Below are 242,223 nucleotides of genomic sequence, written 5' to 3'. Positions count from 1 at the left end.
TTATTTTTTTCTGAAGTATACCTAGAAAACCTTTCAAGATATTCAGACAAAAAGGATGTTCTTCATTTTATTCAAAGCTGAAATGCATTTTTTATTGTTACAGTTAAGCATTTTGACTTTCCACAAAAATGGAAATACTGGAGTATTTTGGAATATTTCTTTTCCCATAAAAATTCTGCAAAACTGAGACAGATTTGGGAAATATTTTGGTGGCTTTGATTCTCTGAGATTATCAGGAAAGAAACTATTTGAAAATACCAGTCCTTGGCTTCCTAAATTGAAGTGTCTGAGGAATATCGAGGAATATTGATGAATCGGTAGAGCAAACGAAGCATGCCACCTTTGTTGTTGTTTTAAAATGGGAAATCAATATCGTAAAATGGCTCTAGAATGTTTCTAGAGGGATAGTTCCTCCTAGTTCTTTTAGGTTGAAAAAAACTCTGTGTGTGTGTGTGTGTGTGTGTGGCAGGGGGAGGTGTGCAACTATGTTTGGAAGAAAAAACAAGGTTTCGTAAAGCACTACTAAGTAGTCAATTAGATATACTAACATAAGAAAAGAGGGTATTTTTTTTCTTTTGTAGTTCTTCATTAGTTACAGGTAATTTATCAAAGAGGAGAAGAGTTCTCAGATATGATCTGTTATATCATAAATCCTATTCAATCACGGACATATCCGGAAGTCTGTATATGAAACATTAATCTGTTAGCGTTTTACTCTGAGTTTACTGTTCTAAATGCCTACAAGAAGTGCAGGCGTATGTGAATCCTTATGCTCCCATGTCTTGCAACAGTAGACAGTATTGAGTACACATTCTGCAAGGGCCTGTTTTTTTGCCTCAGCCTTTTCCCTGGAAGGAGATGTCTGTTGGGTCAATGCCTTTCTCTGGAAGGAGAACCTTTTGGTACCTTTCTTGGGAAAATACGTAAGTGGGTCTAGAGCATTGTAAAAACCATGAACAGCTGTAGATGAAAAGTACTGGTTGGAAAAGTGCCATAATGGAGCCTGGATTATCCTTCATCCACTGGAAATCCTCAGCTGTATTTGGACATAGTATGAGCACAAGCATGTACCATATTCTTAAAATGTAAGTCATCATCGCTAGTAGTTTCTTCACTGCAAAGTCTTCTCTCCAAGTTCCCACCTGATAAAACAGAATTGTCAATTATTGCCCCTTGCTACCTAAGTGGAGGTGGGGAAATTTGTTGCGTAGGCTGATGCAAGGGACAAATCTAGTTTTGCTGCTGAAAAGGTGTGACTTGTATTGAAGGCTAAAAGTAGTGCTTGGGATAAGTGGAAGATGCAGTTATGCCTCTGATGATGATGATGATGAGAATGAGAAAAGAATGAAGGTCAAAATCATCACTATTAGAAGCATTCCATGCATATTTCTGTACTGCCATGTAGCTTGACTATATTATAAAAGTCTCTTTTTTTGACAGCTGTTTTGATCTGCATTTCAGATTCCTCCACCAGTGTCAATAATCAAAACGTTGCAAATGGTGATTGTGAGGGGGAGCAAAAAATAAGTGATAATGCTGCTGGCCTCTTACCAGCTAAATATAACATGTAATGGAAACAAATCTCATGGAAGCTGGAAAGGAAAATTAACACTCGTAATTGTTGCAGTTTTAATAACTGCAGTGTTTATTGTGATGAGGTCCCTTTTAACCAGTTCCAACATTGATTAAAAATACTAGAATGTATACATTATGATTTTAAGTCCTAAATCAGGTTAAACTATAGTGTTGCCCAGTTATAACTGTTTCAATTAAAATTGCAGTACAGCTTTGGAGAATAGTGCTATTTTCACAAAATTCCTACATTACTCAAAGGGTCTGTTCTACGTTCCAGAGCCTCTGTTGGTGAATTTGAAGACTTGGGGAAAGAAGCCTGAGGAAAAGTAGAACAAACATCTCATTAAAAATAATTATATGTTGCATTATAAAGCATTGTATTAAAGGTAAATATATCTGGAGCTTTGAAAAGAAAACTCATATTACAGGATTAGACGTGTATGCTGAGCCAATCAATGGGACTGTCTGGTGAGACAGAGTATTGATTAACCTTATGGCTCCTAAGAGCAGATAAATGAAGGTCTGAGAATACCATGACCCCAGGGCAAGTCGTGCAGGGCTTCAGCCCCAGAGTCAGGGTGGAAAAGCCACCTTCATCGTCAGATGATCCATGGTGAGCCCACTGTGCAATCTTTCACCTTTCGTCTTTGTTAAGAGATTTCAGTATTAGGAGTGACTGGCTATGCAGGATTACCCAGCTAAGCAAGAGTTCACTTCTATTTTTACCCTGATTTTGTAGTACCTTTCTCCCGCATGAAAAATCTAGAGCCTGAGCCCAGCCCCTGGGCAGTAGGTCAAACTTCTAGTGATATGTTATACCAGATCTAAACAATCTTGTTAATGTCTGTGTTGTTTACAGATAGATTCCCGATAAAAATTTTTAAAAAAACAAGTTTGACTAAAACCAAATGGCAAAGAAACCACTTTTCAGAATATGTAATAAAGGTATGACCTCAGAGACCTCCTGCTCCTCTATGTTCATTAGAAAACCACAGCTGGTTTGGGAAAGTGTGTCCACTTTACATCAAAGGCCTTAAGTTGAAAATCAAAAGAATTTTCACTTTTGCATTCCTGATGTGAAAATGAAAATTGCAAGCAAAAATATTAGAGATTGTATATTTGTATATAAAAGGTGGTAAATGCATGTGATTTAAATTTAGACATGGATAGTAAAAACTAGCTGTTCTGCCATGTCGATAAATTGGTTGCATTACCCTTTGTATCCTTGTTAGCAATGACTGACAGTCATTGCACAAAAAGAAGCATGAAGAACATAAAAAATGGACTGTTAGGTAGATCGCTGGTTGCTGTAGCTGAAGCATTAATCCTATGGGACTAGGCGCATGTGTTTTGGTATGGTGCTGGTGTTTCTGCTCTGGAGCTAGATTTTGTAAATACTTCAGGTGTTTATTATGGCTTTATATGTTTGTAAGTAGTTCATTCTTATTTGGGTAACTCACTTAGAACTAGGAACAAATGCTGAATTAAAATCAGTACTTCTTTTCTTCTTTGGCGTTCTAAGTACATTGAAAATAATTTCCGTACTTCAAGAATTTCTCAGGTGCACTACATATATAATGCATGTTGTACAGGAATTAAACAAACTTAAGATTTTATAGCACCCTGTACTGAAGAAAACAGCCTTCTTTCATGCTCAGTTCATGGAGGAATGATTCATCAATTAATTTTCTTTTCAAATGAATACCTGCTTTTTAGAACTCCTCTTTGCTCTGTTTTTCTGACACATGCCTTTAGAAATACAGTAGAGGAAACAGCTATTTAAAAGGTGAAAAAGGTTCATTCAGTTTAGACTATAAGGCTGTTACTGTAATCCTAAAACACCCTATCAACCCTCTTATTCTCCTGCCATATCTACAATTATAGTTTGAGTTGCATTATTTTGTCCATATCTGTGGTTTACCTAGTGTTCTCAGTGCATGTGTCCTGACTGGGAGATCCCTCAGAACTGCCAGAAATGTACCTGTGCACTCAGCATAAATTTACTTTCACTGAATAATTGCTCAGAATTAATCCAACTGTCACAAAAACTCAGGAGAAACATGTAGTTGAAAAGAGCATTTGGTTGATGTAGAGCCATGACAAAACAATCCTCTTGTATTTGCAGTCAATGGTGCAGGAAGAAATTTAGCTTAACTGTACAAATCTTTCAGCAATGAGATTTTTTCCTTTGTAAACAAAGTTAACTTTGTGAGCCACCTGTATGTTCATGCGTAATCCTGCCTGCTCTTGAGCAGGGCACCTGAAGGCATCTGTCTCTTGGTACAAGTGTCTGTATCCTAGACCAAATTTAGCAGATCACTGGGAAATGTTTGGAGGCCAGAAGTTTGGTTGTTACATGGGATAATTTTGAATCAGAAATGCAGAAGCCAGTCTTAAAAAATAATATGCTTTTTCTTGTTACTAGAAGAATTTCTTATGGTGAGGTCTGGCCTTTCATAAAACACAGCGCACACTCAGTCATGGAGGTCAGCTGTTTAGCTTGAGCTGTAAGTGTTCATTCTTTTAGCTCTGTGAATTACCATTCAATCCTCATCATAAATAGCCTCTAGATTGCTGTGCATCACTGAGGAAATCTCTTAGGCCTTGTGTTCATCACCAGTGGAAGGATAACCAATCCTCCTGTCTCGGAAAAGCTTTGACTGCTAGAAAGCAAGCCCCATATAAGAACAAGCAGTATTTTTTATGCCTCTAAATGCCTTTCCATCATATTCAATGATGTCCTTGTAAAAACATGCCATCTGCTGTGATGAATCTTCTGAAGAGGACTGGAACCCGATCGATGTATGTTTTAGTTTCTGTTCTCCAGGACCAAGTTCTGGCTGCCCAATGTAGGTACATAGCAAAAAGGAGGACCTGGTGCACAAATGATGAGTTCTGAAGTTATTGCTACCAAGCTCTCAAAATGTATGTAGTGAATCACCAGCTAGGGAAGAACATTTTATTCTTCAGTGTAGTGTTGATAATTACTAGGCAGTACAGAAAAGAGTACTTGACCTGTCAAAGCAAATCAGTGACTTCAAAGCGAGAGGTAATTTAATGGAAGGAGGAGATCAGACAATTCCAGGGGAGGAACTGGGCAATCAACACTACGAATTCTATCATCTAATCAAACCCAAAACATAATACAATGTATGTTCCCAGACAGGTTTCAACCATGACTTTGAGCATTTAAGGTCAGTAGACAAACTGCATAATTTCTGATGCTCTCACATGCTTTAACATGTTTGCGTAGATTGCTGCATGCACGTTATTTTGCTGTTCATAGCAGGTTTTACTTTTGTTCTTAGGTAGTACACAGATAATGATAATCACTACATGATTCACTGTGATAATCACTGTAGCGACTGACCTGTCGCTGCAAATGTAACATCTCTTTAGACACGTAATCTGACCATAAATAACAGTAATTAATCAAAACTATGCAGACAGCACAGAACTGGAAGCCGTGAACTGGTAGCTTTCTAGGATGCATAAACAGTGTCCTTCCTAATGAAGCTTTATATACCTGTCTGAGAGCTGATCCTTGCCCTGTTTTTCCAGACTTCTGCAGTGTGGATCGTAAACACAGAATAGGGCTGTCTGCTGTTGGTGGGTTCGTACTGCAGCTGCAGAGGATGCATGGTGAGGTTTCATGGTAATTCTGTTAGCTTCTCAGGCAGTTATATACCAAATTCTCTCAAAACTAATATTTGAAAGTTGAAATTCAGCTGATGAAAATAATACATGTTCATGGATTATCTTTTAAATACATTTTTAAAATTTATAATCAGACTTTCTGAGAAGATACAAAGCCTGAAATGGAGGTATCTGTTCTGTGCTGTAAGTTTGTACATATTCAATAGCTTTCAAGAGTAGGACTTTAAAAAAACATGCCATTTAAAGTGTAAGCATACACTGAATAGACTATGTAATGAGCAGACTCATTGCTTGCTAAGGCTGAAGACTTGTGCGTTCAGACAAATGTTGCTGTTCACCTGACATTCAGGAACCAGTTCTCTCTCTTGGAAACTAGCAGATCTGATTTCTAAACAGTCAGGCAAAAGGTGCACCCCTCAGAGAGAAGGGGATGAACTTCCCAAGACCAGCAGCGAAGATACTGCTGCTTCTGTAAGGGAGGCCTGAGGTAGGACAAAGGTGCTACAGAGGGAGGCTCTGGACAGTGTTGATACAAAAAACTGTGTCACTTGAATATTCACTATTCACTCTAAGGAAAGGGGTTCTGGGCCCAAAGAGAGAGTCTATAGGAGAAGCAGGAAAAACGCCAGTTCTGTTGGCTCTAGAGAGCTAGGTGTTTTTTTTTTCCCTCTGCAGTCTACTCACGTAGCTGCCTAACGCTTGGGCTTTGTGTGTGAGGGTGAGTCATAACCGTGGAACCTGCTATCGAACGCCTTTGAAGATATACAGTCTGTAAGCAAATTCCCTTTTTCTTTTCTTTTTCTTTTCTTTTGACTTTCTGAAGCAGTACTGGTGCCCTCTTGTGGCTAATTGCATGAAAGAGAACTAACTATTAGTTGACTGATTTATCAGTCAAAAATATATTGACTGATAAACAATAATAATGTAGTTTATATACTGCTGCTAATCTAAGAGGCAAAAACGTGTATTGAAACTATGAGGAAATAGTAGAGGACTGCTAAAATGCAGTCAGCCTGGGAAGGATAGCAATTACCACCTTGGAGTGGGCTGCTAGATACAGAAAGCCAGTCCAGCTGTGCTTGTTACTGCTACAGTTATGTGTTGTGGTATGCCTATTAATAATAATAGCCTATACCATGTTATAAATCACAGAATCACAGAATGATTGAGGTTGGAATGGGCCTCTGGAAATTGTCTAGACCAACTCTCCTGCTCAGGGCAGGCTCAGCTGGAGCTCAGGACTGTGTCCATTCGAGTTTTGAATATGTCAAGGATGGAAACTCCATAACCTGCCTTGGGAACCTGTTCTAATGTTTGACCACCCTTGCAGTAAAAACGTTTTTCTTATGTTTAAATGTAATTTTCTGTGTTTCAGTTTGGGCTCATTTCCTCTTGTCCTTTCACTGGGCATGACAGAAAACAGTCTGACTCTGTCTTCTTTACATCCTCCCATCAGGTATTTATACCAGACTGAACAATCCCAGCTCTCTCAGCCTCTTCCTTCATGTCTGATGCTACAGTCTGTACTGTTTACCTTCCTAGCCACAAGGGTGCATTGCTGGCTCATATCTAATTTGTCCATCACGACACCCTGGTCCTTCTTCAAAAAGCTGGCCCTGCTCTGTCAGTCCCAGCTTGTACTGGTGCATAGGAGAGGTCTTTGCTTTTCCTGTTGTTGATCTTCAAGAGACATTTGTTTGCTCAGTTCTCCAGCCTATTGAGGTCCCTCTGAAGAGTAGCACAGTCCATCTGATGTATCAATCACTCGTCCAAGTTTTATATCATTTGCAATTTTTTCAATGTCGGTCAAGCATGATTTCCCCTTCTTAGATCCATGCTGACTACTCCCAATCACTGTCTTGTCCTTGATATGTTTGGAAGTGACCTCCAAGAGTATTTACTCCGTCACCTTCCCAGGGATCAAGGTGAGGCTAACTGGCCTGCAGATCTAGATCCACCTTCTTTCTCTTTTTGAAGATAGAAATGACATTTGCTTTCTTCCAGTCCTCAGGAACCAGTCCTGATCACCATGACCTTTCAAAGATAATTTATAGTGGCCTTGCAATGACATTGGCCAGCTCCCAGAGCACTTGTGGGTGCATCCCATCAGCTCCTCTGGGTTTGTGTATGTCCAATTTGTTTAAATGTTCCCTAAACCAATTCTTCTCTACCTAGGCTAAGTTTTCCTTGCTCCAGAGTTTTCCACTGGTCAGAGGGACCTGGGATTGCTGAAGGCAAGTCTTACGAGTGAAAATCAAGGTGAATAAGGCATAGAGTGCCTCAACCTTCTCCTTATCATAAGGATCCCTGCCCCACTCAGTCGGAAGTTAATGTTTTCCCCACTCCTCCTTTTACTGCTGATACTTCTGTAGAAGCCTTTCTTGTTGTCCTTCATGCCCCTTGCTAGATTCAACTCCAGATGGGCTTTGGCTTTCCTAACTGCCCCTACACAGTTGGATAGCGTCTTTGTATTGCTCCTGTCCCTGCTCCTGTCTCTTGTATGCTTCCTTTTTGTGTTTAAGCTTTGTTAGGAGCTGCTTGTTCATGCAGGCTTCTTGCTGCTTACTTTGTGCTTATCAGGATGGACCATTCTTCAGCTTGGAGGAGGTGATCCTTGAAAATCAACCAGCTGATGTACTTTGTGACTTATGATACACATAAAGGCCAGTGTTGTATACATAGGACAGCCTACAGCACATGAGTTTGGTGCTTAAGGCACGCTTTACCTGCCATGCATTTGGCATGCTTTATATTCTGCAGAAGGTGGGTGGGGCAGCATACAAGAGTCATTGCAGCTAGTTTGATGTTTGATTCTAGAGCTGTTTGGATGATTAAGGCTGTGTATTAGTCATTCATTGTTATATTACAATGACACCTAAAGACCACACCAAGATGAGACTTTGCCATGCCAGAAAATGAGACACTATGACTATCCTGAGAACTGTCAGTAGAAGCAGACAAAGACAGATCACCACTCATTATGGATGAGTAACTGAGGCCCAGGGAGATTTGACAGAAATTGCATAGGGAGTTTTTATCAAAGCTAGAAACTTAACTCAGATCTCTTGGCTCTCTGCCCAGGGCATATGCACAAGGTAGTTTGTGTCTTCTGGGACTAGCTCATGCATCACTAAAGTTGTTTGGAGAATTGTCATAGACTTCAGTGGTCAGAAGGAGCAAGCCCTTGCTGTGCACGAAAACATGATTTTTTCAAACTGTGTTTAATATAGACTGCTAGAAACGTGATGCTGTTCTACTTTGAGTTGTGCGATACATGGGTTTTCTTCCCTTGACACAATCTTATCTTGTGATGTTGTTTCCCGGTTTTATGTATAAGAGTCCTACTTCACAAAATAAAGATATGAGATATTTACATTACCATTACAGCTTGCTCATTTTTTCCTCTTGTTTCATCTTGGAAAAGTTTTATTAGCAGCAGTTCTTAAAATGTGCCAGAAACACATCAAGGCTATAAAATGTTTTATTTTGTTTTATTAGTGACTAAAAAGAAGGTTAAAAAATGTACGCCATGGACTCCATCCAGAATTGCCCTATGACTGCAGTAAAATAACCTGGAAAGTATGTTATGCAATTGGCTTACTACAGGGTATTGTGAAGTTAGGGGAAAGTCATGACTGAGTTTAGGCTTATCTGCAAGTTATTTGTTTACAGCCTGGAGAGGATATTTGATCCATAAATCATGTAGATATTCAGGTATTATCTAGCTGCAAATGTACCATATGACAATATCATGCAAAGACTTTTGCACACAAACCACCATCTTAAGCCTAATGGTACTTACTCTTTCACTGTTATTTTCCATCTGTGTTACATTTCTTCATATGCAAAACCTCTAATCTCCAAATGGACACCCAGAGATGAAGGCACTCATAACAAGTAGGTACTATAAAACACATATTTATTTGATTTTAGTGTTAGCCCTGATGTCTTGCCTAGGCTAATGATAAAGTAGAAGCTGTCATTCCTAATTCCCTGATGGCTGTTCAGATAACCAGACAAAATCATCCTCATACAGCCATGACCTGCCTCCCCAGCCTTCCTGAGTTTTCATTCTTGTAACTGAGTTGCTCTCCCTCCCCAGACTTCAATAGGCCTTTTCTGTCTCTGAGAGAGAAATCCTTTTTTATAATACAGTGACCAGAAAAACATGTAATTTTTCCAATGTGTGGTCTATTGCAACAACCCTGAGATATTGGAGATTTGTCGAAATCAAAACAAAACCCCCTTACAATTGTTCTTGGAACAGGAACACTTGAATAACTGTACTTGTATTTTTCTGTGTTACAAAATGACTTTCATTGCATTATGTTAGCTGTTTTTGGAAACTTTTTACCTAACACTCAACTGTATTAATGGCTTGGACTTGCTTTTCAGAGAAAAATAGAAAACTGAGAGTAATTTAAATGAGGATATAAGCAATTATTTTGCTTTGACTTCAAGCACTTGGACGAATGTAGGTGTTTAATAGAGAAGATTTTCTGAACTCTTTCTTATGACTGAATGCATTCTATAGGCAGAAATGACTGTTTTGGTGTTTTGTAAATGTGAGAGATGCATTTTATCGCCTATAGAAAAGGGATTAAGAGCACTGAATGCTCATTCTGCTCTAAAAAGCCTGTTGTTGAACCTATACATGTCAAGTTTGCCCAGTAACTTGAGAGTAGAGATTGGCAACTTTTCCAGGCTTAGTGTCATTTTTATTGCATGCAAGTGCTTTTGGCCAGACTGACATGGTCCCATTGGCACAGCTCTGCCCTTCACCCAGTAAACTCTAGTGACCTGACCTTATTCTGTGCCTTTCTCCCAACTCTTCGTGCCACTAGCTGGTCTAGTGCAGGGTCAAACCCACACTCCTGTGGGCTGTCAGGAGGCTCAGCACCACTCCAAGGGTCCTGGGAAGGTATACAATGCACTGATAGTATTGGCTGGCTCTGGCAGCAGGATTGCGCTGTGCAACTGTCCAGTACTCGGTTTAACAGAGGTACTTTTGCTGGCCTCCCACTATGGTGGATGCCAGTCTGGGAGATCTGTGGGCTGCTGCTGAAGATGGTCCCCATCCTAAGAATAGGTCCAGAAGATTTTGTTTGAACTGTGATCGCTGAGATGAGATCAAGATAAGTAACTTTGAAACTTGCACCATATTTACTTTGCAGGTCCTACACTATCATGAGAGCTAATACTATCACAATGATTTATGTCAGTCGATTGCACTGGATAGCTGTTGTGTCTAATTTATCACTGGTTTTACTGGGGTAATTTCTGGAGAAACTAAAACTTGAGAGTCTACTATCTCTGTTTTGCAGATCAAGATTGTAAGGATTGCAATCTTGGAAAGGATAGGGTAAATCCATAGAATCTGCAGAATCTATTCCAGGTGTACTTAAAACTCAAGTTTTAAAGGCCTTGTATTCAAATAGGCTCCTAAATTGTGTCGTCTTAATAATGTTCCTTGGTGCATGTAGAGATATGCCCCAACTTCCCTCTGTTGTGGAGTACTGGGCTCCCTAATGGTCAAAACTCACAAGACTTTTTGCACTGATACATTCAGAGGTGCACACAGGATTTTGAATGCCCAAGCCCACTGGATGGTTTGAAATTCCAAGTATAATGTATAATAAATGACTGATGTTACAGATATTCCTAGGCACAGTGAAGAATGTCACTGAAGTTTGCTTCTAAAAGTCAGTTTTATTTTATCCTTTCTGTGACAGCTTCATGCTAAGAGTTGGTCTCCATTTGATGCGAATATTGAAAAGCTGCTGCAGGCCACCAGTGATTGGAGTTTACTAGCGTTAGTCTAATTGCATGCTCTACCATCATCTGTTTGCAATCACAGAGGGGAAGCTTCTGAAGCTTAGGAATGAGAGAAAATGAAGTGTCTTGACAACTACAAAACATTGCGAATGCTTTTGGAGGCTTTCCCATTGCCATTTCTGAGTATGAAAAAGGACACAGCTATAAATTTTTTCCATATTCATCTTTACACTGAATCCATAATAAATATATTTAATAACTAGGAATAGAGATAAATAATAAAGGCCCCCAAGCACTATGTAACTGATAATGAGAAATAGTTCATGAATTGTTTTGGAAGTGGTTGAATTACTTCGTTATTGGATTAGTTGGATTAGCTCACTGTTCAAATCCTACAATTGTTCTCTCCGTGGATATTCAACATACCTTATGAAACATTCAGATTGAGTACTTCTAGCTGTCCAATTTAAAGGCACCCCCTTGGTGCCTTCACCAGTGAAACAGCTGCAGGGTTCACTGCCACCCACGCTGCAGAGCACTGCAAAAACTGCTGGTGAAGCGTGCACAGCAGATCAGTGAGCGAGGAGCTTGTTACTCGCTGATGATCTACTCATGCTACTTCAGCAACAGGGGGTTGCCTCCTTCTGCCTGGCCAGTTCGGTGTAGGGAAGAGCAGCAAAGCGGTACGAAACGAACAGCGCAGCCTCAGGCTAGCTGTCGGTGGGACTGCAGCATCTTCGGGCCTGGGAGGGAAAAGAAGACTTTACGTACATGCACACGGCCTGCATGGAATACTTCCTAAGTGACCAGGCTCCTTGTGTCTTAAGGAAACTCTTAAACTTCATAGGGAAAGTGTGAAGCTGAACTAGGATAATCTCTGTTCTTGTATAGCTGGAGGAAGCTCTGTAGTGACAGTTATTTGGTGGCTTGGCCTGATGCTTTCTGTAGCTTATTAAAAAAAAAAAAAAAAAAAAAAAAAAAAAAAGGGGGGTGGGGGGCACTAGTTTTTGCTTTTGCCTTTTTGCTGATAAACTTCAGAAATGCAGCCTGACTTGTCCTCAGTAGCAGCTTGGAGGGAAAGAACGTTCTGCAAAGTATGTAAGAACAAGCTTAATTCTTGTAGCTTAAGCAGAGCACTAACTGAAGCCAGTGGAGCTTTAATGTATTCTTAAATGAAATACCTGCCCCAATGCTTTGCTGCATCAGAGCCTCCCTTGTTATTTTGGGGACTGATCCAAAGCTGACTAAGTCAGTGGAAAGTCTCTAGCTAATTACAGTGTAGCTTGGAGGAGATTGTGAGAGCCTTTGTCACTTTTTCTTGGAAAGAGTTAAAACTTCAGGAGCCTTCTTTCTTTCTTTCTTTCTTTCTTTCTTTCTTTTCAATTTTAGGTGGTAAAAAAGGAAATAATGGAAATAATTCACTGAAACATTGCTATGAATAAGAGAATGCACTTATTAAAGTAGAAAAAACTGAGCTAAGATTAATAAAGCTCAGAAAAGAACGAGTAGAGGTAATTAGGAGCTTTATAAGATTCCTGTCTTAAACTTGACCAGATGTTGGCAGCAAGATGATCATACTCTCTAATTTGTACCTTGTATAATATCCATGAGCTTCTAATTCACGTTTCCCTTTTATTCATGGCTATCTTTGTGAAATTTCTTTACAGCATTATATCTGCTTCCCTGTGTATTAATTAAGGTGTATGAATTGCTTTGACTGAAGCTTTTTTTATACTGAGTGCAATTTGCTGAGCTCAGCTGAGGGCGTCGGATGGCTAGTGCGTAGAAACTGATTCTGTTTTTCTCAGGCTGGGGAACTGGGTACTCTTAAACTGAATTAAATACTGGCACTCAGCCTTTGATTTCTCCATGGATTCTGAGGTTTAATGTTAATTTCCATGAAAGAAATGGAAACTGAGTGAGGTTTCAGTCCAGAAGAGTATCATCCACTTTCAGAGAGGAGGAGTGATTTTACTGAGTATGTTCCTCCTTAAGTTTCCCATTTGTAAAATCGAACTGAAAATACAGTCTTCTATCTTGAAACTTAAGTGCAAAATGCCCTGTGATGCTTATGCTAGAACAACCAAATAATTGCATCAGTGTCTTTGAGGATGGGATCTTCCCCCCGCTGTGTCTATACAGCACTTAACAGAGTGGGTTCTGTGTCAGCAATGGAAGCTCCCCAAGGCTATTACCACTTGTTTGCAATGTATTTGTAGTAATGCCACTGCAGGGGAATAATGGTGGGTGGGAGGAAGGACTTACCATCTAGATAGTAGCACAGGCTTCTGTCTGCATGAATTGGGGGCCTTGCCTTACACTAGAGAGTGTCACAGTGGCAAAATTTAGGTTACGAATTAAGCATTTCTCAGTAAAACCAGGGCAAAAAATAGAATGGCAGTAGTTTTGGTTAGGAATGACACATTTGGTTTTCTTAAACTTTTTTTTTTTTTTTTCCCCCAAATAGCCATCAATTAAATATCAATTAAATACAAAAAATATTCTAACTAACAAAACTATCTTGGCTCAGAAATAAACCCAAGTTGTAGCAGGGGCACTTTTTCAGGTAAGGATATCCTAGGGTATTAATGGTGGTGTTTTCAAAGATGCTGCTAAGTGATACTTGAGATCATGCTTGTTAACTTTCTTTTCACAACATTAAACCAAAAAAGCATATGAGTTGCAGTCATTGCTAAAATACCTGGATTCGAAATAATCAAAACTAACAACACTTTTTTTTAAAAAAAAAGATAAATTCTTTACAACTAATCTTCAAGTTATGCCAAAAATACAAATTCCAGAATATATTTGTAATAATACTAATGCTACAGCCTCTAGATGTGCCAAATTTCCAGTCTTGTGGATATAAACTCTAAGCAGTGTGCATTTTTCTTTCAGCCATCAGATCCTCTCTGCTGAAAAGAATATCATTGAAGGACAGCTTGAGACAAGCAGTATGGACCAGAAGAAAAACCATAGATCCTGATGTGTCATAACAGTAAGTTATATCAAGTTTTTCTTAAATATTTCTTAGCTATATTACGGTCTTAAAGGAAGATGTATAAAACAAGCACTGTGACATATGGACTTATAAACTGAATTCTCTGAGGGAGAAATAGTGCAAGTGGGACTCCAAGCTTGCATAAACTTATTAATTGTATTTCTCAAGTGAGTGTCGTACTGGTGTAAATTGAGGTAACTTTTTTTTTTTTTTTTTAATGAAGATGATGTCTCAAGAAGAAGAGTTATATGATTTGTAGGCCAGTTCCAAATCAGAAGTATGGATACAGATTGCCTTATTTGTGAAAGAATGGTTATATAGAATTTGAACTTTTAAGTTTATTTAAACTTTGCTGATGAATAATTAACTGCTGAAAAAGAACGTTATGTCCACAGGATTTTTCTTTGAACATAAGCTGTTCAGTATCTTTGTAATCAGATAGGACCACTCATGGTGTATGCAAATAATTACATGCATGTACACCTTTTAATAAGGGGCATGGAAACAGAGGTAGGTGACTTTTCTTTTCAATTCATGTGGGAAATCTCCAAAATCATATGAACTAGGAATGACTTTATTCTAACCTTACTATTCCACATTGCTTGGCTGCAGAGTAGGCCTTGCATGCTATTTGCCCAGAGATCTTACAAGGAAGTGCTTTAAACCATGGAAAACAAGATTTGCAAATGCTATGGATGATCCTGAGAGGAAACAGTTTCCCAGGCACAGAACTCACAACAGTGGAAATTCTGGAGCTCTCTGAGTAAATAAACTTTTTTCTTGTTTCTGTTGAATTCAGAGAAACAGAATTTTGTTACCATTGATTTGCTAAAATACAAGAGTATATTATACACATTGTTGCATTCAGATGACCTCATACTAATCAAAACAATCTTGTGGACCTCTCATACTGATTAAGCGCTTGGGCTGAAGGAACCAGGCTACTATCCTACCTCATTGGCAGGGGTGTTGTCATGAGACATTTGTTATGTTTTTGAAGCAAATATTTCTGTGATAAGTGTTATATTAAAACCCACAAGGATATGAATAATCCTGTATTCAGTGCAGAGTTTAAACTGCGTGCTATAAATAAAACCAAGGCCACACATTGACTCAAAAAGGTAAAAAAAAAAAAAAAAGGAAGAAGAAAAGAAAAGAAATAAAGAAATACTGAATAGCTCACTAGATGGGGTGAGGCCATGGGGGAAAATATCTTTTAACTGTACCACATGGGTATTGAATTAGGAGTGCACAAGGCAACCATAATTCTAGAATTTCCAGCTCTTGAATACTTGACTTTTCAACCTTAATGTAGGTGGTTTGGAGAAGTTAATATTTTGGTTTTGTTTGTCATCATGAAACTCAATTAAATTTTAAAGTACTTAGCATTTAAAAATTTATTCTGCTAGTACATGTCATATACTAAATCTCCACTGCTGGTCTTTAAACAGATCTAGGAATGACAATTTCTCCCTGAAAAAGATTATTTTATTCATAGTGAAGAGAAGCTCTTAGCTGCCGTCTTCATTTCTTTCTGTTCATAAAACTCCAGCCATCAAAGATCAGCAAGTCTCCTGATATGAATAGGCACCCCAAGGAAAAAGCAATTGTATTGAAGTTACATCAGCGTTCAGATATTTTCATTTTGGCTATTCCAACAATACTCAGTCCATAACAAGCAGCAGAGCCAGTACACACTGATTCTTTTTATTGCTTCCCCACTGGGAACATGTCTCTTTGTAAGAGACCCACTGAAAGCAGTAGGTCTAAAAACTAACCAGTTTTGTTTGTCCCGTATCGAAGGACTTACCTTCAAAGCCTATCCAGTGCAGTTATGTCCTTCAGCCAGTCCTTGCTCAGTGAGCAGTGCAATGCTGAAATGCAGCTTTGTGATCCAGTAAATTCTCTCTTCTCATTAAGATCGCTGTCTGCTGGGCGATGGCCATCAGCTTGTATAGATCTGGAACCTTAGATACCTTTTAAGTGTTGGGAGATGGTTTATTAGGGCAGTATGGCAAATTACCCCCTGAAAGTCATTCCTAACTTTGCTGCTGACCCATTATAAGAAACTACATTTCATCTACTGCATTCAGTTTCCCGGTGTGAGATATAATGATGATACTGCTGATCTCCATTTCAAAGTGCTTGAAGGTCTAGAGATGAAAAATGACCTTTATCACTTAAGTGTTTGTGTTTCTGGTTCTACAGAGTCTAATACCATACTTATCACTGTAATTTATGAATGATTATTACTGGTAATTCCCTAAGCTCATTTATTCTTTTGACACCACCTAGAGGAATTCTTGCACTATAATCTCCACTTTGCAAATAGAAAGCACAGGTCAGGGTAACAGTTTGTTTAGTGCTTTCTTAGTGTAGCAGAGGTAGGATAGATACTCCTGAATACATTGATACTGTTGAGCTAGGACATTTTAGCTATGTCTCTCCTCTCTTGGATTATGCCCTTTGAGGAGAAAGTTATTTCCCCTACCCTCCCCCATCTCCTTACTAATTTCTTCCCATGTAGAAATAATATTTAGAATCTGACATCGTGCTTTCTGAAGTGGTTTGAATCTTGCTGTCCTCCTAAGAGAACTTTAACCTTTTTTGAATGATCATGTTCAGCTACATATATTTCAAATCCATAAAAAAACAAGTCCTCTTGTATTTATATACATTGCAGCAAAACGTATCTTTAAGGAGAAAACATTGCCTCACTGTGACTATCTGGATTTATTGGCTATTAGAAGTCTTATAGTGTGTGGCTTGCATTTTAGAACTCTGATTTCAAGCTTAATGTGGTCAGGAAATATAAAAATACATTTATTTATGTCATCTACTAAAAATCTCAACCCATGTTACTGCTAGTCTAACCCAATCTGTGTTTATGTTGGAGATGAATGATCAGTTTGTAGCTGCCTGTGTTTCTAGCCAGGCTGAATGGAGTGATTCTGCAGCAGAACTGTTTTTTTTTTTTTTTTTTCCTCTTTTTTTTCCTCTTTATTTACTGCATGTGGCAGCTATTTCCTTCCTCCCAGAACCCACTGCCCACATCTCAAGGGCAGTGCAGCTGTTCACTGCTATCAAGCTGTGTATGTGGAGGGATGTGATTTATTGAATTGTTCAAGGTCATCAAAATTCAAGTAAATATTTCATTCCTACTGATACCTGTTTGTTGTTGCAAATGTGGATTTGATTCACTTTTCAAACTCTTTCAAGTCTGCACATCAGCAGCTGCTTTGGCTGATATTTGCACATGCTTTGCTTATTATTTTTCTTTAGGAAAATAGCTTTGTAAATAATTTCTATTCCTGCCATAATAACTGGTAAAGATCTTACTGATTTCCAGAAAGACAAAGGATTAGGCCTGAGACACTTTTCTAACAGATACAGGCTTTTTACTGTTTGATGTTCAGTGGTCCTGAACAGCCACAACATGTCAGTGAAATGATCCACTGTAAGGTACTTTTCACCTTGAAAAATAATTTCTCGAGTTTTTTTCCCCAAAGTATTAGATGAATCTGTATTATATCTATATTCAGGACTGAAGGAGCTAGAAGGAGTGAGTTCACCTCTATTAAACAAGACAGAACCCAGGAAAGAACTACTTTAAATCTGAGTAGGTGATGAGCCTACGTATGCAAACATGCCTCACAGCTTTTTGTTTTCAAGCACCTTAGACTTGTGTCTGCTGTTTTCAGTTCAATGGCTATTAAGTCCTATCCCAATGGCAGGCTACTTCCCAGTGCTAACAACGGTTTGGTAACTACCCGACACGCACTGGGTCATACCTAACCAAGCTGGCTCAAGCTGCTTCTGCCAAGAAGCAAGAAAGGTGCCGTCTCCACAGCTGCTGTATTCCTCTAGTTTTCCAAAGCGTTCTTGCAATTCTGAGGGCTCTCAGGCTAAATCCACCCAAAGTACATCCACCTCCCCTATCCCTAGTTTCATGCCTCAGGTTAATTTTTTTATCGCATTTTCAGAGGTCACAGGCAGCACACATTGGAGAGTACACCACCTTTAGCAAACTTGCCAGGACAGGAGGGCAGTGACTGGGCAATCTCCAGAGGTTCTTTCCAACCTTAGCTATTCTGTAAGCTCCTGGTTTCGCTGGTCATGCTTGACAGATTTACATGCCAGGATAACAAGATACTGTTCATCACCAGAAATCTGTCCCCTAAGAGGGGCTTGGAAACGGAGAAGCTTTGCACTTTCAGAGCCTGCTCTAAGCAGGACCATGAGGAGCAAAATGATTCAGTGGATATAAATGAAGCTAGAGAAAAGCAGTATGAAAAGATGCAGTGATGCTCTGGGAAACCTTCTGAAAAGAAAATTGGGGGCTTGGGTCTCTTAGGACCAGAGGTAATAGCTGATATTAGATCAAGTATTATAGCAAGAAAAAAAGGAAAGAGGTATGTTTTTGGGGGGTTGGGGAGGGCTAATATCTTTTACAAGACACCTAAACAAGTGACCTGCAATTGTTTTTGATTTGCAAATCCCTAACATTTTCCAGTGCCATTTCTGTAGCAACTGTAGTCTTCTGACAAGACTTTTTTGTCTCAATCATATTTCACAGACCCTTTAGAAGTAACCTCAGATTCTATGAACCACAGGCTGGGCAGAACTGTCTGTCGTGGTAAAGACCACATATGTCTTTTTGCAACAGGTACAAAGAACTCCTGTATCATTTTTCCAGTCAAGGGTCCCTTGATAAACACTTTGCAAGAGGGCATTTCTCTGTTGATCTAAAGTGACATATTTGAGTAAACCATATTGAATGGGCTGCAGCAGCCTCTCTTCTGTTACCTCCTTTCTTTCAAGCTTTATTTTTGTTTTTGGTACACTTGGACTGTTCCTGAGATGAAATAATACACACAGTGATCTCAGCTGACCTTTTATGTACTGTAGGAAACAGGTCTGACTCCCCTGAGCCATGGATTGCAGAGGTTTTCTCGTGTAATTTCCTGGAACAGGTACAGTTGAGATGCTTTCATTGCTGAGAGCAGCTCTGCAATGGGCAAGTCCTCTTGGCACCAATACACTTAACCTTTTTATTCAGCCAATTTCCCATCCTGTGTAGGTGGACAAAGAATACTAATATGATGCAAATTATTTCCTTTTAAATGTGAAGGCTCCCTGATTAAAAACATACTGTCCAGGAACTCTGGGTTTGTTCTAGTTCCGTTAAACAGAATGCCCTTGTTGCCTTTGACTTCAGTGACTGCGGGATCAAACCCTTAGTTTCAAATGGGTTGCAAGTGTGTTTTATTTTTTTCAGAAACTGAGGGCAAATTAGCAATTCAGCAAAGGAAGTGTAAAGAATACAAAGCAGAAAAGTCAGGAGATTTCGGGGGGCAGATTTGCAAAGAAGCAAAAAAGTAGTACAATCTTATAGAAGGTTATTGTCTGAGAGATCATAAGTATGTCAGAAAATCTGACACTGAAGTTGGTAGAAGGTATTTATGGGACTTCTTGATATAAACAGGAGGAGAGTTGATGAAAAGTTAAAATATTGATGCTTGGGAGAAAGCTGGAACTTGCCTGACCTCTTGGGTTTGATATACTCTGAAAAGTAGTCTGGGCCATGCCAGCTACCTTCCTAGTCTCTGGGGAAGTTGTACCTTGAGATTATTCACCCAATGAGAAAAAATGTTACAGGTGTCTGTCTTTGGGTTTCCATGTCTGTTCTGCACTGCTGTTCCCTTCACATATGTGAGAATGTTCAGACTGAGAAGTAAAAGAGATCTTTGACTTGCCAACAGCCAGGGGACAGCACAGGAGCTGCAGGCATCCCAGATGCTTCCATGTCCCTGCTTCTCTGCCCTGCCCTGGAGGAACCACTTCTGTGTGAGGTTCATCTAGGGGATTTTACTCAGCTGGATGAAGATTGCTTGCAAGGCAGCCCTGTTCTAAGCAGAACCAGAGGCACATGTAGGAGTGGCAGATACTGTGCTTTAGATTAGTCCCTGCTCCTCCCTCCTCCAAATAGAGAAACTGGAGGCAGATGCTGACGTCTCTTAATCTGCCACTCCACACTGTCTAAACCTGCCTCTCAACTCAGGGTCACTCCCATCATGCGCCACATCCCTATCTGGAGTGTTACGTGGAAGGGGAGTTAATGACAACGGAGTATGTCTGTGCACATTCAGGTGTGGTTAGAGAAGATGGCTTAGCTGGCTTACACCTCGCTGGCACTGAGGGAAGCAGGTCTCTGCTCTCCTGGGGTGAGGTGGAGGTAGATCCCTTTTGGGGATTTCAAAGGAATCTGAGGACATGTGTGTCATACAGCGGAGGAGCACATGGTTTAGTGTTAGATCTTGTCCACCTTACATGCAACTACACTTTGGGGAAGGGCCAGGTTAGGTCTGCAGGTAAAGAGCCTCATTAGCCCGGCGCTGTGAAAGCAGCACTGCTGTCAGCGCTAGCGCAGGATGCTGGACCGTGGGGCATCTCCACTGCAGTCTAGAACCCCCTCAGTGACAGTGCCCCAGTCTAATGAGATTTAGCTGTCTAACCCGTCTGGAGGCCTTGGAAGTCTCCTTAGGAAGCTGTCTGCCTGTCTCTCAAGCATGTTGACATCTTTGAAAACTTGGTCCTGTGAACTTAGTCCGAAGTCCACCAAAGTGAAAAGGTAAATCTGTGGGTTAGGACTGTCTGTATGCCTGGATAAGGATTCCCTTAGAGACTCTTAAAAAAGGCCAACATTAATATGAGTTATAGAGCTGAAAATAATATGGATGTACAGAGTTAGGTAATTATTTCATGAAGTTGTTCTTAATTCTGATTAGTACTATTTTAGTTAAATATCAGACAGGCTATGTATCCAGTATTAGAGCTCTGTAAATACTGTAGTTTTGGCCTATTATTCTCCTGCTTTGTTTCTTAAAAAAAAATCTACAATAATGGGAGAACATTATTAAATAAATATTTTCCAATCAAGACATTCTAATGTGTGCCATCACTCAGCAAACAATCCTATCACTCTAGTGGGACCATAAACATGTGTAGAGCTACTAGCCCATGCAATCCTGTAGGCAGATCTGGGGCCTAGATGGTTTAAAGCTTTTTCTGTTCCCATAGGAATTTGGCCATCTCTGGGGTGGAGCTTTCAGCTGTGTAGCAGTATGTATCAGGATTAGTGGCCAAGTCATGTATTCTCAGCCTCTCATGCCTTCCCCGAAATGCGTATTGTGAAAATATCAATGTGAGTAGGACTAAGCCTTGTTTGTGGGTGTGCTTGAAAGAAAATGAACCAGCAATAACGCCCTCCCAACAGTTCCACTTAGGAAGGTGTGACAGTGCTGTAATGTAAGGCTTTACCGCTACCAAATGTGGAGGGTGTGTTGTTCTGAATAGGTTGTTTCTGGAGTATCCACTTTACGAAAGTTCTTTGGCTTCTAAAACTATTTCTGTATAGATTAGCTGTAAAGTAACCTAAGTCTCCTGGGCTCCTTTGCCTTCTCCTGCCACAGAAATCTCATCTGAATTACACTGGTTTGGGAAAGAAGCCATAGAGGAAAAAAGAACAGACTCCTTTTGTAGCTAATAACTTCCTTTAATTGGTAATTAAGCTGCTTGCTACTTATAAATGTCAATAAAGGTCAAAATATTTAGAAGCAGAATCATTTTAGCGGCTTCCCATTTCTTATTGCATAAGCTGCTTGCTGAGACCACACACAGGCACATTTGAAGATGGTTAAGATTTCAGAGACCTAGTCTTCCCACCAAATTCTTATATAAACTGGCCCAGAAGGGGACAGAGCAGCTTTAGTCAATAGGAGGGAGGATGTGAACCAAGTCTTCTGGGTAAGCATTCCACGCATTTTGGAATACCACCGCAGGCACTGGGGCTGAATCAGACAAGGAGCTGGCCAGATGGTGCACTCATTTACTCTTTAATTCTGGGAAATGAAGTTGCATCTGATCCATGTGCAAAATGACTCGAGAAAAAAACTGCCTGGTAACAGATTAAATACAAATTGTAACTTCAAAATGAGAATTGGTATAAATCCTTGGTAGTTCTACTGAACAGGGAAAAATATGGAGGAATCTCTCAGTTTTGCTTTCAGTCTCTGAGTTAACGTGCATGAATACTTATTTCCATTGCACAGATTTGCCCATTTTGTGAGCAGGTTCTTCCTGATGAAATTAATAGTTTGCAGCGTGGGCAAGTGAGGGGGGCACTTGTTTTTGAAGGGTGCAGAGAGTGTTTCCAGATGGATCTTTGATCTTTTTATGGTATTTTGTTTTTTCTTTATAGTGTGTATATATATGGCTTGGTATTTTGCAAATTGGAAGTAAAAGAGACTAGACTTTCATATTGCACTTTTAGAATATGACCTTCTCTTAATGCTTTCCCAACATATCTTCAAGCAACTCAGAGTCTAATTTTCCGTTCTGTAAATGTGCCATATAGGATATGGGTGAGTGTGTGTGTATGTATGTATGGTCTTATGCATGCATATATGTACCTTTGTATATTTGAAAATAAGCTTTGCACTGATGCAAGGCACACCTAATTCCTGCCTCATATAACACTGCATCTAGCACCGTACATCCATGATTCTGGCTCTCCATGACCTCAGATTCTGGTAGCCTTAAGATCTGTGCTCAAACAAGCCCCGTTAGAAAACATGTTCCTCAGCAGGAGTCAAGTTTAGTTGTCCCTTTTCTGCTGCATCTCCCAGTTTGGCCCCTTCTCTCCTGTGAGCCAAATGTGTTCCACATTGCATGGTCTTCACCCACAAGGAAAGCAGTGATACGGGTGTCTTTGGAAAAGTGTAGATTGTTCTGTTCCCTAAGATGGTGTCAGGCAATTATAGCTCTCTCGCCCATAGAAGAAAGCAAGAGAGATCTTTTCCATGTTTCAGTCATTCGTGGCCAAGGAGGCCATAATGATTTTACCATCGTCTCCCTCTGGCTAGTGGAGGATGATGCAGTGGAACACGTCCATGTGGAGATGGAGCGGTTAGTCAGCTTGTTGGGTAGCTCTGGGTGTAGGAAGCCAATGAGCCTCTTCTCTTTCCTACCTAGCAGGCTGAACTGGGGATATGGATAAAGGTGCAGAATACATGCTCCCAATGCCAATTTATCTGTGCTAGCATCAGGCTAGATAGCTGGGGGACTGATCCGAAAAGTGCCTGAAATGGGCAACTTCCTCCTGGCATATTCATTCTGCACAGGAGCTTTACATTTGATCCATCTGTCCCAGCCAGGCACGGCTGCAATTAGAAGCAAAGATTCCATGCAATCTGGTGAGTAAATAATAATGCCAGCCAACTTAAATCTCTCTTCTACTATACATTTTTTTGGGGTAGATATATTTGCTGGCTACACCACATAATGCATTAACTAATAAAGCATTGCTGGCTTTATATATAAATGTGCTTATGCCATAAAAACATCAGAACTGGAAAGCACGAGACAGTCATGCTGTATGTGACTTCTGCTGGCTTGTTTGCTCTCTGTTTCAGTCGTGGATGTTTTTTACAAAGATTTTAAGGAAATGGCTGCGAAGAGCAACATGACAAATCCAAGTGCTAGCTTTCAAAAGTCAAACGTTGTCTAAGGTTGTATGATTGTGTTAAAGACCATAGGCTTAAAACATATACTTTCCAAATTTGTTTGTTTTGTATTTTTGGCCCATTAGACTGTTTTTACTTAATTTCTTCCAAACTTTTCCTCTATAAGTGTGACAGTGTGAAGCTTTTAAATAGAAAAACACATTAAACCCCCTCTAAGAACAGAGCACTCTCTGGTAATGTTCATAACTTCAGAAGCTACTACTTTACTAACAGCAAGAAAACTGTTTGTCCATAATACCAGAAAACTAATATATATTTTGATATTAAAGACACAAACATGAATTAAATAGTAATTCGGGACTTATATTCAAATGATGCTTCATATATAATATGATTTAATCAATGCTTAAATGAACAATACAATCTTGGTAATGTCCTCTTGGAGGTTAAAATAATCAGCATTGAAATAATACAAGATAGGACACCCTTATGCACCACAGAAGAACTATACTGTACAGACAGCTGGTCTAGATCCCAAAATCTCAAGGTGTGGTGGACCAAAAATATTTTGTCTTCATGCACACACTGCCATCCCCTTACAGAGGTCTGGTTTACTGTTTGGTCCCACAGCTGGTTGCGTCAGCGCAGATGAAGGGGTGGCCAGCTTTGGCAGCGGTGCTTCTGTTGCCCCCCAAAATACCTCCTGTACCTGTGCTGTCTGGACCTGGAGGACCCAGTTGGCTGTTCTTCACTGTTGCTTCATCTTTCATAAATTTGCTCATAACTCAGCTAGGGGTGGTACTGTGCAAGTGTACATCTTCTTAACAATCAAATATATACACAAAGATTATAAGCATTCACTTTCATTTTTATCTTGCAATTCCTGCAGTACAATTAAGATTTGTACTGATACTTCTGACTTCACAGTAATGGTGCGTCTCTCCGCTGTGTAGCCAGTGAGTGCCAGGCTATCTGATGCCACCAGGCAGTCTGTCTGTCTGTGCTTCCCTGTCTGCCTCAGTCCATCCTAGTGTCCCACCTCCTTTCAACTACTAGAATTTGCAGATTATCTGAGGAGGAATAAAGAAATGGGAAGGGTGACATTTCTTATATCATGATCCTGTGCATATTCTGGAAGATGCAAGAAGAGGGAAAGGGCATGCAGGGAAGATTTGAAAAAAGAAAAAAAAAAAGGGAAATAATTCCAAAATGTAATTCTAATTCTGATTATTAACATTATTGCTTTAATGTCTATATATGTTGCTGGAGTATATGTAAGGAGCAGTGAGTAGAGAGGAAGGTATGTAGAGAACTCCTATATTTACCATATTTATTTTTCCTTTGTCTGGACCTTCCCAAATGGAGCTTGACCTGGTGTGTAGTGTGGGCACAGAGTATCTAGCACCTCCCCCTCTGTGTGTGCTATAAAACTGATCGTTGCATCAGAGACGCTGCACGTTACTGCGGAGGTGACCTGTGAATGTCAGTGGCTGTTTGTGCAGAGTGGTTGCTCGCCCAGACTGTTGGGTATTTGGAAATCCCAGGCAACTGGCTAGAGTCTTCAAATTCTGCCTGGACAAAATCTGTGGCCACAAAGGAGGACAAGTCCACATTTTTCAAGACCTGTGGGAGCTGTACACCTGCCAAAATTGCATTAGGATTGCTGTCTAGTGGCATGTAGAGATCTCAGTGGCTGTTCCAGTGTTCATAACTCTGTGCTCAATGAAGTTCTTGTTTCTACTGAGTGTCTGTGCATCTTCTACCTGGACCAGAGCAGTGGAAGATAAAGAAAAAGGAGTTAGAAGAGATAGGGAGGGGGGGAATCTTTTTCAGATCCCATCAGTGCTACTTAGCATCACACCCTGTTGTCTGTCCTTCTTTGTTAAGTAGTTCAGCTGGACAGCCCCAGAAGAGCTGGCTGGGAACTGCACAGTAGCGACAGCACGAGCTCGCCACTTCATTGCCTGAACTCATCTCTGTATCTCACTGTAAGTTATTGTTTAGCCTAGGCTGTGGCAGATTAGGTGGAAATACTTGTGATCACTCACTAGGAATTCTTTCCACAGTTTCTTTCTCTTCTAATTCACATAAATATTAAATCACTGTTGTCAATTATATAACGCTCTGCATTGGCAACACAGCGTAGCTCTTACCTAACACTGAGCAGTGACAGCTACAGTCAACCAACAAATGGTGCTGCACATTTTCCTATACAGTTTCCCAGCACTGAGCATATGATTTAGATTCCTAGACTCTAAAGTGCTCCACTGGGTGTCCTTTAATATTGCATTATATTACTCATGATGCATAGTCGATTCCATTGCTTCCATTTACTTAGGAATGATAAATGTCTGAAACTATATGAGAAGTTTATAAATTTTAAGTGCTTTGCAGGCAACTGTTACCCAGAGAAATTTTCAATTTGTTTGTTACTGGCAAAGTGTAAGGGTCATGGAATAATAGCTTCCAGAAACTTGCTTAATAAGTTTCAAAATAGAATAAAATGCATGAATTCTTCATGACTAGAAATGATACTAGTGTCAGGATTTTCTTTTCTATACTAAACAACTCTGCATAGTTAGTATTTAAAAAAGGTTGCAAGAATTTAGCAAAAAACCCTGAACCCAAGAAACTTGCAACTCAGCTTTTCTCACTGTAATGTTTTCATAGTGAAGAGTCAAGTTCCCCAAAGCTCCTTCCGCTCAGACGCGTGGGCTAGCAGTGCTGTACTGGTGGGGTTTGAGCATCCTGGCCCAGATGATGTGTGTACCTACAGTAACAGTTGACAAGAGTGAACCTGTGCTTTGGGCAGGCTGGTGTTAATACTAGTCTGCGTCATCCTCGTTCCTTGTATTCATAGTATCACAGTGTGGAGTGCGTTGGAGGCTGTGTGTTGTGGTCTGGCAGCGCTTTCTTCACCAGGAATGATTTGGCCAGCCTGTGTGTTATGGGTCCCTCTGGCTATTTGCTGGCCTCAGATTAGCTGCGCTGCAGGATGTAAACAGGTCTCTTTGCCTGCTGTCTCAGCTGCTGGAAGTGGTAAACAACAGCTAGTAAAGTGGGAGGACAAAGAAAATCAAGATGGGGTTAAGGAAGCTTTGCAGAAAGGTATGCTCTCTATGTCTGATATGAATCCTGAGGTAAAGCACGCGGGGAGAGGAATAGGAGATGCTGACTTTACTATGCAGAAGTGATAAATCTTTGGGGACGGAATATACTCTACTCAGAGTTGTCTCTTCTAATTTAGGTATCACAGGAGGGGTCAGTCGTGTCCTGCCTGCCTCAGAGAGCTTACAGTTGGTGAAATTAGTCTTGCAGAAGTCAGCTTTGCCCAAGTGCAGTCATGGCTTGTTCAAAGGGGTCAGCAGTACGTTCAAGCATATAGTCTGGGCAGTTGTGTTTGCCTTTCTCACTGACTTTATTGCCTTTCAACCAAATTACTGTTGTAGGGTTAATTGCTTTATCAGTTGCTCTGAAGCGCCAGACAAATAATTCCAGCTTCTCTGGAAACTGTGGTGACCTTTTGTGTATCACTTTCTGAAGCTTTGATAGCTGCATCTTCTTTGCAGAAATAGTTTAAGCTGTCTACACCCCTGTTGAGGTAGCCTTGCTTGAGTGATAGCAGTCAAACAGCAAAACATTGCTGCAGCAGCACAGACTGATTGAATTAGTGACTAATGAGCTCTGTGAGCTAATTCTCCTGATTTGACCCTTCCTGCTCTGACGGACTGGTCACTTGGAGGTAATAGAACCACTCTAAAGGGCCACCGAGGTGTAGAAATAGCCAGTATCACTTATCACTCAGGTCCTGCTAGAATGGAGATGAATTCTCTGAGGTCCAAAAGTTTATCTCCATAAAAGCAAAAGATTTTTATAGGGTTGTGGGCCGCCTAGGAGAGTGAGGCAAGCAGTCTCTCCATTCAGCGAGTGCTGCTTGCTTTGGAGAATAGCTCTTGAGACAGATGATGCTGAGGTTTGACACGTGTTTCTCTGAAGCTTTCGTTGCAGTTGTGGTGTTGCACAGGATGTATCGCCCTGCCCCATGCAGAGCAGCAGCAGCAGCAGCAGAAGGTGGCCCAGGCTGCAGCTTTCGGGGCAAGGAGCGTGGCCTTGCCGCACGATGGCAGCCTGGGACTGGCTCTGTGGCCGGGGCGAGCAGCGCTGCCTTCCTGGCTACCAGCGAAAGAGGCTTCCCTACAGCAAAACACAAAACACCACTGTGCAGAATAATCTTTAGCCTTGTGTTCTTTTACTGCAGGCAGTCACTGCAGCAGGTCAGGGTTATTTTAAATTAGAATTGACGTTTTACTTCCCTGTGTTTTTGTGGTTTCTTGTTTCCCTTCCCCCACAACCCAACTTTGTGCAGGCAGTGGGAAGAGGTGGTAAAATATGACCTAACAGAGGCTCATTTACTGCAAGACATATTCAGACTGATTGCAAGCTGGGAGGAATTCATGCAAAGATTGCCTGAGTCTCAGTAGTAAATATGCAATCATGACAGGCTGCATTTGTCCCAGCCTTAAAAAAGCTGTGGCTGTGAAAGCATGTGCAATATAGGGAATATGGAATATCTTTGAAAATCTATTGCAAAAACAGTACTAATGTCAGATCCATGTGGCATCTGGTACAGCTGCACCAAAATACTCATCTGAACTGCCTATTGCATGCAGATCTTGCTTAAATTATATACATTGTCCCTGTTGTGCATTGTAGGGGATGGTCTCTTTCATATGCTAGCATCTTGGGGCTTTCGTTTGTTCACAGACCTCCCACCAAGTGACTGTTGATTGAAAACCTTTTAACTCTTTTGCCAGGTTTAGCAAAAAGGGGTTGGTGTACTTAGTGCCTTTGATCTATCTAGGATGAACATTTTCATTGAAAGAGGTGGATGAGTCATTCTATATTTGACAAGAAGCTGTCTTGGAATACTTCTGGGTTTGCCTTTTCAGGCTCTTTTATATATTTCTGCTTGTGGCTATAAATATTTTGCCCTGTGAGAAGCATGAAGCTCTTTTTTGGAAATGAAAGAGCCCTGTTCCAAATAGGAAAAACACACTTAGCTAAGGTTTGTGCAGTGCATATTTAGTGGTAGAAGGTGCTGTGTTGGCCCTGCCTTGCTTTTCAATACAATATCCTGCAGTGTGAAATGAATGGCTGTATTTAGAGGTATCTGGAAGTGATGACTGATGTTTGGAGAAGTTACAAGGCTTTTCCTTTTCCACATGAACTCTCCAACCTGGCATTTCCACAGCAGTGAAATACTTCTGGGGCTGAGATCATCTGATTATTATTTCCTGTGTCATGTGCTGAATTTATTATTTTGTTGAATATTACAAATATATTCTTGAGTTGCCTGAGTTTTGGACTCTTCAGCAAAGTTCACTGGCATAACAAGGATATTGGACTTGCAGAAATAGCTTTTTCTCCCTGGGGATTATTTGGTTGTGATTAGTGGAAGTCCCGAAAGAAGGAAAAAAAAAAAAAAAGCAGGAGAGGGGAATAGATTCAGTAAAAATGTTGTTTCTTTGATGTTCTGCCAACATATTATATAGTCAGTTCAGGAAAAATTGAAATGAGTATTTTTGTACTGAAAACTGTTAAAAGCCAGAAATCCAGACATTTGACTTGCTTCAATGTCCAAATTTTTCTCTCCTCTCTTCTCTGGAAAAAATGAATGCATTTCTGTTAATCTAGGATTATTTCTGGTCACAGCAGGATCACAGTATTGTTAGTGGGAATCACATGGGCCAATAATAGGTTCATTACTGTAGAAATATTTTCATGTAAATTTCTTACAGTTTTTATATGACTAAAACCCAAACAGAACAGTCACCAAAATCTAGTAAAGTCTATCCATACGGAAGCATATATGTCTCTGTAGACATTCAAATGAGTATGTACTTCTTGCTATAAAGATAGCAGAAATAATGGAAGACTTCTCATAATTTTTTCAAATATATTTATTTTTCATATCATTGTTTATAACTGGATATAAATCTGACTCAAATGCTATGTAGGGCTCTTGCAACTGACTTGTATGGTGCTCAGAGCAAAGCCTGTTTTGCTTAGGGCTCATTTTTAGCTTATAATGAGCAGTGGGAAAAGAAACAAAAACAATGTTCAAGAGAAAAAAAAAGAAATTCTTGACAGCTTGGTTCTTGTGATTTGTCTGTTTGTAACACTGACCATATTTCTTCCTCACTTGTTTTGGTATATTGCATGGTATGCAGTTCTACATTAAAGATATTTTGTCCTTTGGCTTTTTCTGCACATGATTACACAGTAGCCATCCGTTCCCAACATCTGTGTTTATTAAAACCTTTCCAATAAATCTGTGCAGAAAGGAACTGTCCACATTTCCTCAGAGTTCTGTTAAAGATACTGTTTTCTCTTGTTGTGAATTGTTTTAAAATGGTTAAAGATTATCCAGCTGAGCAATTTGCATCTTACCTGGATCCTCAGCATTGCTAGACTACTCACTGCCCCCAAACGTCCCCCAGACTGGCGATGGGGCTCACACTAGTGCCTCAGGCCTTTCCAGAACATTGAGTGCATCTTCCTGACCAAAACCCCTGGGAACAGGGAAGAGTTAATACAGACATCACTTCTGCTTTACAACCTTAACTCTGCTGCCTGGAGATGGCAAAAGCTGTTGATGGCTATGGTAAAAGGTGTTTCAACACTAAGAGCTGCTTTACAATGAGAAAATCTAAGGAACGACTTAGTGAATAAGCTGTTTTGCATGCTGAGTCACATCCCACAGCATAGCGTTCTCTCCTCATGCTAGGTGAGTGGTATTGACCGGGACATGTTTCCACCCCTCACCCTGACTAAGAAAAAAGCTATTGGCACCTTAAGGTGGATTCTCTGTGGAGTGTTGTATACTGCTTAAGAAGGGGCCATTGACAAGCAGATTTTTGGTCATCTGGTTCTAGTCATTGAGGTTGAATGCATCTGCTTATGGTCTTGAAACCAAAGCCACACTAACCATTTCAGTGTTTGCGGGGACTTCACGTGGAGATCATCAGCAGTGTACACGTGAGAGAGAGACATGTCAGAAAAGGCCTGGAGGAGGCAGCAGACAGTATTTTCTCAGCTGAGGGGTGCCTGGGCAGAAGCTATTATTGGGTGGCTTCTGGGTGGCTCATGCTGAGCAGGTGAAGCTGTCACAGTAAGACACCTCATGTGTGTTGGGTGCAATACAATTCACCTTTACAAAGTTGATTGTCTATTAGCTCCCCAACCTGTAGTTCTGTGCTGCATCCCAAAAGAATTTCATTTTGATCTTGGTAAGTAATGCAGTGCAAGTCATTCAAAAAGGGCAAAACCGATAGAGTAGGAAAAGGCTGGTGTCAGCCCTAGCTTTCTGTCTGCCACCTCCCAGTTCTGGGAGAGTGTAGGCTCTTCTGTCAACTTAGTCTCTGCACAGTTGGCTTTTTTAGGAAGTGCATTAATGGAGGGGGACATGTCAGTCTTTGGAAGGAAGTAAGTCTTCTTCGGGGTACTCCGTTGCCATTCAGCTCCAGCCCCTCTATGCCCCCTATGAGGTGGTAAGAGGATGCAGAAAGTCCTAAGGTCTGTTGGGCTGTCAGCTCAATGATGTATCATCAGGAGCTGCTTCTTCCACTGCAGCACTGCTTGCAGACGGTGTCTTGTGACAGATATCCAGATAACCTATGCAGCTGTCTGTTCTTAGCTGGGCAATTTTACCTAGCTCTTATGCTGAACGTGTTTTTGCCAGAGAACCTGTGTGTTGGCAAATCAATCCCAGCAGGTGATGCCAATCTGGGCAAAGTTGCAACAGTTGCTTTGTCTCATGTAGGTGCTTTGTCTCATCCTGAGACTGTTAAAAAAGCTGATCAGCTTTAACTGGGGGCTTCTGTAGGATAAATGTATCTTTGAAAATATTTGTGCAGAGGACTTAAAATTTGGATAGCTCACCCTATCTGGATGCCCGCAAGATCCGGCAGTTATGAGGGCAATCCGAGCAAGCAGGTGAATAATTTACAAAATCACCTTTTGATCAGCAGGATAACACCATCGTTAACTCTTATGGTACATCTGCAATATGTTTCTGTGAGGCTTTGGTTACAGACTAAGTTCTTGATTTGAGTTGTACCTATTGTCAGGAGAACTATGTATCTTCCACGGAAGATTTGCTGAAACAGAGGGGTGGTGCCCTCCAGAGACCCAGATTCAGGACTTATCTGTTGTTTTTTCCTAGTTACTTTATTTATTTTTTTTTTTCCAAACAAGAGACTTTTAGTTTCATGCTAAAATTTTCTGCCTTTGAGAGATGAGTTGTATTTTGTCTGGGCTCCATGGTGCTTGTTGTTTCATATCCTCTTTGCCTTCAGCAGAGGGCTGCAGTAGTAGATTTTTGTCAGTGGCTCCTGCTACAGGATCAAGTAGAAATGACCAAAGAAAATGGGTGTGTTTGGAGCAGCCTGTCATACTTACTGCAGGTATCTGCTGTTTTGAACAGTTTCTGATTACACTGGTGACTGCCCAACACTAATTTATGTAGGTGTTAGGTGAGTGTGGAATGAGTGTCAAGACTAGGGATTTCAGAGGTGGCTTTTCTATTGCTTTCTGGGTCTGTGCTGAGAATATCTTGGCCAGATGCAAGGATGTGACTCTCAGTACTGAGGAACTGAGACTGATTTTGGAGGTAGAGTTACTGTATCTGAAAAATTGCACAAAGACTTATGATTCAGGAACTGGTCACCATACATCTGGCTTAACCAGATGGTGTTAGATCATAAGACGTGATTCGTTAGGGCTGAAGGTACTGCACCTCCTTTTTTCCAGTTTACACTCACCCAGGAAGGAAGGAGAGACAAAACGTAAGCTACAAACCTAAACATGTCCATACATATTGTCCATACATGCAGTATGTGGTATTGTGATACCAGAGGTCTGCCCCTATGTAGCCTTAAAAGATGTTATCTTTTATATTCAGAAAAATAGTAGTGGTCATGGAAATGTGGGATTAGGCCATGATAGTTTACTTCAAGTCACAGTGCAGACAATGTTATCATTTGTGAGGACAGTATGCTGTTCTTATGGATGAGCCAAACACTGCAACAACAGCTGAGCTAGTAATTTCTTGTCATTTGACTAGTATAACCAAGACTCTAGAAAAGCTTGGAAAGATTGTCTTCTATTCAGATATCCAAGTAGGGGACAGCTGAGAGGGTTTTCAGTGCAGTCCATGGAGAATAGAGCTTGATACCATGAGTATCAGTGAGTACCATGAATGGAAGAATGGTCTTGAGGGTTAAGGCGCTGGAATGTACCTTGAGACTTCGAGATTCTCTTATTGGTTTCCGACCAAAGGATTTGTTCTCTCATTTCTCCATCAATAAATGTAAAAAATTATATTTATTTTGTTTCTTATCCCAGAGAGACCCAGTTTCCATGAAGAAAGGGAAATCTTTTGCCCTTCTCAGTGATGTGAAAGTCAGACAGTTGAGGGCAGAATATTATAAGCTCCTATTTTTCTGAAATAGGTATTCCTTTAGCTGAAAGTTGTCTGGGTGTTGATAAACAAACTCTTTGCTTGATTTCTCTTCCAAAGTTTAAGGAAGTCAGTGGAAAAAAGGATCAGGCGCTGTTCTGAGTGGGTAGGTTAGCAATGTTGCTGTCTATCAGCTGTCTTTAAGTGCCATTGCTGGGATTTTTATAACATTGTTTTTCCATTCTTCTTATTTGTGTTTTACATACAAGTCCTGGTATTTTGGTTTAGCCCACAAACAACATGAAGCTGCTATGAATGCCTTAATTTTTCCTTTCTATTGTAAGCCAGAGTTTTCCCCAACATCAATTATCCTGAAGGGATTGCGTATGTAAAACCACACCAAAAAGTCTGAAGCCCGTATAAACGTATTTTCTTTTCTTCTCAAGTAGTGCATTCTTCTGTGTGTTATCTTTGGGTCACCTTGTTTTTCACAATTGCTGATGGCTAAGTTGGGGCAGAGGTACAGTCCATTATCTCAGTTTCTTCCCTATGTTAGTCACTCTGGCAAGCAGTAGGAGGTTTAGGGCTTTCCACTGAGGAGAAAGGACTGCACAGAGCTGGAATACTTCCTCATTTTTATTCATACTGTGGAAAAATAACCTAGAACTGAGGTTGTGACAAATTATTTGCATGCAGCCCTCCCTTGTGCTGTTCAACGCACAAATACTGTTTTGTAGGGGAAAAAAAGATCCCCAAGAACAAGCTTTGGTTAGAGTGATAAGGAGTTTGTCTTATGTTTTTGGGATGGCTGAAGTGGGCACCAGCTTCTTCTTCCAGCAGCAAGAACAGCCATGGAGAGCACAGCTACTCCTCAATTGCTGCAGTTTACAACTGAACATTTTAACCTGAACTGCCACTGATTTCAGCTTATGTTGTTTCACAGGGTTGTAAAATGGGATGGCTGCAAGCGAGTATCAATTTTTATCTCTTATTCTCTGTTTCTCACAAAGCTGCTGATGGCAGGAAGCAAGGAAAATATAGTCAGGAAGAAGTTCAGTTCCTGTGTGCTCTGATTTTATTTTTCCCCCTCTAAGCATTAGCTATTGGGAAATTTGCTGTTTGTCACTGGAGACAAGATGATATTTTGTATGGACTTCTGCTCTGACTCAGGGTGACCATTCTGCTGGTTTTCAATGTTACAGTACTGGATTTTGGCCAGATCTCCTATGGCCTATGTGAAGATGATGAAGTATCTTCTCCAAGAAGCAGAAAATTTAAGCATAAGACGAGCAAGACAGGGGAACAGAGACAGTCTGGGGAATATTAAGAACAAGTTTGAAATTTCCAACTATTAATGAGAAAAGTTTTTCATTTTTCATCCAACTCTAGGGCGGACATCTGAAGATTTTGGATTTCAGTTTCATAGTCTGGGAAGCCATGTTGGCAGGATTGTTGTTTATCTCTCCCGAGAAACAGCATGTTTCAAGTTGATTCTCCATCGAATAGAGGTTTTAAAAAAATATTTTGTTTGCTGCTTTCTCAGCTGCACATAGCATTTGTCTTCATCCTTTGCCGGTATAATATTATAGTTTCTTGTAAGTGCTGAGCCTTTACTGCTGACAGCTGCTGAGAAATGATGCTGTCATGAATCATGCTTACAAACACAGTTCTCTGATGTGACCAATTTTCAACCCCCATAATTAACAGCCAATTACTTCCTCTCAGAGAAGCCAAAACTCAAACAGATGAAAGAAATACTGTTGTGGAAGCAGATGTGTTGTATCAGTTCCTATGTCCTTTTCAAGCATACATAATACTGTGGACCAGACTGAACCCTCTCTTAAATAATAAAATAAATAAAATAAATACACGGGTCTAAAGAGTGGAAGCTCCTAATACCTGGCCTAGGTTTGCCCATCTGTGCTCTCAGTGCATGAGGAATGCAAAATGGATGGGGGAAAGAAAGATCCATTGCAACTTCAAGCTGATATGGTTGCAATAATAGTAGGTCACTGATTTAGAGTTTCGGGATGTTCCTTCAAGTTAACAGTCCACACTTATTAGGGGGTATGTATACCCATGCAAACATACATGTATGAGAGTGCTGTGTGCTACTGATGCCAAAAACCCCAACCAGAATGTTTATAGTCCCTAGGCTGCAGCCCTGTCTGCTCTTTTGTTTAGCCAGGAGAACCAAAGCTGAGCCTTTTCCCTCTGGAATTTGTATAGCAGAACCCAATATAGTTTAGAAGGCAAGGCAGAAGAATGGGAGCCAGGAACTCCTGAGCAGAGCCTGCAGTTAGTAATTTATTGAATTTTTCTCTTCCTCATGCATTACTTGTTAACAGACTTTCTCTTTTATTGGTTCACACATATCTACAAGCATATCTACTAAATGAAAATTCACTTTGCCCATGTAATGTGCCTGTAAGAAGCAGAGTTGGCATGACTTCCTTTTTCTGTAGGGCTCTAGAGAAACCTGTCGTCAGGCATATGCTTCTGGGGCATTTCCAAGTGTCATCCAAACCCACTTCCTTCCATTTAATGTTTTCCTACTGTTTTTCCTTCCCATTTATCCTCCTCTTTTCTACCACTGGTAATCCAAAAAAACTTCATGCCATTAAACTGCATGTGCAAGTTACCAATTTTCTGTAACCGCTTGGTGGTAGTGCTTCCTTCCTTACTCTTACGCTGGGTTGTATGGAGCCACAGGGTGGGGAGGAGGGCAGGGGCCTGCCCAGGTACCTCTTTGGAGCACAAGCTGGGGGCAAATGTCCTTGAGCTCCACCAGATCTTGCTGCAGCCAGGAATAAGAGATACTAGTTTATAGTGCTGATGGTGGGTGGCAGGTGGCACTGGGTGGCCAGGCCTCTCTCACTGTCTCTCTGATGGTGTAGTGGGGGATGTGATCAAGGCTTTGGACATTTCTTGCTATCCCCAGCATGTCTGCTCTAGTGGAAGTAAGGAGGTCTTCTGCCTTTGATGTTACTGTGAATATCCCACCATATCAGGCTGCTCAGCTATCTAGAAATCTCACAGGAGGACAGACCAAGAATTGTGCTTCTGATTTTGGAGGTGGTTTTGGCTTTGTATTTCGATCGAGTCTTGGTTTGCATGAACCTCTGTCAGTCTCCAGTGAGAGCTGGCTCTCTAAAGCTTATTTCTGAGAAAGTTGTACTTGCAGAAGTCCCAGGAACTACCCTGAGGCTGCTACTCATGGCAGTGGTAGCAAAAGAGGATCATAAAGCAGAATTGCTGCTTTAAGCCTCCTAGATCCCTGGTGTCTTTAAAATTATGGTAATCGACCTATTTTAGGACAAGCTGCCCAATGACATCGTGGTCATTTAAAAAAAAATGCAACAGGAACTTCTGTATGTGAGTCATACCTTTGTCTTAGTGTTTTTCAAAGATTTTTGGAATTGTTTAAAAAAAGAAAAAAAGAAATCCTTGACATGGACAGAAATACCGTGTAAAGTCCATGTATTTAGAAATTACTCAACAGTGAAAGAAAGCAAGTCTGTAAGCTCCAAATATTTCCTCAGTATAAAGGCTTTCTTATTAACTGAGAAGAAAAAAATCTCCAAGAGAGAGAGGCAGAGTGAGAGTCTGAGAGACCTAGAGGCCCTGCAAATTTTTTTCTACCTGAGAAAGCTGAGTTTTATCATTTGGTGGTGGAAAAACTCTGCATTGTAGGTGGGACACTGAAAATCCCAGATGTTTGCAAGTATTGGATGCTTCAGGAACCATATGCAGGGATTAATCATATGCTCCCATCTGGAGTTTACAGAGGCTCCTGACAAATGCATTAACAGTAGCTGCCAGTTAGCTGTATTCCAAGGGCAGAAAGTAAACAGATACAGCACAGTATAGAAAACCGGAAGCACATCAAGAGGAACTGGGACTATAGCCTGCAAAGGCTATAGCTTTCAAGAAAATGCCCCGTATGTAAGCAAGCAGTGTTTTCACCTTTGAACTGAACATCGTCTTTATGTGAAACCTTCTGTATGGTCTCTGGCCAACAACTGTTAATCTGTGGTCACAGGTCTGTTATCTTAATGACTTAAGGCAGGGAATTATTCTGAATCACACAAAAATATCCATGACCTTTAACAAAAAACTCGTGCCAAAATCACATTTAAAACTTCTCGTAGTAAACGTTATCATTTTTCTTATCCTTTCCATGCACTGGCTTCCATCCTGAAGCAACAGAAATTACACACTGGAGTGGAGATGCCATTATGCAACCTTTGAGCAACATATTCTGGGCAAGTCCCTCTTTCTGGAAGGGGTATAGTCCACTTTCTGTTTCTGTTTGCCACATTTCTAAGTTTTTTCTCTTAACTCTGAGAACAAGACCTCCCCCCCACCCCAAGGTTAATGCTGAAGTTCTCATGAAACTGAAAATGATATCAAATGGAACAAGACTTGTGACCTAACTGAGTGCAGGGAACAGTACAGCAGTGTGCTGCCCTTTAAAACTCCTAATTGCCCTCACCATAGGCAGGGTAATTGCTCTCCAGTAGTGAAGCAGCATCCTTGAAGCAGGACGTAAAAGTGCTGTCTGGCCGGAGCTGCGCAAAGGGTTAACTCCTGCATTCCCCCTTCCCTCTCCTGCCCTTTGCATGGGTGCATAGAGGAGACTGAGAAGAAGAAAGGAAATAGATTGTGTCTGCAAAGGCAAAACTGTGCAGTGTTACAGGCACTTGTGTTACTGGGCGGATGTGGAGAACAGTGCCAGCACAAACCGCGGGCTCCTTGGGGCTGCGAGGAGCGCTCCTGCTGGCAGAAGGGGAGGAGAGGCTTTGCAAGCTGGCTGCAGGGCCAAGGCATGCTTGTGCTGTCAGAGAAGGGTAAAGTGCTATAGCCAGTGCTATTCTGCCATCTCCACTTCCTCTGACAGCGCAGGGCAGAGCCGTTCCTGCAGTGGGCATCCTGGAGAGCTTCCCCTGGCGCTCTGGGAAAACGTGTGCTGGGAGCAGAGGGGAGCCCCACAGTGAAGGGGCAGAAGGATGGGCGAAATGGGGCTGCCTTTTCTGCATGTGGCTGCTCTGTGCTGTGCTTTGGAGAGGGCCAAGGGAAGGGAGGTTCAAGGACCAGGTAGCAGGAGTAGGTTCAGTGCACTCCTTGAATGCATCTTTTGATTCAGTTTCACCTCTAAGTTCATATGCTCCAGAACTGTTCCACATTGTAAACTCAATCACAGTAAATGGAGATGACTGTGAGATTCACTTCACAAAGGCACAGTTCCAGTCTGAACTGAAATGTTGGTACTGATACACCCGGAGTAATATATGGAAGTTACTCCTGAGGGAAGGATCTGCCTTTGTCAGCTTACCATTCTCAACTATAAAATGCTGCCTGATAACTGTTAAGACATATGGAGGGAATCAGCTCAGCAGTTGTTGGAGAAGAGGAAATCCCCTACTCTTCCCTCTGGAAGAGAAATCACAGGCCTGGGGTGCTGGAAGCACTGGCAGAGATGGCTGCACGTGTGTCAGTGGTCAAGGCACCGGTAGATGGTGCTCAAGAACATGAAATGTTCTCCCAGGTTTTGAGGACTGTCGAGCTTTTGAGGCTCTGCCCTCCAAATGGCTTCTAGTTGAGGCACTGTTAGGCAACAGCCTCGTCCTGCTCCCCATGGGAGGAGTGGAGTCGCAGAACTTCTCCATTCGAGTGCAGTAGCATTTTGTGTTATTTTGCATTCAGGATGCAAGAAGAGCCATATGGGTGAGGCAAACATCCAAGTCAGAGTATTGAGACAGGTGGACAGCAGTCCACTACAGGTGCTTAAACAGAAGGACATGAGAACCTGGGCATTCAGAGAGCCTTCATCCCCTGGTTGCTGCAGTAAATGGTCATAGAGTGTAAGTGCAGAGCGGCGGGGAATGCAGCAGAGCCCTGGTGCTCTGCTGCTGACACATTTCTTCCAAAACAAGCAGATTAAATTTACTTGTGTGTTGTTCCTACTGCTTTGTTTATGGTACCAGTTACTCTGAGGTGGAGTGAGGGTGTCTGTTCAACGTAACAGTGGGAAAAATATTTGATCCGGTCTTGTTGCAATTCCTTTGCAAATGGGCAATGTTTTTTCCTTAAACTTCTATCACACATTTGAAAAAGGAATTTATGGCCCAAGTCAAGTGAATTAATTTTTTGTAGAGGAAAGTTATTAGCATTGTGTTGGAAAAAGTTCTCTGTCTTTGGACATTTGGCCAAGTGCCAGATTCAGGCAGCATCTGATTTTTGCTTTAGTCTCTGAAGTAAACTCATCAATGAAACGATGGTGGAGTTTCAACAAGGGACATGGATCCAGGCAGCAGCTTTGGCAGGAAGAACAGTTCTGAGTAGTGCTGAGCCCAGCAGAGGTGCCGAAACTCTTTAAAGACATTTGGGGTACTTGTTGGATAAGGGGGAGGAGAGCTCAGTTCACAACACAGATGCAGGATCTGGTCAGGTTTTACTTAATTGAAGATGATTTGCTTATCTCTAGGATGAGATCTTATTAAAAGAAGGGTCAGTTACTCTCATCTGTTGTTATTTTCTATGGAGTATTGAATTTACCACATTCTAAACAGCAAAACATCTCTGGCTTATTTTCAGCTTTCATTCTGTATTCTGTTTCCTATGGACATATTTTCTATGGCTGACTTAAGCTTTATTTGAAAAACACCGCTAGCTTCAAGGATAAACCCTTTCCAGTATGAACACAGTTAATTTAGTATGACTGTCACTTGGAGCTTTTCCCCAACATAATCTCTTTAAAGGTTAATCATAAAATGAAAGAATGTGCTCTGGGTTCTGACACAATGCCTGACAAATATTGTCAGTAGGCCACCACTAAAGAAACACAGGTGTGGTCTCACTCGTAATGTCTCTAGAATAGTGTTGTATCTTTGGAGAAACAAAGATAAATTGAGAGCTTAACCCATTGGCTTCTTGGCATTAAAAAAAAAATTAACTTCTTCTTGTTCTGTTTTTGCTCATCCATAATTCCCTGGGGGAGATCATGTTTCAGAGAGATGAAATACTTTTGATGTCTTTATGAAAAATGCAAACAATGTGTTATTTTTAATGATGGTTTAGACTTTCTGTTCTGCAGAGTTCAGCAGGATGCTCAGAAGCCCAGTATTTACCTAGTAGGCTTTAAGCCGTTTAGGACATTGAAAATAAAAAGTTTAAGGAGTTTAAATAATCTTAGTGAAATGTGTTAATAATTTCTGGGTTTCATCCTGCATTTTGTATTTATTTGGACAAAACTCTAATTCAATATTCTTGTTTAAATGTAAGCTTAAGAAAAAGGAGTGGTTCTAAAATTGTTTCGGTTTTGCTTCAGAGCCAAAGGAGATGTATGTATCTGCTTCTTGTAACTGGTGACATCCTGATTTTTTTTTCCTTTTAAAGTGTTGTCCCCCCCACCAGTTTTTCTTAATATAACTTGGCATTTCCTTCTTCAGTCTTAAAACCTAGAATTAGTAGATTCTAGTTTTGTTTTGTTTTGTTTATTTCCTGAGATAGGATTGTATAGAGGGAAATGGGATGTTTTATGGAAACATAGGAAATCTTTCCAACCTCCGTCCTGGTCATGCGCACAGCTTCTACTACTAAATTAAGGAATGATACTGTCTGCTTTACAAGTCTCCATTTCCTTCTCAGAGTGAGACATCAGGAGTTGATGCTGTAGTGTGGAGAACCTACTGCATAGGTCTGAAAATGCTTCTTGAACAGTTCATTAGAGAGAGGAAAGAAGCAGGCACCACCTGAGCTAAAATGCTCCTCTTTATCAGTGCCAGGTGTAAATAGGTCTCTTAAACAGCAGCTGTTTTTTTGTGAAAACAGTAACTGGTTTATCCTTTCAGTTATCACCTTGGGGTGTTCTCAACCCACCTGGCTGCCTAACCTTTCTCTGGTGGGAGAGGAAAGGAGGGCCAGAAGGGAGCAAGAAGGGCCCCTGAAGTGGACAGGAACTTCTTGACAGCAGAGCGGTGTCTGGAGTTTCTTCTCTCCTCTCCCAGGTCTCCATCCCCACTCACCTGAGTCTCACTCCCGCTGGCGTGCCAAAACCTGAATCAAATGAATGTGCACCTGTGCACTGTGAGGGGCAAAATATGCTCTGCCTGAGGAGGCTTAGCAGGCAGAAATGATAACCCGTTCTTTTCTTCTCTTGTTTTTTCCTTCAAAGAAATTACCAACTGTATTTATGAAGCAAAATTAACTACTCTAGTTAAAAGCACTCACTGTTGTGAAGCTTGGTCCCTCTACTGTGTTTCATAAAGCAAGTGTGATAGACAAGAAGGGCTACCTGCTGAAGGTTAGGGCTGCTAATCTTTTGTCAACCACTCTTCTATTAGAGGCCTAATTTTCATAAATCTTTCAGTTCTTATCCTTCCACTTCTCCAAGAGGTGATCCAGTTACAGAGATCCCCTACAGTGAGGTGTTCGTTTTACAGAGATGAAGCTGAGCCATAAAGAGATGGAGACTTTCCTGTATCTCATTGGGAGTCAGTGGCAGAGCAAGAAATGAAACCCAAGTTCCAAAATCCTAAATTACAACATTGACCTGTAGCTCTTCTTTTCCCTAACTGTGTTGTGACAGCTCTTGGCTACTTGAACACACAAAATCCACATGGGGATGCGACATTTAATGCCACTGTTCAGTCCACTGACTTTTACCTAGAAATTCCTTTACTGAGATGTGCAGTCTGGCGCTGATGTGCAAAACTGATTGAAGTATTTGAAAAAATGTGACAGTACTTTCCAGTCTCCTTTGATATCATTTCCATCTTCCAGTGTTTGAAATCTGGACGGAGAGGAGGTCAAAGCAGAATTTAGCTGTTTGGAAGTCGGAGAGGAAAACCCCTCCTACTGATAGGTATTCATTCGAGTCATGCTGTAAACTGGCCAATGTGATATTTCATTTGTCAGCATGTTCTACAATCACTTGTTCTGGGTCCCTTGGGCAGACTGCCTTTCAAATCAATATTACTTATGCACCGCTAGACAGTAGCTAATCTGAATGAAAGAAGAGGTTCATTTACCATATGACTGATGGTTACTAGCTTCCCTACAAGAGTATTATTATAGTTTTGTTCTATTTTATTCTGTTGAGAAATCTCCAGTCACTCTATTGGAGGGCTAATGTCTTTTGCTTTGTCTGATACACAATTTGTTATATCAGCTTATTTTGCATAAATATAACATTGAATTCAGAATGATTGGTATCCTCATAACTGAGGTACTGTAAGATCCATCAGCACAGAAGTTCAGTATCAGCATCTAATGCCTTTAGAGAGCTCATTCCTGGGTAACACTTTTATTACTTCTGGCAACTGGCCAGTGAATAACAGAGGAACCTGATGCAAATAGCTTTGAAATGTGTGTTTATTGCATTGTCTTCTGAAATTTGTTTTTTAAAAAACAAAACTCATAAGAGTCTGAATTTCTGGAAAGTGCTATGTAATAACTGAGCAAGATGCTCTGCTGGCACAGTTGAGGCTAGCAGGTAAATTCTCTTAAGTGTATGTGTGTCCTTTCTCTCTTTTCACTCGCATATGTAAGCAGAAAGATAGCAGTTTTATAGATGATAAATACCCGAGATTGCAGGTAATCGGTGACATTAAGGATATCTGTGAGATACTGGATATGCATTTGTTATTGTAAAATTACTGTGGTAGGTAGGAGTAGAATCAAATTAATGTAGCTGTTAATGTGAAAGTGCTCGCTGAATTGGAAAACAAGGTTGGAAAGTTTCTTAGGAGATCACCTGGCCTTGATTGCCTATGCCTACATCATTCTTAACAGCTGTTCGTCCAACTTGTTCTAAAACCTCCAGTGGCAGCAGCTCACAGCTTCCCAGCTGAACCACTACCAGCAGAGCTGGGATTTGATGGCTGTAGACCAGAAGTTCCCCTTTTCTCTAGCAATTGAGGTATGAAGACTTGCAGTGTGCCACATCTCACAAACAGGTAGGTTTTTTTTGTTTTGTTCTGTTTTTTTTTTTTTTTTTTTTTTTTTTTTTTTTTTTTTTTTTTTTTTTTGTATTTTAGCCTTGAAACTGCGTAAGCAAAAAATTAGAAGCCAAATTAGTGCCTGTGCTAACAGGTGCAAGCTGATTTTAAAAAAAAATTAGAACAGTAATGTTTCCATCAATGCTTCTGGTCAGTAGTAAAGAGAAGATTTTGTCAGTACCCCAAATCCATCTATGTTTGGGTGCAATGTCCTCATGCCCTTGTCCTCATGCCTTGCCTTGTGCTGATATTCAGAATTTTCCTAAAATGAGCGTCTCCAATATTTGCAAAGAACAAAGTGTTTGATCTGAGGAGAACATCACTGATACTGCAGATTGCCGCATCTGCGGCTGCTGCTTTAGACCTGCCCTATTGCTTTCGCTGACAGCTGGAACGGACATGAATTCTGCTCCGTTTTTTTGTAGATTACGGTATCTATTAATCAACATTCTTGGGTCTTCCTTCATCACTGCAACTCACTTGAGCCCCTTAGCTAGAAGAAAACTCTGTCAACTCTCTATGTAAACTGAGACATCACTGCTGTGAATAGTGCTGGAATTTTATTTATTAAGTAAAGACTCTTGGATTTCGGGCTTTTCCTTTGGAACGGCAGCCGAGAAACACTAGCCTCGCCCCCGTGTCCCTAGAGAGGGGAAGGCTGTAGTACAGCAGGCAGTGCGGGGTCAGGGGGCAACCTCATGCTATAGGTGGCCCAACCACAGCTGCGTGTTGAAGGCACGCTTCTGAAAGCAGGGAGTCTCTCCATGGGGCTTAGCACAAAATCCTCTGTGCCAGTGAGGAAACATATGCTGAAGGAGTTATAAGGAATACACAATCCCAGTTGCTCTCCTCCTGTCATCACTATATGCTGTCCCTTCATCCTTATTCTGTAGTTGTACCTTCACATCTGGTCCTGTTTCCCCAAAAGGACAATTTTTTGAGATGATGAAAAACGTGTATTTTTGCTGGAAACTAAGAATAAAGGGATGCACTGCCAACCTGACTTACCTGAGACTGCTCAGACTGCCTGCTGCACTCGCAGGGGACCTGCTACATTTGAATCCCCTTGAGAATATTTAGAAAAATTAATTTCAGCATTATGTGAAAATATGGCAGAAACTCACTTAAATCTTAATGTCTGTTTTAGGTTGTGAATATAAATACTTTGGGAATCATGATGCCCATGACTGCAACTTGTACAGAGTTACAGAGAACTGTTTGTTTTCCTGCTTGTTTTGCCACTTATGTCTATGGAAACAGGTCTTGTCTGGGTGAAAGTGACAGTTTCTTTACCGTATATATTTATATTTCTCTGAAAATTTGAGGAAAAGAAAACAATACAGCAAACATTTTGAACGCTATCATGAAACGCTTATCTCCTAATTCTCATCGCATTAGGAAATATCCCTGGGAAAGCTGTGGGAGGGAGACTATGAACTCTCCAGACTTTTGGGGAATTTAGGAATTAGGGAAGCCGGGGGAGAAGTAGCGGGGGGAATGGGCATCATCTGTTTCACTATCTGTAAGTAGGCATATCTAAACATGGTTACAAGCTACTCATTAGCATGTATAAACCTTTTCTTTTAAAGTAATCTTTGTTATTATTTTGTGGTCTACTTTCTCATATCTTACGGACTTTGGTTTAAAAACACAACAGGAGTACAATTAACTTCTCCCCCCCCTTTTTTTAAAGGGCTGCTGTAAAAATAAAGCTATGCATCCCCATTTGTGCAAGCACAGAACTAAATACAACTGAAAAATAAAAGCAATAAACAAACACTCATAGCTTGAGCTTCTATATTTTTTGGTTAAAACAAACTAGGCAACACTCCAGAAAATGATTCCTGGTGATTTAAATTTAGGTGATCCTTCAGTTTATTAAGGCGGTAGGGGGGGGATGAGGAAACATTGTCGTAGGTTACCTGTTTATAAACTCTGCCTACGGTTATTCCAGAAATAACTGAATGCACAATTCACATTAGCGCTATCAGAAAACAGATCATCTAAATCAAAGCCTAAGTCTGGAATTCTGTTTACTCTTTTAACTTAACAAACTTTTTCTGTGTTTCTATTCAGATAACGATGCAATTAAGATAACCAAAAAAAAAAAAGATTTTTTTTTTTTTTAATAGACAGGATGTGAAATGAGATGCAACATAGATCTTTTCCAACACAATACTTTGTGTCCTGGTTTTGACCTTTGCTTGTGCAAATGACTTCCTGCATTTGCAGGCACAGTTACTTAAAACTCTCCTTTGCCGTGTTGTGTATGGCTTATGTTTGGCTCTTCACAGTGCCTGAACATCTCCACAATCTCTTGAGGTCAACCACCTATATAGTTGATGCCCTTTATAAGGTAATGATAGAACCAAAGGCTCTGAGGTATCTGGCTGAAGCTTCTGCTGGATTATGGGGTTTGGATGGGTTGGGTTAGTGCAGCTGAGTTGCCAGTACTGCCTCTCCTCCTGAGCCGGATGCATTTCCTTGTGTTCTGCCACCCTTTTATATCCAACTCTTGTCCCGTTCCAACTGTAGGCTTTGCAGCCAGAACCATCATTTTGTAAAGGGCATTTGTAGCACCTGATTTATGACCACAGAGGTACTGAGTATCATAATAATGAGACTTAAGTCTTGCACCTTTGAATGTTTGAGAACCCAAATAATGAGATGTTACAGCCATTGCAGATGTCAGCAACATGAAAGTACAAATGGGACACTGGTTTCTACATAGCCTTCATTTAATTTGTACACTTGCTCATAGTCCGTGATGTGTGGACTTTGCAAGATATTTGCATGTGTTGCATGTTAAAGCTCTGACTTTTCTAATGGAAGAATTCAAGAAAAAAATATTCTATGTTCCTCTGACACTCTAATTTATATTATATATAAATCTAGATTTATTGGAAATGTCTTTAGTTATTTTTTGACTTCTTTCAAAGCATTTATTAGAGAAGATGCGTTTGGCGAGGTAGACTGATATTGTACATCTGTGTTTAACCAGCACTGTTTTTAAGAGAATAGATTTCTCTAGAGAAGCACAGTTCTTTCTGGTAAAGATTTACTGTCTGTTTGGCACAGCATGACACAGGCCTGCAAACCCTCCAAGGGGGAGGCACTCTGAGACCATAATACACTGGGACACAGCTTTCTCCTGGTCTCTAGGACAATTCGTAATCTGGGCCAACACTTTGTTTCATGTTTTGGCTTAGTTGTGGAAATGGAACTGCTCTCTAATTTATGATTGCTAGCTGGTGACTTGATTATTGGACATTTGCTGTAGGGACATGTTGCTTTAGTTTAACAGGAGGCTGTCAGTAAAAACAAGTAGCAAGGAAATAATGTCTCAGGGTGAACCACCCAAATGCATGGTGGTGTTATGGGACAACGGTGGCTTTGAGGTGTCTGGCTCGGCCTCAGACTGGATTTGTGGAGCCAGTGTGGGTGAGCAGGAATTCAAAGAACAAAGGAGCTCTGGCTGGATTGTAAGGGCCCAGAAGACTGGAACTGTTTGAGAGCGCTAGGTTAGCGTAGGGGTCAGTTTGAGTGTGTTGAAGAAACTAATACCGCCTAGTCTACCATAAAGGAGTGGTAGGACAAACAAGTAGGCTGCTGAGAACTGCTGCTTGGTTTGTTTGGGATTTTTGCTCTTTAAACAAAGCCTTTCTTGTAATCTTCTTCCTAAGACACAAGTTTTGTTTTTTAATCAGTTGGAAGAAGGATTTGTCTGCTTGCCACAGTGCACAAAATGGGAAGAATTGTAGGTAGCAAATTGTGACGTACCTTTGGGGGAAACGGGGTTTACATGCAGAGCATAGTAGTCCAGAATGAGGTCTGATGGTAGGAAAAAGCACATAATTTCCAAAGAAAAGATTCCAGGAAAGACTCCCCGGAGGGAATATGAATGGAATAATTCGACAGCTAGTACAAAAGTGAACTGAAACAACTGTGTAGTGACTGAGGCCTAGGAGGAAGAGGAATTAATTTTTCCTAAACTGATATTTCATGCTGTTTCAAGCAGAGCCCCAGAGACTTTTTAGCTCTCCCGTTACTGACTGTCTAACATATTAGACTGGGAATCTACTTTTAAACATTTAAGCAGTCCTATTGACTTCATTGGAATAAAGGTTTTTCTTAATTATAAGCTAGAATTTTCATACTGTGGCCCATGGTACTCAGCCTTTGAAGAATGATTAGTTTAAGGTTATAACCTCTAAATGTTTTTTAGCTGTGCTTGTTGTAACGAAAGATTTTGGCAGAATGGATAAAGTGGACAAAACGTTACTTCTAGCCTGGACAATAACCTTTTCGAAGTCCCCATAAGAATTTAATTTTAGATGAAAAATGAAAAAGATCTCTGTTAACAATGATCTGATGGGACAAATGGGAAGCTATTTATAGAGTACCATCTCTTGAGAGACCTCTTGAGAGAGGCCTGTTCTTCACCCTACACCTTTATTATCCAGTAGTAGCATGATGTTTTGGCAATGTGACAGATCTTAAAAGTGATTGTAGGTCTCTGTTGTACAAACCAACATCCTACCAGTAAGTCTTGTGAACCAGCTTGACTCTTGATTTAACATAGCAAAGCATGCAGATATGTCTAATATCAAATGAGATCTTAGTCAACTTACTCTTCTCAGACAGTAGTAGTTGTTTTTTTCATAGGCATGGGGTGCTAGAACCTTTTAACTTGTTTTGGAGAATGAAAATTCTTCATAAGCCACCAAATGCTTCTGGATTTTTGATTTTTACAAATGAATTCTCATCAATCCCAAACTGCTTGCTAATACTGAGCCTGCATGATTGTGTTAGGCTCAATCCTGAGAGAGCTTGAGATGAGGAATCACCTCATTTGTACCCAGATTAGGTTTAGGTACTGTATCCTTCATGGAACACTATCACTTAAAGGTGTGAGTTCAAAATAGGTGCTGCAGGGCCTGTTCCAGCCAGGGAAGCCTTCTACTCTGAGTATGTAGTGTCCGAGTGGCATGGAGAGAGAACCTGAGCGACTTTGATGTATGACTTTCCTGAAAGCTGCCCAATAGCACTGCAAGGCTTGGTACAGGGCCCATTGGCAACTGTTTAGATGGGAGCATAATTTACCCCCTTGCGGTGATACTAAAGCTGTAACCTATATCTACAAATTAAAGCTGAGGATTTATGAACCTTGGAATATTTTACCAATGCCTCTGAACTGCCGAGTGTAACTATTCTGGGCTGTAACCCAAAGTACAGTTTACTGAAATTCCACTGTTTTAATGATGGTTTTTTTTCCCCCTATAGAAAACAATGTGTAACATTCTGCCATCCAAACAAAATTACATTCTGCATCTGGAATTTGTTGATATTTCCTCTTGCTGCTTGTATACATTCTACTCAATGAAATGGTTAGTAAATGCCATCATATCCTGATCTTGGTTATTGTGGGTTGTCACAGCTCTTGCATTACCAAAGACAACTGTTGGATGATGAACTCCAGTGGGCCACTGTGTGGAACACTGTCCAGTCCTTTCTCTTAAGAAGACTGGAGAAAGTAGATCACTCAGGTTAAAGTCTGTTCTAGGGAGGAGGAAGTAAATATTTGTATGTACACAGTTCAGGACCATCCACATCTTGTGTGCATAGGTGAGCTTCTTGCTACACTGAGTGTAGTGCTGTCATTCCTAGGCACTCCTAATGCAGCCTGTAGACATCTCTACAGCTGGGAATGCCAACAGAAAATACACAAATTTTTATATATATATTTATATATGTATTTATATATATGGTTGTGCTGGAGTCAGAATGGAAAAGCACTTAGATCTGCATTTGATAGAGGTAGGACAAAATGATTGGTGGTGCTGTGGCTGCTAAAACAGCAGAGGTAGGAGGAAGGTGCTACAACCCCTTGCCTGTCTGTGCCTTGGTGAGACAACCAGGCTTTCCCTGCTCCCCCCTCTCCCCAGCATGTGCCTGCCCTTCTGTACCCAGCTGGAGTAAGTGGGCTTTGTTCCTAGGAAAAGAGCTTGTTCTGCGTGAGAACTGGTGTTCTGTCTGCAGCAGTGAGCTGCTGCTCTGTCTTTGTTTCCAGATTTAGACATATGGTATTGTATATCATGTATTCTTTCATCCCAGAATGATCTACAGCAACCAGGTAGGGTTAAGAGAAGATGTCTGTTGGGGATAGAGGCACCAACGCCTTCAACGCATCAGGAGATATGTTGTAAAGAGTTCTCATGGGCAACGGCAAGCTCTCAGGAACCGCAAAATGAGCTCTGAAGCTAGTCTATAGAGGAGGGCAGAGGTGATCCACAAATGTGGCCCTGGCTGAGTGCACAGACAGTCTAATTTTCTCTGGTTCCTGCTATGGTGGGCAGAGCAAGTGGATGTTTTCGAGATGTTTGAAGAGATGTACTTCTGAAATAGTGTCATAGGAAAATGAATTACCACATTTTCAGGACACTAATTTCAGGAAAGTGGAGGAGAATGGCATGCATTAGCAGTGTTTAATCATTCCCTCTTTCCGTTCTTTTATTCTGAGAAGCAGAAACTTGCACAAAACAAGGAAGTTCCTCAGTACTAAACCCAAGTTTTCACACGTCATCTTTTAGTGATTTTTTTTTCCCCAGTTGGATTTAAATAGATTGTGCATATATATATATATATATTTTATATATATATAAAATATATATTTATATAAATATATATTCACACTATATATATTCTGTATATATAATACACAGAAATATAGTTGAATCAAGGTACATGTGTGTAGGTTTTTTTATTTTTTTTATTTTTTTATTTTTTTTATTGGCATCATCCCCAAAGCATCTCCAGCAGAAGACTCCCATGACGGGGATGGTACTGAAGCAGTGGAAGATCATTAGACAGCCACAATTAGAACAGTCTGACTGAATCTCTGAGCAGCAGTTATGAATTTAAACAGGTGAAAAAAACAGGGAGCAAAAGTGATTTGATGCAGTTCCATGGAAGTAGCCATTTTATTTGCTTGCGTACGTTGTTGCAGACCTACGCTTCCTCAAACTCAGAAGTCCACCTAGCTCCGGTGGAGATTAGGTTGGCCTGAGGTGGGATTATCTGTGGGTCCTACGCTAAGGGCATTTGCCCTGTGACACATCAAAGCCATGTGATTGTCTGCTGAAAATGAGCTGTTCGTGGAGAGAGTGGAGCCTGAAGTGAGCCCTTTGCAGGTCACTGTATTGTGAGAAGCAGGAATGGGAAGAAGAAAACATAGCTGTTTCCTGCCTTTTAGCTGTGCAATTCTGTGGATTTTGGGGGGTTGTGTCTTTCAGCATTTCACAATGAAGATCCTTTTCAGTCAGGGCTTTTCTGAATGTAATTTGGCAAATTTTAGCTACGTGCTTCTTGCTGAGAGCTCAGGTTCGGAGCAAGTGTGCTTAGCTCCATCTGTCATCAAGAACCACTTTAACCTGAGGTGGAGATGCAGGCTCAGAAATCCCCCCAGGCTACACTTGTTAAAGCAAGATGGTGAAAGGCAAGGCAGGCGGATTACAATGCATCAAATTAAAGCCAAAGGAATAAATGCACCTTAAACTTCTACAGCACTGTGTTTTTATGAAGCTAGGAGAGCACAACTTCCTACCTGCCTGCCCAGGCACATATGTAGATATGCTGGCTTTTCCTTCCACTCGGGGAAGTTTAACTAGAGCTGCCTGTCCAGGAGCAAAGCCTTTAAGGAAACATGCCAGGATTCATAGAAGCAATTCAAGAAAATAAAACCTACTTTAACAGGGCAGTGTAGCTATGATAGTCATCACTGGTCTGTTCTCCCAGTAAGCCCCCCTATTCTAGTTGCCCTTGCTCTGGCACTTTGCTGGATGGCACCATCCCTCTGATCCACCAGCATCTTTAACCTCACCCCAGCTCAGCTCAGGGGAAACTGCTGATCTTGGAGCTCTTTTTCTTAACTTCTGTCACTGTGACCTGTGGTTAGGGCTTTGCTTGTGAGCCTGGGGTGGGGGGGAGTGATAATTTCTGGAAGGATGAGTGAAGGACTTGAGGAGCTGGTTGGACACAGTAACCCATTCCCTACATCAGCAACATCTAGAACAGAGCAAATGGTCAGCCTCGTGTGGACGTATTTACCTACTCTCTGTGCAATCATATCTTGCTGTTGATGAATGCTCCTACATTGTTTTTTTTTTTCAGTAATACTCTTATAGCAAATATACATTAAACATGTACCAGACCACTGCCATGGTGGGAAGGGAAGGGTGATTGGGGGATCCAGAAGCACAGTTCCAGGGTAAGAACTGAGAAAGTCCAGTCCCTGCTCTCACAGGTCACTATGTCCTCTCATTTCTGTTGTGAATTTATAAACATCCATTATAAAACACAGTAACATTTTTGTTTGGTTTGTGTTCCTCCCATCTTCCTGGAAGGCTGTGCCAGAACCTTTCTGCTCCTTTTGCAGCTTTCTAGGTGGCATTTATTAACAGCTTGGTTATGTCTACTGCTTGTTGCACAAATGTTCAGATTAGATGACTTTTTCTGCTGCTTGCACTTCTGATTTATTTACAGAGCACTTTGTGTTTCCCCTCTTAAGCCCACCCTTTTTTGTATCTAAAATGGGCATCTCTGCAGTGCCCAAGGAAGTGGTGCAGGGACCTCTGAGCCATCAGCTCTGTGGGAAGTGGTCGGGTGGTCTTTGCAGTCAGGTCCAAAAGCTGTCCGCATTGTGGTGTTCTTAGCTTGAGTGCAATACCATGCGTCCGGAAGGATGACAAGTGTCTACCAGTCTGTCTCGACATAGCCAGCTTGGGTGAACTGATGAAGATGTTGAAGATATATGCTGAACCTCCTTCTGCAGTATTCCTTCTCTGCTTTGGCCAGGGTGTCCCAAACTGTGAAGCGACAGATCACCCCTTCGGTCCTGCTATTCTCAGACCGTAGGCTGTTATGGACTTGCAGCAATCATATATGATTATACTGAAATTGCTCGTTCAGCCCTTAAACTTCATAAAACTAGCAACTATTTGGTGCAAAGTAAAACATGAAAGTTATTAAAATTTAATAACATATCTTTCCATTTTAAAAATTACTGACCGCATGCGAAGATTTTCGATAACCCAGACGTATCAATTTAGCCCTTGCCAGGTGTTGTCGGCTTCAGCATTGCAGGGGACAGTGCGGCAGTTCCCCTGTCCTGTCCCGCGTGGAGAGTTTTGACTCATGTCCTGTACGAGCATTTGCCGCTGAGAACAGTGCACACAGCAACGATTACATGTTAATGCAGGGTAATAGAAGTTCATGTGCCTGAGTCCTGAAACACTTAGCTCTGCTTTGCTGCGGTGCTTGACAGCTTTATTACTGCAAGTACTAGGAGAAGCCTGTTCAATGTGCTGTGTGCTATCAAAAGATTTTTCTTTACTGTCTTTAGAAGGCTTATCTGTGATTCCTGGCTGCCCAATCTTTGCAAACTATAATGCTATAGATAGTGATTTTTTTTTTACACGTGGTTTATTTTTAAATAAAGGCAGTCTGAGATAGAATGGGATCATTTTTTTTTAAACATTTTCTTTTTTTCTCCCCCCTTTAACCTCTTAGGGTGAAACTACAGATTTGACACTTACTTTTTTTTTTTTTTTTTTTTTTTTTTTTTTTTTTGTGAATGTATGGAAACTTCATTTAATTATTCAATTCAAAAAAATTACCGCAACAGTATGAAGAGATGAAATATTTTGTTATAAAATTTCCAAAATGAAACTCCAATTTGAAATGGCAATTTGTTTTGAATATTTTTTTAATATAATTTCCAAAACAAAATTAAACGCTTCAGAAGGACCCAAAACAAAGTGTATTGCAGCTGGAGCGACCTTGCTGGGATGCGTGTTCCTGCTGAGCTGCAGGTTCGCTGATGGCAGCGTCACCGTGTTGAGCACTAAATACAGAGGATGGATCCTCCGCTGGTGTAAATCGCCATGAGTCTGTTCACGTCAACAGCAGTCATCTGCGTTCACCGTTGGCTGGGGAAGGGGTGGACGTCACTCAGGTTTCAGCGCTCCTTTGGGGTGGGTTGTGGGAGAATTGAGGAGGTTCCAATGGCCTTTCCTCCATTCTGCCCAGGAAGTTCCTAGCTGCCACAGCTGTATTATTTTGAAGAATGCTCAATCTGCTTTTATTGTAACTTTGCAGTTTGCTAATTAAGAGTGTTTAAGGACTGGAATAATAGTTTGCATTATGAACCAGTTCACTTTACCAGTTCATTTTAATTTCTCTTCCTTTTTGAATCTTGACTGTTTCAACCTTCTTCCAGCTTGTTGCCCTCTGGAAGAGGGAATAAATGGGACACACTGTTCGTCCTGTGAGAGGAAGGAGATCCCTTGCCGGGGGCTGCACTCATCCGTGCAGTGCCGTCTGCCTGGCAGCAAGGCATGGTCCCTACCCAAAGCCTCCCTCTCCTTCAACAAACCTCTTACCCCACACAAACACGCAGTGGGCTGGAGCCAGTGGGGCGCGAGCATTTGCCCAGGGTTTGCTCTCCTCTGAAAAGCCACCAGCTTAAGTGTATGCTCAGCTGCTGCATTGCAGCTCGCTGAACGGGGCAAAGTGATCGGGCATCTAAATGCTCCACCGGAGCACACGTTTGAGTTACAATTTTGGGAGCAAATTGGCTGCAGCCTTTTCAGCTATCTGAGAGGCCTGCTGCAAATAGCGAGTGGGGCTGCGTGCGAGCCCTGCGGCACCCTGCCCCGGTGCAGCGAGGTGTGAAGGAGACCCCGCTGCAGAGCAAAGCTGCAGGGAAATCTGGCAAGCCAACCCCCCAGTCTGGGATCTGGGCTGATCTACAGCAAGGGCTAGACCTGCTTGTATTTTTGCTGAATACTCTTTGCCTTAATTTCCAAACTTGAAACTTAAACTTGTTTTTGAAAATGATACTGTCACTGTTTTGTGTTTTGCAAAGTTTTTTTTTTTTTTTCTTTTAACTGAGTATTTTCTGGAAGACTCCCTCCCCCCCCTTTTTTTCCCTTGATAAATTAAAGATCTTCACTTTTCACTGGGATCTGTCCTTTTTCCCAGCCCTCCTTGTCCCCTTCCTTTTGTCCTCTGTCCCCTTCCTTTTGGTCTCTAGCACTGTGAGCAGTGCATGGTGAGGCCCAAGCGGCTGATCTGGGGGCCCGTGCCGGGCGGCCTGCCAGCGGTGCCCACTGCTCCAGCCGCCTCCGTGGGCACAGGGGCTCCCAAACGAGCTGCTTCACAGGTCACGCTGATGCATTTCTCCATCCCACTGACTTTTTCACTTGCAAGATAGGGCAAACTGCTGGAGGGGTCAACGCCATGGCTGATGTGACTACACATTGATGTGACAGCGCTAGCTTTTTAAAATACGAGATACACTTGCTGTTGCTGAAACATTAGGACTGTTCAGCCCTGTTTTATGCCCACAGCCACATCCACATAGAAGGAAAAATAGTACATGTATGTTATTAATTATCTGCAGCACTATTTTGCTCTTGAACTGTATCGTGAATCTAGGTGTAATTTTTTTATGCTTGTACTGCTCTACTTGGATTTCATCCCTAGAAGAAGAACAAAGAATATATGGTATGTATAATGGAAGAATATCTGACTGGAATACAAAAATCATTAACGGAACACCAAAACGATTGGGATATATAAAGAAGTGGCAACTGTAAATGTATTTCTGGGTAACCAAGTTTCTATTAGCAGACAATAGAAAATTTTGGAGATCCCAGTGGATGCCTCAGTTTTGGGTTGTCTTGAACAAGATAACTTAGAAGGTCTATGTTGTCACATTCTGAAAATTTTAAAATCCTTTAAGGCATCTAAGTTGAGCACCTGGAAACAAGCATTTGAAAAAAGCAGTTTCTGGAAGAACAAAGGGTTTGGCTTTACAAGAAGGCTGTGCTGATCTAACTGAGAACTGCTGCTCAAAGGCATGGCATGAGCAGGCAGAAATGAAGGGCTTCAAAATCAACCGCAAATATTTATGCCTGATCTAGTTTCAAGGAACACTTGAGATTATTTTAATGTCAGTAGGGAAAAATACATTGCTGCTTTGCACAAAGTACATGGGGAGTCCAGCTCTGAGGCAGAGGAGGAGGAGGAGGAATTGTTTGGGCCAGGGGTGATATGGAAACTTTTCTGGATTTCTGTTCACACGGAGTTAAGGACCTCTGAAAGGCAGTGGCTCCTGCTGGGAGCTTCCGGCTGTGCTTCCGCTGAGGGCGGAAGGCGAGGGGAGAACATGCTGTTCTCCTACTGCTTTGTTTCTGCAGATCAAAAAAGTGCAACATGATCTTAACTATACGAACTGGGCAATTTCTACATCTTTTGCAAAGATATTGGAAGCATCAAATCCTTTGAATGCATCTCTCTCCAGATTTAATGAACTGAAGAGCTCTTTAGAGAGGTGCTGAGTGCATCTTCTCCTTCCAAGCCCAAGGTCTACATGGGTCTCAGCCATAGTCCAAACTCATCATAGCCTTGGAAAAAAATTAGCAAATCTTTTTAAAAATAACTATCTGAGCTTCTCATTTTCTTCCTCTTCTGAAAGTACAGGCATCAGTTCTTATTGAGATCAGGGTTCTAGCCAGATAAATATGATCTTTCTATACCATGAGCAAAACATATTTTTGACATGTGATGTTTCCAAAGATGGTGGCAGGTTTTTCAAAATTGAAAACTTCTGGTTATTTTCTATTTTTACTTGTACGTTGATAAATGCCTTGTTTGATTACTTTCCAGTGTTGTGTTTCTGGAATGAAAATAAAACACTGGCTTTTAACTCTGGCTTTTAATTCAGTATGTCGTTTTGAGCTTATGAGATGGCTGAGAGGATTTTTTACACAGGGTTTTAAAGCCATTGTAAAGCCGAAAGTTTGAAAGTTGACCATTTTAACTTTAATGTTCTGCAGTAACTGGTGGAAAGCCTGGATCTCTTTCTTAAGGATTTCTTTTTCTTAAGGTGGTCTTAAAAGACGTCCTTACTTGATGAAAAAGTTTTATGTCAGAGTCTTGGCTAGCTATCAGAGATACCCTGCGCTGCGGGATTTCCACCAGGGTCCTGTCCAGGTTCTATCTGACTTGTGATGTTGTTTTTTAGCCAGGCTGACATTTCTGGTGCTGAAAGGGAAAAGAAACTGTAGATGATGTACTAGCCACAAACCTATGCAGAAGTGATATTTAGGATTTGGATCTATTTTGATTAGCAGCAGTTTTGTCTGGCCAAACTGCAGGGCATGGGGAAGCGGAACAGATGTCAAAGTGAAATGCTCTGCATTTTGTATGAAATGCGCTGAAAACTGCTTGGATCTGAATATCTCTCTGAATTTTGGGAAGGTGTAAATCTGCATCTGAAATGCATGACTGGCATTTTTTTAAAATACTGTAGGTTCTGTCTGTTTGTCCCATTTGAGCGATAGTAACGTTATTGATTAACCTGGATCCTAATCTGGTACCCAAATTCATCTCTTTTCTTGACCAAAAAGTTGCTCTAAGCTCTTCTATAGATCTGGAATTGTTTATAAGCAACTATCATCTATCACAAGGGCTGGGTCTACAGTTTCTTCAGCTTAACTTTTTCTGAACTGTACTTAGTAGATTTGTTTTTTTTTTCATAGAGTAGTGCTTACTTATTAGTATATGCAACATTTTGCTTTTACATGCTTGCAAGTAATGCTTAAGCCGTTGTGCAAAAATGCAAATTTCTGCATTCCCGTTCTGCTTCCATATCTTCAATTTGTCCTGAAAATAATGGATTTTATTTTTTAACAAGTATTTTTATAATTACTTGAAAAATTTGAAACATGGAATGAATTACCAATATCTATCAGGTGGGATATGAGTCATCATTTTTCCTATATGCTGAAAGGTTTAGAAACCTTTTGAAGAACTTTATCCAAAGTTTTGAATTTTCCAATTTAAAATGGTTAGCACTAGTTTACCGATAACTATTGTCTGAATCTGTAATTTTATATTGTGTATGTGCAGCCTCTTAGATCAGAAATGCATTCTGTTTTGTATCCAGTTGGTTTCCTGTAGAGTGCTGAATTATTCTAGCTTTTATGGGTTATTGTTAAAAATTTCAGGAAGGGTCATTGTTAAAAATGTTTTCAGAGCTTTGATAACCTGTTTATCAACTGATTCACATGTTTAATCAGTTAATAGGTTTTTCCTTTTCAGTGCATGGGAATTTCTTTGTTTATCTTAACTGAGTAACCATTTCTCCAGTGGAAAGAATTGTAGTTGACTGATAATCTTTTAAAATATGTGCAGTTTGCTGTTATGATGCAAGTTATGTAGCCAGATCCTGCCCAGTCTTACCTGTAAGAGTGGGGTGAATATGGAGAACAGTCCACTGCTACAGAGTACAAGGGCTTGAGAATGAAACCCCAACATGGTCTTGTAACATCCTCCTGGGGCACAGTGAGTGGAGCCATAGTGATTAGGTAGCTTATCATCTGGCTTTTAAAGGCATTTGGGTATCTAAAAAAGATAAAGTATGGTGGCTAGGTGCTAGTACCTGGTCAAGAATTTCTTAACAGGATGCTTTCTCACTAAAAATACCAATGTGTCAAAACCCATGTGTTCAGCTTGAAAATGTGTTTCTAATGAGCCCTCATTTAGAAAAAAAAAAAAAAATCTGTATTCATGTAAAAAAGTGACACAGCAGATGTATATGTTTAAAAGTTTGACTGGAAGAAACACTTGCAACAAAGCTTTCCGGTTCTCTAGAATTATATGCTTTGTGAAGCATTTCAAAATTGAAAACTGAAAAAACTGAAAACTGAAGAAAAACGTGGATGTGTTAAAATGAGAACATATGCGTGAGAAACTGAAAAGGCTGGTTCCCCTTCAGCTGTAGCTGGTCTGTGACCGCAGCCGGTCACACAGCAGCTTCATTCGTTCATCTTGCACACTTCTCGTTTCTTTGACTTTTTGCAAGCTACCTTCAAAGTAGACTGTATTGTGTGTTGAAACCTTAAAACAAACATTTGTAGACTAAACCATCTCACATTCAGGTCATACTTAGACAGGAAGCTGGAAATTCCTGTATTTCAACTTGTAATTTTTTCTTCTTGAAATGAGAGACAAGATAGGAATTATCTAGCTCTTACTCTTGCTGACTGTTCTTTTGCACATTAAAGGGTCTGTCTAGGTGATCAGAGATGTGAGTTTACTTAGCCCCTATTCCAAAATCAGCACAAAACCCAAGCTAGTATATATGGCCTCTTGGAAGCTCACATTTGCTTAGAAAGACTGTGCAATTGCTCATTCCAAAATTTGGAGGCGATAAATGGAACTTAGGCACTGAATGGCTTCTTACCTCCTCACTACACTATGGCAGCATAGCTTCAGAAAATAAAAATACATCTCATTATTGTATCAAAAATTTTATTATATTCCATGTTGTCATTTTATCCTATGAGTGACATAAGTTGAGCTCTTTGACTCAGCTTTCACTCGAATTACTTGTACATGGATAAAAATGTAGAGTCTAAAAGCTGAAAATTGCAGAGGCAATAAAAATATCTCATAAATAATATAATAACCTTCTTATTTTTTTCTGGTATTTGCATGATTTTTTGAATGCTTACTACTGACAAACTTCAGTAAATCTGATAACCTTAATAGGAATTTCTTTGCACTGTTATCCAGACGCTGTTAACTGTAAGTGCATTTCCTTTTAAGTGGTCTCCACAGACCTGTTGAGGAGGAAGGGAAGGCTTTCTGGAGATTACCTGACACTGCTCTGTTTAAGACTAGTTGCCAGAGAGGATGGTGAAGAGCTTTTTCCTGCTTTTTGTGCCTGCTGAAGGATTCCTGCATGTCTCCTATTGTTGTGGCTTCAGCCCTCTCTATTCTAGTATAACTTCACAGAGGCAGTAGAGCGTGGGGAGGACCTTCTGGAGCTCTCCTGTATGACCTCCTGCTCAAAGCTCGGCTGTTGCCAATACTAGATCAGGTCAGCCATGGCTTTGGCTACCAGCATCTTGAAAGACTGCAAGGATGAAGATTCCCTGCCTCTCTGGTGACCTATTCTAGGACTGCGTCACCCTTCTGAAAAAGTTTTTCCTAATGCCCAGTTTGAACTGCCCAAGATACAGTTTGTGGTAGTGCTGCCATTCTATCATCTGTCTTTAACAAGAAGTTTGCCTCTGCTGTCAATATACCTGCCCTTCAGCTAGTTGTAGGCTGCTATTAGATAGCCCGTTATTATTGGTCTCTACCAGACCATCCAGGCCGAGCTGCTTGTTGGTCACATGCTGTAGGCTTCTGACCATCCTGGTAGCTCTCTGCTGGACTCTGCAGTTTCTCAACATCCCTCATGAACTGGGAGACCCAAAACTGGATGCAGTGTCCCAGGAACAGCCTTACCGGGGTCAAGTAGAGAAGGGTAATCGCACGTTCCTTCATCTGAAAGCCAGTGCTTCTTCGGAGGTAGCCCACTATGCCCTTTGTCTTATTTGCAGTCAGAGCACACTATTGGCTCATATTCAACTTGCAGATAGATTTTTCTGTCATTTCCAGTGCAATAAGGCCAGTCTGCTCCTGTGTTTATAAACAAACTTTAGGTCAGGCAGAATTGTAAACTTTATTTTGCCTTTTTAAAATAAATTCAATGATGTTTGCTTTCTACGTGCAGAGCAACTTGGAATGAAACAGTGCACAATAATAAAGCTGCAAAACTTAAGCTTACATAACATTTATCTGTCTTGAAATTTCAGATATTTACAGAGTTTTGCCACGCTCAGTTCAGTTTGTAACAGACAGATACTTACTCAATAGCAGTAACTTCTGGGAACTGGCATCATATCTGCACATATGAGAAAGAGTTAGCAGCTTGTTTTATGCAATCTGCTTTCTTTCTAGATATGTGAGTTCTAGTTGTTGCATGAAGGTAATGTGCTTAGATGAACACAAGCCAGAAGTAAAAGCCCAGTTTGCATTAGAACCACAGACACTGGAGTGGTTCACTGGAGCACCTCTTACTGAGGAGTATGCAAACACATTAGCAGAAGGTCAGCTTCTCTTGAAAGACGTGGATTCATATGCTGGGGTTTGCGTCTAAACTATAAAGACCTTTCTAACCTCCTCCTGTGAGTTGCACAGATGTGAAAAGGAGTGTGGTCTGCCCCATCGAGAGACCCCGGGGGGCCTGTTGATGGAGAGGCGTAGCTGGGAAACGCAGCTGGGCATGGTTATTTACTGTGAAAAATGCATATCTAGAACCTGCAGTTTCAAGTTGCTGTGAAGCCAGTCTGGGACTACACTGCCACCAAGAAGGACCCAGTGCTTTGCTGGCTGCTGTGACTGAGAAGGAATGGGGAGGAGGCTGAAGGGGTTGTGATGTGAGGGCAGCAGTAGCAATGTGTGGATGTGAGCATGAGGAAAGCAAAAGACTGAGTTAAGCCGTTTGTAAAACTGCGTAGGGTCAACTACTGTTTAATGTAGCAGTGAAGATGAAACAACAGAATTTGGGTCAGGGCTTGATATACAAGCGCTAGCTGGACCAAGAGTTGAAATGGAGCAGCTTGATGAGTTAGTCCTGCTATTCCTAACTAAGTTACTGCTGCCTGTGCACTGTCTTTTCCTCCCTCCCTCCCTGTAGCTGGCAGGGCTTTCTGTCCAGTCTTGGGATAGATGAGATATGACTGCAGCTCATACACACACATCTAGTTAAGCTTTAAACTAATTGTTTGGACGTTGTGAGCATTATAGCAAGGAGCTCAGCAAGGACCGTGCCGGCGTCTCTCCTCGGGGCGCTACACAGCTTCGTTGGGCCGTGTCGAGGCTGTAGCTTGGGCTTTAGTCTCTCCAGCAACACCTCAACCTAAGCGATACTATTTTGACTTGCTTTTTGGGCAGCTAATGGCTAGATTTCCCCGTTCTCTTCCCAGCTGCATGGCTTCAGTGGCTGCTCTTTGCAGAGCTGCGCTTGCCTTGCGGATGGGAGCGCGGCTCGGTAACCCGTGCTTCTGCGCGGAGTGCTTTGGCCTTGCGGCCAGGCTGGCCGCCCGGGCTGCCCGGAAGGCCCTGCAGGCAAGAGGAAGACGAGGTAATGCAAGGCCGGAAAGTCAGTGCGCTGAAGTGAAAAGGACTCTTCTTTGGAGATAACTTCTGATCTAAAAATAGCTGATTTGGTTCCATTATTCTTTTTAAATGTGTTTTACTTGATCAGGTGAAATTTCCTGAGACCTGAGCAGGTGCCAGCCTCTAAGAAGCATTGCTCTGCATTTATCTTTATGTGATAGAGAGCACATAAAAAACAAATTTTCTTCATTTTCTCCTCCTGAGATAACATGTGGCCATTAAACTGTGAAGTATTTTTCTTACTGCGTGCAGATTCCCCCTGCCCTCTCCAGCCTGGCACTGCACAACAGCAAAGGTGTAAAATAATTGTTGTAATTATGTGTCCTGGAAAACAATGATACTAGAACTGCTTACAGAGGTTTATAAATATATTTTATTAAAAAATGAAGATTACTTATTTTACGAATGCTGCTGTGAAATACAATGAGGATACATGTAGTGTGTTGTTTACCTTTGAAACAGGCTTTTTCTTGTCAATTTTCTGTTACCTTCTAAAATAAAATCCTATCTGTTGGGGAGTCAGAAGCAGATAAGATCTTCCAATTTGTTACTGAAGATATTTGAAATTTTAAAACCAGTTCATTAGATACAATGTAAGCGTTAAGAATATGCATTTATTAGGATTTCCACAGCAAATGCAGCCCACGAAACATTAGACTTACTTCCTTCTTGTTCAAGCCATTGTAATGCATTTCTCCTCGGCTAAACGTGCTCTTGAGCTTTTATGCCAAAGTGAATCGTGATCTAATGCTCACCAGATCAAACCTAAATGTTGCAGTGTTTCCCTTCTGATCCTGGTTCTTCCTAATGTGATGATATTTGTCTAGTCAGTTATGTGCAAGTGTGAATGAGAACATGCAATTATATATATATATATATATATATATATATGTATGTATGTATGTATGTATATGCATATATATGCAAACCCACCTGGAAATATTGCCCAAGGAAACTATGCTTCTGTTGTGCTCAATAAAGCTTGCAGTTAATTGCTGCCTTAGCTTTTTCTTTATGTATCTGAAAAAGGAAAGTTGCTAATTAGGTAAAAAGCTTAATAAGATCCATGTCCATAAGGCCACTGTGACACAGAAGACTCTTATTTGTGTGAATTGCAGATCCCGGCTCCTTGCGCGGGGGAACGCGTGGGTCGATGGTGGCCAAGCCCGAGGCCGCGGGCGCTGGGGCCGCGGGGCCGCCCGCGCGGTTCGAACATGTCACGTCAAAGCGCTGGTGGCGCTGGGGCCCACGGGCCCAATTAGCGGGCCCGAAAGCCCGTCTCCGGCCAGCCGTCACTAACGCTCCGGATAAAATCTGACATCTTTCCCCCTGCCTCCCTCCTTCCGCCGGATCCTAATTAATTTAAATGGTTTTACTGAGGGACTGTGGCACTGCTGAAAGGGCAGAGGACCTTGCTGGGGCAATCAGCTTAAACACTGGTCCCTTTCCTGCCCTTATTGCTCCAGACTTCCCATTTGGGAGATACAAATACTATTTTAATTTTTAAATCTTTTTTTTTTTTTTTTAAATGTTCAATTTCCTTCAGTTTTTCTGATGTGGTTTGTACAAGATGCCTTTTCAAAGAGCAGAGTGGTGGGATACAGACAGGAACTTTTAAGTTCATTGTTAATTGCCTTTATTGGAAAGAAGGAGTAATGAGGGGTTTCGCATGGAAAAGGTGCATCTTCTCTGACGCTGATAATTAGGAAGAAGTCTGCAGTTAAATCTATTTTTGATTTTCTTAAACGTTGTTGCCTAAATAAGCTTTTTTGCTTTCCTTGCTGAAGCAGCAGATTGGTGCTTTCTGATTTAAAAAAGTAACAGCTTGTGGAATACATTTTTGTAAGTATATGCAGCTGAAGTCATGCCAAGCCCATGTCAGTTGTCAGATAAGCTCGGGAATGAATGCCCATCTTACCCGACCATGTAAGGACCGAAGTTATTGCAGAAGGAGCTCTGAGTTTGCTATGTATATAGCTCAGCTCCTGCCAGGATCAAATTCCTCACTGTCATTACTCAGGAGAGTCACCACCGACTTGAATAGGACTTTAGAGGGTCAGGGGCCCTAGGCCATTGCTCAGGTGAAGGACTCGAGTGTGTTTAATTTTAGTAGTGCAAGTAATCCTTGGAAACATTCATATACTTCAAATTAAGCATGCGTACCTTTTTTTTTTTTTTTTTTTTTTTTTTTTTTTTTTTTTTTTTTTTTTTTTTTTTAGGATTAATGGCCCATCAAGAAATTTTTGTCCATCGTATCCACCTTCTAAACTGATGGAGAAATCTTGTTTTCAGTCGAGAGAGCTTGGAATGCAAAAACATATCCCACAGTAGGCCTAGAAGATGAGCTGCCTTCCAGCCAGGATCACTTAGCCTTGCTGATGCAGCCCGCTTTAGAAGCAGCAATCTGGTGACCTCTGTAGATAGCAGGCTACGGCAAAAACATGGGTGGACCTGCAGTGATAAAGCACCATGAAGGTGAGTCTAACATCCTGCTCCCTCCTGGCATGCTGTCCTCAGCAATTCCCTCCCAAGCATTTTAGGAATCTGTCAAAAATTGTTGTGTGTTTTTATATTAGGGACTGTAAACGACTCCGTGCAGCCTTCAGGAAAGACTTCCACGGACTTCTAGATGCAGGTACGTGCCATGTTCGAGGAGTTAAAGCCCAAATCAGAAGCTGTTAAAGCCCAAGTCAGGAACCACGTGGCTGTTTTGGGATTTGGAGGCTGATGGTTGGAGCTTGCAGGGTATGTGTGCACCTGTACACAGTGTGTGTTTGGCAGTCTGTATTCTACACCTCTCCTTTTCTTGCAAGGAATGTTTGGAAACTTCTCTGATGTCAGTTAAGAAATAGTCTGTAGGAGGACCCAGGTTTTTATCTCACTATTATAGAAGTCAATCTTTGTTTTAAAAGGAAGGGGCTGCACGCTAATTAATACTGGTTGATTGGAAACTGCATTGGGGTCCAAATCCAGGGTTTTTCTACGTGTTTAGTACTCATGACTTCCAGACTCAGCTCTGCTCCCACAAAGGTACTAAAATACATTGGCAGATATTTGGAAGAACAGGGCATAGAGCACTTCCAAAACCATGCTTAGATAGCTAAATAGGAGCCAAGCTTCCTTAACAAACACGTTAAGGAGTAATGGTTAAAAAGTTATGTTCTCCATGTGGGTGGGGGAGTTGGAACATTCTCCACCTCATGCAGCAGTCAAAGCCTGTATTCACTTCGACCTAGCCCAATCAGAAATGGATAATACCCCCTTTTCTGACTGTGTTTAACCAGGAGAGGCATATGCAAGGGTGTCTGGTAATTGAACAACAAGTTTTTAAAATCTATTGTTGTCAGTTTACAAATTTGCTAGCATTTCTTTTCAAAATGTCACACTACTGTGCTGCTATTTCTCCCATGCTGTTTTTTCTTGCAATGTTTAATTGTGAATCATGAACTTTACAGTGTTTTTTATATATAGAATATACACATCTATATTTATATAAAAAGCTGGGTGGTGGCAGGGAGAAACTTACTCTCTCTGCCCCATCTTTTGTTTTGATCTAGTTGCTATGGCAATATTAAGATCAATTTTGACAGAATAAAATGCTACAAATTACATTGTCACATTACCTCATTACAGGAGGCTGGCACTTTGGATTGCAGCATTACTGAAATGAAAAGCGTGAACGCTACAGGAATTTCTGCCGCATGGAAAAATGTTATTTTTGGATTCTTCAGGAAGGTGTGCCCATAAAACCACTGGTTCCCTGGTGAGTGACTAGTCACTGAGACTAGCAGAACTTTCGTCTTAATTTTTGGTTGTGGTAGGTGATGTCATCGTTGGACGTACATTTACATTAAGCTGCAATTGGCATCACAGCTACAAAGGGCTTCATGTTTTCCTGTTAAACATTTAGGTAATTGGCTTCTTACAGCAAGACTGGTGGAATGAGTGTTTTCTTTCTTCCCTTTTGTTGTGGATCCTTTACTGTTTCTTTGCAGTAGTATTACTAGCGTTGCCCTTGTAATTTGTCCTCCTTGATGGGATAGGAACTATTGTACTGTGCCTTACAGTCTCTAACCTGGTGTACGCTGGCAAACAGCTGCCCTCTCGTTCACTGACACTAGCTGCTGTGGGTTTCTTTCTCATTCAGGTGTAACTTGTATAAGTGTACTTGCAGATGTGTGGCTTGTTTGTAGCTCTGTAGTTTGAATCGGGAAGTTTCTTCTGCTCTAATGTCTGTGGAGCATTATTGCTGTGTTACTGAAAGATACCTTTAGTACCAGCTTTGGTTTAGGAAATCTGTTAGACTTGGATGTGATTTGCATACAGGGAGACAATTTGTGTGATCTAGCCAATAGTTTAATTATTTTGTTTTTCTTCTAGTATTCTTCTTTTCTTCTAATATTACTCTTGCTATATCTAGTCTAGAGTTGTAAACTGCAGTAGATATACAAATCCAGAACAAACATTTTGAAGAATTTGTGTGGAGTAGAGCCCCAATTTCCATTTCAGTGTTCCCTCTCTCATCTGATTTGTTAAATTCAAGTGGTCCCATGTGTGAGTAGCATGACTGCCAGAAGTGCTTTCTAGCCATCTGCTTTTTTTTTGGAAGCCTTTGATTATTTCTTTGTCCAGTTTTCTGTCCAAAATTAGAACTGGCAACTTAATTGGCTGGTTAATGCTGCATATTTTATAATTTAACATTTCCAGCTTATGGCTAGGTAATGGCAGCAAAGTAAAAAGCACAAGAAATAAACTTTCTTACTGAAACCCAACTGCAACATGGTGGAGCTTTTGCACCATGTTATTCTAGTCTTTCAAGAGTAGCAAGCAAATTGAATAGGAAAGGTTTTACTGTTCGTGGATAATGTTGTACTAAGGGAAGAGACATAGCAGCCTACATTAACTTGATGAGCTGTCTGTGAAGCCTGAGGAAGAACTGCCACGTGCTGCTAATAGAGACACCCACAACAGAACTGAACTTAGAAGCTAGTGCTGCAGTTAAACCTGAACCAAGCCACAAGCTGAGAAACAAAAGTTAATGAGTAGGCGAGGCTTCAATAACTTCTGAGGATGGAGATGTCTCAAATGACACCTAGAAAAAAATAGATTATCCATGTAGGGCTGCTGAAGGAGGCTGCACTCTTTGTGACTGTACAGAAAACGGGCCCAAAACCCTGTGGGAGAGGCTCTGATCTATATGATACAACTGGATGGTGCATGCAGCCAAATTAACTCAACTGAAGCTTAACTAGAGTTCCTGAGAGTCCTTGCTATGTATTTAAGGGCCAAAGCCTCATCCTGCACTGGTGCTGGGGGAAGAAGAGAGGGGTCAGGGTTAGAGCAAACATTGAGAGATGCTGCATTGCATCCAGGTGAAATCGCAGCTATCCTAGTTTTACGTCTTGATGCAGAAATAGAAACGCTAGCTTTACTGCAGCTGTGTCTGGCAAATGTTACTCCACATTTGCTCGCTGTTCTGGGCCCTGATACTCAGCAAGACTCAGGCTGGCTGCTCCACCTGGTTCAGGTTATTGGTAGGAACCACTAAATCTCATAGGGACTGTGGTTCATTTGGGCTGACTTGTAGAGTTTAACAGCTTGGAGGTGAAAGAAAAGTGAGCTGTAAAGAGCATGCCCTGGAGGACTCCTGAGTTTCAGTGCCTGTCATGGGCAGAGTCCTGCCTTGTTTGTACAGCTCCAGGCTTTCAGCTGCAGTTACCTAGCGTGATACAACAACCAACAGTGATTTTTTTCCTGCCTGTGTGGTGATAAGGAGCGAGTGGAGATATAATGAAAAACTTGAATATTGAGGGTGGAGGAGCAAAGCTTGGGATGGTTTGTGTGTACAAGTCATAGAGCTTTAGCCTAGGTTGTGACTTAGTTTTCATTTCTCTGAGTAGTCTCTCACGAGAGTACGCTGATTAATTCCCATGGGATTTCTTATGAGCGTAGCCACTTACCAGTAGATCTTAATTGCTCCTAATCTGTCCCTTACTGTGCAGGCCTTGTTTTTGGTGGAGTATTTGCACGTGAGAGTGTTCTGGTAACTTGCAAATACTGACTTTTCTGCTAAGAAAGAAACAGAATTTATTATTGCAAACACATGTTCTACAGAAATTCTGGTTTCTAATATTTTTTGTACTTATATAAGAATTCAACCATTGTGCAACTCAAGAGCTGCTGAACGTCGTTTGTGTTATGTTGTTAATAATAGAATGATTTCTAAATTCTGGTTTGGCGAGCTGGGAGCGCGGGTGACTGTTCCCGTTCTTACACTTGTGCTCTCTTTGCGTTATAACGCAGACAGCCGCCAAATCCCTGCCCTAGAAAAGCTGCAGTTATTGCTTGTATATTAGCTGGTAAAGACCACTTGGGCCTTCAGTGGGACTACAGCTGTAGTAAGAAAGAAGTAAGAAATCTTTGATAAGTTCTGCAAACTTTATCATTTACTCTGCATAATAAATACATGGGGTTAAATGTGTAAATAATAATAATTAATATCTGACTGACAGCAAGAGAAGACAGTGGTATTTGCAGCCTTAAGGTTTTAATTACGTGCATTTGCTGTGGGCCTGTAAGCAATGAATAATTTTTTTTAAAAAAGTCCCTGACTATCTTCATTTTTGCATAATTCTGGTATCTCCTTGGACAGAAAGGAGGAAGGTTCCTGAATAATTGCAGTGTATGACTGCCTTATTACAACACGGCCATGTCTAATGGGGTCACCAAAATATTATCCAGAAAATCATGAAGATGTTCAGAAGCACAGCAATGAACATGCTTTAATGCTTTATTCCTCTAAATGTAAAATTTAAGCACCCACTTTTCTGCTCAGTTTAAGTTCTGATGGGTGATAACCTTTTGATGAACTGTCCTGGGCCTTATGCTTTCACCTGTCAAAATAAATGACATTTACCCCAAACCAATAACAGTAACACCAAAACCACATTGTTTTAGGGCATAAATCTAGCCCTTCAATGGCATGAGCCTGTCACTGAACTCCTGACACCAAGTTCTATTATTTAATGAGTGCTATTAGGTAGTTCTGTCACTTAATAGGATTGAGGGTTGGAAATGCCATGTAATATCACTTCACTGGAGAAAAAAATCAACAAACAGCCTTCACTAAAAACCTCATGTTCGCTTTGATGTCGGTAGGGCCTGCTGTCACTTCAGAACGGAGACTGCAGTGCTGTTTCCACAGGGCTACAGCTGCCATTTTAGGACAAGAGACAAGTTGTTCTTGGCAATTTTACATTGGAGGCACCCCCCAAAAATAAAATTCTCCCACTGTCTGACCAAGAGTGAAGAAACATTTTTGCAGGCTCATGTTCATAAAACAACATGTAGTTTAAGGAGACAGAAATGTGTGTGTACAAGAAAAAATGCTGATGGCTATTACTGTGATGAGTTGTCATTTATACTGGGATATCACCTAAAATTCCAGGTTAAGTTTAGGGCTACCTTACGTGCCATACAATTATTGAGGTTCAGTTTTTGTCCTGAGTTTTTGATGGTCATGCAGTTATGCAGTTGGGTCTCCAGCTGCCCGTTGGGCTGCCCTCTTCGCTGGCCGGTGCTGCATCTCTACAGGGAAGAGTGGTGATGAGTTGATGAGGAGACCGGTCATGGCGTGGAGAAAGCGAGGTGGAGCCTGGTAGCAGCAGTTCTATCTCAGACGTTAGCTTGCAGCCTCAGGCACCGGGGCAGTTAAACCTCCCAGAGCTAGTCCTGTTAGTGTGTTATTCTGATCCTGCAAGGAGAGGTCTCTTCTGCTGAGCAAATTCTCCACCCTGCTCCAAGTGCAGACACGAGCTGCAAGAAAGACTGAAAGGTGCCGAAAGAGGAAATAGGCTCTGCCTGCTGGAGGTGAAAAGCACCTCAGTGCACTGGGACTGAGTGTGGTTGGTGAAACTGTTAACTGGTTTGATCAAAGGAGCGAAATTCTCCCTTTTCTTTGAAGCAGATGTCCAAAGCATAGCAAAGGAGCTGATTTCCCTCTGCAGCAGCTGAGCAACTTGAGTGTGGTTAAAAACAGAAAGGTTAGATGCCCTTGGAAAATGCTGTGGGAAAAGGTTTTGTTGACCCCATTAGATTTCAGTTTTAAGTCTTGTGTAGGTTCTGGGGGTAAACATGCTTGCTGTTTGTAGCATCGTGAGCATTTCCACATGTCTGTAGGTCCTTCCCTAGAGCCAGCCAGGTTTGCTGCTTAACTGTGCAGATGCCTCTTCTTCAAATTACAGCTGCATTTGTGATCAAGGTTGCAGAGTATTTTTGGCTGCAGAGATTCCTTTCGAGGTATGAGATTGCTCTGGGATTCTGTACTGTGTCCTTTGAGAGGAAAAACTAGCTGACTGATCTCAGAAAAGTAAGTGTAGAACCCACATAAGCTTCTTCAACTCCTGAATCTCACAGATGGTATCTTCATAGCTGCAGGCCACCCCATGCTGCCTCAGAGATAATGCAAGGGGATCGAAGTAGGCTGGTGTCCCATCATCTTCTGGCTACAGGGTCCTTGGGACTCTGGAAGTCGCTGGCAGAAGTCTCATTAACTTCAGAATAATCAAGATTTCATCAGAGATCCTGGTGAGCCTGTCACAGGCTTGATAGGGTAGGAACAAAAGTCACATGCCACGTTTTTAGTTTTATAAAGGGAGTTGAAAGCATGCTGGTAGACATTCTTCAATCCTAAGAGATATTTAATGGGGGTAAGATACATATATTTTATTCACATAACAAATCAGTTTTGTCATTCCTTGAAGCAGTGCTGGTAGAGACCCAGCAAAAAGTTAAATTGTGTCCATAACTTTATGCAATAATCAATGACAAGAGAATGCTTGAAATGTAAGTTAGACTGCAATATCCATATTTTTTTCACTTATGACAACTGTTTTCCAAGGCCTGAGGTAGATTTTGGTGATAACACTGGATCTTAGGATTGAGAATCTTGCTGAGAGTAGACTTCTTGCATTTCATTTTAGATGCTTTAGTTTTGCAGATCTTCAGATGTGTCTTTTATTCAATTCTTTGTTTGTCTGTTAATTAATGTGTGTCAAATTCACAGCGTTTCAAAGTGAGATTTGTGACTTGAAAGGAGAGTGGGTGGGTTGTGCATAAAACAGCTTTGGCTTTGTCAAAGGTATTGAAAAGTGTATGCTCTACTGCAGCTGATGACACTCAAGCTGCCTAAAAACTGTCCTGCAGGTCAAAATAGCATATTTACAATGAGAAAGAAAATAAAGTTACAGGGTTTGAATCCATAGTATAAAAGAGGCCTATTAAGAGCAGATCCCTTTTTGGGCCTTGACAGTTGGATCTAAATACAAAGTGCCTAGCTAAGCTTAGTGAAGTGCCTAGCTAAGCTTAGTGAAGCCCTCCTGGAATAGGTCAATTTTGAATAATCCAAACGTGACTTGGGCCAGCTATTTATGTTCATAAAGTAGTGTAGGTCCCTGGCTTAAAACAGCCCACTTCTTAAAGAATTTTCTGTAGGAAAAAGTGGGCCGATGTCTAATCTCTTTGTACAATTGTTTAAATGTTATGCACTAATAGCTCTGCTAAGGGGATGTACAAATTAAACATACACCTGTTCCCTTTTATTTATTTCATTTATTTTCATGGATTTCTGAAATCTTAGGGGCAAACTATTCCCTGTTGTTTGGATGCTTAGAAACAGAGTAGGATGCAGCAATAGGCAGGTCAATGATGTCCTGCATTTGTCTTTCTACAGAGCTGTATTGCAAGAGTTGGTACTTCGCAGCACTGGCAAGCAGTGCTGGCCCACGAACTGTCGATGCAGAAGCTGCTGCGTGCTTAGGCACTGTTTTCATTCTTTTGTTTGAGAAAGCGTTTAGTGTGTCGAGTAAAACAAACTGCCACCCAGGACCTCACCCTGACCAGATCACTTGGATAAAGCAATGCCTAATATGTTTTCAGTTATGAAATATGTTTGAATACGGAGCTGTGAATTAGGTGTCCAGTGTTAAATGTCATCCTTGTACACTCCAGGCTTTGAACCCTCTATCTGCGCGTGTGTAGCACGTGCGTACGGCTGTGTGTAAATCGGGTCTCGCCTGGTGGCCGGGGTTGCCGGTCTGGGAAAGGCACGAGGGGGAGCCGTCCGTCAGCGAGTGGCAGCGTCGCTGAGCCGTGCCTGCACTTGCGCCTGAGCTCTGCCGGGTTTTATTCCTAACTGCATTCTGAAAAACAATTTATGAGATAAAATTATGATGTTAGAATGTGCGGCATAAACTGATGCAGCAGAAGGCACAAACAGAAATTTGGGAAATCGGAAATTAGTAGTATTCTATTTTTTAAGTGAATAAATGAAAGCTTTAGAACCAAGCACACCTGAACATCAGCATTTATTTTCTTTTGAATCCTGAATTTCCTATCTTAACTCATCTATCTTTTGGAGTCTGCTCTTTCTTAAAAATCCGCATTGCTTCGAAAAAGGAATAAAATACCCAGAGTATAGGAATACTTCTGTTTCCTCTCTCCTGCTGATACATCAGTGAAAACTGAATGTTCCCCCTGTTCCACCAAGAACATTAATCCATGCTGGTGTCTTCAGATAGCAGACTAACTGATAGCCAATGTGTGTGCTGAACACTGGGGGAATGTGTTGCATTCAAAATGATGCATTCAAAAGCTGTTGTATAGGCAGTATTTCTCGGATACAGAGAAACTAGAATAATTTCAGCAAGCAATGGAATAGATGTAGTTTGCAGCAAAGTGTTGACCAGGAATTCATGAAAGCATGTGAAGAAGTTGCTACATGGTCATTTCATTCCAAAATGTGTGTGCTGTTGGCAAAAGGGAAATCTCATCCCACTTTCTTCTAGCCTGCTGTTGTTTGTTCCTGCTTCCTCCCTTGTTTTAGCATCGGTCTTCGTGACAATGGAGGTCTGATCCAGGTAAAAACTAGCCAGGCTGGGGCGGGGGGGGGAGTCAGCACCAACTTGAACGTAGGCCAGTCTGAAGTGCTTCTGCAGCTTGTAGGAGTAAAAGTCAGGACAGGGATGTTAAAATTAGCCCATAAAGATCTAGGAGGCCATGCTAAGAAATGAATCACGGGAAGTTCAAAAGCCAAGTTCTTTCCCTGAAAGAATTTACTCCCTGAATTGGTAGTTTTGCCAAGGCCAATGTCTGAAGTATATGTGTACAACCGTTCACAGATGCAGTTTCTTCTATGTGGGAGCTTCTCTCTGCTTCAGTGCATTAGCATTTTTCTCCATGGGCATGGGCTAGGAGAGACAGGTTTCTTCACATTCTCCCAGATCTGCATGAGAACAGCCTTCAGGAAGAGCACGGAGACACCGCAGACTTCATATGCAACAGCTTTGCTGTGGGAACTGTGATCAACTGCTCTTTAAGGTTTTGGATGGCTTCCCAGTTTTCTGGTGTTTAAGTTCTTGGGATGTCCTTGCACAGGAGTTGGAGGCTTTTTATAGTTTGTGTGTAGGGAAACAGTGTTCATATAAATTGCTTTTCCTAGATAAGTGGGAAGTCTGGAGTATTCTGGGCCTCTTGGGTGGAACGACTTTAGATTCTTCTTTCTTTCTTTTTTCTTTTTTTAGCTTCTTTTGAAGCTACAGGGCAATGCTCCCACTACTTGTATTCTAAATAGGAAGCATTTATGTTTCAGAAGACTTTTGTTTCAGGCATTCTATGTAAGAGAAACTAGAGATATTAGTTTGAACCTCCATCTTCTCCTGAATATCCCTGACTGAGTGTATTAATGGGCTGGTTTTGATTTAAAAAGATAAATGACTGATCTTTTCAACTGTGCTGTAAGGCCGATGTTCTGGTTACTAAAAATGCAGTGGTGCTTCCAGATGTTTACGTGCGTATTGATGACTGGTAGTGAAAGACCCTGAACAGAGGAGAACTTTTCATAAGACCAGAGTCATCAGCATGAGATTCCTGGGTGAATTCCAGTCGGCCTGCATGATATTTCCTCTGGAGTTTCAATCGGATTAGATATTCATCTTCTCTTCCTGTTCCAAACTGTTGTTTAGTGTTGATGTGTCCTCTCAAATGGTTGCCAAGTTCCAACACAGTGGTAGTAAAGCCAGTCCTGCATTTATGCTGAGGTTTTAAAACTTATGGGGAAACTTAACCCCTTATCTCCATTCAAATGAGGCTACTGAGAAACTATAATGCCTTGGTATTTGCAGGTAAAGTGAGCAAAAGAACATGAGAATGGATGTCCTGGGTCCAGCCGGACGTCTGGCTAGCCCAGCTGCCTGGGTCTGGAAGGGACTGAAGAGAAGCCTAGCCCTGCTGCTTTCGCGGGGTAGATACAGTCTCAGTTCTCAGAGACTTCCAATCCTATGGCAAACCTTCTGAATACTGAATTCAGAATATGGCAAATAAACATCTTTTGACATAACATCTGAATGTCTGTTTCCCCAAATTGTTCAAAGATTCTTGAGGAGGTTGATTATATCTGCTAGGTTGGATGTCCATAAACCAAATATCCTGTATCCTAAATGTTAGGAAAAGGTTAGGAATGTGATGCAGCTCTAGTTATTCAAATGCTTTTGTTACTTGTAGCCTTTGTGAACTCTTGTGACTGCCGCAATTTATTTTGCCAGCGCTTTGTGCCCATCTGAACAGGTTATGGAGAAATTTAGAACGTGCAAAGAAAGGCAAAATCATAGTCTGTAAACTATAATTAGTATTAAATATTATAATGGAAGACTACTTAGGTTATATTGTTTGACAGGTCACCGTATAGATGATTGGGCATATACTGACTGAATAAAAACCTAGGGGGTATACGAGGGACTTGTAATCTTACCCTGGAAGTGCAAATGGCAAAATCATTTCATAAATGGCTATTGTTTTCTTAAAGCACCAGGTTTCTTTTGCTACTTTTTTTCTTAAAACCCTTGGAGATGCTATATATCCACACACCATGCTTGGTTGTCTGCATAGATTTCATTATTTGTGTTTGCCTGCTTAGTGCAAACTCATTACTTGCCAGTAAAGTCCTCTGTTGACACCAAAAGACACTGGGGAAATACAATGTTTTTTTCTTTTTTTTTTTTTTTTAATAATGAAGTCTTTGTATTCATATGAAGTTTTCCTCATTGGTAAAACAAAATAAAGACCCCAGGAGCACTAGCACGCAGAAGTTCACAGCTTCTTGTTTAGTACCTGTGCCACAGCACCAGAGACTGTATAACCCCATAAGGAGGAACTTAATACATTTTAAAAATCTAGTGACAAGACTAATGAAAATGACATGACTGTGGAAAAACTTTTTAAACTCGTTGTCTGAGAGTCTGAGGATGCGTGTCTCTAATAAGCTGGGAAATGTGCTTCCCGTTTGAACAGTATGCTCTGTCCCATTAAGCTCAAGTCTTTCCTTTGCCACTACCCACGGCTCAGAACCAGAGCAAGGAGTCAAAACCTGGTGAAGGACTTGTATCTCCAAAAACGTGTTACAGGCTAAGGCTCTCTTGAGCCTGTAACGTGAATAATTCTTCCTGTCCGTAAAGACCCTTTCTAAACTCTTCTGAAAGCCCTTATCAGACTAACTGCTGTGCTTTAAGCATCATTTGGGAAATGTACCCTTAACGCAGTTTTTAGATTCTGGCACCAAATAAATGTTTTTGTGAATGCATGAGCTGGAGACGTTGTTTAAGGGTGGTAAGATCTGTAGTTCAGATCTTTTTTTGACTGTGAACTAGGTATTCCAGCGCTGGTGGGAGTACCTGGGAGACGAGGAGGAGCTGAGGAGGACGCGACAACCCGATACCGCCGTGAGCAGCCTCTTCCCGACTGGGGCTCTGCCGCTAATCCCCAGGAAGCTGATTTGGGAGAAACGGCGTATAACATAGTGCGCACACTGTTCGGGAACCCGCCTGCTGCTCGCCGCTAAATTTACAGCGAAGAAAGGCGCTGCGTGCCAAAATTACATCAATTCTGCTGGTTTCCTCTAGCCTAACCCTCCAAGCCACTAGGTGTGATTAGCTCACGGTCACCTCTGCGCCTGGGGAGTACGCGAGGCCGGCACACAGACGGACCGAGCCTGAGAAAAGCTTCCCGGTTCCTGAAATTGCTTTGCTTTTCCAGCGGAATACTGTTTGCGAGGTGCCCAGGTTGAGGGCAGGGGCGCGCGCGGCCGGCCGGAGGGCTGGGGCTGTCGGTTAGGCGTTTCGCCTCCTCGGGGCTGAGCGCTCGCGCACTCGCCAAAGCGAGGGCTGTTTGCTGGAAGGACCAAGGTGTGCCGCACAACGTGCTTCCGAGCAGAGGGGCGAGAGCCGCGGCACCGTCCCAGCTTTTCCAGGACAAACATACGCGGCGGAAACCTCTCGTTTTGCTACCGTGACTGCGTTATATGCTGCTCTGGCAGCGTGCGCGCACTGCTTCCTGCTCGCATCTCCGTCTGCGCGTGGGGAGTTACGCTCACGGCGGGAGAGGAGACATCAGATTTTCTTCAGTGAAGGGCAGTAGGTACTGGCAGAAAAAAATATCTAAGTTAAAAAAAAAAAAAAAAAAAAAAAACCTTCAGTTACAAGAAGTCTCTTTTCAGGCTAGTTTTTCAGTTTTTTCAAAGACTTTTTTGTTTCTATTAAAGTGTTTGTTTTTGCAGATGAAATGCTGATAGATGAAATCCTTTTTTCTCTTTTCTTTTCTCTTTTCTTTCTGCTTACCTTTCCCACTCTTCACCCCACCTCATGGGGCTGCTCAAAAAGCTGAGAAAGATTCATCATTTAAGTGATTTATGAAGTTTTTCCTTTTAAAGCAAAATAATTTTTCAAGAAAAATAAGAATCCATTAACTTTCCATTAAATAAAACTTCCTGTCTGTCTGAGCTGTCTCAAGTGCTCAAAGGCAAAAGAATGACTATTCTTTGTGTGGAACAGAATGAAGAGCTGTAGTTAGAACAACTGTGTTTTTATCACACTCCTTTTTTTGCAAGATATTTTGAGTTGAGTGGTGTCCAAGCCAGCAAGAAATTAAGTCTGGCTACAAGACTTGCTTTGCTTAGCAATGGAGAAGCTGTGGTATTTCTGCAAACGACAAAACCAGTGTTCTGATTCCCATGGAGCCTTCACTCAGGGTGGTATGTGCCTCCAGAGCCTTGCACCTTGCCCAGCCACTCTGGTGGTGGCTGGAGTATGCCTGATCCCCTCCATGCTCATGACACGGGTTCTTGAATGCTCTGCATGTTCTGAAGCTGTTTCCCAAGGAAAAATTGTCTTTCATAATCTCATTTCCTTGCATGTCTGTCTCTCTCTCCCTCATAAATGCTGAACCTGTGCACCACAATTTCAAAACAATTTAATTCTCCACAAGTTTTTTAATAAAAGAAGCTGTGCTGAGGAGAGAGATGCCGTAAGTGCGTTGGCTATGACATAGCCTCACACCTTGCCAGACACCAGAGGATCCCAATGCAGGGGAGCCGTTGCAAATGCCTCGACCACAGGCTGCACTCGCAGTCGTCCCAGAAACAAAATCCGTTCAGGTTTCCTTAATTCCAGCACTCATGAAATACTGGTTTTACTTTCACCTATCTACCTTCTTGGTTGCTCCTGAACATCTTTGCCGCACCCTCTTTCTTTCTACTCTTTGCAATCTTTCCTGAAAGTATATCTAAGTCATTAATTAAATCACTTAATGAAAGTATCAAGATAGGTACAGGATCTACAAGTGAGCCTATTACCGTGACCGTTGTCCTGCCTTCTCTGGTCCCCACCCATCTCTTTCTTTTTTGTTCCTCTGACCTGTTGTATCATGTCTCTGTGGAGGATTACCATTTCAAGGCAAAGACTGTGCCGTTGTTTTATGTGAACCACCCAGGACAGGTAGGGGAGGTCAAGTAATAATAACTGTTAGTAATAGCGTGGTAATGAGTGGAATTTGGCTGTTGTATCCTTTTTGTGTGGAGGGCCTTCTATGCTGAGGTATGTTGCTATGCTTTAGTGCATACTTGCCATTGGAAAATACATAGCATACAGGATTTCCTCAGTTTTAAGGCTCCTAAAAAATAGTTTTTGGTCAATGTCGCTTGAATATCTCATTCCATACCTGTAACAGATATTTCTGTCTTGAGCTGGATCTGCCATCAGGTTTACTCAAGCCAATGCTTGGAAGAGCAAAAACATTGCAAGTTCTAGGCCAAGATATGCTAAATGATGACTGATTCTGAACAAGTGCGTTTCTTTTTCTGGCTAACTGCTTTAAAATTAGAGTGATAGAGAATGAGTGGCTTAAGAAGTATAGCTGCAAAGGTAGCCATGTGTGTATGTGCTACTGTTCCTAAATCTCAGCTCTTGCCTGCCCTGCTTAGCAAGCAAGAGCTTCTTTACATAATTGATTCAATTAGGCCAATCAAATGAGGGATTGTACAGTGAAGATACAAGCTTTCTTCTAGAACTGTGTATGTTACCATAGTTAACAGCATTTCTTTAGTCACCTGCCAAGCACTTGACCTAGTTTATATCATGGTGTGATAAAGAAATGACATCAGACCCATTCGTCCCATAGTCACAGATCGCTGCTACGTAAATCAATGGACCTTCTAACTGGATCATTTCAATGATTGCTCTCCAGTTCGCTTTCTCTTTCAAACAGCAGTCATCTAGTAGAAACTATTTGTTCATTTACTTCAGTTGTTTTTTCTTTTTTTTCTTTTTTTTTTTTTTTGGGGGGGGGTGATGGGGGAAGTACTTGTTAAAGGAAACAAACAGGGCAGAGCCCTTCAGAAGTGTGCACATCCAAGCAAATCAATTGCTTTATTGTCTTTTGTCATGCTATTGCAGCTTTGTTTAATGTTTAACATTTTAATGCTCATCTCCTGTGTTTCTGAGGTTTTGAGGTTGAAATCTTTATGCTGCCAGCGATGGCAATATTAACCCTTTGAACAAGACATCGGAGGCCCGTGGATGGAGAGCTCTCCGTCCTTCCTCTCCAAAAGCCCGCTCCCCTGGTGATCCTATCTGAGCTCGCAGCAGGTCTCAGACCAGCTCCTGGAAGACTGATGTTTGGAATAGCGTTGGATACAAAGTGTGCTTTTGTTGTTGTTTTTATCATTTTGTAACGTTCAAACTGTTTTTATGCTTTCCGTAGAAAAGAAACATCCTTCATAGTTCAAGCCAACTGTTGGTTAAAATGTGAGGTTTACAGTATCATCTGAAGTCGGGTGTTGTCCCATTTCACAAAATTTGGATTGAGCTAACACGTCCATTGGAGGGAGTTTCCTATGAACTGGGACTAAAACCAAGTCTTTTGACTTCTTTTCCTGACTATGCCTTTAAGTCACTATCTGACTGTTGTAATTAACCTTTTAGCACTTACCTGCAAAACAAGGATGATTATCCTCACACAAGAGTGTTAAGAAGCTTAATTAAACTGTGCCTTTAAAGTACTTCCCTTAATACGCTACAGAAGCTTAGTGTATATAGTGCATATCGCATGCATTACACATAAGTAACTTGATACCAAGAACATTATATGAATGTATACTTTGGAAAAATCCTTTGTGTGCATCTTCATGCATGATAATTTTTTATGTCAACTCATTTCTTTGAGTCAGAAATTTAACTGTAGTAAGTAGTATCTTTTTGAGCCTGAAAGCCAAAGCTCCACAATTAGTAGTAATGTAGTGGTGATAATTAAGAAAAGTTTGTTTTATATCCAATTTCTAGAAGCTAATAGTATAGACAATCTGAGCTGATCTTGGTAGATATTTTAAGGAAGGGCATCTTAAGTAGCGAGGAAGCTAAGATTTAAAAAAAAGATGATGTAGTGCTGCAGGAATGCAGTCATCTGAAAAGTACCAATGATAGATGAGGAAAAAATGCTTCATTCTTCCATAGCTAGGTCTCTCTAATGGTTCCCTATGATCAACATAACACATGTCAAAAACTGAGTTTACGTGGACCAAGACTTGGCAGCTTTTACTGCCAAAGCATCAGCCATCTAGTGATGTGAAGAGCTGGCAAGGTGCTTGGGCCAGCAAGGCAGCCCACACTTAGGTGATAATTTATTGCTACCTGTAATCTCCTCTAAATAGAAACCATTCACATGCTCGCTGGGGAAGCTAGAAGTGACCAGACAATGCGAGTTCAGCCAAACCGAGACTCCATATAACTTTACAAAAGGCAAGTGCTCCCTGGTACTGACATTAACAATGGTGTGGACTCTTAGAAAGTGTTCACTCCTCAGATTTTATTTATTTTCATATGATTTGCTTGTATAACTTCAAAATCTGGCAGTTATTAGGAGCTGAATTTAAGTATTAACTGTTGGACTTTGATTGTGTTTATTTAAAGCCTAGAAAAGACTCAGCCCAGTGGAAGTCAGCACGATGTCACTCCATTTGGGAGCTCAAAATGGGTGACTTGCCGTAATCCCCGAGTACGTGATACTGGGATTATTAGTCACGGATCCTATCATGGCACTACATGATGCTTCTCATCTTGCAGCCTCTCTGTGCCCCTTGCTGTAGCTTGGCACTGTCTGCCCTTCCCCGGTGTGCTTCCACCTCCGCGCTGGGCGGTGGAGGGGGTGCTGCTCGGGCCGCGCTCTCTGCCGTGTCCACCAGCGTGGCGGTGCTTTGCCCCTTCCTCGGCACAGGGCCGTTGCAAATGAGAGCTGGTGTGTGCAGGAGGCGATGAATCTTGGGAAGATACCTGGTAATCCTAAGCGAGAGGAGGAGATGATCCCAAGACTTCTGCTGTGCCTCCTTCCAGGAGCAGGTGTGAGACCTGCTGCGAGCTCAGATGGGATCGCTGGGGGAGCGGGCATTTGGAAAGGAAGGGTGGAGAGCTCTCCATCCGCAGGCCCTCTGCCGTCTCGTTCGAAGAGTTAAAATGATCATAGTTGGCAGTGTAAAGGATTCAAATGTTATTGCCTACCTCTAAGCACATGCTGAAGTTAGCATGAGAATGCTGGTTTAGAGCTACCTTTTCCTTGAACCTGAGTTACTCATTTGTTGAGATTAAGGATTTCCATGGGGAAATTCCCTTAATTTGGAGTGCCAGTGGCCAACTTTGGCCTGAACTGTTCTCTGTGCTGCCTCTCTGGTATAATATATCTTTGCACATGTGCACAGTCATACAGTAATATTTATAATTGTTCTATATGACCGTTCCTACAATACTGCAGGTGGACAGGGATTGTTCCTTATGTGCAATAACGCAGTAGAGCCTTTAGGTATCACTGAAATTCAGATCAATAATTCCACTAAGTTTAACCAATACAGAAAATTCTTTGGTTTGTATTAATTTCTCTTTCATGGACCAACAGGTTCAATTCTTCTCCTCTCCCTTCCCCACCTCCGTTTTTCATTTGTTTGTTTTCTTTTCATAAAAACAGATGATCAGTTCCACCTGGATATGTGAAGGCTTCACAGGCTGTAGATCGAACATCCTTCAAATCCCTCCTTTCCATATTTAAATCATTTTGAGGAAGGGAGATGCTGCTGAAATATTTTGAGTTATATTTAGGAATGGACACAAGGAATGGATTTGTTCAACAGAGATGACTGTAGATTTAGGAATGGCACAATGAATGAATGAATCTGAATGCAGTGAAAGTGCAGAAATTACCTTCTTTAGATGGTGGGATGAAAGAACGTGTTTAGAACCATTAATAGAATTAAAGCTACAAGATAAGGATCTTGAAAGGGATGGGGCAGTGGCAACTGCCATTGCAGGTTGTTATTCATAGAAATCCTTCTCTCCCACCAATGACCCTTAAAAAGATGCTTTTCCTCCAAAGGGGAAACATTTGTTTCTAATGTAAGTTAGTACTTAAAATTGAGATACACCATAGAAATACTTTATCAAACATAGGATAGAGGCAAAGACTTGAAAGGACTGGTTATGCATCCATAATGGAAATGAGGTGATACTTTAAAATCATGTTGTAGAAGAGCTTTGATCTTGAGCTGAAAAATACTGAATAAGAGGCATGTGATTGTGTGTGTATGTATGTATATATATATGTGTATGTATTTAATTAGTAATCATTTCCAAAAGGTTATGTTTATGGAAACTGCTAGCTTTTGCATTATTAATCTCATCCTTATGTTTATTTAAGACTCTGGAGAGGGTAGCACTGAGTTTAGTGCTTGTGCCTTGCTAACTTGTGGAAAAATGCCATCATACCGTTCATATGGCACAGTGCTCCTGGCTGTGTTTTTTAAGGTAAAGAATGAATGCTAAAGCAACTAAGTATCTGAAGCAAATCTCCAGAATACCCTAGATCGTATAGCAGGCTTATATCTTGGCTTGATGAGCAGTGAAAACTGAAGTCTGATGTCAAGAGTGAAAATGAGCATGTGAGTGCAAGGTAATAGTCATGTTATTGAAATATCACCTTGTCTTTGCTTAAATTTAGGCAGTAGCATGCAGAGTTTTGTGGTTCTTTTTGCTTTAAAGGAAAACCTTAAAGCTTGTTTTCCTTCATGTTGCCATAGCACTTTGTATCTTAGCAATACATACTTAGTGTTAATTTAGTGTTATCACAAGCAGCTTGTGCTCCAGAGATTTACTGATCCACTCGCACAGTACTTTTAAACCCCACATCGATAGTAGGACAGTGGTTCCTGGCCTGTGTTAGGACCAATTTACCTCATTTCCTCTGCTACAGCAAAGTGAGATTGAAGAGGCTAAAAAAGTTGAGGGGGGAAAAAACCCCCAAACCCTATTGCTTAGCCCTGCAGGGAGAGCTCCGGGAGTCACACTTCGGAAGAAGTTCTGCTCGGAGGAGGTGAGGGGAGAGGATTCTCTTTTGTAGGGCTAAGGCGAACGCTGTTTAAACCCACGTGCTTGTCACTGCTGTCATATCTCATCTGAGTGTCTTTAACATGAAAGCAAATATTGATGTGGTGAGGACCAAAAAAATTGAAAAATGCACTCATTTGTGTCCCTGATTTGTGCCAAGGAATTTTTTTGGTCCCACCTCACCTCTAATTTGAAATGTGTTAAATAAAAATCTCCAGGAGAGTATCCAGAATAGATAGGCAAGTTTAGGTCAGCATATTATTTGGCATTGCAGTGGACCTCATCTCTAATTACTAAAGAAATAGTGAGTTAGTGAGTTAAAATACACAATGACTGTGACCTATATCATTTCCATTCTGGATATAGGCCTGAAATAAAGAAGGCTTTTCACTAGCACGGCACAGATTTAGTGTCGTGGGACACAGCTTGTGCTTTGGAGGAAGTGCAGTCAATGGGCCATTAAGTTTTGAAACAGGAGGCAGGCATCTTCTAATCTTGGTGCAGTTGACAATAAATATTGCTTATTGTAGATTCCTGATAGCTGTGCCAAAGTCGTTCAAGTAAACTCGGACTGGTGATACTATGAATGTGCATGCGGCGCATTCACATAATGGAGGGATCGCTTGCAGGTCCCGAAGGAGATCTTCCCTTTCAGCTCTGGAAGACGAGAAACCTACTGGGAAATCTAACCCAGGGTATAGATTGAGTGGCAGTTGCGTGTATTGTAGGGATTTGCTTTTCCCCAGTTGAAAATAAAATGTTAAATTTAGAAAACAGTTCCTGAATTTTGGCAGTTTCCCATTTAAAAACAAGTAAACAAACAAACCTCCAGACCAAGATTTAAGCTTTCTAAACTCCTTCAGGATACACATGCAAGGAGGAGCCTTAAGAGCGGTGAGTCTGCAGTGCGCCGAGGTGGTGGAGCACGCGCCGGGGTGGCAGGGGCCGAGACGCACCGTGCCGCTTAACCTAGCAGGGGCTAAGAATCACGCTGGAGAAGGTTGCAGGCTGCCACTTTTGGGACTGTCATTTATAGGTGGTTCTAACTCCGCAGAGCCATACCGAAGCAGTCTGCAGCTTGGCCGACTGTGCTGGGGCAGCGTTGTGCCTGCCGGCGCCTGGTATCAGCAGCGATGCAGCCTCCGGCAGCCTGCTCCAGCGTGCGCCCTGGGCACCATGAGCCTCGTGCTGGAACGCAGGAGAACGGCTCTTTTTTTTTTTAACAGACACATGTATTCATTTAAATAGACATGCATATTCTTTTTCTGTAGGGTTAGGGCACTCTAAACTGTAGAGTGTGTGTGGGTGTGCAGGGCCAAGTGAGAAGCTTTGCAAATCTTCACAACTGAAAAACCCTTGGATTTCTTTTGATATTTGTAAACCCTCCATGGAAAAAAAAAATGCTCAGGTGTGTCCACCCAAGATTTGCTTGCGCTCTCCTCGCTGCTGCATCCGCGAGGCCTGCAGAGGTTCTGCAGTAGCCACCGGGTCGTCCTGTGCCGCTCGGACGCCTGCGGCTGGGCAAGGCGCAGGTGCTCGCTGCAGCCAAGCTCTGCGTCCCCAGAGTTACTGACCAGCAATTACTAATTACTATTTAGCAGCTATTCAGCATGTTGTTTCTTCCTCTTTATTGTCCATGTGGCCACGGTTGTGCTTTCTGCCTGCTATAAAAATGCGAATCTAAAGATGGAATGATTAATTTGCTATGTACTTTTGTGATTTTCAGCAGTTTAGTATCTGAGTGGCTCACAATGATTTTTTTTCCCCCAGACCTCCAATCAAAAGGTTCTTATCCTCATTTAAATGTGGAAATTAGAAGCTCAGAATACTTTTGCTGGATCAATATATAATTTTTTGAAGTTGTGATTTTTTTTAGCACTTTAATACAATTTTTAACTCTATGATAGACTCTAGATGGGGCATCTGTTTGAGGCTAAGACCAGCCTTTCCCTTCCTGAAATTCCTTGCTTTGTTCACTGTGCATTTTACCACCTCTGCAATGAAAAGGCTTCTTTGGACAACAGCCTGCTTCACTAGGCTCCTGGAGCCAGACCATCCCATGAGCAGGTCCGGTGGAAGCGTAGCATGTAATCCTGTAATTAGACTCTGTCATAACGTACACACTCGACGAGGTCGAGCAGAGGTTGAACAGGCGACTGTGTTTCTGCTGTTTCCTAGCTTCTGACTTTGCAACCTTAAAAAATATTCAGATAAATTACCAAACAAATTATCAAATGATAAGCTGTTTGAAACAGTATCTTACAAGTGGAAGGAGTCAAGCAGCGCTAGTAGCGAGCCATAGTAACAACTTTATCTGTGGATATTCTGATCTTATTAAAAAATTCACTGCAACAGTCGCGTGTGTTTAGTGGGTGTTTGGATGTGCTTTGGAAACATTTAGCCCAGCCGTTGTATGAAGATGTTGAACAGCTTTGAAATGGACTCTTGACCTCCGTTAGCTAAGAATTTCATTACAGTGTAGTATTTGCCAAAAGAATAGATAAGGACAGTAAAGCAGCAGCTAGGGTTGGTAGTGCTTGGAAGTGAATGATAAAATTTCATAGACTTTAAGGAGCTAAAAGAGCTCTTCTGGGAGCTTTCCATCCAACCTCTGCTTTGGAGCAGCAGCAGCAGCACGCGAGAAGGGCAGAGAGCTGTTACCACTGGCCCCTCGCAGCCTCTCCGCAGCTCGTGGTCTGGCTGGTGGGACCAGGTAAGCTCCTGGGCTCCCACGTTCTCCTCGAGCTGGGGCTGGTTACCCCACAAGCAACCGTGGAACAGAAGCATACAGCTTTTTTAATGCACGTTACTAAAAAAGAAAGCTCCAGCTTGATCAATTTATGATTATTTCTACTGCTTGTTTAACTCTCAAAGAATGCAAAACTGCTACTCTGTTAAATTGCATAAAGTCTGGTTTTCTTCAGGAGGGTTTTGCCTGGCAGCCTTCCCTTGTGTAGGTAAGACCCACGGGAGGAATGTGGTCATTCTGCCTAGATCTAGGAGATCTAGGAGAAGTGGCAATTTGCATCGTTGGAATATCGATTTATTATTATTATTATTTTAAATGCTCTTAAATTGATGAGATTTTCTTAATATCAATACTTAATCCAAATGAGGAAATAGTGCACTGTATACGGGGAGAGCTTACCTGCGACCTGGCAGGCTCGGAGTCTGCTTGCAGCTCGGGTAGGAGCTGTAAAGGCTATGCAGTAAAGGGCTGACAGCTGGCAGGAGGTGGTACACGTCTCGCGGTCAGCGTGCAAGATTTCACAGCTGCCAGGACCCTTCTGGCAATCCGCAGCCCCAGCTGCCTGTCCCCAGCTGCTGTTGGGGTGCTCCAGCACTTCCATACGCGCCTATGTACGGTCTCGGGGCTGGCAGGGCCTGTGCTGCCCCGTCCTGCTACACTGTTCAGCCGGTGGTGCGGCGTTAGGATGTGATACTGCAGGTTAAAACTTCAGCTATGGGATGAGGAGCATCTCTATGAGCAGCCCTTCATCCTAGTGCCCAAATGCCCTGAGTTTGTCCAGCCGTCCAAGAAGCTTCTGGCTTAGTGTGCAGAGTAACAGATGAAGGCAGTAAATAGCTTTTATCTGGACCTGATTTATGCAGTGTGCTCACAAACGTAATGGTTCAGGAGAACTTGGCATGTCTGTTTTGGAGGTATTTACTGCTTTGGTCCATGCCTTGGGCATTTATGACTGTGCTACTCTAGGCCTTGCCTGCAGGAGCTGCTCAGTGCTCCCAGCGCAGCACAGGGGATCAAGGCTAGTTTTTCCTAGTTGTTAGGTGAACAAAAGTTAGGTGGAAATGGAGTTTTGCAGGGTTGGAGGAATAATTTTATGAGCCTGGAGAAATCCCATGGCTCCCTCAGCATCCCAGTAGCAGGATTTTGTGTTCCTGGCCAATAAGCAGACCTGAAGGCAAAAGGGAAGATGTAAATGGGGTACTATCTGTGTTTGCAGCGGGGCTCTTGTTTTCCAGCATGGGGATCCTGGAGGAATACTGAAACCGTAGCATCTCCTCGGTCTCCAAACCATGAAAGCATGTGCCCAGATGAAGTGGCTGGAAAGCAGCTGTGGGTGAACAGATCTGCACAACCCCGTCGTCGCTGCCACGGTTGCGACCTGCCTGGCCTCTGCAGCAATGGCACTTTCTCGTACCTTTGCTATTATACTTTCTAGCTAATTCCCTCATGCTGTACAGTATGCCCAGGTTATTTTTTGCACATGTGAGCATCTCAGGTTTTGCCACAACTGTTAACGAATGTTGAAAATAGAGCTGTAAGGCATGAGCCATGCAGCTGTGTGTGTGTTTTAACAGAGTCTCCTGGACTTTGCCCATTTTGAACATTTTTACTCAGGCAAACACTGATACTAATGGGAATTGAAAAACTGAAGTCAGGAGAGTTTGTCTAAGTAAGGGCTAAGTTGGAGTGAAGAGCCAAAATTTGCAAGCAAGAATTTTGCTTGGCCACAGCAGCATGTAACTGCATCATGTGGGGATGTGGCACCTGGAAGCCTCTCTGGAGAGAAAAATACACGACGTTGGCTCTCCCCGTCATGCCTCTAGAACTGCTTTCATAGTGGGAGGCATCGCACAGCACACAGGGCATGTGATAGCCGCCGCGGGTTCCAGCTTTGAGTTTTGGAAGTGGATTCACCTTAGAAATGTTTCCATGCTCAGGGGTTGATCATAAGATTTTGGTTTGGTACCGGATGAAAAGATGAGGTAAATGTTTTTGAGACAGCTCTGAAACTAGAAAACAAGGCAAGGACACAACCTTCCCTTCAAAAATGAAGTTTAAGGGCTGTTTAAAGCTTCTCATGTGAGCCTGTGCTGAGGGATGGGGAAGAGATGCCAGGAGAAGGGGCTGCAGCCACTTTTGCATCTCCTGCCTCGAAGCAGGTCTGCAGCTGGCACCTGGCCTGGGAAGGGAGACTCAAGGAACCTCCTTGGCTGAGCTGGCCAGAGAGAAACCCGCGTCCCAGGCTGGCGTTGCCTGGGGCTGCTGATCTTTCATGTTCTGGAATGACAGATTCACCCCCAGAATCTGGACCTGAGAGAGTGTGTTTCAGCTAGGGTGTTTTCATGTTCTTATGGAAAATGGTCTATGCTCGCAGTATTGATATGTTTGGAGCTCAGCGCAAAGAGTTAAGTTATTGTATATTTTAGTTTTCTAATTGACTCCATATCTGCTGGCAGCAGAACAGACATTGATCTGTTTTTTTCCTCTGCTTTATTTAGGAAAATACAGCACATAGTGTTTACTCTGCCTCCATACAACATTGCTTTGTAGGGTGAAAGCGAGGGCGAGACCACAGTGAAGAATTCCCTCATTGTCAATTTTAAGGGCTTCATAATAAATGCTACGTTTTTTTGGATGGGAATCTGAAATGTTTTCACGACAGTGTTTTGCTTAACTTTTTGTATTCAGATGGGATTTTATAAACTCTTAAGAATTTTTTTGATCATTTAAACATCATCTGGGCACTGGAGTGCCACTGAACCTGACATCTATTAAAAAAATTTTTGAAAGATCACATTGCTGGGAGATGGAGGACTAAAATTTATTTTTAGTAGAAATAGGCATCATTTTGCTTGGCAATGCAGCCCTGAAAACTCCATTTAAGTGGGAGCAGAGGAGGAACTGGACCTATAATTCTGCATGATTGGAGCCAGAACTGCCTCTAAACTGGAGTTTTAACTGAGAAAGAGCTGCAACATTGTGCCCAACCTCAGACAGAAGGGAAAAGAGCTGGATCTCCAGCACTGACCTGTCCCGCGTGCATCAGCTGAAGTGCCTACTAATGTGGGTTTGCGTTGGGCCAGTCAGAAAGAGGACCATTAACGTGTGGCTCAGATTGACTTTCCCCTTTGAATTCAGTTGCTGGGATTGCAAAGAGAGGTTGCTCCATGATCATAGCAAAAATTTACTGATATCAGTAATGGGATAATGTTTTGTGTTATTGACTGCTAGCACCAAAGTGCTATAAATTATTTTATACTTGAGAAAATGCTAGTTTATCCATCTCTTTGCAACTGCAGATTTGCCAGCAGTCATGAAATCCTTTTCAGAGTTGCTCTCGGTTTCCTCTGAAAACGGTCCAGGCTCTTTGTTTGTTTTTCTTCTTGCTTTTTGTAGTGTTTTGTTCTTGGAGGTCTCCAGGCATATTGCAGCCTTCCCTGGGAACAGGCTTCCCTGTGCCTTTGCCTCATAGTCGAACAGCTTCTACCGGATTGCTCTTAAAATGTGCTTTTTGGTGCAGATCTGTCATGCTGCACATGGTGTCTGTGTTCAATCCTTGCGTGCCGAAGAATGTCCTAAGGGGTGAAGAGCTGCGGGTCGAGTGAACCCTTTGGAAGGCATTTTGTGTTTCCCTCCCTCCACACTGAGACTGTAACAGCCCAAGCAAGAAGGTTTGATCTTTGTGATTGATTAGCAGTGAGGTATTGATGCCTTTTTACGTGAAGTCAGTCCTGAGTTCGTGTGTCTCCTAGAACGACCACTTCTTCTAATACATATTTCGTTCGCTTCTTTTTAAATGGTAATGCTGCCTTTGAAAGAGAAACCTTGTTACCCTTAATGCTATGCAAACCACCCACAGAGCCTCATGGTACAATCTGAGGATCGCTGGGGTCAGTTTGTTTATTTTCACCAGGATCACTAACAGTTGCAGTACTATTTTGCTTGCTCTGCTGAAAGATGTCCTGGAGATCTGTTTTATCATCTTAGCACCATAAACTGCTTTCATTCTTTCAGTCCTCTTGCAGGATATCACATGAATATCAGTATGTGTCCTGCTTAGGGGAATTTTTATTAGGTTGAACTTTACTCGGGAGGTTTAATGTACCTCCCAAGTGTTAATGTTTTACTGAACAAGTAACACTGTCCTGCTCCCAGTTCTGAGGTGGTTTGAACTCATTGCCCATTTAGTGCGTTCCCTCCGTAGCTTGGACTATAGTTTTGTGAAGACCGCTTTTGCACTTTCTCAAAGTGCCTGCTGGTTTGGAGCTTTTGACTCACTGTTACATTTTCAGCTTAAACTGTGTTGACTGGTACAGGCAATGCACTGATTTTCCAAAAGCTCGCTACATCCGCTTTGGGGAACTTCCCGAGCGCACGTGTATTTGTGTCAAGCAGCTGATTATCATCTGCCAAATTCCTATGGTTTCATGGCGGAAGAATCATGGGGTCATCCAGCTCCTTCTGAACTCCAGATACAGGGTTAATAATGCAAGGGCTTAGAAACCTTCCCCCGCTCCTGCCCTCCCCTAGGGTTGTGGGTTGGGGTTCGCTCTCCTTGTTGAGACACTTTGGGGAAGAGGGTGACCACTAGTGAGGCACGTCCCCCAGCTTTTTATTGTTTAGGCTTCCTTGCTGATTAGATAGGATTTTTCTTTCTTTCTTTCTTTCTTTTTTTTTTTTTTTTTTTTTTTTTGCTTTGTATCTTTCTACCCCCTGAGATGAGATACGTTTTTTTTCTTCCCAGGGAAAGACTGTTTTCCCTTCCCTGGCATAGAAATAATATACTCAAGTATACTTCAGAACAGGAAATCCTATATCCAGCGCAGGGAGGAAAGGCCTTAATCAGTAGAAATTCCATTGTGTTTATATCAATCCTGACCCTCCGAGGAGCTGGACAAAGGTTTTTTCAGCCGGGGCCCCCGGCACTGGTTGGTGCTGCTGCCTCATAGCTCTGCAGGTCGAAGTCCGCGAGACCCACGTACGTCGGATTTCTTCTCCGTTGATTATCCTTTACGGAGACGGACTGGCCTTTCTGCGGGAGGGACCGGGATGCGTGCAGAGACCGCTTCATAACAGCACGCCTTTGCCTCCTTGGCAGAGCAGGTTAATCCCTCTGTATTGCCTGAGTGTGGAAGGCTTTCCGGAGAGAAAAGATGAGAATTCAGGATAACGTGGGCTCGATCTCACAATCCCTGACCCTCTTCTCCAGGCTGCGCTAGGATCCGGCTCCGTTGAGGTCCCAGAGCTTCTCCGTGCCGGGAAGGCAGCCCGGCGAGAGCCTGCGCTCCTCGGAGACCTCGGAGGGGCAGCGAGGCCCTGCTCTGCCATGGGGCCTGGAGCGTTTAAACAGAGCAGAAAATTCCCCACGTGCCCGACCCATCCGTGAGAGCTTCAGATAGAGAATTGCTCCTCCGAAGAAGGAGTGCCGTACAAACAAGCACTCCGAGCAGCACCTTCCCTCCTGCTCTGCACGTGGTTTTTATCAGGCTTTGAACGAAGCCCCATGCAGTTACTTGAAGGCACGGCTTGCATCCGAAATGCAATCGGGGCGACTCGGCTGGCGCTCCGGGGGCGGGCGGGGGTGTCCTGCGGCCGCGGCGGACGGAGAGGGGCCGAGGGGCGCCCGCCTCTCCCTCGCGTTTACTGCGCCGTGACGGGAAAGGAGAAGCCAATATTTGACCTCTGAAGTGTTTAAATGGTTGATACATAGCTTTTTCTTATCTCATCTCGTGTTCCTGTGCAAGATACTGTGTCAGTACGCTCCCAACACGATGCGATGCTTTGTTATATGGTAGACATTTAAAATAACAAACTATATATATTTTTTAATAGTCAGGGGTATCTGCTGTAATTCTTGGACTGGGAAATGGGCTGGCCAGAATCTTTTAGATGCAGATGGCAGTAGTTCAGGTACTAGTATTATTGTTATTTTTTGTCAAATAACCAAATTAACATTGAGTAGTTTGGCCTGATGCTGAAAAATTCGCTTTTGGAAGCAAGTGAGGTTTTTCTTTTTTTTTCGAGTCCTGGCACTAGTTGCAAGGGCCTCAACATTGGAAGAAATAGATTTGGATGATCTTCAAAGAACACTTTGCTGTGGTTCTGCCGTTTTTAACTTTTTACCTTGCTGTTCTTTCTCCCCACCTCGTCCCTGGGGAATTGAAGGTAAATGATTGATACTCTGTCTCTGCTGCTCTCTTTCTTTTTTTTAAATGTCTCTTGGCTAGACTTCTCCAATGTAGAAATATTTACCAAAAGGAAAATCACAAGGGCGGGGGAATGGAGAGAAAAAAGGGATTTGAGAAATAAAACATAAACATTCAGCAGTCCAGGATGGTGACTTTGTTGGGGAAAGAGGCCGAATTGTTTGTAGAACCTAATGAGATTTAGGATTAGATTTCCTGTATCAGTGGGCAGCCGCTGGGGAAAAGTAAATTCACTGCACTTAATGTACTCTGCAAGAGAGGCATTTATCTTGCGTTGTTTGCGCATGGCTATACCGAAGGGCTCCCAGCCTCGGTAGGTGCCTGCCCCCAGAGAAATTCCAGTCTGAAAGAGGCAAACGAGGGAAAAACGGTAGAAGAAATGGAAGCGCAGAGAAACGTGGGGGCCCACTGGTGAGACAGCGGGGAGGAGGGCTGGGGAGGACGTGCAGCGCGCACGCCGCTAGGCACACTGTGTTAGTGAGGAAGGTAAAGAAAATGATGAGCAGGCCATTAAAGCGGTGTGATGCACGGCAAGCGTAACTAAATGTCGTTGCTGGAAAGCACTTATAGATGGGCAAAAATTTTGGCTGTGCTGGGCTATCAACGCATCAGTCCAGGAGTCAAATATTTGGTCTGGTTTACAGTTATATGGGTCCAATTTTGTGGGCCTCAGAGACTGAATTTAATGGGATTTTTTTCAGTGCCAGGCAGGTGACATTGCAGGTTCACCATTAAATTTGTTTTGCATTTATTTGTAGTTGCTGGGTGTCCGTTGTTCAGCTCAGAGGAAGTATCCAGATTTCTAGCTGCTCCCCTAGAGCTTTCTTGAAAGAACCAAAGCATTTGGGTCTCACAACCAGCAGGAAATCTCACTGAGGCTGGTTCTCACTGGACATCCTCTTGTACCACCACCTCCTTCTGGGGAGGTCCGGTGCCCAAGAAAAATTGTTTTCCCAGCCAAAAATCTTCAATATTTACATTTGGCATGAGCACTGGGTCAGCATTTTTTGGCATTTTTTCCTCCTTTTGAGGATTGTATCAATTGTTGGCTTCAGATAATCTTTTGCAGGTTAATTCATGGGGTAGTAGTTGGGCCTCTAGGAGAAGGCTGTGGCTCCCCGTGCGGTGGGAATGGCACTGTTAATACCCTGGAGACTGCAAGTCTGTGGAGGCACTGAAGGCCGCGTGACCTGCAGTCTGGCCCTCTCCCGCTCCGAAATGCAGCCAAGATGCCTCTGCATGCTGCTGCTGGGACCCTGCCGAGGAGCAGAGCTCTGTGTGGGGGCTGCAGACACAGAAAATTGTGTCTACCCTCAGGCCGCCTTGGGTTTCTCAGGAGATTCCCTGCAAGGCTGAGCAAGGACAATACCCGATAGGATGAAGCTATAAGTTTTAATTCTTTAAAACTAGGCTGCATTCTTTTCCAGCTGGGCAGGCGGGTTTAGAGGCTTCCCTGAGGCAGCCTGGCCTCGCGGGCTGCGCGCAGCAGAAGCGCGGGTGGCTCCGAGTGCCAATTCGGGGCGCCCCCCACCTTCTCCTTGGACAGCTGTGGGCAAATCCTGTGAGTTGCTCTGACTTATCCTTTTTATGTGTATACACACACACACACACACACAAACATATATGCATTTTTTTTCTTTTCCCTTCTAGGCCACAGATCACACTCTTGCTTCACTGTGTTCTTGGCTTCGGGGGAGATTCTGTTTTTCGCATCAGTGTATGAAAAAAAGTCCTGCCAGATCAACTCTGGTAGCTGTCAGCAGCCTAAGGTGTAGGAAATTCCTCCTTTCAAGAGACCTGGCTCAATGAAATGCCATCTCTGACTTTGACAGATATGCCAAAAACCCGGTGGAAGGGAGGTAGCACTTGCAGGACTGTACTACTTCTGCATTGCCAGCCGAAGGTACCACCTCTTGCTAACTGCGTAGCTGAAGTGTTTAGACTCCTGGCTGGGGAGTGGCAGGCAGGGAGACGGATGCTTGATTTCTAGGGTGAAAGATTTTTCATCCCTGCTTCTACTGGGGTCTTGGGGCCAGCCTGTATTAGAGGAAGAGTAAGTGGAGCCCTGTCTCTTTTTTTCACCATGTTTGCCGTATGAATCAGCCGGTTTGGAAGAGGAACTGTCTTGCGTTGAGCAGTGGGCTCGGCAAGCACGTGTTCCCCCAGCCAGGAGGAGGAAGAGCCCTGAGCGCTGCGGTGTGTGTCTGAGGCACAGCTTCTCCTAGGCTACGGGAACACTATCCAAGCTTGACATCGGCCTTACAAAGAGTATGAGTGTATTTTAAATCATCAACAAAGTTCTTTCAGGCCATTATGTATAATTCCATTGTACTAAAAAAGTCCTCAATGTCTTGTTTGTTTTTTTAAGCTAACCTCTATTTCCCTTCATGATACAGAACCTCTTTCAAACTATGTTCATCCCCCCTGCAAGTAAAATTTTCCCTGAGAGTTAATAACATTTTAAATATATACACATAAAACAGATTTCCTTCCCCAACCATTTGTGTGGTTTTTCAAATCATTAAGGGAGTTTCCTCATTCTGTGATGTCAAGAGTCACCCAGATCAAAGCTTTTACTGATATTACAATTAAGCACTCTGCTCCATTAAATTCACTTTCCACACTGTAATTTTTATAATAGGTCGAGAAGCAGCTTCATGGTTTGATTTCATTCCAACCATGGCGCCAGATTCTGATTTCTCATTAGCTCTTACACCATGGTTTGTGAAATACTAAAGTTAGCAAAGAGGCTTGAGTTAATATTCGATTGGCATCTGTTCAGTGGACTGTCATGCATATGAGATGACACTGCGATGCTATGTTATGATCAAGAGAAAGTATCAGCTTCAAGGTAAGAACTAGGTAATTCCTCTTGCTTCCCCCAAAATACATTCCCGGACAAACCAAGGTTGTACATACCAGATTTAAGCAATTGCCTAAGTTTTTTGTCTTTGCATTAAGTGTGTAATGTAGAGAAACTCTACTCGTGGGAGGAGAAATGCAAACTGAAAATTAATCGTGCAGCAAATAAAGAGAGAAAAAGGAAAGGCAGGCGTCTTTCTATGCTGAGTACTATAATTCAGTATTGACTATAGTTGGATATTTTTCCATCACCTTCCTTGCAGGTGTCTGAGGGAGTGCTAAGCGCTCACAAAATTGAAGAGTCGCTGGCCTGCCTTAAATAAACCAAAACTGTAGGTGTCTGCTTGCTTCTCTGCGTGAGGAGGAATGAAAGGGGAAAAGCATAGGTGTGTGTGTGCCTGTGTGCGTTGCTCCCCTTGACGTTGATGGAATTGCGTGAAGGCCGGCACCCGGATTCTGCGATCACTGAGGCTGCTGCGAGGACGTGGGGTTTTGCTGAGAGCTGGTACCAGCCTAGCTAAGAGCCGGCGTCTGGCCTCGGGCAGGAGAGCGGGTTGCTGGAGAGTTCGTAACCCGGAGTGCTAGTCTGCATGGCTTGCTCTGCACAGCACAGTAACTAACGCTGGGTGGGTGTTTCTTGAAAACCATTCAAGCAAATGTCAGAAAAACTGATCCAAAGAGAGTCTTTTCAGGCAAGTATTTGGAGATACATAAGCTGCACTTCTGCCTTGAGCCATCGAGACGGAGCAGCGCAGTCCGGCCAGCTCCAAGGCGCTCGGGTGGGAGTCGTGCTGTGTAATTTGTAACAGATGACGTTTGTTACCTGGGTTTCTGTGGGGAGTCAGATTTTGGGGGGGGGGGGGGAATTCGACTAAGTTGGGAGCCAGTGATAAATTTGTACAAGCTTGCCCTAAACTTGCAGGATGTGCCATCACCTGATCTAATACATTCTCCTGACCTGGGACAAGGACTTGGTTCTGTACCAGCAAGATTTACTGTCTGTGCATTTTGGGCCATAGCTGCAAACTTTACACTGAACTATTAATCCTGCATACATTTAAAAAAGTGTTGTCTAATATGTTTTCCTGGAAGATTCCTCTAACAGCATCTCCGTTCCAGATACAATTTCTAACTGCTGCCAAACAGCTTTAAGTTTAGCTACTGAGTTGGGGTCATTACAGAGCCTAGCTGATAGCTGTGACAGCGTCGCTCTGGTCACATTGCGCCTTCCCCGGCCCTGCGCCCGACGCGTCTCCCTGCAGCATTGCAGGGACAGAGCTGCCGTGCATCCAGTTTTCATATTTTTTGGATAGAGCGAGATGGCAGGAGGCTTTATAACGGAGCGCAGGGCACCTCCCGAAGGTTCAGACCGAGGGGAAAATCCGTCTCACTTCATGGGACAGAGCTGGGCAGGGCCTGGCCTCTGCATCACTGGTGCAGGAGACAGGCAGCTGGGACTCGGCCTGAGCTGGTGTGAGCTTCCACAGCGGGCACAAACGGACCCCTGATCTAAACCCTTCCACTTCAGCACTGGAAATCTGGTCCCTGCATTGAAGTCTGGAATCTGAAGCTATCCCTGCTGTTAGGAATTTCAGGGACTGCGGGATATTGCAAAGAAAATCACATTTCTTTTAAACTTCCTGAGTTCGTAAAGCAGCGAAGGAGACACAGCCATGCTATAGATTCGTTACCTTTGGAAGACGTGATATGGATAATGGTCTCAATTCAGTTTCGCTGATACTCTTACCGACTTCACCACCCAAGTCTAATTTAGCATGAGCAGCTATGGAGCACAAGATGCAGCTTGTCAGAGGGTCCCAGTCGTGCTGACGGTAGGAGCTGGCAGAGGGTAGCGGCTGGAGCTCTGCCCCAGGAGCTTCCCGTGCCAGTGCCGCGGTGGGGAGTGTGAGGCGGGGGCACGGGGATGTGTCTCCAGCAGGATGCAGAGGCCCGAGCGTGTGCCTGAGTTTACTGCTTTCCTTTCCAACCCCTTCTCCTTGACAGTAAGGCTCCTTAGAGAGGAGTTTTGTAGCTCTATTGGATTGTGAACTCCAGAGTAAACCCGCAACGCTGCTGGGATGCTGAACTTCTTGCAGAGCTTTATAGGGTGTTGCTTGGACACGGCTTCCTGCCTCCTCCCTTGTTTAGCTTGTCGCTAGAGGTGCCTCCACGCACGGGCCAGAGCTGTCCACTGTTTCTGAGCAAAGAGGAAGGAATCATGCAAGTCTTCAAAGCAGGAACCTGATGCTAAATCTTCCCTCTAGTGTCCAAAATTGTGTTTGGCTAGAGGCCAAATACCAAGGTGTGGTTTTGATATTTTTGCTCTTCAACAACAGCAAATCTTTCTCAAATGCTACTGTAAATCTCAGCAAGTTCATCCCAAGGTAATCTGCCCAGCACAGAAAACAGAGGTGGTAATTCTTGAATTGGATCTCTAGGAAGAAGGGAATTTTGCTAGGAGACCTCTGTGCCAGACTTTCTGCTGATTTTTGCTCTTTCAAGGAGATTACTTGGCGTGTGGTTTAAATTAGAAGAGACCTTGGGGCATGGCAAACACAGCAAACGGGGACCAGAGGTGCGGTAGGCACAGGACAGAGCCTGTCATTAAGCCACCCCTGTGCACCCGTTGCCTCTCGTCTTTGGGGGCGCAGCCGCAGCCCAGGATCCGGTCTTCAGTACGCGCTGTAGGAGACCAAGGTGATGTTAGAGGGAACGTGTCTCTCTCCCCCCTTCTAAGTTTCAAGCTTGGGCTTGAGATTTTCGGAGTGGGATTTGTGCTTCAGGAATTTGTACAAGAAGCTGAAGGAAGGCTGCTTCAGACCATTACATTTATGGTGTCTGTCAGTAATTGTAATACAACGGCAGGCCTCATAGCCGCACACTGGCACTTTCAAACAAATAGGTCTTTTTTTTTCATATTCTTTAACAGAAATCCCCAGGAAACTGCAGAATAGCCTTCTATCTTTTTTTTTTTTTTTTTCCTGCACATTCCTGCAAAAACTAGGATGAAACTCCCTCTGTTTTAGGCAAAATATTTTGCAATTTTCCAATGACCTTGCCAATAACAAAATTATTACCCATATATCATGGGAAATGCCTGCTTTCTCACAAGGCTGTAATGTTAAACTATCACCAGTAAAAGACTGTGCTGGATGCAAGTTTGGCAGGAACACGAAGATCTTCTGGTATGGTACATTATATGAACTATTGACTTGAGGATGCCAAAAACTTCACCCCATTTTAAACGAGCTCCATTTTTTAAAATAAGTCAGCATGTGAATTGGATGTGTTTATTCCAGCAAATAAGGGTATCAGCCTCTGTACCAAGTTTACATCATCGCCATTTTTACAAGAGGGTTCAGTCTGGAGTTAACGGTTGAAACACTTAATCATCTCATGAAGCCGCTTTGCTGAATTCTGCAGTCCGAGGGACGGTACCGCGACCGTTTTGCAGCGAAGTGTTAATATTGTCTTGACTGAAAGTGTCCCTGTCCCTGGCTAGTTAATGGTGTGTGCGTGCCAGGAGCTATTTGTTATGGATGAAGAATGGCCTCGTGGTTAAAGTACTGGCCTGTGTTGTGGGAGATCTGAGTTCAGTCCCAGATTCTTCTTCGATTTCCCTGTGCGACTGTGAGCAAGTCGTTTAGTCTTTCACTGCCTCAATTCTCTTTTGGTAAAATGGGAATAATCCTATTTGCTTTCTTCCACCCTTTGCTGTTACAGTGTTTATTTTCGCTGTTTCCTGCTCTGTAATTCCAGAGGACGTAGCAAGCAGGCCAGTAACCAAAGTGTTAAAATGCTGTAAAGACATGAATAATAATGCAGTATTTCACTTAATTTTTCAGTTTCCTATTTTAAATTGAGGAAGATACCAAAGCTTGATGGCAGGGCTCTCTGTTGACGTACAATGACCTAGCTGTCCCGGAAAGCGGTATGGCCAAGAAATTGAAACAAGATCTTGTGAAGTGCCATTGCAAATAAATCTGCTTCACTTCCCTTCTGTCAAGGCATCTCACACTAGCGGAGGCCGCTGGGAGTCATTAAGTGTATAATAGATGTACTCGATTCTTTAGAAAGGCCGGTTTCCTAAAGATTAAAGCAGTTAGCAGCAAAGTGGTTTGAAAGGGGGGAAAAAGAAATACGAAGCCAAACTGTGAATGGTAATAGGGGACTGATAATAGGGCCAGAAATTGTTGGTATTAATGAAATAAAGATTGCTGATGGAGGAAAATACAGAAATTAGTTAAAAATGGCTGATGGGAACAGTAGAACTGTCCATAGCAACACAGAAAAGACAGAAGAGTTCCCCAGCTGGCTGGTTCCTCCTTTGAAAAAAGTTGTATGATGATTTTAGAGGTTGCAGGAGCACTGAAATGATTTATATTCTCTACCCAAGATGCTGAACAGCAATTGCTACAGCAACTGTACTTTTAGAAGAAATAACTTGCATCCTAAGCTTGGAAATTTCCCTGGTGAGTTGTCTGAGCTAATGGCCACACTTAACTGATCTTGAAGTGTCAGCGGGGCTCCGGACGTGCAGGAGGCAAAGCAAATGTTGGGGCAGCGTTTCCAAAGGGGAGGAAGGATAAGGTCAGTAGCAGGAACCTATTTAGCTGAATAGTAACTCAATATAAAATCGTGAGTGACCTGATAAGTGACAGATTCAGTATATATTGCAGGGCAGGAGCAGAATTAGCACTGAGCAACACAACTTTTTAGAAAGTAGGAACAGTCAGAGAGATCCTGGTTCTGACAAGTCTGTTGGAGTTTTTTCAAGATGTGATTTCTGCAAGGCATGAGATTTCATATAATGCTGTATTTTGATTATGAAATCTGAACTATACAAAATAAAGATAATACTTACTAAAGATGATAAAATCTGGTCAAATGATGTATCTCAAAAAGTCCCTGAAAATGGAGAATCACTGTCCAGTATTAAGGGTTTCTGGGAGGATCTCTCAAAAAGCATTTTTTAATGACTGCTGTTCTTCAATATCTTGATTTTGTCATACAGAAAAAAAAAATAAAATCACTGCTGATAAAGTTTAGTAGTGTCACAAAAGTTAGTGGTTGGTAAAATAATAGTGAAAACTGTTTGGTTCCACAAAATGATCACTTTTAATCTCAGATGAGGTAAACAATGCGTTGGTGTTGTTTCTTAATACTAAGTAATACGTAAGGTACGTGGAAAGTAGGTCACAGGTAGTGGGCCTATGTTTTGAGAAGCAGAGAGTTGGAAGAGATCTTAAAGGTCCAAGTGAATAACCTGCTCTATGAATAATTACCATTTACACTGTTATTTTGGAGAGCTAACAAAATTTTTGTGTGAACATCAGCAGATAGATGGAGATTAGTTTTTCCACCATCTACGTCATGGAGATCAAGGCTGGTGGAAGGAAATGAAACCAATGGCTTCATTTTTGGTTAGTGTTTTCAAAAAGAGTTGGCAAACTGATGCTGGTTCAGAAATGAGTTACAGGAATGTTTTGTGTTCTGGAAAACCTAACTCAGAGTGAGGAACAACAAGGTTGAGGCTGTTTAATTTCTCACAGAGATTGTGCAAAAGGGACCTGGCTTGAGGGCTGTTAGGCACATTATTTATTTGGAAGAAGCGGAGGAGAGCTGGAGACTAGAAAACAGACAATTTTAGTTAGATGCTTTTTATTTTATTTTACGTTTTTCGATTGGTGAGGAAAAGTAACATCAGTCAGCGTGGCAGCCCACGTGCTGTGCCAAGAGCCGCGGGGGCTCTGCCCGGGCTGCTGCTTCCCTCCGTGCCCGCCGCCTCGACCTAAGGCTTAGGTAGAGTCGTCACGGCGGTAGCGGGGGAGGACAGGCTCGTGATTCCCACGCCGCCCGTGCCGTCCGCTCGGGACCGCAGTGCCCGTGCGGCTCCGGGCGTTACTTCTTGCTCTTTCCCCCTACCTCTGCGCTTGGAGGCTGGCTCTTAGCTTGTAACGCTCCATGAAACACGTTTTCTCGAAAGCAAGAGCCAGTCCTCCGATAGCGTAGGGGTGTAAAACGGCTCTTTCCCTCAGTGATCTCTCCACAGGATCTTGTTAGCTCTTTGTTGCAAGCGGAGAAGTTAGAATCAGTTTTTGCGAAATGTTTTAAACGAGCGAAGTCTCTCCTCCTCTCTGAGTGCCTGTAGAGGCACGGCAGTGAAGCTAAGGGACTCGTGATGGATCTGCAGGGCAAATCTCAGAGTACATTTTATAAGAGGAACTCACCGAGTGATCTAACAACTCTCCAATTGTATTTATATGGTTACTTCAGTCCGGTGTATGTCTGTCCTATTGCTGACAAGGGTGGTTCCATCCTCGCCACCGCTGCTGCTGCTGCCGCTGTTCGTTCCTGTTCTTCTCTCTTGTGCTGACATTAACATTTTATTGGTCCAGTTGTTTTTCAGCTGGATCAGTTCCCTGATCTGGATCACAGCTCGGCCACAGGACTGTGGTGCTGGCACAGGGCGAGAGCAAGCAGTCACGGAGGACGCCGTGCCAGCAGTGGCTGATGCCAAACTTAATGACCCTGTAATTGCATCTCAGTGTTTTCTACAGCTCTTCTCCACCCTTTTGTAGAAGTTGAAAATAGGATGCAAGGCAGAAGCTAGATAGCAAAAAGGTTGTCTGCAGGAGCCAGGAGTCTGAGTGCCAGATGTCCAAGAGCTGTGACAGCTGGTTTGTTTGGTGCACAGAGGTATGTGCTAGCGTAGTGCGGCCAGCTCAGGGTTGGGGCAGCCCATCTGTTTACTAGATAAAAGAATTCTACTCTTTTTTGAACTTTTGTTCCTGCCTGTGGAATTCCAAAAAGTAGTAATTGGAATAAAATGTTTTTTTTATAACTGCCCAAACCCTAGCTGCAACCAGCCTTTCAGAGGTGGCAAGCTACCTGCCTTAGAGCCATAAGCAGAGCTGTGGTTGCCTTTTTACGTGGGCATTGGTTCCTGGGGCCCCTGCTGCCGTGCGGGGCTAGCGGAGGGCTGTGCAGAAGCAGATTGCATGTGTTGCCCCCTCAGGCCTGGCGCGTCATCCAGGGTACACCTTTGAGCAGAGGCCTTCAGAAAAGGAAGATAAGTTTAAGGTCTAAATTGTACAGCAGTTGCTAGTTCATCAACCTCAACTAGCTTCTTCCTCTGACCTCGCTTCAGCGTGCAGAGCTTCCACGTTGGAAAGCAAGACCTGTTCCAAGGTGGCGCATGCAAAACCAGTGCGTTTACGTGGGGGTGCATTGCGTTTATTCTTGCATCGATTCCAGCTGGGCGTGAACGCATGCAAAGGAACGCCCAGCACTTAGGCTGGTGCTTTTTGTCTCAGTTTCATTTAGCTTTTGTTCCACTGAACGTGAGCTAAGGGGACATGGTTATTTTTCCCAATGTCAAGTACTTGGATGTTCAGAAATGCCACAGTTAACCTGCAGTTGACCCCCTGACACACATATTGTGCTATCTGTCTTTAATGACAGCTTGCTACTTTTTTATTCCTTTTTTTTTTAACCTTTTTCCTTTTTCCTCTGAAGTTGCTGAGCCATTGGATTAGAATAAAAAAAATCAGTGCATAGCATGGAAGGTTTGGCAGTGTTACAAGTTGTGATAGAAAGGGTTTCTTGTTGGCAAACTTGGATAATCTCGATTAAAAAGAAGGGCTGCAACATGCGTGTGAGCTTGTCACTCCTACACAGCTGTACATGCCCAAATAAAAGGAAGGTCGAGACCACTATTTATTCAATAAATAGGATACATTTGATTATCCAGAAAAACAATCTGGCAGTACTGTGATTTATTTAAAAAGTTATTGAAAGCACAACTAAATTTAAATTAAAAAGAACACATCATCACCACGGTTAATATTTTTCTGTAGCCCAGTTTTGAAAACCATTAGTAGTAATAAACTTTCCTGCCATAAAAGTTCTGCCATGTTAATTTCCAATTACAGCTTGCAAAAGATATATACGTGGCAGTAAAAGTACAGAAATTAAGTCTCCGACCATGCTGCAGCCTGACACAATGATGCCCCAATGCTCATAAATCAGTTTCTGTTTGTTGTGAACCTCTTAAATCCACACTGGTAAGAGGTGTAGAGGTATTTGTCTCCCATGAAAACATTCTCCCACACCCTTTGTAATTAAAAGTAATCTTAAATTTCATCTAGTTCCATGAGAAAGAGCTTTCATACAGTAATTTGAGTTGGACTCCAGAACGATGGAATGCGAGTTGAAAGCTTAATGAATTTACTCTATAAATCTTTTTCTCTGTTTTTCTTGTCAGTTATATCAGGGCATTACACATATTTTTCCTTACATTGCTAGCTGGGGAATTTTTTTAAGAGAACCTCAGTGCATGTTTTCCTGTGGAACTGCGTCTGCTGAAGTTCGTTTTATTAATGCTGTAGCCTGATTGCTGCTTTTTGGGATCAGAGTTGAATGCCATTCTTCTAATGAAACAAGACTGGGAAAGCTCCTCTCGCTTAAGTGATTTCAGGACTGTTGTTTTAGTTTATTGGCTGTGTAGCATGATCGCACAACAGAGCCTTGGTTTTGCTTTCAGCAGGGTTATTTATGCAGCGGGATTTGCGGAGTGCAGGCCGTGAGCTCTTCCAGCGTCTAGAGAAGCTTACGGAAGAGTGGAAACCTGCTAGGGAGAAGCCGCACTAGCGTACTGTCTTTTGTAGAGGAACTGCTCCTGGAAGTCCTGACGTGAGCTCCAGCGCGCTGGACATTTTTGTGTCACACCAGCTGAGAAATGGTTTTCCGCTCAGGACAAACCGCACACCGTCCTGCGAGCGGGGCTGCCTTACTGCCCAGCCTTGCCCCCCCTTCCCTTGCAGGTCTTCCTTACCGCTGCTGCGAGTTACCCTCCCGCGTGCTTCCGTCCAGGTGCGCCGAAATTATTGCTATCGAGATGACTAAGGACGCAGCAGAAGCGGTGCCAGCGCAGAGCGGGGAAGGGGAGCGGAAGGGTGCGGACAAGGCGAAGGGGGAACTGTTGCCAAAGCAGTCTGGCACTGAGGACTTCAGCGTGACCTCACTGTTCTCCCACGCAGCACGGTTTTCTGAAACGAGTCAGATTTATACGGATTATGGGAAAGTTGATTTTGCGCTACCTACTGCATTTTGTTATATGTAGATACATAAAGAGCACTGAGGTTTCCTTAAGCATTTTTACAAATCATAGTTCAGCAGTGTCCAAAAGAATAAAAAAAATCTCTGAGGAATTTGTGTCATTATAGTAAAAGGTTAAAAGAATGGGAGTTTAGCAGTCAAGGCCAAGGGAGTTGCAATTTGGAGGGGGAAGGGGAAGAGCTCTTCCCCTTTACCCCAGCAGCGTTGCAGGAAATAGATGCAAGTTCATGAGCATCAAAAGAGAAGCTGAGGGTGAGCTTTCCATAAGCTCACATGCTTCTTGTGTTTTCCAGGATCAAAATATGAAGCATTAACTGATAAGATATTAAATACATACACGCTTCTGGCTAAAGCAAATAGAAACGCTTCTTTTATGTTGACAGCTGACAGGACTAACTGTGAGCTTTGCAATTTTAATAATAAATGATTGTAAATGTTCAAAAAGAAACATCAAAACACAATCATAAAGGGCGATTGTATGTTTAAACAGAGAGACTCGCTGTGTTGTGCTGGCCTTTTGTGCCAGTGCTCTCGCTCCTTTGCGCCGTTTCTCGAAGGAGGTACGGCGTGGAGCTGGCATCAGTTTGTCATTCGCCTTTCAGTAAGGAAGACTGCGGTCTGTCACCTGTCAACGCCGTCTTTATTATTTTGGAGAAGCTGAGGGGAAAAAAGTGCCTTGAGGTGTTTCCATATCAGCGGATGTTGCAGTGTGGTCTGTGTAGCCAAAAGATGTTGAAATATTTCTGTTTTTTCTTCCTGCTACTTTCCATATTTCATCTACAGCGACCTGTCTTTCAGGCGATGTGCAAGGAGACAGCACGTCATCTTCCATCTTGGCAGAGGTGGGCTAGGATGAAACCTCTCTGTGCTGGAAATCCCAGCCTTGCCTCTGCCAGACTTCCAAACTCATTCTAGGACTTGCGATAACGCTATTGCCTGGGTGCGAGCTTTTCCTGAGGTTTCGACCTCCTCAGAGTTGCCCTTCACAAATAGAACGGTGAAACCCCAGCGCCCAAGTCCCGGCAAGCTGTGCTAGGCGAGCCCTAGAAAGCAGACTCTAGGGAACAGACCTGCTTTGGCAGAAAGGTCACGCAGATTTTCTGCCAGTTCTAGTCTTTTTGTTTTAGTTAGCAGTTGTACGTGGGTAGACAATCTGGTTATGTGGTTGCACAGGTAGCATTGATATCACTGAGAAAAATGGAATTTACGTGTGGTTTGTAGGCAGGAACTTTACCAAATAACTGGTTCTTTTGAACCTTCAGACAACCCCCTGCCCCAAATACATAAAAGTGGAATTCATGTGAAATGCAGCTATTGAGGGCAGGAGCCAAGAGAGCTGCTGCTCCATGCAGAAGTCAACATTGCAAATGCTGCGTTGTATTCACCATGAGCTTTGTCCTCCCAGCAGAATCTTACCTTTGTGTTATGCGGTATTTTTGACTCTGTCTCTTGTAATGAGACACCTCTACTAGCGCAAACAAGCTAATTTCTCACTGTTTTCATCAGAGAAGAGTGGCAAACTGCATTAAATTCCTAATGAGATTGGCTAATGCATCTCACAGATTGCAGCAGACTCCTCTCAGATGGCTAGCAGTTCACTCTGGGGGGGGAGGGAGGCACTCATAAATAACGTCAACAGCCCTGAGTCTGAATCCAATATTTAGGCTTCTTTGTAGAAAAAAAGCAAATCTTGATGATTAATGTAGATGTCACGTGGAAAGCAATGGGTATAAAGGCCTCTTCATTTTTGACAGGTGCATTGTGCATTCTGGGCTTCCAGCCAAGGCACATTGTCATCAAATGCTAATAAAATCTGCAAATAATATACAAAGTATTAAATTGTGCTTATTCTCAGAGTAATTTGAGACATAAATTTATCAAACCATGCTATACATTAAGGTTCTTCAAACTGAAGAAAATCAGAAATACGAAGCAGATAAAAAGATTGGGCATCGGGACAGCAAAGGGTGCTCAGTGAGACCTCAATGTTTTAGGAGAATTAAGCTTTTAAAACCTTTTAGTGTTTTCATTCAAGGGTCATTCTAATGTAAACAATTAAATCCACAAGTTAAGGGAAGTAAGGCTGGGATTAGAACGTAAGAAATTGCCTGACAGCTTCACACCAGAAAGGGCCCATCGAGGTGAGCCTGCTCCACGCCACCGACTCCAGGAGCACCGAGGGAGAGCCGAGGTGGTGGGTTCAGGCCGCCGTGGCACCTTCCTCCACCAGCTGCAGAACTGCCTTGGTTGGGAAGGTGGCTGCGGGCGGGGGGACCACTCAGCCCTCTGCTCCCAGCAGCCCCACAAGAGCAGAGTGCCTGGCCCCCCAGGTCCTGGCTGTGCAGCTCACCCCGCTGCTGGGAGCCGTGTGTGGGTCTGCACATTGTGGTGGCTTCCAGGGAGGAAGCTGCGTCAGGATGGCTCTCTAGACCTAGAGACACAGCGGGTTAGCAAGGATCAGTAGGTGGCTGATAAGATTATGTTGCTCTGGAGGCTGTCTTGACAAGGTGGATGCACAGGGCAGTGGAGACATGTTTTAAGGATGTTCCCAGCACTCCGGCTGCCTCCTGCAGGTGCTGTATCCCCAGGGGCACAAATCTCTTGCTGAGGTCTGTACTGTCCATCTTCTCAAGCCTCCAGGAATGATATCTCCTTTCCTTGACAAAGTCTTTCCCAGTTCTTTGCTTACAGCCTACCTGGACAGAATTTTCCTTGAAATACCTTTCTAGGATAAGCTTCTCTCCCACTCATACCAGTGAGATGGCTGGATGCTACAGAAGGACATAACTGTGTGTAAATGCAGGTGAGAACAAAATACGAAGGATGGAGTTGCCTAGGGGGCTGGTGGCCAAGCCCAGCTCTCACACTGATGCTCTCAGGCAAGTCTAACAAGCTACTGTGGTCTAACTGAGCTCTCTGGAGAGAGATTTGTTTTCTGTAGTGGGTTTTGAAGAACAGATCTGTCACCCCATTTACAGCAAGTGGGGATAGAGCGCAGAGCTGAGATGCCACCTCTGCAGAGCTGCAGCCCTTGGCTACTTCCCACCTCCGCTGCTCTGCCAGCCCCTGCTGCCACTTTAAGCACAGCACAGCCCTCTCCCAGCCTCCTAGGCGCGTCCCAAGAATGTGATTGCTTTAGTGTCCATCCCGTCAGCAAAGCAGAAATACAGCAACCAAAACTTTTCCTCCTCAAGAATGTGCCTTGCCAATGGCCTTTGTCAGGGCCCGGTTGTTATCAGTATAATGCCTGGTGTTTACTTTTCAGTGCCAGTAAATAAATCTCAGTCCTGCTTGACCCTTCGCTCTCCAGCCTCCCCCAAGTTGCAAACAAAAATGCTGTTCTGGATACAATCAACCAGTTTGGTTCAAGTCCTGCTTTTCAGGATCTGAGTCTGAAACCAGTGGTCTCTGAGTCTCTTAATGCCATTAAAGCTCAGATTTCAAAGTTGTGTGCCTTGGAGCTTTTGGGTTTGATTTAAAGATAAGCCACTCAAGTAATGTTGATCAAGGGAGTGTCTTTATGTGAATTTTCCTTTTCAAATAAATCTAGGCCAAGATTTATCAGATCTTTCTAAAGGATATGTTACTGGAAGACATTCCTGCCTGCTTCCAGCTCGTCCTTTTGCTTCCTTTAAGGAAGGATCCCGGACAGGCCTTTCCCTTTCTCACCATATCAGATGCTCTAACTAGATTGCATGGAGTCTGTAAAATGATGATGTGCCCTTATATGCTGGGTGCTTTGTGCGATTTGTGAAACCTCGATGACTGTTCCTCACTCTCCTACTTTTTTTTTTCTTCATTAAAATTTATGAGAGCCTTTCTACTTCCAGCAAAGCAGTGAAAATATTCAGGAAAGTGAGAAGTGGTGGCAATTAAGGGCTTCTCACCTACCCCGCAAAATGAGAATTAGTGGAGCTGTTTCAGCAAAATGCCACTGCCGATGCTCCCCCTCCACCTGCGGGTATAAACGTGTCATTTCTGAGCACCTCTAAGCCATTTCTGACTGAACTGGTTTGAGCACAAAAATGCCAGGCCACTAGAACTGAAATATCTTCCAGGAATGATCTGATTGTGTTAACCATTTGAGACGTTTATTTTCAGTTTTGTGCAACAGTACTGTGTACGCTTATCAGTTATTTATTTTGACTCTTCACAAATTTCTACAAAATCCCATTCGGGCATTTGAGAACAGAGGCAAGTGCCTTTATTTTGGTGGGAATGGTGCTTGACTTTAAATATTTTGGAAATTCTCTTCATTTTTGTTTGTAAAAGAAATCCCAGGCATAGATAACTGCCAGGAGGCAGCGGAAGGAGCTCTTGGATGAACTCTGCTCGGTCCGTAGGCAGAGCTCTTATCTTACGCACAGCCCCAATTCTGCTGTGCCTGGGTGGCACTGGTTCCCTTTCTCATTATTGCCTTTACCCCCTTTTCTCCTCTTTCCTCATTCTTGTGCTTCATTGATTTTATGCTGCTGTCTTACATTCTTTCATATTTAAAATACTTCATGAATCTATGTAAGGATAATTCTTTTTCATAGAGAAGTCCAAGTGCTTTATAGGTTTTGTGAATGTTTAACAGTTATCAACTGAAAAAAAAGAGAAAACAACCCCCAAAACAGCACCCAGAGTTTTTTTTCCCTGGCATAGCGTGTTGGCTGAAAGATCTCGTCCGAGCCAAGACCACGGGCAGTCTGGGTGAACTGCTGGGGTTTGCACTGCAGAGCTGGATGTCCAGCTCCTGGATCTGGTACCAAACAGGGACATCCAAAGCTTCCCAGGCACAGTCCCAGCTCTCGGTTACCTGTTCTTAAGTTGTGCTCAGTCACCACTGTGGTCCTCCTGAGACTTGTCCAGGATCCCGAATACTCGAAGGCAAAGTATACGAGACAATTTGTATATCAAAGAAATTGAGGAGCTAAAGCTGCAGCCTCTGTCTAGGGCAAAACAAAACAGAATGTTGGGGTCTCCTCTCTAAAATACTCTCTGAAGCACAAACAGAGCACTACTTCTCCCCATCCCCCATTATTTTTTCAGCTATTAAGTCTGTTGATTAAAAATGTCCCATTCATTGGGGTCAAAAATGCTCTATTTGGCTTAGGTCTGCCTCTACTGAAGTTCTGCCCATAGGAAACCCATGCAAAATCCATAAATTTGCATGGCTGTAGCTGGTTTAAATATATATATTAATATATATGTGTGTGTGTGTGTGTGTATACATGTACCTGACTTAGCATTTTGGGCATTGAAAGGTGTGCAGAGCGCGGCGGCAGCCGGGGGAGCGGGGAGGATGAAGCAGCGTCTCGGCGCAAGGGGAAGGCAGGAGCCGGCGGTGGGATGGGTGGGCGTGGGAGAGCAGCCGGAGGGATCCTGTAACCGGAGCCCTGGCCGCCGGCGGAGTTCAGCGTGGCTAAACCGAGTCCAGCACGTTACCGTGTGTCCGGGATGCCGGCTGCCTCCCTAAGACAGCGTGTTTGCTGCTGGGTCATACAGAGGCTGTGAGTCCCAAGGGTCTTCTAAAAATCATAACTGCTTTCTGATCAACGGTGACATTGCTTCCCCCTCCCATTTTTAATCCTCCCCAGCACTAACACCCACAGAAGCTGGAGTGTGGTCCCGCCGTGGGGCTGGCGGTGGCACGGAGCGGGCGCCGCATGGCTCCTTCCCCTCTGCCTGCAGCAGGCGGTTGCCTCTCCTCCCTGCTCCTTTGCCTGGTTGCCAACGGGTGGTGTTAGACGGTTATCGAAAGCCTGTGCACCGCCGTTCTTCGCGGCTGGCTGACATCTGCAAACAGAGGGGAGGCAATAAGATGCTGTGTCGTGATCCGTCGTTGGTGCTTCCGGCAGGAATGCAGGGGAGGAGCAGGCATCTTCCGGAGCGCTGTCCCTGCCCGCGCAAGCACAGCTCTCCTCTCCCAAGCACGTCGTGTTGGTAACTGCTGGCTGAGAGCATTCACCAGCCAGTGCTCCTGCACCCAGTGAGGACAGTGAAGGGTTGCTTGTCTTCTCTGAGCTAGCTCGTTGGTGCCTGCTTCAAATCAGTCCTGGCTATGTTAGCACCCTCTGAACCATCCTCAGGGAGTTCTGACTCCAGGCCCGGATATCCCAAGGACAGGATTCCCATGCCAGTCACCAGGACCCATCCAAGACCAATCCCTCCTGGCTTTTACTGCGGAGATGTGAGGAGATCTCATCACCTGTGATGAGAAATTGCCCCTTCATGTGCCTCACTGACAAACCCACGTACCTTAGTGTGCGGTACCTGTGTCCCATAGGAGGAAGCTGCAGTCTGGCTGACTTGCATTGCTGATGGTCACCACGTTTCTTGGATGGTCCTCACACTATAAGCAAGAAATGTATATTATTCTTCTATCTGTGTGTAGTGAATGTGGTGCTTCCAGAAGGAGTCAGGCTTGCCAGGCATGTAGAGATCAGACCGACTGAGACCGGAGGGAGGGAGGGCTGTGTCAATCACTGCGTGGCCTCCTGGCCAGAAAGGGCTGGTAATTGCTTCCCTAGAGGACCAGCTGTGCATGTGTGGCAGCATCCCAGGCTTCGTATGATCTTTGTGACCTTGAGAAGCTTTTCAGTCTTTTCCTTCCACAGGAAATCATGCTCAGATAAATGAAGAAATAGGAGTCTGGCAGGGGCCTCCCGTCCTTTCAGAGTGTAGGTGGCAGTTTTGCCCTTAACGAGGCTGCTGCTACTTCTAACCAAATGAACCAAGGAGCAGAGCAAATGGAAGAAAGATAGGTATACTTGGAGAAAATTTCACTGTTTGTGACCTTCCAAGGCAAAAATGTTTAAAAAATAAACCATAATTCTAAATTTCTGTAGCAGTGGAGATGGCTTCAGGCTCTGCTTACTGTGCCACTGCTCCTGAGGAGTGTCACTCTGCTCTTAAATGTTTTGTCCAAAGCAAACTTGGCTATTGGGCTGAGGAATGAACAATTTAGAGATGTTTTCAGTGGAAATAATGTTTTGTTTTGGCTACACTGAAAGGCTAAGATGGCAAACAAAAGTACCAGAGGTGGTGGTGCCTCGCAATGTCCTCACCAGCCTGCTGCCTTCCCACAACCCTCTCTGACACAACTTCCGTGGCAGACGTGTGCTGTACATCAGGCCTTGGAAACACTGCGTGAAACTTTGATTTGAGATATTGCACAAATCCTGCATTGTGCTTTAGGCTGATGAAGGATCATCAGCATATTTTCCAGAGGGAGACAAAATGGGATTTTATCTATCTTAAGAAGACCTTCTGTGAAATGGCTGCATGTCTTGCTGCACGGCAGAATTTCTCTCCTAGCCTCCTGTCTTGAACAGCCCAGCTGCCTGGGCAAGAGAAACCTCTGAAGGAAGTGAAGGAGTAGGAAGGCATAAGTATGGACCTGCTTTCCTTCTCAACTCCAAGTGCTATTGCAGTCTCAGGTGCTTCAAAGGGAAACCAGTTTCCCAGGCAATACCTGAAGAGGCCTTTTCTGCAAATGCACAGCAGATGCACTGCCAAGACAGCTAAATGGAAGAAATAAAAGGATATTAAAGTGATTTAGGCCACAGACAGGCAATAAGAAGCACTAAGATGCAGCTGTTGCCAGTAGGACTTTCCTCTCCCTGTGCCTCCCATCAGAAGAAATGCTACTTTCTACATCTTTCAGAAGCTGCCTGAGCACGAGGTGGGATTGCACCTCCCATCCTGATGCAGCGTGATGACAGCAAAGAAGGCAGTCATGTTCTCCTCTTGGCCAGGAAGGACAGTGATGCACAGGACCATTCAGAAATTCCCAGCCTTGAAGGCCAGACAACCGTCCAGCTTGATCTCATCCCCTTTCCCTGCAGTCTACTCCCAGCCCTTAGGTCTTCACCCAGACCCTGAATTAGATACTGCTTCTTGGAGTGATATCAGATTCCAGTACAACAGTTTTAAGCAATAGTAGGGTTACCTTTCGTGAGAAATTGTTCCAGTTTGTCATTATCCTCTAGCTAAAAGATTACATCTTATTTTAAAGAATATGTCTAGTTGCAAGTTCCAGTCATTAGATCTTATTAAGCAAGGTTGAAAAGTCCCCCACTATCAGATCCCTTTTTGAAGTTCCTCTATGTAATACTAAAATTGTCTCTCATTTGGGAGACAGTCTTTGGAGAAAGGCCTAAACATAGCACTGGGGATAATAAAAAATCTAAGTTGGCAGATAAGCCAGAAAAAAAAAAAGGAAAGAAAAAAGCAGAGCCCATCCCTTCCCTTCTCCTCTCCCCAAGAAATTTAAGGAACTGAATTAAAAATGAAAGCTGGGAAATTTCAGGTTTGTGGTTGCATCCGCCCACCTAAGTTTTTTGTGCTGTAGCTGCAGAAGATACAAGAGGTCGCCCAAGAAGTGGTTTTTATATTTACCAAATAGTAAATGGAGTGTGCTTATCTCACATACTGACTTATGGTGGGGCAAGGAGCTTTGGAGCATTTCCTTGGTTTTGTGGGTTTAAGCTAGATCTGTAATGTTACTTTAAAATAGATCTTTGTGGTTTAATAGTTCTCCATTTGTGGTATGGTTATCTGAAGAATACAATTCTGTCTCTTCAGGAAGATAGAGAATTGGAAAACAAAGGGTGTTCTGAAAATACTGTGCTGAAAGACTGTGCTGCCGTCTCAGACAACACACGGAGCTTGAGACTTGATCCATCGTGGGTGTAACCCTGCCGTGATCCTCTGCACCCGGTGTAGGGGTTCGCAGCTCCAGTCCCTTGGTGGGTGCCAGCTCAGATAATTACCTTCTGCCCACTTAAGTTTCTTCTTGTAGTTTCAGCTGAATGTTATTCTTGCCTTTGCAAATAAGCCAATTGTTAGCATAATTGGCACAGAAGTGGCAGCGTGGTAGAGAAAGCAATCTATGTATCTACTAGAAGGTATTATTTAATATAATTAACTGGAACGTGGATCTGCATGGATTCAACTCCCAGCTCAGACCAGGCTCTGTGCTCCTCATTTTAAAGCTGGTTCTTCAGGTACTGTGGCAGTTTTATACTGTACAGGTCTGATCCTGCAATCTCCTAAGCAGCCTCAGCTCCCACTGAACAGAATGAGAGCCGAGATAGCTCAGCATCTCCCAGAAGCAAGTGAATGTGAAATGAATGAATGTGTGGAGGATATGGGTTTTGGATCAGCATTTGGTTCATAACTCTGGGGTTAAGGACTTAAAATAATTCCACTATGAATAAGCTTAGAGTCTGGCTACCTTAGAGCTAGGTGTCTGAAAGCATGCCTTACAGCAGGAATCAAAGCCTTCATGAAAGACTGTCATCTAAGGGCTTGACCACAAACGGAAGTTGTCTGAAATAACCTCTCTATAACGGTTCTAGCACAGTCCAGTCTAGCATGGACAGTAATTCCCAAACAAGTTGCTTTTTCTGAGTCTGGAACAAGTCATACTGAATCAGCAATAGCATTTACATTCACATCCTGCTTATTTCCAGAAGAAGGCCCCACGTGGCCAATCAGTCCACTTGTTTTTCGTTTTTCTTTCCATATTCCTGTGTGTGCTAGTGCCACTGTGGCTGTATTTCACCCACTGTTAGCAACAGAATGACCAAAATGACCAAGTCCTGGTAGTGTTTATACAAATGATGGCCTCGTTGCTAAATCCTCGGAAAGACAGTTTTAGTTTCCATCATTTCCTCTTAATAACTTGGACGTCTGAATAAGTTAAAGCCCTTGATATATCAAAGGCTGAGTGGCTGTTTCTAAATTGATTTGTCTATCTGGAGCAAAATCTTAATGTAACATTATTGCTAAACCAGTGGAATGTTGCACTTAATGACCAGGCTCACGTAAGAGTCAATGAGAGTGATATGAACAGTAACATTAATATTCTGCCTTGAACAGCAAGCTAAAAATATGCAGACCAGCTTGGAGAACGATCATCAAGAGATGCCACCCACAGATCTGCATAGGGCGAGCAAACCCCAGAGGGGGAGGAGGTTCTGTTTTGATATCCATCTAAGAGTTGCTCTAGAAACAAGGCTAATAACAGTCTTCTGGGGATGGGCTTTTACTTGTGATGTCTTCGGTTCTCCCTGGCGCTTCATGCAGAACCAGGAAATGGAGAAAGGTGCACCGAACATCAAAAAGCTTTCAGCTAGGCACTTTTGCCTAATATCCTAAGGAAATGAACCTTGTATGATCACGCTGCCTCTGGGTGTGTGTGAGTGTATCTAATAGCTTTTGAATTCACTGGCCAATTTCAACCAGATTTAGCAAAAGGGTAAAGATCTCAAAGAGGGATATGTTCCTACAAGTTTGGGGAAAACAGGTGGCAGGGGAATGAGTGGGAGAGCCCCTGTTAGCACCACGCCGAGGGAGGAAGCCAAGCAGCTCACTTTTACTAAACATCAGAGATTCACGTGGGGAAAAGGGAGTGGGAAAGACTGAGAGTCAGACAAGTGGAAGATGAGACTTTGTTAGTTTTGCTTATCGTGGATGCGCTTGTTGTAATGCCAGAGTCGACATGTTATTTACATTTGTTGCACCGGCTGCTTTTCAGGCCATAGGAGCTTTGTGGAGCTGGGCCACCAGGCTTCCTCTGTGGTCCACGCCTCTGCAGGAAGAGGTGGTACAGCGCGGAGGGGCTGCGCGTCGTTCTGCGGGCTGCCTGTCCGTACCCACTCTCTTGCTGCGGGCCCTCGTAGACTAATCATACAGGACGGAGCTGGTGCACAAGGACAGCGGAGAACGCTCTTGCCTTTCTGCAGGAGACAGCAGAGGGGAGCACTGCCATGCCAGAAGCACTAGTGGTCATCAGAGGCACCAAGTCTAGCTCAGTGTCCTCACCGACTGTCAACACCCAGAACTGCCCTCGTTTCTTTTGCTGTTCCTTCCTCACATCCCAGCCAGGAAACCTGCCGTTATTACTGTACCCTGGTAGAGAGCTGCTGCTCACCCAGGGATTTTGCAGCCGTCCAGCTGTGTTCAGTCTCTTATCTGTAGGGTTTCACAGAAGTGTGGCGAGGGTTAAATAATGCTTGTAAGCGGGGCGCTTTTTGAAGGTCGGTTAAAAGGCACGACTACATGAGTCCTTACTATTATTGTTATTGTTCAAAACAGTTTCCTCCATCCCTAAGCTGTGCAAGAATGAACTTCATATCAGATTCCCCAAATAACCTTCTGGGATAGTAAAGTTGGATGCTGAAGGCTTTAAGTAGTGGGATCAATTTTTAGTTCTTGCTATGCTGACTCCAGGGAGATGCAGCCCTTTAATGGTAGGAGAGCATACGGCATTTCACAGGGCCCAGAGGCTTTTTGAACGATGCTTACAGAGGCTGAACTCCTTGAGCACAACTGTTTGATTCTAATGATCTGTCTGGCTGTATTGCTAATAAAGCTTTGTACCCAGGATTTAGCAGGGACACCGTAGCTAGCATTCCTCCTGCAGGGAAAAGCCCACGGAACATTTACGGACCCTCGCAAGTTTGCGTAGTCACCCAGCTTCAGTAAATCCTTCTGGAGAAAAACTGAGGAGTACTTGCTGCTGGGATTTACCACCCGACAGAAGGTGATCATGGAAACTATTACAGTCTGGGTAACTGCCTTCTCTCCAGCTTCCTCTGCAAAGTCTGGAGAGTGAGTTATTTTGCAGATGGAGCCTACCAGCAGATTCAAGCCCTTCCCTTGCCGTTAGTGTAAGGAAGGAAGGCAGGCTACAGCAGCACTGGTGGCCACAGCAGGTATTTTGTTTCCTGCCAAGCCTGTTCACGGACTGCGCGGAGGCTGCTCCTGGGGACACCTGCCTTTCGTTCACTTGCTGTTCAGGAGTCAGCAGTGAGGAGCGCTGCGCGCTACTCCCCCTTGCCTGCCAGGCTGTTTGGGTGCTGCTTGCTGCGGGCAAATTAGTAGCAGTGAACCAAAAGAGGGGCTGGTTGGCCATCCGTGGTGCGGAGAGGCAAACCCGGGGCAGTGACCGCCTCTGGATCTGCACCTGAACGCTAGCCAGCGCCTGCACGAGGTGCAGCTGCAGAACGACTTGCTTTGGGTGGTTAATTTTTGAACTTGGATTTTTGCAAGTTTGGGTTGGTTAGTTGTATCTCTATACCCAAAACGCCACAGCTGAGGGACACCTACCTCCAGCACGAGAGAAGGGGTGCGGGATGGGGGGACGAGCGAGGCAGAGCACACGTCAGCCGGCTCTGCCGCAGCACCACGCACCCGCGCGCCCAGCCGGCCGCCCCGGCTGCCTGGGGGGCCTGTTCGCAGCGGTGAGGTACGGACGGGAAAGCCTGCTTGCACCCATACCTGTGCTTGGGACAGTTGGATATTTCTTCGTATTTTGAGTCTGCATAGTCTTAGGGCAAAATCTTTCGAACAGGCTCAGTATGAAATAAAATAATTGTAACCCATACCCATTCCCAGTGTGCTTGGTCGTGTTGGGAAGAGCACAGCAGTGCAGCGGTTTGTCGAAGGGGCTCTAGCACCAAAGTCTAAAGCCCTCGGTTCACACTATGGTGTTGGTGAAGGGACTGGCAAATGCAGTTTGCATTTACTGGCTTGACTAATCCTTTCTCCTGAGAATGACTACAAGGAGCTTCCATGACTTATTTCCACACTAGGTCGATTCCAGAACCTGCCCTTTCCGTAGAGATATGTGAATATTTGAATATTAAAATATTTCTTGCAGAGTATTAGATTGATCCACTTGGGTTCAGCTTTCAGTATGTCCACAGCTGCGCTGAAATCATGTACGTGCTTCAGCAGTAGAGCTCCTTTCCTGGTTGTTTTGTGGGTACAGATGAGGATGCTTTGGACTCCATTCCTGTGGCAGCATTCTCTTTTTTTAATGATACATTAAATGCTGAACATAATGATTGTGCCAGACAGGGTGGGATTCCCCCAGGGAGGATGCAGTAGGCAGGTTGAATTTCTTCTCTGAGTCTTAGCAGATATATCATTCCTACTTGCGAGTGTTTGAAAATTATTAGTAAGGAATAACATTAATGTGAACAACCCAGTGCCAGCGTTGGTGGCCACGTGCAAGGAAAAGGTGTTGAAAAGCCTGGGTGGCTCAGGGCCCGTGCGCTCCAGCCTTCAAGCTTCATAAGCAAAGGCAGTGAGATAATTAATGTTAATTACCGTGTATAGTCACCTTTCTATCAGCAGCACTGCTTGCTGGCTTGCAGTGAAACGCAGGCTGGAATGCTCTCCGGCGCTGAGCGGGTGGCTCCGTGCTCCGTGATGGGCGAGACCCTGGCCGGGGCCTCGTTGCCGTTAGCAGCTCGTAGGGTTCAACTCCGTCGTATTTGATAAATACTGAGTCTGAGTAGTGTTAATTCGTGGAGGTGGGGTGAAGTTCTTGTTCCATTTAAGTCAAAATCCAGGATTTTGCTTAAACCCAGGAAAGAAAGATAACCAGGGATATAGTAGTTGACAGAGTCTGCTTTTCTCAAGGGTGCTTTAAGCTGACTGAGAAATAAAATAGCAAGCCTCACAGGAAAAAAATGCAATGCTGTCTCTGTTCTGCTCTCCACATCTGTAAAAATTTTTTGCAAATGTTTTCACTTGAAACTAATGAAGAACTATGGGAAGGGTTGTGAGCAGTTTCCATCTGTCAGCCCTGTCTTTCCATTTTCAGTGATCAAATAACTCTAATAAGGGAGAATATTGCAAGGAAAGAAAAGAAGAAGAAAAGAAAAATAGTCATACAAAGTGATGAAGTTAGCAGTTAGAATAGAATAGTGTAATAGAAACAATGTTATTTATTTTTATTAGATACCCTTTCAATAAAAAAAAACTTTTTTTCTAGTGTTTCAGCTACCTCTAGCAAGCCAGAGTAATCTCTCGACATATAGACTCATTTAACAGAAATTCCTATCTCTGTATGAAATAGTAGATTCCCTCTTATCCAAAAAGCACGGTGGAACACAAAGAAAGAGAACATCTATAAATCACATCTTTGATGCCAGGTTAATGAGATATGAGGTACGAATCATGTATTAGGACAAGAAAGCTCTGACTTCCACTGTCACTGCTGACCTGTATCTTTGTTTTCACTGACTACTCTTATTCCATTAGCACATTTTAAATGAAAAAGTTGCACATCTGAAAATATCACAGGCTGAGGTCTCTTTGAAATACCTGTTATAACAGGCATTTGAGGGAGAACTGGAAAGCTTAGCGTGCGTTGCCTTCCGCGTTAAGGGGTTGTTGTTAGTAGAAGATTTAGTTCATGGGGGTCTAGAGGATTTCTTGGTTGGGAACCGAGTGGCTGAGGGAAGGGTGAAGTAAGTAAATATTTCATCTCTTTCATTTTTCATACAGGCATGCTTGGAATCCTTCCTCATCAATAGAGGTTTTGCTGGATGTTGGCAACGTCCCTCAGGCAATGCACAAGATTAATACTACTCCCTATCTAATTACAGGTTTACTGACGGATATTACTAAGGCCCCAGCAATGCAAGTTTCTTACGTTGCACTTTTCCCCCTGTCTAGAGCTTAAAGAAAGAAAAGCGGGGGGGAGGGAGTAAGCCTAGTAAGGTATAAAGGCATGACTCAAATTCAATTTCTTCAATAATAAATAGTAGCTAATATTTTGTGCCTAAATCAGGACAAATGAAAAGGTAACTTTATTTTTTTTTTTAAGATGAACCATGTAGATTTACATGAGAACTAGATGTTTTGTAGTCTGAAGGAAATATCAGCAAGTAACAAAGAGGGTTTTCTTCGGCACTTTGTGCTTGGTGGCAAATAGCTTTGATCAGATAACGTCTCAGTCAGGAATGCTTATGGGCAGGATTTTACCCCTTGCTCTCGCTGGAACGTTTCTTATTTTGCTTACGAATCAGGTAAAGGATTCAGAAATCAAATTTAGCGATAAACAAAACAAACTGCCCCCTCCCACAGCCCAAATCTAGAAGTCAAAGTTAACAATAGGAAAATACTCTCTCTTAAACCTTGATTTGTGTTCAGATTTGTAGTTAAGGCAGAATCTAGGGTTTAAAGCATGAGCCTGCTGGGATTTTGAGCCCTGGGACTCCCTTCGTCCAAAGAGTATCAGGCTGCAGTGAATAACTAGGGAAAAACAGAATGCAAAGGTTTATTATTATCTGACTTTTCCATCCTTAATTATTGTGATCATGCTGCTTTTCTGATTCATTATCTCCTCTGTTTCTGAGAGCTTGTATAGCTCCATGTAAAGACAGTTTTAATGCTGCCATTGTTGTGGTGGCTTGTATTTCCCTTCTAGGTGCATGTTGGCTGGAAATCTAAATATTTTATTCAACTATCAGGTCTCTGTAGGTGGTTTACTTTCTAGCAAACAGTTTTTTTGACAATGTGACATGAACCTAGGACTCAAAACTCCATTCCACGTTGAAAGGGTCCTAAAGGATCTTCTAATTTTTGCAGAAATACTGATTTAAAGTTCTAGGATAATTTCCATGGACTAGTTTAATGGAATTCATTTTCACTTTACATATTTTCTTGCACAATGAGTTGGGTTGAGGCAGTTAGTGGAATATGCTACTGTCTCTTTTTAAGTACTAGTATGGTAACAGCAGTTTCAGCTTCGGGCATCGTATGATTGGACATTGTGCTTTGTACCAGGCTGTACAATGCAAGGGCGTTGTACGTTCATGATGGCCATGCCTGGGTGTTCTCTTGGACAGATTCCATGTCCCCAAGGGCTTTCACTCCCAATGGACAGAGCTGAAGGGGAAAAACGCCTATCACGAGCCAGGATCAATGGATGAAAGGCTAGCCTTCGGCACCCAGGCATGGAAACAGCAGCATCACGACCCAACCCAATGAACAGGTTCATCCTTCTCATCCAGGAGGATGAGATGTGGGGGCTTCTTGGCATCCGGGGAGGGGGCAGTCTCCTCGCTGCTTCCCCAGCAGCTATCACAGGGCTGTCGGGTTGCTCCAACAGCAGTCCAATACCTCAACACAAAGGTGTGTCTGCTTTATCACCTAATGTGGACTTAGGAAGGAGGCTCGGTGCCGGCGGTTATTAGCCAGATGCTGAGGAGTTCTGTAGCCTCAGTGCCCAAGAGAGAAGAAGGGGTGTCCAGGCGAATAAGGCGGTTATCTCAGACCCCTGTTCTGAGCAGGCTTCCACCCGTTGTATGGCTATTCCTCCTCATCCTCTGTGCACCTCTCACCACGCTGGGAGGGCTCCCAGGGAAGGTGAAGCCCCGTGCTCCTCACTGTGCCCGTGCACAGAGCAGCCCTACCCAAGGTCCTGGGAAGACTGCGCGGGCGCCCATCAGCACAGACCCACACGCGGCTCTCCCGGCTCTGCCGCTCTGCTCGCCAGCTCTGGGGAAAGCTGGAAGCACGAGAAAGCTTTGCTCCACTGGACTTCTCACTTACTTTTTTCCTCCCCTTTCTGCGTGTTGTCTTCTAATAATACCTTCTCTATGAATTCATCGCCTACAGCACAGACATTAGATAAATAAAGCCAGCATGGGCACAGAGCCAGATGGGATTGCATAAATATACTGAAATCTTGAGTAGTTAGGCTTTACTTGCTGAGACAGTTTAAGTAGCGCTTGTTTCCTGACAACTAGAGGAGTATGAAACTGGAAGGCAGGAGGAAGAAGGGGGCTTGACTGATGATGCTGGACCACTCATGGGTGTTCCTGTTTGCCTCAGTGTTAGTCTTTTCAGCAGCTATGCAGCACATTTCCTTCTCTGGAGCTACATCTGTGCTACACTGAGATGGATGCAAAGTGACACTGAATTTTCTATTTCAAATAAATAGAGATGGAAGGTGAGGGGAAACAGTCCCTTTGGTCAGAAAGCTGTGTCGTCTTCTTTCGATGGGTAGTTATGCCAGTTCTTTTAGAAGTGTGCCGACTGAAAGACAGCTGCGGGATTTAAACTGGAGTGACGCAGATGTGTGAAGCAAAGAATTAAATTGCCTGACACTGCAGCCTGCAGTAGTCTGGATTGAGGATGTTGTAGCTCGTTCGTCTGGCTTTAGCTTTGGCTTTGTGAGGAGAAAAACAAGGAGATTCAGAGCTACCTTGCTCAGCCCAGACATCCCAGACATCCCAGGGCCCCATGCTCAGCCCAGTGATGAGGGGAGAGAGCAGCTCAGTGGGACCTGGCTCCTGTCTCTAGCTCAAGGAGTCCTGTTGGTCTCCTACTAGGGACTGGGGGTGAACTCTCTTCCCAGATATTCACTTCACAGACTCATGTATGTTTGGGAAATAAGAAAGATACTCTTCCAGATCTTCCTGGGCTTTCCCTGGGTTAGTGCCATGAGTAAAAGCCATCATTAAAGTTCCTGTGTTCTCAGGTATTATTACATTCATGCATCATCCATGCTCCAAGGCTTTTGATGATACGTATGATATATTTGTGCCTGACTTCAGAAACCCTGCTGCTCCCATGACGTATCACTCAGCAACGCACCACCAGTTCAGGCCAGATACTGGTGGGCTCCGTTGCTAGGGTCCAGCCTTTCCTTTGGTGTAAGAAGGCAAAGCTCCTGTGCGTGGTGACAGAGTGATTTACACACCTGAGGACATGGCCCTCACAGTTCATGTTCGGAAATGTGAGAACGTGTTTCAAAAGAAAGCAAACCAGTCTCGCTATCTTTCAGCAAGGGCCAGTCTGAACCCATTAGGCTGACAGGCAGGGCTTTCTGCTGGTGGTGCTGTTCTTGGGCAGCGCAGTTGTGTGCCTTGTAACTTGCAACTGAAGCTCATGTCAAGGAACTCAAATCCAACCAGGTTAATTTGGCTTGGGGCTCCTTTTCAGACTGTTTTCTGCTCGTGTATGTTTGGGCAGAAAGCACAGTTGTTTGGAAAGATCTGAATTGTACTGAACAGAAATGTCCTCAGCTAAAAGGATATTGATGAACTGGCACTTTTATAAAGAACTTTCTGCTACGTTACTTCACTCTCCAATGACTCGCTGCATGTTTATGTAGCAGAGCTCTCTATTGCCAATGGACCGTGGTTCTGTAAAACATTCCAAAATGCCAGTAAATGACATGGTTTGGAAGCTGTCTGCTAGACTTTGCTAGTAGAGTTTAAACAAGCTGGGCATATCTGCTTACTCGTGTTTTATTTGTCTAGGTGTAGGAGAGCAGAGCAGTTAGCTTGATTGTGGGTTTTATGAAAGTCTTTGGGAAAAGAACATCTAAAATGAAGCACGCTAAGTTCATCTCCATATCCTCCCTGTTGACATATTTGCTTCATTCAATGTCACATTGTCAGCAGATTGTACATGGACTTCTGGAACCGTCCATACAGCTTGTTGGCAATACCATTCTTCAGAGTCACATGAAAGTGGCTACTTCACTCTTTTCAGTTGTTGATCAGCTTCCAGCTGAAACAAAAACTTGAGCTTGTGAGCTCTGGTGGGCATTAAATGCTTGTTGCAAATGTAAAGGTATTAAACCCAGAGGCTTGGCTAAATTCCAAATGAAGGAGTCTTATTCTGAAACCCTTAGATTTCTCTCATAGACTAAGGGAGTTTAAGGTATTTTGCACTTCTTCTTAGACATCATGTAAGTAAAAGTGACTTGCTCAGGTCACACAGAAAGTCTGCTGGGGAAAAGGACTCACAACTCAGGTTTCCCAAATTTCAGGAGAGCTTCTGGCCAGACTAAGAGATTTGCTGAGTGGGGAAGTGCTGAGGTTCATAACAGTACTCCCCTCTGCACCCATGAGGTCTGTTTTCCTCAGGGAGAGAACCTGTGCAGACTTTATGCTGGTGGAAGAAGTATGAGCCCATGCTCAGCCTTGGTTTCTCCCACGGGGGACACAAAGAAACCCTGCCTTCCTTAGCTGGCAGTCTGTTTTCATGAAACTTGAAGAATTTAATATCTCTGAGACTATTGTTACCCTCACTGAGGTTGGCCATTACAGAGTGTAATCCTGGGAATGAAACCGGGTTAAATAGGAAATGCTGGCGTGATGAGCAAAGTAACAGAAGGGGTCTGCTGCTCGGTCTGCCAAGATAAGTAGGAGTCAGATTAGGGATGGGAGCAGTCTGCAAAACCATTTGTGGCATTTGTGGTTATGGGAAGAAACCAGTCCTAAAGAACTGATACAATGTCTGTGGGGACACTGGATCTGACAGCAGCACAACTCCTCGTGTTAATCACTCACAAATACTGGGAGAGACTGGTGGGATCTTCTTGAAAGTCCTGAGACTGCTCAAGAACATCCCTGGTTATACCACTGCAACGTGCTGTGGTTTTTCCACAGCACACAAAATCCACGTGTGTGGATTTTCACACTGGCATCCAGCTCACCTTGTGTGAAGAAATGCAGTTTGGCTATGGCCTGGACAGGATGGTGAAGGTGGCAGGGGCAGATACTGTGTGAGCAGAATGCTTCTAAAATGGAGCAGAGAGCCGCTGTTACGAGTCGCTGGTGTTTGCTTAGTGCCCAAATGAGTCACCTGAGGAAGAGGACAAGGCAGTTTCTCGTGTCCTTCAGCATGAAGCCACAGCCTTTTGGCTGTTTGCTCTCTGAGCAGCGTTGCCTTCAAGACCGCCGTTCAGCTCATCCAGGTCATCCTCCTGTTGCATTTGAACTGGCAGGGTTTGGTAAAGCAGGCATCTAGAGCGTTTCTTGCTCTTAAAGCAGGGGAGCAGGAGCAGTGCCAGAAAGCACCCTATGGTGGGAGTTTGAACGTGGTATCGGAGAGCATCCGTGGTACATCCTGTGAGCTTTGTAACTTTGCAAGCTGTGTTAGCAGCCCTGCTAATTGCTTTGATTTGTAAAGTGGGGGGCTCAGCAAAGTGCCTAGCAGGAGGAGAAATGTAGATGAAAAACAGACCTTGATGAAGTGCCTCATTAACTAAAAAGGTAGCAATTTCTGGAATTAACCCACCCCACCTGCATGTATAGGATGGTTATAATGTCTTGGCAAATATGCAGTAAACAGAGGATCAGAGCACCCCTTGGAGCCGATTCAGGTTTGTGCTACTCGTGTTTTATGGGGGAGTAACTCCACTGACATCCTGCTGGGATAATGCAGAATGGGATCAGAGCTCTGGCTCTTCCTCCCTGCTTTTCTGAACGTTGTGCCTTTTTCTTCTTATGTGCTGAACTCACACCGAAGAAAATAGAAATAGGATTAACTGGAGGCAGAATGTAAAAGTAGCCCTTTCCAAGGTTAACAGAGCTCATGGAGGCAGGATCGATCAACATGCAAGCAGTGAGCCTTGCCACATAGGTCTTTGCTCTCAAAATTTCAGTCGTTTGGTAGAAAAAATTTGACCTGATTAAAACGACGTGTTCAAGTTTTCCAGTGGCAAGGGTGGCTGCAGTTGACACCTAATGAAAGACACTGGGGTTCTCTTTGTTTTTGTTACCAGAAAGCAAAACAGAACAGCCACATATCACCCATCTGAAAAGGACTATAATTACCACTCCCAGAAATTATTTCTTACTTAATGAAATGTCTCTTCAGGCTGAACAAAGGAATTTTGAGAGAGGAGAGCACTGAAGGGCGGGACGGAGAGCGCAGACAAGAGTGCAGTTCAATTACAGGGAATAAAATCCTCTTGACATTATGACGCAGTTTGTGGGAGATCTTATTAGAAACCACGCCAGGCCAGAGCAACGGGCAGTTTTTTATACCGATAGTCTGCATCTATTTATACCGACCCTGCCCGCCGCGGACCACTATCTATAGTTCGCCAAGAGGCACGAAGGACACGCAGCTCGTACTCGCATGCAAGTTTCTGAAGGGATCTGCTTTCTTTTCTACCAGCTGGATTCTGGCAGCGGGGATGCTGCCAAGTCTGGGAGCCCCCTCTCCCACCTTGCAAAGGGTGACGTCCATGGGTGCATCTCTCTGAGAGCGGGGAAGGGGTGCAAATAGGGAGCAATCCACGCTTCTGAGGTGTCGTCTTCCCTCTATTACTGCAAGGACTCCAGGGCTGCCGTCAGCCTGGGAGGAGATGCCCCGGGGTGAGATGGGGGAGGTAGGGTCTGCCTTCCCGTCCATGCTGGCTGCAGAGGATCGGGAGGGAGCTGTAGGCTGCTCAGGACATTGTACGTGGGGCAGATGGCCCTGGCCTTTGGTAGGTGCATGACAGAGGTTTATTGCCCCCATCACGGTGGAGCAGAAGCTTCACCTGGCTTTAACTGTCACCAACAGTACTAGTGGAGCTTCTACTCTCTGCAGCCTCCTAGCTGTACTGTGAACATAGTCTTTTGGTTATTTTCCAAGCACTTGAAAGTCTATGACACATTTGGCACTGGGGGAGCTTGTCAGCAATGCATGGCCCAGACACTTCTTGATAGGCTGGAAAAGCTTGCAAGGAAGCGAGGGCTCTGCCAGGTTAGCTACTGGCTTCTCTGCGATTTCATTCCCCATAGCATCACTTGGCCAGACAGACTCCAGCCTTGCTGTTCTCTGCAACCTGCGTCCAGTGGTGTTAGGCAGTTGTGTGGCCTTTTGCAGGCAGGCCAGCTTGCCCAGCCCAATTCTGCAGAGTCCTTGAGGGTATGCAGAGATTCAGGGGTATTGAGACAGTCAGCTGAGCTCTTAAACACTTTGTCAATGTTTATCTCATCTTAATAGGATGATTATTAATTTTAGAACAATGCACCAAATCAGAAGGCTGGTATTTATTGAGCAGTTTACCTTTTTTTTTTTTTTTTTTTACTAGTTGTCTTTGGAGAAACTAGCCAAATATTGTGATTTTCCATCCATGGATAGACTTATTGGACTTAACACTTTTTTTTTTCTTTTTCTCCCTTCTCTCTTCTCTTACCTTTTTTCCCCCTTTTCCTTTTTTTCCCTTTTTCAGAAAACAGTGTGACTGGTGTATCTTTTTACTGCTTGGATTAAATGAATACTATGCAGTATAGCATACAATAAAGTCAGACCATGTAGGAAATAACAGTGGATTTAACCTCTAGCACTGCTATAAAAGCAGCCTTATTAAAATCTGAAGTAAATAATACAGCTGTGGAAACTACCTTTCTCCAGTTTATGCTGGTGGAAAAAAAGACCCTCCTGTAATTAAGTAAGACCTTTATTTAGTCTTTGGTGTTAAGTTTCATAGACAGGTTCAGGGATGGAACATGGGATCACTTTAAACGCCTCCCGAAAGGCGCTTACAAGCCCAAACAGTCAACAAAAAGAAGACTACATCATTTCTGAGTCTTCTTATGGTAGAGAGCTCAAGTCATACCAGCATGGGCTAAGCAAGATCAAGAAAAGGGGCAAATCTGGAACCCTATTAAAACCCAAGTAAAACAGCAGAGACCAAGTTTGGTGACCTACAACCGGGCACAACTATTTTAGTGTTGAATAGCTCTATTCATCTTGCTGGCCTGCCCTTGCCAGGGGGGCAAGGGGTAAGATAAGGCAGGCAAAGCATCTTCCAGTACCTTTACCTTGCAACCTGGCCTTCCTTAGCTGGTGCTTTTGTCAGTCCCTGCACAGCTCAGCCTGCTTTCATGGGACCAGGACAACGGGGCCATTGACCTCAGTGTGAGAAGGAGAACCTCCAACAGCATAGCTTCCAATGAAAATGGTAAACTGGCCACAGTGCAGGGGATTTGCCCATTAAAATGGAGATCCTGGAGCCCACCATTTGTTCACATGTGTGTGCCCTGATACCTGCTGTCCTCTCTATCTCTGCATGACTGCAGCCTCTGAAAAAGGAGGGCCCGCAGCCACTGCATGGCCCTCTCCCACAGTCAGGTCCCATTAACAGTGGCTGGAGTGCTTGTACCAGTGAGAGTGGGTCCTGATGAGGGAGAAACTAGTATATGAACTGTGTCAGGGTAGTCAACCCTGGCAGGGACAATCAGTCCTCATGCAAAACATGCTAAAGCCAAACTGACTAAAGCCATGTCTATCCTGAAGCTGCTTTTGCCTGATGTATATGTGAAAAAGTGAGTTCCCTGAGAGACAGTGATCCTTAGTGGCTGATCTTCAGTGACACTGATCTTGTTTTGAGGTTGTGAGGGTGGTTTTAGTGTATGAGCATAGAGCAAAGTTTGGGTAATGTGATCTATGCCTGATCTACAAGATTTTTTCCAATAGAAATGCTCTGCTGATATTCCTATATTAGGAAAAACTTATAATGGGTGTTAGTTCTTTGCTAACTAGGAACTGAGCCTGATCAAAGAAGAATATCTAGTGGCTGGGCTCTCCAGGTCCCAGCAACATGGGAGGAACCAAGGGGTTCTCCCTATTTAAAACCAGGCTTCATTTGTGCCCTTGATCCTGTAGAGGTGTGGGCTAAGCTAGACTGCTAGGGAGAAAGTGGGGTCATTGGCATAAAAATAACAGCCTGACAAGTGGGCTAGAGGGTGCTTCATCCATTGAGGAGGTGGACAGTGTAGAAGAGTAGGGGATGCTGTGTTTGGTGGAAACAGCATCTCCTGGTGTTCCTGCAGGACCAGGTGGCTCAGCGTGCATTTTCTTTGCAAGTGGCTTGCACTTTACAGAATCTAGACCTCAGTTTGGACTCCACATCTCATTGAAACAGGACAGTTTGCCAGAGAGGTAAAAGAAAATGGCCCATAGGGTTTGGCCAAATATTCCATGGCTCTTTGGGGGATTGTCGCTAATGCAGATAGGTAGGTTGTGACAAAAGAGATCCAGCGTGCTAAGATCTAACAGTCAAAAGGCAAGAGTCCTTTAGACTGCCAAGGCAGAAATAGGAGCTCTGAGCCCATTTAATCAAGGGTCATCAAGGTAGTCGTGAAAACAGGCATCTTGTTGGAGTACCAGACGCATACTGAAGTGAATGATTAGAAGAGCGCACACTCAGCTGCCACTACCTTCAGGCCAATTTGAGAAACTCTCTGCTGTTAGGATTGTTGCATGCTGGCAATCACCCTAACATAATTAAATAGTTTATTTTATCATGTTTTGATAAATTCCAACCTTCACCCGCTGGCTTACCCTGTGAAGACTTGGTCCGTATGTTGTCTAATATTTGTGGTATACAGGGATTTGTTTCTGCTGTTCATTAATTCTTTCAAATCAACTGTACTTGAGAAGGAAAAATATTGATGGAAAAATAAAATAGGAACTTTCTCACAGAGGGCGGCAATGCATTTGCCCTGAATCCTGAATCATCTTAAGCCAAGTTTTTCTAGTCTTGTGAAATCACAGGTTTTCCTGCTACAAACTGATTAAGCATACTAGTTTGTGTTCTAAAACTGATATCCAGGTGCAGGATATTACTGAGAAAAAGGTATAATGTAACCTCAGCAGGATTGAGCTTCATTTTTGGTTATGTCTCTTTGACCTTTGTTAGCCAAAACAAATGCAAGCAACATGCTGGAATGATTAAAATATTCGGTCTTGTCTTAACTGATGTTTTGACTCTGCGACGTAGGTATAACTTGCACTTGATTCTCAGTCAAAAACAATTTTGAGCAATAATTCTGGCTAGAAGAATGTCAAAACCCCATGGGAATTCAATATCCCACTGCTTGCAGGTTGCACAGGTAAGTGGGAAGCTGACCCTGGGGTGCAGCCCTGGAGATGGCCAAGGAGGATATTTACTAGACATCCACAAATCCATGGGCCCGGATGGGAGGCACCCACAGGTACTGAGGGAGCTGGCAGATGTTGTTGCCAGGCCACTCTCCATCATCTTGGAAAAGTCATAGGGAACTGGAGAGGTGCCTGAGGACTGGAAGGAAGCCAGTGTCACTCCAGTCTTCTAATAAAAGGGCAAGAAGGAGGACCCAGGCAACTATAGGCCGGTCAGCCTCACCTCCATCCCTGGAAAGGTGATGGAACAGCTCATTCTGGATGTCATCTCCAGACATATGGTGGAGAAGAAGGTGATCAGGAGTAGCCAGCATGGATTCACCAAGGGGAAATCCTGCTTAACCAACCTGATAGCCTTCTATGATGGAATGACTAGCTGGGCAGATGAGGGCAGAGCAGTGGACGTTGTCTACCTTGACTTCAGCAAGGCTTTTGATACTGTCTCCCATAACATCCTCCTCGAGAAGCCCAGGAAGTGTGGGTTAGACGAGTGGACAGTGAGGTGGATTGAGAACTGGCTGAAAGGCAGAGCTCAGAGGATCGTCATCAGCGATGTGGAGTCTAGTTGGAGGCCTGTGGCTAGTGGCGTTCCCCGGGCTCAGTACTGGGTCCCATCCTGTTCAACTTCATCAATGACCTGGATGAGGGGATGGAGTGCCTCCTCAGCAAGTTTGCTGATGATACCAAGCTGGGAAGAGTGGCTGACACACCAGAGGGCTGTGCTGCCATTCAGAGAGACCTGGACAGGCTGGAGAGCTGGGAGGAGAGAAACCTCATGAGGTTCAACAAGGGCAAGTGCAGACTCCTGCACCTAGGGAAAGATAACCCTGGGCACCAGTACAAGCTGGGAGCTGACCTGCTGGAGAGCAGCTCTGCAGAGAAGGACCTGGGAGTGCTGGTGGATGACAAGTTGACCATGAGCCAGCAATGTGGCCTTGTGGCCAGGAAGGCCAATGGTCTCCTGGGGTGCATTAGGAAGAGTGTTTCCAGCAGGTCAAGGGAGGTGATCCTGCCCCTCTACTCAGCCCTGGTGAGGCCTCATCTCGAGTACTGTGTCCAGTTCTGGGCTCCCCACTACAAGAGAGACATGGAGCTACTGGAGAGAGTCCAGCGGAGAGCTATGAAGATGATCAGAGGGCTGGAGCACCTGCCCTGTGAGGAACGGCTGCGAGAGCTGGGCCTCTTCAGCCTGGGGAAGAGAAGCCTGAGGGGGGATCTGATCAATGTGTACGAGTGCTTGAAGGGAGGGTGTCTAGGGGACGGGGACAAACTCTTTTCAGTTGTCCCGTGTGACAGGACAAGAGGCAATGGGCAGAAATTGAAGCACAGGAAGTTCCGCCTGACCGTGAGGGGGAATTTCTTCCCTGTGAGAGTGACGGAGCACTGGCACAGGTTGCCCAGAGAGGTTGTGGAGTCTCCTTCTCTGGAGATAGTCAAGGCCTGTCTGGAAGCAACCCTGTCTACCATGCTCTAGGTGACCCTGCTGAGCAGGGAGGTTGGACTAGATGATCTCCAGAGGTCCCTTCCAACCTTACTGATTCTATGGTTCTATGATTCTACTCAACTGTAATTAACTTAATCAGCCACTGGGTATCAGTATTGTCCCACACCAATACATGACAAAAGATGTTTTTATGGAGCTGAGCCACCTGCGTGTTGGAGAGGCGTTGCTGGACTTGGGCGAGGGCTGGCACTGGACCGCGTTTTCAGGTGCGTGAGTGCTACCACCAGAGGTGTGCAGAGGTCCTGAAGCGCTGCTCCAGAAGCGTATGCGTCCTCGGGACCATCCTGCTTGCAGAGCTGCCCGTCGACGTGCTGCAGCTGCGTGTGGCGGTCTCAGCGGAGGCCGACGCGGTGGGCGCCGGCGGCGAGAGCCGGGGCTGGCGCGGCAGAGGCCTGGCCGAGCGCCGCGGGCAAGGACAGCCACCCGGCGCGTGCTTCCGCTGCGGGGGATGCTGGCAAAGCCCCGTGCAGGCTTTTCTCTTGGGCTGCTGGCCTTCGCTAGGGATCGGACTCCAAAACCAGTGGGATTTCTGCGTGAATTTCCATCCAGTTTTGGCTCCAGGTAATAGTGGCTTCCCTTTCTGCTGCCTTACAGGCTTGTTTCCCTTGCCAAAATGCTAATTTAGCCCTTTAACTGTGTTTAAAAATAAAAAATCCTCCACTTCCCAGGGTAATAAAAGGCCAAAAGGAATATAAAAAGTTCACCAGACTGGCCAGTTCACTCCCTGCTCTGTCTTCCTGGGGCGTTGCAGCAAAAACACAGGCACCAAATCCAAAGCAAACAGCTTCCCGCGGGGGCTCGCGGCTGCCCGGCTCCCCGCGCCGCGCAGGGGCTCAGCCCGGGCAAGCCGCGGCCCCGGCTGCAGGAGCATCTTCTGCTTCCCGCTCGCCCCGACTGAGGCTGCTCTGGGCACGCAGATCTGTCCTCTTCTCTCTTTCTCCCACCCTGAAATGTCCCCGCCAGCTTTTGGGCCCTTTGCGCACAGAGACCCAGCCACAAGGACTCTTCCCTCCTTGTGCCTTTGGGAGCGAGATAATAAATATATCCGCGTGCTCCCCGCGGTGCTGTGTGCCCAGGTGCCCCACGAAGAGACCCTGCCGAAGAGCCAGGCTGAACTACAGAGACCCGAGCCTCCTCTGCATGGCTTTATTTCTGTTTTAATACCACATACAGCTGCTATCGCTGGAAGCTGTAGAGGGATTTATTTAAAAATACAAACAGGATTATGGCAATGTGTTGGATTTCATAAAAACTCTGTGAGGTCACTTAAAGCTTTAGGATCACATGATTTGTATTTATTCCTACTTAGTTAAGATCTTACACTGTAATACAGGAAACTCAGATAACTAGAGCAGAAGAAGATTATTTAAATTGTTGAGAATTTCCGTGGTTTTTTGATCAGGAGAAAGGTTAAATCTAGTTTCACTGATGCCCATCTAAGAAAAATATGAAGTGCTCACCATAGAACTTTCCTCTTCTGATTTCTTTCTGCATTTAGAACAGCTGGCAAGGAATGCAGACCTCCCTCCCACATCTCTTTCTCTTTTTTGTTGTAATACTGCAAGAAAATAGGGAAAAAATGCCTTCTAACATATCAGAAATAAAAGAACATCCTGCCTGATTATCCTGCAGTCTGCAAACCTTCCAGGAACATATCACTTAAGGTCTCTGAAATGTTAACCAAGAACAGGTGAACTTTTGTAACCATAACTATCCCTGAAGTTGTTGTTTTGAAGGGCGAAAGCATGGACACGGAGAGCGGCACAGCTCGGCTCGCGGTCTCCCAGCGCCGCACGTCGGGCGTGCGAGTGCCTCGGGACGTGGAAGGCTTGGCAGTGTGGCAGCTACAGGAATATGCTGCTTGACAGCCTGGTGTATCCAGTTGGAAGTATTTTAAATGTATTGGACATTTTGGAGAGCTGGAGTGCAGAAGGGGGTCAGTGGTTTTGTTGCAGTAGTGCCTGGGGGCTTCTTTCCTGACTTTAGCACAGGTCATGAGCTCCAGTGTGCAAGATGCTCTGCTTTAAATGGTGCTGTGGGTATGGACTGGGAGCTCCTGAACTAATCCTTTCCTTAGCTTATTCATTTTTCACCAAGTACGGCTATATCTCCCCTTAGAAGTAAAGATGTGTCACCTAGCAGCAGCCGCGGAGAGGGAGGGGTGTTGTTTGGGTCACTTGCTGCGTTTGGGGCAGCGTGTGTTTAACTGGAGAATTGTTTGCTGTACTGAGAGCGCAGCAGTTTGTTTCCTTCGAGATTATTTCATGGAAGCCATTAGTCACTGAGAGGTACAAGCTGCTCGTTGCTCTTGCCTCTTCAATGGCAGAGGCAGTGAGACAGCGAAAGGCGGCGTTCGCATGGCAGTCCATGCCTGAGATTAATCTGTGCACGTGCTGCAGATTTTTGCTGTCAACCCATTACGGTCCATGGGATTTCAGCAAGGGCTGTTTTATTGAAGCAGGACTAGAGTTTATCAAAAGCAGACCACCATGCAGATGTCGGGGAGCATGCCAGCTAGCGCTCGGCGTTTCGGCATCAGGAACCCAACATAACAGGAAGTAAAACTGGAGTGGAATAAAATGTAAAGGGGACACTGGAACTAAAAAGGGGAAAAACATTACTCCAACACTTCAGCAAAAGGCACATGGCTCTAAAACAGGTAAAAACCCCAACATAACATGTCCAGTGACCATCATTCAGCAAAGACATATTTTTAAATGTAACTAATGCTGAGTTATTCAGTTCAGCCACTTTTCACTGCAACATATGCCTTGTCTCCCTTAATGCTTATCCTATTCCCATCAGTTTTGCATTTATTTTACCAAATATCTTTTTTTTTTCATAAAAGGAATGACCCTAATCATTTCAGGGTGCTTGCCACCTACTATCAGTGGTTATTTTGGGGATAGCTCAGCAAAGCTTTAAAATGTCTGAACTGCATTAAAATGAATTGTTGGCATTCCAGCCCAAACCTCAGGAGGCAGGAATCTGCCATGAGAGCATGGAGGGAAGCACTGTTATAATAAAGCATACATGTAATGAGGTTTGATGTGCTTGAAATTCAAAGTCTGGCCCACATTATGAAACATTCACTGGTTTAACTAAATCAGTTTCAAATTGATCTAATTAAACTCCTAGAAAGCTTCAATGTAGACATCTTCATGTTGGTTTTAACCTTCCTTAAACCAGTTTCTCTAAGATGCATTAGGGAAAAAAAATGGCCAGGAAATCTTTGGAGAAGGGTGCCACTGGCAGATCTGAGCTAGACTGCCATTTCAGGCTTGTTCTCATGTATCTTGTTCCTTCAGCTTCTTACAAATCTCATATTTGTTATTCTGTAACTCTAGACTCACACTGACTTTGGGCACTATTACTTGGCCCAGAGCTGGAGCACACTGCCCCATGGAGGACAAGGAGCCATCCTAATAGTGTCATGCAGAGTAACTAGCAAGCCAGGAGTGCAAGTGGCATGCTGTGAAACCCATAAGGATTTTGATCCTTTTATAAACATAGGACATGAAATTGCCCTCAAGGCTGAGCATTGAGTGAGCTCCCGCACATGGCTCCTGTTCTGGTGGGTAATCCAGGCTGGGACTCATGACAGTCTCAGTAAGTGAAGAACGGCAGATCCATGAGCAACACGGGACTGCTGAACTCTAAATGCAGACACAATTTTCTTCTGTGCTGCCCTACAAAGGATATTGCTATTTTACTGATCCATCTTGGGAGGTTGTGTCTTCATCCCGAGTGAGCTGTAGCAGTTCATGTTTTAGTCCCAGGAGGCCTTGATGACCTTCTGAGAGGCAGCCCTCACACTGGACGGCATGAAGTGGCAGCCTTCAAATTGCCGCTGAGTTGCAGGGTGTGCCAAGGGATGCAACTGAAAGAATCCCTTCTAGTGGGAAAGAGAGGCTCAGTGTTGAGCCTACTTGATTTTTCTTTGCAGGAGAAGGAGTGATGATGCCAATTCTGAACTCAAGCATGGACTTTGCAGAGGTTAATGTAACCCTGGAGACTGCTGAACAAAACTGTCTGTCAAACAAAACTGGTTTCAGGGCAGGGAGGTGGGATACATAAAAGTACATTATATTCTGTTGACCATTAATTGTATAAATAAAACACCACTAAGAAAGTTTTTATATACCACTCTGTTTTCTTATAAAATACAGAGATTCCTGAAGCTGTGTAGAAATTCCATAGTAAACATGAAATCTGGCAAATTATGTCCAGCCCATGGAACATGGACAGATATTCATATTTCTCTGAGGAATAACAGTATCGTGAGCAGGAGAAGCTGCAGGTCTGGCCATAAATGACAAGGACAAAACAGCAGAAGGGGAAATTCTTGCGACTCCTGTCCTATGTGCCCTTGCTGGGCAAAGGAGCTGTCATTCCCTGGAGGTTCAGGAGTCCTTCCTATCTTTATAAGTCAGCACGAGTGGCACTGTGCGAGGATGAGTGATTTGGATACGATGTTTGTCTTGAAACCCTTCCAGGGAGCAGGAGTGCTTGCAGTTGTTCCTGCATATTTAGCAAAGAGAAATCTGCTTTGTTCATGCTGATGGTCTACAGGACTGCCTGGTGCCCAGCAACTAGAAGGCACCAGTATGTTTTCTGAAAAGCTTCTAGGGCACATCAGAGTGATTCTGACAGCGACTGCCTGCCTGCCTGTGGCTAATGAAAGGTTTTCACATTCCATACCATATGCTTTGAAATACCAGAGGAAATGTCCCAGTGACTCAAATTATAGGTGTTACTTGGGAGTAACTGCTGCATTATTGTTGAACACCTGGAACTGGCAGCAGGCAGGCTGCGTGCTGGAAGGAGAAGGAATTGGAGACGCTTAGCTGCCCCTTGGTACCTCCAACAGCAGGTCGTTAGGAAGCCCTACCCTTGGGCTTTGTTCAGCTGAAACCTGTGCAAGGCAGAAATGGGTATGGAGAGCCTGCAAACGGTCGCTGAGGTGAACCTTGCCCCTTTGCCAACCTCTGGGCTGTCTCTGTCTCTCAAATCATCCTGCCTCCTTGTAAAACAGAAGAGAATTTATGTCAAAAGCGTTCATTCCATGAGGTTAAACCATGGATGAATGTGGATAAGTATCTTAGCAGATATTACTGGATGTTCACAAAGAATAAAGTATATCTGTGTTCCATGGAGCACAGATAGACAGCTGGGGATGCTCTGCAGTCCCCCTGTTATTTATTTTATTTATTTAATGTCTTGACATTAAAACCATTGGAACCAGGTTTGCCAAAGGTATTTCTTTTTATTCTAACTTATCATCTCCTCTCAACCTACAAAAAGCATTTTGGCATGGCAGAGGCAGCTCTTTATCCTACTGCTTTGCCTTTGAAGCTCAGTTCTGCAACATTGCCAGCAAAGAAAAAACAAAGTATGGTACTACGAGGTGGCTGCACACTCATGGTGCAAAGGTGGTATTGAAGGAAAAACTTCCATTTCACAGGAGTAGGAGGAGGACAGTATTGTTGTTGTTTACGTTACCTGACGCAACACAGAAGCTGCACTCAAGGTTAAGGTCTAGGCGTGCTCTGTGCAAACTCATAATGGCAGCCAGTTCCTACACTGATGGATTTAACAGAGCAAACAAGTCTGTAACACAGTCAGGCTTCTGCATTTCTTACTGCAAGGTGAGCTCTGTCATGAGCACACCCTAGCAATGTTGGCTTCGTTAGCTGCATCGCAGTAGAGACTACCTGTAGCTTGTTTTCTGTCCTTGTTAACATGCTTAAAAAATCTCCCTTTTGTCTGTGAAAGCATAGTTTATATATGTCAACTTGCAAAGTGTTTGTAGTTCGGATGTATTTGCTAAAATGTATAAACCTGTAATTGCCCTGTCTACATTGGTTTTACTGTGAGTGAATTAACATTTGGTAAAACAGCGATTGAAATGGGACTTCTGAAGTACCAGCCTGGTACTGAGAAGTATGGGAAAGAGAAAAGCGCTAGTGAGCTGGTGTTCACAACTGCTTGCCCTGGCGAAGGCTTTGAAACACCCCTGTGTGGTGCCAGAATGGCCTGTACCAATATTGATCACTCTTGAGCGTGGGGAAAAATTGACTATTGGGTGAAATCCTAGCAGAGATGCCAGAAGAGGACTGCAGCACAAGAACAACCAGGGCAATGGCTGAAACGTGGAGATTAAAATACGGCAGGCCTTTCATGCGCGAGGCACTTCTTTGTAGCCATTTGAGACGGCACCAGCTTAGCCTTGTCCCTGCAGGAAAGCTGTGCGGATTTATCTAATGCTGAGGGTCGGGTTCCTGGTGCCCCGCTGTTTGGTGGAGCCGTTCAGTGGAGATGCTGGGGCTGCTGGCATGGTCACCTTCCCTTGGCGAGCAGGAGGGATCTCCTCCTAAGTGCCTTATAATGAGCAAGCTCACCTCTAGAGTTTAGAAACTGCTCTTTACGTGATCTAGGTAAATCAACACAATTATATTTTCTAAATAAGGCTAAAAATTCCTCGTGTTCAGTAAATATGACCTTAAACAACTCCTCTGCATTTAGTCTTAGGCAGATTTTGGTGATGTTTTTTTCAGCGCTTGAAGTTCAAATGCTAACAAGGTCAACTGGCACCCTGCACAGGTTGTGCATCCTTTGTGCTCTAAAAGTTGCCACTGAAAATTTCTCTTTTGGAGAGCATAATGAGTCCCTGGAGGTTCATGGCTTTTTTGGTCTTGATGGCCATTTTTGTTTCTCTCTGGCTTGAGTACAGGGTTCCACAGTAATTAATCCAGCAGCGCTGGAGAGTACGTTTATTAAATCAGAGAAACTGCGACTAATGTACCATCACCGACTCATCAGGGAGCGCGTCCCGTAGAGCTCCCCCTCTTCCCCCCCGCACAGTGGGCGTTAGCATCTGAAATGTGGGCGTAAACATGGAAGGACTGTTTTGCCATGTGGCATGTCATAGCTGCATGTTTCGTGCAAAGATAGCATGTGGATAAGTGGGCAGAAATTTAAAGTGCAGGCCTTGGGGTCCTGTGTGTTGCCCTCGTTGTTTAGGGAACGCTTTGTATTAGCAATCAGCAGTAAAGTCCAGCTGGTCCTTAAGTTTATATATGCAGGTTTAAAGGAAAAAGTTACTTTTCTGCAAGCAACAATAATCTTGCCTGGGTTTGTGATACATACAAGTCTTTTCCTATGAGTGTAAAAGTGAGCCCTCAAAAGAAAGGCTAAACTTATCAAAAGAAGGTGCTCAGATTTGCCATCTATGAAAACACGGAGTTAAGATGTACTCCAGCCTCTCAGAGCTAGGTGGGCTCTATGGATATGTTTGCACGTTTTTGGTCACTGAGCTTGGCTTCTGAACTCCTCCTTCCAGCTGCATTTTGTCATCAGGCTCCTGAGAACAGGGAACCCAACTAGTGTTGTCCTCAAACATTTTGCAAACCATCCATTGCCCATATCGCAACCTACCCATCAGGACGTCGATGGTCCCTGCTGCCGGGATTCAGTCTCATCTCCTGACGTGGAGGTCCAGTTCTGTGGCTGCTGAGCCCCACAGAAATGTCCACGCTGCTTTTAGTGGCTGGAGGGCTGACTGCATGAGAAGCGAGCTGCCAGCATCTTGAGATTTGACATGTTTTGTTGCCCTTTTGTGCCATTAAAGTTGTGTTCTGTGGAAACCACTGAGCACCATGCAAAAGAGAAACAGGTCTCTGTGCCATGTTACCAGCGTGCTGGAGAAGACTACATGATGAAGTAGGTTCACAGGCACAGCAATGCTGTGGTGCTCAACAACCCTTCTGGGATAAATACTGCTTTGAATCCGATGTGAATTCAGACTTCCAGCCGAAAATGAAAAACAAGGCCATGGGGAGATACATCTGGGTGACATTTTGGATTACGCTTAAGAACTAGTGGGGGCAGAAAATCTGTTAAGGATCCAGGAGGCTTTAATAGAGTGGATGATGATTTACAGCTGTTTTGCTCAGTGATTTATAGACTGTTCCTTGTCACAGAGGCAGGATACAAATACTGAATTTAATAAAAACATACAATTCTTGCTTCTTTCTCAGAAAGTTGCAGACGGAAAGGACACTCCACAGTAAACAGCAGTCTCTTCCCATCAGCTAACCACCCCCTCAGACAAAGATTTGAGACGAAAGAGCGCAGCCAGCACTGCCTGCGCATATCTCTTCCCATATAATTTCAGTAATACAGCCCTTTCCTTTGACTGTAATGCAGACTCCCTAAATATACGGCCTGTCACCATAATGCTACATTCCTGCTCCCCCTGTCTGTGACACACGCCTCAAAATAACCCACCAAGGACTCTCAAGAGTCCCAAAGAACAGGCCTGGGATTTTTCTGGCGGCAGGAGCTCCAGCTCGTCGAGCCCAGCCCAGCTGGACAGCGTGCGGCAGCCACGGCCGAGCAGACCAAGGTGGGTCCTTCCCACATGGACTCCAAGAGCCTTGAGGAGCTCATGTCTATCCAGGATGGTCCGCAGTGGGGTACTGGTTCAGCTGGCAGTCGCCTCCACAAGCACAAGTTATACATGGGTGAGGAAAATGTACTCCAAAACAGAGAAATGACTTTGCTGAGGTCACCTTAACCTTCCAGCTCCCAGAGCAGCGTTCTACCTGCTGGGCCATGCTGCTTCCTACTAGGTGACAGCACCCCTCCTTTGAAACCTTCCTCCCTCGCCTGGAAACCAGAGCAAAAACCCTAGCGGTGCTGGATGCTCTCTCCGTGCGGGTGCCAGCTCCCCATGCCATCAGTGGGCGCTCGCTCGCTCTCGGCGACCGGCTCAAACCCACGCACGATCTGCTAATGGAAGAACTGCATTTCCACGCCGTGTCCCCTCCTGAGACACCTAAAGTGCTGCTCAAATGAGAATTAGGCTTTGGAACATCCCTGTCTAGTGAGTTGTTTTTTATTAACCCAGTTTTTGGATGGATACGTTTGAGCTCCAAGGTGTTAGGTGACTTTGAAGAAACGCAGGAGAGGGCCAGGAGCAGCCGCTGAGCATCCTGGTGCTGCCGTCCCCGTTGGACACCCGAGCAGCTGGGCCGCTGCCGCGCCGCTGGGGCGATAGCTGTGCGGGAGGTGGCCGAGCGGGCGGGATCGCTTCTCCTTTCCTAAATATCGCTGCTGCTGCTAAGTATTTCTGACGTAGTATGCTAATCTTTCCGGCTGTATTGTGATTCTTTGATTTCTCCTCCTGTCCTCCCTAATTGTTTTTCACAAGTAGAAATAGCTTGAGGCAAAACTGGAAAGGAAACCGCATCACACTGAATAAATCCATCTTCGCAGTTCTTTGTTTTTTGTACACGCCTTTATAGCAATTAGGTTCAAAGAAAGTATCTCCTTACTCCACCTGAACTGTTTAGCATTTTTTATTAACAAAGTCCTCTTTTAGGCTGTAGCCCATTGAGGTTCATTAATCAACAATTGCCATGAAGTGAAAAATTCTCAAACTTCCAAAAATCTTTTTCTTGGAGTCAGTTAATGCTAACAATGAAGTTTTCCTTGGCTAACTGGCGTAGGCTTTGATGTGCCTGGGTGAGAAACTGAAAGCCACAAAGGTGTTATAAACTGGGCACCGATCACAGAGTTAGACAGGCTGGTATGTGCTTTTAACCAATAAATATATATGATATAGCAAGAACTTTGCATTTGTTGTGTGAGAGAGAACTTCTGGCATTTCAATGATTTTCCTACCAATTTTTCATTAGTTTAAACTTTCTCTTTTTTTAAAAGCGCGGCAAGTTCCTCCTGATGTCCTGAAAACGCTCACCAAAACCCCATTCCTAGAGTAACATCAGCTTACGTTATTTCTGGCAGCAGCGATAACACAGCTCCTCTTGGTGTCGGGAGCCGGCTGTAAGGGAGGTGCCAGCCCGTGCGGCCGTGGAGGCAGGCGAGCGCGCCGGCGGCCTCGCCGGCCCCGCGGGGCTCGTGTGCCGCCGGCCTCGCCGGCCCCGCGGGGCTTGCGCTCGAGTGGCCTCGCCGGCCCCGCGGGGCTCGCGCTCGAGTGGCCTCGCCGGCCCCGCGGGGCTCGCGCTCGAGTGGCCTCGCCGGCCCCGCGGGGCTCGCGCTCGAGTGGCCTCGCCGGCCCCGCGGGGCTCGCGTGCCGCTGGCCTCGCCGGCCCCACGGGGCTCGCGCTCGAGTGGCCTCGCCGGCCCCGCGGGGCTCGTGTGCCGCCGGCCTCGCCGGCCCCGCGGGGCTCGCGCTCGAGTGGCCTCGCTGGCCCCACGGGGCTCACGTGCTGCCGGCCTCGCCGGCCCCGCGGGGCTCACGTGCCGCCGGCCTCGCCGGCCCCGCGGGGCTCGCGCTCGAGTGGCCTCGCCGGCCCCACGGGGCTCGTGTGCCGCCGGCCTCGCCGGCCCTGCGGGGCTCGCGCTCGAGTGGCCTCGCCGGCCCCACGGGGCTCGCGCTCGAGTGGCCTCGCCGGCCCCGCGGGGCTCACGTGCCGCCGGCCTCGCCGGCCCCGCGGGGCTCGCGCTCGAGTGGCCTCGCCGGCCCCACGGGGCTCGCGCTCGAGTGGCCTCGCCGGCCCCGCGGGGCTCACGTGCCGCCGGCCTCGCCGGCCCCGCGGGGCTCGCGCTCGAGTGGCCTCGCCGGCCCCGCGGGGCTCGTGTGCCGCCGGCCTCACCGGCCCCGCGGGGCTCGCGCTTGAGTGGCCTCGCCGGCCCCACGGGGCTCACGTGCTGCCGGCCTCGCCGGCCCCGCGGGGCTCGCGCTCGAGTGGCCTCGCCGGCCCCGCGGGGCTCGCGTGCCGCTGGCCTCGCCGGCCCCACGGGGCTCGCGCTCGAGTGGCCTCGCCGGCCCCGCGGGGCTCGTGTGCCGCCGGCCTCGCCGGCCCCGCGGGGCTCGCGCTCGAGTGGCCTCGCTGGCCCCACGGGGCTCACGTGCTGCCGGCCTCGCCGGCCCCGCGGGGCTCACGTGCCGCCGGCCTCGCCGGCCCCGCGGGGCTCGCGCTCGAGTGGCCTCGCCGGCCCCGCGGGGCTCGTGTGCCGCCGGCCTCGCCGGCCCTGCGGGGCTCGCGCTCGAGTGGCCTCGCCGGCCCCACGGGGCTCGCGCTCGAGTGGCCTCGCCGGCCCCGCGGGGCTCACGTGCCGCCGGCCTCGCCGGCCCCGCGGGGCTCGCGCTCGAGTGGCCTCGCCGGCCCCGCGGGGCTCGTGTGCCGCCGGCCTCACCGGCCCCGCGGGGCTCGCGCTTGAGTGGCCTCGCCGGCCCCACGGGGCTCACGTGCCGCCGGCCTCGCTGGCCCCGCGGGGCTCGCGCTCGAGTGGCCTCGCCGGCCCCGCGGGGCTCACGTGCCGCCAGCCTCGCCGGCCCCACGGGGCTCGCGCTCGAGTGGCCTCGCCGGCCCCACGGGGCTCGCGCGCCGGCTTCCGCAGCGCTCCGTTGCTTAGACTAGGTCGCGTCTCGTGGGAACACCGGCAGCGAGACAGCCTGGGGGTTGCTTTTGAGCGTGGAGAGCGCGTGGAGCCCCCGGAGCTGCGCGGGGCTCCCCTGGTGCCGTGGCCAGTACGGTGAGCAGGACTGCCCCGGCCGTCCCCGCGCCCAGCGAGCGAGAGCAGATCGCCCCTGCGAGCGGCCGAGCGCTGGCGCGGCGGCTGAGGCAGGCCGGCTCCGTGCCGCGACGGTCGGGAGGAGGCAGAGCGTTGCCCGAAGCCGAGACCGCAGCCGTGCGGACGCTGCCCCTCCGCTGCCTCCCCAGCACAGGCTCCAGCCGCCCGCCGCCCTCGGCCCGAGAGGAGGAGGAGGTTGGTCATTCGCCGACGTATTCCTCGGCTTTGCCCTGACTGCTGGAGTTGTTGCTGCTTGGATCATCTTTCCACGGCAGTATTGGTGCTTCTTAACCTGCTATAAAAAGTGAGCAGAAATGAGAGACCCTGCTCTGCCCTGTATAAATAAGATGTGATGTTTACCCTTGACAGTCGTTACCAGGGCACGTCTTCCTTTAGTGAGTTTGCAGCGGAGAAAATCATCCATCTATGTTTCTGTTTTTGTGCGCGTCTATTTTTGTTGCTTACATTTCAAATTACTATATTTTTCTAACAGTTAAAGACTGCGTTTTGCACGCGTAGCACATTCTGTAAAACCCTCGGAAAAAATTGGCAGTGTGAATTTGCTCTCGGGGGGGGGGGGGGTTGGAAGGATTTTAAAGTCTCATGAAGGAAAGACCGTGCCAGCTTTCGGAATACAATCCTGGAATAAGTAGTGGTGATCAAATAGCTCGTGTGCAAGTTTTATACACGCGCACACACACACACGTAGGGAGCACCGGCCATCGGAGCAAAGGACGGCTCAGGAAAAGAGCTTGCTGCTTCTCTCCCATCAGCTCATGTGCAAGCAGGCTGAAGGCTCCGCTCGGGTCGCGGGGGCCCGAGGCTCGTGGGGTGACGCAAACCGGGCTGCGCGCTGCAGCCGGGCGCTGCAGGGCGCCCTCCAGCCCCGGCCCCCGCGGCCCGGCCGCCTCTGCCGCGGGGGCCGCCGCGGGGCGCTGGGGAGAATCCGGCCGTGGGATCCGTGGGAATCCGGCCGAACCGGTGTCTGCCTTGGCGGAAACCGGGCGAACCGTAAGGCGCCCCTTCCTTGTGCTCTGCTGTCCTGCGGAAGGGCCGGTTTGGGGAAGAGCGGGTCGAAACGGGCGGGAGCAGCGCCAAGCAGCATCCCGTCGCTTGAAGCCTTACTGCTGAGATATAAATAGAAGCTGGTCGGTGATTTGTACAAATTTATTAATTTCTAGAACTAATTCAGTAATATTTAAAATAAATCTAATAAAAAATAGATGGGAATTTTCCCATAATTGGCAGCATAGCTCCAATAGCATTGTCCTTATTTTTATATCATTTTAATGAGGCTGTTTTTCTACCCTGTTTCCACTCTGTTTGGTTTGCTTTGCCTGAAGACGGTAAACAGCTCTGCACAGGAAGGTGACCGATTTCCACTGTTAATAATTTGGGGCCTGAATATGTGAGAAGTGCTGTTTACAAGGAAAGAAATAGATAAATATAAAAATCAGAAGCTCTGTTTGGCTTTGCAAACAAAAGTAGCCCAAAAATAAACAGGCCTACCGAGCAGAGAAGCAAAGCTGGGGGAAGTAGATGCCAACTGAAAAGGCAGATGTAAAGAGCATTTCCTATTTGGTTTAGCAACTGCAGACTTTTGTCTCCAGTCTTCATGCATTTCCTCCAGTGATTCATCATAAATGTGCATTTATAAATAAACTCCACCTTGGCCTGGCACATTCATCGCAGGCTGGTTACTTAAAAAACAAAAAAAGAAAAAGTCAGTCAGATTCCCCATTTTTGAATGATACCTGTGAGGCAATATATTTTCATCAAACTGTTTCCAAACTGTTTATTTTATTTATGTTGATGGGTTGTGACTCTGAGAGATGGGGCCTGTGGTTTTCTCATTTTATCAGAGTAACAATTCATTAAAGAGCTTTTTTAAGCCAGCCCAGCGTTGCACGGTCCGTGCTGCACGTGTCCAGGGACACGGCTTGGGAGCAGCTCCCAGCGCTTTGGTGAAACAGCGGGCGGCCGATACTGTAAAACTGCGTGTCTTTGGGGGCAGGAGAAAGGCGTAATTGAGCAGACCGGCTCTTTAGGGACAGCCCGTGCTTCTTCCCCAGGGGCTTGGGGGACGAGGCAGGGTGGGAGAGGCCGAGCAAGACCAAAGTGTTTATTTCTATGCATTTTTACGCTTGCTCCAAACAGCAGCCTAGGGACATTCCCATAGCGGCATCCAAGAGAGACCCCGGCGCGAGGCAGCGAAGCCAAGTTAGATCCTTTGAACTGTAGCTTGAACCCGGCCTCGCAGCCGTGCCCTTATGGAAAGCGGCCACCAAATAACCCAGAGAAGTTAAACTGCATCCATGCTCTGTTTCTTTGGCTCATCAGCACCCTAGAAAGGCAGTGTGGTGACGTTTAGGCTGTGTCCGTGAGGGTCAGGGTGAGGACCCCCACCTAGCCTAGCCCAGCCCAGCCAACCATCGTCGCGGCAGACCCCTGCGCCTTGGCTCCCGCAGCCATCCCCACGGAGCTCAAGCCCCGCGGTCCGGCCCATCTCCATGGCCCCATGCCGGGAGCAGCCCAGCTAGCCGGCCTTAGCCCAAGAGGGCCACCAGCATGCCCACAATTTTCTTTTCATGACCTTCTCCTATTTTGTTTGTTTTCTCTCTTGCTCCTCAGCAGAGGCAAGCCCACAGCATGGACAAGTTTTGCAGGCCGAGTCCTAGGGAGATCGACTTTGCCAATAGCAAATGTAGCTGAAGAGTCTTTGAGGAGAGCTGCAAGGTTCAATACAGCTAGAAGACAAACATCTCAGGTGGCTTAGGCTGAGGTAAACCAATCTCATGGTCAGCACTTCCTATGGACAGACACCCTTATGCTCCGTTTTCCTGTGACTGGAATTGGATGTGCCATTCTTTGAGTGCAGGTGCTACACTGAATGGTTGCACATCGAGGGATAACATGTCTCCAGCGGTGTGCGTGCCCGTGGGAATACAGTGATCCCTGTAACTCTTCTAATGGTAACACCAACATGGGCATCGCTCATGCAAAACTGCAGCGTTTCCACCAGAATGAAGGTGGAGGAGCAGTTAAATACATTTACATGTTTTTTTAAGAACAGAGGTAGTCAAGAGGACTCTTCTTACCTTTTATTATAGGTCTAACCCAAGCGTGTGCAGGGCGCTCGTGAACTCTTAGTGACTCCTGGGGCAAGATCTGCAAAAGGAGGGGGCTGCTTTCTCCGCAGAGAGTGGGAAGGTGCAACACAGAGAAAAAAAAAGGCAAAGCAGCCTCAGACACTGCACGGCACATGAGTCTCTAATAAGAAATGTTTGGCCTCTTCTCAGGAATAACATGGCCGTGCTTGTACCTCCAAAAGAAGCCCTGAATGATATTAATACATTCATTAGAACAAGTTCAAAGAAAATCATCTTAATTAGCTTGCCTGGCTGAAACTGAGGTTCATTAATCTAAAGTAGATTAACCTGATGGTAATGCCATTAAAGCTGGCTGGGATATTAATGAAATATATGCAGTTGCAGAGAGCCCAAATGTCCTCCTGCCAGTCGTGTACTGATAAAACTGCCAGGGTTTTCTGCAGTACAGGCTGTTTTAAGGAAGACCCACCGATTTTACTGCTGCCGCTGTAATTCTGCATGCCAAAATCTGTGCTCAGTCAAGAGATTGCTCTTGGGATTTTTGAAAGGGGGAGAGCATCCCACAGAGAAACTCCGAGAGCAGCTCGCTTCAGCCTTTTGTGTGCAAAGCCTGCTGGAGCGGAGCGTGCACGTGCATGTTTGGAGCAGGTACGGATTTGCCCATGCAGGGAGCGTGCAGGCATTTTACAAGGCAGACTGCGGCGCAGGACTTCGAAAATTTGACCTGCTTTTCAGATATCTGTTGGCGTGCGGCACGCAGTAAAGGTCTAAAAGCTTCCAGAAACCCGGTGAAGACCCAGAGGGCTTAAAATGGCCTTCTCCCCAGGCTCCAATATTCTTAATCGCAACTCTTTCTAGTCTTTGACACATCATTAAAGTGACAGTTCAAGAACAGCACGGAGATCAAAGGCCTGCAGAGCTTCTATCAAGTTGCAGCCCTTTCGGCAGCTCTTTTGGCAGGCCAGCTCTGAACTGCCGGCCTCGGCCGGGACACCGCGCATCTCCTGCTGACGGCCACCAGCAGCAGCCGCCAGCGCTCCCCACCGCCCTTGGCTGCTCCTCAGGCCTCTCCGCTGTGTCGCCCCGTCTGCCCGGGCTGGGTCTCAGCCTGGCCACTTGCTGTGGATTATTCACAAATCTGGGTGCATCTGCACTGCCGAAACAACTTCAGGTCTGAGCATGGCCATATACAAAGATACAGCAATCCAAAATGCAGGTGGAGAGGATTTGCAAATCGGTGCTGGTTCAGAGTGCAGAGAGAAGCCACGGGATGGAGGGGGAGCTGGGCAAGGGGGGATCTGCCTGCCCTCCGCCGCTCCCCGGGGACGTGCGGGGCTGCTGCAGAGGAATCTGTTAAGGTGCTGGCGAGATTGCCCGGTTTTCCACGTGTGCCTCAGTGTGCCTACACGAGAGTGGCCGAAGGGCCAGACGCTCTCGTGCTGTGACGGGTCCGCTGGCCAGCCTGGAGCGGGGCGTCTGCCTCCCGTGCTGGTGGTGCTGAGCAAAGCAAGCCCTAATTTGCTACTCGCACCTCCTGCCTACTGCAGTGCTTCACTGATACGTATTTGTAGAAAGCTTTGTGATTCTGGAGCGAAAGGAAATAGGAGATCGTGTTCTTGGGACAGGACCTAAGGATCCTTCCTTCCTCGCTCCCCTGCAGGCAAATCAGATATGGATTTCGGTAGGAGATTCGGCCCAAACGGGCGCTGGAGACTGAGCTTTTGCACCTCCGTACGCGGCCTTTCCCTAACGCGGAGTATTCTGTGACTAAGTGTCTTTCTCTTGTGCTGTAAAATGCTGGGTTCGCGCATGGTGTATTTACAAGGTAGCACGGTGTGATGCATCATAAAGACACTTTTGAAGAATTTCTGTTATTAAAAACTGCCCATGGAAAGAATTAGGTCAAGTGTTTACAAGTCAAAGCTTTGGGGATAATTAGGTGGAAGGCAGCAACTTTAGAAAAGAGGGTTATTTTCCAGCCCTCCAAGAAGCATGTAGTAATGCATATGTTAGCAGTAACATCTCATCAGTGAGTTTCCCACCTACTTACTGCAGGATCTGTTACAGTCGTCGCTTGGGGGACGGGGGCAGAAAGTGGGGCTTAGAGCAGCCTCCAAAATGCATAAACCCGCAAGCAACCCTGTTGATGTCAGGGCTTTGCATAAACAGCCGTCAAAGTCCTCTTAAGGGGGCTTCTTGTAAACGCGGGTTTGAGCTTGCCACTGGTGTGCCGCGAGGGTGAACACTATACTACCTTTGAGGGAGGAAAGTTGTTTTCTTTTTTTTAAAAAAAGGCCACTTGTTCCTCGTGGCGCGGCGTGTGCGCGGAGAGGAGGGACAGGACAGGGTGCCGGCTGTTTGGGCACTTCAAGCAGCGCGACCTCCTTGAACCCCACCGTGCACAATGATGCTTTCCATGGAAAGGCTGGCTGTATTACCTTTGGCAAGGGCTGAGGGAATATTTTTGGAAGCTTTAAAATCCTCTGTGGGACATGCTTCATTTTTGTTCATATACAGTATCTTTATATTTATGCAATAAAAAAGGTTTCTGTTTTGCTGCAATGGGCCGCCTGACCCTTCCCCTCCTGCTATTCTCCCGCAGCGCCCGGTGTGCCAGCAACCAGGTCCCGGCTGCCGCCGCCGAACGGCCCGACCCTCCAGACTGCCGAGCTCCCGGGGGACGAGCGAAAGCTCAGGCCTAGAAAATCAGCCCCCGCCGTATCGTACTGGTTACGATTCAGTTGCCTCCTCCCCGAAAAGCGCACTTGAAGCGGTAAGAACGAAACCTGCTCAGACTGAGACCTCGAAAGGCTGCGTTCCCGTTCGCGTGCCTGGAGCTGGTAACGGGTGTGAGCGGCCTGAGCCGCCCTTCGCAAAGGGAAGCATCCGAACCGGCACGGGCACGAAGCGGAGCACGTAGGGAGGGGGTGCCGCGGGGCTCTGCTCGCTCCGCTCCCCTCCGGGGATTGCTTAACAAGTGTTCCAGTGACAGCAGCTTGAAACGGGACTGCTGGCGGCTGGCTTAGAATTAGCTGTTCTTTGCATTTTCAGCATACTTTGCAGTGCTTTCCGATGCGTTCTTGTCCCCGTATTGCAGATGCCAGAAGCGGGACAGAAGAGCAGCAAAGGCTGAGTCACCGCTGAGGCTAGACAGAGACCTCGGTTGCTGGCCCCCAGGCCGGCGGCGTACGTGCACACGCACGTTCGAGCCGTCCCGGCTGGCGGGAACGGGCCGCCGGCTCCGCGGGAGGCCCGGCAGCGGGCTGGGAGCGGCCGGCCTCGCCGCCGGGACGCAGCGCGCCTCGCTCCGCTGCGCCCGCTCTGCCTGGGCTCAGGGGGAACTTGGCCGTGCGCTGGCAGTTTGCAGCCTGGGTGATGGGCGAGTCCGGTCTTGACTGTGGCTCGTAGCCGGGCGAGCGGAGGAGACTGGGTGTCTCTTCTGCAGAGCCCTGTAATCTCCAGGGAGCTGGTAATCACCCTTTGCAGATAGTGCTCGCTGATACGGGCCGGGTAATGGTTTGTGTACGGGTGACGTGGCTCTGCTGCGGTCCTCGCGGCAGCATCGCAGAGTAACTCGGCTAAAACGTACCTTAGGAAAGCCGGTGGTCTACCGCCCGGTGCAAGGCAGGACCAGCTGTGCCAAAGCCTGGCAGATGTTCGTCCCATACCTTCTTGCAAACATCTAGTGATGGAAATGCTACAGCTTTCTCAGGCAAGCTAACCTGACCCTCATAAATTCTTTTATAAATGTCCTAATAGCCAGTCTGAGTCTTCCTTACTGTAGTTGCCCTTGTGCTATCCATCCTGTGCGTGGCAGAAGAGTGGCCAGATACGACAAGTGCAAGCAAGCATCTGCTCTGCTGCTGTGCCAGTATTAATTTCCCAGGTTAAAACCACCAAAGAGATGTCTTCAAAAGGATTGGTTCTCATGGCAGAAATCGCCCCTGCTTCACCAAGTTGCAGCCCAGAAAGAATGTGTGAGGATGAGCTGAACCCCAGAGAATTGGGATCTCTAGTAAAAACAAACATGAGCAGCCTCTTAGCTATTGCAACTCCACTATCAAAACCCCTTTTCAGAAAATGTTTAGTTAAAGGTTTAGTTTGGAACAAACATTGTTAAAGCATGACCATAGGGCTGCTTATTGGAGCCAGATGTTGATTATAAAGACATTTGGGTCCATTCAGGGATTTTGCATGCCCTGATAGGCTGGGGTGAGGAGAAGGATTGGAGAGCAGTGAGTCACCCCCTCAACTGGCCCAAAAATGCACAACCCCACTGAAAGTGCCTCACCCTGTGCCACTACAGGGAGATATCCAGTAATGGCCAGTATCGTTTTGCCTTTCTCTTTCTTTTCTTTCTTTCTTTCTTTCTTTCTTTCTTTCTTTCTTTCCTTTTTTAAGGAATGACAGGTCTCTCTGTTCTCAAGGTGTCCTTCCCATTTTGTCTGTTAATTCTACTTACTTCAGACTCACTGTGTCTTGAATGGTCTTTTAGGAATATTTCTCCCTGAGGGCTGACTTTCTTAAAAATTAAAATGTAAGTATCTGCTGACCTAATCCTGCAAGCTTTCTGGGTGTGACCATCCCACGTTAGCGAGTGGAATTATGCCTTCAAAAGACGTGCAGAAATCTGACCCCTCTTTCTGCACCAAAGACCAGCAGATGAAAGCACTCTGCAAGTGGCATGAAGGTTGGGCCGAATCCACATATCCAAAAAAAAATTGCAAAACTGGTTTGATTATTTCTTTTGAAAACTGCTTCTTCGATTTTTACTGCTTGAACTTTGCTTACTGGCTGCTTGTGGATGGAAAGCTGGAAAGAGAAACTCAGCAGGAGAAAAACAAATGCAAGGATGGGCCAAAAGTTTGCTTCATTTCCTCCGGACTGGGATCGCCTGTGCTTTTTGGGCCTGATCCGTGGTAGAAAGGGGGTTTGGAGCAGAGCTGAGTGGTGTTGCAGGCTTGGCTGGGAAGTAGCCACTAGGTGGCCATGTGGCTTGTCCCTCCTGCAGCCCCTGTGCCCCGCTCCCTGTGCGGGGCCAGCTCAGGGGAGCAAGTGCGCTGGAGCCCTCCCAGGGCTGTTGAATCTTCCCTAGAGAAAGCTGTTTGGGAGAGCACTTGCTGCCCAGCAGGAGAGGTGCCACGTCGGCGGCCACCGTGCTGGCGAGGCTGGCGGTGCTGCGCCCCATGGCATTGCCCACCCCAGCTTTGCGGGCCCTGGGCACAGGGGTGCTTTTGCACCCTGCACCAGCTGTGCCTGGGTGCTGCCACCGCCAGCGGGGGGAGAGGGTCGGGGGTGGCCTGGAGCACTTCTCGGAGGAGCGGGCAGCACAGACCCCGGCGGGCCTCGCAGGTAGGGCCAGGCTTCACTAGACCTGGTTGAAAGGTCTCAATTAGGTTTTACTGCATGCAGTTCTGATGTGCAAAACCATATGCTTTTTTTTCCATCCTGGATCTCTTGTAGATGAGAGTTCATGAAGAAGAGAGGAGAATGGACAGAAAGGTACAGAGCCTAGAGGGGCAGGTCCTCACTTCCTCGCCTGCCCAAGTGCTGTGGTGTTGGGGTGTTGCAGACACGAGGGAGAGCGGCTCTGCTCGGGGTGCTCCTGGGAGCGGAGCTGGGCTGTGGAGGCAGCACTGGTGTCACTGGGCACTGCACACGTTAGCAGCAGTGCGGCACAGTACTGATGTCCTCACTGGGCGCGTGAGGGGGCTTTAACTCTAACCCGGCCTTTGAACCAAACGCTTGTTCACAGCTGGAGCACATCTGGGGCAGACCTCAGTGGGAGATGGATAAAATGTGGCAGAGGGAACATGCAGAAGACTTGCTTCAGGCGTGCCTGCCTGGGAGGACGCTGGTGGGATGCTGCCTTCTCCCAGAGCCCATGGCCATGTGCTGCAGGCCAGCCTTGGGCTTAGTGTTAGGGGAAAATCCAAAAGCTTTTGTGGAGAACATCAGGGGATGACCAAGGTGACAAACTCCACAGGTGACGAGAGATGGAAGTCTGCATTGTCACAAAAACACGATTTGCCTTCGGCCAGCATCTCAGCAATTGAAATGTTGCTTCCACCTCTTTGCATGTCCTCTTGGCCTGCGGCCGGGAGGGTTTTAAAGAGGTGAGTGTTGCTGTGCTCTAGCACGTTCAGTGGACAGACACCAGCGCCCACCCGATGGCTGAATGACCGACTCTGTTTGCTACAAGGTTTGGTTCCTTAGAGCTGAGCTTGACAACACAACATGCCTAGACAACACGGCAAACTTTGCTCAGTGGGACAATTGTCCAAGGCTCATAAGACTTTCCACCGCCTTGAGATTCTGTGACGTGACTCAGAGCTGTAAACATTGGCACCAGCTGCTCTTCTCACTGAAACCATAAACCCATTAAGGGAAATTTGTTTTCTAAAAATAATCTGATCAATGAAAGAACTCTCTCAGTGTCCCCTGCCCCTCTTCCCCGCCTCCCTCGTAATGACTTCCTCATAAACACGTATGGTTTGAGGAGCCTGATGCCTCTTACTAGTCCCCCCATTGACCCAGCTCCATTCCTCTCAAGAGAAGAGATTTAAGGGGTAATGTAGGGCCTTACTAAAGACAATTTGCTCTTTGGGGTAGCATGGGAAGAGCTGAAAGGAGATGTATGACTGCAGCGCTGTTGTTGTAGGGCAACGAGAGCACATCCCTGGTGCATGGGAGGATTTGTAATTTCTGTGCGGTACCCGTGATGTTGATCCCCACAGATGGTTTGCAGTGTGCAGTTGGTGAACGCAAGTTGAGGAGGCCGGGCAGCCATTTTTACATGAATCCTGTGGCATTACACGTACTGGATGAGCTCTGCTTTTCTTTTACTGTATCACAAAGGGAGTTTCAGTTCATCCTTCCAGTTTAAGGGACTCACGGAGAGAGAAATCCTGGGAAAACCTCGTGCTCCATACTGTTTGACATATCAGTGCTGTCTGGTGGAACGTGCATTGAGCTGGGAACCGGGCAGCTCTATCTCCTAATCCAGACTCTTTACTCTGGTCGCTCTGTCTGCTCCTCTCGGTGTCAAGTGAGAACCAGGCTAATGCTGGGCCATCTGGCAGGCGAAGGCGGATTGCTTGGCTAATGCTGTGGAATGCCAAATATTACTGTATGCGTGCTAGTCATTCTGGAAAGCCGGCAATCGTCAATCTATAATTTGCTCTTTGCTTAAGTAATGTTTCCCTCTATTTATGCAGTGTTGTAAAAGGTTTTGTTCAGATGCTGTTGCTATTGGACCATGCAAATATCTACTAGAAAAAAAGTAATGCTGAATTCTACTTCAAGGTACATGGCACAAACAGTTAGAAGTAAAGTTGGATAGGGCTCTAACTGCCCCGCAGCGTGGACCGCTGGTCTCACATCCATCCGCCTTTAAGACAGCAGTTGGGGTGACAGTCTGAGCGAGTGAAAGCTCTTCTGATGTAGGGAGAGCAGGCGGTTCCTGCTCCCCTGCTCGGCCTTGCGTGCTCTGCAGTACTGGCCACCGCTGGGGCTTGTGGAGCTGGATGCAAGCAAGCAGAGCAAGCTGGTGTACGGTGTAGTGAGCAAAGCAGTTCTTTTGCTACTCGTCCAGATGCTGCACTTGCTCGTGCCATGAGCACAGGAAGGTTTTAACGAGACAGCATTACCAAACTCGTGCGTTCAGAAGTCAGGGCAGTTTTCTTTGCTTATCCCAGATACAGACTGTAACTATTTCTGATGTGAGCAGAAGCGGACTAAAGCCCTCAAGGTCCGTGAGGGCTGTCAGCAGCTCACCCTGCTTCACGGCCCTCCCCAGGCCTGCAGCTGGGCTCTTCCCAAAAGCAGCGTTGCCAGTTCAAGGACTGAATTCACCCCTGGAATTCTGAGCCGCAAGTCTAATCTTTTACCTTTTGGGTGCACTGAGATATTCTCAGTGTGATACATTTACGACACAGTCTCCCATAGATTGAAGGAAAGGGCAAAATGCACCTGACGGCCTCTGGGCTGATTGTGGCAATGTGTTTAGGGGGAATCCAAGTACAGGTAACCGGCACTGCTGACCCGACGCCAGGCTCAACAGCTGATGCTCAAAGATCTCCCTGTGTCCTGGATGCTCAGTATGTTGTGGCCATAGCTACCACTTGTGCAGCCCTGATCTCTCTGGACAGCATCTTAGTGGTCTAGCACTGAGAAAAGCTAGAAGCCAAGATAGTAATAATCATCCGTCTTCCTCCTTGCTCCTCCTCCATTTCTTCTCCCTGAATCTGCCCCTAACTTCTTCGGTAGGATCAATATCCTTTTAAATAAATGGAGAAGTGATCAGCTTGAGCCAGAATCCATGCTCTCATCTGGTGCTGGCTGCAAACTAGTGCCATTACATCTTTTTTTATCCATCGTCAAGTGCTATCCCATGAAGGTGGCTTGGTGCTTTCATTCACAAAGTACTGAATTCCATAGCCTTTGCTGCTGACCTCGTTGCTTGCGAACTGTAGGCTGAGCCCGCTTAGTCTGGTTATTAAATAGAAATTTTAAACAACAAAGAACAGAACTGTCGGCCAGAAGGAGAGAGGCCAGCAACAGAACTGTGGCCACAGCAGAAAGAAGTTCATCAGGGAGGTAATTCCTGGTGTCATGGGGTGATCGTATAGTGAGGCTCACCAGGTGGGTCTGAGACCTCGTTTGGCTTCACACACAAGGGTCATAACTGGACAGATCCTTTGCTTATCTTTTATCTGAGCACACTGCCCTGTACGTTATTACTTGAGAGACTAGGAATTTATTATTTATATATTATATATAATATATATTTTTTATTATTTAATAAACCTGCTCATTTTTGCCCAAAGTTAGCTTTGAAACAAGCCCTACTCCTATAACTGGAGGTCTGTGAAGTCTGGGATTTTTCTTGCTGCACTTTTGCAGTGGGACAGGAGTCCTGGGCAGCGTGTATGGGTGTGTGGGGGTGATCTTCGCCGTCCCCAAACCCATCCCTGGGGGTGGCCGGTGGCACAGGCATCCCAGGCACCAGCCAGGAACATGGGTGCAGCCCCAGCACGCAGGGATCGTTTCCGCATGAATTTGAGCACGAGTACAGCACTATCACTTTCCCTATTCTGAGTCTTGCCAACGATAATTAGTTTATTTTTAATAAGTGCTGAGATTTTTGCGCAATCTACTCAAAGGGGCTTTAAGATAAAGTAAAAAAAAGTTACTAAATTAAGAAACTAGGGCTTGTGATCGGTGGAGACCTTTGGAAAGCTGACTTAAAAGCCTGCTGGAGGTTTAAAACCAGAAGGGAACTGAAAAATAGCCCTCTGTTATTTTTATCTTCCTTGCTGCTGCTGCTGTTAGTAGAAATCGTAATGTGAGTGTTTTAAAGCATTCCTTTCTGCACCCCCCTTGACTGGGGGCTGGTCTCTGAGCTCCGGGCCGGCTCCCGGCGAGGGCTGGCCGGGCAGGACGCGGGGTACGGCTCGCCGACGCCTCTCTGCCTCCTGTTTGATGCTCCCGATAGGCTTCAGCGGTGCTTTGCCGTGAGCGGCCTCAGCCCTTTCTTCTCTAAACATGTGTGCTTTGAAAGGGAAAAGCCCGTTGCCAGCATGTCTGACTCCTTCGTCCTGACAACATCCGACCATCCGTGTTATCAAGCCTTACTGGGACCTATCAAGAGACATAGTTAAACAAGCTCGTGTTTATCGGAGGGAAGCTGTATTAATTGCGCAGTGGGATAAAGAACTGGCCGGCACCAGGCAAATCTCTCGCTGGCATGGGAAAAGGACAGCCGGCTCCGCCGAACAATGGGCTGCGGGGAAAAATATCCCGTACTGCTGCGGGCTCCTTTTTTCTTTATTTTATTTTATTTTATTTTTCTTCCTGCAGACTTCTTTTTTTTTTTTTTTTTAATTGCTCTTACTGCAGCATTTCGTTTGCCCGTGGTTTAAATAAGAGGACAGCGAGGGCTCTGCTGGCTCTCAGCCGAGCTCTCGCCTTCCCGGAGCCGGCAGGCGGGCGGTGGGGACGGTGCCGTCCCCACCGCGGGGTCCCCACCGAGGCTTGCTGCATGGAGCCAGTTCCTGGGCTCGTGCTGTTCACCAGGGACCTAGAAAAAGGGGGTGAAAATCATGCCAAATCCCCTGTCCCACAGGTTGAAGCAAATCGGTACCCAAAATATGTGGTTTTGTATTTGCCGCGCATGAGTCGTGCCAAGGCTAGGAGCAGCTGGCTAATACCTCAAATGAGCCTCTTGCAAACGACCAAGCGGGGCGGAAAGAGCCTTATTCTCCAAAAGGAGAATTTCTGCTGGCCGGCAGCGACTGGGTTCGGTTTGGGCACGATTCACATAGGAGACGAAGGGAGCTGCGATGGCCTGCAGCGTCCCGCCGGCGGCTGGGCCGGGAAGCGGGACGCGGGAGACCCGGATCGCGCCGCGTTACGCAGGCGAGCGAGCTCCCGTGCCGGCGCCGGCCCTGGATGTGTCTGTCCCCTGTTGCAGATCCCAGTTCTTATCCGGTGATGCTTCGCTCCAAAGCAAGATGTCCAAAAGGGAGAACTCTAAAATGAATCACATCCCTTTTCTGATCTTATTTTCTCTCGGGGGTGGATTTGGGCACACTCCAAAGCCACAGCCTAATTTAAATCAGGAGAAAGGTGGCTGTGAAGAGCGGCGAAGCAGGAAAGCTGGGAAAAATGGACAGAAATATTTGTCCTTCCATGAATGAGTATCCGTCCTGATGGGAAACGGCCACATCTGGTGATAGAAAGCAGAGTTTTCTTCCAGACGCTAATCGCTTGCTTTTTATCAGGGATTCGCGAGCCATTCTAAATACTGGGCTGCGGCGTGACCGGGGGCTGCAGAGGGGGACGGCTCCTCCTTCCCGCGTCTCCTGCCCTTCCTCGGGGATTCGGGCAAACGTCTTGGGGAGATAGCGAGCAGCTTGCAGGAAGGAGCCTCTTCAAAGCCTCCTCTCCCTTATCTCCCCGCTGGAGTTGTTTTGACAGCGGCTAGTTAGAGACGGGAGCCCTTGCTGGGATGAAGTCAAGATTGCAAGAACAAAAACAAACCCGAGGGACCACGTCGGCAGCGCGCGCGCGCGCTCTCGCGCTCGTTCGGGCCGGGCTGCTGGGCCGGGGAAGCCAAGCCGCACCGGAGGGCCGGGGAAGGTCGCTCCCGGAGGAGCGGAGCCGCGTGCGCTGGGCGATGGCGGGCTCCGCCGCACGGGTGGCGCCGGCCCCGCGCCTCCGCCTGCCCTGCCGGCCCGGCGCACGGCTCGCCGCGCCTGCTTTGCCTTCCTTGCGCCGTGCCGGCTCGCTGCCCCGTGGCCGAGCGCCGCCGCCGACCCTCCTGGCTCGCTCCGGCGGCCCGGGCAGGAAAACCCCGCGGAGCCCGGCTCTGGCCGGGACGCGGGGTCGATGCTGTCTGCTCGCTGCCCAGAGCGGGTCCCCGCCGGGCGGTCGCGGGTGCTGGGGCGCGCGGCTGCACCGTCGCCCTCCCGGCCCCGGGAAATGGCCCCGCTTGGCGTGTAAAGGCTTTGCAGCCCCGTCTCTACCTTGGAAATCTGCCCCTGCCACTGTAACCAGCTGGGCCCTACCCAGGACCCCACATGTCCAGGCATCTCCAGTTATTGGCGAAGCTGAAGAAGTAAAACGTGCCTCTCTTTAAAGCTTTTGGCAGTATTTTTACCCCACGAGCTATGCAATAACTGCTCCGTGACACAGAGAGATAAGCTAAGTATTTAGGAACAGAGACTGGGTCTGGATGTGGCCCAGCTAGTCCTGTACCCTCTGTCGGGCAGTCGCCAGCACAAACTGACTAAGAAATTTTTGCAAAAATGGCTAGAAAGACCATCTCAGCAAGTTAGGGAAAACATCTTAAAATACAGCATATTTCTAGGATTCATTGTAGCAGATGATTGTCAGAGCATCTCGTACTGATGCGGAGTCAGAGTGAGGAGGGTGCGTATCCCGCAGGCAGAGCCCGGAGCGGGGACAGCCACGACGTTTGGAAGGCGCTTCCTCAGCAGCCGTTTCAGAGCACGCACCTTCCCGTCCGACTGCTTTTGACACTAAACTTCCACTTTTATGAGTCATCTGGCGTCCCCCCTCTTTTTCAGGCTTTCCGACAGTCCAGTCGGCAGATGCGCTTTCGCGGGGCGACATGCTGCCGCCGCTGCTGAGCTGAGCGGCGGGGTCTTGTCCTGCGAAAGCCTGAAGCCCCCGAATCCCACCTGCTGATTCTGAAAACTGTGACCGTGCGTGGGCCGGCGCTTCCCCTGGAGCTCTGGACGCACGCGCAAAGCCTTGCCTTTAATGCTGTGTGATGCTTCGATACTTCTGGAGAAAACCAGCTCATCCACCTTGCCAAATCACCGGGAGCCAGTGTAGGCAGGTGTGCAAGCCTGGTCCATGCTGCGCCGTGGAAGCTGCTACGGCTCTTACGGTTGTTCCTCAGCGCGCTCCGTCCTGAGAAGTTTCAAGGGCAAAACTTATCACTGGAAAAAAACCTGTTCCAAAGAGATGTTCAAACACCCTTTGCAATGGATGGAAAAAACCACCGTTTCCAAAAGCCCTGCGACTTTTTGCTTGGTTGCAGAATGTGAGCTGATAGCGCTGCATTTGTTGCTCCTGCTGGAGTGTCTTATATGTCTACTTCAAAAAAACCAGTCAGATGCAGTGCCAGAGTGAGCTCTCCCTCACGCGTCTCCTTTGGCCTGAGCGGCTCTGCTTAAGAGGCTCTTCAAAGCATTTAGCTTTCTACGTTCGTCAGTAGGAGCTTTGCTCCGCCAGGCCTCTGCCGCCATCCGCTTCAGGGCGTTCAGAGCTGCTGCGAGGCTGACGCCTTGCCCAAACTCTCCTCCTTGGCGCAGAAGTGGTGGGATTGGTCAGAGCTTGCTGGTGAAGTCCAAGAGGCTTTGATGGTCTGTTGGAAGTCGAGGCCTTTGGGTTCAATGCCTCTCGAGTGACTTTCAGCAATTAGCATGCACCAGAAAACAGAGTGTGCAAATACAAGGTTGGCAGTCAAAAAAACCCCAAACCTCCACTATTCTTCAGTTTTTGGCCGTCTTAAAGTAGCGTTGGAGCATCCCCGATGTGTCTATAAATAACAAATTATTATTTAAGAGAACCTTTGCATTAGTGGTTACTATGACAATGAATCATTTGGTCTCTGCTGGTGCCAGATTGAACATTATTGTCTAACGTTCATCCAAACAATATTCAGTCATGGTGCAGTTAGTTAAAGACTTAGCAGATGTTCTAACGTAAATGCTGTTCAGAGCTGTGCACTCTGGCAAAGTGCCACTTTTTAATATCTATGCCGAATATGTAAAGACTACTGAATTTCTCTACTTAAAAGAAATGTTTGTTAATTGTCTGTACCAAGCCTGTCTAATTAATTGCACATGGATCCACCCTAATGTGCAGGGAGAAATGTAAGTGAATCCATTCTGCCACTATTTCCAAAAGTATAATAACTGCATGTAAAAGCTGTAATCACTGGCTGTAATGGCTTCCTAGTTGCAGGCTGTTTCATAGACGACGAAAATATGCTGGGTGGAAATAAACCATTTGTGCATTGGACTGAATTAAAACCAAATGCTTGAACTTCTAATTAAAATTTTTCAAGTCAGAGAAAGGAAAGGCTTAATTACCACGGAAATGCTCTCCTTTTCTTTCTTTCTTTCTTTTCTTGTTGTTGTTGTTCGTAATTCAGCTCTCTCCAGTGGTTTCCGTACATCTTGCATTACTGCTCAAGCGACGCCTGAAAGCCAGGTTGGCTTTGCAGAGTACCTGCCCATGTGGTCCTCGTTGGCCCGGCTTTCAAAGTTTACTGCAAACACATGGATCGCTGCCGACACGTTCCAGATGCTAAGTAAGCTTTAGGAAAATGAAAAAAAAAAAAAAAAAAAAAGAGCGAGAGAAGAGGAAAGAGGGAGAAGGTTTGGAGTGGGGAGCAGAGCGAAAGAGAGGCAGCGGCAGGACTGCTGGCGGAGGGAGCGACGCGAGCTGCTGCGCGCGCGGCTCGACTCGCTCTGCTTTGCTGTTTCTCCCTATCTTGTATTCTGTATGATAGAGGACTTTTTCTGAACTTTAACATTTGGACTTCTTAACAGACTGTTCTTTGGTGTGGTTTGGGAAGGACAAAAGAAGACTTTTGTTGATTTGGCATAAATTATACAGTGGGTATTTTTGGCATGAAAGTTGGAGTTTGATGCTTTTTGTTGGTTTGGCAAAATATACCTTGAAATCACAAAAATATGCTTCTAATTACAGAATGTATGTTGCAGTGATGTGGGACAGTGAAGTAAGGAACCTTTCAGTATTTATATTAACCGAATCAAAAAATTAACCTCTTCCTGTTGAATGTTTACAGCTGGAACCCAGTCAAAGAATCTGAGGCTGGAGCTAGTAATGTCTAATATGTTTCTGCCTCAATGGCAAAGATAAGTAATTCATTATTCAGATGCTGAGCATTCAGCCGGCCGGTCCCAGCAATTAGGGGTTAGACTTTCTTGAAAGGAGAGCTGGCAGGTAGCGTGGGCCTCAAATTTAAGCTGTGTGGTGACATTTTATGGATCCCTGTATGAATAGAAATCTTGCAGGGAGATAAAAAGGGTGAAAAAACCATGAAAATGAGTTCTTGTTTAGCCTGCCATGTTTGTCACTCGAGCATTTCAGCAGGCTGCTAGAGCAGGGGTGAGCAGAAAGCAAAACTGTTTGCACTGCCCAGGTAGAGCAGAGAGCAAACACGCAGCTTTCCCGGTTAGAGCAGAGCCGGCTTCTGCCAAAGATCTTCCCGGTGCCCGTGGCCCTTCAGCAATAAAAAATAGGGGAAGATGGTTTATGAGCTTGGACAGAAGCTGGTTCTCTGGCTCTCTTTGCCCACTCCGAGCTGGGTCTCACCCAGGAGCTGCCACAGTTTGGTCTCGAGAAGCACGTTGGCCCCGCTGTGCTCCTGGGCCGCGCCGGGTGGCAGAGCCCTGCCGCTGGCTGCCGTCGATAAGGATCACGGAGGAGTCAATGACCCTAATTAAGAGCGTGTGTAATGTTTTGCCTGAAGAGCTTCCTGTGAGTGGCTCTCCCGACATGTCTGTCTTGTTCAGAGATGTTCTTTCTGGAATTGCCATTAAATTGCAGCCTTTCATAATTGCTCCAAAAGGTTGTAAAGCTCATTTAACCCTTTTTGCCGTGCAGGTTGTGGAATGTGAGCACTGCCGAGCGTTTGCAAGGCCGATTGGATCTGAGTGCACTCTTTATGTAGCAAGAAAGACTTTTCTGTGGGCTTTTTTAATGCGTATATATTTCTCCTGAAGGGCTTTTTATTAAGCTCGGCAGAAAGTACTAAGTAAAAGTGCAAGAACAGCTAACTAATTTAGAGCGCCCTGGACAACGCTGAAGGAGATTGCAAAGGTTTGCTTGACAAAACAGGCACCAAACATGTCAACATTTGGGAGTGTTACAGAGAGTCTATTATGGCTCAGTATTTCAGGCCCTTCAAACACCAGCAGTAGGAAACTACCTCTTTCTGCAGCACGTAGAAGGAAAACTGCAAAAACAATGTGTGTGAAACCCACTCTGGTTGTATATGTGCAACCTCAACCTCAGCAAATCATATCAGCTCGCACGTCATAAAATATGGAAAGGAATAAATGCTTTCCCCTTCCCGTTTCTTTAGGAATGGTTATACAATTCCTGTGGTAAAATCTGCTTTGCTGTGCTGGCTGCTAAGATGATATGATCATGTTTTGAATATGGGGGAAGCAGTCTTTTTATTGCTGTATATAATGGCTTTTCCTGTTTCTTGGTCATTATAGTTAGTTCTCTATTCCTTTTCTTTTTTTTTTCCCCATGTTTCTCAGTCCTTCTGAAAGACATCAGAGAAAGACTAGTTTTTCTAAGGTGCTTGATGATGGTAAGATCAGGAGTCAGTGGAAAATCAGTGGGATGTGTGCATATAAATTATTGCCACTCTCTGGAAAATCTGTCCCCCCAAAATGCCAGTAGACCTGAAAAGAAGTTGGTGGTAGCAGTAGTTACTCTTGTTATTGGGTTTCCTTTTCTTGGCAAGAAGGAGCACCTCTGGAACCCATCATATGTGGACTGAAAATGCCAGCGTTGCCCAGGATGTTTGCAGGTGATGGCTCGGTCCACGAGGTGTTTGGGATCTCCCAGAAACGTTGGTTCCCCATTTTGCAGCAGCACTTTGTATGATTGTGTGCAGGACACGTCATTGCTCTGGGCCTCTCTTTCCCTACCTACAGTAAGGAGTTATGGATATTTACTGGATAGCGAAAGGATTTAATCTGTGCCATATATGGGGCAGGGAGGATTTATTCCTACTAGTCAATCAGCACTTTTTACAAGCCTTGTATAACTCTGTCTCTTTTCTCTTGTGTTTCTTGTATATTCTCAATTTTTTCTCAAAGTTGGGTGAGGAACAGCCTTCCCGGGGATGCGAAGCAGTGGACTGGTGGTAGTGGCACACTGTTAGACGCTGGAGAGCATCTTTCCGAGATCTTTCCCCAGCTGCCGTTAGACAAGCTTTTGCTATGCTGCGAAGACGACTGACTGCTGTCCCCTGCCCTGGGGCAAGACGTGGTGGCCACCTTGCTGGTGTGGTGGCTCTGCAGGCACACACCAGCAGCTCCCTTGCCTCGTCACCGAGTCCCTCTGTTTCCCAGCTGAAACTTCAGGTTTGGGCTTGATATAGCTGACATCAGCATGGCAGCTGGTGAGGCTTCTCAGAGGTCCTTGTGCATGAGAGGGACCTCAGCCTTCCCCTGATTTCTCCCCTTAGGATGATTTCTCATGGAAATAAAAAAGTGATACATTTCCCGTTCTTTGAAGAGAGACCTTTAACTTCCGTGGATAAAATAATGTATAAAACAATGTTTGGGAAACTTCCAGTGGGCTAGTAGTGGCTTTACAACGGAACCCTCTGTCTTTAAATCCTGATGGGAAGATAAGATAATCCTTCAGCACTGTTTAGTTATTGCGCGTGGTGTAAACAGCCATCCTGTCTTCATCTCCTGAGAATGCAGCGCTATTTGGGAAACACTGTTGTGAACAGTTAGAATAACTGGAATAAACGCCACATTCCCCATGAGAACGCGGACTCTGTCCTCATCTCCGCTTGATGGCTGCCCGTAGGGCTGTGGAACTGAAGGTTGCTATTCATATCTCTTCAGAGTGCTTTGCTGAGGTCTCTAGATGATTTTAGTCTTTTAAAGTAACCCAAACTTTAATTATATGAGCAGTCATTGCCATTAGATACTTTCTTGGCCTCTCTTAGTGCCCCAGAAGATTGTGAGTGGAGTTGCTGGGCTGAGACAAGCAGGACAGTCTGGAGGGATGATGGGGACGGTTCCCTGCATGCCCCAAGCGGAGCAAGGACACTTACAGGGGAGGAAGAGACCTTGGGAAGAGTGACCTCCATGCTTGGGTCCTCCTTTCACAGCAGCGAAAGAGTTGTGACTGCCACCATGCTCTGCCGAGGCAGCTTAAATCTTTCTGGCATCTTCTGGGCAAGGTTAGACTTAAGCCCCAGCTTGCAGTATGTGCTGCCTCGGGCTAAGCCGGCGTTGGAGCAGCACGGCCTGGGTGCCGGGAGGAGCAGGGCCCTGCCTGCGGCTGTGGCCGTTTCTCCTTCGTGGGACGCTGGCTTTTTGGACCCGTTCCCTCCCGCCTGTCTGGCAGGCTTGGGAGGGGGCTGCACTGCTGGGCTTTGGAGCTGGGGCCTCGTCCTCTCCTGCAGCTCGCTGTGGCCTGGTGAGAGCTGAGCTTGGTAGGAATCAGTCATCTCATTCGTTTGCATCATGTTTTGGACGGGATTTTAGAGGGGAAATCTTGCTGTGTGTAAGCAGCAGCCGTCAGTAGTAACAGCGGTATGTCCTACCTCTTATCTAGAACTGCTCACTAATGAGTTTCAGAGTACTTTGCGGAGAGGTCAGAGGTATTATCCTCCTTTAACAAGAGAGGAACCATTACTCATTTTGCTCCTGACGTTTCTCTCTCGTTGCTGTTTTGTTACCGAGCCCCTTTAACAGCAGAGCGAGATCCCTTCCACTCGAATCTATCTGCAGGGAAGGATGCTGGAGCAGTGACAAAATTGCAGTGTTGGTTGGAGACCTGTGACTGTAGCAGAGCAGTGGTTAAGTCAGCCAAAGGAATGTTTTGCCAGTTTGCCTCTGTTATTTTTTGTTTATTTGTATGTTCAGCAGAGCACTCTGTTATCTTCCGCCCGTCCTGACGCCATGCTTTTCCTGTTTAAAATTCCTACTTCTGATTTTCCCTTTGGGTTTTTTTTTTCCTTTTTGCTTCCCCAATTGTTCCAGTTGTATGTTCCCAGCATCGATAGCCAAATGATATCTAAGGAAAGCATTTGAGGACATGCGCGTCTGGGGCCTCTTTCCCCTTCTAATAGATATATAGATATTCCCCGTGCAGTTCCCGTTTCACAGCCCTCACCTGCAAGAGCAGCTGAATGTACCTCTGTGTCACTAACTAAATTTTACTTATTAATCCCTCTTTGCCCAAGTTCCTTTCCCTGGTGACTAACGCACCCCGGAGACTCGTCATCCGTCGGGTGCAGCGCCGTGTGCTGTTCTGCTTCGGGCAGCCCTGGCAGCTCGTGTGCCCGGCTGTGCGGTATGTTGGGGTTGGACAGTCGTGCTTCAGGCTGACCGGGAGGCTCTTGTGATACACACTCACTCTAAATTAGAAGAAAACTTGTTTCTGGTGCATTTCTGGATGCTGACGGCCCATAACATGGCCTTCTGCATGGCTTGACAGAGCAAGGACGAGATCAGAGCAACGCTTGCTGATTGAATGGAGATGAAAAATTCATTGCCAGAGACTCTTGTTGCTAATGAGTTGTAACCTTTCTGAGTGCATCGAATGGTGTTGAAGGTGCCTTCAAGTGTGCTTTCAAACTTTGCTGGTGAAACACAGGAGGCACTGAGGCTTATGCTATGCAGCTATTAGTTTATACTTTTGATGCTTTTCAAGGCTAATCTTTCTGTCATTTGCTGCACAGAAAAGTGGAAACTCTGTAAAGGGCCAAAACATACAAAAATGTCCAATGCAGAAGGCTTTGGCAAATGAGACCATGAGAACATCATGTAGAAGGTATGCAAGAGAGATGGACGTGACTGAACTCTTCTCAGCTGGTGCCATACATACCTCCAGTGCGACTCTGGGCTGCTGGGGACCAGACTATTGAGTCCACTGGTGTCCTGGGACTGCTGCCTGTCAGGACTGGGCAAAAAAGAGCTAGTTCTTGAGTTTATGTTATGCTTTTCAGCCCAGGAGACAGATTAGGGCTTCAGGAAAACTGCTATGATTATAGCACGTGCATATTCACTGCTGGCCCGGCATGGGAAGGACCTTACTGTATTTGGTGTTTGCGGGTGCTTACAGATCATGCAGAGAGAAAGGGCAGGCACTTTTCTATATTTTCTTAGTTGATAAACCTTGATTTTTTAATAATCTGCTTATGATTCTTTTCGCATATCACTTTCATTTTGTATCAAGTAAGGTTTCAAAAAGGAAATGTTCGGTAAGAGTTTTTGCATGTAGAGAGCATGGGTATAGAGAGCACTCGCTATCTGCAATACCAGTTGGGGATTTAAATTTGTAATATTTAGAGAATTTGTAGAAATGCCTGACTTTCAGAGGCAGTAATGGTACACCTTTTATGAAGTTTTGATGATCCCTCTGATGAGCTTGGGGTATTTTGATGGGAGTAGTATGATAGAAATACAGGATGGTTTGACAGAATCTAAAAATCGACTGTCTGCAAATGGGGCAGAACACAAATGGCACTTTTTTTCTGTGTGCCATCTCTTCAGTGTTGTTTTATTGAGGACTAATATAATGCAGGTTCATCAAAAAAGTGAGTTAGCGTGATTTGGATCCCTGTGCTGTGGATACTAGCAGGAATGCTAAGGAAGCGCACACACACACACACACACATGCACACACACACAGTATTTTGTAAAGATGTTCTTTTGTCTCTCTGTGCATGGGAAAATGTGCTTTCCACCCAAACATAAATTACTATTCAAACTGCAGCTTAGAATTCAGAAGTCTGCATTTTTAGTGGCTCACAGTGCAGATCATTTTGGCAACAGCACTGAGCAAACACACCAGAAAAAAGTACTTTGGGTGAGAGGCTAAGAAGCAAACAACCTGAGTTCACTGAAATGAGCTTTTTTGGAAATCCTGTAGAACATTTTCATGACAGAGTCTATTTTAAAATGCATTTTGGGAACACAAAGTTAGGGAGAAACAAATGGAAAAAAAAAACCCAGGAAAACCCAAATGAAACCTCCTAGACAACAGCAGAAATCCAGAAAGCTACTTGTGTTTGTTCCCAGATCATGAATTAATCCTGGGGAGTAACAACCAGAAGGGCTCTTGGTCCCCTCACCCAGACAATCCCAGACTTCTCAGGCTCCCGTAAAGGCTCCCGTTCCAGCATAGTCCCTGATTTGTGGTGTTAAGCTTTTTATAGTTTTGCTTATCCTAGCATTTAAGGTATTTTCAAACTTTCATACACTTTAATTTGTTACATTTGGAATGAGATGCTGGGTTTAGCACATAAAAAGGGTATTTTCATTGGAGATGTGATGAACAGTTCAGTGAGGAGGAACTTCTGACCGTGGCGGCCTGCCATCCCACAGGTAGAGCAAAGCGCAGTAACACACATGGCACGAGCCCCACCGAACGACTCGCGTGGGCAGAGAAGGCCTTGGACCATCAACAGAGCTGAGCCCTTTGCTTCGGAAAGGGCTTGAGCTGCCCCAGCCCCACAGAGCCCCGTGGCACGTCGGGCAGGAAAGTGTCTCCTGCGGCATCCAGGTGAGCTCAGAGCTCCCCAGGATCTGGTCCACTCCGAGCTGAGCTCCCATGACGAGAACAGCTTTCACATTACAAACAGAAAAAGGCACCGTTAGCAATGACTGTGAAATACAAGGTATCTCCAACTTACTTGACGTTTATTTAAGGAGCTGTGTCGGTGTGCTTGGAGCTGCACAGAGTGGAGGAGGAAACCTGTCTCAGCCCACGGTTGTTGCAGGATCAGTCTAGCAAACTGTTGTTTCACCATTTTGTTAGGTGAAGAGCTGACCTCAACCAAGCATAGGTGCTGCCTGACCAGCAACGCTCTGTAGTGAGTGGAGACTGTAGCTGAAACGGTTAGAAAGGGAGTTGCGAGTGATGCTTGGTGTCCTGCACGCATCGCTGAGGATCTGGCATCTGGAGGCACTAGAAGATGGAGCCCGCAGAAAACTTAATAAGCTTATTTTTAAATGTTGGATTTTGCTCTGTTTCTAATTGATTCTGTGTTGCCTCAAACCCTATGCTAAGGAATTCTTCTTGAATTTCCATCTCTCTGTATCATCCGAGTGCCCCTAATGTTGTCTCTGAAAGATTCTAAATTTGCTTTTTTGAAACAGCTGGACTATTTCTGAGGGACAAACCCCAAGTGAATGTTGGGCATGTCGTGTAAGAGCATGCTTTTACCTCTTCTCTACAGCATCGTGTGCTCTAGTGCTGCTCTTGTGCTGAGAGGATTTCCATACAAATTTGAATAGTTAGAAGATCGTTCACTACAGGGAAAGAGTCTAAACTTGGACAAGAAACAAAACTCATTCCATAGTTTTCTACTTCTGTAGATTCACCCCAGACTTAGGCATTTCACTGAGATCAGATGATTGAAGTAGAAGTTGCCCTTGGCTTTGTCTGTAGAGGAGAAATGCAGATGAACACCTCCAGGGATTAATTAAGGTCTTAGGTAGTGCCCAGTGGATATGCATACATTTCTCCACTTACCGTGGAGAGAGCCTAAAGTGACCAGACTCACAACATTGTGCAGTGCCAGTGTAAGGTGGGTTGGGTCTTGGCTTGGGACTCCTTCGCTTGACCTTTCTGAGTTGTGCATCATCTTAAAAACGAATGTGCAAGTTTGTGGTTTATATATTGCTCCCACTTTACAGGACACTGTGTAATTCTCCTATTCAGGTAGATCCTAGCAAACAAATATTCAAATAAATCACTGCATTAGAGAGCAAAGCTTTCTGAAGCTTTCTCAGGGGCTATGCAATGATGATTATGTTTTTTACATGCTCTAAAGAAAACTGTGCATGCTAGCAGTGGTTAAGGAGAAAAATCCACCTTTGAGGTGGCACTCTGCAGGTTTCTCATCTGCTCGTAAGGTCATGGCACAGTAATCAGCTACCAGGAAAGAAGACAGCCAAGGGCTTTCCCGGACAAGCTCCTTGATCTACTGCAAGGTGAGCTCTCAGCCTGAACTGAGCTTGAACTTGGACTGTCTACAGGACGAGGCAGATGAGAGCTGCTGGGTGTCGGGGTGGCCCTGAGCTCCAGGACACTTGCAGCTCCTTTAGCAGCAATTCAGCATAAGTGGCTGAATCCTCTGCGGGATGATTCCTGCAAATGATCTAGTGCTCAAAACCCAACTGAAGACAAGTCATATGCCTTTGTGCAAAAGGCTGAAACTGTAGAGCTCAGATGCACATCATCCATTTTAGCCAAGTTCACTTGCTTTAAGGCTTGAGACTGTGGAATTCAGTAATACCTGGTCTGAAGAAACTCTGCTGAACTGCAGAGCTCCCAGTTACGGACTGCGTATAATATGAAACTGGCAAGCAGTACGAAAGCTTGTGTCTGCAAAATGCAGTGGTCTGCCAGTATCCTTGCTGCCTGGAAGGAGACAACTCTGCCAGAGTCCTGCTGGCCTGTCCCTGTTACGAATCTTTGATATAGTGCGAATGTGCAGCGCACTTTGCACAGCTGTTGCAATATGCAAAAAGAGATTGTCAGAATTTCAGTATTGTGCTTTCTCCTGGGTGTAAAGCAGGCTGTGGAGCTCCAGAGGCACACAGAAGAGCTTCCCTCCCCGCTCTCCAAAACGCCGTTATTGCAGGCTCCCTTAAAGAGCGATCCTGCCGTACCTGCGTCAGGACGACCGACACGGAAAGCCGTGACACCTTCGCAGTAAAGCGTTCATTATCCTGCTTGGCCAGCGCAATGACAGAGACTGCAAAAACAAACAAGCAAGTGAACCTTTAAAGTGGGACAGGGAGTGGTGACTCTTGAGACATGATCTGTCATAAGATTAAGAGGCTGCCGCATAAAAATACAACCTTCCCTGTGATACCATTAACATGCAATGCACCTCAGGCCAGAGAAACAATCTGTGCTGCTATTTTAAGTAAGTGTGTTGGTTTGGGAAAGTCTCAGAGGAATTCTCTTGCTCTCTGTCCCATTACAAAATAAATTTGTGGGTCCAAATTCCCGTTCTGTACAACTGTAGCTCTGTGGATGGGGTTGAAATAAATCATTTTTCCATTTCTTGATTTGCATTTTCCTGCTGCTATGCAAGTAAATAGATACAGATACGTATAATATGATACGTATTCATGAAAATACTTTCTGAAGACTGTGTAGGAGATCAGCCTATAGAAACACGTTTGTTCTCGCGGGGTGTTACTGAGTTAAACACCGCAGAGCAGGGCGGGATTTTCACAAACGAACACAAAGCGCGTGGGGCCGCTCCGCTCTCCGATGGAACCGTTTTCCCTCGGTTGTAAGGTTTGGGGGCCTGAGCTGGGAGGAGTTTGGCCCTGTTCATGTTAATGAAGGTTTTGCCACAGCTTAGATGTAACTTTAGCTCTTGAAGTTTGTTCTTTAAAAAGAGTCGGTGCTCCAGGAAGAGCTGGCTCCAAGAAAGTAGCAGGGACCTTATCTTTTATCTTTTATCTAGGCTCTGAAGGGCTATCACGTTCTGCATCCCTTTGGCAAGTGTAAACATAGGAAATGTTACGAACAGGTGAACTTCCATGTGCTTTGTCCTGTTGATCTGCAAAATGTTAGCTATAGTGCTTATAGTATCATTTAGATGAAAAGTTCTCTTGACGTTTGATTAGCTTTGATGACTGATTCTGGTAATTTTGTCATCAGAAGGGAGTTCTGCTGTTGAAGCCTTGGGGCCAGAATTAGGTCAGTCGTTTGCATGTAATTTTAGGAATGCATTTGTGTTTTGGATTTAGCACGTGAAAAATACTGTGTGGGGAACAGTTTAACTGAGGAGATACATTAATCCCCAAACTCCTTTTAGGCTCCTACTTTAAGAGAACGCGTTGGCCTTAGTGGAGCGTCTGACGGCCTGTCCTTCCTGAAGGACCAGAGATGCTAGATCCGGGATCCAGCCCTTGGTAGCCGCTCCGTGGAGCCTCTCTGCTAGACCGCGGTGCCGGCGGCTCTGCACGGCACCCCGGGACTGGCACTGGGCATCCCGCTGGCCCTACTCCCCACGGCCTGGGGGGCAGGAGCTCGTGGCTCCCCCCGGCCCTGCTCTGGCGCTGGATTGCCTGCCCAGGATGCCAAGACCGGAGGCATTATCTACCAGCTGCTTCCAGACTGCTGTTTATTTGGAAAAATCGTATTGGAGATAAGATGTTAAAATACAGATAATTAAGTTTCCTTGACATGAGTGTAATTCTGGATAGAGATTTAAATAGCCTGCTTTGAATTACGTCTTACATGCCTCTCCCTGGGTGTACTTTGGGTCTCCGCTGAAGGAGACGGGCCAGAGTCCTGCATGGTTGACGTTTGCTCTACAACAACATTTTCAGCTCTTCCAAAGACCTTTTTCAGAGAAAGAAACCCGTTCGACCCCCTTCCCCGTGGAGGAGCCGTCCCACGCACTGCTGGATTACACCAAACAGGCAGCTGTAACCATCCTGGCACCACCAACAATTTTGCTGATGGTCAGTTGTGCAAGCTTTTGAATATGGAGACAAAATTGCTTCTGTCTCCACATCTGAGCTATCTAGAGATCTCTCTTCCTGCAAGAACATGTAGGGGAACACAAAGTTACATGTGCTTACCTTAAATAAATTTAAAGTGAATTATTATAAACAATTTCAACCAGTTTTAACTAATTTTTAGTTTTCAGCTAATTTTAATATGCGATCTCCAGATCCCACTGAAATTGTACCCTTACGAGGGAAAGGGAATAGGGGCTTCATGAATCCCATTAAAGGTTTGGCTGTTGCACTCGATTTGGTGGGGAAGGGGTTTGGGTGCCGTGGTGATGGGCAGTAGTATAAAAGCAGTGTAAATGGACAGCCTGAAAACCTTCGTAAACCGGGAGCAGACGTGGAAGTTAGCTCCCGTCCAGCAGCGACTGCTTTCCCATGCTTTTTGCATTTGCAGTAATGGATCTGAGGGCTTCCAAGTGTCCTGCTCTATTGATTGGAGTGTTTAGTGAGCTCTAAATTGCTGAATGGGTTTGTGGGTCAAATGCCTTAGGTAGAGGAATTGTTCGTAGACGCTGGACCTGGGGTTCAAAAGCTGCTCCTGAAACTGCGCAGGCAAGACGCCCGAGGCTGCGGCTGCCAAGCGCCTGAGTGCCCTTGCCTTGCCCTACTTATCTGAAGAGCCTGTCAGCATGTTCTATAACTAGTGGAAACCACTTTAGAGCTGGAGCCAGACACCGAGGTGCCGGGGTCCACATTTCATTTCTTTGCATGGGAAAGTTCTGAGGCAGATATGGCCAGATCCTCCTCCGAGCAACATTTTTCTGTCTATCTCCTTCTCAGCGCTGAACTGGCATGTCTGAAGACTGACATAGGCTCTGCTGCATGTAGATTTTGCTAGGGAAAAAAAAAAAAAAAAAAAAACGTAGCCACTGAAAAATGCTGCGAAAGGTTGAGCAGTACTAGTTTATATGGCAATCTGACCGTTTTAATAGTATATTGTGGGGAAATTAAGCACTGTGGGAAGCATGTCCCAGTGAACTGTAACCCAAAATATAGCTAGACTTCAGTTGCAGCATGTTTGAAATTCGTGCCAGTAACTATTGGGGTGTAATGACATCCACGAAGTATACCAGAAAGTTGTTCTTGACTGGTTCCTTTATCAGCTGCGTAACTAAACACATAGTTCATTAAGAAGTAGCACTAATGAAGTTTGATTTTGCCATGATCTGTATCCTCTGGCCCCTACGAATGTCTCTATAATAATTGTGTCTCCGCTGGGTTATTGGGAACGGGGTTCACGGGGTGTGCGAGGAGGGACGGAGGGACGTACCGGTGGACACAGGGGCTGCGGCACAACTTTCTGCAGGAGCCGAGGCTGGGGCTTACGCGCCCGCCCGCGTGGCCTGTGTACGTGGGGGGTCTCCAGCCAGAGCTTCCTGCCTGCCTGCGTTCAGCCGGGCCGGGCCGAGCCGGGCCGGGCCGGGCCGGGCGCAGCGAGGAGGCAGGCGGAGGTGCCGGCGTGATGGCACGGCCGCCTTCGCACAGGACCGGTTCAGTGCCGCGTCACTGCCCCCCGTGCTGAGCCGAGCGGGGGTTTCTTGCCCAGCTCCCTTGAAGCCTTCCTTTCTCCGTAACCTTGGGCAAGCTGGTTATTGCTGCTCCGTCTTCCCGTGCGCGAACGGGGCCAGCAGCACTTCCCTGCTTGGGAAGGGCACGGCGGAGGTAGGTGCACGGGGGCCTTGGAGGCCCTGGGAGAGCCCTCGAGGAACGCCGCGGGAGCGCCGTGGTCCTACGCACAAGCGATCGCGAGATCTCACCTAAAGATGGAATAAAAGAGCTTTAACCCACGCAGGCTTTGCAAGTGCAGGCCCTGGGAGTTTCTCTGTCTGCTGATGCGTTATTATTTTAAGGGAAGGGGAATGTTTCACTAGTGACAGGTTATGCTCCTTAAGAAACACTTCAGATGTTATTACTTTACACAGATTCCTGGTTGGGGAAAAACAGAGTTTAAAACCAGCCAGAGCTGTTAAAATTTATGGCTCCAAAATACGTTCTGTCAAAATATTTGTACCACAAACTAGCGTCATTAACTGTCCCCTCACACTGCTCCTGGGAAAGGAGGGAGAGGAATCTGAGATGTCTGATGTGTAAATTCCTTCATTTATCGCTGTTTTATTGCCTGGCATAGCAACAAAAAGTGGCTTTAGAGTTACATAGATCTGAAGGCATTCCTGTTGTTGAACAGACTTTCTGTGGGCTGAAGGGGTGTTTTGTCGGTGACATATATCCAGAGGCACCTAGGCACATACTTAACGCCCCAACCCACACGCCAGCGCACGTTATTAGCCTCCAATTACTCTTCAGGAATTGAGCAAGCAGATTCTGAATCTTGAATTGTGTGGCAGCGGAAAGGCACCTGGGTTTTTTTGAGTGAAAATTGGAGGCTGAAGTCTGGGCACACTGAGAACCTGATGCTCCAGTCCCCAAGGCTTTGCCTTGACTTTGATATTAAGTTGTGTGGTGATGATACGTTGCCAAAGTAACACCTTGCAGAAGGGCTATGCCTGCAAAGTCGCACCTTCAGTTCAACGGCAGCACTTGCCCGTTTTTCGTTAGCCAAGGTGGGCAGGAGTAGAAGGGCATTAGCGCATGGGAGCGACCAGAGGTCCTCGGTGCTGCACTTCGGCTTTCAGCGCACCGAGAAGCCCAGCCATCAGAGCCTCATGCCGTTAAGATCAAGCGAGCTAAAATACGCAGGCGTGAGCTGCAGTCGCACCTTCGCCCTGTTCTGCAGACCTACCCCGAGTCTCGTGTCGGCGCATCCCCGTCTTCTTCTCGCAGGGGTTGGCAGGCTGCGCTGAAGCCTGACAGAGATGCTTGATGGCAGGATCCAGCACACCCACGTAAAATCTCTCCTCTGCCTTTTCTGCTCTGTGCTTTCTAATCAGAAGGTCCCAGTGCTATGCCCGACGTTTTAAGGAGGCTACCACGGTGTGATGCTTGCGTGCTCAAAGCGAAGGGAACTGCCCTCATGGAGAGATGGAGAATCGAGTACGCCGCACGCGGGATGTGCGGGCTAGCATCTCCCGTCCCGTGGGCAGAGGTAGGACCACAACGGAGTGACCACTAATCCCCCCCCCTTCACCAGCATCAGCAATGTACTTCTGCTGCCTGCAAGGGAAAGCAAACCGTACAGCAGTCTTTCATGGAAATGAATCGTTCTGCTTCCTGGAATTATTACTTGCTGTCTTATCACTTATCTATTAATTACCAGTATTTTTAGATGAAAAGCAGCAGATAGACAGGAGTACATTACACAGATGCTTAAGATGCAGATTTGCAGTGCCACCTTCTTTTATTTTTTCACAGAATTTTGGGTCGAAGGTAATGGTTGTTAATATTTGCATTGGTTGACTGAATGCTTGGAAAGAAGGCATCTGTGAGTTTGTTTATCTTGGCGAAGGCAGTGCAATACATACAATGCATCTTTAGTTTTTTTAGCAAGTTGAAAAACAGCCTGGAAATGGCGATGTTTGGAGAGCATGGTGAACTACTTCTTGGGGCAAGAACCGGCAGCTGGAGGCGGCTGCCGTCGCACCGGGCCGTTATTTCCCGAAGAGGTTCTGGCGCAGGGGCTCAGTGTGCTGCTCCCAAGCTTTTGCCAACCCCAAGTCACAAGACTGCCTTCAAAATCACGCGAATGCATATTCTTTTAAATCTTACCAAGAGAGTTCTTTTTCTCTGCCTTGTGCCGTTTACACTATTGGGGCTGCTGTTTTCTGTGCTTTTCTCTGTAACTGTAAAGGCTAGAAAATGACTTCTGGAAAAAAAAAAAAAGAGAGAAAGCTGAGATTCTGGTAAATTCACAGGTCTCCCAGGACTACAGCTTTACAAAAAACTTCAGATATGAGGCTACGATTATAAGAGCTGGCAATAGCAAGGTTTTTATGTCCAAATGTTTGTGCAAGTGCAAGCCCAGATTTTCGTTTGTCTAAAAACTATACGGTGCGAGAGGAAACAAAGCACCTGAAAATCGTGACTGAGGAGCAAGCAGCCTGCAGTCTCAAAGGCCGAAACGCCGTTTCGATACCCGGGGCAAACCTCCCCGGGGAGATTCTCCCGCCCGGGCCGCAGCTGTGTTTGAGGGCTTCCGAGCGCGGCGTTGAGCACGGCGGCGGGAGCAGGCTGGCGCCGCTGCTGGAGACGGGCCGGGCGTCGCGCCGGCCGGGCAGGGACGTCGTGGAGCAGGGCTCGAGCCTCCCGGCAGGGACTACGCGTCTCGCCATCGCTGCCCGTCGCCGCAGTGATTAACCTCGGAAATACCCGGAGACGGGCTCTGCGTCGAAGGATGAAGGTCGCCCCGGTTCTGGGGAGAGACGGCTCGTGAATAGAGCTGATGGAAAAATGCACTGATCATTTCTCTCCGGGCTTCAGGCCAAGAGGCAGTGGGCCTGGCTCTCTTCTATCTCGTTTGACCATTTACACCAGTCCTGCGGGGATAAACGAAGCCACTGAGGTTTGATAGTGAGCTGCAAACATTTTGTTCTCATTTTGCAATGTGTCAGCCTCTAAAGGCAGCAGCGCGCAGCGGGCAGGGCCGTGGAAATACATCCGCGCAGCACACACAGCAGCAGCGGTTCCCAAACTGCAGCCGCTGGTGACCCCAGAGGCCATGGGAAGGAGCCTGCAGCTCATCTGCGAGCTGCAGTCAACCGTGAAGATTACCCCCGTCCCACTGTTTTCCCCGGGGGGTGGCTGGGATGTGGGGTGGTCTGTGAGACAGGTGCTGGTGCTCCAGAGCGCAGAAGGTCTAGGAACCATTGGGGCAACGCTTGGCACTTTGGCCTGGGACTGTGGGGTCTGATGGTGGAACGTCTCCATCCCTCGCAGCACTAATGACCTGCTGATGAAGTTGTTCCCTTTCACGCAAGAAGGGGTCAAATTGTTCCCTTGAGTTAGCAGAATCTAGGCCATGACAACCCCAGGAGACTGGGTAAGGAGGAACTCGGCAAGAGGCACATCCGCCTGTGCCTCTCCTTCTGCAGCATCCGGGCTGCAAGTCTTGTGCGAGTCTTCTTCACGTTGTGATGGCAGTGCCTGCTCCTTCCTGAGGAGGATAACATGGGGCAAAACTCTCTGCCATGGCAGCACGCTACCCTGAGGGCTTCCCGCGCTGCTGCCTGCATTGCCAGCGCCTGCCTCTCCCTCCCCACGGTGGTCCCAGTGCTCCAGGTCCTCCAAAACCAGGAGGGGAATCCTGACCTTCACCAATGTAAATGAGACAAGCCCAAATCAGGCTCCAAAATCCAGGTCAGCATTTTGTTGCAAGCCTGGCAGAAGGCAGTTCTGGGTGAGATGCTCACCCAAAGGTAATGATCAGCCGTCAGTCCTCACTGCCAGATCCTGGAGCCCCTTTCCAGAAGTTAAAGGGAGCAGGTTTGGCTAGGATGAAGGAAAGAAGATGTGCGGGTGGGGATTTTATTGTTACAGATATGGCCAAACTCTTTCTTACTCAGAAGGGTGTATGATGGTTTATGCAGGCAGGGTTTGAATGTCCTCAGGCAGCAGATGTGTCAGTAGTTAGTGATCACTTGTTACTTTTTGGCACGGTAATAGGAGCGATGCCAACACTTCTGTTGTGAAATCTAAAACCCTGTGAATTAAGTGTCACAAACGTGAGAATGAGGTCAGGTGCTTCTTGGTTCAGGAAATCCGCGGAGCACCTGGATTTGAATCTGCGTAAACGTAGGCCAGACCTGAGCTGTTCCAGACTAGGCTGCAGCTTGCCTATGTTTCTGAACAGTTTCTGTTTTCAGCAATTAAGATAAGTCTATTTTTTAGCTGATGTGATGCTTGGGTTTTAATAGGAACCACATATAATGTCAGTTTAAAGCAGGGGATCCTCAGGAAGTTGTCTCGGATAACAGGAGCACTCGCAGGATACTGGCAGAGGCAGACTTACCTTCCAAGGGGTGCTAGGGCTATGTTTTGGGTGCAGCATCACCTCGTTGCGACCACGTGCAGGGCCTAACCCTTAGAGACAACCTGTTAAGCCCTCCTGAAATCAGGGATAAAGCTCACTGACCAAATGTGGGCATGTTCCTTTCTGGGTGGAGACAACTCATTAGAGGATTTTCCTGAAACCAGGACATTTGTTGCTCTGTGCAAGCATTGCATTGGATGTTGGAGTTAAGATGAATCCAAATCGCCTCAGAAAGCTCTTATTGCCTGCTGAGCTCATATTTTTTTTATGAAGAGGTTTAGTGGTACCAAGTCAGCCCCTTGCAGCCTGTTATATTTTCTGAGAGGACATTCAAGTATAGATAAGAGCATTTCCAAAACTATTTGTGCCCCAGCCAAAGGGTGGTGGAATGGGAGCAGACCTGCATTTTATCTCCTGGTGGGAAATGAGTAAAATGGGTTTTCTGGAGGGAGGGGGCGAGAGCGGATGGTTAATCGCCCATCGGGCTGAGTTACAGATCGTGCCAGCTGGAAGCTGGACTTCACTGGCCACTCTCTGCGTTTCTCCTCTCGTGGACTGTCACAAAGTCGAACCAATAAGGAAAGTCTGGAATACAGTTGAGCTAAGCACAAATTACAGCTCAAGGTTTGAACAGTCATCATCTGTAGTGCTGTGATGTAGCAGGTTTCGATGAACAATAAACAAACAGCGTTATAATAATATAAAAGAATCCTCTGAAAATTCACCCAGGTTTTTAACCGCATTTAGATCAGATTTTTATGGAGAATTCCTCCCCTCCTTCTGTAATTGTTTTCCCTCTCCTCAGCCTCAGAAGCAGGAAAGCAGACGCATAGGCTTCTGGCAGGGTTTCCAGCCAGCCGGCCGAAGGAGGGGTGCTGGAGGACCCAAAGCCTTTACATGCAAACAGGCTGGACCAGCCAGCCTCCAAAGGGAAACTTTTATTTGCAGAAGAGTTTTAGGCAGTTACGTGTCCAGATCTCTGGTCAGGAGGATTTGATCATCTGATTCCAGCTTGGAGAGTTCAGTCATGTGAAGGCTGCAAATCCGATTCTCCTTCGGTGACCAGACTTCCAGGCTGTTGTGGCAGGCAGGATTCAGCCCTATCCAGCCATCCAAAACGTATCTGCTGGACTCAAATGAAATCTAATTTGGAACTTTTTTTTTGAAATTTGGCCGTCGTTAATTTTGCCTGCAATTAATGGCATAATGTAGGCTCCGAGACATGATGATTTTGAGCCTGCTGCAGGGGCAGGGCTTGGCTTTGAAAAATGTTGTGAGATGCCAGCCTCATGGAGGATGTTTTACCAGCCTTTTATTTAGGGCAAATTCTAAGGGGCACTTGGCTCAAGAAGGAACTAATGGTTATGCTGGCTATTTAAACACAAACCTGAGAGACTATAGGTTAGCATTATGTGTTAAATAAAACTATATAATTCTGCAAAATTGAAGTGAAATTTAATCAAGCAGCCAAACAAATGCACTAAAAGGCAGGGAAGCATCAAGTTAGCAAAAAGCTGGTAGCAGCCGCTTGCTGTCCTGTTATTAAACTCTAATTGGTTACTTTAAAAAGCTGCCTCTTATTTATTTTCTTTTTCTAGTGCACTCTTGCAAAGCATAGCCCTCCTACTTCTCTTGGAAAAGCAGGAAAGCGTATTCAGAGCACTGATAAAAGGTAAACAAACCAGGAGACACAAAGTTTCTTGATATGCTCTAATTGAGCTAGTTTCCTTACTTCGGCTTTGAAAAGGAACAGCCATGAGGCATTCTCGAGAGAGCCAAGTGAACTGCTGTTATCTCAAAAAGGTCTCCTTAATGTCTCGCTCGTGGGGGCTCCAAGTCTGCTCCGGCCATTGCCTGGAAGTCTAAGAAAAGAAGTCTACTGGCCTCTGTGATAAAGCACCCATTTTTAGGCCTTGGGAAGGATGGGGTTGTTGACAGTTCATTCCTGTGAAAATTCAGTGCGGTCCAGTCTCCTGATTGTAAATGGAAGGAATATATGGGAGCACTAATGCAAAAGGTATGTGATTAGATAGTCCCGTCTGCTATCTGCCCCAGCTTTCTGCTGATAGGCAGCTCTCGCTGGTGCTAAATGGGAGCCATCAGAATTGCCAGACTGACGCCAGGCCCTTCATCAACTGGGCTGCAGATAAGGGGAGAAAGCTGCAATCTTCACGTAACACAATGTTTCCCCAGTGGGTGAACTTGAGTATTCCTGGCTGCATCTTTCACAGATATCTCACGGAGCCAGTGAGAGGATAATATATAGTTTCATACTGTAAGGAGTCCAAAAGTTCAGCGTAAGAGAGCCTGTCACAGCCACACGCAGCTCACTGTTATCTGCCCAGGCTTTAGCTTTCTCTTGAACGAGACTAGATACGATGCCAACAGAAAAAGCAATACCCCCGGACGGTGATGGCCCTCCAGGCGCTGCGCAGCCCCTGCATTCCTGCGGAAGCCTGGGAAGGAGGCAGGAATGCCGGGCCACACCTGGCCCGATAACTCACTGCAGACCCAGAGCTTGCATTAGCAGCAAAAATAGACAAAAATTATCTGCTTAGGCTCCATGAGGTTGCTCCAAGCAGGGCGTTGACAGGGCCCCCATTTGCAGACTGGTGCCAGCTCTGTCCTTGCAGGTAAGCAGCCCCTGATCACGGATGGTCTGAGCTCTGGAGGGCTACTGTAGGCCATAGTGAAGATGGCTTAAGCCCTTCCATGATGAAGTCTCCAGGCTGCACGTTGCTCCAGTTTGTTCTCTGTATTTTGTCTATCAGCATATATGGGGAGCGGGTGTGAGGAGCAGCTTCTTACTTGAGATTTTGGGTTTCAATGATAGGATTTGGTCCACAAAGCGATCGTGGCAGATCCAAAGAGATGCTCTTTCAGATGCATTCCACCTATGTAGCATCCACGTCTTTGGGGATGTGAGCCAGAGAAATCAACTGTCTCAGCCTCTCAACTAGCTCAACATATGGGGTCATTTCTAGGTTTTGCAACTGCTTGGGAGCTGGAATAAGGGTCACAGACTCTGTCTTTTACTTGGGACATTGAGCCAATGGAGGTAGATGTTCCTGGTGCCATAGATGTCTCTGCAGATTTCCAGTGATCTAGTTTCTTCCACTTCCAGAAAGTTTCTTTCACCATTAGCTTCATCACTTCCTTCTGGTATGCAGACAGCTTCAGGGAATAATCCTTCGGAGAGTTTTGCCATGTAGTCCGTATGATGTAGATGGGACGTGAGGGCCTTCAAAAAAACTGCAAACCCTCCAGTGTGAAATTTATTGCAGTTAGGATCTCAAATACACTAGTTCTCGTTAGATAGTCCATAAAATGTTTTGAAGACACTTATATATCATTATCAGCAAATGCCGGCTGTTTCTAGGAATGTGCTGGAAGCACGAGGTAGACCTGAAAGTTAGGCAGACTTAGTGTTTCCTCCTTAAGCCTTATCTTTTTACACACCCTAGAAAAAACTTACAGCTTATTCATTCATTAAAACAGAAGGGAACTTTCCTGTAATCTTTTCCTGGTGACTCATAAGCTCTGTCTGGGCTGCCATTGGAGGCGTGATGGGAGCTTGTGGACGCTGATCTGAGTTTTCTCCAGTCCTCTCAGCTTTGGGAACCCCAACAGTGATTTTGTGGCAGAAGGGACTTCAGCCCGGCTACCTGTCCCCGAGCGCTCGGGTAGGTGCTTGCAGCCCGTCGGGAGGCTGGAAGAGGAGCTACTGAAGCGCGAGCTAGCCTGGGCGCGCTTCCCCTTCCCCTCCGTGCGGTCGTCTGTGGATCGCGAGGAGGACGCCTCGGTCGCCGAGCGTGGCGGGGCCGGCTAGCGCGCCCCGCTCCGAGGACCTGCCGAGCGCGGCGGTGTGCGCGAGCGAGGCTACGTGCGGGCTCACGTTAGTCACTGTTTGCAAGGAGCTGAGTGATGGCCAGGATTGATATGAGTGTCGACAAAGCCTTAAAGATCTGTGGCTGTTGGCACAGAAGAGCCTCCCACTGAACACTCGTAACCTTAAATCCGGGCCTTCCTTGGCGGGTGTCGGCCGCCGTCACCCAGGCAGGGCTCCGAGGCGCTTCCCGGCCGAGCGGCCAGGCAGTCGCCGTGCCGCCAGGGAGGAGCCGGCGAAGGCCCCGCGGGCGGAAATTTGGACAAGCCACAGAGTCAGGCGTTATCAACAGAAAAGGTGAAATTCGGTTTAGCTGAACAGATCTGAAAACAGAAAAAAAAAAAAAAAACAAAAACAAAAACAAAGTGACATTTACAGCAAATACTCCACTCAGTAAATGACATGCCCAGGATCATCGCACTGCATTTATTTGGCGCTTGTTTTGCTTTTCTCTTGCTGTGTTCTTCTCTTCCTCTATTGGTTTTTTGAACGTCCCTTCGTTTGTTTGTATTGCATTTTCCATAGAGTAACTGCATGCCAGTAATTATGCAGTGAGATTACTGTGCGATTGCACATTGAGTTTCTTTCTGATTTTCTTTTAGCTTGCCAATTTGGCAAGTTTTGTGAAGCTGGAGATAAGTCTGAGCAGTTTCTTAAAGTGCACAGCTCAGGTGCAATGCATTGCTTGAGGTAAAAGGAAGCGAGCATCATTCTGCGGGGGGTGATGGATGGTATTAGCTCTAATATCCTGCAGTCTCACAGTGAATGCCTGTCTGGGTCTGCTGCATCATCTCCTCCAGGCAGAGGAGAGTGTCCAAAATGGGGGGAAAAAAATCCCCTTTTTGCAAGCGGGCTCGGAGGCCGTCTCCTGCTGTTAGTCTGCATGCATTCTGCTGTAGCTGCAGATCCTGCGCCGGGGCATGCCGTTCGCTGCGGTGCCCAAGGAGTGAGCATTTAGCAACAAGAGTCGGGATTTTTGCATGTGTTGGGCCAGATTTTAGCAGCAGCTTTCAAATGTCGACCTTCGGTTTCACACCTGAAAATAAGTTGGGTGATGCATACCTGTTGGAGGAAGCGGCCTCCGCAGCTCTTGCAGCACCCTTGGTCTGGACATCGTGTCAGAGGCTTGCGCAGTGGAGCGTGGGCCATTCATTTATGGGAGCAACTTGGAAAGCCAAGTTTAAACACGCAGACCACTGTGTATTGCAGTGAATCATGCGTGCTTAGGACCTGATCCTGCTAGCTCCAGAACATCTCCTGGGAGATCTTTGTGCTCTCAAGTTCCTACTGATAACACAATTATTCCTTTGAAATTGGAAGACTAAGGCAGCAGCTCTGTTGTTTAGAGGATTGCGAGGGAGGCCCTGGTGACTTGGGTTCTGCTTATGAAAAACCATTAGGGGCTAGCTCACCCCAAGAACTGCCCAGGTAGCATCTTGCAATGTGCACAGACGTGCCCAAACAAGCGGTTACATGAACAGCAGATGCAGTTAAACGGCACGTACCTAGGTGCAGCGCGAGGCCAGTGGCAGGACTCTCAGCAGCTTCTATCGGTTCTGAATCCAGCCCTGATTTATGACAAATCGTTCATCATCCTTTTTTCTTATCCACAGAGAGCAGATCTCAGTGCTAACCATTGGGCAATATCTGATAAAACCAGCATGAGCAGAGTCTCTTGTGAAGAGACCGAAGCATGTTGCCGTGTTCAGGCCGATTTATCTCTTTCTTTCACGGTACCTCCTGTTGGTTGCTTGGCAACTAGAATAATATTATTGCACACACATATGTTATGCTAGGTATTACCTGCAGTTAGGATTTATTTATCGTTTTCACTTAACAGATTCCAACCCTGCGATTTCGAAGGCTGCACTCGTTGCCATACGGTGCGGCTGCCAAAAAGGAGGTGATTCCCGGCGTTGCAGGAGTGAGTCACGTTCTCACACACTCGGCAGGATTAGACATTTCACTCCTTAATGCTTAAATGGAAGGTCATGAAAACAGCACTGTGGTTTGGGGAGCACGGCAACTCCGTAATATGCCTGTTTGGGAGACAAGTGAAAAGCTTGGTTGGAAGCTAAAGTGGGTCACACCGTATCATCTCGAAACACAGAGCAGCGCTGGCTCCGGTTTGTCCCGGCGCGTGTTCTTTGTCATGGGAGCAAAAATGATTTTCTTCGTGAGCAGCAGAAGTGATGAAGCTCTGGTTTCTTCTGGATTTCTGCATTGTGACTGGATTTCTGATCACAAAGAAAGTGTCGCCTCAAAATCCAGCTTTTTCTGCCCATAATTTCCATTGTGCCTGCCGACTCTTTGGCGTCCTACAGCAGCTGAGCTCGTGGCTGCAGCCCAGGAGTGGCGTTCGGTGGCTGCCGCCCCGGTGGGCGGCTAGTGGCACGTGGTCCTTCCCAGCTGCCACCCTCCTGCTAAACTGGGCTGCAACTGCCCCATGATTTTGGAAGCTGTTTGGTGGCACGGAAGGTGTGCACATGTTCACATGGACACTGCAAATGACCGCAGAGACTTTGGTTTTCTTGAAAGATCAGGTTAAAACATGGAAAATGCTGTATCCTCAAAAGGGCCGTGTAAAGCACCCCCTGCAAGGCTGCAGAAGAGGCGAGGAGGGCTCGGAGGAGGCTGGGGCGCCGAGGGACCCCGCTGCCGGTCAGGGCCGGGTGCGGAGCCGCTTCGGGCTGTTGGCACGAGGCACGTGCAGCAGTTTGAAGGAAACCACCATGGAAATTGCGTTCATAGTTAAACATACCCATAGATCCGCAACGTGTCAGGTTGTGTCTCTGTCACGGGCGCCAGCTGCTCCTCCAGGCTGATGGAGCTATGAGCAATTCGGAAACCAAATGCCTTTTCCCCGGGGTGCCAGCCTTTCAGTGGGGTGGTTGAGTCTGAGGGATGGATGAGGAAACGTGTTTCCCTTTAATCTGCCAGGATTATGCATGTTTCATTGCTCCCTGGGAAGAAACTTCAACAGGATGAATGATGTTAACAGCAACTAATCTGATGGTGCTAAAGCAAGTTCCTACAAATCACTCGCATGAGGCTGGTGGAAGAGACAAAGCCCAGCTTTGCAATGGGCAGGGGGGGATGCTCACGAGCCGTTGCATGAGCTGAAATACAGCTGTGGGCAGCTGAAATACAGGCACGACATGTTTTGGAGGCCAAAAATAAGTACAAATGGTCATGGGGAATACACCAGCCCTGATTGCTGGGCAAACGATGGTTTCGTTTGGGAACAGAGGTCACCTACCACCAAGTCATCGGGCTTCTTAATGCGGTGGAGAGCCGGTTATTGTGCCAAATGAAGCTCTTATGCTTTCTTGTAGGTGGAGATACTACAAGAAAGCCAAGCCTGGAGGTATTTAGGGATTTTGAATGGAAGAAATCTATGAAAAATAGAAGAGTTTTCCTGTTTCCCAGGACGGTCATTTAGGATTAGGATCCAGAGACAAGGAGTGAGTCCTTCGCTGAGGATACGGGCCCAAGGTTGCACACACATAGCTGAGCTTCCAAATTTGTGTTTAGAGCCTCAAATAAGTGAGCCATTTGTCTGAAGTGTCAGGTAAAGGCTGCCTTGGCCAAGGAGCTGATGTGAGGAGAACAGGGCACGAAACGGGGCCCGGGCGTTGGGGACCTCTCCTCCGGGCCGGCTGTGCCTGCTGCCTTTTGTCTGGTTTAAGTCCACTGCCAGATAATTGCATGGAGAACCAAGTTCTTGTTTGTTATGGGAAATAGTGAAAATCTCTTTCTTTTTGCTTTGTCTTCATTATTTGTGATTTTAGAGACCTCTATTTTATCCCTCTAGAGTTGCCTCTGTTCTTTGCTAGAGTCCTAAGCTCATGAGTCTCCCTTGGTACAGAAATAATCCCCAGTCTCTGACCATCCTTGTCATCTTTTGTTTATGTTCTAGTTCCGTCATATCTCTGCTGAAAGTGTCTAGAATTATACAAAATTAGAAATATTTTTATATTACCTTAGTAAATTTCTCCCATGCACGCCTCCTCCCTTCCCAATACTCGCTCGTGTTGTTACCGAGTCAGCGGGAGCCAAGTTGAAGAGAAGGAAGGCTTGTGTCCCCCAAAGTTACCTTAGATTTTTACTTCCCTAATTATATCGAGTGGTGTAATATATGCCAGCCTGTGCCCTCCTGACCACTCTTTCACACTGTGCTGCCGTACCCCGAGTGCAGAATCCCACCAGGATCTTCCTCCGGAGCAGCTGGCGTACGTTTGCAGCCGGCGCTGCGTGCACGGCATTGCGGTCAGCTTTCCCTGCGTGCGTCGCTGCACATTTGTTGACATTAAATTTCATTATTGCCTATACGCTTAGCCTAAAGGTATCTTCCCAGAGGTTTGGGGGTCTTCTTTTTTTTTTTTTTTTTTTTTTTGATTTTTTGCAAATAGTTTTAGTGTTGACTATCTTAAATAAATTTGTGTCATGGACAAATTAGGTTATTTGGGACAGAAGTCAGAATTTCAGTACAACATGAATTTGAAGCCTAATACGTAAGCAGACATAAAGAAGCTGTATGTGCAACTCACTGGGGAGTTTCTTTTGCTCTTGTGCCATTTTTATTTGTGTATAAAGACTTGAAGATACGAAAAACACGGCTCTTCTGCTGATACTGCTGGTCGCCAGAGCAGTCTCCAACAGATGCTCTCTAAAAGAGAAAAGAAAATGCCCATTTTTTTCTTTGCCCCTCCTTGCATAATAAGCATCTTGGATTTACATGTTTTTTTCCATAAATTAATGGCAGTATTGCCAGATCTATGGGTTTCCTGCAAGGCTGGGTGGCTGTTTTAAGGGGAGAGCAGTGAGATATCTCGCTATCACATTTTCTCTTGCGCCAGTCTATTTTTCTCTCTATTCCATCGCTGGACCACCAGTGAAAATAGCCGTCCAAGGCTGAGCTGAGCGAGCTGATGAGGGGACGTACAGCAGCGAGGCGGATGCGCGGCCACCGCTTTTCGCTGAGGATGTGTTGCCCGGGGGAGTCCGGAGGAGAGCGGCGTAGGTGGTTTGGCCGTTTGGTTGTGACTGTGTGTTCCTGGGGCGGCACTGCCTCGTCCCAGCGAAGCGGCTGGAAAGCCCTCTCCACCCTGCCAGCTGTGGAGGCTCCATCACACGGGCTGCTATAAGACCATGCCCCACTGATACCAGTGGTCATTTTGGTGTTGGGACTCAAGCCTTGGTTGCTAGGAGTTTCCAAACTCTGGAGTCGAGTGAGTATATAAGGCACTCAAATTGCTTTAAGAAACAGAGCTGCATTTTAAGTCCTTAAGGTTGTGGAGAGAAGTTTAAAAACAGTAAGCTCAAAAGCTAGGCGGGAAATCGAAAGGTCCCCAAATGTGTTGTTTTAAACGTTGCTGGCACTGGGGCTGAGCTCTGCGCTGGGAGGCGGGGAGGAGAGCAGGTGCTGCTTTACGGCTTTGGAGCGCCCGAGCTGAACACTTGCCTTGCTCTGTTTCTCATTTCACCAAAGGTGTCTCTTAATTTTATAAGCTGTGAAAAGGAAAAGGCCCCAAACCCTCTGTTCTTGGGGCGATCCGTACCAGAATGGCATGCGTGCTTGGTGTTCAACCCTTGGTGTGGGAACCTCCACCACTGTACGTGGGCGAGGTAACCACGAGCAGCTCAAGCCTCCCCACGGACCTGAACCCTGCTCAGATTTTCCCTCTGGTCTCACAAACAGGTGGCGTTTTTGCGTGCGCCCATTCCAGCCTTGGTGCTGGATGCTGTTTTCAGTGTCTCCAGCACAATCCAGAGCAGCTCCGCTGGGTGCAGCTGCAACCTGGAGCAGGATGTGACCCACTCCCTTCTTCCTTTTCTTTCCCTATCCGTGGGAGCTCAGTCCTGATCGTAGGTTAGATATCATAATGTCCACCTACCTTTATGTAATCTCAACACCAGAATTGCTTCATCTGCTACCAAAGTAGCTCTCAGCCTCTTCCTGTGACTCGGTGTTTTTGCTGCTGGACACCCTTGGTCCTACCAGAAGTGGCTTCAGCCTCGGAGTCTGATCCTGGCCTGGGCTCTCTCTCCGGTGTGCCCGGAGCAGGATTTGAAGGTGAACCAGCAGGGCAGAGTGCAGCTGCACTTTCATCCACATGGGCTGCTTCAACTAGACCCTGGGCTCCCAGATAATTGGCCTGGTTTTCTCTCCAGACCTAAAGCTTATGTTCTGCCGAACCTGATGGGGTCAGGAAAGAAAACATTGCTACCAAAGGACCACCTCAGAGTCCTGGCGAGACTCCTGACTTTCAGCTCCGTGGCGTAACCGCAAGGTCACTCCTTATCCCCTTTGACATGACCGTTTATTTGTAGTCCCAAAGGAAGCCGGTGAAAGCCACCGAAAGGCACGAAACTTAGAAAAAGCCTGTGCTGTGCACCGAGAGCTCGGGTCGCTGGAGCGCCGGGGCGGCAGATCAGCCCAGGCTGCGAAGCGGCTCCTGGCGCCCCTGCGGAGGTGGCCGTGTTTCGGCGGCAGATAAGGGCTGTATGTGCCCTGGAAGTCACTCCGGCATGAAAAGGCTCCACACAATTGTAGGTTTTGTTTCCCCTCTAAGGTCAGCGTTTGGCTTGCACCGTGCAGAGCAGCGAAGTTTATTAATAGCCTGGTTGTGGAGCCTCGGAGACTCCGCGGAGGGGAGTTACTCTGCGCAAAACAAAACAGGAAAAGGCAACAATGTGCGAGTCTCCGTCGCGCCGGGGGCTCCGCGCACGGCGTCGCCCCGGGCGCAGCGGAGGAGCCCGGCGGGCCGCGGCCGAGCCGCTGCCGGCAGCACCGAGGCGAGGGCCCGCGGGGGCGGCTTGGCGCCCGGACGGCACCCGCGCGCCGGGGGAGGCTGAGGAAGGAGGCACGGCAGAGGTTTGCTCCGAGGCTCTGCAGCGAGCCGAACGCTCGGCACGGGTTAAGCGCGTTGTCAAAATAAAGTGGGGAACTTTTCCCGTGGCAGGGAGTTCTCGCTAGAAATGTTCTTCATCGGAAAAGCCCACCGTTGTCCAGCTCCTTCCTTCCCCCGCCTCTGCCTAAATACCAGATATCCTCCAGCAGCCTCGTTCCACTGGGGTCCTGCAGTGCTGCGAGCGTTGCTTTGTCGCTGCCACATAGTCCTCGTGACACACAGCAGCGTGCCTTCCACCGAGAAGCCTTAGGACGATACTAACTCCAGGAAAAAAAATGGATTATTGGCTGCTCCAAAATTTAGGCGGGGAGGGGAAGTTTGTTCTAGTTCTGAAGAAAACAAACAGTTTGAAATATTTCTGGGAACTCATGAGTTGAAAAAAATGTTGGTTTGGTTGCATGCGTGGTTGGAGCGGCTTGCAAAACTTTCTAACGTTTAAAAAAAACCAGAATTGTGTGTCATTTAGAAATGACGATTATTTCGGAGCAAAGTGTCAAAATGTTTCATTTTGAAAATGCTTTGGAATCTTCTTCAGCATCCGTGTTACGGGCAGTGAGCAACCTTGGGCTGGTACGTGTCTGAGGCAGCTGATTTTGGATCTTTAACCTAAACTCGTTCCTGTGGGTGGAGGAGCTGATGACCCATCACCACTGACGTCTGCGGGAGGGATATCTGGCTCCGCGCGCCAGGTAGGTTGCGAAGCAAGTAATTAACTCGTTATGCCAGCGGCTCGTCAGCTTGTCCCGCTCCCTCTGAACGCCACGAAATTCCTGCTTGTTAGTCATCATTTATACACTTGGCCACGGATTCTTTCCTAAGCGGTCGCATATTTTATGAAGCTAGAAAGACTTTTAAAATGCAAGGGAAAAAAAAATCTGGGTGGTTTTCATGGGTTTAATAGTGACGAGGCAGGGACTGAAGCGCGCACGGTCCTCGGGTCAAACCCGCGGCGCGGCGGAGCTCGAGGCCCGCGCTGCTCCTTCTGAACCTCGCCGCGGCGCTGGAAACCCGCCTCTGCCTTGCTGCTTCGGCGGAAGCTTCGCCCGCGGACGCGGGGTCTTGGCGGATTTCGGGTCCCTCCGCGCTTGCCAGGCCAGGACGCGTCTTCTCGTGCTGCCCGCCGCCCCCGCCAGCCGCGCGCAGAGGTGCCGCGTGCCCTGCGCCGGGGCCGGTCCAAGCACCTTGCACAGGGTCACGTCCAGGTGGGTTTCGAGCATCTCCGGAGCAGGAGACTCACATCCACGCCGGGGAGCGGGACTCGGAGTAAAGAGCGGACGGCGAGTCCCTGACACCGCGGTGGGCAGAGCAGTCAGCAATACTCACGACGCCCAACGTGCCTCTTCAGACACTTACTGAAAACGATGTGTACGGGGCAACGCTGCTGGTGAAACAGGTTCTGCAGAAGAGGCGCTTCGGGCGCCCCGTGCCCCGCGGGCCCTGGCTGTCTGCGGCGCTGACCTGCCCCTAGCCGGCGTCACCCTTGGTGGGACACTTGCGGGTGTCCTTCCCCGGCAGCTCTCTGCCGTCGAAAGATCGGTTCTCAGAGCTCGGGGCTGCGAGAGGAGGCGAGCCCGGCGGCGGCCGCGCCGGGGAGCGCCGGGGCACGCCGCAGGCCCGCTGCTTCCCCCGGTTTTACCGTGCCTGGGTGAAGCAGCTCGGCCTTATCGATGGAAATGCGCCTGCTGCCATCATTGGAAAAAAATAAGCGGTCTCAGGAGTTTTTGCCCTGAAAAAAAGAGTTTGCAGGCTCTTTTTAATGTCCTTCTGATTTGGCCCGACCGCTCGGCGATTTCTAAACCTTTTTGCAGTGCGGAGAGCCGGTGAACTTGCTCATCGAGGAACAGCAGGGCCGCGCTCGGGGAGCCCGGGAGCTCCGGCTCTGGCTCCCTTCCTTCCCCCCCGCCCTCGGTCCCACGTCGCCACCGAGATCCCGGGGATCGCGCCCCGAGATCCGCGCTGCAGGGCAGCACTTAGCCCTCGTCCAGCGAGCGGCGCGGCGCCTCCCGGGCCGTCGCCGCTGCTGTGGGGCCCCGATTTCGGCCGCCTGAGACGCAGAAGCCACGTGTAGCAAGCTCGGAGGCGGAAGGGCTTTGTGGAACGTATTTATGGGAAAACAGTAGTGTGTCTGCATGGAAAACCAGCGCTCTAAAGCGACCGTGTGCTGGTTGTTAAGGTTTTCCAAAACACCCAGAAATACCTTGCAGGCGAAGTCTGAACAGCCCTCGCTGCTCTGCTTGAAGAGCGAACCGCGAATCTCGGCGCCTAAAGCCGCTCTTTTGTTTTATTCCCTAGAGGAGCAGGACGCTTTGGCCTCGGCCCCCCGCCGCCGAGACCCACGGTCCGCCGCGAGCCACCGAGCGGCCGTTGCCGTTTTTGGCTTGGACTCGGACTTAAAATAGACGGTCGTCGGCGAGGAAGAGACTCCGCGGGCGGGCCGCGGGCAGCGCTCCCCCCGTGCGCCTTCGCGCGGGCCTATCTCCGTGCTCGATCTCCGCGCCGCTTCCTGCAGGTCTCCGGGGCGCCGCTTCCCGCGCATTGTTAGCGGCGCTTTTGGAAATGACCTCAGGCGCTTTGCAGCGAGCGGCGGCCCGCGGTCGGGGCGACCGGCCCGGCCCTGTCTGCAGCCCTCGGACAGGTCCCGTCGCCTAAACAAATGACGGGCACCGACATGCGAACAGGAACGAGTGCGATCTTTAATGCAGTCTTCCATGCAATCAAAAGATGTTTTACATGCTGTAATTACAATAATTAATAATGCTGCTTAGCAGCTATTAGCGCTCCGTGCGTTGTAAGGCCGTCTGCATTAGCTAAGGTTTAATCGTGAGGTTCATATAAATCCAGAAGAAGAAAATAATGATACGGAGAGCGGTTGCAGCACTGTGGTCTGATGGCTTCTTGCTTTCATGTAAGTAACAAATAATTCCCTCTAGCTCTCAGCGTTTGTGGATACGGCCGTAAAAAATAAGGGGAAAAAAAAGAGGAGGAAACCTCAGCTAATAAAAATGCCACCCTTGCTTTACGACTCCGAGAGAAACGTCTGCTGTGTGTCTAACGATGGTACTGCTAACTCGTGCTGGGATGGCCGATGCCATGCTTTAGTCCGACACATTTAACGCTTGCAGGGCGAGCACGGAGGCTCTGGGTGACGCCGGTGTCAGCCGTGCTCGCCTTGGCCGCGCGGAGCCGGGCTTGCCGGGGTGCCCCCGCCTGCAGCTGAGAGTTAATGCAATAACAATATAGGAGTATAACCAGCTCCCTGCTCCGCTGCTCCGTCCCGTCTCCTCGGCGCCGACCCTCGGGCCTGGCGGGCCGAGGCGACCCTGCGTGCCCTGCGGAGGAAAGGGCCGTTCGGCAGCGCGCCGTGGGCTCGCGTCGGCCCGCGCCGGCTTACAGGGTTCGGCTGCGTCGCTGGGCACGGCCCCAGCTGATGGCCCAGAAGAGAGCAGGGCATGTAAATAAGCGGTCAGGTTTTGGCCGGGAGCTGTCTACCGGAGGTGACAGGCGCTCGGCCACTTTACACCCTCCGAGGGTTTGGCTGCTGGACCCGGGCTTTTGGCACCAGCGCAGGCGTTCAGGTTCATCGGTGCGGGCGGAAGCGTGGAAAGCCGCCGCGATGACCGCAGAGAGGGCGCAGGCGGCTCCGGAGGAGAGCGCCCGCCGGCCCGCGCCGCCGGAGACCGCGCTGCGGCTGCGTCCTCCCGTCGTGCGGCTCCGCGGCCCGGCGTGTATTCGAGCAGAGCCGCTGGCTTCAGGGTCAGCGCCTCTCCTCCCTAACCCTGCCTTCCTTCCTCGCTTACCTCTGCATCAGCAAGCCCTGGAGGTCCTGGCGCCGGCCAGCAGCAGTTACTCAAAGTACAGTTTCAACAGGAAAAAAAAAAAAAAAAAACAAAAAACCAAAACCAAGAGATGTAGTTTTGGTACTAAGTAACGATTGCCTCCGGCTAGCTTTGGTCTGCTTTCAAAGCCGAGAAGAGAGGAGTCTCTCCTTCCCTAACGATTTCCACATCCCTATTTTGAGGTTGCAAGAAATCCGGGGAAGCGTCCGAAAGGGGCGCGCGGGTCCGGCCGACCCGACCGCGGACTCCCGCTGCGGCCAGCCTCTCCGGCCAGTGCCTCCGTCCCCGTTTCTGCTCTCTCCCCACTTCTGCTCCTGCCTCTCTGAAGTTTTGGTCAGTGGCAGCAGCTTCTTGCTAACGCGTCTTGTGGCTGCTCTCTCCGAGTTGTTGTTGGAGACGGCTACGAAGTAACAGCGCTGCTCTTGGAGACGCTACTGCACCGCTGCAAAAAGTATTTACCGAAGCGGTGGTGAGGAGCTCCTCGCTGGAGGGCCCGGCGTCGGCCCCGAGGCACGCCAGGCGCCCGCCCGGCAGCGAAGAGCTGCTGCCGCGCAGCACGTCGCCCGGGGCAGCGGACTGCGGGAAGGAGAAAAGCCAGCAGCCCCGGCTGTCCGTCTCTGGGTTTTCTACGGGAGAAAAATTATCTTTTTACAAGCCTGCCCTAGTTGGCTCTGACCAGCTCTTCCCAGAAAACACCATCGTAAATAGAAGAGCAAACTATTGCATAAACGGACAGGTTGCCGTTTATATCTGACCTTTCTCGGATCGGCTCTGCTGTCTTCGTCAACCTGCGCGTCAACCTCCTCGGCCCGTCCTGCCGCTGGGAGAGCACCGCGCGCCCGGCAAGCCTTCTGCAGTAGAGGGTGGCTGGTTAAAATCTGGTTTTGACGTAGAGATACAATCGCTCTGTTTTCTAGACCCGCTCCAACTAGAATAATCCGTTTTTCATCCCGTCCCCTAGGGAACTTCCAGGTTTGTGTTTGCAAATCGTATGGGTAAATAGGGACAGGGATAGATTAAAAAGAAAAAAAAATGGGGAGTTGGGCGTATTAGGCAGGTTGCTGGTAGATGGATGTGGTGGCCGCCCGCCGTGCGGGACTGTTTTCCTTACCAGTACAGACCCCTTCCAGCTCGCAGATGCCGGTTCACAAAAGTCAAGCCAGATCCCAGTACAGGGCAGTTTCAGAACTGGGTGTTACCCGCCTGGAAAGGACTCCAGAAAGGCAGCCGGTCTCCACAGGCTGCTGAATAAATGCTGATAAAAGGACCAGGTCCGTGTGTTTGTTATGGGTGGCGTGTTTTTAGATGTATCCTCTGGTGGACGCGGGTGGTGGTAATTCCCTTCCTATTTGAACAGAGCATCTGTTTTATGTGATATTACTTGACTCCTCTAGCCAGAACAGGAAAAAAAGAGTTTCACAGCTAGCCCCACTGCTCTGTCTACAAGCAGAAAAGTAAAACATGAGGCCAAGACACACGCTATGAATTTCTGTGGGGCTGGGGATCCCTAAACTCCCGTGCAGGCAGCCAGCCGGACTGACGCCTTCCCCCGGGGAAGCACGGCAGAGAGTGGCAGAGCCCTGCAGGAAGGCGCAGGCAGGAACCAACTGTCCCTAAGCCCAGCTCAGAGTCATGACCGTCGAGCTGCGCTGGCCGCCGCGCTGGAGGAGCAGACGCCGAGCTCCTCCTCGCCGCTCCACGCTGAGGTTGAGATGTGGGTGCAGAGAGCACATCCAGCTCGCTCTGCAGCGGCTTGGGGTGCAGGCCCTTGCCGGCCTGGCTGAAGGTGATTTCTCTTCCCCATCCACCTTGCCAACCTGTACCAGTGCCCCCCGGTGCGAGTGCCCTATCTACGGAAGCCGGCTGGTCGCTCTTGGCTGATCAAGAGGTGGCACACCCTGCTGGACGAGGGCTCGAGAGCCGATGCCCTCATCCTCTCCACCGATAGATCTCTTTTTTTTAGACTGTAAGGTCAAAAGGGCACTGCAAAGAGCTCTCAGTGGTATCAGGAAAGACACTAGCAGGTTTGATAGCAGGTAGATCTTCCCCCAGATAAGCGGGTTCCTTCCAGAGCCCAGAGCACTAGCGACGCCAGTCATCCACTCCTGCGCTGGGCTGGTGCTCGGGAGAGTGACGTCCTGCTGCCATCTATTGAATATGGAAAACAGAGGTAGGGTAACAAGATCCTGTTGCTATTGGGAATTATAGGTTTGCTTTCCAAGTCCAGGAAGTACTTAGAAACCCATGTCCAGAGGAGCAGTGGCCTGCACTTCTCCGGCCTCTCTGGGAAGAAGTTACAGTCGGTGTTTTTGAAGTTGCTCCTCCAGCGCTCGTTGTGCTGTACAGCAGTTGGGGAAGTTACGCTCTTAGTCGTTCTGAGACGGACCACAGGGTCAGCACAGTTGCTGAGCTCCACGGCTGGGAAGCAGCCTCAGGGGACAGCCCCGTCCCCGCGAGCCGGTCGGCCTGTCCCGGACGCTGATGCCAGGCTCCAGACTGGGACTGTCGGCACCATTTCACTGAGCATCCCACCACCGAGACCCACTGCTGTGGGCTGAGACTGGGGCTGGCAGTGCCGTCACACAGGCAACCTGGACGTGGTGTCTGGTGGGCCACGAGCAATCTTCTGAGCAACCAGCAGTTGCCATGAGGTGGCAATATGGATTCAGTACGCTCAGGTAGGGGAAATGGGAAAGAAAGGAGCAGTTTAGGGCAGGGACTGCCCACCTGGGGGGCATACAAGCGAGCTGTGAGCTTTTTAACGAAACCAGGCTGTGACTCTTCCCTAGGACAGCTACCATGTCCCAGCACACTTCTTAAGCAGAGAAGGTTTTCCGTTCTGGATTTTCACATGAGCTCTATTCCCTTATGGGCACAGACGCGCACTGCTACCTCGGGCAAATCTCGTTTCCCGGGACGAGCAGAGGTAATTAGGGCTCTGCCTCCCACAGGACTCGGTGGGAGCTGGGTACCAACGTGCCTCTGTGGGTCCCTCCTGCTACAAGCCCTCTAGATGAATAAAAAAGGAAGTTAATAGTAATTCACTGCCTCCCTAGAGTGTTATAAGAATAAATACAGTGAAAGTAAATTACTGGTGCTTGCATGGGATCGAGAAGAGCATAAGGAGGTAGTGGCAGAGAGGTTCTAGAGGTTTTGATAGATTGGTTTGGTTAGGCAGCTGGAATTGCAATCTTGGCCAATAAATTGGAATTTACCCAATTCTGCGAATCTGCCTAGCTGGCCAGAGGATGGGCGTACTTGGGAGATGGCAGCACTCACATTCCCGATCCTGCCTGCGATCAGGAGATGCCTGCAGATATGCGCTGAACAGTACTGAAGGTTTTTGCAACACAAAGACATGTTCTCCCTAGTGGGGGAAAAAAAGAGAGAGAAAAAACAAGGAAGAATAGGCATAGTAAAACAAGAGCAAGGAGGAGAGATGGAAATACAGCCTTTGCTCAGGGGGAAAACCCACCTTTCTCTGTTGTGAAGACCAGCACTAGCTCTGGATGAACCCAGCCTTTCTGTCCTACAAAACCCGAGAGACTTGTGCTTTCCTTGGATTGCACCAAGACTTAACTGGGATGTCTCGAGCTTGTTTTCCTATGAAAATGAAAGCAAGCAATGCAGGGGACAGTCCTGTACTCCTGACGCTTGCCTGATAGCTGGGCTAAATCCCTGATCTCGCTGCCTCCAACCAGGGAACTGAGCTATAAATATTTAGGAAGGGGCCCTGCAAGGCCCAGCAGGGCAGGCGCTTCTCCAGGGATGCAGGGCGCAGGCTTGCACCCCTGCTCCGAGCGCCGGACCTCGCCAGGGCCGGCACGCTGCAGGCGGACGCTCCGGCCCGCCGGCGAGGACCCGCTGGGAGATAACGTCGCCCCTGCGGGTCCGGCTGGAAACCCAGCCTGGGAGCTGGGCAGCCTTTGCAAACAGCACTTCATGGACGCTGGCAGGTCGCGATGAAAAACTCTTGGTTTTGCCAAACTGGCATTTTTCTGACACCAAAAAAACCCCCCAAAAAACAACAAAAAAAAACCACAAAAACCCCCACCCCAGGCCCAAAGAACCCAGCACGCTGTCAGAAAGGCTCCCAAGCAGCAGCCTGCTCGGAATGTGCTCTTTGCCATCCGTCCCCAAGGCTGGAGCGCTCTGTTGAAATGTTACTGCAGCCCTGGAAACTGTGAGTCAGCTTGTCCCACCCACAGAAGATACTCGTGGGAAGGGCCTCGAGGAGCCTGCAAACGCCCCGCTCGCCTTGGGCGCTTTCCAGTAACCATTAACATTAATTTGGGGACCAGCGAAACGCACTGCTGGGCTAATTTCTCTCTGATTTTGCTACCCCCGCCAGTTCTCGATCGCTCGTGCAATTTTGAAGTCGAATGCAATTTGTCGTCGGCGTTTGCAGGCGCCGCCGCCCGTCCTGCCCTCCCTCCCGGAGGGAGCCCGCCGGGGCTGCAAGAGGCCGAATCCGGGGTTCGCTTTGCGGGTTTCCTGCCCGCGTGCCGGGGCGATCCCGCGCCTCCGGGTCCCGCCGGCGCGCACCATTTAAAGCAGGTTCTGCAAACCACTGACCTGAGGCTACCTAGGAGCCAGCTGCGGACTGCATTTAGTGCCGGCTGGAAAACACGGGAAGGGAGCGACCGCAGGGGCTGGATGCCTGCGTTCGGCGGCGCGGGAGCCCCTGCGCACCGCCAGGCGCGCGCCCGGCACGCCGAGGAGCGCCGGCGAGGGGCGGCCGAAGCCCCGGCCGCGACGGGCTTTGCCGTTGGCGCAGCGCGCGCGCCGAGCTGGCACGGGCGGGCACGGCCCCCTCGGGCAGGACTGCAGGATCCCAAGGTCGGGGCGAGCCGGGGGGCCAGCAACTGTGAAATGCCCCACGCAGGAAAACCCCTTCAAACGGCTTTAGTTTGGATTTACCTAGGTGCCTTGCTCCGATTCTCGCTTTTCCCGTTTTGAAGACGGTCCGAAGTCCTGTCGCTGTACGGTACTGCACGGAAGACAGCGCTTACGGCAGTAACGAAAGAAAAGCCCGTTTGAACTGGAAAATCACAGTGCTGTCGCTGGCACGAGCGCAGCGGGACCTGCTGCCGGTGTCGGAACGATTTTTCCTCCGGTTGCTTTCAGACGCAGCTTCCAGAGAAACCAGCCTGCCCTTTTGAGGCATTTTAGCTCCGGCAGAGGCGCGTGCTCTGGCGCAGCGGTTTCCTCGGGATTTCGGTGCCCAGGCCCCCGAACGCGCCGGGTCCCCGCCGCCCCCGGCCTCGCTGCCCGCTTCGCCCCCGCTGCATTTTGGCTTTGGGAGCAGGCTTGCTCCAGTGCCCTTGCGGCCAGCCGCCGCCGCCGTCCTGGGCCCGGGAGGGTTTGGCTTTATATAGTGCCTGGGAGATCGATGTCGGAGATGCTGGCAGGCTTTCAAAAGCTCCTCTGCAGCTCCCGTGCCAAGACCTATGGACTGTGCTCCAGAGCATCTTGCAGGAACGCTCATTGCTACGACAGGCCAAGAAAGAAAAAAAGAAAGCAAGCAGGGAGAAGGCAGCGAAAGAGCACATAGCTGTTAATTACTAAAAATCCTTTAATAACCAACATTATTATAAATTACACGTGCATTACGACAAGCACAATTGAGTTCTCTGTTTTTTGTGCCCCGTGTTAGGGCATGAAACAATGCACTCTTGTCGGAAAAAAACCCGAAATGGGAGTCAAACCCGGAGCGCTGCGCGGCATCCCCGCGCTCGCGCCGCTGCCACCGGGTTCCCCGCGCCGCGCTGCCGGCACCGCGACCGCATAGCCTTAACTGAAAGAGTGCTATAGTTTAGATTTATATATATTTAAATGTCGGTAGTTGCGCATTTGTGACATTATAATTTGGATCTTGTTTCCAATGAGATGCTGGAAAGAAAAGCATCAGCTGCGTTTGGGGAGGTAAATCTTCGGGTCGTGTTTGATAGGTCGATCGTTGCGGATTTAAAGCAAATGTGGGAATCTTTCCGGAGCAGCTCGGGGATGGGCAGGGATCCTGGCTGGATCTGAGATCCAGGAAATCCTGAATTCTGCTTCCAGATCTGAAGCTGAATCTTGCTGCAACCTTTCCGGGTCATTTATCTTGTTTTTGTTCCCTAATGTGAAGAAAGGTTCATAGCATTTTCCCGCCTCAGCTGGATGCTGGCTAACTTTTGCAAATAGCTATAAAACATGATCTAGGTGTAAAATGTTATTCTGCAGACTGGTGAGAGCGCCGAGCTCCAGCGTGGTCGTCATGTGACATCATTTCCATGCAAAGTGAGTCAGTACTCAAATAAGATCATCTGTTTTGGTTTCTACATAGGGCTGTAGCAGATCAGAGGAGAAGAGTACGACGCATGACAGCTCATGCCCTGCCGTATCAGCTGGAAACGCTGCGGAGGTGAAGCGCTTCCAGGTGTGGGTACGAGCGCCGGCCCCGAATGCCTGCAGGCGGAGGACCCTGGTGCACGCCGCGAGCGGGGACGCCCTGGTTTCATGGGCAGTCGCTGCGGCAGCGACGGTCAACGCTGGACTTTCCAAGACGAAAGGAAACTCGTTTTGCCGCTGTTACCCATAACTGTCCCTCTGCACACCCAGGAAACACCTGATAGGGATTTTCCTCTATTCTTCGCTCTACTTCTGTTCACTCTTTTCAAGCACACTAGGCGCCTACGGTGGGAACTGGGAGATGCTGTTTGAGAAATCTCTGCGTTTGTAGCCTTGGACGTTAAAAGCAACTAGAAACGTACAGCAGCACTTTTTATCTTCTATCAGGGAAATTACTTGCAGGGCTCATCCTCTTGAGCCAGCCTCAAAAAAATAAAAGCACTGGCAAATCATAGCCAGCACACAAAACATGGCTAACAAAATCCCGTTTCCAAGGCTCACCCTGCCTATCCTTCCCAAAGCAAAATGCACATTTCCTAAAACCTACCCAGAGAAGGGCCAGGCAAAAAGTTTTGCATTACCTAAAATTTGTTGGTTGAAATATCATTTTTATTATCTTTTATTTTTTTAGCTGGTCATCAGCCAGGAAATACATTGCAAAGATTTGATTTTTACTTGTTAATAAAAAATTCCAGTGGGTTCTAAGGCTGATCCTCCAGACAAAGTTCTTTTCTGTTCTGTTCTTATCAGTAGATTTCCAGTGATTTATATTATGCACTTAACGTTTGCAAAGGGAAAAGCTCCCTTTCCAGGAAAGCAAAACGCTCCTGAGTCGAGTTTGACAGTGAACAGAGAAAGGGGAGATGAGCAGCTTAAAAAGACGGAGAGGTGACTCAGCCAGTTACTGCTCCCTAGTAAAACTTTTGGCCAAAAGTTTGGCATGTTCTGGTGTTGCACAAGAGCAACCTTTAATAGCATCCGAGCGGCGCTGTCAGCGTTACGCTGAGCGCATCGCTCGTGCTGGCATCCACCGAGAAACTCGATGCATCCGTCACAGCTTCTTCTTCCAAAGCGTTTACATGTGTTTACCGCTAGCACTGGAAACCTCAGCGCGGTGAGCCCTGGTAAATGCTCATCTGCAACTGCACGGAGAAATCTCCTCCCTGTGGAAACTCACCGCGGGGGGAAGGATTGCCAGGGAAACGCAGCCTAAATGGCAACTTTGGGGGGTTGCAATAGTAATACCCATTTTAGCTTCTTTTTTTTTTTTTTTTTTTTTTTTTGGCGGGGAGGTGGGGGGAGCAAGGCTGCCCTGCAATACAGGAAGAGAAGTTTTCGTGCACGCAGCCCCTGCCGCAGACGCCGCCGCGGGGCGGAACACGCCGGCGAGCCGCCCCCCCGGGGCCGCCCCCGGGCCCCCCCCCCGCCCCCCGGGGCCACCCGCGTCCCCCTCTAGCGGCCGCGGCGCCGCCGCCCCCGGGCCGGCCGCCGCCTGCCGCCGCCCGGGGCCCCGCGCCGGGCCGCGCCGTCGGGGTGCGCGCGGGGCCCGCGGCGCGTCTTTCATTCACGGACACGCCGGCGTGCCTAGGGGGCGTGGCCGCGGCGCCGGGCGGGCCAATGGGCGGCGGCGGGGCCGCGCGTCACGCGGCGGCGGGCCAATCGGGGCTCGGCGGGCCTGAACTTTTGCCACCCGGGACAAGTTGATACATCGCGGGGGTGTGTCCGCGCCGCGGCGGCTCCAGCGGGGGAGCGGCGTTAACCCGCGCCGCGCCGCGCCGCGCCGCGCCGCCGCCCGCGCCGCCCTGACCTAGTTTCCCCCGGCGCGCGCGGGGCTCGGCGGAGCCGGCATCCTCGTGGGGGCGGGGGATGCGCGGGGGGGGGGGGGGGAGGGAGATGCGCCGTCCCGGGTGGGCAGGACAGGCGGCGGCGCCTGCAAACGCGGAGGCGTCCTGCGTGGGGGTGGGGGGTGCAGCAGAACCGAGCCGAAAATAAAAAAAATAAATAAAAAGGTGCAGTGACGCCGCTCGAGGGGGGGTACCCTGAGTGGGGGGGGGGCACGCCCGTTTTAACGCCCTCGGAGGGAGGGCAGTGCGGGTGCCCATCCGCGCTCCTTCCGCCTCCCCCCCCCACGCGCGTGTTTGTGTATATGCGTGTGCTGGGGGGCCCGAGGTGGGGGGGGGGGATGATCCACGGCGGGGCGGCGCGCGCCCTCGGGGCGGGCGGCGCGTCCCCTTTAAGAGTTGGGAAACTCGAGCCCTTGTTTGCGCAACAATCGGCGCGGCGCGGGGCCGCCAAAGTGTCTAGACTGGCACATGATGGGCGGCAGCCAATCGCGCCGCCGCGCGCCGGGGGGCCCTGCGCGCGCGCCCCACGCACACACAAAAGGCAGCGAGGGCGCGCGGGCGCCGCGAGGGAGCCGCGCGGCCGCCGCAGCCCCGCGCAGCCCCGCGCAGCCCCCGGCCCCGGCGCCAGCGCCGCCCGGACCCGCCTCGCCGCCCCGCCGCGTGAAGGATTTCCAGCAGCTCCTCCTGGGATATTTACAATTTCCATTCATGTGCTGAAACCTGCTTTTTTTATTTTTTTGCGTTTTCTTTTTTTTTTCTTTTTTTTTCCCTCCTCCTCAAGGGAAATAACCCCGAGCCGGAGACCCGATGCGAGCGCACTGACCGGCGGCGCTGGCGGATCTGCTCAGCTGCCTTTTATGTTCGAGCCGCGAGGGAGCCCGGCCGAGCGGGGCGCTCCCCGAGGAGGAGTCGGGGGCTTTGCGCGGGCTGGCCCGGGCTTGGGATCCCCCCCGCGTCCCCGCGTCCCCTTTCCTCGCTCTTGCGCTGTTTTTCCGCGTGGGTCCTGCTTCCTGCGGCGCGACGAAGCGGCAGCGGCTGCCCCCGAGCGCCGGCGGTGGATGTAGGGCCGGGGCGCGGCGCGCCTGAGCCCCCGCGGCCCGCGCCGTCGGCGCAGCCCCCGCGGCGCCGCCTATGCCGGCCGCGCGCTGCCCCGCCGCCGCCGCCGCCTCCCTCATGGTGCAGTGCTGCCGCGGGCCGTCGGCGAGCCGCTGCGCAGGGCTTTGGCACGGCGCTGCAGGGAGCCGCCGCTTCATGCGCTCGGGCCGCCGGGGAGCTCGCGACGGCGACGGCGCTGACATGAAATAAAAGCCGACGGGGCGAGCCGGCCGCAGCAGGAGGAGGCCGCGGGAGAGGAGGGGAAAGGAAGAGACCCCAGCCGACGTTACAAAGCTGCCCGCGTATCGTATGTTCAGGTCCAAACGCTCAGGTCTTGTGCGGCGACTTTGGAGGAGCCGTGTCATTCCGGACAGGGAAGGTGGAGATGGGAGCGCCAGGAGCAGCCACGACCGCGGAGCCGCCAGCAGCTGCAAGACCCCGGAGAAAAACCCCTCGGCGGAGATCCGCGCGGTAACGCGCAGCCTGCTGCGGGAGGCCGAGGAGCTGTGCGCGGGGGCGGCCGGCGGGGCGCGCCGCGGCGACCCCATGGCCGAGCGGCTGCGCGCCGCGCCCGACGGGCCGGGCCCGCGGTGGGCGCGGGAGAGCGACTGCCGGGCGGTGACCTGCTGCCTCTTCAAGGAGCGGGAGCCGGGCGGCGCCGCGGCCGCCGTCGGGGCGCCGCGCTCCGGCGACGGCGGCTCCCCGGAGCGGCGCGGCCGCGAGGCGCGCTCGCGGCTGCTGCTGCTGGAGCAGGAGCTCAAGGCGGTCACGTACTCGCTGCTGAAGCGGCTCAAGGAGCGCTCGCTGGACAGCCTGCTGGAGGCGGTGGAGTCCCGCGGCGGCATGCCCGGCGGCTGCGTGCTGGTGGCCCGCACCGAGGTGCGCCTCGGGGGCCAGGCCGCGCCGCCGCACCTGCTCCTGGGCAAGCTCTTCCGCTGGCCCGACCTGCAGCACCCCGCCGAGCTCAAGCCCCTCTGCGAGTGCCAGAGCTTCGGCGTCGCCGACGGCCCCACCGTCTGCTGCAACCCCTACCACTTCAGCAGGCTCTGTGGGCCAGGTAAGGAGCGCCGCCGCCTCGCCTCGCTGCGCCGCGCCGCCCCGACGGCTCGGGCACGGCGCCTCGGGGGGGGTGTGTGTGTGTGTGTTGGGGGGAGGGGCAGCCCCCTTGCAGGCATCGGTGCAATGAGCGGGGCCGTTTTCGGAGCGGGGCGGCTCGCCGGGGCCGCGGGACCCCCTCCCCCCGTCGCGCCCCATCCCCCTCCCCGCTTGGCCTGGCGCTGTCGAGGGGCTTCCTCCCCCCGGCCGGCGCTGTTAGCCAAGGGAGGGGGCTGCCTCAGCCCCGTCCCGGTGTCACCCCGAGCTTCGGTTGGGTTTAAACTTCCCCTCTGTCCCCCCCCCCCCCCCGGTTCGTTTCCTGGGTTTTCCTGCGGAGGACCCCTCGGCGGGTCCGTGCCGGAGCGGTGCTAATGCGCAGTTCGCACGCTGCTGGCGCCAGCCTGGCTCGCTGCTCACCGGAGCCGCGCCGGAGCCGGGCAATTACCGCGGCCGCTCTTAAAGCCGCAGGGACCCCGCGGAGCCCCGCGCAGCGCCGCCGCCCCCGGCGCGGCATCCTGCGGGCAGGCGGCACCGGGGGAGGCTGGATATCCCCCCCCTCCATCGAGGGGGAATTGCCACCTTTTTCTTGGAAGTGGAAGTTGCTCGTGTGATTCTCGGGTTTATTTTCTTTTTTTTTCCTTTAATCAACAGAAAATCCTGGAGGATATCAAAAATCATGTTAATGATCCCTTTTTTGGCACGGTCTTTGATTTTATTTGTTTTGCAATCTGAAATCCCGCCTAGCTTTGCATCAGTTACTTGAAAGAAACTTCTGTATTCTGCGTGCAGCACCAGCGCCCTGCTTTCCCCTGACAATTCCTGCATGCTTGAAGTAGCTTTTTCTTTAAAATTAAAGTAGATGCAGATTTATTTTAGGAACAGCTACATCTGTGAAAGTTTTCAAGTTGCTTCCCTGCAGTGATAGATTTTTTCCAGCGGTGCATGGCTTAAAATCCTGGGTAGGGAGCAGGTCAAGCGTGGGAGCAGGGCTTTTACCGGGGTGGCCCTTCGGCGTTTTGCTGGCGCGTTGGTGCCGGGGCGGCCGCGCTCCGGCTCCTCCGGCAGCGGCGAAGGCGAGCGGGGAGACCCGGCGCTGGCCTCGATGCCCGTGCGGCTTCCTGCAGGTGCCCCGGGCTTGGGGCATGTGTGCGTGCAGCCAGCCGCACGTGCGGGTGTCCCTGCGTTCGCTTTGGCTCAGCGGCGCGGCGTGAAAACGCAGCCGTGCTTGGGCGAAGCCCGCCGTGCCGGCGGGGCTGGCGCGAGCGCGGGGCCAGGCGGACAGGGCAGGACGTGAGGTGCAGCCTAGGGCACTGGCTGAGGTTTTTTTCCTCTCTTTGAGGCTCTTAAGTCCCCGTGAGAAAACCGTGCTGCCTGCGATGGTGTGCGCGCGGGAGCGGGGCGCCGGAGCGCTGGTGCCTTGCTCTGCCGGGACTTGGGATGCGTGTCTGGAGAGGGGGGACCTTGCCTCTCAGGAGCAATAAGTGACCGCAGGCCATACCAGAGGCATTGCACAGAGATTGCTGCGGTCGTTTTTGATAAGATACCCCAAACTGAACGGCAGTTATTACATTCAATAACTTGTTTTCAGGTCAGTGTGGAAAGTTGGCGAGCACGTGGCAGTCCCAGTGATGCGCAGTCAGTATTATGGCACTGAATTTTGCTTCTCTCGGAAGTTATGGGAGCTTCTACTGAATGCTGGTGCCATGACCCAACCCAGCCTGTCACATTTAACTCTCAGTTTTAGCAAGTTAGAATTGTGAAAGGAAACCACTGTAATAATTTGGGGGGGGGGGGGATTTAGGGGTCACCCTGTGTCCTGTCCAAGGACGTGATGGAGGTCCTCCTTCAGCAGCCCTGAGCTGTTTGCGTGCTCTTCACTCTCGCAAGCACAGCAAGAGCCATTTAGGTGTCCTGATTCAGCAGAGCGCTTTTAAGGATGTGCTTAACTTTAAGCACATGACTGCTAATACGCTTCTGCTTAAAGCCAAGCATGTGCTTAAGAGCTTTGCTGAGTGGAGGTCAGGGCGAGCGGCGGCGGAGCGGCGGCGTGCCAGGGAGCCGGGGCCGGAGGGGGCCGCGGGGCCGCGTTTTCCTGGAGGGGCGGAATGGGCCGTTTGCAGCAGCCAAGCCCCCTTTGAAGGGCTGCGACTCAACACTAAATCTTCAAAGCTTGGAAAAAGCCTTGGTCTAGAGTTACTTGCAAGCGGATTTTCTTCTGGTGTGCAAACACAGGGTTTGCAGCCTTGCAAGGGTCCTTAACCTGAGGCTTTTCCCTTACAAACCCGATCCAGCACTAACACAGCGCTTTGTCTTTTCCAGAGTCTCCGCCACCTCCTTATTCTCGGCTGTCTCCCAATGATGAGCAAAAGCCACTGGGTATGTGTGTTCTCTCTTTTGATCTCACGCTAGCTTGCTCTCATGGCGCGGTCGTGGAAGATGTTTCTACGTGGCGTGTTAGGCAAAAGCCAACACGTAGGGATTTTATGGCTGCTCATTATTTCTGAGCAAGCATCAGCTGACACGTTCTAAGAAGTAAATGAGTGTCAGTGCATCATACCAAATTACCACGTAGACGCATGCATATTTTCCAAAATAATCTAAAGCGCCGTTTTTGGTGAAGGCGTGATGAAAGGTTGTGGCAGGGGGTGTTGTGCGTGCGCGCGCACGCTGCCGGGCGGCGGGCCGGAAGGGGGGAGCCGCGGCTCCTGGGGCCGCTTCCGTGCGCCGCTCGGCCGTCCCTGGCCGCGCCGCGCCGCGCCGCGCGCGAGCCGCCTGTTGCTCCGTTTATTAAAATGAAACGTCAAGTCGTTTAAGCTCAGCGCTGTTGTCGTTTTTGAACCACGTTTTACTTTTCCTTGCTGAAGCTAGAAAGAAAACGTGGAGGGCGGCTTGGACAGGTGGGGTAGGCATCAGACCTAGCCCGCTGGAGAAGCTGGCCGGGGCGGCGCGGGACCTCTGCCCGCCTAGGGAGCTTCAGGCTTCCTTCCCTGGGCGCTGCCTTTCTCGGTGCCCGCTCCTTGCTCGAGGCAACGGGAGGCGAAGCGCCGAGGAGGGAAGGGGTCCGGGGTTCTCGGTGGCAGCAGGGCAGCGCTGGGCACGGCGCGGGTGCGCGCTGCCCCCGCTCGGCCCGGCTTTGCAAAGCCGCTGGCGAGCAGCTCGCTCGTTGGCCCGCGGCGCCCGGCCCGCGGCCGAGCGGGCGCCGGCCCCACGCCTTGGCACGGCCGGCCTTCCCTGCGCTGTGGCGCGGGGCTGCCTGCCAGCGCCCTGGAAAACAAATTCGCCGGTCATGTATTTTTTTTCCCCTTCTTTCTGTTAGAAATGGAAAAAACAAAACAAAAACACCCCTGGCGTCCCTCCCTGCTCTCCCCCCTCCGAGCTGATTCCCTTTAGAAGCTGCTTGTGCTGCAGGGAGGGAAGATACCGAGTGACACATGATTTTATTAAAACAACAGCCAGGGACTGAAATTTGCTTCATTGGCTTATTTGATTGGAAAAATAATAGTTAATCTGTGAGCAAACAGTTGAGCGCTTAATTAGAGGGGTGTAAGCAAGAGAGAATAACAAAGACTCTTAACTTGTTAAAACAAAGTTTCCTTCGCTTCAGCAAAGAGGAAGGAAGGAAGGAAGCAAGAATAAACAGCTTCAAGAATTTTAATGGTGATAATTAAGTATAGTAACCATGAATTGTTTAGAGGCTTAACGTAACCTTATCCAGTGAGCACCAAGTTCCTACTTGTTTGATCAACTTAACTGCAGTTATTTTTGTGGTCGAAGCAATCGAAAGGGCTCGTTTGCGTGGCAGCGGTGGGAAGGGAGCCGGCGCGTCCCGGCCCGGCTGCCCGCTCCGGACGGCCTCGGCGCCTGCTTTTTGGGGTGCTTTGTTTTGTTTATTTATTTGTTTGTTTATTTTTTTGCAGATCTATCCGATTCCACGTTGTCTTACACTGAAACGGAGGCCACCAACTCGCCGAACGTCGCGCCCGGAGACTTCTCAGGTCGGCGGGGGCTCGCGGCTCGACCCTGCGCTTCCCGGCGCCGGTGTATCTCGGGATAACCGGGGCGGGGGGGGGGGAAGGAAAAGCGGCTGTTGGAGGCGATGGTTCGGGACGAGGCGCTCGCGGGGCGGGTCGGGGCGCCGCGGGGCCGCCGGGGCGCGCGGGGAGGCGAGCGCGGCGCCGCACCGCGGCAGCCTTTCCCTCCGGGAGCTGCTCCGCGCCGTGCCGTGCCGTGCCGTGCCGTGCCGTGCCGTGCTGGCGGCCCCCGCTCCGGCCCCGCTCCGGCCCCGCTCCGGCGTGCCCCGCGATGCTGCCTCTGTTGCGCTGCCAAGCGGCCGGAGCGGCGGGCAGCGCGGAGCCGGAGCCGTGCCCTAATAAATACGTGTTTGCAATTCCCAGCAACCGTTCCTCGTGCTGGCTGCGTGTCTGCAGCGCTCCCCGTGCCCGTGGCTTTTATTGTAACCTGATAATGGCCATTAATTACAGCGGCAGAGTTTTAAAACCCGGGCTCCTAAGGATGTAATGGTTTAGCTTCTATCACCGCTGAGGTCTTTATGGGACATCTGCTGGATTTGCTGCAATAGGGGAGAGATTTTAACTTCTGCTTGAGCAGTGTAATGATAACATGTGACCGAGATCGTGCTGAAATCGGACACCTCCTCTCCCCCGGTGTAGTTTCAAATGGTGTAACTTTTAATAAGAGTCTGGGGCTGCGTGATTTATTTTTCCCCAGTGCTCGTGATTGCTGAAAGAGGATAAGAGTTTTGCTGAAGTTAACCCATACTTGTCATCGCTGGGAGGTTTAAAAGAGGGGGGGAAAAACCTCTCAGCCTTGTGATAGAGTCTGTCTGCCATAGTTTAGTTTGCTTTTCTCTGTTTCAGCTTTTTTAATAGGTCTGCTAGGGATGCAGGCCTGGGTAAATGATACCTAAAGCCCGTGGTCTTCCCTGCTTTGCCTTATGTGTGTACCGAAGGAACTAATTGTGCATTTAACTCCCGTTCCAAAAATAAGTACATTTTGGATCTAGCATCAAGCCACTACTATTTATTGCTTCAGCTTTGATCATCAAAAAGGCTTTTCCTACTAAAACCGCAAAATTCAATTTTGGATAACAAAGAGGACCATTCTTTTCCTGTTACCCGTTTGCTTGATGAACTTCTAAACAGGAAGTTTTCACATGAAGTCAAAAGATCACCCCTGTCGTATGTATAAAAATAAAGAAAAGGTTATTTTTGAAGTAGACCTTATCACGGCTGCAGTATTGCTCTTAAAATATGGAAAAGTCTTGAGTGAATTCAACGGCGGATTGGGAGCGGCGGCTCACGCTGGCGTGCCCGGCGCTCCGCTGAGCGGTCTCCTACGGGCGGACGTCCCGTCGGCCTCGCGGCGCAGGGTTTAGCTCGCGCGTGGCGCGTCTTCTCCCGACGGCCGGGAGGGGAGGGGAGGGCGGCGGGGGGCGGCCAGCCGGCCCCCCGGGTAGACCTGAGGGCCGCCGGGGGCCGCGCGGCTCCGACGAGCGCCGAGCTAGCAGCAGGAGCAGGAGGAGGAGGAGGAGGAGGAGGAGCAGAGCGGCGGGACGGGCCCGGAGCCGCGGGAATTTGTTCTTCCCGGGGCGCCGGAGGATGCTGGCGGGGGCACGCGGGGCAGCGCGCGCTGGGGAGCGGACGCCCCGGCGGTGCCGCGCGGCCCAGCGAGAGCCGGGCTCCTCCTGGGTCGCTGCTGCTGTTGGTTTCCTGCTTCCAGCAGCGTTCAGGGTGAACTCGAGCGTATTTTCAAACCCGCTGCATGGAGAGAGTGAGCATCTCTCCTCCCCCAAGAAATGACAGACTGCAGGGATTTCTGCAAAGATTTCTGCTAACAAGGACATTTGTGAAGATCTTCTGTGTTAGGAATAGGAGAAAAAAAAAAGCCTATAAATACGTAGGGCGGATATGTGTGGAAACTGCGCAAACATCCGCCGGTCCAGACTCGGGGAGAGATTGTGGAATTACCTGTTAGGAGAAAAACCTGCTATTTTCCTCGCGAGCGGCTCGCCGCGCGGCGGCGGGAGGTCTCGGGGCGCCGCGTGCCGCCGTCCCCGCGTGCCGGCCCCGGCTGCGCCCGCGCCTTGCCAGCTGCGTGCCGCCCGGGCACCTTCCCTCCTCCTGTGCTTTTAAAGCAAACCTCGATCCAGAGAAAGAGCAGAGCGTATCTGAGCATCCCGTTCAGGCACCGGCAGCTGTTCACGCGGGCCGGCGATGCTCTGGCTTTGCCTTTGCTCTCGTACGTAGCGCCGAGTTCGCTGGCGTGTCGTGCTCGCCGCGGGCTCTAACAGTCCGGGTTTGGCCCAAGCGTTTTCATGTCCGAGAAGCGTGCGCGTCGCCAAGAGCTGCTTTGATGCAAAAAAATACATCCTGGAGGTGCTTTGTCAGATGTTTTTATATTAAACATTTTTCCTCCATAGCTTGAGTTTGCCAACGGGAAATAAAGCGCATCTATTTTCCGGTTCGCTTTAGGGAGGAATTTGTTGCTCCTTGGGGAAGTTTTCCGCGCGTGGCCCGTGCCGGGCCCCGGCCGCGCTGGTGCGGCGGAGCCCGGAGCCGGCGTCGCTCCCAGGGAGCGGAGGAAGCGCCGCAGCAAGGCTTTGCAAACTGCCGGCTGAATCGCGGCGTTAATCCCTGGAAGGAGAGCGGGGGAAGCTCGGCGAGGAGGCGTGCGCCGTCCCGGCGGGCTTGCCGCTGTCGGGGAGGAGCGGGCGGGTGCTTCACCCCGCAGCGGGTGTCTGAAGTCGTTCTGCGTTGGCATTGAGTGCAGCGGTGCCTGCGGCTTTACGGGAGGGGGGCAGCTGCGGTTTAGGTGTGGGCTGGTCCCGGTGGGGAGCTCAGGTAACAAGTCTTGGAGTTAAAACGTTTTTTTTTTCCTTTGGAGCGAAAGCAGAGGGCTGTTGATTCGGCAGCCTGGTGGGCTTCTAGCTGTATTCAGAGACTGCTCGTGCCAGCGCTTCATCAGCAAGGAGCATGGGCACTTAGCAAGCCTGCACGGGTGTGATTCAAGCACCCGAGGTAAAGGCTGCGGGAGATCTTTCCTGTGCGTGGTTGTTACCACTTCAGTACCCTGCCACGTAGCTCCTCTCGGGCCGCCGAAAGATGAACCTTGGGACTGGGGTCTGCAGGGGTTTGCTGCTGCCGGCTTTGCGGATGACCTAGGGCTCGCAGACGGTGCCCGGCGTGCGGAGCGTCGCGCCGTAGCGGCGATCGAGGCTTTCCTGTCGACGGCTGCACCCCAGCTCCCGTCTGCGGAGGCAGGACAGGAGGCCCTGCGGCGCGGGGGCCTCCGGAGCGAGGGTGAGATTTCGGCAGTGGGTCTGCAGCTGCAGAAGGGTTTTTAAGGCATGCGGCACCTGTTCATAAAAATGCCCTGCTGGGTTACGAGCCTGAAATACAAGCCATTGGATTTGGAATTAATTCGGAGTTGAGCCAGGTTAGTAATTTGGGGAGGCAAAATTAATTTCAGGAAGGATAAGGGACCGCTGGGGAGTTTGCTGTAGATGGGAAAAGGTACTTGTGCGTGATGGAACAAAAATAAAAGCTTGTTCTCAGCCTTGCCATCTCCTACGCGGCAAGGGAACATCACCAGCATCTCCAAAATACTGCCCGCCAAGGACAGAGGTATCTTCTGGCCTGGGAAACGGAGACGTGTCCCCGCCTGGTGAGCAATAGGGCGGCTTTGCGAGACGCTCTCGCGGCGGCGGGTCGCGGCGGGGAGGAGGGCCGGGAGCCCCGCTGCGCGCCGGCCCCGGCTTCGCAGCTCCGCTTTCGGGGGGGGGGGCTGTTGATCCGAGCTGATGAAACGGGGAAGGATTCCCTTTTCCCTTCTGTTGCTGGTTTGCTCCTCTGGGGAGCCAGGCAGTGACTTGCCCAGGGTGAAACGGGCTCCGGTTGTGCAGCGGAGAAGGGAGTTGAGGTCGCCCTGATCCCGCTCCTTCGCTTGCTGATGTGCAAGAACGACTTTCGGTCCTGTCGTCGTAGTGGCTGCTGCTCCTGCTTTAACCTGCTCTAGCACAGACCACAGAGCGCGTGAAAAACGTGGACCATCACATCTGTCCCTCTTCCAGAAGGAAATAAATAAAAAGAGAAGCAAACCTGGCTGGCAGAGAAGTAGGCGCTCTGGCCTGTAGTAGCACGGGCTGTGTATTGCAGCGCTGTTGGAAGAAGCTCGGTCTTACCGATATTTGGCCCAGTGCCTAACGCAGGGGTTACGGCTCCTTTGCAGGTGATGCTTCTGCGCTGGTGCCTGTGCAAATGCAAATGGCATTTGCAGCGGTGCAGCCAGGCAGGCCGTAGGTGTTGCTGTGCAGTGCTGGATGCTTTGCAAAGCTGGATGCTTTGCAAATTGTGGCGTCCCGCCCCTGGTTCCCAAAGGGGACCCAAAAGCAAGCTGAGTGCTGGAGCGCTGCTGCCTGCAAGCTCCGGAAACAGAAAGCCTGAGAAAAAGGTTTCCCTTCTGCAGAAATCACTTGTCTGCAAGGTAGTAAGATGAGCAGCGTTTGGGAGCGGCCGCTTCCTTTTAGGCAATACGCTGAGCGTCGCTGGGCGTTTTTGCAGAAAAGGAGAGACAGTTGGCCTTTCTCCGCCTCCTCTACCTGGAACCAGGATGGCTTTTAGCAGTTAGCCGGGGTGTTTTCAGCGCAGAAGTTCTTGGAGTAAGTACAACACCCAGATAAAATATGTTTTCGTCTGTGGTTCATTGAGTCGTTACGATGTTTGGCCTTGAATCACAGAATAATCACATCCCTCACTTCTCCAAGCACCTAAGCATCACACTTAAAAAAAAAAAAAGAAACATCAGGAAGCAAGCAAGTTACTTAAAAGTAAATTAGTTTAATCTTTGTAGCCAAAACATTACATTCTTGCACCCTATTAGGAGTTGGATATGGCTTTCTAGGTAGTAAAAGCTCTTTTGATGTAACTCCGGTTGTGTCTTTTAAACAGTGCGTATCTGATGGTGCGCCTTTGTTTGAACTTCACTTTCTCTCTGTGCGACTGTTTTGCTTTTTAAATGGATTTGCTGAATACTGGACATAGTGTATTTATGACCTTTGAAAATGGTGAATGTTTTGAAGGAGGAATTTTGGCTTCTTAGAGGGACCTGCAGAGAGAGGCTAGTATTCAGAGTTACAGTAATAGATTTTTCTGTGGCACTTTGATGAGTGAGAGGTGTTTATAGGCTTGATTCATAACTGAGTTACTAAGGTTTTCCACGGAAATAACTTATTAAATCTGTGGCGCTCGCCGGACCGATTGAAGTCTGTAGATTTGGTATTCATCAAAGGCACCTCCTTTCCTGGACCCCGGGACCTAACTCAGCATTTCAGCTCTGGAGGATGCTCAGATCGGGAAGGGGCGGCTGCTCTGGGAGCTGGAGACGTGTTTTAGTAAGAAAGAAAAAAAAGTAGCCCAAGACAAACTGGAAAGGGGGTGGGGGGGAGAAAAAAAAAGGGACTTTAGGAAAAACATCTCCCGTCCTTCGGAGCCGCTGATGGTTAAACCTGCCTCGCTGGAACACTGCTTATTTGTGCGGATTTGACTGTGCACAAAGTAAAGTACATCCCTTTACTGCTGCTGGCGGCGCTGCTGCGGGCTTTGAAGTGCCCCGCGGCGCTGGAACCGCGCGTTCGGTTTACTGGCAAAGCAGACTCGGCTCTTTGTGCTCCCCGAGGGGACTGGAGACGCGGCCGCGCCGCTGCCCGGCCGGCGCTTCGCTGCCGCCGCCCCGCGCAGCCCCCCGTTGCAGGGGGTCCCCCCTCCCCGGCCGCGGGAACCTCGTCCCCGCCGGCACGTCCCGTGGCGTGCCGCCGCCTCCGCTCCCCGGCACCGGGGCTCAGTGCACGTCCCAGGTCTTCTCTTCATGACCGAGCACCAGCTTGGGTGACGAGGCTTGAGCTCCGCGCGCCCGCTCTCCCGTGGCGGCCCGGGTTATAGCGGCGTGGGAGAGGCGCTGCGGAGCGCGAGCAGTGCAGTTCCCACCCTGCAGGAGAGAGAAACCCTCGTGCAACGTCCCGGCGCCTGCTGCACAACCTGGGGGCTTTTTTGCAGCAGAAGACCTTTTCTGACCGTAAACGGGCCCCTTCGGCAGAGCTGACGGGATTCGGCCGCCCCAGCCCCGGCGGGGCCCCGCTCGCGCGCGGGGGAGAGGAAGGACGCGACGTTTTCCCCTTGCTGGTGTCGGCTCGGAAGCGGGGACCCCCGAAAGGCGGCTCAGCGGGAGTCAGCGGCGTGCGCGCCGCTGCGCCGGGCGCTCCTGCTGCGCGCGCGCTGCCGCTCCGGCGTCCGCGGTGCTGGGCTGGCCCCAGCTTCGGTGGGGATTCAGGAGGCAGAGAAATCCTTTAAAACCAACACTGTCCAAGTAACATCCAAGACGAGCTCGTCAGGGATCCCTGGGAAAGATCTGAGATGCAGATGTGTCGGTTTTTATCTACGTACTCCATTAGCAGGAGAAAAACACACCAGCAGAAAAGCTATTTTTCAGCTCTTTCCATTTATTAAGGTCTAGTTTGCTACGATTTTTCCATTCCGAGAGCCAAAGAATGTTAAAGACTTTGAAAAACTGTCAGCTGGTTTCTTTACTTTTTCGCACATAGTGATGCAAACCGTTGTGGTGCTGCTAATTAAAAAAAAAAAGAAATGCATTGATTGCAAAGAGCAGGTTTAAAAAAAAGCTACATAAACACTGGCCCGGAGGTGCAAAAGCGTCGAGTGTCTGGGCCACGTTGCCCAGTGACCGCGAACCCTCTCGGCTCTGCCGTCAGTGCCCTTGGGATTAGCAAGGTTTCGGGTCCGTCGCCTCGCGCCAAAGGCTGCCTTGGGCGGCGCGGACGCGGCGGCGGCCCCGGGACTGCGGGTCTCCCGTGCCGGCGCTGAGCGTGGCGGCAGCGCGCGCGGTTTTTTCCCCCCCCGTTCCTGGATCCGAAGAAGCCACGGCACAATCCCGATTTTTTTTTTTTTTTTCCTTGCAGAAGGGGGACGGTGGAATTAGGCCGAGCTGCCCCGGCCTCGTGCTCGCTTGCGGACGGGAGCTGGGGAAGGCGAAGCGGGAGGCGAGAGCGCGCGGGCAGCGTGGGGCTGACGCGCTCGTCGCCCGGCGAGGGGCGAGCCGTGGGGCCGGCGTGCCGCTCCCGCTCCGCGTGGGTCGCGGAGGGAGTGCAATCGGCGCGGCCCGCCGCCGCGGCCGGGAACGCGTTTCGGGTGCTGCCCCGCTCGGGTGGGGACCGCGGCGGCGGGGCACGGAGCAGGCCCTCCGCGGGGAGCCCGTCCTTCCCCGGGCATCTCCGGAAGCGCGTCCGGAGACCTGGCAAGAGAAAAAAAAAAAAAAAAAAACCCAACCAAACAAAAAAACCCAACCCAACTTCATGAATCAACTGGAAAGCCAGTAAAAATTAGTAGTAACAAGCTCATTTCAATAGAAACGGGTTTGCTGCTCTGCCGGCTGCCAACCATTTATGAGACTGGCTCGGTGCCGGCAAGCAGGGTCCAGCACGCCGCATCCTTCCACCCTCCTGCTGCTGGAAATAATTTGTGACTTAAAAAAAACAAATAACGCTATGGTGGAGCTTGTTTTATGGTTGGGGCCTGAGCTGGGCAAGGGTGACAGCTCTGGCTAGCTCGGGAGTTTGCGAAAGCCGGTGGGGGGGCTTTCTTGGACATCTCATGTGGGTTTCGGAGGGGTTCCCGTTCCGTGTCCTCGAGACCACTGCTGCCTGGGGCGCCTGAGCTTGGAGAAGGTACGCGGCCTTGGTGGTTCAGATGAGCCCGTCTGCTTTTCTTCTGTGGGCATCTGAACCGGACGCGGGGCAGAGCCGCCACGGCTTCGCTTAGGGATGTGGTGGCAGGGAGGAGAAGTCCTTCTCCGCTGTGGCCCATCCTTAAGTACCGCGGGAGGTTCCCTGTGTGCAGGTCCTGGTGCCCTTCCCGTTGGCACCAGGCCTCGCGCGGAGGGCGGCAGTCGCTTGCACCCAGTCGGTAGGACATCACATCTGCCTTGCCTTAGCCTAGCTGATTTATGCCCACTCTTGAAAGGTTTATGGCCATCTCCTCCCGTTAAAAAAAAAAAAAGAAAGAAAAAATCTGCAGTAGCACGGGACTCTTCTCTAGAGTGAGTTGCATGTGACACAACCTTGGGATCGATGGAAACTTCCACTCCAGAAGAGATCAAGGAAATTCCTTTGCAAGTACAAAGTAAGGTAAAGATCCTATGTACATGGTGAGTTGCTTTTCCCCTCATTGTTGAGCTGTTTTCGTGGAAGGGAAATGTCAGCAAAAGTATGTTTAGAAAAAATGTCACTCACACATCGCTGCCTTTAGAATAGGAACAGGCTGTGCAGCTTCTTTGCTTTCGAAATGGAAAATTTAGTGCCATATTTTATTTGCAGGTAATCATGGCCATATATTTTTAAATACCCATGGTCTTTTCCACGTCGAATCATCAATATGAATCTCTAGAGCTGGATTGAATTCAGCTGTGCTTGAAAGGGTCCGTCATTTGAGATTTCTAACATTAAAGATCTTTGCAAATTAGTTTTGCTCTTGCCATACTGAATTTGTTTGTGTAAAAACCTCAGTGGATTCGGTATGCGCCTGTCTTTGAAGGGGTTTTGCTTCAAAGGCTGCTTGCACTTCGTATTTTATACGCTGAGATCTGCTGCCCGTGAAGGTTCGTTGCTTTGCGTGGAAGCGTCGGCTATTGACTTAGTTAAAACCTGCAGGAGGGAAAAGCTGAGCTTAGGTTTTCAAAGCCGCCAAGGAAACTGGATGCCCAGCACTTGTTCCTAATAGGAAGCTAGAGCCTGAACTCCGGAGGGGACGGGGAAAAGGGCTGCGAGCCTGCAGGTCCCCCCCAGCTCCGTATCACACGCAAGCGGATACGTACGTGCGGCGACGCGGCTTTTCCGCCACCCTGAGCAAGACCTGCCCGCCGCAGAACCCGAAATGCTAACCGGGGGCGGGCTGGGGGTTCGGCCCGTGGGGCGGTCGCAGCCCGGCACCCCCGGGGCGGCCCCGGCTCGCTCCCTCCCTGCCCCGCTCCTGCTTCCCTCGGCCGCCGGCGGAAGGAGCCAGCTGGTGATGCACGCGGCGTTTCGGGGTAGTCGCTCGCTCAAAACGCAGCCGAGAGCGGAGAGGCAGTTGAACCATATTAGTTTTTTTTTTTTTTTTTTTCTTAAAAAAGGCTTTTTTCTGCAAAGCAGTTTGGTCTTGAAAGCGAGAACGTTAAGAACCTGTCTAACGCGATGCCGTTTTGCATGTTCATATTGGACCCGTCTCCAAACGGGTTTTGCGTCCTGCCTTGCGGGAAGCGCTCTCCGTTCGAGCCTGGCACGTACCAGAACGCCGCAAAGCTTAACGAGCGGGTCGAAATGCAAAAGCGGCCGTGAGAAACGGCGCTCGCGGAAGGGCTCTCGGCTGCTGGCGCCGGTGCCCGCTCGGTGCCCGCTGCTGGCGCCGGCCGGCCGGCTCCGCTTCGGGTCGGATGGTTTTGCGGGGCGAAGCGGACCGGTGCGGGGTTCCTGCTCCGGTTCCCCGCCGCAGCGGCTCGAGGTTGCGTTGATCAGGGGTTTGCTAAGAGCCCTGCGCGGCGATTTGCCCTTGGCTTTTCAGCGCTCGCCGAGCGGCGCGGTGGAAACGTCCGCTGGGTGGTTTGCAGGGCCCCGAAGACCCCAGCGCTTTCCAAAGGACGCCGTTCCAGCCCGGGGCTTTGCTTTGAGCTTTGAGACAAAATAAATGGCGGTTGGAAGTGCCAGGGTTTTGGAGGGGGAGGATGTCTTGGTTTTGGGTCAAAACCGCGGTGTTCCTTTTTTTTTTTTTTTTCCTCCCTTGCTTCAGTCCCAAACGTGGGTGCTGCCAGAAGCTTGGCTCGGGCTCGCCGCCGGAACCGGGGACGCGTTCCCCGGCGTTGCGGGTTTGTAGGGAAACCCGGGCATGGGCGACCGCTGTCACTCCGGGCCCCTTCCTCGCCGCCAGCCCCGCGCCCCCCACCGCGGTGGGGCCGGGGCCGGGATGCACGGTGCGCGCCGCGGCCGGGTGGCCCCTGCCGAAGAGCAGCCCAAGGCGCGGTGGCCGTCTAGCCGGGCGCGCGCTGCCGCCCGCCCGGGAGCTTTGGGCAATCACGTGGAGCCTCCCAGCTGTAGAAGAGCTTGGCAGCAGCTCTTACTTTTAAAACCCGATTTGGAGATGGGGTGTAGGAGGTCGAATCTTAACGCTAGTCTCGGGCATGACCAGCTTCGGTTGACGCAAACCTGCAAGGCCACCTTGCTTGAACACGTGGTGGAACGTCGTGAAGACCATCCGGGCTGCAGCCCCCTTGCTGAGACGCTGCTTTTGCGTGTGATTAAGGGGCAGGTGGTTTTTCGGGCCGTTTTGATGCTGTTCGGGTAGCAGTCCTCGCACCACGCCTCTGATGAACGTGGACGGCTGCATCTGAGCTGTTCTTCCAGGCTCCCGCCGCAGTCGGCGGAGAAAGAGCCGCGGGCAGGACACGGTTCGGCTTGGCTCTCCGGGAGAGGACGGGCGGATCGGGCACAGCGGTGCTCGTTTCTCGCCGCTCGCCGTTGCAGGTCCGGGCGTCTCGTCGCCCTCCGCGGCGTGAGGGTCTCGGTCCGCTCGCGGGAACCTGCCCTGCGGTGGGTGACGCTTCACGGCGCCGTGATCTGCGCTCGCGGCCGGCCGGGCTTTGGGTGCTCGCGTGGCACGGGAAGGGGAAAAAGCCTATTTTTAAAACGGCGATTTATCACGCTGGCCGCAGAGCCGTTCTCGTTGCAAATCCATGGCAAAGTTCTCGTGGTCTTGAATCCGAGCGGGATCATCTCCGGCGTGCGATAACAGCTGAGGGCGTGACGTAATGGGCAGAAAATAGCATTCGTTGTTACCGGAGTAAAAGTTTAATTCCTTGCGCTCCGTTCCGCGGCCGCCCGCCCCTTGGAGCCGTCCCCTTCGGAGCCTGCAAGCAGATTTCCCGGCTCTTCCTGATTGCTTTTGCAGCCCCGTTAGGCAACGCGCGGCTGCCGGGTTCGAAACGCGCTGCGGGGTTTTAGGTGTCCGCGTTCGGGGCGGGCGCCCCGGCCGCAGCCGCCTCGCCGGTTTTAGAGGAGCGCCTGGGCGCGCGGGCCAAGCTGCGCTCTGAGCTACAGCTGTCTAAATACGACCTAAGTGAAGGCGGTGGAGATATTTTGAACTTACATTCAGTATTTGCAGCAGAACCTGGCTATGCCCGCTTGCAGCACGGAATAATTTATTTCAAGAAATACAGAAGAAAAGATAAAAGGCGGAAAACCCGATGGTGGTTGGAGACTCGAGGCAGGTTGCTCGCCGCAGCGTTGAGAGTCCGTCTGCCCAGCTCAGAACGAGCCTTTTACCGTCCTGGAGGAGCTCGCCCTTCCGAGAGCGGCTTGCCTCGAACAGCCGTGGTCGCCCGCTGAGGGCACTGGCTTACAACAATAAATAAAAGCGAACCGTGCTTCTAGAAATGCGAGGAATGTGAAAACGTTTAGATGACTTAGTACGAGCAAACTTTATTTAAACATTTAATCGAAGAGCGTGCTTTCATCTTCAGGACGGTCCTGTTTGAACTTCCATCCAAGTTTTTTCCGAGCTTTCGTTGCACTTTGTCATACGCGGCGCAAAGCCGCGCTCTGCAAAGCGAATAAACTGCCGTTTCCCCAGCCCCATTTGTTGCTGCCGTTGCCTCAAACGCACCTGAATTACGATAAAGAGGCAGCGCTGGGGAAGTCTGCTGAGCGCGTCGTTTCCCCCCTAAGTTAGGAAGATCCACGTTTATTTGAGGATTTCTAGGTAGCAAACCGCAGCGTCCAGGCGAATCCCGTAGAGCTGCGCGGCTTCCCGTGCCAGGCGCTCGGGGGGGGAGTCATGGTTTCTAAGCATGTTGTAAAAGTTTTATAAAGTACCTGAAATAATTACACAATAAGCGTTTGAGGAAACTCCGTTACGTCTAGCGGAGCTGTGGATCCTTCAGGCCCATCAGGACACTGATACTTTCCTTTCTTCAATTCCTTGACCTCCAGGAATTTCTTTTTTTTTTTTTTTCGCCCGATTGTTTTTAAGCAGACAAACAAATGGAAATTCGTACACAGGAACCTATAAATAACGTTAATGACCTGGCTTGTCTCCTCAAAAGCCAGGAAATTTAAAATCAGGACTGCAAGTCGGCCCGCAGGTCACCCGCGGGCGGGGGGAGCGGAGGCGGGGGGCGAGGGCGGCGGGAGCCCCTGGGTCCGTGGGCCGCGGGCGGGACGGGGGCAGGCGTGTGCGAGCCCGGGCACCCGTTACGGGTGTCTGTCCCCACCGGGGAGGCGTGACGGGCCCCGCCGCGGTCGGGGGCGTCCGTCCGGAGCGGTGCAGGAGATGCTCGGGGGCAGCGCGTGCGCGGGACGGCGTCTCCGTGCAGATTTACGACTCGGAGCCTTCGCAGCTCCAAAACTCCCCGTATCGCAAGGTTTAGGGGTTAAAACCTTCCCCCTGCGGTCGTTGCGCCGGTGCTGGAGCTTCCTGGCGGCTCGGGTCGCCGGCGGTGCTGCCGGAGGCGGCGCGGTGGCTCCGCGCCGGTGTTGCCGTGGGTCGAGCTGGCGGCGGGCAGGAGCCGCCAGGGAATTGCCGCGCCGAGCAAGCGCGGCCGCGGATGAGCCCTAGCGGGCTCGGGAGTTACGTTGTTAGGAAAAACACGTGGTTTTTTTCAGCCTGTTTTTCCCCCGCTCGCTCACATTTGCACTTTCTGAACCGTTCCCGTGGGTTTCACTGCACGGATTTCATTAAGCTGCTGCCGTCCTCGACTAAACCGCGTTCCCGTTCTGCCCCGCCAGACGAAGGGAGCAGCGCGGCGCGGGATCGGTGCACGCTGCGGTGGCAGTCGGTCCGAGCTCCCTCGAGCCGGAGCCGGGGCGGGAGCGCGGGGGGCTGCGGGCGCCCGCCGGGGCTGCGGGCGCCGTCTCCCCGCTCGCGGCCACCGGCGCGTTTCGCTGCGCTCCCGGAGGCGCGCGGCTTTTCCCGTGCTAGCACGGCGGGCGGATGTTTAGATCATGGAGGAAATCGGATTGCTGTTTTCTCGGCTCCGTGTACAGCAAACAGCTCTTCAAAATAACTCCGGAGTCGCCAGTGCCAGGAAGAAGAGCGAAGCCAAAACGCTGTAAACAGATGATTGCGCTTTTGCTGCAGTTCTCCTCCTGAGCTCGGAGTTTGCATATCGCTCCCGACTTGTTCCCGGCGTTTTTACTCTAAGGAGCAGTTGTTTTCGGTGTAAACAGATTAAGTATGTGTCGGATCACCAGTTTTACTGATCGCAGGGCTTGGGCGATTTGCTGGGACTCGCGGCGCTTCTGGAAGGGAAACCCTTCCACGCCGCGGCGCTCGGGACCGGAGCGGAGCCCCGCCAACGCTTGCGAGGGTCGCCCGGCTCGCCGCGGGGGTTTCGGCTGCCCGCCGCGTCCCGTCGGGGCCGGACCGGGCTCTTCCTCGCTCCTTACCGTCCTGGGGAAGCTCTAGGGAACGTCGACGTTACTGCAGACGTTGCGGTCCTCCGAGGTGGGGAGGGGGGCAGAACGGGGAATTTTTTTAGACTTTATTTTATTTTTTTCGCTTGGAAATGCAGCCTCTCGCAGTCATGCTGTCACAGTTAAAATAAGGTTTAAATTACAGGGCTGGCTGTGGCTTTTTCCCTTTCTTTCAGAATTTTTGCCAACTTGCAATTTACTTAATGAAATCCTGCTATTCCGTTTAACAGGGATATTTTTTGCAGATGTTGATTTAACCCAGCTTTATAAAATATGTGAACTGTGCAGTTTCTTTCCTATTTTTAACAATTTAAGGGTTCTGGTGCAGTAACTTGACAAAACGTGCGATGTTGATAGTGTTATTTGTTTGCGCCACGCAAATCCTGGGGGTTCCCGGTGATCTCGCCGTCGGTGTCATTCGCAGCCTCTCTGCGTCGGGAACAGCAGCAGCGCCGCAGTAACGAGCGGCAGGAATCGCCGGCGGGAAGCGGGGCGCGCGGCGGAGCGCTGCCCGCCGCTTGCTTAATGCCTTTCTGCAAAATACCTGCCGCGGAGTTTCTCACTCAGCTTTTGCGCAGGGCGTTTCTTTACGGGCGCGTTTACGCTGCGTGCGTGTGACCCGTCCTCCTCGAGCAGGGAGGAGAGAAATGAGCCTCTCTCAGGTTCAGGTGGTTGACAGGCTGCCTTTTTAATGTATAATACCAGACATCCCCCAAATAGGCCTTGCTTTATTTTTTGAAAGCAATTCCCCTTAAGGCGAGAGAGTGAATTTGACATTGCTCTTTTAGTACGCAGCTATGTTTAGGGTGTATAGTCGTCGTCTTTTTTTTTTTTTTTTTTAAGAAACTGTGGTTTTTAGAAATGAAAACAATTCCTTCTTGGTCAGGGAGGGTAATTAGCATGAGTCACCTCCACTCGCGATGTGCAAATGCGCGGTTAGGAATTCGGTAATTTGGGAGATCATTGTGAACTCAACAAGTCACCTAACTCTCCGAAAACGTTGGCCGTGGAAGCTATGCGTAAGAACGCCCGCGAAAAACACCCGAGTGGCGTTTTTTTCAGTTTTCTTACTTTTTTTCTTTTTTTTTTTTTTGCATTGTTTACCTTTTTAGCTGAAAAGACTTTTGTAAACTGTGCGGGGGAGCTGGAAAAAACATGGTAAACCACCTTAAAACAGCGTCGTGGGCTGAGTAGCTAATGGCTGGAGAAGATGCATCAGGAAGAACCTTCTTGACTTCAGCTTCCAAGTAACCTAGGTGATGACGTCTTACAAATTTCACGACAGAGCTAACCACGGCATGTGGTTTTATTTGAAGGATACGTTAAAAAAAAAAAAAATAGCATGAGCTGATGATTTTGTGGAGCAGTTTCTTTTCTGCCGAGAAAATCGTTCTCGGCCGAATTCTTGGCGTTGGCCGCTGCCCTGTGTTCCTTTTGTTTCCCGAGCTGCCATGGAAATGTCCCCCTTTCCCCCCCCCCCCCCGGTCCTCTCCACGCGCCTACTCCACCGTCATCCTCCCCGCCACCCTCGCATCAGCTCCGCTGCCCATCAGACCCTTTTCGGAGCTAATTTAATTAATTAACCCAGCACAAGTGTTCTTCTGAGTTAATCATCTGCTGGGTTGGCGCATTAAGTTGGCTCGTGGAGGAGGCTGGGCAGCGCCAGAGCGCTGGCCTGAGGGTGAGGAGCTTTCTGGCTGTGTGCACGGCTTCTCCTCGAGAAGTTGCGGAAGGGCTCTGCTGCACGGAGACGGTCCGCCTTCCCAGCCCGGCCTGGGATTTGGGGGTTATTTTCCCAGAATAAGGAAGCAGCATCTCGAGGCCTTGGAGAAGGGGTAAGGGAGCGGGGGCACTGGTCGCTGGGACTCCCAGCGCCGCTGAGAAGTTACTTCTTTGCTAGCTGGCGGCTCGGGCTGGGAAGCGCTGCCGTCCGCCCCGAACGGGTGTCTGCGCGGCTCGGGGAAGGAGCCCGCTGGAGACCCTCGGGGTGCAGGCGCCGCCGGCGAGCCGGCCGGCCTTCCGGCGCGGCGACTTAATGCCGTACGGTTTTTCAGTGGGGCGGGGGGGGGCTTAAGTGATGTATTCCAGCTGAAACTTGTAAGGCCGAGGTATTTTAAGTATATTGGCTTAACGAAAATGATTGTGAGCTTTGCTGGGGCAGATTGATAATTAATTTTTTTTTTTTTTTTTTTGCAAGGCCATAAAAATTCCATTTCTGCTGTGGAAGGTTTTAACCTCTTCATTACCCTGGAACTTGTTTCTAAGGGTATTAATCAGGGATTATTTCAGCCGATGGCTCCCTGGTGAACAGTTAAAGGATTTGGGGGGAAATGTGCCTGTGCTTTGGGCTGTGCTTTTTATCTGGACCTTGCTTAGCAGCTTGTTCGTAGTGACCTATTTATGTGTATAACCACGCTGGCTCCCTGTGTGCTCGGCAGTACAAGCACGCTTCCGTACTGCTGCAGGGCAAAAAAAGAAGGAAAAAAGAGTGAGCATCTGTCTAATAGTGGAATAAAACTAAAAGGCAAGGCCCTGGCTCTGCTCGCTGCAGTGTGAAGGAGGCGGCTGAACTGTACGCTCAGAGCAACATCGCGTTGCTCCGCAGCACGGCCGAGGTGCTGCAGAAGAGGCCGGACGTGAAAATGGGGCATGGGCGAAGTCACGGGGACACGCTTGAAAATGCCACCTTAATCTTCTTAGCAGCCACTTGGGACTTATCCAAGTGCCCCAGTATGCATTCAAATCCGTGTTAGCTCAGTAATTTTTTTATTTTATTATTTTTTTTGTGCATGGTTTTCCCCTTTGGGTGACCTGTGATACATGCGTTTTGGCATGCACCAGCATTTTTAGGGGCTGCTCCGTAAGAGGGAGGTGAACCTCACTTATTCCTCCTGGGGGGGTGTCAGCTTAAAATACAAAGCGCTGTGACGCGCGAGCATTTCGGGATGAGACGGTGCAAAAGCATTCCTCAAAGCGAGGCGATGAAAACCTGCCGCTGGAGAAGACGGCTAGCGAGCTTCCCTGCGAGTCGCCGTGGCCGCACGAGTGCCGGGGGGGGATTTCTGGCGTAGCCTGGGTCAACGCTGGCCTCCCTCCGCGGCACGGCGACGGCGATCGCCGCTTTGCTCTGCCTCTGTCCGTGAAGCCCCCGCGATGGGGGGAAGGACCCCGTCTGGGAGGAGAACGGGGCTTCACCCGTGGGAAGATCGTTCTGCTCGTGCGACCGCAGGGTCGGGAGCCGCGCGGAAGAGCCGAAGCACGAGTCAGAGATGCTTAAATCTGCTGGTTTTGTGATCTGCCCGTGTTTCCCAGCCTGCTTTTGAATGTAACATCAAGCAGCGGGCAGGGCTGGTGCTGGGGTTTGTTTTGGGAAAAGCATCTCCCCTCTTTCTTAATGAACCGCTTTGAACTTTACTGGCAGCCAGCGCTGTCAAATTGCAAATTACCTAAAGGCTCTCGCGCCGCACGGAGCGGAAGCAGCAGCGCCGCGAGCAGCTGCAGTGCTGCTCCTCGCGTTTCTGGTGCTGCCCGGATTGCACGTGCCGGAGCAGCGCGGGAGCGTTGTCCCGGGACGTCCCGCTTCTGATTCCCCGTCGCGCTTCCTAGCTTGCGTTTTTTCTCTCGACTTGCTGGAATTCCCTTCGCGGAGGAAGCGGCGACGCGCCGGAGCGAGCCCCCCGAGCTGCGCGGTAGCGGTGGCTTTGATGGAGGGGAGAGCCCTGACGCCAGCCGGCGCGGAGCTCTGAAAATGCGGCGTCTACCACGGAGGCAGGCGCTGCGGGACTAAAATACTGTCCTTTTTTTCCAAGAAGAATCCAGCAAGCGCGTCTCCATTCTGGGAGAGGGGAGGAAAGAATAAAGAAGAAGAATTTTTTTTAAAAAAAAAGTGTTTTCTTGCCCGTGCATAAAGGGCAATGTGGAAAAAGAGGAGGGAAAGTGGAATATTTATTCAAGATGCAGGGAGAGGCTTTTTTTTTGCCGGCCGCCCCTGCCGTCTGGCGAGTGGTAGCGGCTAATGGCTGGAGGCGAGACTAATCCTTGGCAGGGGATAAGACGCAGCGCAGGCCCCCTTGCATCGGGGCTCGCTGGAGCGCGCGCTTTGTGTTGGGTCTGCAGGACGAGTTCATCTTCTCCGGATTTGTTTGGATACGCCGGGAGATGAAAGGACGAGAGGGAGCGCACCTCGGCACGGGCGAGGGCACCGGGAGCCTTCGGCCAGCTTCCCGGAGGCGTGCTCTTCCCCGCGCCGAGCCTTCGGGCCGTCTCCTTTCAGCGCGTTTTGTTTGCTTTTTCGGACCGCGGGGGAGTTTCCTTTCTGCGGCTCGCGCGTGGCTTTTAAAGCCGTCCCTCGGGCCTGTGCCCCAGCCGGGAGCTCGCGGGCGCTCCACGTCCGGCTCCGCCGAAATCACCCCCTTGCCCCTTCGCCACCATCCCTTGCAGCCCCCGCAGCGGGGTGGTTGCAGCCTGCCCTCGGGCATCCCGGTAGACCGGGTGCCCTTTTCCTCCTGCCTGGGTTTTGCTCTGCTAGGAAGGTTCATGTGCTAGTAACCGGGGCGAAAAAGCTGTTCAAAATGTTTATTGCTAACTATTCCCCTAATTAATTCAGCTGAATTAATTGGCCCGCACTTGGATTTTGAGAAGGGCGTTGGAAAGGCCCCTCAATGTCACGAGACTCCAGGGCAAAGATCGGCAGCGGTTCGGCGGTGCTGAGCGCTGCGGCGGACGTGGTGACGCTCGGTGGCTCGGTGCCCGTGTTTGGTTCTGGCTGTGCTTCTGTCATCGCGTTTCATCTCCTAAAATCTAGAAGTATTTGCCAGAGTGCTTTTTAAAGAGCGAAACGCTCTCACGGTGTGGGCGGTAGCAGAGCGGGGTAAGTTGTCAGAGAAGGCCAGAAGATTTTCACCCATGCCAAGCTCTTGTTTTCGGGGATTTGCACTGACCAGTCTGAGGACAGCCTTGCTTCGGTGGTGTTCCACTGGATGGAGGTGGGACGGCTTGGTTGGGTCGGATTTGTAGTGATACCGTCAACTGGATTAACGTACTCTCTGCCTATGCTGCAGCATAAAGAGGTTTTGAAACTTTGTGTCACTAGTTTCCCTAGAGTTTCTGTTCTCGGTGGAGAACTTGGTATGTCTTGTGGAGATCTTACTATGTTTTACTGGGACTGGTCAGCTCTCTCTCTCTCTCTTTTTTTTTTTTTTTTTTCCCTTACCCTAAATTAATTTTGAATCTTCTTCTCCCCTGAAACATCACGTTCCCCTGACTAGTACTTTGCAAGGTGTCATGACATATTTGGGAAGAGTCAGATCTGGTGGGCAGTGTTGAATGATGAGCTTAGATACAACACATTCATCCTGGAATAGCAGATGAAGTCATTACCCTTCCAGGGCAAGTCGAGTTGCTCCTCTGACTCCTCGTGACCCGGGGGCAGTAGATGCCTTTGAAATGGCAAAGGACATAAAGGAAAAGCTCTGTTGAAGTGACTCTGAGCCGGTCCCATCCCTCCAGGAGAATGCGAGTCAGATTTGGATGAGCTGGGCTTCACCTGGGCTTCAGCGCCCAAAGCTTTTGGGGTGGGACGGTGCTTCTGCTGGTGCCGGTTGGGGTGAAGCGCCAGGCCAAAGTGCTCTCACGTGCTTGTGCTGGATGGTACTTCCTTAGAATAATTTCCTTAATTGAACAGGAACTTCAGCTTCCACCCGAAGGCTGGAACTGTGTTCAGTTTGGCGCAGACTCTCCTCACGGAGAGACGGATCCAAGGTGGAATCAGTAGTTTGGGGGCTGCGAGAGGAGGGAAGACGAAGGATTGCGTCGGCTGGCTCGAGAGCAGCTGTAATATTTACTTGGGCTGTGAACTAGTTGAGAACAGATTTAAAACTCGCTTGTTTTGCATACATGCGTGTGCAGGACTTGCAGTTGTAGAAGACAGATTTCTTCTTTTTGGTGATGTGCTGTAATCAGTGCGAGAGCAAAGCGTTTCCTACCAACCAGCATTTTTTTGCATAGTCCAACTCCTACAGTTTGCCGCTTTAGGGGAAACGGGGTGAGATTTCAAAGCGAATTGAAGCGATTTAGACTACGTTGTGAATCTTGGGAAGACGAGGATGCTGGCCACCATCGCTCCGTAATGCGGCCGCCCCTCTCGTGGTCAGGTTTGCTAGCCTTGTACCGGCGTGCAGGGTTTTTGGCATGGAGTTGTTTTCACTGTGGCGGTTGCTGAGGTCATTGCACGGCTGGGGCCGTTCCTGGCTGCACTGGCAGGAAAGCCACCCTCGGAGGATGCGCCGGGGGCTCAGGTGCTAAACTCAGAGTTGTCTCCTGCTTTGGCTGTGGGATTGAGGAGCCTGAAGCAGAAGAACAAAGCTGGTTGGCAGAGCCGTGGCCGCTGCACGCAAAAGTAGTGGTTATTGCTTTCCCTCCTTGGGAACTGATGGACGGGTAGAGCCCCCAGTGCAGCCGGTGCGCCGCGGCTTGCTCACGAGGCCGGGCGGGCTCTTGCTCCGCCTGGGCACCATGAGCGTCTCTCTTGGATGGGAGGGTGCACGCTCCAGCCAAGAAGCAGAACGAGGTATTTCTGACCCAAAGGGCGCTTTGAATATTGCTCTGCTTTTTCATTGCTCCATGTAGGAACGGGCCAGAGTCTGAGGAGCAGCCTTTGGACTGGGGTCTCTCCCGGCTTCCCCCTGTGAGCATTCCCGGGCATCCGTGGGAAGGGGCTGGCTCGAGGCAGCAGAAAACCTGGAGCCTCACCAGATTTAACAGCATCACCCCGTGGGAGAGTTAGTGAGACTCGACGGCATGGAGGTGGGGAGGTTGGCAGGCCCCTGGCTTGCACCTTCACTGGTGCGGGGGGACCGGGCTCAGCCACGCGCCCGAGCCACCCCTGAGCAGTCCCATGCTCCATCTCGAGGCATCGGAAATGCTCCAAGGAGCTTTCAAAAGGCTTCTGGCTTTCTGCATCTCTCCCATCTCCCTTGAATGTTGTTTCTTGGAAAGAAAAGACCCCTCCTCGTGCTGAAGAGGAGTCTGTGGTTTCATACAAGAACATGCACAGTCTGTAGAAAGTACTACCCCTGTGGCATGAAACGTCTTCTCAGATTTCGTGTTCCTCGGGGGAATATCTGAGTCCCCATCAAAGAGTGTTACATAGCAGAGATACTGTCGGATCTGTTACGTGAGCAGTTCCCGGACGTCCCCTGCATTTCAGCTCGGCAGGAGGTTGCCTTTGACAGTCAGGGTGCAGCTGAAGTCACTTCTGTTCTCAGATGTTTGTGGAAGAGATGAACTGGTGGCTGATCTTGTGGGTTATCAGAGCAGGGTCTGCATATCTCCGTCAGCTTGAGCAGCACGTTAGGACAGTGTTCTTCCCCTCCTTTAAAACCAAGTGTCTCGCATGGAAGCAACAACTTAGATGCTGCCCCACGGATGAAGGGCGCAACCCAAAACCTGTTGGGGAAGCGGCACCGTAGCACAACGGCCCCGTGTGCCCTTGGTGCTGGAGGCTGGTGCACCTTTGCCATGAGACCAGCTTGTCCCAGTGGCTGGCCTTGGGGTGCTTGGCCCAGGTGAGCGCGAAGGAGGACTTGAGATCCCTGGGAGCCCAGCAGTGGGGTGGCCAGACAGGTCATCAGCGTTGACTTGTCTTCTCGTTGGCATTTGACATAATTGTTTGAGTGGAAGTTTTATTCATGTGTGAGTAGAGCTGATGGGTGGAAATAGTTGGTTTTTTTACGTTAAGTAGATGTCTTTTTCTCCAGGCTGTGACAGCAAGCCCTGACCGGGTCTCTGCTTTTCCCTGCAGATGCCAGCACGTCACCCGATGCCGTTAAAAGGAGCCATTGGTGTAACGTGGCCTACTGGGAACACCGGACTCGCGTTGGCCGCCTCTACACGGTGTACGAACAGTCTGTCAGTATATTTTATGACCTACCTCAAGGAAACGGCTTCTGCCTCGGACAGCTAAACCTGGAAAACAGGAGCGAGACCGTGCGAAGGACTCGAAGTAAAATCGGCTACGGGATTTTACTTAGCAAAGAGCCAGATGGCGTGTGGGCCTACAACCGCAGCGAGCACCCCATCTTCGTCAACTCCCCGACACTGGACATCCCCAACTGTAGGACTTTGATAGTGCGCAAGGTGATGCCTGGCTACTCCATCAAAGTGTTCGATTACGAGAAATCCTGCCTCTTGCAACACGCCACCGATCTGGATTACGCGGACGGGCCCTACGACCCAAACAGCGTGCGGATCAGCTTCGCGAAGGGCTGGGGGCCGTGCTACTCGAGACAGTTCATCACGTCGTGTCCTTGTTGGCTGGAGATTCTGCTCAGTAGCAATCGATAACGGTCAGCCTCTGACGAAAGGAAAAACAAAACAACAAAAAAACAAAAAAAAAAAGACACAGACTATCCCAAATATCATCTACCTAGATTTAATATAAAGTTTTATATATTATATGAAAATATATATTATACTTGTAATTATGGAGTCATTTTTACAATGTAATTATTTATGTATGGTGCAATGTGTATATGGACAAAAAACAGAAAATGCACTTTGGCTTATATAATTCTTTCAATACAGATTTTTTTAAAAAAAAAAATTATACAGCAAAAATAGGAGAAAGACCTAATTTTGATGTATGGTTTTTTTGAAATATTAATACCCAGACAAAAAACTAATACCAGTCACTCATCGATAATAAAGTATTCGCATTATTGGGGGGGGGTATAATTGTCTTTTTTTTTTTTTTTTTTTTGGTCTTTTTTTGGTGTCTTCTTTTTTTCCCCCCCCCCTCTCTCTTTTCCCTGGGTTTTAAGTGCTGAGCAGCATCCGCTCCGGCATTCTGCAGTCAAGGGCGGTTTCTGGAGGGGTCGGCCTCTCCCGTCGGAGGAGCTGGGACGCTTGGGAATAACGCCGAACGGGTCGCCGGAGGTCTGCAGCTGCCTCCGAGCTCCGTAAGTGAGGACGGTTTGGGGGGCGGAGGGGTCGGCGCCGGGGGGTCCCCGGGGTGCTGCCCGGGCTCCCCGTCGGTGACGCCCCTCCCGCCCTGCCCGCGTTTTGCTCCCGCCGGCGCGGCGGCACCCGCGCCGTTGCACGGGGAGGCTTGGATGTTTCCTGCCTGCACTTCATCAGGAATGTTTTTAAGTGCGTTATTTATTGCCAGTGACCGGCGTTGCCAAATGTTTCGCTTTTATTGCAAATCCCTGTACGTTTGATTTTCGCGAAGTCCCTGCCTCCGGAGCCCAGCGACCGCGCACGCGCCCGATTTAAGAGGGGCTGTTTCTGTAGCCCTCGTGCTTGCAGAGGAAAACACGAAATGTGACCCCCTTCCCCCAGCTTTGACAGCTCCAAACCCGGACAGAAAGGAGAAGAAGGACCGAAAATTGTTACGGAAATCCCTCCCGACCCGCGGCAGCGCAGCCGGAGCCGGGGCAGCCTCTGGCTCGGGAAGCGACGCCGGCGCGGGACCGGGCTGGCGCGGTGGCGGCGCCCAGCCGCGGGACCGCGTGCGTTGGGTCCGCGCAGCCCCGGCGCTGGTACTTGGCGCCGTTAGTTGGGGTTTTGTATCGCGAGCGCCGGGGAGCGGCGTCAAAGCGTGTCACGAGCGTTCAAGGCAGCTTTCAGGAACTTCACGGGTTGTTTTTTCCCGCGTCCCCTTCTGGCTTAGGTTCGGGGTGTTTGGCCATACCGCCTCCACCGTGCAGTTGATTAAAAGGCCATTTTTGTTCTAATTTTATTGCCAAGATGGGTTTGGTTCCTCACGGCTTCGTTTTACCTTAACCAGCCAAAAGCCTGTCCACTTGGCGCTCTCCTCCGCTCTTTTCCTGGCATTTCCCAGGAAAAGGCTTTGCAGTCCCAGCCGGCGCAGGTCCCTCCGAGCGGTCTGTCCTCCCGGGACCTCCTCCTCCTCCTCCTCCTCCTCCTCCTCCTCCTCCTCCTCCTCCTCCTCCTCCTCCTCATCATCATCCCAGCAGCGCTGTCGGACGGGTTGCATCTCATTCGCATCCGCTCCGCGGGTTTTTCCTGGGGCGAAGCTTGAGGGGTCACTCGGGAAGGTCGAGAAAGCCACCGCAGGCGGAGGAGGAGGACGACGGGAACGAGCGTTCGGGCGGCGCGCGCGGCCCGGGGACCTCTCGGGCACGCCGCTCGCCCTGCTCGCAGCCTTCCCACGTTCGCTAGCGTTGCTTTATTTTGGTGGCGAGTAACGCCGCGCCGCAGAGGGGGTGCAGCTCCCGCCGGGCTGTCCATCGCGGGGGCAGCAAGCCCGCGGGGCCGATGCCCGGGCTGCGGGGTCGCCGAGCGGTAGCCCACCTTGCCACGCGGCTCTTCCGCTGGAGCCTTTTTTGCACCGTGATTTTTTCATTTACGAACCCAGCTGAGAGCTTTCAGCGCCCTCCTGCAAGCCAGGTAGGGAAAAGCGAGAGTTTAAATCAGAGCAGTTTGGCCCCTCCTGCCGTTCGCAGGAAAAGCTGGGCGTCGGGGGAGGTCTGGCTTTGCTGACGGGCCGTGGACACCCCGCCTGGGCCCGCAGCCCCAGCTGGCTCCCGTCAGCCTGCCCCACTGCCCCCAGGTGCAGGCACTTCGTGATAGAAAAGGGGTGGCCGCACGCCCTGGGCTCCTTGGTGGTGGTGGTCGTGGTGTGCTGTGCATCGTGCCACCTTCCTCCTGGTGGGCTCGTGCTCCTTCAACGCTGGGATGTGTCCTCTCTGTGCTCCTGCAAGGTAGGTCTCTGTGGTGCACTGTGTTTTTTTCCCCCGTGGGGAGGAGAGAAGTGGTTGTCCCACAGGAGTGGTGCTGGGATGGAGCTGGGGTGTTCCTGCCCTGGCTGCGGGCTGTGCTGTGCCTGGGGCTGAGCTGCTGCTTGGGGAGCCCAGAGCTGCTGGGTGGATCCGCGTGGTTTCCTTGGGGCTGGTTTTGCTCCCTCCTGGGAGCGCTGCTGGCCTGCCTGCGTGGGTGGCTCATTGCTGAGTGCCTGTCCTGGGTCCCCTTGGGGGTACTGGGGCAAAGCACGTGGTTCCTATGCTGGCAGTGCAGCTCCCTTCCCACTGCCCTGGGCAGGTGGAGCCCTGAGATGAAGGGGCGGATGTGTGACTCCTTGGCACGTGGCAGGTCCTGGTGATGTCCCCCAGCCCATGAGCATCCTGCAGAGATGCAAGGGTAGCAAATCCCAGTGCTGGGGAACAGTGCATTTCCTAAGGGGGTGGGAGGAGGAGGAGGAGGCTCAGCTGGAGTGCGGTTCCCCTGAGGCACTGCCTGCTGGCACGAGGAGAGCCAGAGGCTCGCTAAAAGCGGGGTGCAAATCTCCCCAGCGTCACCTGGCTGCTGAATGAGCTTGGACTTGCCACCACTGCTCAAGCGTGATGCTGTGCAACTTGTGCTGGCAGTCCCTGGTGCCAGCTCCCCCCAGCCCCTCGCTCGGCTGGGCTGATGAAAGGAGCTGTTTTGTACCACTTCCATGAGCTGGTTCACCAAATCCCCTTTTAATGAAGCCTTAACAAAAGACCTGAAAAGCATTCAAGCTCTAAGCCCCAGCAAAGTGTGCCGGCGTTGCTTCCTTGCAGTAATTTGCTTTGAACGCGTGCCACGATGCGCCCAGGCAGGGCGTGTGTGCGCGGGGCGTCCTGGCCGGCTACTCGCTCTGATCGCAAACCCCAGCGGTCGCTGGCGGAAAGCTCAGCGGTGGGGGATTTCCAGTGGTTACGAGGCTGTTGCTGTCTCTCGAGAAGCCGACTCATTCTTCTCCGTGAAATAAATAGATGGAAGCGAGTCCTGGCGCCAAGGAGCTACCTTGCTCGGCTGCTCCGAGGGGAAGGCTTCCTTTCCCAGGACAGGGGCCGAGCGTTTCCGGCTGCGGGGGTTTGCTGGTCTCAGCAGGAGAGGGTGTTGCAAGGGTGTTGCACACAAGACTTTCTCAGGCAGTTTCCTCAGACCACAGGCCTGAGAAATTTTCTTGTCAGCTGTGGATAAGATCTTGCTGCAGGAGGGGAATCTGAAGCAAACGGTCTGACTGGCTCTGGCTGCTCTGTGGGTCATCTGTGGAGGTGGTGGGATGTGGAGATGTTCTAGCATGTTGCCTCAGAGCTCAGACTTGCTGGACACCTTCATCTGATGGCACTGAAGAAACAGCAGAGGGGGCAGACGGATTCTCAGGGTGTTGCTGGAATAACCAAGAGGAACATTAAGTCTGAATAATTCCTGCTCTAACTTCACAGTGCTAAATCCACCCAGATCCCACTGGAGTGAAAGTCCTGAATTAATACTTATACTAGAACTGAGCCTCCTTTGGGCTCTGGCTCGTGGAGCATGTTTGTTTGACAGGGTCCTCCTAACTGGAGCAATGCTGCATTTTAAAAATGTGAAATAGGTTGATTAGAAGCAGCCGGTGGCTGCTGGCTTGATGGACCTCACCCTCCTGGAGGCTCTGAGTTTCTCCTGTGAGAAAGGCAATCATCATCTTGTCTTTCATGTTCATTACTATTATGACTTAGAAATAGCTTGTACTAGCCAGAACATAAAAGAAATGAGCACTAAAAGGAACCACATTCAGTTCTTGTTTAAAAATAAAGCTAAAAATCCCTTTGTGGCATAGCTTTTGCCACAATTCTGCAAGGTCTGTCAGTCTTTAGATCGTAATGCTCCTTTTCAGGGTTTTGTCTCCCACAGTAAAAGTGCAGGGGACACTTTCAATGCACAATTGAAAGCTGAATATGCCTCCTCCTGTCCCCACCCGGGTGTAGTAAGGGGTGGGGAATCACTTTGCTTTGGTATATGAGAATGAATTAGAGGCTTCTGTCTCGGCAGGTTGTACGATGATGTTTGACTTTGTAAATAATGAAACATCTCAAGTTCTTCGCTTGGGGTATATACGCTTCAAACAAAGCAGCAGAGTCTGGATGACGTCTATGGATAAATAACGCTGAGGAATGAGTTGAAGGTGAAGGTACTGTGTGCAGAGCAGAGGCTGTGGTGGTTGCAGCTAAGGATTTCTTTGGGTTTTCAGCCTTTGTTTGGTGAATGGTGTGAGCAGTAACCACCCTGCCATTTGACTGCCCTGGTTGAGTTTTAAGCTGAGCTTTCTTAAGGAGCGAAATGGAGTTTGGGGCGGGTGGTGAAGGCCAGCTTGGGAGCCCACTCCTGGGTGAATGTGGAGCAGGGGGATGGGAGGACACCTTGGCTGCAGCCCTCTAGAGGGCAGAAATACAAGTTCATCTACTTCTGATGACTTTCAGGGATGGATTGCAGTGTTTGGCATCTCTGGCAAGGCAGGTGTGCTGTTGAAGTGAACTGGGCACTGAGACTGGATCCAGGAAAGCCTCTGAGATACGTTCAACAACTGAGCATCCCAGAACTATTTCCTGTGAATAGCTTCTTTTGCTTTCTTCAAAGGTCTTGTTTTCCTTCTGGTGATGAAGCCTTACTTGCTGTTTTGTGGATAATCCTTTCTATATTCCTGACTTATGAAAGTGCTGGTGCAAAGCACAAAGTAGTATCTGTACTATATACACTGTGGGAACAACCCAAAATTGCTCTGAAACTCAACTGGCTTACAATTATATTGGACTCTATTAAATTAAAACACATAGCACATATATTACACAATAAACCACAGCTATTTCATGGATCAAATTAAGTTTTATTTGGGCAAATTACAACCTTTCTTACAGTTGGGCCTTTGTGAAACCATTCCTTTTTAATAAAAGCAGGCATTTTTGGCAAATGCTCTTAAAGTGTGCATTCCTAATAATTGCATATGCCGTTGCTGTTCTTTCTGGGATATATGTAGCTAATTATCTTCTATTTAGGATAGATTCAAATGAGCAGAATCTTCCCCTTTTTCCTCCCCCATGCCTCCCTTCTGCTGGAATTTCTTATTTCTTTCCATTTTTATTAGTTTGGCTGTGGAAGTCAGCAGGGGAAAAAATTCTCCTCGTTAAAAGCAGGAGCGCATTTCCCGGAATCGCGGAGGAAAGGTGACTCTCCAGCAGCCTCCTGGCCGTGGGGCACCTCAGAGCAAAGCAGCTGGGGGGGCACCACGGACGGGGAAGGGAGGGCAGAAAGCCCCCCGGGACCCTGGACGGGGTGAGCAAAACGCGGCCCCTTGGCGCCAACGGGGCATCGCTGCCGATCGGGAGCCAGCGGGAAGCTCCTGGCTGTGCCGGGGGCTGGTGGAGCCAGCGGGTTCCATCAAATGATTTTTTTGAGATGTTGGATGTCTTCTGAGCTGACCCTCGTGCAGGTTTTGCTGAAGCTGAACAAATGATTCAAAAATCATGGGAGCAGACAGGCAGCTGGGGTGTCTGCGCTCCCATGTTTCCTTAGGAAACCACGATAAATAAACCAGACCAGCTCGTCTTCAGTTCTGAAAAATGCTGCTAAACTGTTTTTCCTGAGTCTTGTTTTCCGTTGGCTCTAGGGCTGGGATTACAGCTACCATTATTTTCAGGGAATAATTTTTTCTCACAGTATTTTCAGCCTGGACCAGGAAACAGAGGAAATGTCCAAAGTACGGTCTTCCTCGGGTGACATCCAGTGCCATTTGTGGACCAGGGAGATTTAGGTAAACAGTGGATCAGCATCCAAGCTTTTCAGGTCTTGAGTGTATGAAATAAGACCATTGCAACTCTTTTAATACAGCGATGCTCCTATGGAGTCTGTCTTGTGGGTTACCTCACCAAGCCAGGCTAGTGAAAGCACATGGGATGACTTTCATCCAAGGTTTGTGAAGCAAAAAGCTGCACTCTTTCTTGCTTGTCTTAAAGCACTGCAGTATTCTCAAGCTCTGTACACTGATATACTGTGCAAATCCTCACTTCTCTCTAGGGCCAGAGGAGTTTGTTCAGAGCAGGGTGTGTGGGTGCTGCAGTTGCTTGGGTGCCTATGAGGTTGTGGCACGTTGGGCTCCTGTCTCGATGCCTCATACGTAACAGGGTACGGGTAAGCCACTACCATCGGAAATAGCTGTAGAGGCTGCAAGCCCTTCTGTGCAGCTGCTTTTTTCTGCTGCTGTGCTTCGGAGTGTCTTGCAGCATGCTGCTCGGTGTTGGTCTAGAGCCTGCTGAGCAAGGGAGAGGGGATCATCAGCTTGAGGACCCAGGGTCATTCTTGCTTCCCTTCAGGTGCTGGGTTGTGCCTGGGAGTCGGGCTGCCTCACGAGTGGTGCCAGTCCTGCTGCGCCATGGGGCAACAGCTGAGGTGGCAACAGCTTCAGCTGCCACCTCTTAATGTGCCACCATGCATGAGCTAGAGCCCCAGCTTCTTGGCTGCAGCACCAGGAGAGCAGCAACCCTCTGCTGAGGTCCTGCTGGCTAAGCTTAGGCTGCATCTCAATTGCAACTGCATGTGTCTTTTTGTAGATTTATATAGGTGTATTTGTGTGTGTATATACTTGTTTGTGCCCGAATCCTGGTTCCAAAGGGTTTGGCCTCTCTGGTTTGCAGCAGGTGCTGCTCACCTTGGTGCATTGCAGTGTGGTTTTCCTGCACTACTGTCCTAGCTGCTGCTCCTCATTGTCTGCCACAGGCTTTACCCTCTCCCATGTCCTCTCCTGCTAAACAGCTGAACTTTCCTCATGGCATGTCTTCACAAGGGGCTGAGCTAAGAGCTGAGGATGGGCTAGCGGCCACGGAGGCCCTTGCTCCTGATCCAGGCAGCCACGGCTCGGCTTCCCGGCAGCCCCTTTGCCTCTGCCCCATCCTGGGTTGTCACCAACAGGGGAGGGCTGCAGGATCCCTGATACATGGACAGGTTTTCCAGGTTTCCTGTGAAATGCAGGATCTGGTGCAGAAGGGCAGCATGTTGGCTGGTTCTGGCTCTGTTCTGACACTGTGGTACTGGGCTTGTGTGGACAGCTTGTAAGGTCTGATGTGTGCAGGGAGGGTGCCGTGCCAGCCCCATATACTCAGTTGCTCTGGCTGAAGGAGCGTTTCTAGTTGTCTCTGTGGAATTCTTTGAAAGAAACTGTCCCCAGTCCATTGCATGAGATTTCAAAGCTTCTTGTTGCTATTTTCCAGATCCTTTTGGACACTATTGTCATATGATCAAGAACTATTATTTAGCCTCCCAAAACACAGCCATCCCTCATCCCCATGGAGTGGTGGAGATGCCATCCTCTCGCTCTTCACTGTGGTTTGGGTTGCCCCATGGCTGTTTGCAGCCTGCAGCCAGGGCTCTGCTCCCCCCACTGCTGTGGCCCCCCCACAGCTGTTGTTTAGCATTGGGCGTTTTGGAGAGAGCAGGTCACCTTGGATGAGCTGGTCTGTGTGTGCTTGCCCATCCTGGCGCTCACCGCGCTCTGCAGTGAGAAAGAGCCTTCTGCTTCAGCCTCTGCCAGCCCGTCCTGGCGACAGCCCCTTTCCGTTCCGGAGAGCCGCAGCATCCCATTTACTGCTCACCCTATTGCTGGGCGTCTTGCCTGGATAAACAAGGCTTGTGTCTTTGCTGGAGACCGGATAAAGGATCCTCGGAGTTAATCGTTTCCCTATTGTTTTACAACTGCCTTCAAGTGTTTGCTCAGAGGTTACTTATCTGCCCGCTGTGTTGCTTCTCTGCTTTTTTCCTCCACAGCCTCCCTGATAATCTGGGAAAAAGGCAGTGAGTGCAGAAAAGCTCCCCAGCGTGGGTGAAGCAGCATTGCCACCCTGCCCAGCCATGCATGGTGCCCTTGATTGCCGCATGTTTGGTGCTGCCCCTGTGTGGCTCTGGATTGGGTTCTGCCCAGGGGTAAGCAGTGTCCTCAGGAGCTCCCTTGGAGGTGGGCATGGACCAGCAACACCGGAAAGGGAAGAGGAAATGGGATCAGTCTCTCTGCACAAGAGACTCCCAGCACTGCCTTGATTTTATTGATTTTTTTTTTCTTGAATAATAAATTCAAATCATCTCTCTGACTCCTTGCCTGTTCAAAGATAAGGACTGGGTGGGGTTCCTGGCCTGCCCAGGGCCATGTAAGGTGCTATTGCAGGTCAGGAGACTTCAGCACTTCCTCCACCCCTGGGAATGGTGTTGGGGCAGGAACCAGGCGAGACGGCTGCAGACTGTTCCCAAAGGGCTGCGCAGCCACAGCGTCATGACAAGGGCTTTGAGAGTCAGCATAACTACCTCTTGCCCTTGTGCATGAAGTGAGGAGCCTTGGGATGAGGCAACGCATGGGCAGCTTCCCTGTGCCCTGTTAGGTATGCCTTGGCTGATGACATGAGACGACGGGCACTCCATCCTCAGAGGATGTCCTTGGCTCTTCCTGCACTGCAGGGAAGGAGCTATCATTGGAGAAAACACAGGCTGGATGGGAAAGGCAGAGAAGAGCCCCCAGCATTTTGGAGTATCAAGGCTCAGGTACTGCAGACCCACCTGCAGGTGGGTTTCAAGTTTTTTTTTTTTTTTTTTTTTGACTGCAGCTTACCCCAGTTCTCTCTGGTTTGTTCATCCAATGTCCATGGCCTTTAGCATGGTGCAGTTCAGACTGTATCTTTTTCAAGCTGTGCCAACAAGAGTGGCACCAGCAATACCCCAGGGAGGGATGAATGGTCCGTGCTGCATTGCAGCACCATACATCAGACGCGCGGCATTACAGCAATGCTGTGCAGCACAGTGAGAGCTGCTTCCAGCGCCTGCTGTGGCTGGGAGCTAGCTTGGCCTGGACTGTGGTTAAACAACAACATCTGAAATGATTTGCGCTGAGCATGCGCTGTGCCTCCTCTCGTGGCAGGAGGGATATTTGACACTCCATTGGATTCGGCTTTGGAACACAGAATTGAAACCACAACCCTTTTCTGAAGAACATGCATGATAACTGCAAGGCGAGGAATGTTCCCTCGCAAAGCCCACGGATGCCTGGGGGAAGGGTGAGAAGAAAATCCTCTATGCCCTCTGGAAATTGCCTCCTTCCTCTTTTCCTTCCAAAACAGTGTAGTTAACAGAAATAAACATTGCAGCACCGTTAGTTTTGAAGATCTTGTATGCCAAGCTTGAACATGCAGAGCTCAACCGAGCAGGCGCTGAGAGCTCTTAACAGTTAATTATTACCCAAATGGTGTCTGAGTTAGTCTGAAAGGATTGAAGAATTATGAAACTGTAATGAGGGAGGCCCATTCTTGGCAAATGCTTAAGTGATCCAAATGCTGGGGAATTCAGCATGTTTTTTTTTCTTTCTTCTTAAGACTTTGTAAGCCAGCTGATGGTCTAGATTGCATGATGTGGATTGAACAGGCCCATCAATCCAGGAAGCTGATGCTGTAACAGCTTCTGCAGTTTTTTTCTGACAGATCAGTTGTTTAAAAATAGCTTCTGTAAGTTGATAATTAACCCATTGTTATTTTTTAAAACTTCCAAGAATATAAATTTTTGGACAAAATGACTTGGTGCTGCATCTGAAAAAGCTTGTTCTAGCATGGTGTGTGCTTGGGTCTGCATGGCTGGAGCCAGGTGCAGGTGAGACCTTCCACCATGATGTGCCATGCTGTTGGGTTGTTAGCCTCTCTCTGCTATCCAGAGGCTTTTTGTGTATTCTTTGGGCTCAAATATACTGACAGCATTTTCATGTGGCAGGTGTCTGCTTTGCTACACAGCTTTCTTTTTTCTTAGACAAAAGTTGAAACATCACTTTGGAGGTTTTGGCTGAGACTTCTTAATTTTCCCACTGAAAATATGAATTCTGTGAAAACTTTTTCTCTCATTTTCATGTGTAGTCCATGTCTTGTCTCTTTTGGAACTTGTCTGCTCTGTCCCATGGAGACAGTTGTGGTGCCTTCAGGAGGCCTCTGCCTATCTACACCTTAGGGTATTGTGATCTCTGCCGTGAGCAGTTGGGGTTCATCTTCCTTCTAGCAGGATTTAAGTCCCAAATCTCTGGGCAGAGGAAGTGGAGAGTTGAAAACACCCAAAGCCATGGGCTTGCATGCTTGTAACCTCAGGCGGAGTCTGTCCTTCAATTATTTGTCACTGAGCAGAGCTCAAGTAATAACTGCAGTTCCCATGCTTGCCCCAGCTGCAGTGAGGTGATGGGTTGAGCTGCCATGCTGCTCCATGACATAATGCATCCGGCCCCTTTGCTCCTTAGTGACTACCTGGTGCCACATCTGTCTCTGGAGGCCTACTGGGGAGTCTGCAGATCTGCAGCCATCTCCTGCCAAGGAAGGTCAGGTTGCCGAAATCACTTCATGCCCCTTGTTCTCCAAAGCCTGTGGCTTAGTTATGGTGACCCTGTGGAGCTGTGAGTTTGCGGTCTAGTAATTCCTGTTACCTCATTGTTGCTGAAGGTCCACAGATAATGAAAAATAGTCCCAAACACTGGTCTCTTAGAGTAATCCATCAAACATTATTATGGACTATTTTGCGATTGCTTTTTTTTTTTGTCTCAAGCTTGATTCACTTTTTCTCAGCTCTTGCCAAGTTTGAGAGTATCTTCAACAACAGCTTGTTTCCTTAATTTGTGGATGTGGAGAGTGGCTGTACATGGATATGCTTGCTGCAGGTGTCCCCTCTTTCCAAGGGGTGGCTGGGCACCCTTGGGCTGTGCACACTGAATTTGGTATTCTCTAGCTATCCATACCCAAAGCCCTGCTAGTGCCACTAGGTGCTCCTGGCCTGTTGCATGTTAATAGGTTTCCTTCTCAGTTGGAGATCTTCACAAGGCACTGGGTTGAATTAACATTTAATCATGCTTTCAAGAAAAAAAGTCAAAATTTTAAGGGCTCCCAAATGGATAAAACTGGAAGCTGGAGTATGTAATGGTCTAGAAATCCTTTGGTGAGTCTTGATTTCTAGTATTGCTCCCTGGGCTGGTATAACAGCCCAGCCTACTTTGAATTCTCCTGCATGGTCCAGTGGGCCCACCAGCTGCTTGCAGGACTCCCCCAATCCTTCTGAACATGCTGCAAAGCAGAGAAGGCTCCTTGTGAAGTGACACTTTCTTGAGAGTTGAACCCCTGGCACGGGAAACCTCAAAATCCTTTTTCTTCCTACAGATGTTCCTCTTCAGTTCTAGTGAAACAAATCAAACCAGCTGAGTCTGTGGGAATGTCTTCAGCGATCTAACCTTGGGGTTTTGATGCCTTTCTTCTAAAATGTGCCTCATGCTTCTCTGTCCTTGTGCTCATCTGTTTTTTAGCTGCTGTACTTAAAGCATTTGAAGGAACGGTTGCACATGAACAGTCAGTAAGGCTGTTCTGCTTTGCTCAAAATGTGTCCCAGCAGGAAATTCCCCATTGGGTTGTCTTTCTGATGCTTGCAATTAACTGCACAGGAGTTCCCCTCTTGTCATTGTTTCTGGTATTTTGTAAGGGCTAATCTTCCCCTCCTCCGTGCTGGCTCTGTGTTTACAGAATAATCTGAGGATTTAAGCTCTGCTCCAGCGAGTGACCAGTAGGAGCCTTTACCATCACTGAGCTAAAGTTCTTCTAAATGTTCTGCTGCTTTCTGGTTGGGTCACGTAGTCTTAATAACAGACTGCCCGGGGTGCACAGGTTAGAGCCTTTTTGGCAAGCCAAAGAACGTGCTCCTTGGAAAAACATGCCTTTGACATCTGGAGTCTGCTCTGTGTTATGATATCCATCAATAATAATAAAGGGTTCCTGGGGTGCCAGAGATAATGCCATAGTGCATTGGCAAGACTTCCGATCCTGAGATTGAAGACAAACACTATAGAACAACTTAGGCTGAAGGTACTGGCTCAAGATTCTCCTGTGCCTTCTGCAGTAGCAGGTACTGGCTGCAGGACCTCTTGTTGAGTGCACGTCACTGGCCTGCCAGTTGGCTCTGATGTGTGTTGTGAGCTAATGAATTAGATTAGGACTGTTAGTGCAGCCAAACTCGGATCTGGAGGAATTCACGTGTGAGCTGGAGGATGAGCTCTCAAGGAAGCATCCGAATGCTTTCTCCAGAGAAAGGATGCCCTGAATGCTCTTAGGAACCAACATCTCTTTCATCCTGTAGCTCTGGATTTCTTCTGTGTCCTTACTGCCTTTGCAATAGTGCCTGTCACCTCTGAGGGCATTTGGCAGCTTCTGCTGCAGCCGTAACTTGAATGTAGATCAGTCGTCGTCCTCCTCTTCCACTGGAGAGGATGGGGCAGTGCTCTTAGCACTGTTGTCAAGAGCTTCTTAAGTAAAGCTTGTCAAAATCCTGCCAGAATCTTCAAATCAGAAAAAGGTGGTTGTGATGGGGATGGAAATGCTGAAAGAGCTAATTCTGGAGACATGACAACCTTATTGACATATTTTCTCCATGCAGTGAAAACGTAGGTTGTATTTTAGTGTATGGAATAGAATATTTTTTAAATTGTGAAGAAACCAATCTGGTTAGTCTGATAAATGCTCCATTTTGCATTTTTCCAGCTACAGCTCAGGTCCATAAATTATTTCAATTCTATCAGGTCAGTATTTTCTGATGGAAAGGTTCCTAAGTATTTTTCCTAGCTGTGAAGCTCAGTCTCTTTTCTTTCTTTTTTTTTTTTTATTTTAAAGTCCTGGGCTTTTCTTTTAGTTCAATTGGTGGTTGTTCTAATGTTCTACTTTTTGCAGTTTCCTCGCCTTGTGTCTCTGGGGAAAGATCTGCACGTAGCTGGTTGCCATGTTTAGTTCCTCCTGCGTTTGTGTAAAAATTATGGCAAATTTCTGAAATCTGATGTATTGCCCAAGTTCATCAGACTTGTCTCATATGGTGGTTTCAACAGGCAATCATTAAATATACCACATCTGCATCCTTATGGTTATAAGTATCCTACCAAAACCCAGTACCTGCATAGCACTTGGGTGGGAAATCTCCTCCTGACATGTAAGGTGACCTTACAAGGGTCTGCTGTTCTGATGAAACTTACCCTGATATTTCTTTGATTCCTTTTCTTTTTAAAAAGTTTTATAGACATGCCCTTGAATTTTTTGCGATAGTAAGTATCTTAGGAAAATGCATATATGAGCTGGTATCAAGAAAGATGAAAGGGGCCCTGCAGCCATTGTAGAGCTGGCTTAAAATGGTTGAATTATTTTGAAACCAGATGAAGAAAACTTTCAGAAGGTTTTTAATAAATGTCTTGGCTTGAGTTTCATGAAATAGATTTTCAGCTAGATGCTGAAGAAAATGGAGGCAGTTTTTCCTGTAAGATGTTGTGAAACATGTTTCCTTAAAGCTGAGTGGTGGTGTGCTGCAGAGGGGATGGGGGGAGATCAGAGCTGCTCCTTGAGTAAGACATTAGAAATCCTCTTTCTGTCTCCCAGGCCTTCACTTCCCCATGAGAAACCCCCTGTGAGTACGAGCTGACTACAGCACTAATGCACCAAAAAAGTAAATGAAGCAAAGTCTAGTAAAGCCTCTAGACATCACCTCTCAGAGCAGTGGCTCTTGAGATGGAGGAAAGTGGTCTGTGAAACAATCTTAATATCCTCCACGCAGGCAAGCAAATGCTGTAGGGAAGCCTGGCAGACAGACTTTCAAATTTCAGTCTACCTTTTAGATGGTTGTAAATGAGAACTACTGCAGCAATGCTGAACATGATGCTCCCTTAGTTTATAAATATATATGTTTTTAAAAAAGCTTGTGGGTTTATTGTTTTGAGAAGGAAGAAATTTGTCCAGTTCTTCCCTGGCCTGTTGTTGCTAACGTACTCCTCAAATGGAGCCAGGAGGACTTAGAAGCTGCTAATATAAGGAATTGAGTTTTGTTTAAAGCTACATGTGATACTGCAAAACACTGTATTCATGTTTATTGTAATGCAGGGACCTCGTGGTCTGTTCGGACGCGGGTATGGGCTGCTGCTTGGGTGGATCCGGCTTGTGTTGCTGACTCGGCCGCTGCAGCACCGAGCAGCTGCTGTTGCTCCGTCCTCCCCCATCCCCTCTGCCTCACATGCTGAAGCCAGGCTGAAACCGCTGGAGAAAGGCTTGAGGAAAGGGAATGCCCCCAAACCCACCCACGGGGAGATGGGGGCCCAGCCACTGAGTTATGCTGGTGCTATGGGGCTTAGAGGCTTGAGGGCAATGGCTGGACCGTGCAGGCGTTGCTCTCCCACGGTGGTGGGATGTTTCCGAGTGTCTGTTTGCCCGGAAAGGCCTGTGTTCCCGTGCCTGCATCCCTCCTGGCCGAGCACCCCTGTTGAGCAACACGGCCGGCGCGGGGTCAACGTCCCCCCTCGGGTCTGTGATTAAGCGCTAGGCTTTCGGTAATGAGTCGTTTGTGCCAAGGCGCTCTGGACAGTGGAAGCAGGCAGAGGTCTAGTGCAGCACACTGGAATTGCTGCTTGGGCCGCTCTTTCGTTTAGGAGCGGCGGTGGTGGGGAGGACATCAAAAGCAACCTGCTGCCCCCATGAATCCTACGCTTGCCTCAAAGAGCATTTTAAACATTATGGACATGAGACTGTTTTTATGCTAAAATCAACTTTAAAGGATTATTTCTGCCAAGACAGTGACCCCTTGTGGATTTTACAAATGTCTTTGCATCTATTTTGTTTTATAAAGGCAAAAATCTCAGTTCAGACCTTTACTTTGTCCCTTGCAATCCAGAGCTATCAGAAGATTTATTATTAAACGGAGGCTCCAGGATGATTTATGAAATTACAGCTGAGCTGTATTGTGCGCTGGTTACAAATTGCGAAGATATTCCATGGGACGTGAGCTCCAATGAGCGCTGGATATATGACACTATGGGGAAAAGGGAAGCTTAAAACCAGCTGGCCAACTGTAACAGCTACAGCCACTTCTTCTTTGATGAGAAGATGATATACATCTGGGTTTAATACAAAACATGATGGACTGACACCAGGTTTTGGAATATTTTATACAAACTGGGTAATTTTCACTTGTTTTTTCCATAGCTGTTGCACCACTTTAATCAAAGCTGTATTCCCTTTTCCTGTTGCTTCTTCATGTTCTAGCTACTTTGCATTCAGCTCTCTAAAATACTGTGGGTCATTTCCCACCGGTTTCTAGATGAAGGGTTTCTCCACGCTCTTTCCAAATGTATGCTGTGAGCGCCAGAGCTTAAAAATGGCAATGCTGCGGTACCATATGTGGAATCATTGAGCTAAATTGGCTACCTATAAATACTCCCCAGATGTTAGTAGGAAAAAGGAAACTGGAACACATTATCAGGAAGGATGTGTCGTCTTTGGAGTAAATCCCTCCCATGGAGACCCCTCCTCTAGCTGTTAATGATTGTACTTCTATGGGAAAAGTCATCTGAGAGCTCTGTAGTGTTGGGTTTACATTGGGGTATGTGATATGTTAAGGACACCTCTTGCAACCTTCTGGTCGGTAGGAAGTACCAATGAGCCAGGTGCTATTAGTTGTAAGACAGTATAATTACTCTGAAGACTAACCCAGTGGAGCTATGCTGATTGACAACATCTGGTCTAAAGTTTTCTGCCATCCACAAATGCATGTACTGGTCAGGTTTTGGTAACCCATGAGTGGGAGTAATTTGTGAATTGTCTCCTCTGCCTGAAATTCTCTATGAACAGATTGCTATTGTCTTGAATTGAAGTATCTGAAACCAAGATTTTTGCATGAGCAACCCCATGCTTCAGCTTGTTAGCAGGTCATGGCATTTTTAACTCTTGACTGGGTAACAGATGGCTTAGTACTGGTTTTGTTCTTCAGACTGGATGGGTGTAGCTCTTAAATCTTCAACAGAAATTGGATCTAATCACAAGCCTACAGTTTTCTAGCATTTTTGGTTTAAATGGAATATTATGATTAACTAATCCTAACATAAGCCCGTTTCTAGTAAATAATCCAGCAGAAAGTGTGAATGCAACTACTGTGGTTCCGTGCCACTTTGGTTTTGGGAAGTAGCTATAAATAACAAGTTTTAATAGAAATCTTGGGTTTTAGTAATTAATTTGGGAAGACCTTGTTCTTCCAAGAAACCGACTTCTAGCCATACAGTTTCATACTGGTAGGGAATAGATTGCAGTCTTTTGCCTCTATAGTCACCACAGCTTTGTTTGACATAAGCTTCGAAGCTCAGCTCCTTGTCCTTGGGGCTTAAACCAGCTAAAATTTGTGGTGTGGTCACCCTGGTGCAGAGATCCGGCTGGCAGACTGCAAAGGGATTTCCAGGACAAGGGTTACCTGGAGCCTGCATGCATGTGCTCGTTTGTTCCCCTTGTTGTGCCTATCTCTGTAGATTCTTCAGCAGTAAAATGCATGGTATCAAACATGTCCTCTGCGGTTGCAAGCCCCAGTAGTGGGAACACTTGGTCCCTCTGCCCTTGAGAAAACAGGAATTATAATGCCTTGCACTCTCAAGTAGGGGTTTCTCCGAACCAGCTCTGGGAGCTGCTAGGAATATCTGTGCTTTCTTTATCTACCTTGTGGGCCAACCTCTAGATAGCAAAGTTCTTACCCCTGCATCGTTAGAATGGTGCAGAATGCTCCTCGTGCACTGCTGGTGCTAGCTGCAGGCCAGGGTATTCCAGCTCCCCAAAGATCCCATTTCAGTCACCACTTTAGGATTCTCTGGCCCCAAAGTGAGCTTTGGCTTTCAGCAGTTTGGCCCCCAGAACGCCCGGGCG

General features: G+C 47.6%; 1 protein-coding gene and 2 long non-coding RNA genes across 5 annotated transcripts; 2 read left to right on the top strand and 1 right to left on the bottom strand.

Moving 5' to 3' along the window:
• Positions 1 to 13,918: 13,918 nt before the first annotated feature.
• LOC134144752 (uncharacterized) lies at positions 13,919 to 195,809 on the top strand. 2 transcript variants are annotated; one of them, XR_009959481.1, is made up of 6 exons: positions 13,919 to 14,005; positions 63,291 to 63,546; positions 63,648 to 63,706; positions 64,705 to 64,834; positions 145,987 to 146,157; positions 195,096 to 195,809. It is a non-coding gene; the product is annotated as an uncharacterized LOC134144752 (long non-coding RNA). The 2 variants fall into 2 exon arrangements; XR_009959480.1 differs by lacking the exon at positions 13,919 to 14,005 and adding an exon at positions 26,555 to 26,640.
• On the bottom strand, positions 187,607 to 194,096 carry LOC134144853 (uncharacterized). Of its 2 annotated transcripts, XR_009959495.1 has the most exons (4): positions 193,688 to 194,096; positions 191,983 to 192,134; positions 189,523 to 191,776; positions 187,607 to 189,393 (listed from the first exon to the last, which is right to left on the bottom strand). It is a non-coding gene; the product is annotated as an uncharacterized LOC134144853 (long non-coding RNA). The 2 variants fall into 2 exon arrangements; XR_009959494.1 differs by having other exon boundaries at positions 189,523 to 192,134.
• Positions 195,810 to 198,161: 2,352 nt separating the features above from the next.
• SMAD6 (SMAD family member 6) lies at positions 198,162 to 225,438 on the top strand. Its single transcript, XM_062583932.1, has 4 exons — positions 198,162 to 199,156; positions 201,514 to 201,570; positions 203,112 to 203,189; positions 224,523 to 225,438. Exons 1-4 carry the CDS (start codon positions 198,409 to 198,411, stop codon positions 225,062 to 225,064), a joined length of 1,425 nt encoding a protein of 474 aa, XP_062439916.1. The 5' UTR covers positions 198,162 to 198,408; the 3' UTR covers positions 225,065 to 225,438.
• The last annotated feature ends 16,785 nt before the right edge of the window (positions 225,439 to 242,223 follow it).

The sequence above is a fragment of the Rhea pennata genome, chromosome 10, assembly GCF_028389875.1.
Source record: "Rhea pennata isolate bPtePen1 chromosome 10, bPtePen1.pri, whole genome shotgun sequence".
Classification (NCBI taxonomy): Eukaryota; Metazoa; Chordata; class Aves; order Rheiformes; family Rheidae; genus Rhea; species Rhea pennata.
This window is presented reverse-complemented; position numbering and strand designations above follow the sequence as displayed.

What these genes read in the sequence shown, in the direction of transcription:
- SMAD6 (XM_062583932.1), top strand. Translation starts at nt 198,409, where the DNA reads ATGTTCAGGTCCAAACGCTCAGGTCTTGTGCGGCGACTTTGGAGGAGC. An exon ending in CAGCAGGCTCTGTGGGCCAG is followed by an intron (nt 199,157 to 201,513) that starts GTAAGGAGCGCC and finishes TGTCTTTTCCAG; the next exon opens with AGTCTCCGCCACCTCCTTAT. An exon ending in CGCGCCCGGAGACTTCTCAG is followed by an intron (nt 203,190 to 224,522) that starts GTCGGCGGGGGC and finishes TTTTCCCTGCAG; the next exon opens with ATGCCAGCACGTCACCCGAT.